The 288,358-nt window shown below is 35.6% G+C and overlaps 8 protein-coding genes, 4 long non-coding RNA genes and 1 other non-coding gene across 16 annotated transcripts in view; 7 read left to right on the forward strand and 6 right to left on the reverse strand.

Moving 5' to 3' along the window:
• Positions 1-8,048, reverse strand: part of LOC127873518 (uncharacterized) — a 9,742-nt gene extending 1,694 nt beyond the window's left edge. The window contains exons 1-5 of the mRNA XM_052417400.1: positions 7,419-8,048; positions 2,614-2,731; positions 2,039-2,092; positions 1,014-1,207; positions 1-204 (exon numbers count right to left, since the gene is read on the reverse strand). The exon at positions 1-204 is cut by the window's left edge and continues 1,694 nt beyond it. Coding sequence (XP_052273360.1) covers positions 1-204; positions 1,014-1,207; positions 2,039-2,092; positions 2,614-2,731; positions 7,419-7,946 — 1,098 coding nt within the window. The 5' untranslated portion in view covers positions 7,947-8,048. The remainder of the gene's footprint in view (positions 205-1,013; positions 1,208-2,038; positions 2,093-2,613; positions 2,732-7,418) is intronic.
• Positions 8,049-9,793: 1,745 nt separating this feature from the next.
• Positions 9,794-14,191, reverse strand: LOC127874356 (uncharacterized). The gene is made up of 4 exons (XR_008046840.1): positions 13,800-14,191; positions 11,935-12,149; positions 10,253-10,294; positions 9,794-9,902 (listed from the first exon to the last, which is right to left on the reverse strand). It is a non-coding gene; the product is annotated as an uncharacterized LOC127874356 (long non-coding RNA).
• Positions 14,192-15,025: 834 nt separating this feature from the next.
• LOC127870990 (uncharacterized) lies at positions 15,026-18,505 on the forward strand. The gene is made up of 3 exons (XR_008045031.1): positions 15,026-15,091; positions 15,590-15,763; positions 16,543-18,505. It is a non-coding gene; the product is annotated as an uncharacterized LOC127870990 (long non-coding RNA).
• Positions 18,506-19,244: 739 nt separating this feature from the next.
• Positions 19,245-23,223, reverse strand: LOC127870989 (uncharacterized). Its single transcript, XR_008045030.1, has 4 exons — positions 22,607-23,223; positions 22,375-22,446; positions 21,555-21,637; positions 19,245-20,918 (listed from the first exon to the last, which is right to left on the reverse strand). It is a non-coding gene; the product is annotated as an uncharacterized LOC127870989 (long non-coding RNA).
• Positions 23,224-27,775: 4,552 nt separating this feature from the next.
• On the reverse strand, positions 27,776-44,976 carry LOC127872492 (uncharacterized). Its single transcript, XM_052415821.1, has 8 exons — positions 44,859-44,976; positions 36,001-36,037; positions 35,372-35,512; positions 34,105-34,886; positions 33,549-33,693; positions 33,099-33,292; positions 29,013-29,079; positions 27,776-28,023 (listed from the first exon to the last, which is right to left on the reverse strand). Exons 1-8 carry the CDS (start codon positions 44,871-44,873, stop codon positions 27,776-27,778), a joined length of 1,629 nt encoding a protein of 542 aa, XP_052271781.1. The 5' UTR covers positions 44,874-44,976.
• Positions 44,977-47,528: 2,552 nt separating this feature from the next.
• On the reverse strand, positions 47,529-144,165 carry LOC127870987 (restin homolog). 2 transcript variants are annotated; one of them, XM_052413597.1, is made up of 17 exons: positions 144,080-144,165; positions 137,872-137,930; positions 120,580-122,659; positions 113,422-113,544; positions 111,115-111,323; positions 109,369-110,488; positions 108,883-109,077; positions 107,211-107,299; positions 104,902-104,989; positions 101,719-101,757; positions 78,349-78,557; positions 76,673-76,913; positions 74,395-74,556; positions 57,915-58,087; positions 55,527-55,646; positions 54,647-54,744; positions 47,529-53,943 (listed from the first exon to the last, which is right to left on the reverse strand). In XM_052413597.1, the coding sequence occupies exons 2-17, from the start codon at positions 137,926-137,928 to the stop codon at positions 52,950-52,952; spliced, it is 5,997 nt and encodes a 1,998-aa protein (XP_052269557.1). In that variant the 5' UTR covers positions 137,929-137,930; positions 144,080-144,165; the 3' UTR covers positions 47,529-52,949. The 2 variants fall into 2 exon arrangements, with proteins under 2 accessions (XP_052269557.1, XP_052269558.1); XM_052413598.1 differs by lacking the exon at positions 55,527-55,646.
• Positions 134,000-172,513, forward strand: LOC127870988 (PGAP2-interacting protein-like). 2 transcript variants are annotated; one of them, XM_052413601.1, is made up of 16 exons: positions 134,000-134,126; positions 151,139-151,261; positions 153,977-154,166; positions 154,736-154,890; positions 156,221-156,404; positions 158,327-158,466; positions 160,242-160,478; positions 162,268-162,351; positions 162,711-162,796; positions 163,385-163,490; positions 166,130-166,265; positions 166,821-166,885; positions 167,234-167,375; positions 169,065-169,214; positions 169,789-169,947; positions 172,165-172,513. In XM_052413601.1, the coding sequence occupies exons 1-16, from the start codon at positions 134,015-134,017 to the stop codon at positions 172,244-172,246; spliced, it is 2,151 nt and encodes a 716-aa protein (XP_052269561.1). In that variant the 5' UTR covers positions 134,000-134,014; the 3' UTR covers positions 172,247-172,513. The 2 variants fall into 2 exon arrangements, with proteins under 2 accessions (XP_052269561.1, XP_052269559.1); XM_052413599.1 differs by lacking the exon at positions 134,000-134,126 and adding an exon at positions 149,372-149,537.
• Positions 172,514-176,361: 3,848 nt separating this feature from the next.
• Positions 176,362-181,007, forward strand: LOC127873520 (uncharacterized). The gene is made up of 2 exons (XM_052417402.1): positions 176,362-176,618; positions 179,669-181,007. The coding sequence occupies exons 1-2, from the start codon at positions 176,517-176,519 to the stop codon at positions 180,551-180,553; spliced, it is 987 nt and encodes a 328-aa protein (XP_052273362.1). The 5' UTR covers positions 176,362-176,516; the 3' UTR covers positions 180,554-181,007.
• A 3,120-nt stretch (positions 181,008-184,127) lies between these two features.
• Positions 184,128-185,673, forward strand: LOC127873528 (uncharacterized). Its single transcript, XR_008046220.1, has 3 exons — positions 184,128-184,596; positions 184,854-185,039; positions 185,333-185,673. It is a non-coding gene; the product is annotated as an uncharacterized LOC127873528 (long non-coding RNA).
• Positions 185,674-192,110: 6,437 nt separating this feature from the next.
• On the reverse strand, positions 192,111-199,362 carry LOC127874292 (post-GPI attachment to proteins factor 2-like). Its single transcript, XM_052418518.1, has 6 exons — positions 199,187-199,362; positions 198,639-198,783; positions 196,178-196,288; positions 194,803-194,903; positions 194,024-194,132; positions 192,111-192,325 (listed from the first exon to the last, which is right to left on the reverse strand). Exons 1-6 carry the CDS (start codon positions 199,325-199,327, stop codon positions 192,192-192,194), a joined length of 741 nt encoding a protein of 246 aa, XP_052274478.1. The 5' UTR covers positions 199,328-199,362; the 3' UTR covers positions 192,111-192,191.
• A 12,850-nt stretch (positions 199,363-212,212) lies between these two features.
• Positions 212,213-231,480, forward strand: LOC127873521 (cubilin-like). 2 transcript variants are annotated; one of them, XM_052417404.1, is made up of 9 exons: positions 212,213-212,347; positions 214,376-214,559; positions 222,773-222,866; positions 224,600-224,712; positions 225,406-225,567; positions 226,391-226,481; positions 228,093-228,217; positions 228,960-229,289; positions 230,629-231,480. In XM_052417404.1, the coding sequence occupies exons 2-9, from the start codon at positions 214,493-214,495 to the stop codon at positions 230,868-230,870; spliced, it is 1,224 nt and encodes a 407-aa protein (XP_052273364.1). In that variant the 5' UTR covers positions 212,213-212,347; positions 214,376-214,492; the 3' UTR covers positions 230,871-231,480. The 2 variants fall into 2 exon arrangements, with proteins under 2 accessions (XP_052273364.1, XP_052273363.1); XM_052417403.1 differs by having other exon boundaries at positions 212,280-212,388.
• Positions 231,481-241,709: 10,229 nt separating this feature from the next.
• On the forward strand, positions 241,710-241,799 carry Trnaf-gaa (transfer RNA phenylalanine (anticodon GAA)). Its single transcript is given in 2 exon segments — positions 241,710-241,746; positions 241,764-241,799. It is a non-coding gene; the product is annotated as a tRNA-Phe (tRNA).
• Positions 241,800-248,840: 7,041 nt separating this feature from the next.
• Positions 248,841-276,419, forward strand: LOC127872493 (exoskeleton protein RP43-like). The gene is made up of 5 exons (XM_052415822.1): positions 248,841-248,850; positions 255,662-255,823; positions 256,213-256,303; positions 270,823-270,947; positions 276,409-276,419. The coding sequence occupies exons 1-5, from the start codon at positions 248,841-248,843 to the stop codon at positions 276,417-276,419; spliced, it is 399 nt and encodes a 132-aa protein (XP_052271782.1).
• Positions 276,420-288,358: the final 11,939 nt, after the last annotated feature.

Raw genomic sequence — 288,358 nt, forward strand, 5'->3', positions numbered from 1 at the left:
GACAAGGCGGCCGATCCCGTCTCGCCAGTTCATGATGAACATGCGGCCGTCACGCATGAGCGCCGAGATGTCCAAGATGACGATTGTGCCAAAGACGATAGCGAAAATGGCGATGCCCACGTAGCCGATGCTTGCGGCGCTCTTCCGGTCGTCTCTTGCGCTCTTCTTTTTCATGGCGGTGTTCATCAGATTTTCCTTAGAAACCTGCAAGATGGATTTCTCATATATACGTGTACGTATCATTGGTTACACATACATACGTGTACGTAAAATTGGTTATACATATGTACGTGTACGTACCATTGCTTACCTAAAAATACGAAAACGTACAATCGGTTACATGTGTATTTGTGTACGTACCATTGGTTACTCATACATATGTGTACGTACTGTTGGTTATCCGTATATATGAGTCGTGTTCTGAGAAAACTGGGCATAATGCATGTGCGTAAAGTGTCGTCCCAGATTAGCCTGTGCAGTCCGCACAGGCTAATCAGGGACGACACTTTCCGCCTAAATTTGACTTCATTTTAACGAAAAATGTCTTAAAATCGGAAAGTGTCGTCCCTGATTAGCCTGTGCGGATTGCACAGGCTAATCTGGGACGACACTTTACGCACAGTTTTCTCAGATCGCGACTCATATAAATGCGTACCACGGATCATTTTTGTTAGCGTGTATGTGTTATTTGTTAAATCTGAGAACAAGTCACTTTAATATACAATATTATCGTTGTACAAATTTCTTATAATCTGTATCAATAGAATATCGTACGAAAAGCAGTTTCTTGAGACAAGATATCATACTAGTGTTTGTATTCATTATATACATGTTCTGCATATAATTCTTGAATCGTAAATAAATATCGAACCGTGTTATCTGACGCAAACAATACTGTTCCAGGACTGTCGATCAGGACCGAGGCCAACCAAATGTTTTCCCCGACAAAAAGTAGTCCTGAGACTGGTATGATACGACAAAAAAAAGAAAAAAGAATTGATAAAACCGGTTACAGCCAGTGTCCGTTGCATTTGCTCGTTCTTGTCCTTGTACTTCTCCTCCAGCTCCGTCTTGGTTAGATTCTTCTCCGCCTCGTATTTTTCCACCCACGAGCATGGACATTTACAGACTGTCCAGCATTGTGACTCCGGGCGATTCGGTGGCTCCATGCAGACGGGGGGCACAGGGGCCGACACGATGGAATCGCCTGAAATGACATCAGCAAACGCGCTTAGTAAACATATAACACGTGACGCCCATGGCCCCAGGATTCCTTAGTCAATATTCAAAGTTGAGAATACGATCGGAAATTGAGAATTGTCTAAGTCTTAGGACGAGATGTATTTATACAATTAATTATAAATACGATATAAACTTCTTGCGAATTTGCTAATTTAAAACAGTTTAAAGTGAATTTCATCCAGATATGCTGTCTGGTGAAATCTATATCTACCCATATTTACTGTTCCATAGTAAGCCACATTTGGGTTATTGTTTTGCCATTATCCTTCGTTCGTATATATCCATTCTTTTATTTATGTCTGGCATACCCATAAAAATTGAAAGAAATATTTCATATACATTGGTCGTTGTCAGCTCAGGTCCTACTTTATTATACCCCGGGTACTCTTAAGTATACTTCAATGTACCCCGGGTACGGAAATACTCTCAAAGGCTCCCGATCATGCTCCGGGGTACTTTTTACTATATTTTTCGTAGTATAGTTTTTAAAATTAAGTCTGCATTAAAGGAATGAAATATAAATAATGCACAATTTCATTGTATTACTATCATAATGGACCGATATAAAAATGATAGAAAAAAATGGTTGCATGGACACCATCCTAAAATGTGTCTTTTCATAGTTTAATGTCTGATTTATAAATAACATGGCATGTATTTATTAGTTTGGGCCAAAACTTTAAAGACGTACCTTTAACAGAATTAAACACTGCGTTTCAATGTATCGCCATCACATAAATATAGTTTTTAATATTGGAATCGTACTCTTTGGGGATGTATCACAACTAAGTTTTACCAGTTGCATTAATTGCTCCGCAGTCTTCGTTGAAGGCGCCGTCTAGGTCATGATCTGGAACAAAACCGCATCATTCCAGTGAAACATGCATCAATACATTAGTGTATTACGTAGAGGATCCTTACATCAGAACACTATGTTATAAAGGACGCACGTTTCTTCATTGTAGTATCATGAATTATAAAGTGCAGCGTATATGTGCATCATAACAAGAGAGCCATACATCCTGGGGTGCTCAACCTCGACCCTCAGCAACTTAAGTTATCTACACTTATGGTTCATGGCAGTCAATCATGTATGCAATGTTATTACTGACAAACAACTTATTTGATTGCTTCAAATATTTTTTTTCTTTAAATGGAAATACAATGTTCATGTTGCAAACAGTGCTTTAAACAAAACATACATCCACTATTCACTATTATTTAAGTAACCCTCATGTAATTAATTGATCGATCATTCAATAATCACGCGAACTTGTGTCCGTACATCCTTTTAGCAACCATACAAATTAAAATGCTGTTTACGTAGGTGTCAATGTTGATTAAGTAGCTAAGGAATGGCGAGCTCTGTACCTGTAGGGTATACGCCGTAACCCGGATAGCAAGTTTCTTCGTCGATTTGCCCATCGCAGTCGTTGTCGATGCTGTCGATGTCATTCCGCGATAATGTGGTTTCGCATACCGCTTTATTCTGTATAGGTAGCATGTTTTCAGAAGTAATACATTTTTATAAAATATGTGAGCATATAAAATTTTTAAAAACAATCGTCAGCAGGTGAAGCAAATGAAGCAGATGTTTACTTTGACTGCGGATAATATATGGTTGATTTCGGTGTGAACACTTGTTTTGTAATACGCTTTATAATTGGTTATCATAGGGTTCAGCGAAACACCAAACATACACAGTTATACGAAGTGCACAGTTGTCACTTCCATCGGTCAACATTCTGATGTAAAAACACGTCAATTAACCCATTTATGCCTAGCGTTCTGAAAAAAGGACTTTGCAAACAACGTAGACCCAGATAAGACGCCGCATGATGCGGCGTCTCATCCGGGTCTGCGCTGTTTGCTTATAGGAATTTCTGTAAGAAATATTCTAAATATAGATATAAGTATACTAGACATCCCTAATTTTGGAAATAAATTCATCCAATTTAGAAGGATGGGAGAGTCCACTGGGCTTAAATGGGTTGAAAACATAAGTTATTAAACTTATGCATTTCTAGAGGTTAAAATATAATATAATTTCCCCATCATACATATAGTTTCCCCGTCATTTTCTTATTGTTACTCATTGAAGTTAAATTGTAAAGATAGAAAATAGGACAAGCATAAATTGACGTCGTTAACATAAAGAAAGTGCATATTTTCAGTATTCAAAGAGATTGATATACAGCTTAATTTACTGGACTGGATGTAATTTTGAAAATACGGACAGCATGCTAGTTATCAATGATATCTCAATGGACGTTCATCAGGTAAGTTATTAAAGACCTATCAATAGCAGAAGATCAGGTCAGTTCTCAGGCTGTCCTAACGCCAGTACATCAGGTCAGTTATCAATGATTGCTCAATGTTAGGTCAGTTATCAAGGATGGCTCAATTTCAATACAATAGGTCAGTTATCAAGGATGGCTCAATTTCAAAACATCAGGTCAGTTATCAAGGGTGGCTCAATTTCAATACATCAGGTCAATTATCACGGATGGCTCAATGTTAATACACTAGGTCAGTTATCAAGGATGGCTCACTTTCAATACATCAGGTCGGCTATCGAGGATGGTTCAATGTCAATACATCAGGTCAGTTATCAAGGATGGCTCAATTTCAATACATCAGGTCAGTTATCAAGGATGGCTCAATTTCAATACATCAGGTCAGTTATCAAGGATGGCTAAATGTCAATACATCAGGTCAGTTATCACGGACGCTCAATTTCAATACATCAGGTCAGTTATCACGGATGGCTCAATTTCAATACATCATGTTAGTTATCAAGGATGTCTCAATTTCAATACTTCAGGTCAGTTATCAAGGATGGCTCAATGTCAATACATCAGGTCAGTTATCAAGGATGGCTCAATTTTATTACATCAGGTCAGTTATCAAGGGTGGCTCAATTTCAATACATCAGGTCTGTTATCACGGATGGCTCAATGTCAATACATCAGGTCAGTTATCAAGGATGGCTCAATGTCAATACATCAGGTCAGTTATCAAGGGTGGCTCAATGTTAATACAGTGGGTTAGTTATCAAGGATGGCTCAATTTCAATACATCAGGTCAGTTATAAATGATGGCTCAATGTCAATACATCAGGTTAGTTATCACGGATGGCTCAATTTCAAAACATCGGGTAAGTTATCACGGATGGCTCAATTTCAAAACATCGGGTTAGTGATCACGGATGGCTCAATTTCAATACATCAGGTCTGTTATCACGGATGGCTCAATGTCAATACATCAGGTCAGTTATCAAGGATGGCTCAATTTCAATACATCAGGTCAGTTATCAATGATGGTTCATTTCAATACATCAGGTCAGTTATCAAGTATGGCTCAATTTCAATACATCAGGTCAGTTATCAAGGATGGCTCAATTTCAATACATCAGGTCAGTTATCAAGGGTCGCTCAATTTCAATACATCAGGTCAGTTATAAATAATGGCTCAATGTCAATACATCAGGACAGTTAACAAGGGTGGCTCAATTTCAATACATTAGGTCAGTTATCAAGGATGGCTCAATGTCAATACATCAGGTCAGTTATCAAGGATGTCTGAATTTCAATACATCAGGTAAGTTATCAAGGGTAGCTCAATTTAAATACATCATAACAGTTATCAAGGATGACTCAATGTCAATACATCAGGTCAGTTATCAAGGATGGCTCAATTTCAATACATCAGGTCAGTTATCAAGGATGGCTCAATTTCAATACATCAGGTCAGTTATCACGGATGGCTCAATGTCAATACATCAGGTCAGTTATCAAGGATGGCTCAATTTCAATACATCAGGTCAATTATCAAGGATGGCACAATGTCAATACATCAGGTCAGTTATCATGCATGGCTCAATTTCAATACATCTGTTTAGTTATCAAGGATGGCTCAATATCAATACATCAGGTCAGTTATCAAGGATGGCTCAATGTCAATACATCAGGTCAGTTATCAAGGATGGCTCAATTTCAATACATCATGTTAGTTATCAAGCGTTGCTTAATGTCAATACATCAGGTAAGTTATCAATGATGGCTCAATATCAATACATCAGGTCAGTTATCAAAGATGGCTCAATGTCAATACATCAGGTCAGTTATCAAGGATGGCTCAATGTCAATACAACAGGTCAGTTATCAAGGGTGGCTCAATGTCAATACATCAGGTCAGTTATCAAGGCTAGCTCAATTTCAATACATCAGGTCAGTTTTCAAGGATGACTCAATGTCAATACATCAGGTCAGTTATCAAGGGTGGCTCAATGTTAATACAGTGGGTTAGTTATCAAGGATGGCTCAATTTCAATACATCAGGTCAGTTATAAATGATGGCTCAATGCCAATACATCAGGTTAGTTATCACGGATGGCTCAATTTCAAAACATCGGGTAAGTTATCACGGATGGCTCAATTTCAAAACATCGGGTTAGTGATCACGGATGGCTCAATGTCAAAACATCAGGTTAGTTATCAAGGGTGGCTCAATGTCAATACATCAGGTAAGTTATCACGGATGGCTCAATTTCAATACATCAGGTAAGTTATCAAGGATGGCTCAATTTCAAATCATCAGATCAATTATCAAGGATGGCTCAATTTAAATACATCAGGTCAGTTATCAAGGATGGCTCAATTTCAATACAGCAGGTCACTTATCACCGATGGCTCAATTTCAATACATCAGGTCAGTTATCAAGGGTCGCTCAATTTCAATACATCAGGTCAGTTATCAAGGATTTGGCTCAATGTCAATCCATCAGGTAAATTATCAAGGATGGCTCAATGTCAATACATCAGGTCAGTTATCAAGGGTGGTTGAATTTGAATACTTCAGGTCATTTATCAAAATGGTTCAATTTCAATACATAAGGTCAGTTATCAATTATGGTTCAATGTCAATAAATCAGGTCAGTTATCAAGGATCACTTAATGTCAATACATCAGGTCAGTTATAAAGGATGGCTCAATTTCAATACATCAGGTCAGTTATCAAGGATGGCTCAATGTCAATACATCAAGTCAGTTATCAAGGATCGCACAATGTCAATACATCAGTTCAGTTATCAAGGATGGCTCAATGTAAATACATCAGGTTAGTTATCAAGGATGGCTCAATGTCAATACATCAGGTCAGTTATCAAGGATGGCTCAATTTCAATACATCAGGTCAGTTATCAAGGTTGGCTTAATGTCAATTCATCAGGTCAGTTATCAAGGATGGCTCAAAGGCAGTACATCAGAGCATATTGTCAGTTTTCGAGGACGTATCAATGACAGTAAATCAGGTCAATTATCAAGGATATCCCAATAACAGAAAATCAGGTCATTTATCAAGCATTTCTCAAGGAAATAGATCATGTAAGTTATCTAGGAACACACTTATCAATGATGTCTAAATTGCAGTACATCAGGTCAATTATCAATGATGTCTCAAGGAAATAAACCAGGTCAGTTATCAAGGATGCATCAGTTCCAGTACATCATGTTAGTTATCGAGGATGTATTAATGACAGTGCAACAGGTCAGTTATCAAGGGTGCCTCGATAGCAGTACAGAATGCTTGTTAACAAGGATGTCTCAATTGCAGTACATCAAGTCATCTCCCAAGCAGGTGCCAGTGGCAGTGCATCCGGTCAATTATCAAGAATGTCTCAAAACCAGTACATAAAATGATTTATCAATTAATGTATCAATGGCAGTACATCAAATCATTTATCACTGATGTCAATATTTAGTTTTCAAACTTGGTACTCTTGTAAATTTAATAGGAAAACTTCATGAGAAAAACACACGTCATGAATAAAGCTCCAAGATTTTCGTCTTACGGTATGTTTCGTGTCAATGAATCGGGAAAATACCACTTCTATATTGTTGGCATGTTTTACTTACTGGATTGCATTGGTTCTGTCCTCATTATAAACGCAATTAAAATAATTTTATTGACATTGTCAAAAACGAACACAGGCGCGCACTTTTTTCCTGAGATCCCTTAGCTTAACTTTAGAATACATATTTAAGGGGCTGTTTCACATTTTTTATTCGAAATTTAATACAGTTGTAGATCAGACCAAACTCTTTATTTACGTCTTAGGCTTTGTAAGTGGTACGGATTGTCATAGCAACGGCGGTTTGTCAATGACGGTGACTTACCGGCGTGATAATTGGTCCAATAGCCGAGTAGCCAGGGACGATCATCGACGTGTTGTGGTTGAACTGGACAACGGAGAATCCATAGGCAGGGCCTTTCGAATCCCAGAATCTGTAGAAGGGCTTATCATTTGTATTGTCCGTGTAAGAGGTGTCCGAGCTACCATTGTGATAGGCTGAGTGTACGACAGTTGGCGGCTGTGGCATCTTGAGATCAGGGTCTCTGAACAAGGAGGCGAAAAACCCACTGACGAAGTTGTGCGTTGGGGGTACAATGTGGAACACGGTCCTGTTTAAATGGTCTGAAAACTGAACACCGACTGCGATCGGCTCCGATGCGATGATATTGTAGGACACCGAGAGGTCGATGTCTTGCACGGCCTTGTTCCCCCTGTTGTAGAGCAAGTGGAAGGCATCGAAACCTTTCGAGATGTTCACGATCGTATTGTCGCTATTGGTCAGGAGTACTAGCTTGGCGTTATAAAAAGACGCGAGAAGCGGCATAGATGGAAAGTAAAATTGTGTCGCCATTGAATGAATCGGTATAAGTTGACTGAAGTGAGAAAATTTATCATTATTACCACAGAAAATAAGGGATGGTCTGTTTGTCTCAACTGTTATTCCAGAAATGTCTGCATCATTGTAATTTTCTTGCCAGAATTCTTTACCTGATGTAAACGGATAGACCCTTTTCGATTGTTTAATGGACATGGTAGTTTCTTTAAACTCTGACACGATTCGACAAATAGAGCTATCCATTTTGTCATCACTCAACATAATAAATTTTGTTGTTTGAAGGTCAGAGGGAAATAATGGTGTATTGATATAATCTGGTGTGTTGAAATCTGGCTTTCGGAAAACTACATTGACAGCGACATCTTTATCGCTGTATATATGTATGGTACAAGAGCGTTCTTTACACCATTTTCCATAATTTACATCATCGGGGTCGTAATATCGGATGCCGTCATTGTGCGTACCCCCATGCCACACTGTGTCGTATTGTGTATTGGAGTATTCTGTATTGCCCGTATAGCGGAAATCTGTATTAACCACAAGGCCGACCGCAACGTGGGTATTGGATAGCAGTGGAGTAACATACAAACTAACATAATTTTTTTCTTGCGCATATTCCACTGGCACTGGAATTTCAAATTTAAACTCTCTCCCAAAGCTATCCACTTTGCCTGCAAAATTAGAGAACGATGCGTAAACATAATAAACACTTTTATTATAATCAATATAAATATATTCTAATAAAATTAATAAAAATAACAACTACAAAAGCGGCAACAATAACAGCAACATGAATGTGGTTAATTTCATCTACAAGCCGAAGGGCGAGATTGACTCCGAATTTACAGCTCTATCAATGTACTAGTCCATCAGTAAAATGTTAAAACAATGCAGAACATTGTATTGCCACATTGTTTAACAAACTAACACGATGCAATATATACGTCACGTATACTTACACTTTGCCCTATGTCACATAAACATGATGTATATTAGACATCATTGGTATACTTACAGTTTGCACAATGCTTGACACATGGACACTATGTATATATACAACGTTGACATACTTACACTCGACAGTGTTTGACACATTACCACGAGGTAAACATACATTATTAGCATACTTAAACTTTGCCCAATGCTTGAAACATCAACACGATGTATATATTCAACAATGGTATACTTACAAGTTCGACGGTGTTTGACACATTAAAGGGACCTTTTCACAGATTTTGACATGTTTGAAGTGTGTCATAAAATGCTTTATATTGATAAATGGAAACATTTAGATATAAAAAGCTCCAGTAAAAAAACAAGAATAAAATTAAAAAAAAAAAAAAGAGGTAACCCTCAGCAGGGTTCGAACCACTGATCCCTGGAGTCCTGGGGTAAAAGTAGTAGCCACTTAGACCACTCGGCCATCCTTCCGGATGCAATGCCTGATGTATTTTATACTTTATAAACAATCCTCGTAGTTTCACAGAATATAACGACAACAACAGAACTCTCCAAATTATAAATTCGTTTCGCGTTGCAACGCTTTATAATTTTCGGGTTTTTAAATTGTCAAAAGATGCATATAATGTTTATTTTAGAGCATGGTAAATGTTAAGTATGACTGTTTCCTCACAAATATCATAACTAAAACGAAAATTTGCGAATATGAAACAATTTTTCTCAATTTTGTCAATTTACCCAAACGTGAAAAGGCCCCTTTAACCCGAGGAAATATACACCTGACTGGTGTACTTGCACTCGCCACAGTGTTTGACGCATGAACACGAAGTATATATACATTACTGGTATACTTACATTTGCCACCACTGGTATACTTACAAATGCCACCACTGGTATACTTACAAATGTCACAGTGTTTTGCACACCAATACGAGGCAAAGTCTCTATTCTCGGAGCAGAACTTGGTTCCATATCGCGAGCAGTTGTGTCTCCGGTCTTGGCAGCGCCATGCTAAAACAAGCCGTATGTTTGTTTAAAAAATTGTGTGCCCTAAATGGTTACTTACATTGGTAGTATATTGTATAGTTTAAATAAGGCAATTGATGAGTATAAACTTTTGGATAAGATCTTTGTAATTGCCGTTCCAGAATTACACGGAACTCGCATTTCACCAATTAGTTATACATGTTAATATCCCTGATGTCAACAAAGTATTTTAAAAGGGCTGAATATAGACGCAAGAACCACTAAATCTTGAATGCGTAGTTCATCATGAAGAAATTGCTTTTAATTGTGACGCATGTCAAAGTAGTGTGATATCATTTTATACAAGGAAATTTGAAAAACTCCGTCGAACTTACATGTGTTATTATAGACGGCGCACCCATTCAATGTTTTGAAGTCTGAAATAGACAAAGTAAATATGATTGCGCTATTTTGGAATATACCGAATTATGTTATACAATATAATAGTATGCTTGACTCGTTACAACGAATACGACTTTAAAAACAACAACACGAGGCCAAAATGTGTATCTACTGTTTTACGGTAATCTCTACCCTATTATTCGACCAAAGCAAAAAACATAAAAGTATGAATTGTGAATTTTATCAATAATTTTCAAGACGACGTGGTGTATTATTTAAATAACTTTTATAGGTAGGGTCAGAAACAGGTTGGGAAGTAATAAAACATTTTAAGTTAGTATTAGACTAGAGTTTCTTAATGAGATATATTTTTAATGTACGAGCATTCATTGTTAAAAATTGTCATCTGTTTAAAGAACGCATTCTTTTGAAAAAAAAATATTTTTAGTGTCGATCATTTCTAAATTTAATTTATGTCCCCACCCCCGACTTAGTTTTAAAATAAAAGATCCCGAAAAACAAATCATAAAAACAGCATTGGTCTAATGCTGGGTCACACAATACTCTTAGGCATTCATGCTCACGACAATGCTATATCGTAGTCTAAAACGTAATCGCAACTTGAACTATGCGAATGCCTATTTAATAAAATAAAAACACAACAGAACCGACACAATAACTTGACAAGTAAAAAAGTGTATGAATTTTTTTTATTGAATATAACCCAAAAACGACACGAAAGTTGACATATTTTTAGATGACGAGTATTTAAGCTTGTTTGTAAAAACACTTAATGGCGCAAATATTTGCACAGGGCTGAGCAAAAAAAAAATACAAAACTTACTTCCGTTTGTATTTTCGGACATTTTTACACCTGACTTTACTATATGGTAATTAAGAAATAATTTGTGTACCTTATAGTTTGTTGTCGAATAAGTTAACCCACGGCCAGAAGTTTACATGCGTGGTTTCAAATCTCGTGCGAACGTACATGAATTATTTCGATTCTAACACGGTTTTTACAAAAGATTTATACAATGTATCTTCCTTTTCTTGTGTACTATTTTATGTGAAGTTCCGCCCATAAAATAACTTTCGGCTGTTCTGTCGATCAGATCTCCGCCCCACTTTCATTCATAAAATACCGGATTATTAAGCTAGTTGAAAAATGTATCGGCATGTTTTGTTTAGTGACAGCGCGTGCATTCAGTGTATAATCTCCGCCCATAATTATTGCAGAATAACCCATAGACGATTTTCTTCTTTGTTTATATGAAATTTGGAACGTGTCGTGTTAGAATTACAAATGTAGCATGCAAAACAAGCTGGTCGTGTATGTTGAATTGAAACCAGTCTATAATATAGCCCGGGCCGGTATCCACAACTCTCCCACGAGAAATAGTATTTTAAATTGTACTGCTATGAAAGCTTCGTATCTTTTTTTAATCAGCATTTCATGTTTTCTACCTATGGAACTCATCATTTTAGCAAAATGTTTTGTTTGATACATTTTAGGTTCAAATAAAGCAACCACACGATATAGCGAGATACTTTTCTGAAGATTTCCCCATATGTGGATACAAGCCTTGATCTAAAAACTATTTCAGAATCATCATCTGTAGTGACAATTACGCTCATATAGAACCTTCTTCTGAAAGAATGACATGCAATATACCGTAGTTGAATATTGCGCTCGCTGTCAGACCAGACATAAGGATCCTGGTTGGACTTTCAGACATATTGTACAGCGTGCTTTTGAGATTTGCATTGTTGCACATGTCATCCTTGTCCGGCATCACTCCCTCGCCGTAGCACAGTTGTGAGTTCTTGATCAAACGGAACCAATACATCAACATGTCGTCCCCACATTGGCCGGCTTTCTTGTTGAACCTGCGTTGCCAACGAATAATATAAGGTCATGAACCACATATACCATTGATTCTTGATTTCTCACATTTGCATGATTCACAGTCTTGATCTTTCGCATAGATTATTTAATTAGTATGGTGTATCATTATCATCCACATAAATCTGTATCATTGACCCTCTCAGCCATATTCATCCGAATATTGAACTATGGCCAGCACACATAATCTATTTATTCTATCATGCATCACAATCAATACATAAACTCTTGGATTCTGGTAAAATAGCAGAGCACGGAATCCTAATAGGTAAATAACCCATAACAAATCTTTGATCAAGCTTAAACAAATAAAAGCCAGGGGGCCGTTTCATAAACGATCATACGACAATTTTAACTTACGAGAGAATTTTGTAATCTTAATAAGTAGAGGAATTAACTCGCCATGCTCGTCAAATATATACGGCGCTTGAGATGCCAGTGTAATTAATTAAGTACTAAAAATTTATAATCATATGATATGGACTTTAGCATTGAGGTATCTTCGAAAAATGTATCGTATCGTAAATGTAAACCACGATGTTTATTGAAACGGTGCCCTGGATCCTAAATAACCACATAGAACTGAATGTTTCAACCTTATCACCAGCAAATACACTTGTTTGTTGTAGTATATAGAATCTTAAATTCTGATTACACACACACAGATCTTAATTTGAGATCAGAATTACCCTCCCAGAATATTCGAATGTGATAAAACCCACAGATCTGAATCTGGAATCTTAGATAAGTATTGCCCACATATATAGAGAATAACAGGTTACTGCCTGATCTTTCTGTAATTTATCAGGCAGGGCTTAGAATAATATAACGGCTTGCCGACCTGTTATTTTATTCGTGTCGAGCCTGATATATTACAAAAAGATCAGGCAATAACCTGTTATTCTCTATATATGTGGGCAATACTTACCTAAGATTCCAGGCAGTAACCTGTTTTTCTGTTTGTCATACCGCTATGTCCCCGATTTTAAAGAAATAATGAAAAAACGCTAAAAAGCTGCAGTTTTAGCGGGAAAGAATATGACTTTTGTCGTTTGACGTGTTAGTTGTGACGTCATGAGCCGAGATGAGGACGCGCGCTTAATATTAAAAAAAAAATATTTGTTGCTGTTTGTGTTGCATTTTGCATTTAAAATATATTTCATCTTGGTATCAAATTGTTTGTTTTGTTGAATCGGATTCGACTTTACTAAAAATGATTACTTTATAGTTGATTCCGAGTAATATGACCATCCTTCACACATGACTGATATAAGAATTTCCTGTTGACCATGATATAAAAAATATATCAGGCAACGTTAAAATCGTGATAAATAGAGAATACTAGGTCGGTGCCGAATAAAGCAAAGTTTATTTTGCGAGGCTTAGAAAATCTGAACCACGAGCCTTGGCGAGTGGTTCAGATTTTCGTGCCGAGCAAAATAAACTTTGCTTTATTCGGCACTGACCTAGTATTCGATTTATCCCATCTATTTTCTTAGTCGTAAATTATTTCTTTAAAAATAGAATAGGAAAATCGAACTACACGGAAAATCCCAAAGTTATTCTAAGCAAACATTGTTTAATTATTTTAATCGTTCCGAGCCTAATACATTACAAAAAGATCAGCAACTAACCTGTTTTTCTGTTTATCATACCTCTACGTCCCCGATTTTTAAGAAATAATGAAAAAAACACACTAAACAACTGCAGCTTTAGCGTGAAAGAACATGCATTGTGTCGTATGACGTGTTAATAATGACGTCACGAGTACGCGCACTTAATATTTGTAAATAATGTTTTTTTGCTTTTTGAGTTGCATTATGTGTTAAAAATACATTACATCTTGGTATCAAATTGTTTGTTTTGTTGAATCTGATTCGATTTTACTAAAAATGATTACTTTATAGTTGATTCCGAGTAATATGACCATTCTCCGCCGCGCGTGACAGCTATATTTCAGCACTGCCGAAATAGAGGAAAATTTATTCCACAGTGGTTTATTTCGACAATGCACGTCTGATGATGGGATCAATTATTTTATCCCATCATCAGACGTGCATTGTCGAAATAAACCACTGTGGAATAAATTTTCCTCTATTTCGGCAGTGCTGAAATATAGCTGTCACGCGCACAGGTGGAAGTAACGTACCCTGGATAGTATTTTTATGTTATTTATTTTTTTAAAGGGACTGTCCAATGGATTATTTTCCTGAATTTAGCAGGCTATTATTTTGATATTAATTAATAACATTCGTTAATTTGAACCATATCCAACTCAACCTTTTGCTAAAAACTACAAAACTAAAGAGCAACAGCCAAATTGTATTACGACTTTTGCGTCTACCTTGGGAAATCCCTTTCTATTTGTATTTCGCGCTTCGTGTCACGTGATTCACACACAAACAAACAAAATGGCGGAGGCTTCGAAATCTACAATGAGCGTACCAGTAAGAAAATATGTTTTTTTTATTTAATCAAATATAATATATTAAGATTCCGATCTTATTTTATTTAATTCAACAAGATGAGTTTATCTGCCGTTGAATGTTAGCGGATTGTTGGTCTTTACCTTGCAATTCGACGCTAAATGTCGCTGGTTTACAAATTAGACGATAGTAGACGACTCCAATGCATGAAAATGAGAATCAATTTAACGTATTTTGATTTTATGATTTTCTCGTTTTGACTTTTGAATTTTGTGTTGTTTATTTTGCAATGTACGTTTTACATTAACTTTTAAATTTTGCTAATAGAAGCCAGTGGATTCTTCCACAGTAAATTCGTGCCCAGATCCTAGAGCACAAATAAGTCAGTGTATTATTTATGTTTTTTTATTTAGGCCAAAACAGAGGGAGAGATGAGAAGAAGTAAATGCGTCAGACAGCCATCTAAGAGAATGTTGTTGTATTCTCAGGACACAGATTCAGTAAGTTTATTTTAATGCTCTTGTGTGTACACATTTTAATTATGTGCCAGTTATTCGATAAATTCTCCCACCTGGTCAACCGGAGGGGCATAGTGAATTATGTATATCTATTTGTGACCAGACGAACTAAGAAGAAATAATAATATCACCCTTGTCCGCTCTGTGTTGATAAATGCAGGTTTGACTATAACCCATTATGATTTACAAGTTAGAACTATTATTGTAAAGGCCTGAGAGTTGAACAGTCACCTTGGCTAAGAATAGTAGGACTTTTTGCTTTTTTTTCACAATATTTAGGTCCGAAATCTGTGGATGTAGGCTGTGGTTGCAAATAACATGTAGTAAATCAAGAAATGCACTATAACTCATGTGATTAGGTCATGACATTGACATCATGATTTTGTCATTTTAGGGTTACTCTTTTTGCTATTATTTATTAGATTTTCTGCATTACTTGGTTTTTTATCAAATGCATGATGTTTTATTTGTTACACTCAGGATTCAAGTCTACAGAAGAGTTAAGGAAAACGTCCTGCCAGAAAGATCCAGAAAGTTGATACATTAGCAACAATAACTAAGTGGTGCTCTTGTCACAGATGCCCACAATACGAGAGAGTGGAAGATCGAGTTTGCTGTGGGATGGTCCCAGAATTATGCTCAAGTCACAGACCTGTGAGTAAGATTCATGTATTATGAGTTTCTGTAACTGAATATCTTAAGTTTTGCAGCGTCATATTGTGTTATAACAAGGACTAAGAAATTGGTCAATAATGTTCTACCATGCAAACCTATTAAATATCCCATCTTAAAAATTAATCCTGCTATAAAGGCAATTTTGTCATGTGGGAAAATCATTTACTGAATCATTATTGGCTTATTAAAATGAATTTCAGCTAATGCCAACAAAGATGCTAAGTTCTAAGACATTGTGTAGTTGTTTGTCATCTTGCTATTTTATTCAATGCAATTTATGTTTTTACATGAGTAAAGAAAGGATTACTCTTTTTTTGCTTAAAAATTGTTAAGTTTGCATACCATTTCAATATTTTGTACTCCATTGATCCATTGCATTGATACCATCAACACCTTTCCACCCCTTTATATGAGCCGCGTCCTTAGAAAATTGGGCATAATGCATGTGCGTAAAGTGTCGTCCCAGCTTAGCCTGTGCAGTCTGTACAGGCTAATCAGGGATGACACTTTCCGCCTTAATGGGATTTTTGCTAAGAAGAGACATTTTAACGAAAAATGTCATAAAAGCGGAAGGTGTTGCCCCTGATGAGCCTGTGTGGACTGCACAGGCTAATCTGGGATGACACTTTACGCACATGCATTATGTCCAGTTTTCTCAGAACAAGGCTCATATAATCTAGTGTGCTGTCTCACTGACTGCTGATTGGAGTTACATTTGCAAGAAGTTTATTGTAAAATCTGTTACAATTTCTTTGTAGGAGATGACTCTTTCGGTGCTGGATAGGATGACCCTCTACAGTCAGCAGCAGTATCAACAAGATGTGTTTTCCTTTTATGCAGAGACACTAGAAGATGTCAATAAATCTTTCAGACATGCTGCATACAGACAATTTACCATCTTAATGCATGAGAATAACTGTCCCAGCATGTTGTGTTAAATTAATAAGGGAGAAGTTTCCTAGTCCTTAAGGCCAGTATCCAGGCTTCGTACCAGGTGAAGGCCCAGTGTTCTAATAATTTTGCATATTTATGCCCCCCTTCGAAGAAGAGGGGGTATATAGTTTTGCACATGTCGGTCCGTCCACCAGATGGTTTCGGGATGATAACTCAAGAATGCATACGCCTAGGATCTTGAAACTTCATAGGTACATTGATCACGACTGGCAGAGGACCCCTTTAGATTTTCCGGTCACAAGGTCAAGGTCACAGTGACTCAAAACAATAAAATGGTTTCCAGCTGATAACTCAAGAATGCTTACGCCTTTTGATCATGAAACTTCATAGCTACATTGATAATGACTGGCAGATGACCCCTTTTGATTTTCAGGTCACTAGGTCAAGGTCACAGTGACTCGAAATAGTAAAATGGTTTCCTGATGATAACTCAAGAATAATTAGGCCTAGGATCAGGAAACTACATAGGTACATTGATCATGACTGACAGATGACCCCTATTAATTTTCAGGTCACTATGTCAAAGGTCAAGGTCACAGTGACAAAAAACGTATTCACACAATAGCTGCCACTACAACTGACAGCCCATATGGGGGGCATGCATGTTTTACAAACAGCCCGTGTTGCTATTCTTTTTCATTTATCAGACATAGAACTTTTCTTAGTTTTGATTATTTTTTGTTCTGGCTCCTTTTTTGAAACATTTATATTTATGCAAATCATTTGAGTTATGCTTAATCATTTGGATTTTTCAGTTCTATGCATTTTGTTTTGAAAAATCAATTTGTGTGAAATGTGCTAGTTTATTATTAAAACTTGCACAGCAGTTTTTACATTTGTATGCTTACTTTGGTGTCATTTGAATGAAATGCCACGAGTACTCTGGATTGTAAGATGAAAGAAATAAAAGAAGCAATGACATATTTCTTAAGAATACTATGTAAATAAACTAATTGAAAATCAAAATTCATTTCTTGTATACTTATTTTATTTTCTTGTTTGAACTTAATAGTTTGATTTTTACACTTTTTAGCTCACCTGAACACAATGTGCTCATGGTGAGCTTTTGTGATCGCCTTTTGTCCGTCGTGCGGCGTCTACATTTGCCTTGTTAACACTCTACAGCCGTAAAATAAAGATTGGTCTCAATGATATTTTGGATGAGTTCAAAAATGGTAACGTTTGCTTGAAAAGACCGTTCATAAAAAAAAACAGTCAATAGTGTATTACCTGTTTTTATTTTTTATATCTTTTGCTTTTATTCAATTTTAAGTTTGCATTTTGATTTTTTTATTATGCCCCCCTTCGAAGAAGAGGAGGTATGTTGTTCGCTCATGTCGGTCAGTCCGTCCACCGAATGGTTTCCGGATTATAACTCAAGAACACTTACGCCTAGGATCATGAAACTTCATAGGTACATTGATCATGACTGGCAGATGACCCCTATTGATTTTTAGGTCACTAGGTCAAAGGTCAAGGTTACGGTGACTCGCACAGAAAAATGGTTTCCAGCTGATAACTCAAGAACGCTTAAGCCTAGGATCATGAAACTTCATAGGTACATTGATCATGACTCGCAGATGACCCCTATTGATTTTCAGGTCACTAGGTCAAAGGTCAAGGTGACTCGACACAGTAAAATAGTTTCCGGATGATAACTCAAGAAAGCTTACGCCTAGGATCATGAAACTTCATAAGTTCATTGATCACGACTCGCAGATGACCCCTATTGATTTTCAGGTGACTAGGTCAAAGGTCAATGTCACAGTGACAAAAAACGTATTCACACAATGGCTGCCACTACAACTGACAGCCCATATGGGGGGCATGCATGTTTTACAAACAGCCCTTGTTTATTTTTATTTGGAGTCATTTTGTTTCACACTTGATATTTGTTAGATTAGGTTTCTTAAAATACATTTTAAACATGACATATGCTAATGCATGATTAAACATTTCGAAATCAATAAAAAAGCAACAAGTTGCTGTTGAAATTTAAAAAAAAAGTATCTTATTATTGTTCAACCATGTTTTGTATATTGTGTGCTTTCTTTATGTAGTAACCTGTGCTGTCCGTCTACATTTTAGCTCAGCCGATTTTTTCCTATCTATTAAATTGATATACAATTGAGGTATTTTATTCAGTGTGATATGAACTTGATCCAGATAAGATAAGATAATCTTTTATTATAGTGACATGTGTTTACGTACAGGAGATTAACAGACATATATACAATGCATACAAGAACACCCGGCCTAATAGGCCTATAAGTCACCTTAACAACAGTGTAAAATATAACGTGATCATTATTATACAAATAGACAATGAAATATTTGAGCAACATACTTAGTTCAATGAATAAGTTAGCATCTTCTATATAATATATGTATAAGAACATAGCAAGAGTTCAATGATAATATGATATGTATAATTTTATCATAAGTAAGAAGACATATGCCTATATGGGCTGATCCATGCATTGAAGTTTGATTTTTTTTTAACAAATTTTGTATTATATTCATCTGGTGTCAGAAAATGGATCGAACTCAATACATGCACATAGAAATGTGACAGGAGTTGAGAACTCATTGAAGTTGGTTCGAGTGTATGATGCTGGCATTTAATTATTTAGGTGATTTGCATTTCAAATGAGTATGGCCATTAAAAAGTATTAAATGTTGATGTGTAAATAGAACACTGAGGCATATCTGGATACACTATCACATTCATAGTATCGATAATTAAAGAGGAAACTACTCTCGAGGTCAATTATAAGAGGCTTAGAGACATTGACTACAATGGTTTATTAAATACAGGTAATAAAGAAGGCAATGAAAAACACATATCGATAATCAAACAAAAAACTAAACATTTTGTAAGAAAAATTGTAGTTTTTACATGTGTAACAAGAAACCGGTGTAGACTGGTGATGCTCCCCAAAAGTGTTTTTTTGTCACAATATTGTACTATATATTCAGATAAAAGGAAACGTCTTAAGGGGCATAACTGTGGACAAAATTATACGATGGATGGATTAAAGCTTCATTGAATTCCGGTCAGTAGTTGGGGAGAAATAGCCTGGACAAGAATTGCACTATATGTACAGTTTATAGAAAATTTCAAAGGGCCATAACTCTGTGAAAAATCATCCGACCAGAACCGGCTGATAATATGCACATCTCCTGTTGGTAGTGAAGCTTCCCATCAAGTTTCATTGAATTACTGTAATAAGTTGCTGAGAAATAGCTCGGACAAGCATTGCACTATATGTGCAATGGAAAATTTCAAAGGGCCATAACTCTGTGAAAAATCATCGGATGAGAACCGGCTGATAATATGCACATCTCCTCTTGGTAGTGAAGCTTCCCATAAAGTTTCATAGAATTCCAGTCATTAGTTGCTGAGAAATAGCCCGGACAAGAATTGCACTATATGTACAATGGAAAATTTCAAAGGGCCATAACTCTGTGAAAAATCATCTGAAGAGAACCGGCTGATAATATGCACATCTCCTCTTGGTAGTGAAGCTTCCCATAAAGTTTCATTGAATTCCGGTCATTACTTTCTGAGAAATAGCTTGGACAAAAATTGTGCACAGACGGACACACGGACGGACAGACGAAGCGGCAACTATATGCTCCCCCCAAAATAAATTTTGGGGGAGCATAAAAATGAATTGATAAAAAACGCACAAAATATAACATAAAAAAAATATTTTATGCTAAATTCAATATTAAAACTTCCTAAAAAATGTAATTGCATTGTACAACCAAGAGCATTCATTATTTATAACATAATGTAAGATTGTACATTTTCAAAACACTTCTAAAATTATATTTACACTAAAGATGTGAAACTTAATAGTTATCTAACAAAGATAACTTCTGCGTCAACTTCAAATGAATATCAAACACGTCTTGGGCAACAATTCATTTTTTCGCTTTTCTCAATCTAGAGACATGCTGATCTCCAAGTATTGATGTAGGTGGAGGGGTGACGGGGGCTATAGTTGACCTAATTCTTTTGGAGTCTTCAGGCAGCTGTTCACATTTGCCACTTATTCTTTTCTTGCCTATGGTGAATTCATTTATAACTTCAGTGATCAAACCGGTTATGTATGTTTTTTTCACAGGCCTTGTGCTCCAATTACAAGCAGCTTTTGAGTACACCTTTTTTCTCCTGAAAGATTGTTTTATAACTGACATGATGTTTGAAAAAATGAAATGACAATTGCTAAAACAAAACAAAAGAATAAAGATCTATAGACAATATATATGCCATAATATAAATTTACTGATTCAGTGCATACTTTGCTGCAGTAGTTCTTTTATGACAGGAGCATTGTTTGCAAAATGTATACTTATTATTCATATCACATGAATGTGTCAAATTTGAGCTTAAATACATCATGTTTGTAAATTCAATTTAATTATTAATAATAAAAACTTTCAATAAGTAATCATAAATCTGTAAATTGATCCTTACAATTCAAAATTTAATAAAAACAGGAAATGTGTTTGTCAGAAACACTATATCCCCTACTGCGCCACTTTGATTTTTTTTTTTTATCATTTGGTAGGTTCAGATGAACTCTTTAAAGCTTATTACTTCTCTTGAATTTGTTTTTTTTTACCTTGACCTTGAAGGATTATCTTGACCTTTCACCACTCAAAATGTGCAGCTCCATGAGATACACATGCATGCCAAATATGAAGTTACTATCTTCAATATTGCAAAAGTTATGGCAAAATGTTAAAGTTTGACGCAAACAAACACACAAACCAACATACAGGGCGAAAACAATAATATAAATACCTCTCATTTCCTTCTTTGTCCAACAAAACAGGACGATTCAAGTGTTTTGAATAATCTATTGCTGCTAACTGACACCTGCACAGCTGAAAAAAATAATTTTAGAAATGAAACTCAGAAAATATCATGCAACTCATCATGTGAAAATCTGCCTTTAGGACTTTGATGATGTTACACTAGATATGAACTAATTCAACACCAATGACATATTCATAATCAGAATTCATTTCTTGATTAACTACTAGTTGTTTAAACATCCTGTGAACAAAAATACAAAAATCCTGTTCATAAATAATTTTACTATCACATGATGAAACAAGAGCACCGCGTTACGGGTGCCACGCTAGGCTTCGAAAGCTTGTCATAATTTTTTTTTTAGAGGTCACAGGGACATTGACCTTTGACCTTGTGACCGAAAAATGGGTGTGGCGTGTAGAACTCATCAAGGTGAATCCACATTTGAAGTTTCTAAGTTGTAGGTGGAATCACTTTGATTGTAGAGCAAAATGTAAAAGTTTTAGCACGACGCCGGCGGACAACACGACAACGATCAGCTGGCTGACGACACAACAACGACGAGCTGGCTATGACAATACCTCGGGTTTTCTCCGAAAACAGCCGAGCTAAAAATATATTCATATTTTAGTCATTCAGGCAGTTTATTACGAGACTTGTCACAAAGGGTACATCATTTTTACACTATTAAAATGTAAATTCTCAAAAAGAAAGAGCATAAATTCCTTTGTTCAATGAATGAGCATGTGTTCATAAAAAAGAAACACTTTAACAAGTGTATTTTTTAAACATTTAACTTTTTATTTACCTGAAAGCATTTCGCTTTGGTTTGGAGCGTATCAAAAGATGATTGTTGAAGCTCTCTAGTTCAGAAGTAGTTCTGAAATTTAAAAGCATTGCACAATTCTAAAACACATCTTTTATACTTATAAGGGTTTGTGTGTGTGTAAGTCAAATCGTGTTCATTATATAGCAAAATAATTAAGGGAATTTATAGAAAAGTAGCTATGAAACACAAACTGAAAATGAAGAAGACTTACGCATCGATCAATATTTCCATCATTTTCTCGTCCTTTTCAATCCCAGTAGCTTCTTTAACTCTTCTCCATCGATCACACTGAATACCAATGTCTATTATCCTTTCCCTTTTATTACGCCTGTACCTTGCATCTCTTGTTTTTTTTTAGTCTTAGCGCTAGCACTTGTTTTTGTCCGAACCATCTTGAATTCTTTTCGACCGCATATTCGTATTTGTGAAAAGTGATTTTCCAATAAAAATATTGATTTAAATATGAAGTATATTTTATTGGTTTATCAAAAATATTCAATGAAAATCAATTATTTGCTCAACAAGCTAAATCTCTTTCTTTAGAAATAATGTAATTTCTATGCCAAAAATAAATGACAGTACCATGTACCACGTGACTTGTCAGCTGATTTTCAGCTACATTTATTTTTAGGTCAAAAACGTCGAGCGGCGTTTTTGAAATATAATATGGAATTCCCATCCGCTTGGGCTTATGTGTTGGTTTGTGTTATACTTCCTTTAGTCTGCTTTGAGTTTTTATATCCTTAAATCAAAGGCGATAATCGTTTTTAATATCTAAAACAATAATTTTATATTTTGTTCAGACCATAATCCATTGGACAGTCCCTTTAAGAGCCCAATATATTCAAATAAATACATAAAATCATGTTTAATGAGAAAAAAATTGACAAAGAGCCGTGAAAAAAAAATCCCCACCCTCTGATATTGGAATCATAACAAGGTCATTAACTAGAATTTATCATAGACCTGTCTTCGCGGGCCGCAAAAATGTCGAAAGTAGCTTTAATCAAAAGCATCCATTGATCCTCCTATGGGCCATTGGACAACCTTTAAAAAAAAGTTCACTTTAAACAAGAAATATCTTTAAAAAAAGATATACGGCGTTGATTGTGGTCGATGTTTATGAACGATCAAAAGTTATCTCTATGAGATAAAAAGTAGCGGATGCCTTTTTTCTGCGCAGTTGTTAGCTACATCATAAGCAAATCAATTACGGGGTGTTGCGCCAGATTTCGTGGCTTATTTTGCTTTATGTTATATTATTACTCAGATATCTATATTTACAGAATAGAAAAACACAAGAAACATGAAAATAAACGAGTGCATATAGGTCAGCCGGCAATACTCGAATCTTATTTAATTGCATAATTATAGTATAGCGAATTATTGTGGTCATGCTTAATAAACTGATCTAAATGGATAAATATTTCTAATTAATTTTATCAAAATTGGTCCTTATCATGCAAATTTTGAAACCATATTAAAAATCGATGATTGACATACCACAATAATGTCGCCGAATATCTTTATTTAGTATCTTTCTGATCAAAACAGACTTCAAGTGCACAAAGTTTACGAGACGGCGTTTATATAAAGATTTCTGCAACTGACCGCAAACTGACCTTGATACCTTGCGGATTGGAATGCAATGCATTACAGTCACTACGTTATTGTCAGTAAGACACAATGATCGCAACCCCTTTTGCGAACTCCGGTGATGAACTGTATATAAACTCTGACTTTCACAAAATGACCGCGTGTTGACCCGAAACCTCGCGGGTTGAAATGCAATGCAAGTAAGTACTAAATATGACAACATAGACTTTAGTTAAACGCTTTTGCGCTGGTAATTCTCTGAAAATAAAAGGTGAACGCACAAACTGTATTTATGTCGAAAATTGATTGTAAAACTGTTCTATCTATTGGGCCTTTTTATTAGAGATAAAATTGTTTCATGCAGTACAACAGTGTAACAAAGACGCGGATATGTTTCCAATGTTCTGGTGTTATACTCAAATCAGCCAATGGAATAAATGAAGTGTATTCATTCGTACCTAGCCGCGGGAAATTTTATTTGAGTATTATTGGACACTTACAAAGGTCAAGTCAGGGTGAAAAGCTGGCTTATTCAGCTTACGCCGAAAAAATCTGTCCAGCCGTTAACTCACAGTCGGTCGAAAACCGAGCAATATTTCGAGTCCGTTTGTCAACCCGAATAAATCTTCTACAGACTTTCAAACAATATTTTCGAGTTTTTGCCGCTTAATCGATAGCTCGCGTCCTATTCCTTTAAAACAACGAGGCGTGTCAAATAATGCATGCACATGCAACCACTTACCCCTAAAAACTTATTCCAATACAATCAGAATGATAAGTATTTTTCATTTATTTACATTTATTAAACATCGTTGTTGTTGTTGATTGGATATTTATGTGCCTGGCTCTGTCAGTGTAATTCGCTGCTAAGCCGGGTTCAAGAGCGATGGCTACTTTCGTTTTCAAGTAAATCAAATTTAGAGTTATAACAGTTGTTGCAAAGAAAATATAACATTTTGGAATAAGTTTTTAGGGGTAAGTGGTTGCATATGCATGCATTATTTGACACGCTTCGTTGTTTCAAAGGAATAGGACGCGAGCTATCGATTAAGGGGCAAAAACTCAAAAATATTGTTCGAAAGTCTGTAGAAGATTTATTCGGGTTGACAAACGGACTCGAAATATTGCTCGGTTTTCGACCGACTGTGAGTTAACGGCTGGACAGATATTTTTGAAGTTAACTTTTTTTGAAAGGTTGTCCAATGGCCCATAGGAGGATCAAGGGGTGCTTTGGATTAAAGCTATTTTTGACATTTTTGCGGCCCGCGAAGACAGGTCTATAATTAAGTCTAGTTAATGACCTTGTTATGATTCCAATATCAGAGGGTGGGGATTGTTTTTTCATGGCTCTTTGTCAATTTTTTTCTCATTAAACATGATTTTATATATTTATTTGAATATATTGGGCTCCTAAAAAATATATATATGAAAAATACTATCCTGGGTACGTTACTTCCACCTGTGGTCACGCGCGGCGGAGAATGGTCATATTACTCGGAATCAACTATAAAGTAATCATTTCTAGTAAAATCGAATCAGATTCAACAAAACAAACAATTTGATACCAAGATGTAATATATTTTTAACACATAATGCAACTCAAAAAGCAAAAAACATTATTTACAAATATTAAGTGCGCGTACTCGTGACGTCATTATTAACACGTCATACGACACAATGCATGTTATTTCACGCTAAAGCTGCAGTTGTTTAGTGTGTTTTTTTTTTCATTATTTCTTAAACATCGGGGACGTAGAGGTATGATAAACAGAAAAACAGGTTAGTTACTGATCTTTTTGTTATGCATTAGGCTCGGCACAATTAAAATAATAAAACAATGTTTGCTTAAAATAACTTTGGGATTTTTCCATGTAGTTCGATTTTCCTATTCTATTTTTAAAGAAATAATTTACGACTTAGAAAATTGATGGGATAAATCGAATACTAGGTCGGTGCCGAATAAGCAAAGTGTATTTTGCTCGGCACGAAAATCTGAACCACTCGCCAAGGCTCGTGGTTGAGATTTTCTAAGCCTCGCAAAATAAACTTTGCTTTATTCGGCACCGACCTAGTATTCTCTATCTAAGCCTTGCCTGATATATTACAAAAATATCAGGCAGTAACCTGTTATTCTCTATATAACGGGCAACGTTATATCAGGCAGATATCAATGCTGTGGTATAATAAATATCAATGCGTGGTATGATTAAATATTTAATCTGATTACAAACACAGATATTATTCTTGAATCAGTATTAACCACATAGATTCTTGTTTCTGATTGCACACAAAGATTTAAATATTAGATCTTTATCACCTATAAATAAGCTTGAAATCTGATCACACACACAGAACTCGGAATCTTGGATCTTGGTAAAAACCCACTACAAAACCTTGTAATCGGATCACACATAGATCTATCCGAATCTAATATTTGTATTACTCACATAGAATCTTGGAATCTGATCCCATTCAAACTCAAAATATTGGATCCTTATTACCCATATAGAATCTTTGAATCTGCACACACACACACACATATATATATATATGAATCTTGGATCCTTGATATCCAAATACAATCGTCGAATCAGACGAAAAAATCACAAAGTATTTGCTCACACAAATCTTGATATTGGATCATTTTTTACACACATAAAATATTTGAATCTAATCGCACACATAGATCTGAATATGGTATAGTTATAACACACATAGAATCTTGGAATCTGATCACAGATATAAATCTGAATCGTGAATCCGTGTTTACCACATAGAAATTTGGAATCTGATCACACACATAAACCTGAATTTTGAGTTCTTGTGAACCACATAAAATCTTGGAATCTGATCATAAACATAAATCTGAGTTTTGAGTCCTTGTGAACCACATAGAGTCTTGGAATCTGATCACATACATAAATCTGAATTTCGAGTCCTTGTGAACCACATATAATCTTTGAATATGATCACATACATAAATCTGAATTTTGAGTCCTTGTGAACCACACAGTATCTTGGAATCTAATCCCAGACATAAATCTGAATCGTAGGTCCTTGTGAACCACACATAATTTTGGAATATGATCACATACATACATCTGAATCTTAAGTCCTTGTTAACTAAATAGAATCTCGGAATATGATCTCAATCATAGATCTTAATCTTGGATCCTTAATACCCACATATAATCTGAAAATCTGATCACACATATAGAATTGGATCTTGGATCCTTAATACCCACATATAATCTTAAAATCGTATATCACATATAGATTTAGATCTTGGATACTTAATACCCACATATAATCTTGAAATCGTATCACACACATAGAATTGGATAATGGATCCTTAAAACCCACATATAATATTGAAATCGTACCACACTTATATATTTAGATTTTGGATACTTAATACCCACATACAATCTTTAAATCGTATCACACATACATATCTGAAACTTGGATTCTTATTACATGCATAGAACATTGGAATCTGATCACTTTCGAAGATCTGAATCTTTGATTCTTATAACCCAAATAAAATCTGAAAATCTTATCACACATATAAATATGGATATTGGATCCTTAATAACCACATACAATCATGGAATCTCATAACACATTTGCCTTTCTATTGGATCCTGATTAACTTGAATTAACTTGAATTCTGATAAGTATCGCTATTACTATAATATTTACTTGAAATGCCTATAAATATATATATATATATATGTTTCAACTCACAAATATGTCTCAAACAATCCACAAATGCAAAATGCTCTCACCAACTCGGAGTGCTCACAGGAATCGAACATTGATCGTTCGTGCACTCGAAGATGACCGTCCGGAACTTGCTGAACAACAGATGTACCGACTTGCTGCTAGTGTGGAATACCAGCGAGCCTTCTCCGCATACCTTGGCCCTCAGCATCAAGATGTCATCGTCCAGGCGTGTAGCGATAAGATCGAGCGTATGAGCAGATATGCTCCTCGTGGTCTCGTTGTAAACCGACTCGCCTTGGAACCCCTCTACACGCAAAACAAAAATCAACGGAACTTCCAAAGGTATGATGCATATTTACATGACCTACATACGAATAACTCGATTATATGAACAGCATAACGATCCATTGGCTTAAGAATGGGATGCCAATAGCGGTATGAACTTTCTGTTTATGTGATTATTCTCCCTTATTTCATTTGAAGTTTTAATCATGTTCAAATTTATAAAAGTAGCCTCAGTCCCTGGCGGTATTTTAACAACAGAACTAAAATTCTCAAAGCTTTACCAAATGTCTGTGCGGTTATTTTAAGATCCTAACAAGGGTTTCTGTAAAAAAACGATTTTCCATGTTTTCAATTAAGTCTATATGAAACAAACGGTTTCGACATTTCTTGGCCTTTTGTGTCACAGCATGGAGCCCTTTGACTAGCCTGGACCGCCAAATTATTAGTTATGTGTGTTTATAAGATGCGGTTTAACTGTTGATTGTAGGTATTGTAGCCATGTTTGTCAATAAAACTAAAGTATTGAACAAATTTAAAACAGAACCAACATAGCACAGTTTTGCTATTAAACTGCTTAAAATCTATACCGTATTTACTGATAAAGCAACTTTGGATAGGGAGCAAGAGGTTACATTGTGGCGACTTAAAACTGTCAACGCAATCGTTTCAGAAAAAAAATGTTACCTCTCGGCAATGTGTTTAAACGGAGAGGAACTTTAAGCAAATTTGGTAGTGTGCCACTCAAGAATCAATTATTAAAGGGGAACTTTCAAATGTTAAAACATAAATACCGATTCATATTAAATTAAAAATACTGACAATAAAACAATACTTTAATCCATCTACGTAAACTATTAAATTATATAGATTGTTTAACCAATTAATATAAAATAAACTTAATATAAAGCTATGTATACACGTTTAAGTATCAACATGTTCTTATCAGTATAATAGCAGCAAGTACAGAAGAAAAATGATGATTAATTAAATAGCAGCTGAATTCCACAAACCTCTACACTCCCTCCCGAATTCTTCCACGATGACTTCTTTCTGGATTAAAGGCGATGTAAGCGATTCCTACAAAAGACACATACTCAATGATAGTCATTCATGTTGTATACTTTAAAAGATCGAACATATCGATGTACGTGGTATTAATTCATGTGTTGTCCTCTTACAAAACATTGTGATGGAAAGCATAGGGAACTAGGGCAACAAATGCAACTTTGGTCATTGGTTATTGCTGGGGCCGTTATATTTAAGCAATTACACAGAGGGAGTGCTTGTAATTGAACTATACTATGTATATGGGGCTACGGTAATGATTATAGAAATAATAAACCGAGTGCTTAACCTACAAAAGGTAGCACGTCAAAGATACAGAGGGAAATGTACTGCAGAATTTCCGAGGCAAAACGTACGGGGAAATATTGTACCTATGTCTCAACACGATAAAATATTGTACACAGGGAGAGAACAGGGACAGACCACATAGGAAAACAGCGCTGTTAGGGAACGCAATCGACAGACATAGCAGCTCTGAGTGAGACCTGACTCGCAGTAGGTGAGCTTTATGAAAGAAGCTCTGGCTAAACAGTCTCTGGTTATGTAGAACTAGCGAGGATCGGCGTGAGGGAGGCGTTGGTTTTGTAGAACTAGCGAGGATCGGCGTGAGGCAGGCGTTGGTTTTGTAGAACTAGTGAGGATCGGCGTGAGGCAGGCGTTGGTTTGTAGAACTAGCGAGGATCGGCGTGAGGGAGGCGTTGGTTTTGTAGAACTAGCGAGGATCGGCGTGAGGCAGGCGTTGGTTTTGTAGAACTAGCGAGGATCGGCGTGAGGCAGGCGTTGCTTTTGTAGAACTAGCGATAATCGGCGTGAGGGAGGCGTTGGTTTTGTAGAACTAGCGAGGATCGGCGTGAGGCAGGCGTTGGTTTTACAGTGAGAACAAATATTGTTGGACAGCTGGCTAGACTTCCTAAGGGAGTGAACCATATGCTCGTGACCATTCAATTCCCTTTGATGGCTGGAAGGAAGCATCTTACCACCATCATCGCACGAATTTCAGACCGTCATGACCGACATATCAAAGGCGGACCCTCTAATCTTGTAAGGTGACTTGAACGCAAGACTGCCAAGAGTTGGCAAGAGTTGGCACTTACAACACTGCCTGGGAAGGGGTCCTTTGAAACCATATAGTGGGTCACTACAACAGCATTTGTTTTATTATTTTGCTCCGGACATGAGCTGCATATGAACTCCTGCTCACAAACACGATGCCCCGAAACCGAACGTCATGGATGCACCCTCGCGCAAAGCGCAAGCAACATATTGACTATGCTAGTGACCAAGTCCATGTGCCCCGAAACTGCTTTACGCAATGCTCACATAAGCCTTCGGAGTCTCGGAGACAACTATGTGTTGTCAACCGGAGATCTGCATATATGGCAAAGTGTTCAACATTCAGAGGATCCAAGAAAAAACAAGAGCGTTGAAATGTTTCAAGCGCCTGCATAGACTTTGGTCTATCATGTCGTGTCTTGACAAGTTCAACTCTTCACAACATACCGGTAGTCACAATATGTCGTAATATTTAGATTGGATCATTTTAATTCCATAGGAAATGATCGTTTTGTCGTATGCAATACATGTTTTGCGCATAAGTTACTTGCTGGTGTTTATATACACTTGTGCTTTGCGGAACGATGCAATGACCCGCACACGTGGTCGAGAAGTCCGTAATGAATGATTTAACTATGACTGTGTAAAAATAATCTCAAACAACAAAATCTTACATTTCAACTTGACTCTTTAGAAGTAAGTGCGTCCTATTTATTATTGTGTTCTTGTGGCGTGATTTATTTAACGGGACCTTTTCACAGATTTTGGCATGTATTGAAGTTTGTCATTAAATGCTTTATATTGATAAATGTAAAGATTGGATATAAAAAGATCCAGTAAGAAAAAAAACACGAATAAAGAAAAAAAGTAACCCTCAACTGGGCTCGAACCACTGACCCCGGGAGTAACTAGAGGTTTGTCACAGACGTGACGTATACCGCACGTGCCGCATTGACACATACTATTTTACATGCCGTCTTCACAAAACAAGAGAATCTAATTTATGGCGATTTTTAAGAATGATTATGCCATTATCATGTAAGGCCATTTAAACCTTTGAACTCTTGAATTCTTTCGCATGACATGCCGTCCAATGACTGTGAACAAAATTAATGTACAGAGTCATTTTAAAATCTCACAATGAATGACATAGTTATGGCCCGGACAAGCTCATTTATGGCGATTTTTTACTTTTGAACTCCAAGTGTGACATTGACCCTGGAGATATCGACGTAATTCTTTTGCATGACACATCGTCCAATGATTATTAACAAATGTACCGAGTAATTTTAAAATCTCAAAATGAATGACATAGTTATGGCCCGGACAAGATCATTTATGGTCATTTTTTACCTTTGCACTCACAGTGTGACCTTGACGTTGCAGGTATCGACGTAATTCTTTCGCGCGACACACCGTCCAATTATTGTGAACAAATGTGCCAAATGATTTTAAAATCACACAATGAACAACATAGTTATGGCCCGGACAAGCTCATTTATGGCCATTTTTGACCTTAACCTTGGAGATATCGACGTAATTCTTTTGCACGACACACCGTCCAATGATGGTGAACAAATGTGCCAAATGATTTTAAAATTTCACCATGAATGACATAGTTATGGCCAGGACAAGCTCATTTATGGCCATTATTTTACCTTTGAACTCAAAGTGTGACCTTGACCCTGGAGATATCGACGTAATTCTTTTGCTCGACACACCGTCCAATGATGGTGAACAAATGTGCCAAATGATTTTAAAATCTCACAATGAACGACATAGTTATAGCCCGGACAAGCTCATGTATTGCCATTTTTGACATTTGAACTTGAAGTGTGACCTCGACCTTGGAGATATCGACATAATTCTTTCGCGCGACACACCGTCCAATGATGGTGAACACATGTGCCAAATGAATCTAAAATGTCACCATGAACAAGTTATTGCCCGGACAAGGCAATTTTTTATATTTGAACTCAAAGTGTGACCTTGACCTTGGAGATACCGATATAATTCTTTCGCGCGACACACCGTCCAATGATGTTGAACAAATATGCCAAATGATTTTAAAATCTCACAATAAATGATAAAGTCATGGCCCGGACAAGCATTTGACCTTTGAACTCCAAGTGTGACCTTGTCCTTGGAGATATCGACGTACTTTTTTCACACAACACACCGTCCCATGATGGTGAACAAATGTACCAAGTCATTTAAAAAGCTAACGATAAATGACAAAGTTTTGGTCCGGACAAACTTTCGGTTTAAAACACACTAAGTGACCCCGTGACCTATACTTTATATTAGCAATGCTCGTAGTATTACACCATATAACGACAACAACAAAACCTCCCAAGTTATTCAATCGTTTCGCGTTGCAACGCTTTATAATGTTAAGTTTTTTTTGTAATCGTCAAAAGATGCATGACTTTTTTCACAAATATCAAAACTACAACGAAAATTTGCGATTCTGAAACTTATTTTAAAATTTGGTCAATTTACCAAAACGTGAAAAGGGCCCCTTTAAGGCAATAAAATGTAGATGTAACGTAAATTGTAGAGAATGAATGACATTGTCAAGAAAAGAACAGTGTGCGTCGTTATAAATGTCATGGAGTCTATCGGGTTTCATGTTAAATGTCAGAAAATATTCCTTTTCGTAAATGTCAAAGAAGGAATATTGTGTTGAGGTCAACGGAAAAAAGTAGCGTTTCAAGGAGAGAAAGGTGCATTTATTTCTATGTCATGGGAATAAGATTCTGTCCATCTTGAATTCAATAAGAGTGCACATTTTGATATTGTAAATGACACAGAACACAACTATAAAATTTTGGACTTGAAATGAAGGGCAGGTTTAACTGTGGCTAATGTCTCCGACATGGGGGAAAACTGCCCCTTGATATTCGGGAAGAGCAATTATAAATGGCGGACGTTAGGCAAACGCTTCAGAATACAGCAGTTACATACGTGAGCCTTACTTGCTTATTGCGCATGACAAGAGGCAGATGGGCGGTGTCACACTGCAGGATTCCTGTCATAACGTTAGGTGACATCTCCGGCACATTGTAAATGCCACCTTGTCCTACCTCATACACATGCTCATACACCGAAGTGAAAGGTACCAATTTGGTAGGTATCGCCGCAGACAAACCGGTAATGTTAAGGCTTCGTTCTGATAGATAAAAAGATAGAAAGAACTATTAATAACGTGTGGGCCGAAGAAATCTGCATAGAAAAGCAATTGATGGTACACGCTTATGTGTATTAGTGTCAAGCTTACTCTTGCCTAGTATCTAGTTCTGCTCTGTTAAGTAAAGTAGTCTTTTGATAACTAGAAAAACAGCGTTATATGCGTCATCTTATAGTTGATATGTGAAAACTTTTACAATAGCTACATCAGTTGTAATAATATGTAAGGTATCTCTTACGTGTAATAATATGTAATTTGGCATTTGTCCCGTCGTAGCATTTTCCCTTTGTTACGTTTGCAAACGCTTCAAGGGGAGGCACGTACGTCAGACTCACGTTTGTGGCGTTGCCTCTAGCATACGCCGCACCGGTTACCTTCATGACCTGTGATATAATAGCAGAAACACATTATCATATGCAAACACACACTGCTAATGTCTGAATCCTCATGCATTAAGTATGGAGTTTAAAACTGTAGTTGGTATATTGTATTTAATTAGGACTTGTTGGCACGCTCATTGTGTTTTGCAGTCATTTTTTACTCAGTCAGCCTATATGTATCATGCAATCTTTATATGGACAGAGACGGTATGGATAGATGGTATTGCATTCAATATGAACTAAGTGGTGATAAATGGTGTGAATTGAATTTTTAAAAAACGTTATCATTCGTTACTTTAAGTGTATCTGCAACATATATTGTTCCGCACTGAATATATGGTAGTGCATCAAACAAAAAATGCGTTGCGCTCTTCCATCGTGAGCACATTGTTCATTGCATAAAAATCACATTACCTGAATTTCATGTGAAGCCTTGATGTGAGTCAAAGTACCGCTGTCGAGCCTCCTCGCCACTACTTCCGCCCTGTTGCTGATTACAAACGGCGCGAAGCCCGTCATCGAGACCTGCGTTTTGTTCCAGCTGCTGGTCAGTTTGACTATGTCACCGTATCCGCTGACTGCATTGGACCGCACCACATACTCCTTACCCCAGTATGAGCTAGGAACCAACTGCTCGATCGTGTGTGCAAAATTGCTGGTCAAATTGCGGGAACCAACAAACACCGCGATCGGCTGAAAGCTGTAAATATGAACCCCGCTAAGATCGTAGGTACTTTCGAATTGAATCGTGTCGAATGCGCCCATAGTGATGGCAGGGTCGTCCACCGAGTTGATGAATGTTTTTTGTTTACATAGGGTTATGTGGAAGGGCACGTTGTGTGGGAATTTGATCGAGACTATCGTGTCGTTGACGAACGCAGACACGGCAAACTGGCAGTAGCCGCCGTTAGCGCAGAACGTTGATGTGACGTACTCTGACGCGTTGAACGGTTCGACCGGACCGTCGATGAGGTACGACTGGGGAATGCCGAGAAAACCCTCCTTGTAGCCGTGGTCATCGACAAACACTTGCAGCTGAAATTTACCATCTGAACGCACCATCACTGTCTGGTTTGAATAGACGGAGCCACGAAGGGACCTGCTGTCGTCTTCAAATGTGTGGACCTTGCTTTCACCTTTCTGGACATCAATCGGTGGTGTTATGGTCTCGTTGATCCATGTGATGTTATTGAGGCCTAAAACAGTTCGTTTCCCCGTGTTTTGACAAGCAGTGCGTGTAAAATATGAAGTCCTGGCATTCTAAATTGCTTTACACATCGTTAATAAAATAATCTCGTAAAGTACATTGAATCGGCGTTATATTCTTGATTATTATATTATTAATTTATTAAGTATTTTATATGATGCAATATTTGACTCTGCACAATACTATGAACCAAAATTCAATATTTCTTTCATCACCGAAGACGTGTCCAGCCTAAGTATTCATGGTATTGGCACCCAATTCCCTATATCATGATATAAATAAGAATTTGAATCCCTTCAATAATTTAATGGCTGTGCTCCGCACAAGCAAATGACAATACGAAAAGAAAGACAGGCAGAAGATATACTACATTTGGGGCATAAAACCATGATCTAATTTTAAACGAAGACTATTCACAACTACGGATAAGCCGAAAGCACGTAAGCATTCACTGTTGTCTAGTTTTAAACTTACCAACAATTTGAACCTTGATAGACGTTTCTCCGGTATTCGTGAGGACAAACGTGTACTTGACCTTGTCGCTAGAGGTGACGCTATCATTGTCCCGTCTACCCATTAACGGCACCATGTACACTGTTTCAACCGCATTCCCTACTGGGTTTTATATATAAAAAAAGAACGACAACAAAATGCATAAATATCGAATACTCTAACAAGGAGGATTAAATGGCATTGGATGGTTGTATCTTATTTCATAAAATATAGTATATATTTTTCATGACTAATGTGAAGATTATGATCCAATGTCGCATATTGATGTTGTAAGAACAGAACATTTAACACCCGAAACGTTAATTTAACGCATACAGTAATTATAAGCATAACGATATTTAGCAAGTATCCAATTAGTATTTTATAACGATTTGTCACTACGTGTAAAACCGCTGTTTTTTTGTGTGCGCTGTTTTTGTTGGCCCAACAAAGCGACGGTCGCAATTAACATTGCACAGGTCCTCCGTTCCGTCTGAACCTTCTTTCGAACAAACGTTCTTTCAACTTTCAAGTCCAAGCCCGTTGCTCTGCCCTGATAGGAGATAGTGATGTCGTTCAACGTACAAAAGCCGGAACAAAAAGACACTTACCTTGTACCAACGCCGCCGCCGCACATAGCATCAGCGCCTTAAATCGAAAATAAAAATACAACCCTATATGGGTTATATAATGAACGTACTATTGTGTAAGGACTATTGATCGCCTCTTTACTTGTATAATATTAGACATTGAAATCAAACGGCCTTCGTTAGTATAAAACACGTATACAAAAAGGTTACGTGTTTAACTGTATTTCAAAACCCGCATGTTTCTTGTCATTATATTTATTGTATACATAATGCTGCCTTGAGTGTAACTCACAATGTGCACGTTTTACCCTCATCTTAGCTTATTAATTATGTTATTGTTTTCTATTGCTTTTACAAGTTATTATTATTCTACTTGTCCTATACAAAACAATACAAGATCATCAACATCGGTTGCAATTTTTTGGACTGATATCTGACTAGAGCAAGTCAACAGTTTTCGGTATTTTCCAAACACATATTAGGAACATATTTATTTATTTTTCATAATTACACGAACATAACTTTATATACGCCGATGTCAGTAAACCAAACAACTATGGTTTCAGAGAAAAGCGATTTGTAAACTTAGCGCTTTTATGCTCCATAACGTCCTGTGTTACTCAGATATAAACAAAAGGCTCCAGATTCCTTGATCGCTAAAATGGTGTTGTTAGCAAAGAGTTTAGAAAGAACGCTCGCTGTGCTGCTGTAATGGTTCATATTCATAATAGTAAAGAAGGACGCCCGCTATGACACTCCACTGGTTTACAAGCAAAGAGTTGGGAAAGGACGCTCGCAATGTCGCCCCACTGGTTTATTAGCAAGGAGTTGGAAAGGACCCTCGCTTCGTCGCTCCACTTGTGTATAAGTAAAGAGTTGGGAATGGGCGCTCGCGATATCGCTCCACTTGTTTATAAGTAAGGAGTTGGAAAGGACCCCCGCTATGTCGCTCCAATGGTTTATTAGCAAGGAGTTGGAAAGAACCTTCGCTATATCGCTCCACTGGTTTATTATCCCCGCCAAAGGCGGAGGGATATTGTTTTGGCGTTGTCCGTCCGTCCGTCCGTCCGTCCGGCACTTTTGTGTCCGGGTTCATATCTTAAAAGTGCTCTGGCGGATTTCATTGAAACTTGGTATGAGTATATATATGGATCAGAGGATGATGCACGCCAAATGGCATTGTACACCATCTGATAATAACGGAGTTATGGCCCTTTGTATCTTGAAAAAATGCTTTTTTAAGTGTCAAATATAAAACTTTTGTGTCCAGAAGAATATTGGCGGGGGATATCATTTCAACGAAATTGCTTGTTAGCAATGAGTTGGAAAGGACCCTTGATATGTCGCTCCACTGATTTATTAGCAAGGAGTTGGAAAGGACCCTCGCTTTGTCGCTCCACTTGTTTATGAGTAAAGAGTTGGGAATGGGTGCTCGCTATGTCGCTCCACTTGTTCATAAGTAAGGAGTTGGAAAGGACCCCCGCTATGTCGCTCCAATGGTTTATTAGCAAGGAGTTGGAAATACCCTCGCTATGTCGCTCCACTGGTTTATTAGCAAGGAGTTGGAAAGGACTCTCGCTAGCTATGTCGCTCCACTGGTTTATTAGCAAGGAGTTGGAAATACACTCGATATGTCGCTCCACTGGTTTATTAGAAAGGAGTTGGAAATGACCCTCGCTTTGTCGCTTCACTGGTTTATTAGCAAGGAGTTTAAAAGGACCCTCGCTATGCCGTTCCACTGTTTTTTTATTAGGGAGTTGGAACCTCGCTTTGTCGCTCCACTGATTTATTAGCAAGGAGTTGGAAAGGACCATCGCTTTGTCGCTCCACTTGTTTATGAGTAAAGAGTTGGGAATGGGTGCTCGCTATGTCGCTCCACTTGTTCATAAGTAAGGAGTTGGAAAGGACCCCCGCTATGTCGCTCCAATGGTTTATTAGCAAGGAGTTGGAAATACCCTCGCTATGTCGCTCCACTGGTTTATTAGCAAGGAGTTGGAAAGGACTCTCGCTAGCTATGTCGCTCCACTGGTTTATTAGCAAGGAGTTTGAAAGGACCCTTGCTATGTCGCTCCACTGGTTTATTAGTAAGGAGTTTGAAAGGACTCTCGCTATGTCACTCCACTGGTTTATTAGCAAGGAGTTGGAAATACACTCGATATGTCGCTCCACTGGTTTATTAGAAAGGAGTTGGAAATGACCCTCGCTTTGTCGCTTCACTGGTTTATTAGCAAGGAGTTTAAAAGGACCCTCGCTATGCCGTTCCACTGTTTTTTTATTAGGGAGTTGGAACCTCGCTTTGTCGCTCCACTGGTTTATTAAGTAAGGAGTTGGAATCTCGCTTTGTCGCTAATCTGGTTTATTAGCAAGGGGTTGGAACCTCGCTATGTCGCTCCACTGGTTTATAAGCAAGGAGTTTGAACGGACCCTCGCGATGTCGCTCCACTGGTTTATTTAGTAAAGATTTGTGGAAGGGCGATCACTGTAAAGTCACTGTTCGTATGACCAGGTGCGAAAATATTAAATAAAAAAATACTTTGCCGTTAATTGGTTTCTTGTTCATCCAAAATTAACAAAACAAATTGTTAGTCTTGATCGATACCAAACAGTTAATTTAAAGCACTGACAAAAATGTTTTGGTAATGATCTTTCGATTAATTATATATTTAATCACTTGTTGTAGGTGACCCCAAATTCGTAATTATATGAACATGGATAAATATGTGTATCATGATTCGCATGCGCAAATATGAAGCCCGCCAATGTGACCTGAAGTCTTTATGATAGTACTTGACCTTTACTGTTACAGAATGCTTTTTATGTTTTAATTTCAATCAGCAAACTCTTGAATACACGTTGAATTTATTTTTTTTAACTTCAGTAATATCCATGTGTTCAAAAAGCGTTTCATTCTGACACAAATAGCATCAGTTTCAAAGCTCTTAAAATGAAATATCAATATCAGAAATTTGAATGAACATTTGAAGACATTGCGTCACTATATTTACAACAAACTAATGCCTATTTTAGTTGGAATGAAAAACAATAGTAACCATAATGAGCTAAACAAGGCTCTGGATCAACGATTTCACAACCGCGCCCTTAAATACAATTGAAAGTGAACTATTGATAAACAGTCTTGTTGTTGTTTTGAACTAAATGTGAAAAGTTTTAACATTTAAACATTAATTATACAAATCAATTTTAATAGGGGCGGTGGATTTATGCTCTTGTTTTTTTTTTTACTCTAGCATATCGCATTATTATTTTCAAATACTGAATAATTTAGATTATTGCTATTTAATGTCAACAAATGCACATTTAATCCTGACTTATTTTATTTATTTGGTTTTCAGGTTTTATTTGCTTTTTTAGATATCTTTCAATTACTCAAATGTGGCAGATTTAAGCACTGCACCGTATTTGTCTTTAGCAGATCTTTCCTTTCGCTCACATGATGAGCTTTATGCTCTTTTAACCCAGTTATGCCTAGTGGACTCTCCCATCCTTCTGAATTGGATCAATTTATTTCCAAAATAAAGGATTTCTACTATATTTATTTCTATATTTATGATGCGGCTTCTCATCTGGGTCTACGCTGTTTGCCAAGGCCTTTTTTTCTAGACGCTAAGCATAAATGGTTTAATGATAAATTACATGTATATCATGTCTGGCTCTTCAAATTTTAAACGTCAAAGTAAAAATAGATAAAGACGTTAAAGAAACAACTTATTCTGGGCGAATCTAAGAGTCCACATGACTGTGTGTTTAGACATTATAAAAGATTAGCTAACATGATGTAATATAAGTACTGGTTTCAATACCAAGCCATTTATTTTATTACAAAGTTTTTTTTTGAAAATGTGTGCCTAATTTATTCAACGCTTCTGTACTGCCAATTATGAACTCAATGTCCTATCATTTGGCTCAGTGTTTGACTCAACAAAATTCCATGACTTTTTCAAATGTGTAAATTCTTCTGTCACTCACGGTTAACAAAATAAGGACACGCTATATAGATTTTGAACCAGTTCAGTGTGATGTTGTTTAAGGTATTTTTTTATTTCCTTTCTCTTTACGAAAATCAATAAGAAAACAAATTCTTAAAAGATAATTTAGAAAATATAATCTGAGAATACATGAGCAATAAAGCTGCCTTTAATAAGATTAGCTCTAAAAAGTATACGTATTGTTTCTATTTAATATGCCGTGTAACGGCTTGCATCGCGGTATAATTGGAAAATACATTTATCGGTTTGAAACACGAAGGCGACTACGATGAGCAATTGAATTTTAAAGTGGTATGAACAGTGAACATTAGTGTTTTTTAGCAATAATCATGAAGTGGCAATATTTAATATCAGTTCCTTCATGTTAATAATGATAAAATAAACATTTAATAAATTCATGCCATATTCGTAGTTTGAGGTACATCTGATTCTTCTGAGCAAAATATGTTAAAAGCCAAAATGAATAATTTAGATGTTAAAAACCCATCAAATGCAACACTACACAATTGCTTTCCTGATATCTGATATATTCTGTATGTAAACTTTATCAGTTATTCCCTTTATCATTGAGTTGCGAATATTTTATTAACAGTTTGCTATACCTGTCTCCGAACGTCGATAATGCCACAACATTTGCGTCTTGTTCTGAGAAAACTGGGCATAATGCATGTGCGTAATGTGTCGTCCCAGATTAGCCTGTGCAGTCCGCACAGGCTAATCAGGGACGACACTTTCCTCTTAAATTTGATTTTTGCAAAGAAGAGACTTCATTTAAACGAAAAATGTCATAAAATCGAAAAGTGTCGTCCCTGATTAGCCTGTGCGGACCGCACAGGCTAATCTGGGACGACACTTTACGCACAAGCATTATGCCCAGTTTTTTCAGAACACGACTCAAATCGGTTGATCAGTTTTTCGACGGAAATTTTGAAGAACTCGAGCGAAAAAAATAAATAGATTCCTATTCCGATATAATCAAAAGCGAGCAGAATAACAAATGCGTATTTATCCGTATAATCGAACATTTTTTTCGAAACAAATGCAATTCTTAATACATTGTCAATAATGTCCTTTTAAAGGGACCTTTTCACAGTTTTTGGCATGTATTGAAGTGTGTCTTTTAAATGCTTTATATTGATAAATATAAACATTGGATCAAAAAGGCACCAGTATAAAAACTCGGCCATCTGTGCTCACACAATTAGTGATTTATTTTATACTTAATATAAGAAATCCTCGTGGTATCACGAAATATAACGACAACAACAGAACTCTCCAAATTATTAAATCGTTTCGCGTTGCAACGCTTTATAATTTTCAGGTTTTCAAATCGTCGAAACGTGCATATAATGGATATTTTAGGGCATGATAAATGATCAGTATTACTGTTTCCTCACAAATACCATAACTATAACGAAAATTTGCGAATCTGAAACATTTTTTTAATTTGTCAATTCACCAAAAAGTGAAAAGGCCCCTTTAATACAATAATAATCTGATACAGTGTTTGTCCTCGAATAGTGCTACTAGTTGTTAAAACAAACCATGTTTTGCCGATATGTAGTGTTACTATCACTCTTGAATGACGAACGAAGGGGAGGATATATCGTTTTGTAATTCTAACATTATGTCAGATGTTATAATTATATGCCTATGCTCAACAATTTTAGGCAACAATCTTAGCCGTACGGACGCAGCCAGTTTCTTCGGCCGTTTTAATTAAAATAACACAAGTTTATTAAGGATCAATAATAATCAATGAGTGATTTATAATTGTGCGCTTGATGCGCTTATTTGCTCTGTACCACTAGCAAATAGCCAATTGTTATTAATTGAAACCTTTCGGGAGACGTTTAATACAAAGCAGCAGTGACCGCTGAGAGAAAAAAATGTACTAAAATATATGTATCCTAATGAGGGAGTTCAAACAATTAGATGATAAATTAAATTTTCGATAAGTTTAAGACTCGAACAAACAACTAAGTACTGCCAGTTTGTATAATCAAACGTTTTTAGAAAAGTAAAAGTCTATGTCGTTAAAAGTAGGCTTAAATAAATTAATAAAAAATAGTTGTTTTTTATTTAAATCGGTTTGGAACAAATTGAACACTACGGACGCAGTAATAAAAATGCTTACACTTTATTTCACTTTACACTGTTTATGTGTTTATGCGAATCCGAAGAACATGTGATCAATTTGTTGTGGCCTCATCCTGAATTTTACCTGCGCGTCGGGCCAACGATCTAACAATTCCCAGGCCAGAACTGAATTTCGGTCACCTCGAGCGTTTGGTATATGCCTTATTTTGCCGACTGATATTTTGTCAGGAACATATGAAGAAAACTGTACCAGGTTAAAAAGGTTACATTAAAAAAAGATATCTATCCCATTTGATTGTGTGTTTTATTATGGACAACTTTTAAAATGGATGTTTATGCTTACCCTCGTTTATCAAAATCTGCGGTTGTGTTACAGATACATGTACTTACGGTAATAATTCCTGTGATGAACACTGATATGCCGATTTGTTATAATGGAACTATAGCGACATGAAAACCACAAACAGAACAATGCCACAATCAGAATGTTAAATATATGGGCTGTGCTCCGTGAAAAGGGGGGTTTAATGTATGCTGTTGTTGTTGTTGTTGTTGTTGTATGTGCGTAAAATGTCGTCTCATATTAGCCTATGCAGTCCGCACAGGCTAATCAGGGACGACACTTTTAGCATTAAGCGGATGTTTGCTACGAAGAGACTATCTTTAAACGAACAATACAATAAAAGCGGAAAATGTCGTCCCTGGTTAGCCTGTGCGGACTACATACGCTAATATGGGACGACAATTAACGCGCATGAATTGAAACCCATTTTCACAGAGCACAGCTCAGATTTTTCATGTTAATATCGAAATGATATGTCATTATAAAACACGAACTTCTTAGTTAGTTTCAATAACCACATAACGCATTTACCAAAATTTTTCTAGAATACCATGTAAGGGCTGAAAATGTGAATTGTGGCCTTAAGGTTCAAGTTGCGTTTGCTTACACAATTATAATGAGTTTGTGCATGCATTTTAACGATTGAAAACCAAACATTCAAAGATTCTATATAAATATATTATTTGTCAAACTTTCATATAATGATAATTACATAAAATATATAATTGCAGATCGATGATGGAGAGGTAATAAACAAAACAAGCAAAACCAAAGATGTCATTTTGACTAAAAATAATGCAGTCTCTATATTTATAATTTATCAAAACATGGGCGGAAAAGAAACTTCGTGAAGTTATTTTAAACCATTTGCGAATGTTCGCTGCAATTCGATTGATACTTTCAATTCTACCCTTATTGTACGAATATCTAAAAAAAGAGCGTTTACATTACGGTGGATTTAATACAAATACATTTATGAACCGCGTTTGATATTGACGTTCGTTTTAACCACCCATTGTGTCGCGTTCTGATAAAACTGGGCTTAATGCATATACGTAAAGTGTCGTCCCAGATTAGCCTGTGCAGTCCGCACAGGCTAATCAGGGAGGGCACTTTCCGCCAAAATTGGATTTTTGCTTAGAAAAATGTCATAAAAGCGGAAAGTGTCGTCCCTGATTAGCCTGTGCGAATTGCACAGGCTAATCTGGGATGACACTTTACGCACATACATTAAGCCTTTCTACGCTATCAGCGTTTTGATATGGAAATGTTTGTCTCTGGTGGGCCTGTCGTTATTGACGTTTGCTGTTTTAATTGGTTAACCCATTTTTGCCTAGTGGACTCTCCCATCCTTCTAAATTGGATCAATGTATTTCCAAAACAAGGGATGTCTAGTATATTTATTTCTATATTTAAAATATTAAAGCAAAAATATTTAAGCAACAGCGCAGACCCTGATGAGACGCCGCATGATGCGGCGTCTCATCTGGTTCTACGCTGTTTGCCAATGCCTTTTTTCTAGACGCTAGACATAAATGGGTTAAAAAAGGAAATAAACATTCAGACGTTATGCACAAAATTGACAACACCTTCATATTTTCGAGCTTCCAATGCGCTTTTTTATATAGGTGTGTATAATTTTATTTAGTGGTAAAACTATTAGCCCCCGTATATTAATGAAAAGACGGAATATTCTTCTCAACTGAAAACTATACCTTTTAAGTACACTGACTTTAAATAATCAAAACAATTTCGTTAGAATAATAACTTCCGCTATAACGACAGAAGTTTCCATAGGTCTAAAAAAATTGTTATCTCGGGTCCATTTAAAATTTCGTTATGGACGTCATTTTTCGCGGAACGTTTTATTCCAAAATGTGCCAACGTTATGCCGTTTGGCACAGCATTTTATAAAAAATCTATTTGGTATCTATGCAAAATTAGAGTGACAAGTACGCGTTAAAACGCCGAGAAATAACTTGATAGCAACCGGATCAGTATGTTTGTTAAAAAAAAACACTTTAATATTTTGACAGATATCCACGTTATCACCTTATCATTTGCCTTAATATGAAATAGCACTCATGTATTGCCGCGTGATGTTTCAGTTTAATAATCAAAGATTCTACATCGATTCTCTGAATTTTATTTTTTAGATCTATAAACCTCGACATCCTATTCAAATAACAAAATGTAGAAGAAACGATAATGAGCAGAATGCTACTGTGCGATTATTTAAATTAAACATCTGAATTGATATTTCTGTATCAAATAAATGGAACGAAAATGTCACCGTAGTTCTGTTAAATAAATACAATAGAAACGCGATCAGCATTAATGTTTCTATATGCATATGATTTCTGATGAAATTGAACATTATTATAAAGGTAGGATTAAAAAGAAAGCGTAGAAAAGTAAAAGCGACTTACAGCCACGGTTGCCATGTCTGCTCCTCTCCGATCGTCCGCCAGATATGTCGTTCTTCCGGTTCGGCAGACGACACTCTACCCACCTTATGAAATATTCATGTAGCCAATTCCAACCAAGCGAAGCGTTTATTATATTTCCGTCTCGAGGGATCGCTCGTGGAAACGGCAACAAAAGACAACAGAAATTTTGAATTGTGAAATTAAAACTGCTATTTATGCACCTTTAAATACGACCAGTACACATGCATATTGCTCTAATATCTAATGGCGTATTTTCTAGCGACTATTTTCGAATTCAAGCTAATTCAGTTAGCCATTCTTAATTAGCACTGTTATTTTTTCGCAAGAACTGAAATGTTACAACATGGCTGTACTTAAAAATACCATGGCTGCCATAAAATGATTACGTACCACTTTGGTTTAGTTTGAGTAATCAGACTTTTGTTCAAGCAATTTGCTAACGCGGGTCCATTGTTAAACTATTGAAATGGCGCGGTATCTACATAAAAACCACTCTGTAGTGAAAACACTCCTTCGATTTCTGTTTAAACGAAGCATTTTGAATTCGATGAATATTTCATTGCTTTCCATCATTGAAAGCTGATTCTATGGATAATAAACAATAGAAAAATCAAGATCGATCAACCATTCCATGACGCCCGGAACTGATGTTTACATGGAAGCTGCCGTCAGGTTACCATTAAATGTTGGATTACATTAGGCGACAATAAATTTCATCTGAATTCCAATGAACATAACCACGGGTATCATTTATCTATAACAAGCATTTGTTAGCCGGGTTAAAACAGGATTGAAACTTGCTGTTCGCACAAATCTATTGATCCAGATCATCATTTAAAAAAAAAAAGGTTTGTTTAATGCCATAACACAAAGGCTACCATTAAACAATTATGCCCGTCTGTCCATACGGTCCGAAAACATGTTCGGAAGGTAACTTCGTAATTAATAAGTTTTTAAAGTACCCGTAATTTGCAATAAATAAACTACTATTTGAGATTTCTCACGGGCAAATGTATATTTTTTGTTTTACTTTGTTCGGACATAACGTGATTTAATTTCTCTGATCATACTTTAACAAGAAATCGTCGGAGACGGGTGATGCTCCCCAAAGTTTTTTTTGTCACAATATTGCACTATATATTCAGATAAAAGGAAACGTCTTGAGGGCACAGTAGTTGGGGGGACAATATTTTTTTATATACAATTTCAAAGGGCCATAACTTTGTGAAAAATCATCCGACCAGAACCCGCTGATAATATGCACATCTCCTCTTGGTAGTGAAGCTTCCCATAAAGTTTCGTTGAATTTCAGTTATTAGTTGCTGAGAAATAGCCCGGACAAGAATTGCACTATATGTACAGTTAATGGAAAATTTCAAAGGGCCATAACTCTGTGAAAAATCATCCGACCAGAACCCGCTGATAATATGCACATCTCCTCTTGTTAGTGAAGCTTCCCATAAAGTTTCATTGAATTCCGGTCATTAGTGGCTGAGAAATAGCCCGGACAAGAATTGCACTATATGAAAAGTTAATGGAAAATTTCATAAGGCCATTACTCTGTGAAAAATCATCCGACCAGAACCCGCTGATAATATGCACATCTCCTCTTGGTAGTTAAGCTTCCCATAAAGTTTAATTGAATTCCGGTCATTAGTTGCTGAGAAATAGCCCGGACAAAAATTGTGCACGGACGGACACACGAAGCGGCGACTATATGCCCCCCCCCCCCCCAATTTTTTGGGGGGAGCATAAAAATTAAAGACGACAGTATGGTTCAGTGACTCTTAAAACAGCCGAATAAAGGCAGTTTCCGCTTCTCAATAACCCTCAATTTCCATTAAAAGAAATAGTTATTTAGTAATTCAATACTTTTCAAGATAACAATAAACAATTCCCATGGTTCTTGTTTAGTTCTTACTGAAAGATTTTTTCATGTTGGTGTTGTCTTGTGTTGTGCGTGAAACCGGAGTAACCGGAGGTAACCCCACATGTCCCGCATGGCGACCGTGAACCAAACTCACGTGCTTCCGGGAGTTCCTAGACTACTTTTTATACAAACCTGTTGATAGCGTTGGGCTATATCAATAAATTTCAGAGAAGAAAATCTTAAAGTTATTTGACTAACACGATTATAATTAATGACTACACAAAAATTACACAAGAGCCATTAGTGTAATGTTTGGTAAACTTGACTTCAATTGGTAAAAGTAATCTGAGCGTTAAGCCTACGGGGGCCATTTGGTTTGAAGCCAATGTTGTGGCTCAACAACACAGATTATCAACATAAACACTTCATGCTTCATGTGCGTAAACTAATCCAGGGGGACTAGTCCATCTGATATGAAGATTTTTTTTAACCCTTTGCATGCTGGGAAATTTGTCGTCTGCTATAATGTCGTCTGCTGAATTTCTAAAATTAGCATTTTCTTCGATTTTTTTTCAAAGAATACTATCAGAATAGCAAACAGTTTGGATCCTGATGAGACGCCACGTTTTGTGGCGTCTCATCTGGATCCAAACTGTTTGCAAAGGCATTTAAAATTCGGTTCCCGCACTGAAAGGGTTAATGATCCAATTCATGCTGCTAACTAAAACAATTTATATTCAAATGGCCACTAAAAAGAGAGGAATAGCAAACTCAAACAATCCTTTTTGGACAACTTTTAATATACTTCAATATGCAAATTGAAAAAGAAACTGACAACATCGATTTCTAATGAATGAAACTTAATAAATAAACGGTAACTATTCTCATTTCAAATCTCAAGTGCATAATCTGAATTAATTACAACTGTACATTTATTGAACACCAGGCAACCATATGTGCTGTGTTCTGAGAAAACTGGGCATAATGCATGTGCGTACAGTTTCGTACCAGATTAGCCTGTGCAGCCCGCACAGGCTATTTAGGTATGACACTTTCCGCCTAAACTGGATTTTTGCTAAGAAGAGACTTCATTTAAACGAAAAATGTCATAAAAGCAGAAAGTGTTGTCCCTTATTAGCCTGTGCAGACTGCACAGGCTAATCTGGAACGACACTTTACACACAAGCATTATGCCCAGTTTTCTCAGAACGCAGCTCATATAGACACCTGTATATTAGGCATGTCTAGGGAAATCCGGTTAGCTTTGCAAGCATAATGTCTTCCCCATTCGGTATGGTCTCATTCAATTCAGGTGTAAAGAGACTTATTTGAAGCAGTTTGAACACAATTAACCCATTTATGCCTAGTGGACTCTCCCATCCTTCTCCATTGTATCATTTTTTTCCAAAATTAGGGATGTCTAGTCTATTTATTTCTATATAAAGAATATTTCTTACAGAAATTCCTTTAAGCAAACAGCGCAGACCCTGATGAGACGCCGCATCATGTGGTGTCTCATCTGGGTCTACGCTGTTTGCCAAGGCCTTTTTTCTAGACGCTAGGCATAAATGGGTTAAATTAACATGTATTATACCCAGATAACTCAGCCAGCAGACTGCACACAGTCATCTTGGATGACACTGTATGCACAAGAATGAAACTTGGTTTACCCAGGACTTGCCTCCGTTGAACTACATAACAAACACTATATGCACACTTCAAACCCGGTTGCTTGATTATAAAGCCCCTTCTAAGAAACCTAAATACATTTCGTAATATATCTACCAGTTAGTTTCAATCAAATTAATGCACCAATTGATGACGAAGTAATATTCTAAATTTCATGATTATAACTTGTGTGATTTTGAAGTAAAAGACTTGAAAAACTAGAAATGTGTGCGTATGACACTGATTCCCTTTCATTCTGCTTTGATCTTAAAACTCACATTCTGTAGAAAGAAAAAAAGAAATATGTAGGTATTTGTTTTCCTTAACCCTTTACCACTGAGATACGTATTTTGATGCATACGTTGTTAAATGTAAATAAAGACCTTTCTTACTAGATTCAAGTTGTAAAGGTTTTATTTGCAACCTTTAGATACTGATGAGCAGCTAACAGCAGAGAGCCTGAACTGACTGCCAGTTTATACTCACAGGCTGTTCTGGTTGTATGCTGTTTGCACATAGCAATTTTCACTCTGATTCTGAGTGGGAAAGGGTTAAAAAGGGCCTACAAGTCTCAGGTTTTGTATAAAACATCTGAAACAAAATATGGAGGGGCGCAAATTCACAAGTTGGTATGAATGTTCTGACAATATCGTCCCTCCAGCAGCAATAATTTTTAAGCTGTACGTTACACAAGTGAACAAATGTAATTTTTCATCAGTTGTGTCAAAAGCTGCTCATGAAAATATGAAGATGCACAAGTTCATAATTATGGTGATTAATATGCATATAAAGTTTCAGCCCTCTGACAGCAATATTTTTTTAACTCTGCACTTCACTAGTTAAACAAGAGCTTTGTTTGTGAAACACAATGTCCCCTACTGCGCTTTGAAGCCATATATTTGACCTTTGATCTTAAAGGATGACCTTGACCTTTCAAGACTGAAATATGCAGCTCCATGAGATACACATGCATGCCAAATATCATGTTGCTATCTTCAATATTGCAAAATTTATGACCAAGGTTAAAGTTTTGGGACAGAATGACAGACAGACAAGCAAAAAACAATATACCCCAGATCATTCATCCGGGGGGCATAAAAACAAATTCTCTGAGCAAGGTCCCACAACTCAGGTTATGTTTCAAACATTAGAACGCTAATATGGAGATGCCCAGTTTATATTGTAGTTAGTACATTTGCAAAGATATATCTCTCTAGCACAAATGTTTGAGTTACGCATGACACAAAAAAGTGGGACAGACGGAAGAGCAATGGCTTTTCTATATCCCTCCCTCTCATAACAAGGGGGCACAAGAATCAGATGTTGGCAACATGGTGAGATTGAAAGCTTACATTTACTTTAAAAGTCATGCTAAAAGCAAACAAATATTACAGCCTGATTAACAAAATCATGATTATTCTTATTGTTCAGTCCATAAAATATCATAAAGTTCCACAGGTAAAACGTGAAATTCTTATTTTGTTTCCTTAAAAGTTGATGAATCTATTATTTATGTTTTTTCTCCATGTTTTTATTTTGTTACTTTCACTGACAGCACTTACACTAGAGTTAAAGGGACGGTCAACCAGATTGTCGAAAAAAGAAAAGTTCTAAAATACAGTATTTTTTTTACAATTATAAGTTTATATTGATTAAAATATCACTACTGGTATATTACATTACTTGAAACTAGTTAATATTTTTAGTATATTCGGTAATAAAATTTTGCGATGTGAAATCAAAAGAACATTGCGAAAATAGGTGACATAAGGATATACACACTATAAATAACGCAAGTAGATTGATCATTTTATATATAAAATCAAAGACCTATAGATATATGTTATCTATAGGTCTTTGATAAAATAGATACAATTCACTTCGCATGCACAATTTGCATTCCTGGGTTTACCATGTGACAATGATGATCAATCTACTTGCGTTATTTATAGTTAGCTGGTAGTTACCCGGATCACATACCCAGTAAACTTTTATTAGCAAATATACTGAAAATATGAAAACTTAACAACTTTTTAAAGTAATGTAATATACAATTCGTGATATTTTTATCAATATAATCTAATAATTGTAAAAAAAATACGGGATTTTAGAACTTTTCTTTTTTTCGTAAATCTGATTGACGTTCTCTTTAAGGCATGTAGAGTTGCAGTCATATTGGCAACTTTGCAACCGTAGCTAATGTCAACAAATACTGCGCAATAGATGACGCACATTGAATTGTCCAGGTCAGCAAAACACAAAGTGGAAAAGGCAGTTCCAACTAATATTCCTTCATTAAATATTTACAGGTACAATTACGATGGAAAATAACTGAACACACTCATTTGCATATATATAGAATTTTACAGGGCATTTAAATACATTTTCAAGTTAAACAATACAAATGCCATCGATCACAAACTTCAAAATATAAATAATTTAAACTAGAAATTGTATAACCATATTCAATTTGTAGTTTGAAACAACACAGATCATAAATCTAAATGCACAATTGACTGGAACACAAAAGCACTCATGAATGTGAATAATTAAGGCATATTCTATCCAGATACTGACAGCACAGATGAAACATTCACATGAAATACCAAACCATCTATTATAGTTAACTACGCATGACAAATAGTTAACAATAGAAATAGAAGATTTTCATAAACAGGATTAAATACAAAATGATGTTAGGATTTCAATTTCCACTTGGTTGTATTTAAATCAAAGTGGCAAATAACTTGACAAATGTCTGTAGACACTTGTATCCTAGACCTGTTATCCTTATACACAGTTTTCCAGGCAATTCATAGTTTTGTAAAGTAAACTCACACTTACCGCTCGACTAAAACAAACCTATAAACATCACAGGAATTTTAACCTTAATTACATCTGTTAGGTACAATTTATATTTAAACAATAATGAAACATGCCAGATACATATTGATACATATATTAAAGAGAAATAACACAATTTACATATTGGTCCCATTGAAAATGACAATTTGAATAATTTTTCATGTTAACTCCTCCAGAACAAGTATCAAGCAGGGATTTTTGCAGGCTACAACTTTTAACTACCAGTTCCTGTGAATACAATGTAGATGGGACTTGTTGTAACTTCAAAATTGTAAATCATACTCTTTTTTTTTTGTTTGGGGGGAGGGGGGGGGGGGCACAACTTATGATTGATATATATTTTTTGAACATTATCTAATGACAGAAAGCAATATGCAGGTCCCATATCTAAACTTTGAATATAATTTGGGTCTGTTATGTCTTATAAAAAACACTTCACTCTAGTGATTGTGAGTATTTACTAGAATAAATATTAAAGTAATTGTTTGTGCATATAGGGAAAAATAGAAAAAAATCACCAATCATCATGACCATCCAAGTTTGACAAGTAATCAAAGGTTATATGAGCGGTATCCTGTGATGATGCCTGCACACTCCTGCAGTCTGGTCAGTAGTTATGCTGACAATCAATAATAAGTTATGAAGCCAAATAAAACAAGAGCACCGCATAACGGGTGCCACACTCGGCTGCAGGTTCAGTTTTGAATAAATGAAAGCTTGTCAGAATTTTTTTTTTATTTAGAGGTCACAGTGACCTTGACCTTTGACCTAGTGACCCAAAAATGGGTGTGGCATGTAGAACTAAGCAAGGTGCAGCTACATATAAAGTTTCAAAGTTGTAGGTTGAAGCACTTTGATTTGAGAGCCAATGTACAAAACCTAAACAAAATGTTTAGTTTAAGCACGACGCCGACGTCGGACGCCGAGCTGGCTTAGACAATACCTCGGGTTTTCTCTGAAAACAGCCGAACTAAAAATGTGGAGGCTCAACTTCCTAATGTAATATAATCACAGTGAAACAAATACCAACAAGAGATTGACAAGCAATATTGTCCCCTACCGGTGAAACTCCACCATTGTCAGTAAAAAAAACAAACTTTTTTTTTATCATATATATTTGTTGCCATAACAACCAGAATTCTTGACGTAGGAACAAAATGAAATGACATGCATAATCTCTATATTGCCATCTATCCATGTTTCAAGTTTCATAAAAAAAATAAGAAGAACTTTTAAAGTTATCGCAGGATCCAGAAAAGTGTGTCGGACTGACAGACAGACAGACTGACTGTCAGAGCGCAAACCATAAGTCCCCTCTGGTTTCACCGGTAGGAGACAAATATGCAATTGTAAGATGACAATGTGTGATTAACACCTGCATGAAACAAAGTGACCGCCCCCCCCCCCCCCCCCCCCCCCCCCCCCCTACCAATGATCTTAGACATGCATTACATACACTTGTACACATGACTGACTGACAAACATTCCAAAGTGGTTGTTTTTTTAATCAGATATCTTAGAATTCACATGTCAACGAAATTGTAGAGTCTGGGGGAAAATCCCCCGCAACATTTTATGCTTACAAATAAAAATGGTTTTGCAGTAATTGCTTTTCAACACAAACACTGTAACTACTTAAACAAAAAGTTTGTTCAACACAAAAAAGATCATACAGTGGTTTCTGTGTGACCTCTACATCTTGCTGATCCTGTGTCATTTTCTTCTTCAATGTTTACTGGCAGTTTTGAAGGTGGGCAGGAAAGAGTTTCAGATCGAAGTGTGTCGACAGAAGTAATGGAAGAGGTAGAGTAATTTGTATCAGAATCAGCATTGGCATGTTTATTATTCATCACACAGAAATTTTCGTTGAACACATGGTCACTTTCCGACAATGGCCCCATTTCTGGGACAGCCTTTGGCTCTGATTTTTGTGGTGATTCTCCACTCTTGCACGTGACGAGTTCAGACTCAACTGACGTCTGCACATCGCCGTTGACACTGTTGGAATTGGAATTATCCGTTTCCATTTTCGAAACAGAAACTTGTTCAGTTCTCAATCTATCACTTACTTCTGGAGAAACTGACTTCCCATGAGACTGTTTATCTGTGTTGGATTTGCTCCGAGGAATCTTGCTGACGGCTGCTTGGGATTGGTTCTCATCCTTTTCCATTTCAACACACCAGGACTGGGACATGGCGGTGCCATGACGACCATTCGAGCGTGTCGGCGAACTAGACAGAGAACCACTACCTGGTGACCACGACTTCGTGAGTGGGTTTTGCGCACTTTGCTTTGCAAGAGGACTAGTGGCCCTGTGCTTCATTTCATCTATTAAATAATTTCCAGAACGTCTTTTCATTTTTTTCTCTTCCCGATCATCCGCACTTGAGGACAAAGTCCTTCTGGTGGCAGGACTTTTGGAGGGACTGCTTTCCGAACTAGACGGCGTTCTCAACTTTCTGCCAAGGCCAGGTGAAGTCAGGTCACCTGTGGGGGACATTCCCATTTTCTGGTACAACTCCAGGGTTCCCAGGTCAGGGTCGGTGAATGACTCGGACAGTTTCCACATCAGCTCTTCGTAATCCATGGACAGGCGTTTGTTTGCTCGGGATTCCTTGTCGTACTTTCTCATCAAACTCTGGCATCGCTCATGAAGGACTCTGAAATTTGTAGAAAATGTCCTTGTCCAAAAAAGTGTATGCACAACCAATATATGTTGACAAATGATGATATTAATAAAATGTGTAAACAGAAAACTTGGAAGTGAAAGTGCTATGCTAAAGCTATCCGACAAATGTTGATATTTTCAATCAGACTCAAAATAAGTAACATAAACATTTTCATCATAATGTGTTGAAAGTTGTAGTCTCAAGTATAAGTTGAAAGTATCTAATGCTTTTGAAAAACAGGTTTAATGCATGTGCGTACAGCAACCTTTTCCACATAAACTGGATATTTGCAAAGAAGACTTCCTTGAATAAAAAAAAATAATCATTAAAAGCAGAAGTGTCATCCCTGAATAACTTATGCAGACTGCACAGACTAATCTGGGATACATGTATATATTTTATAATGTGACCTTTGTTCTAGGAAAAATTGACTAATATAATGCATGTGCGTAAAGTGTCATCTCAGATAAGCCTGTGCAGTCTGCACAGGCTAAACAGCGACATTTTCCCTGGATTTTTTGTACAAAATACTTCCTTCAATAGAAGCGAAAAGTGTTGTTACTGATTAGCCTGTGGAGACTGCGCAGGCTTATCAGGGACGACACTACACAGGCTTATCAGGAACGACACTACACACAAAAAATTAATCCCAGTACAAGACTCATATATAAACAATACAATAAAGGTTTCCTACTTCTCATGGTCTGTCTTCATGCTGATAATGGCCTCCAAGTTCTCCTTCTTCTGCTGCAGACTGATGATCTGTTCCCTAGCAACGGGCAGCTCCTCAAGCTGAAGGTACAAACGAGAGTCCATGAACTGTGCAATCGAGGCATCATTGGAATACAGGTAAAACATGTTAAAATAGAGTTCATGAACTGTGCAACTGAGGTATCATTGGAAAACGACTTTCAAATATCAGAACTCTTGTGAATCATTTATGCCCAATCATGAAGTAAAATGTAAAAAGTGTTCTGGTAAATATGAATCTTTGTAAAACTGTTTAAATATCTGATCGTGAGGTAAGATACAAAAGAAGTGTAATGGCTGACATCAGAAAATTCATATACCATGATATCTTTGAATAGGTGGGACAGGGGGGAAGGGTTAGGAAGTATGGGGTGGTAGGCATGTGCAAGGCAGGTAGAGCCATTGCTTACCTCTTTACCACTTTGATGGGTTTAGAAAACCAAATTAAATTTAAGACCTTCTTCAAGTTTTAAAGCCTTTTTATCGAACCCCGTGATACAGATTAGCTGCAAACAGCATAAAACCTGAACAAACTGCGAGCTACACACAGCCATTAACCCTTATAGCGCTGGAACCGAATTTTAAGGCCTTTGCAAACAGTTTGGATCAAGATCAGACGCCACAAAACGTGGCGTCTGATCTTGATCCAAACTGTTTGCTATTCTGATAGTGGTTTTTGAAAAAAAATGAAGAAAATGCAAATTTTAGAAATTCAGCAGACGACATTTTACCAGATGACAAATTTCCCAGCATGCAAAGGGTTAAAACTTGCTTCTGAGCAGGCAAAGGGTTAACTATGTCTGCAACTGACAGATGAGCCTTACTTTCTTCTGCAGCTCAATATTGTGGGTTCGTAGCTTGTTGATTTCCTCGTTCTTCATTTCCAGGACAGTCTTTAGACTCTCTATCTCCTGCGGCAGACTGCGGTAGGGGGCCAGTGCGCACTGAACATGAGACACAAATCATATGTACCCTGTGATATAAATTTACCGAACAGTGACTTGGATTTCTTACAAATTTTACTAAAATATCTGTGTTATATTCACTCACCAAAGCATGGTGTTGAAATATGTGTGTGTCTGAAACTTCAGTTTGCCGGTTATGACAGACAGAAACTGCAATTTGAAAATTTTATAAACAAATGGCAACATTTTTATGATTCTATTTAGCAAAAAAATAATCTTTATAAATACTATTAAAATATCACCAAAATGACAGGAATTAAAACATCCTACTATATATTTGGCTCAAGACCATTTCAATATTTGGTTAATTACAAACACAAACACATTTTTTTTTGGCCCTTCTGTGTAAGATGGTTTTTGACATAGATTTCTATAAATTATTACCTACATACAGTGGTAAATTAGACTGTCATTGGAATTGCACATATTTTCAAGTTTAAGGCTATGCAAACTTAAACAAGAAACCGTCGGAGACGGGTTATGCTCCCCAAAGGTTTTTTTGTCACAATATTGCACTCTATATTTAGATAAAAGGAAACGTCTTGAGGGGCATAACTTCGGACAAAATAATACGTAGATGGTTAAGAAACTTAAAATTTCAAAGGGCCATAACTCTCTAAATAAATCGTCTTACCAGAACCCACTAATAACATGCGCATCTCCTCAAGGTAGTTAAGCTTCCCATAAAGCTTCATTGTATTCCAGTCAGTAGTTGGGGAGACATAGCCCAGACAAGAATTGCACTATATGTACAGTTTATAAAAATTTCAAAGAGCCATAACTCTGTGAAAAATCATCCGACCATAACCGGCTGATATTATGCACATCTCGTGTTGGTAGTGAAGCTTCCCATAAAGTTTCATTGAATTCCCGTAATAAGTTGCTGAGAAATAGCCCGGACAAGAATTGCACTATATGTACAATGGAAAATTTCAAAGGGCCATAACTCTAAGAAATATCATCCGACCCGAAAAGGCTGATAATATGCACATCATCGCTTGGTAGTGAATATTCCCATAAAGTTTCATTGAATTCCCGTAATAAGTTGCTGAGAAATAGCTCAGACAAGAATTGCACTATATGTACAATGGAAAATTTCAAAGGGCCATAACTCTGTGAAAAATCATCCAACGAGAACCGGCAGATATTATGCACATCTCCTCTTGGTAGTGAAGCTTCCCATAAAGTTTCATTGAATTCCGGTCATTAGTTGCTGAGAAATAGCCCGGACAAGAATTGCACTATATGTACAGTTAATGGAAAATTTCAAAGGGCCATAACTCTAAGAAAAATCATCCGACGAGAACCGGCTGATAATATGCACATCTCCTCTTGGTAGTGAAGCTTCCCATAAAGTTTCATTGAATTACGGTCATTAGTTGCTGAAAAATAGCCCGGACAAAAATTGTGCATGGACGGACGGACAGACAAAGCGGCGACTATATGCTCCCCCCAAATTTTTTGGGGGGAGCATAAAAAACTAGAACTGAACATATTTATGAACATTTTTTTTACATTTGGTTTGTGATCAGAATGCTTCATTCGTAAACAGAAATAAATAAATTGTGTATCTAGCCTACAAAACACAACACTCTTTAAATGCTGAATATCTTGGCTTGGGTTTCTTTGAGCCGTATTATATAAACATGTCTGCCTTACACAATTATTAGGTTTCAACAATTAAAGGCAAAATGATAGACAAAAAGAAGTATGCCTATGGGGCACTGATGTCCTACAGTCTACTTTTGTCTCAAAACTCTGGATTAGTAAAAACACCTGTCAATGGCCAACTTATACTAATGAAATCTAAGTGTGACCTTGAAATTTGAGGTAATGTGATGATTGGTACATGTGATACTCAATCTCCTTATGGTAGTCATTTGTGGTAAGTTATCTACAAATTGAATAATGAATGACAAAGTAACAGCACTGACATGCTGTTTTAGAGCCAAATTTGACCTTTGACCTCTAAGTGTGACCTTGACCTCAGCTGCAGGATACAGGTGTAAAACAAAATGCCATCTCCTCATAGTTGTTCTACAAGCTTTTTCTTGTATTTTATATAGTGACCTAATTTTTGACTCCACATGACCCAGTTTTGAACTGAGGTAATGTAAAAGTTGACAGCTTATGACCCATGCCGAAAATAAAGAAAGGTACAAAAGCTAACTAGAAGTACAAAGGTGATTTTAAACAAATGCAAGAAATCTGTAAACCAGCCACTTTACTACTATAAAGATCTACTACCTGTACTTTGAAGTCAGAGTCCCTCTGGAGGGCCTCTTCGCAGTGTTTGGCGCGATCACGCAGGCGGTCACACTCGCTGCGCAAGGTCTCCACCTTCTCCGAGAGGGTCATCTTGATGCCATCAAACCGGCCCGTGATATCCTCCAGCTTGTCCTGGTGCTGCTTGTGGAGCTCTGAAGTGCAAGGGAGGCAACTCATAAATTGAAGAGTAGTCTTTTTTTCTATTCAATTACTTAATCTGTTGCTGTTTGAATGTGTGGAGCTCTGAAGTACAAGGGGGACAATGCATAAAAGAATTGTCTTTCTTATGCAAATTTGCAATTTTAAGAAGGGTTTGCTATCTGCTTACTACCGGTACATTCTGTTACCGTCGGTTATTATGGAGCTCTGAAGTACAAGGGGGACAACTCATGAATATACCTGTCTCGTTTTAGCTGACAGAGTTGTCTTTCTTATACAAATATGAAATTTGACGGGGAAAAAAATCAATATAATATTGCAATGCCTGCTGTTTGAATATGTGGAGGTCGCAAAGTACAAAAGCGATAAATCATTAAAATACATTACTCTTTGTGAAAGATGCATTGTCTTTCATGAAAAAAGCTTAAACAAGTATTATTACCTATATTATATGTTGCTATTTGTTAAGAACAAGGGGAAACTAATGGTAATCATTTGGGTTACTGCAAGTGAGGTTCTTAAGTACACAGGGAACTCCTGAAAATACACTTTACAATGTGTCAGAGTGGTCAAACTCAGGTGACTGCTAAGGGCAGATGACCACTTGTTTGATGGTTGTTTTGCTGCAAGTAACAAACTCATTCAGAGAAACAAACATCTAAAGCATAAACTTTGATAAAGTGTTACAAAAATATATGTACACTTTTCAAGTGTACTTGCATGTGCATGTAGTTAATATGCAATATGAAAAAAATCACATTTAGCTTTGCAAAAATTGTTACTTTTATACATACCATACAAGTGCATTAAAATTTGTAAGTCAAGCTCCATTTGATCTCTTTTGTGCCTGATAATAACAACAAGGCTCCCTAGTGTTGCTATTGACACAATATCAGCGATTATGATCTTTTGAATTTGTCACGCTCTCATGAAATGGCTTTATAATGCTTGATTGGTCATTGTCAGCTGGGGTACTACTTACATGTACCCCCGGTACTCTTAAGTATACTTACATGTACCCCGGGTACGGTAAATATACGTAATTGTACCTGGTTGATATTAGACTGTACACGAGTTGTATTCCAGCCCAAAATCTGATGTCGTAAAACGCGCTACCGATTATCTTAAACAAATTTCTCTTTAAAAAAACTGCATCAACATGCTTTTTTAGTGTGAGTTTCGATAGGCCATTTTACAGAAAATTGACATAATGTGAATATAATTGAATTAAGAAAACAGCCGACAACGACCGATTTAGCTTTGCATTTCCCGGGTACATTTTAGTATATTTACCGTACCCGGGGTACATGTAAGTATACTTAAGAGTACCCAGGGTACATGTAAGTAGAACCCGAGCCGACAATGACCAATCGAGCCTTTATAATGACTGCGGTTACTGATTGCCACCAAATGACATTGTTATTGTAACAGGACATTTTTTTTAAAGCCCACTGCGTTTGTGTTTGAAGTAACAACGTTACTAATATTATTTGTATTATAACTTGCAGATGTTGCATTCAATGTAAATTACAATTCATTCATTTGTTGTTTGTACCTTAATGTTGTTGGGTAGACTGACCGTTCATGCCATATGACCCCTAAGTCCGGTAACACTGTATTAGTAGGGTTTTCTTTTCACTTAATATATATATTGCTGTTTTTTAAGTTCTCAACACAAGAAGGATAACTCTTTATTTTAATAAATACACTGTTCACTGTAAAAGATAGTTGTCTTTCCTGAAATAATAGTAAGCAAGGTTTTCTCTTCAATAAATATCTGTTTCTTCTTATGAAGTTCTGTGGAACAGACAGACAATTTATAAAATACTATTCTGGTTTTGAGATTGATTTCAAATTAAACAAATCTTTAAGTAAGATTTGCTAGGCATTAAGTCATGCTCCTATCAATATTTGTCCACCATGGTTGAGGGGCAGCTGACACAGGAATTTATTTCTCCTTTTTTTCATTCTGGATCTTACCCCCTTAAGTCAAGCATTTTCTTCTTTTCCTAAGTGGGAGATGCACATCAAATTGTCCAGGGGTTAAAATGGTTGGGGATCTAAATTACAACAAGTCTATACACTGGGTTGAAAATCATGATACATTTTAGTCGAACTCTATTGAAACGCTTAAGGAAATAAAAAGTTAGACAAATCATGTTCACTTTACCTAGTTGACTTTCTTTGGCAAAGTTTTCATGTGTTATTGTCTTGAGCAAGTTCTAAATGATATGGTAGGAGCTGAGCACATGAAAGAAACATAAAAAGGCCACAAAGTCAATATTTGATAGAAATGACTACATCAGTCTGTCGCACTTACTCTGAATGCATGAAAGTACAAAAAAGTGATTTTGAGAAAATCGCTTCTAAAGTTTTGAAATAACAAACCATGTATTAAAAAACAAGATATCTTTATGAAATTTTGACAGGTGGCTGAGATGTATGCAATCTATCAATTTGCAAAATTTAAAGACAATTGCTTTTAAACTACAAAAATTACATTAATTAATAATTTTTGTTAATCTGTCGATTTGTGCAATTTTTTGACATTCGCGACTTTAGAATTGAGGCGACGTATAATTGGCTGAATCCTACACAAAGACATTCGAGATTTTAGAATTAAAATGAATAGAAAATTGTCACGTTTCGCCAATGTTAAGGGGTCAATAGTGCCTTAGTAGAGAAAGGTACATATATGCGGTTTGTTGCAATTTGTATAATATTTGTAGTTTATGAGTTTTATGGTTAGGTTTACTATTATCTTATATATACATACAAATATATACAATACTGTTCCAGTTCTTGGTATCAAGTAAAACATACTTACCATGTACCAAGGCAGGCAGTTGCAACGTAAATGGATAAGTACATTATAATTAAAGATAATGGCTTCAAAAAAAACAATTTCAGCCTAAAATTGGAGCATTCACATACTGGAGTCCAACAGTAAAGACACTTTGTTGCAAATAATGCTTCATTTTAATTACCTTTCATACGCTTCAGCACACTGAACAGTGGCCTGGTGTTTCCATTGATGTCTGGTGGCATAGTGGACAGTGTCTGTCCGTTTGTCTTTAGAGGGTCCATCCAGACATTTAACACTGAGCCATCATTAAGAAGCTGGTGATTCTGCCTCTTAAGAATCAAGTCACACTCAGGTTTCATTTTGTGAATAGTCCATTCCAAACATTCTTCCTATTTATTGTTTATGAAATCATTTTTTTTCCCCCATATATCTTTAAATGTAACTGATACGTGGCTAAAAATATGAAAACGGAAAATAAAACTAAACGCGTCTCATCTACCAATCTTAACATAAAAATTAGTAGAAATTCACAGACTTTAGTTCTTTACGCTAAACAGAGAAAATTAGACGCAGAAAGAGTGTGCAACTTGTTTTAATTCATCAACAGTGATAATATAATAATTCTTTGAACTTTTCCTATGAAATATCCTCACAAATCTATGAGTCATATGAAGTATGGTCAGCAAGTCACAACATCACATTCCTTTGACATAATTCTTAAGCTCATAAATACTGGAACCAAATTAAACAAACCGTTGCCGTTTGTGCCTAATATGCAACCACTTTGACTTGCTATTTAATAAATCTGAAAGCCCGAAGTGGGAAAAGATACAGGTCCATGTTTTACTTGGCAGTGAGCCTCAGTTTCAAAGCTTGTAAAGAAGTCAGATACAAGTATGCAATAATGTTGTACCTATCAGTTGATTTATAGCCTACTTGTAATTTCCAGCTTTAATTGTGTACATTGACATGATATGACCCGCGCCTTGCACAAATGGGTCTTAGGCCATATGCAGTCAGTACAGCTCAAAAACATACTGTTTATTTGCACAGTCTGGTCTGGTCTAGTGATGTTTCCTAAGACACTGTGATGTTACCTAAGACACTATGATGTTACCTAAGACACTATGATGTTTCCTTAGACACAGCTAGTGATGTTTCCTTACACACGGTGATGGTTCCTTAGACACAGTTCAGTTTCCTAAGAAACAGTTCAGTTTCCTAAGACACTGTGATGTTTCCTAAGACACACAGATGCTGCCTGAGGCAAAGTCATGTTTCCCCATGCACAGTGATGTATGCAAAGACACAGTAATGTTTATGATAAATTTATTGTTTTTAAGACAAAGTGATGCTTCTAAAGCAAATAAATTGTTAAAACAACTGATGTTTCCTAAGATACAGTAATTTTTCCAACTACACAGTGATGCTTCCTAAGACACAGTGATGCTTCCTAAGACACAGTGATCTTTCCTAAGACAAAAATGTGTTTCCTTAGACACAGTGATGTTTCCAACTACACAGTGATGCTTCCTAAAACAGTGATGTTTCCTAAGACACAGTGATAATTCCTAACACACAGTTATCTTTCTAAAGACAAAAACGTGTTTACTTTGACTGAGTGAAAATTCGTAACACACACAGTGATCTTTCATAAGACAGAGTGATCTTTCCTAAGACAAAGTGATGTTTCCTAAGACACAGTGATCTTTCCTAAGACACAGTGATGTTTTTACTAAGACACAGTGATCTTTCCTAAGATACTGTGATGTTTCCTAAGACATAGTGATAATTCCTAAGACACAGTGATCTTTCCTTGAACACTGATCTTTTCTAGGACACAGTGATGTTTCCTTTGACACAGTTATGATTCCTAAGACACAGTGAAGATTCCTTAGACACAGTGATAATTCCTAAGACACAATGAAGTTCTTAATGGAGAGCCAATTTTCAGACAACTGATGTTTCCTAAAACATGACAAATTAATGTGAAGACATGGTGATGTTTCATAAGACACAGTGATGTTTCCCAAGACACTGATGATTCCAAGGCACAGTGATATCCTCAATACTCAGCCATTTTTTAACGATTGCTGTTTCCTAAGACGCAGTGATTTTTCCCCGAGACACAATGATGTTGCTGAAGACAAAGTTATTTTGCCTTGTAAGTGATATTTCCTAAGACAAAGTGATGTTCCCAATGCTAAGTCATATTTTGACAATTGTTGTTTCCAAAGACAAAATTATTTTTCCAAAGGCACCATGATGTTGCCTGAGATAAAGTTATGTTTCCTTATACACAGTGATGTTTCCTAAGACACAGTGATGTTTTTTAAGTAACAGTGATTTTTCTTAAAAGAAAGTGATGTTTTAAAAAAAATGAATTTCCAAGTATTGAACATAATTATATTTAAGTTATAGTTCAAAGCAATACATACAATTCCTTGATTAAATGAATATCAAATACTAACTTTGTGATTACTGTTGTGGGCATTTCCCGGGTAATTATGTTTCCTTTTCTATAATTCATTCAATAAGAGTCAATACATAAGTTGTAAACGTGGCAAAAAAAATAATGAAGATTTATACAGTTATAAATTGAGAAGAAAATTTAAAGTTGTGGAGAAAATGATCTTAATACTGGTTACCAGTAATACATTTGACTAATTCTATAATATTATTGACTACAGTCCTGCATATTTCTAATAACTAGCATACCTCTAAGCTTAATAAAACTATACCAAAAAGATATTGCTGTCCTTTAAAAAATATCCCCAATAAAGCCACTTTCAACTAAAACATAAAACACTTTGACATTTCAAACTATTATTATTATTGTCCAATTATTTTTTATTTTCCACCAATGATCTGATCTGATATTAAATAGATCTCTGAGAGACTTGAATACACTTCTGTCACATATCTTTACCAATGTTGAAAAGTGATCAAACATGACTAGTCTTTTTGACTCAAAGCCAAATCATCAAATGTCACAGCCCTCCTTTAAATGCCTTTCAGTGCTGGAACCGAATTTTGAAGGCCTTTACAAACAGTTTGGATCCAGATGAGACGCCAAAGAACTTGGCGTCTCATGAGGATCCAAACTGTTTGCTATTCTGATAGTATTCTTTGAAAAAAAATCAAAGAAAATGCTTATTTATGAAATTCAGCAGACGACATTTTAGCAGACGACAAATTTCCCAGCATGCAAAGGGTTAAAAGCCTTTCCAATGTCATTCAAGTATCATTTAATTCAGTGAAATGTAGAGATACAAAATCATAAACCGCTTAACTGCATTTTGCAATCACACTTCCCCTTGTGAAGCCAAGGAATGATTATGTAAATCAGATGAAGCAAAATGAAAGCATTTATTCAACTGAATAAATAAGAAAATGTTTTAAATATTGCTGTAAAATAATTTGATACCAAACACATTTGATAACGTGTTATGTCTAAGCAATTCAATAGAGCTATAGACGAAGATTAAAACTGAAATAAAAATTCCATAAGAATAATTGACTGCAAATGATTTATGTGTACTTGTTGATAAAATGTTGAGAATTTGGAAATGACAGGAGTTGATATCTGTTGACATGCGCATGTACTCTTCATGGTTAAAACCAAACAAGAGGGCCTGAAAGGCCCAAAGTCACTAAAAAAGACAGATACTCATGATTTTTTTTTATTGAATCCTACAATTATGACCAACATAACAGTAATATGAACAGTTCATCTCAAGAACAAGAAATCCAAAATGAAAGAAATTACACGCAGTCACAATAAAGCATAGTCTTGCTCATTTATAATTTAAAAACAAAAAATGAAACTAGAGCTTTGTCACAGACGTGACGAATACCCCCACATGCCGCATTGACACAAAATATTTTGCATCTTGTCTTTACAAAAAACAGTGGACACCATGCTCAATGTTTAAAACGCACTTAGTGACCCCATGACCTGGTTTTTGACCCTGCATGGCCCATGTTCGAACTTGACCCACACATCATGTAGATACCACTTCTGACCAAGTGTGGTGAAGATCGGAGGAAAACTACTTGAATTAGAGAGCAGACACCGTGCTGAATTTGTAAAACCTACTAAGTGACCCAGTGACCTAGTTTTTGACCCGGCATGACCCATATTTGAACTTGACTTAGACATCATTTAGATACAATTTCTGACCAAGTTTAATGAAGATCGGATGAAAACTACTTGAATTAGAGAGCAGACACCATGCTCAATGTTTAAAACGCACTAAGTGAACCTGTGACCTAGTTTTTGACCTGCCATGACCCATGTTCGAACTTGGCCTAGATATTATCCAGAGACAACTTCTGACCAAGTTTGGTGAAGATCGGATGAAAACAACTTGAATTAGAGAGCGGACACGGACTGACCGACAGACAGACCGTCCGACAGACAAGCTCACTCCTATATACCCCTCTAAACTTCGTTCAGTAGGGTTATAAAATAAACACCACTAAATCCAGGAATTTCAGGACACAATGCACCTATATCCTGCACATATATTCCAGGACACTAAACCCTCCCTTGATGATAAGCCATGCATTGCAGACACAGTGCAATAGCATCACATTCCTGACCAGACTATGTACCCTAATCACTTTCCCCCATCTGTAGATGCAGATTAAAGCATGGATGTATTAATGTTGAGCTTCGGATTTCATACAGGAGAAGGCTTGTATGTTGAGCAAAGCATCTTAATCAAAGGTATTCAATTGCTTAAATCAAATGTGCATATTTCAAAGTTTAATATGAGGACCTTCAGCTTCTGAGGTTACATTATTTGATAATGTGAGGACCCGGAGTGTGTCAAAACACTCCCACCTAATCTGCTTACAAGACTCATGAAAGATGGGACAAATTTTGAATTAAAGCTAAAATTTGAAGAACTTTAGTTTCAACTGTAAGTTGTTCAATTCTGGTGAGGAAATCCCATCTGTCCGGTATGGTGTTATGTACGAGGAATCAACAAGCAACAGTGTATCATTGTAATGTGAGGAGAAGACATACTGCATGTAAGCCATGTATCATGGTAATGTACGGAGGATACATACTACAAGTAAGCCATATATCAGGGAAATGTAACAAAGAGACATACCAAAAGTAAGCCATGTATCATTGTAATGTATGGAAGAGACATACCACAAGTAAGCAATGTATCACAACGTTTGGAAAAGACATACCACAAGTAAGCCATGTATCATTTTAATGTATGGAAGAGACATACAACAAGTCATGTATCAGTGTAATGTAAGGAAGAGACGAACCACTTGTAAGCCATGTGTCATTGTAATGTATGGAAGACATACCACATGTAAACAATGCATTTTTGTAATGTTTGGAAGAAACATACCATTTGTAAACCATGTATCAGTTTATGAGACATACAGCATATAAGCACTTTATAATTGTAATGTATGGAAGAGACATAACACAAGTAAGCCATGTATCATTGTAATATATGGAGGAGACATACCACAAGTAAGCCATGTATCATGGTAATGTAAGGAAGAGACATACCACAAGTAAGCCATGTATCAGGGTAATGTATGGAAGAGACATACCACAAGTAAGCCATGTATCAGGGTAATGTATGGAAGAGACATACCACAAGTAAGCCATGTATGATTGTAATGTAAGGAAGAGACAAACCACAAGTAAGCCATGTATCATTGTAATGTATGGAAAACACATACCACAAGTAAGCCATGTATCAGGGAAATGTATGGAAGAGACATACCACAAGTAAGCCATGTATCAGGGAAATGTATGGAAGAGACATACCACAAGTAAGCCGTGTATCAGGGTAATGTATGGAAGAGACATACCACAAGTAAGCCATGTATTAGGGTAATGTATGGAAGAGACATACCACAAGTAAGCCATGTATCAGGGTAATGTATGGAAGAGACATACCACAAGTAAGCCATGTATCATTGTAATGTAAGGAAGAGACATACCACAAGTAAGCCATGCATCAGGGTAATGTATGGAAGAGACATACCACAAGTAAGCCATGTATCATTGTAATGTAAGGAAGAGACATACCACAAGTAAGCAATTAATAGTTGTAATGTAAAGAAGAGACATATAGAATGCAAGCAATCTATCATGATAATGAATGGAAGAGACATACATATGTATGTACATATGTAAGCCGTGTATTATTGCAATATAAGGAACAACATTCTATATAGTGTGCATCATTGTAATGTAAGGAAGAGACATCCAAGACATGTATCATTGTTAAGTAAGGAACGAATTCAAGCATTAAAATGTTTATAATTGTAAAAAGAGGCATGCAACTGGCTCATTGTAATGTAAGGTACAAATAGGCAATAGTCTGTATCATTGTAATACAAGAAAAAGACCTGAAACTTGGTTGTGTGTGATTGACATGTAAATAAAACACACTCAACTGAGTGTGTATAATTGTATTGTAAGGAAGCGACTTACAATTGAATGTATAGCATTGTAATGTAGTAAGCGAGATGCAAGTCTACATCTTTGTGATGAAATGAAGCAACATAAATATATTCTAATGTTTATAAGATTATGTGAAACACCGAGGAACAGACTTCTTAGTCAGTATAATATAAAGGAACAGGCAAGCAACAGAATGCATATCATTTTGAGGAAAAGTTAACAACTCATTTTTACAAAACAAAACAAATACCGGGTACATGTAAACAGGTTAACAAGGCATAAATACCAAATTTGTAACAGTATTATCCAATCTCATTATGAATTGCATACAGAACTTTCAATACAGCTGTAAAATATCCAACAAAATAATATCTCTAGAACTTATAATCACAATCGAACCAAGTGACTATTTTTATATGGAAGACACAAACATCAACCTTCAAGGAAACCATCAGAAAAAAGAAACTATGACCCTAATAAATAATGGATGGCATAATCCTAGATAGGCAAGCATAACCATCAAACTACATACAAAGTTCAGACACCTTGCTGCAGTAAATATTTAATGAAATAGCCAATTTAGAATTAAAGCAACAGTACAGAACAAAGAAAATGAGATTTCATGGATTGGAACATTATCACATGCTATTGACTGAGAGAATAGCTCTCTGCTGAATTTCACCATTTTAAAGAACCAAATGGCAAGAATGTGACATTTTTGTCATAAAATTTCAATGAAATATTTTATGACTTCTATAACTACTAGGCCAGTAAAACTGTGCTCCCAAGGGAATGTACAGTAAACATATTTTAAATGCTTGTGATAACATCAAGTTTCCACACCCCTACAGTATTAAATCTTATATCAAAATTGCTGTGTTTGTAAATTTGGAGTGAAAGTCCATTGATAATATTGAGTAATTTAAATAGGCAATAATCTTTACTGAACACATATCTTTCTGTATATCACTTCACAGCTCTAAAAAGAAAATCTCTTATGTAAATTGTATTTAAAAGTCAATGAAGGAAATAAATTGGTATTTTGTAAATTAAAAATTGAAGAAAAAATTAATTTGCTTGGCTTTCTATTTTTACCTCAATCTTCAGGGGGTATAATATGTTTTCATTATGAATTTTGCCCTGTGATTAATATGAATGAAATGATATTTTTAATTACGATGTTCATATTTCAGGACCAGCCTATTAATGAAAAACAGCACAAGAGTCATTAAAAAGATATAAGTATTTTTTACAAGATCATAAGCTATTTCTAGGTGTTGCACATGGTCCCTTTTCCCACAAAGAGACCTGGTACTTGAAAGTTCTTCATAATTCTACTAGCTCTAGATGAAACCAAGATGTTTTGTACAAGTTAGTGCCTCATTCAGGGAAAACTGAGCTTAATGCATGTGCGTAAAGTGTCATCCAATATTGGCATGTGCAGTCTGCACAGTCTAATCACGGACAACCATTTTCCCTTAAATGCAATTTTTCCTTTAAAGGAATTCAACGAAAATCCATTCTTAGCAGAAAAGTGCCAACAAAAATCCAGTCTAAGCAGAAAAGTGCCAACAAAAATCCAGTCTAAGCAGAAAAGTGCCGACAAAAATCCAGTCTAAGCAGAAAAGTGCCAACAAAAATCCAGTCTAAGCAGAAAAGTGCCAACAAAAATCCAGTCTAAGCAGAAAAGTGCCTACAAAAATCCAGTCTAAGCAGAAAAGTGCCAACAAAAATCCAGTCTAAGCAGAAAAGTGCCAACAAAAATCCAGTCTAAGCAGAAAAGTGCCAACAAAAATCCAGTCTAAGCAGAAAAGTGCCAACAAAAATCCAGTCTAAGCAGAAAAGTGCCAACCCTGATCAGCCTGCATAGACTGCACAAGCAAATCTGTGACGACAATTTACGCACATGCATTAAACCCTGTTTTCCTATTTTTCTAGAATGATGCTCTAAAATTTGTTATAAAAAAACATTCATGAAACAGACTTCAGTCAACTATAATAAGACACAAATGATAATTATGGTTAAATATTGTAAGCATTGCAGAGCACATACATCACAAAGCCTATATCAGTAAAGCTGTAACCATTTTTCACAAACAGTTCATTTAAATGATATAAATGAAAGATTATAATTGCATTTAGACGTTCCTAAGATGTGTCATCAACTGAACATTAACAATCATGATATTATCAGCAAAATTGTTTAAACGTTTATTTACAAATTATACAGAAATATCAAGATATGTTTGACATATAAACAGCTTTGAAAAGCATACTACAACAGTTTGAGCCTTAATGGTTTTCTGGTTTTATCCATAATTAAAAAAAAATAGGTCCAAGTTATTCTCCAATCAGTGTAAGATAAAAGTAAACATGGATTTGCCGAAAGCTATAGGAAAGCAAATATATCCGACGGAATGGAATTTGTGAAGATTAGCTCATAATTCTGTTTTATCAGGAATCAGTACTGCTAACTGGGTGACCCTTCACATGAGGCGTATGACAACATTTCTGCCATACATGGCTACAGAAATATCCAAGAATGTGCTAGATTGTAGAAAAAACAAGCAAATTAGTTGCATTGATATCTCCAGCCAAATACATTTTTTTATTGAAGGATGCAGATTGATGAACAGGGAAATAACTGTAACATAACAAGAGTGTAGGGTCAATGGTTTTTAGATGGTCGCTTTAGCGACCGTCTAATGTGCTTGATGTGAAATTCAGGTCGATACGGCCTAGGTATGATTAACCCAATACCCGATTGCGTATCCGCGCAAGAAAGGGTTGTATAATTTATGCAAGAGGTTTGAGTTCTCCAATTATGTGTATTCACAAATGGAAACATTATATTAATATCGTGTTACATTCAATATTTTCGAACGGTGTTTTATAGAAAAGAATCAATAAACAATGATCGTAATGTACGTGTCGCGGAGGAGATTGTTTATGAATGATTAAAATAGTCCACTTTCTGCTGCGTCTGCGTGACGTAGTATTTTCGCTCAGCTCATTCATAACTCTGCGGCTGGCGATAAACAAAGGGGAGTCCGGATGAGAATAACGCACTAGTATAAGGTTACGCTTGTTTATATTCACAGGTCTCAATTAATAATACGTTGACCACGAGTTCAACAATTATTACAGGGATACGATAGACAACATGAAAAATGTTTCATTATCGCTGAAACTGTTAAAAAAAACATTTAAATATAACAAGAATATTCTCTAAAAAATGTAATCATGCTGTTTTGAAATAAGGTTTGGAATTTTGGTTTCTAAATAACTTAATTCAAAACAAAAGTATAATTATAGTATTTTTTACTTGTTAGTCGCATATTTACCGCATTATAATGTGTGTTATAATAGGCAAACCATACATCAGTAAAATTCAATCTGCCTTCGCACATAGAAGGAATGGGTCAATTGGGTGCTGCGTTTCCTTTGCTTACTTCAGTTAGAGGTCAATTCTTTACGTAATAGCAAACACAAGGCTCCAGCTTCAAAGGAGCGACAATAAAAGTCGTAGTCACATGGTATTTGCGTTTAGCGTCCTATTTGGTCACGTGGTTCTTTTTTCGCGGGTGTTTTGGCATTCATGATATGAGGCTATTAATAGATGCGCCTGTCGATAAACAAAGGAAAGTTTACGGGTTATAACAACGCATTTGGTTACGCTCTCACATACAACTCAATTACGAAGTACAGGTCGTAAATTGAGAGATTCGGGAAAAGGTTGACGCTTATTTATATTCTCAATTTATAAAACGCTGAACACAAGTCCAACAATAACTTCAGCGATACGATAGACAAAAACAAAAAAAAGTTTCATAATCGCTAAACCCGAATATAACAAACAATTTATAATAATAATACGAATGACCTGTTTCATAACCTCGTTCATGCTACTACAGCGGGTATTTCTAAAAACGTTCTTTGGTTCTGAACAGATAGCGGCGATCTTTTGTATTTACGGGATACTATAGGCAACCTCGAAAATGCTTTATAATCGCTAAAACCGAAAACAACTAAATATATTATATTTAATATATTTATAACAATAAATGTCTTTTAAAAATGTAGTCGGCGTATACGCTGACTTTGAAATAAAGTTAGCAATTTACTTTTCTAAATAATTAAATACAATTAAACAAAAGTTAAACTATTGTGTTGTGTTTTTCACTTGTAAGCTGCATATTCACCGCATGAAATGTGTGTTAGCATTGTCAAACCACACATTAGTGTGAGAAAATAAAAAATATACTACGGGAGAGAACTTCATATGTGTCCTCATATGCCTTGTTATGAGTATCTTTCTTCTCTATCGAAATATATCGTATGTTTATATTTGATTTAAACGCAGTTTCCTTTCGACACATTTAAATCACACGTCAATAGCGCCGTCATGCGAAAATGGGTCTTATGCGTTTCAGCAAGCGTTTGTTAAACCCAACATGTGCTTTTGCGCAGTCAGGCCATAGGCGATGCTGTTCGCTTTAAAATCACTCAATATGCTATGTTTCTCCTTACCAGAAGGAGGGATAGCTGAGTGGGCTATTTATATGATGGGCGAATATGGAATAAGACCCATTTTTGCATGACGAGGGTCATTACAAATCTCATTGCGAATTGAAAATGCCACATTTAAGAACAATGCTTTTTGATACAAAATTGAATTCAAAATAGCAAACTTGTTAATAATGGCAGCCTATCCACACATTAAGGAATGATTTCCAGACGTGCTGACCAAGTACGGCAAACATTGTGGTATGATAATTAAACGATTTTCTCTTATCGTGACACTATACTATTTCGCTAATGATTGTTTACTCATCTTGGAGGCGAAAGTGAAATTCTGCGAGATTGATTGTAACGCGTAATTGTAACAGGGCCACAATTTGTGTCGTTTGAGCATACAGAGAGAAGTCCGGAATTCCTTACACTGAACAGTGCTGCATCCTTTGAATTGAGCACATACGCAGTGATTTAGCAAAAATTCAGAGGTTGTATCTCGAATCAGCTTATTAAATATTTGAAAATATTCATGCGTGTTTGTTGGCGTTATGTAAAAGTCACCAAGATGAAAACTGAAACAGCTACACCTAAAAGCGCATTAGTGCTCTATACCTATGTTTATGTTAGCGTTGTTGACACCGTGTGAACTGCTCGGGTAACAAGTAAAGCATAAACAGCAATGTTTATATACTTTTATTCCTCCATATACAAGATACGAAGATTATTGTATATTTTGAATTTGTATATGGTGTCAAAAATCAAAAATTTTGTACACGGAACTTTCATTATGAATTTATATTCTTGGTGAGATAGTCATTTGATATTAGAAAAATATTCCTTTAATATGATGGTGACTGCAAATTTTCTTTATATTAAGTTCGCATAACCATTTTCATCATACTTTCTATGCTTTCAGAACTTCCAAAAAGCATGTTTTTTTTTTATTTTGTCTTAGTTATTTCTATGAAATAATAAGGATGATAAAAAGTGCACACAAATTCGACCCGTGCGCTATGACACACACTTTATAAAGTTGAATGGCGTGTGTTCATTTTAAACTTGCGATTGATTTTCAAAAATTAATTGCGTCTTAAATTATGCAACAGCGAACATCTCCAGTGCCTTCAGCGCTTTGATTTGCATTGCAATGCGCCAAATTGATAGCTATACACCTATGGAGTTTATTGTTGAAATCTTGAATCATATCTAAGATAGAGCCCTGAAAAGTTACAACATACCTTAACAACAATGCGACCATATGCCATGTGCTGCCAATGTATCTTCAGACCAGCTTGCCCAAATGAAAATGCGTTAAATATAAAATGATATAATATACAAACCTTCCATCAGCTGACTTGTTAGTGCATAATAGACTGATGACACAAAATTGTTTTCATAAAAGTACTATCATAGGTCTTAACCCCAAGCAGTTCTATTACTGGTATAAAAAGAACAACAAACTTCAGAAATCTGTAACCACCACCCCCCTAGCATCTAAAATGCATGTCAAGTTGCAACACCTGATATCATACTTTGAACATACTTATTTTAAAACGATTATCCTATATTCAATTTGATATTCTGACATAAATTCTTAAATTTTATGTCTATAAATAGGTGTGAAATTTGAAAAAGCCAAGCTTTCATTTTATTCTTATTTAATACCACAACCTTAACACACCCGCACAAAACATTTTTGGCAAAATATCCAAAGTTGTGAATAAAATTTAATCAATCAATTGGAGGTAACTCTAAAAGTGCCCATTTTATTTTTTGACTGAGTAATCTCCCTTAACAACCGTATGGTCTCCGAAATCACTTCCATAATACATCAAATGCACATGATAAAAAGGTTGATGTTCTACATCACCCATTCTTTTGGAACCTTTCGGTTGGCCAAAAGGAGTATTGCTTTCATAGTTTTTAAAGATAAAGGAAAATAAGGTGGGATCTCAGCTAATTTTGTTCTCAAATATTCAAATGTTTAAAAAACATCCCTCAAAATGTTTTTGTGTTAGAAATAATTGGGCTAATTCTTTTGCTCTACAGAGACCTAATTCAATTGGGCCATCAACAGATCTTTCACTTTATTTTAAGTGAATTCTACCTAAGTGACACTGATGCAGCTGTACCAGTAAAACATCACATTGATTGTTCTTCTATATTTTACTTAACTCCTTGTGAAAATTCCAGTGCTTCCCATTTAGATTTTTCTCAAGGCGGACACAATGTAGCTTGGGGAAGATGAAAAAAAGATTTGTGTACCACTAGAATTCATAAGGTCTTTAACCCTTTGCATGCTGGGAAATTTGTCGTCTGTTAAAATGTCGTCTGCTGAATTTTTTAAATTAGAATTTTCTTCGATTTTTTTCAAAGAATACTATCAGAATAGCAAACAGTTTGGATCCTGATGAGACGTCACGTTCTGTGGCGTCTCATCTGGATCCAAACTGTTTGCAAAGGCCTTCAAAATTCGGTTCCAGCACTGAAAGAGTTAATTCCTCTCTACGCCATGCCAGCCTACCCACCTTCCATCTGGTTCTCCTGCTTGGTCTGCAGCTGTCGTATGGTGTCCACATGCTGACCAGACAGGGTCGCCATGGCTACCGCGTGCTTGTCCTCCAGCTGGCCTATGTACTGCTCATGGGACCTGCGCAGCTCCGATATCTCATGGGCCTTCTGAGCCTTCACTGAAAACAAAATCATACAAAACTACAAGTATAAGAAGAAATACTCAAGATGAAACCATACAATATCACATGGTCTAAAAAAAGATTTCAGGGCCTGGGCCTGAAACTTATTGGGGTCAGGCGTTGTATCCACATTTAAGGGACATGGCCTGAAACTTACAATGTGTTGCATCCACATATTAGGGCCAGGGCCTGAAACTTTATGGGACCAGGTATTGTATTGATATATCAGGACCTGGATCGGAAATTTCAGGGGCAAGGGGTTGTATCAACATATCAGGGCCAGAGTCTGAAACTTAATGGGCCAGGAGTTTATCAACATATTAATGCCAGGGCCTTAAACATTATGGGGCCGTGGGTTGCATCCAAATTTGTAGACCATATTAAGATTGTATGATACAAGTAATTGTTTCTTTCTTTTATCTCTTCCTCAATTTGGACAAGTTCAGAAATCAATTAAATTCCTTACTTTATTGAACTCTATTATGCAAAGTAATTCCCATGTCAACGGTCATACAATTAGTTGACCAGTCCCCTCTGGCCACTGATGCAGACATCTAGACAATGCAGAGTTGATTTTAATAATTACAGTATAACATGAGTGTAAATTGTCATTGACATTTACTAGTCTATTTTGCTTCATTGCAATGTTATTTCTGAGGATGATGAACATTTGAGCATGCTTTGATACTGAGATGATTCAAGACAAACATTACCAGCTATTAAAGTCTATGTGCTATTTAATTTGTTTGAAAAAGATGACATTGTTTGCACCATGCAACTATATGCTTGATGATTCTATAGTCTTACTAACAAGAGAAAGTATTGAACAGAAACAAGAGGATCCATATGAGCTTACTTAAATCTATAACTTTAAATATACCTGTGCATGCAGTTTGTATTTTCATAAATTTCTTGAAACATAAAACTGATTGTATTATATATGATTGTATGTTTTCAACTCCATGTATATACACCCTTAGAGTATATGTACATGAACTTCTCACTATATAACATGCACGCATGTAATATTATTTGGTGAAAATAAAATTTTGCACAAAAAAGAAGATTCAGATAAAACCTTGGCTTAATTAATTATTTGTTTGTATAAAGTCGATGGAATTGTTCCAATCTTTATGATTTAATGTTACATGCAAGTTTTGTCAGATACAACATGGAAGACTTAAATTGGCGGTTATTGTCATCATGTTATTAGGAAACAAGAGATGTGTTTGTCAGAAACACAATGCCCCCTATTGCGCAAGTTTGAAATTTTTACTTTTGACCTTTGACCTTGAAGGATGACCTTGACCTTTTACTACTCAAAATGTGCAGCTCCATAAGATACACATGCATGCCAAATACCAAAGTTGCTATCTTCAATATTGCAAAGTTATGACCAAGGTTAAAGTTTTGGTTAAAGTTTTGGACACACACACATACAATGACATACAGGCCAAAAACAATATACCTCAGATCATTCGATCCAGGGGCATAAAACATATAGGCATTGGTACAGTGATACATCTAACAGATTCTTAGATACATCTAACAGATTCTTAGAATGATGTCATTTTCTGTGAATGTTGGATGCCTCTGCAAGTTTTTATATGTGACAAAAGGACTATACAAGAATAAACAAGAGATTGACAAGCAATATTGTCCCCTACCGGTGAAACTCCACCCTTGTCAGAATTTAAAAATAATGATATTTATTGCCAAAGCAACCATAATTCTTGACGTAGGAACAAAATGAAATGACATGCATAATCTCCATATTGCCATCTGTCCATGTTTCAAGTTTCATGAAAAAATATGAAGAACTTTTTAAGTTATCACAGGATCCAGAAAAGTGTGACAGACAGACTGACTGACAGACTGAGCGCAAACCATAAGTCCCCTCCGGTTTCATCGGTAGGGGACAATAAGCTAGTCAGTCTCCTATTAATGTTAACAGGCAAGAGTCACATTTATTCAGCTCATATTAAGCCTTTTTTTTTTTACAAGAGCTTAGATAATTAGAGCTTTGTAAAAACTAAGACACATACCCAAAAAACAACTACAAACGAACCAAAATGCTTATTTCCGTGGTAAACAGATAATGCGGGAGCCTTACATGCACTGATCTCGCCCTCATGCTGAGCAGTCAGGGTCTCACGCTGGTACTGCAGGGATCGCTCCATCTCGACCTCAAGGCTCTGTATGTACTCCTTGTGTCTCTCCTTCATCTGGGTCACTATGCCCTCCAGGTTGCTCTTGGTCGTCTGAAGGCTCTCAATGCTGGCCCGGTCCCCCGCCGCAGCCTTCTGCAGGGATGCAATCTCCCGCTCCAGTCTCGGACATGAGAAGGCTTTCAGCTGCAATATGGGGTCATAGATTATTCTGGCGTGTTTTTTTGTTTGCATGGTGTGAGGTAGAAATATTGAAGTGATATTTCAATAATTTTTTTTTTTCATTCTTCAAATATATTTGAGTTCTGCTCTGTGAAAAGGGGGTTTAATGCATGTGCAGCCTGCACAGCCTCATCAGGGCAACATTTTACACTTTTATGATATTTTTTGTTTCCAGAAAGTCTTTTCTTAGCAAAAATCCAGTTTAGGCGGAAAGTGTCGTCCCTGATTAGCCTTTGCAGACTGCATAGCCTGTCTGGACTGCACAGGCTAATCTGGGATGACACTTTTGGCACATGCATTTAACCCCCTTTTCACAGAGCACAGCTCATAAATATTATAAATACCTCTATAAATCGTATATTATGCGCATTTTGGAAAAAGGTGATAGGGTATCATGTTTGAGGTTGATTATTATGAATGTTTGTCATTTGTCACTTTAACAAATTTAATTTTAAAATTTTAATTTCATAAGGTATATTTCTTGAAAACTTATGACCATAATACTCATTTATTTCAATGCTTTACTAAATTGCATGTTGCCTTTGTCGTATCACTTAAGCATGTTAAATAATTCTAAATTCTTCTGCCTTGACAAATAAATTCTTTTTACAATTTTTTCTACTGATTAAGACTTGAGTAAATAAATTCTGATATGATTATCATGGATTTAATATATGGACATATTAATTCAAATGATTGGCCGTTCGAAGTTAACACAAGGCAGGTAGCCTCTGTTGTCTTCATTGCCAGACATTTAAATGTGACTAATATGTCAAGTATTTTGGAAAAAATAGATTAAACATGGTATATAACCTCCTTGCAAACAGATATTTAACTACCAAATACCCCAACCCTACCCTCCTCAGTATGCCAATTATCATCTCATAAATTGATGGCAGCTGATATCCAATTAATGGTTGATACATGAAAGTCATCTGCACTGAACCAAAAATACGACTTTGCACATACACAATTTTGGGAAGGTTTTTTTTGCAAAAAGATATATAATGAATATTTCAATCTGAATTTAGGTTGTAAAAATGCAACTTTTTTTTTTATTATATGAAAATTCATTCCCACCCTTTAATTATAATTTTTCAACACATAAATAAAGAACAGCTTTGATGAACTCATAAGAATCCATTAAAAAAGGTATCGAGTTAAGCTCCATACAGAAAAACAACAACAATATAGGCAATAATTATTGCAAAAAGAGTCATGCTCCTATTGCTCTTGACCTCTCATTCTTGTCTTTTATCATCATACAAAGTCTAATTTGAACTTTTCAAGAACTAAATCGTATTTACACTTCACAAGGAAAGCGAAACCAACAGACTGTGAAAAGCCCACAGACAGGGTAGGGGGAGGGGCTTAAAAAAGCCCTACACAGTAGACTCACCTCATGTGCCAAGTAGTTGACGGTGGTGGCCATGCCTTCGAAGCCGAGGTTGCTGGTCTGCAGCTGGAGCCGGACCATGTTCAGTTGCTTGGTGCGCGTCTCACAGAGGGCCTCCAGACGCTGAACCTCCTGTGCGTGAATCTCAGCTGAGACTGTCTCCACCACCTTCACTTCCTTCTTGGATTTGCTTGTCTTGTTGCGGTTCTGGTCTGTAATGAAGGAAAACGGGTGTGAAATCAAATGTTGCTTGCGTGCACTGGACAAAAAAGTAGCAACGTTCTGAGTGTGCTGTTGATTAAAGTTTGTAATGGTTTGGGTCAGCTTTTTACCCATTTATGCCTGGTGGACTCTCTCATCCTTCTAAATTGGATCAGTTTATTTCCAAAATTAGGGATGTCTAGTATATATATTTCTATATTACGAATATTTCTTACAGAAATTCATTTAAGCAAACAGCGCAGACCCTGATGAGACGCCGCATCATGCGGTGTCTCATCTGGGTCTACGCTGTTTGCAAAGGCCTTTTTTCTAGACGCTAGGCATGAATGGGTTAATGAAAGTTTGCAATGGTTTCCGTCTGCTGTTAATAAAATATTGTAATGTTTGTGTCTAAAATAGATGAAAAAGGTATAGTATGCTATTACTGAAAAAGTGTGTTTTGTTTCTGGTCCGCAATACTGGTTGACATGTACTGCCTACCTATACATTGTTAAGTAGCATGAATTGAATTAAGACTTAATTTTTATATGTTATTACAGGAATTTTAGTAAATTAATAAAAGAACAGTATTTCACTAAAACTTAATGTAGATTTGTTCAGATAACATTTTGTAACCAATGGGTGTATATCATCACATTATTGGAATATAAGATTGTAGTTTAATAACATTTCAATCAACAGATCTCAAACAACTGGATGGGCCAACAAGAAGGAGTGAACACAGGTAGAACAAAGGAAATATACTACTTGAGAATTATATACATAACGATAATAACAGAGATAGTTGCCACTCAGAACATCTATAGATATCTGCACATGAAACTCAATTATCTTGAACATTTTAAAGCATATACAATATTCAAGACATGTGAAACAAACTGATGCATTATCACTAGAAAAATAATCTCCAAATGCTTTAGACAGCTGCATTTATTGCCATTAAAATTATGTATTTCATGCAGTAATATAGATATATGAAACAAGACTATTGCCAAGCAATATATGTCCCCTACCGGCTCCACTATTGTAAGTTTTTTTATTTGTTGCCACAGCAACCAGAATTCTTGATGTAGGAACAAAATGAAAAGATGTGCATTATCTCCATATTGCCATCTGACCACGTTTCAGGTTTCATGAAAAAATATGAAGAAATTTAATCTAAAGTTATCGCAGGATCCAGAAAAGTGTGACAGACAGAAAGACTCACAGACAGACGCACAGAGCACAAACCATAAGTCCCCTCCGGTGAAACCGATAGAGGACAACAAAGAGGCTTGCAGTGGGAGATCTGGGCTCATGTTATGCCCTCCGACTGATCCAGTACAACACTTTCCAATGGATTATTTGTTTCAATAAATTCCATTTTTTCCACAAACCCACAGCAGGCAACCAGAGCTGTCCTGGATCAACCTATGGGCATCACACAGGCTTATTCTGCAGGACAACACTTTGCACACCATGAGATAAGCCCAGATCCCCATGGCCTGCCTCAAACACTGTGGGAAACATGAGTTGGGAATTAATCTCATAGTCATAAGTCAAAACCTGAACAGGCACAATAAACAGGATTATAATCGTGAGAATCTGGTGGAGAGATTAGGTCGTGGACATATAATGCAAATAAATAACTGACTGGCATTAACTAAAGAATCCTTGGGCATAAAATCCCATCAGAGAATTCATTGAGTATTACCTACTTGAGTGTTCACTGATGATAATTTTCGCCCATAATCTTGGCCTACTGTACCGCTAAACACAAAAAAAACATCACTTGAAGATCTTTTAAAGAGTTTAGCTATTACAGGATGACTGTAGGCAATATGTCGAACCTTTCATCATTCATGCCTATGATTATTCAAAAAGCTGCACCATGCACATTTTAACCTTTGACCTTTAGTGTCATCTTGACCTTTACTCAAGGGGGCAATAAAATGCACATTACAAGTCTTCACCACATGGTGAACATTTGATGGATCATAGAGTAACAGTTGGGGATGGAGAGTTATGGCAAATTTTAACATTTTACCTTCAGTGTGACCTTGACATTTGAGCTAGGGAAATGGCTGTTGAACATGACTCCAAATGGAGAACTTCTATGGTTAACTATAATACAAATGTAAAACTGCATAACAGATGAATATAAATATTACATTCCATACATATTGTATATGAGCAAATGAAATATTTGACCTCTCAGTGTGACTTTTGGGGTAGGGAGATGGGTGTTACAATATGTCACACATATTTTGCTGCTGCTTAACATTTGTGGATATTTAATTTAAAATTGCATATTAAAGACAAATTACAGTCCATACAAGCTAAAAAGTTGAAAATCATGCATGCACTTGTTAATGCATAAACACTGTACAATTGTGCAGCTATATTGAATTTTCTGCAAGCGGACTGGACAAAAAGCCCATTTTGATCTCATTGACTTCAATAATAACCTAACAATTCATTTATTGTGCATTTTTTTCTGTGATAATGGCTGGTAAGTAAGGCAAATTGACACGACTAAATCAAAGACAGATTCAGTCAACTGGCCTGGAAAATGAAAATCTATTCTTTCAAGATCCATTGAACACTTTCCAAGAATTGCAATATCAAATTATCAATTAGTAAGCCGCACAAGAAATTAATAATGGGTGGTGCATGGATTCAACTTATCAAGCTGCTGGTGCCAACAATAAGCAGACTGCCTGTTCCTGTTCAACAAAAGATTACGTAACAAGAAATTTGTTTATAATTGGCTCTTTGTTCCTTGGCATGTATGCATTTAACGGCTTCCTATTTTATGCAGTGAATTATTATGGCATAGAATTAAATTTGATTATGTAAGCTTCTGTCCAAACTATTTTATACAAAAGGATAGACTTAAGAATTGTGAAAGTTTAAGACTATATTTTAATATCCTGCTTTAAGAATTGTGAACAAATATTGAATATAAATAATGAAACATGAGATAGACTTTGCAGCTGTGAATTTAAGATCTATTCTATGGTTATCGTTCAAAGAATTGTGAACAACAGGGATGAATGTTAATGATTACAGTGTGTCACAGAAAAATAATTGAATACATCAATTATTGCATCACAAAACTGCATGCTATACAGAGGCAATAAAACATTAAACTACATCACTTTTCTACAACCTATAAACTTTGGGATTGAAAAAGAAACAAGCAAAAATGACTTCTTCCAAATCTAACAATATTCAAACATTGACAAATATGAATTGCCAATTGTGCTAGATGGAAGGATGGATGACAAATGCATGTTCAATGAGGACTAATGGACGAATGCTCCAAGTGCACTTCAAGCATAAATAAAGTTAGGATCAATAACATCAAACTTTTTGAGTTTAAAATTCTTTTGAACAATGATACATAATCAGTGCTCCAGCTAGGCCTAAATCGAAGGGCGCCGCGCCCTGCCCTCCCGAACCTCCGCCCTGCCCCCCCCCCCCCCTCAAAAAAAAAAAAAATTTTTTTTTTTTTTTTTTTTTACATATGATAATTCATATATCTCTTATTACATTGTAATTAGTTTAATCCTCATTGTAGACATTATATTTGAATGGTTTGATAATAATGGGAATAATACAATTATTTATAACATATAAATTAACATGCAATAGAAAGCATTCCAGAAACACCCGCGCGCTCAAACGTGCCCTTTCCACAAAATACTGCGCGTCGAAAGTGCCCTTTTCACAAAATACTGCGCGTCGAAAGTGCCCTTTTGACAAAAAGCCACCCTGCCCTTTTCAAATTCTAGCTGGAGCACTGCATAATGGTGTGTATACCAGTGGTCTCACTTATTACATTTCAGACTGGGTCTGTGAAAACTGGATTAAATGCATGCGTGTAAAGTTTTGCCCCAGATTAGCTTGTGCAGTCTACACAGGCTAATCAGGGAAGCCACTTTTTGCATTTTTGAGCTTTCTTGATGTTAACCCTTACAGTGCTGGAACCGAATTTTGAAGGCTTTTGCAAACAGTTTGGATCCAGATGAGACACCACAGAACGTAACGTCTCATCAGGATCCAAACTGTTTGCTATTCTGATAGTATTCTTTGAAAAAAATCGAAGAAAATGCGAATTTTATAAATTCAGCAGACAACATTTTAGCAGACAACAAATTTCCCAGCATGCAAAGGGTTAAGCTCATTAGTCTTATTGTAATTGGACAAACATGAAAACATTACATGTCTGCTGGCAGAAATACAATCATGGCAAGAAGGGGTGGTAATGTCATTCATTTGGAGAACAAATCAAGGGTTTCTGCCCAATTGAAACTGCTACAGACCATGTTTCAGGGAACATTGTTTATACAGTACGCCTGGTTCATTTCAAGCACCTGTAGAAGTGATTAACTGAGGACCAAAACATGTACTTATTATTTTTTTCTTAGAACCAGTCAAATGGAAATGGAAGGACTAAATCTAATATCAACAACTTACTTAAACATACACAATTCTATACACGCAAAGAAAAATATACAACTCTTTAGAACAAATAACCGCACATTTCATGATTTCAAGTTTTAAGATTTTGTAAGCTTACATCTACCAAATGTGTTAAATGTGTTGCTATTTTTTATTTAAGAGAACTACCATTCATCTCATTTAATACTTTTTAACTCATTTAACACTTTATGAGCATTTTATTTGCAAGATATAAAATTCACAAAATGCTCATTTCATTGAACATGATAGCATTGATAAGAAAAGAGATCAATAGAGGGAAACAAGCTCAAAACAGATCAATACTCTTCAAAAGAGGTCTTTTGAAAGGGAAGGACTGAGTAAACAAATCCAAACCTAGATTTTAACATGAAAACAAACAGCCAAATTGGTTTTGTCACAAGGCATAATGGTGATACCAGGCATATCTATATGTGAAGCGTGCTTATTATTTGGTTTGTTTGGGGACGAATTCCCTTATTGAAAAAATAGTGTATTTAATGCACATTAAATGCAGGGGTATTGGCACCATATTTTAAATGCATTTCATGCACATTAAATGAACACTTAATGCAGAAAATTAACTTAATCCAAATACATGCGTTACAAGGGTATCAATGCTCCTGTTGATGAAAACTTTGTACCATACCATTAGTACACTTTGAGTTTATTTTCAGTGTTTTTACGTAAATTTTAAGTACACAAACGTTTGATGCACATTAAATTCGCTATTTGAGAATGGCCATAGATATAATTTTATGACCCAAATCCTATAATACAAGTTAAATAATGCCTTGACAGGAATCAAGCCCACCCTCCTGAGATTTGTTGTTCAGCAATCTACCTTCTGTATGCGCCAGCATGCCATTGACAAAACTGGCCTTAATGGGTATGAGTTTATGATTTTCATCACTTTGTGCAGTCCAAAACAGACTGAGTATGAGTTTATGATTTTCATCACTTTGTGCAGTCCAAAACAGACTGGGTATGAGTTTATGATTTTCATCACTTTGTGCAGTCCAAAACAGACTGAGTATGAGTTTATGATTTTCATCACTTTGTGCAGTCCAAAACAGACTGAGTATGAGTTTATGATTTTCATCACTTTGTGCAGTCCAAAACAGACTGAGTATGAGTTTATGATTTTCATCACTTTGTGCAGTCCAAAACAGACTGAGTATGAGTTTATGATTTTCATCACTTTGTGCAGTCCAAAACAGACTAATCTGGGAAACATTGTCATTTTTTTACGACAGTTTCTTGTACATTAAAAAAGCTTTTCTCAGGCTCAATTCAGACTGTCTGCAGAAAGGGCCATCCTATTATAATAGGATATGGATTCTGAATAAAACCTTTCTTAAGTGCATGAATGCTCAAATTTCCTAGAATACCCCTATATACACCTTTCAAGAAAGGAACAATGTTAGGTTGAGTGTTTGAAATGTTGCATTTGACTTCATGGCAATCAAGTATCAATAGCAGTGTTTCTAAGGGTCATAAATTCAATAATGATGGGAAATAGCAAATTGAGTTACTGTAAATTAGTAATTTAACAACTATTATGTGTTTATAAAAAAACAAGAGATGTGTTTGTCGGAAACACAATGCCCCCTATTGGGCCGCTTTGAAGCCATCTATTCAACCTTTGACCTTGAAGGATGACCTTGACCTTTCACCACTCAAAAATGTGCAGCTCCATGAGATACGCATGCATTTTAAATATCTAGTTGCTATCTTCAATATTGCAAAATTGACCTTTGACCTTGACCTTGAAGGATGACCTTAACCTATCACCACTCAAATGTGCAGTTCCATGAGATACACATGCATGCCAATTATCAAGTTGCTTAATCTTCAATATTTAAAAAGTTATGGCCAAGTTTTCGGACGGACAGAATATTTGACATTTGACCTTGAAGAATGACCTTGATTTTCACCTTTCACCACTCAAAATGTTCAGCTCCAGGAGATACACATGCATGACAAATATCAAGTTGCTATCTTCAATATTTAAAAAGTTATGGCCAATGTTAAAGTTTTCGGAAGGACGGAATATTTGACATTTGACCGTGAAGGATGACCTTCACCTTTCACCACTCAAAATGTGAAGCTCCATGAGATGCACATGCATGCCAAATATCAAGTTGCTATGTTAAATATTGAAAAAGTTATGACCATTAAAGAGTTCTGACGGACGGACAGACTGACATACTGACCGACGGACAGTTCAACTGCTATATGCCACCCTACTGGGGGGCATAAAAATGTACGATACCTACAGGAGACATTAAAAGCCGTCAAAAACATGAACATTATCAGTGCGACCTTATAATAGCCTTTTATCAGCAACAGTATCAACTCAACCGCACAGTCAGTCTTTATCCTTATTTCTATTCCATTATTGAAATCAGGTTGGTCACAATACATTACGTTGCTCCTGAATATGGAATATTGGACATTTATTGCCAAGTTTGGAATACTGATTAATTATCCATTAATTACCATTTTTTGATCACATATTTTTAAAAGGATCTTTAGGAATAATACTATAATGCATATGTATTGCAATATATCTCAAAGCAAAACAGTGCTATAATTGACCCCTGTCATGTGAACATGGGTCTTATGCCATATGCAACCAGCATCACTACACGTACAGACCAGCCTATGCATTTGCACAGTCTGGTCGGTATCTATGCTGGCCACATATGGCAGTAAACAAATAAGACACATTTTTGCATGATGCAGCTCAAATTGTGAACAGATGAATAAATTAACACATGCATACCGTATCTAGTCATGACATACTCCTTCCTCTGCTCTAGGGGACGCCCTAGCCTGCAGGAACGCAAAATAACATCCACACTCTGCCACTGTGCCCGTATACGGTCCTTAGAAAACATGCTGAACCAGGTATTTCCCATTAGATAAGCTAGCTGTCTACATCTTATAATGCAAGAAATAGCAATTGTCACTCAAAGACCACATCATCTTCACATATTTGTCCATCCAAATAATAAATATACTCCACATTCATGCAATCTGTAATGTACTCCATAAAAGAATTTTAATATTTCCTATTTATTGTTTTTCAAATGCTGAGATAAAAACTTTACAGGCTCTTTTTCCATCCTACACTAACTCCATAAAAGAATACATGCTTTTTTATCAACTGTTTACCACTATTGAATGAAAATATTGAAGAGGATTATGCAAATTGACAACTCAATTTTTTTTCATAAAACATCCATTCATTCAGCAGAGACAAAAAGTACAGCGTTGTTCGCATAATGATAGTCACTCGGTGCCGTCACCCATGAATGCTGTCATCACACTCACAGCAACCCAGATATTATAATTATTAGGGTCAATCCTGTCCCACTTCATGTTCAAAGGTACACCTGGGCAAATGCCTTGCAGCAGTTAACATAATGCACACATTCTCTCAGAAGGGTTATCATCAAATTCTACCCTTTATCAATTTTGACAAACAGTAGTATTTATACACTGTATTGAAGCACTCGGGGGTTATCATGACAGTTTGGTCTAACTCTTAACATTTAAACTGAATCAATCTTTTACTAATTCTGTATAAATGAATACTTTGATGTTATCTATTCACTCGCACCGATAATTAAATACATTTTTTTTCAAAATTACAATAATTGAACAGCATATAGCCCGAACACTGAATGATCTTCATCATTCTGATCTCTTTTATTTTTAAGATAACCCCATATCAGTCAAAGTTATCAATCAATCAACACTCATTTAATTCCATTCTGAACTTGGAGTCAATATAGATTCCACACTAACCCATATTAAAATTCAATTTGATAACAAGCAGAACTTATAAATTTAATAAATGTATTGATAAAAGAAATGCAAAGATGACCTTTTAGATTTGTTTCCACTCTTCATGGAATAATAATCCTTGTACACTCCTGGTTTATTTATTTAAGTTTTCTTTTTTTCTGTAAGTTGCGTTCAATGACGCAAAATCCAGATTTTAATTGGATTTCTTAACCTAATATATCTAACAATGTACCCATTTATTCACATAAAGCGGAGCTATTAAAATCACATTTAATGGCAAGACTTTCACAATTTCGAAATAAATAAATACGAAACAAGACCTTGATTGTTATTTAAAGTTTCACTTGTTTTTTAACAAATTTATTGTTAATCTTCACTTACGAAACTGCACTAAAAGTCTAGGCCACCTTGCTAAAAATTGACAGTTGAATTATTACGAGTCTGTTCTGCCCTTACACAAAAGTACTCCACATTTATTACGCATTAATTTAATAAATTCTTTCACAATCCATTTGGTTTACTTCAACCATTGCCTAATTAAAATTACAAAAACAGAGTATTTCATAAATGACATTAATTAAACCCAACGAAGCAAAACCTCTGGCCTTAATGACCATGTCAAGTTCAATAGCCCACTGTTTACCTTTGATACACTTTATTTGTTCTGCACCAGAAACAAAGGCCTATGTGTCAACAGTTTTATATATGGAGCCATTGGATATTTGAGACACCAGACATTCAATTTCAATCTTACACTTACCATGTGAGGAAGCCAGGTAAGCAATGGAAGCCCCTTTCATATCAATACCAAAATCTGACATGATCATATCGACAAATATTTGCTGGTTTGGCTCACACTTAAATTGTTTGGTCCCTTTGTGTAAATTAACTGCCATGGTTATTCAGTTTATTCATACAAAATGCAACTGTCATGCTACTATAACCATTTGGTATTTTAAGTTGATTATTCTAATTCAATCATTTCAGTTTGTCATCGATTGTCATCACACTACAAATAATAATTTATTATGAAAAAAGTTTTAAAATAAATTCAACACATTAAATAAAAAATTAATTAAACCACTTGACCAGAAGTAATTTATAAAATCATATCAATTGACCCTAACAACATTATGGCAGGAATAAACTAAAAACTCAGATTAGTGGGCCTTATATTTTAACCAGATTTGGTAAGGAAATTAGGGCAATGTTCAGATCAGTAAGCTTTACCAGATTAGAAACTTTAGGAACAACCAGATTAGGTAAGGAATAACAGTTATTTCCAAATCAGCAGGCCTTTATCAGATATGGGAAAAATATCAGATCATAAGGCTTTAACCTGATTGGAAAGGACTACCAGTACTTCCTGATTAATGAGCGTTAACCAGATTTTTGATGAAAGATAAGCATGCTTAGATTAGTATGCCTTATTCAGCATTGGGTAAGAAAAACCAGTAAATTCAGATCATTGGACTTAAGGTGCAGATCAATGGGCCTTAACCAGATTCCAGTGAGAATGCCAGTATGGTCAGATCAGTGGGCCTTTGTGAGAATGCCAGTATGGTCAGATCAGCGGGCCTTAACCAGATTCCAGTGAGAATGCGAGTGTGGTCAGATCAGTGGGCCTTAACCAGATTCAGGTGAGAATGCTAATTTGGTAAGATCAGTGGGCCTTAACCAGATTCAGGTGAGAATGCTAATTTGGTAAGATCAGTGGGCCTTAACCAGATTCAGGTGATAATGCTAGTATGGTCAGATTCAGTGAGGAGCGCCAGTTTCTTCAGTTCAATAGGCCTTAACCAGATCCCAGATGGAACATTTTCCAGCATGTTCAGTTAAATGGACCTTAACCAGATACAGGAATGAAAGTTTGTACAGTATGTTTAAATCAGTGGGGTCTGTACAGTATGTTAAAATCAGTGGGGTCTGTACAGTATGTTAAAATCAGTGGGGTCTGTACAGCATGTTATAATCAGTGGGCTCTGTACAGTATGTTTAAATAAGTGGGCTCTGTACAGTATGTTAAAATCAGTGGTGTTTGTACAGTATGTTTAAATCAGTGGGGTCTGTACAGTATGTTCAAATCAGTGGGGGCTGTACAGTATGTTAAAATCAGTGGGGGCTGTACAGTATGTTCAAATCAGTGGTGGCTGTACAGTATGTTTAAATCAGTGGGGGCTGTACAGTAAGTTCAAATCAGTGGGGGCTGTACAGTTAGTTCAAATCAGTGGGCTCTGTACAGTATGTTAGAATCAGTGGGCTTTGTACAGTATGTTAAAATCAGTGGGCTCTGTACAGTATGTTAAAATCAGTGGGGTTTGTACAGTATGTTAAAATCAGTGGGCTCTGTACAGTATGTTAAAATCAGTGGGGGCTGTACAGTATTTTAAAATCAGTGGGTCTGTACAGTATGTTCAAATCAGTGGTTGCTGTACAGTATGTTCAAATCAGGGGGGTCTGTACAGTATGTTCAAATCAGCGGGGTCTGTACAGTATGTTCAAATCAGCGGGGTCTGTACAGTATGTTCAAATCAGCGGGGTCTGTACAGTATGTTCAAATCAGCGGGGTCTGTACAGTATGTTCAAATCAGTGGGGGCTGTACAGTAAGTTCAAATCAGTGGGGGCTGTACAGTAAGTTCAAATCAGTGGGGGCTGTACAGTAAGTTCAAATCAGTGGGCTCTGTACAGTATGTTAGAATCAGTGGGGTCTGTACAGTATGTTAGAATCAGTGGGCTCTGTACAGTATGTTAAAATCAGTGGGCTCTGTACAGTATGTTAAAATCAGTGGGCTTTGTACAGTATGTTAAAATCAGTGGGCTCTGTACAGTATGTTAAAATCAGTGGGGGCTGTACAGTATGTTAAAATCAGTGGGCTCTGTACAGTATGTTAAAATCAGTGGGCTCTGTACAGTATGTTAAAATCAGTGGGCTCTGTACAGTATGTTAAAATCAGTGGGGGCTGTACAGTATGTTAAAATCAGTGGGCTTTAACACGATCTGATAAAATCTGTAAATGTATTGTACTGGTCCTCTACTAGTCATGACCAAGTTTAATACTGTGAAATCACAAATTTTTGCAGAGTTTCAATCATTCTGCTTTTCGTGCTCTTGCCATTGTGCTTATTTATCAACAATTTGAATATTTTCCAATTTTACCATTAGTCACATGGTCAGGCTACATTCGTCCGTCAATGAACAGAAGTTGATAGTTCTTAAAATATCCAGCTATTTCAACGTTTAAATCTGAAAAGTAATTCTATTCTATTTAAGTTGTGAGACAAAAACAAACATTAATTGTAGTCAAGTATAAATAGTACAAAAAATCCAAACTTGAAATGAGTATCTTTATATTTCTACTAACAGTGCTATATTAGAAACAAGAAATATCTTTAAAAAAGATATACGGCGTTGATTGTGGTTGCAGTTAATGAAAGGTAAAGACTTCAATTAATGAGATCAAAGATAGCGAATGTCTTTTTCTGTGCAGTTCTTAGCTGCAGCAAACGCAGTACGGGATGATACGCGGAGTTTTCGCGGCTTATTTTACATTATTACATATTGCTGGTCATAAACGTATAGATACAAAACAGAAAACCAAAAGAAGAATGGAAGTGAAATTAAAACATATGAGTCAACCGGCCACACGCAAAGTATCCGTATATATTTTAAATATTTATACGCGCGTTCTTCGAACAAACCTGTTTTAGTGGTTGGTCTGGCGTTGCTATTTGATTTGATTTTTTACAGTATCGAGAATCATTGCGCTCATGCTTAATTCATTAGTCAATATGATGGCATAATTCTTGTTAAATTAATTAAAAATAATATTTATCATGGTATTGTTGTAAAACACATTACGAATCTATTATTGACATATCATATGATATCGCTGGATATCTTCATTTAACATCTGCCTGGTCTAAAGAAAATTCCAGTTCACCTAGTTCACGCTAATTAGCGTCTTTATTATGTAACGATTATTTTCCTGGCCGCGAACTCCGATCAGCACATAGGGTAGAGACGCAGCGATGACCTGTATGTAAACTCTGACATTCACACACAGTGGCCGCAAATTGACCCGATATACCTCGCGAGTTGAAATGCAATGCATTAAAGTGAGTCTTCGCTTCCACTGCTCTCTATACTTTAACATGTTAACATGTTGACAGGAATATGGAAGTTAGTACTAAATATGATAAAATAGCCTTTAAGTGCAAACGTTTTTGCGCTGAAAATCTTCTGAAAATAAAAGGTGGACGCACAAACTGTATTGATGTCGAGATTGAGCGTAAAACTGTTCTATCTATTAAGCCTTTTCATTAGATATAAAATTGTTTCATGCTGAACACGCAGTAAAACAGTGTTACAAAGACGCGGACATGTTTCCAATGTTCTGGTCATATTCTCAAATCAGCCAATGCAGTCAATGAAGTGTATTCATCTGTACTTGGCCGCGGGAAGTTTTATTTGAATTCTATTGGACGCTAACAAAGGTCAGGCTAAGGTGAAAAGCTGGCTTAAAACAGCTTACGCCGAAAAAAACAGTGTGCATGTAGGTCTCAGTAATCCTTTACTGAAATGTGCCAAGTTTGAAAGAATGTGTAGTTATTGGTTAGGCCAAGATTGCACAATAATTGCATTTTTTCATCAATCTTACAGGTCTGTTCGACTTAACCTTGGACCTCACTACATCTGTACTACAAAGGCAAAAGTGGTAATTTGGTCATAATCAATTTAGACAACAAAACAATTCAAGATCAGTTAACTTTTGGTAGTTATCATTCAAAAATTGTTTGATCTATCATCGTTGTAACAAACTGGCAGACAGATGAATCAACAAAGCAAAGCAATTCACTTCTTCAAATGGCTATAAAATATTTAGACCTTACAAAGAACATGATAGAAATATCATTCAAAAGCATAATACATAATACAAGTACAAATCAAACTTGAAAATACTAATAAAACAACCTTTTATGTTTTAAATCAATCATAAAAATAAGTGAAAGCAATATAGATGACTAAAATAAAGTTAATGGATACACCCAGCCAGGTTTGAAGAAGAAATATATTATCTATGTCTAGGAAACTGCTGCACACTCATATTTTTAGCTCATGCATGTTCAATTCAATACCTCCGATAATAATTAATGGCACGCATCTCTGCTGGCAAAGCAAGAGTAATTAAAATCTGATGTTCAAGTGGTTTCCTATGTTTTATATTCTTTAGAAAAGTGTTCTCCAAGAGATTATGAAAGGAATATTATAGAAATTTAATGCTTCCAAGAAATGTGCAAAGGAGAAATCAATGTATTCCTCCCCATACGTATTATGGCTTAAATTGTGTTTTTGTTCTTTACGTTAACCCTTAACCCCTTATAAACGCACTTTGACGCATTTGTAGTCCCTTAGAAAATCTAATTAAATTTAAAATCTTTACTAGAATTGAGTTTTAAAGGCTTCATTTCCAACCTTAAGATACTGATGAGAAGCAAACAGCATAACACCTGAACAGACTGCGAGTTACTCGCAGGCTGTTCTGGTATTATGCTGGTTGCAAAAGCCATTTTCACTTTGCTTCCAAGTGGGAAATGGTTCAAGGCTCTCAAAACCTGTGATTTTGCCAAGAAATCACAACAACAAAGGCCTGCTTATTGGAAACAATTATACTGCTGGGTAAAAATACAACACTGTAAAACTCTCTTAAAACCACCAATCAATGCAAACAATTTTGATTGTCTTTTTTACATATTTAGGTTAAACCCTATTCTGCTGTGGGTTTTTTATATAAATTTCTGGGTTTCATACAGTGGCTATAAAATTGTTCGTTACCTGAAAGTCTGACACAAATTTTATGTGTTTGTCGTACATAACATCAACAGACCATACTTGGAAACACAAAAGTTACTGTATATACAAAAAATACAACAAATCTTACAGTCGCCACCAACTTACCCCTGTGAAACAACTTGTCAAAACTGAAGTGGGACACAAACCAAGACGCGGGTCGGCTTCGCCGATTGGAAGAGTTCTCTTTCTTGTTTTTCTCCCGTCTTCGAATGACGGGAGGCACTTCCCCCAAATTCTGGATATGGTTGCACGAGGTGTCCTCCAGTACAGTTGTATACACGGGCATCGTTCGTGTCCGTATGTAATCCACACGACGATCCATCGCGTCAACTCTCACAGCGGGAGAGCGTGAAAGCTCGAGATCTCGTGAATTCAGCTGCGTCAAATACATGTGCTCCTTTTGTTGTCACCAAACTGTTAGTTTTACTTTAGATGACCATCATAGTTGACGTTTTTGGGGGTCATTTAATTAACTTACAGAAATCTAATTTTGATCAAACAGACGTCCATGCAGTGGACAAGTCCAGTGGTCATTTAACTTTTCTAACATGAATAATTCCAATGCATGACCTTAGTTCATATATTCCAGTGTTTCATCTTCAATGTTTATGTTCCATAACAAATAGGCTGCTACTTGTAATTGGTACTTTAATTGCCAAATCTCTTGGTAGGATCCTTTGTTCAAAGTTATTTGTTTACTACAAGTTTTACAATCAAATATTGATTGCGTTCCAATCTTTGATGTCTTTGTTTGACTGCTGCTGTTTTGATCTTCACAGGATACAATTAATATGTTAGAATTTATGCACTCATCACCTGTAAATTATCTGATTTGGCTATAAACATAATATAAACAAATTCGAAACATCTTGCTGCATTTTATTGACATTGGTGTGGTCAGTATGTTCAATCTAGTTGCGACTTGCACCACTAAGAAACACCTAAACAAAGTTTAACGTATTTGACCTCTATTTTTAATAATTGTTACAATATTTTACCATAATTTGCCTGAAATTTGTTGTAAAAATGCTCATGATCGAACATCTTTCTTAAATGATCACCTAAAGCTTAAGGAGAATTATTATGATCATATAAAAATTATTCCACACAATTTCACGTTTTAATAATTCTGTCAAACAGAAGAATCACAGAAAATGCTGAATCCAAAACATTGTCCTCAGAACAGTCACAGCCAGAGTAGAAGGTTTATGTATAATCAGCAAAACCTTATCCTGCAGTAATTAATTTAGCTGCTTTAATTCCATGTAGAGCAATTTCCAGAACTGTATTCATTGATCAGGTTTCTCGGACATTTTGCACATGTACCTCTATAGTGAATGTAGTAGTGAACATAATGCTTGCTAGAAGGTCACAGCTGTTTTTTGCCACTATGAAGTATTAATTTGTTTATAACACACTTTAAAACACGCAAATGTCAAGCTGGTCATTTAGCGCACTCAATAATAGTGATACTTGTTAACATTACGAAATTATGTTTTGAAAAGAGATTAAGTCCTTTCAGAAAACTATTAGAAGATTATTGCTTGAAAACATATTTTGCTTTTGAATTAAAATGTAAGTTCATACCGTGATCATACAAAATGATCAATCAGTCAGCGTTGATTTACAAAATATGATTTTGTTCATGAAATGAAACAAAATTTACCAAATGATTAAATCCAATTCAATCGGCACACAAGACTAAAGAGACAGTCTTATATAGTAAATTCCATCAACTTCTATTTAATACTTGCATGCATGTTTTCTCCAAATTGTTTCTTATCTTCAGTTCTGTTCCTATATTGCCTTTCAGAAAACAATGTAGATAAGACTGACTACTGTAATCCTAAAATGTACGCATGCATGCCTATTAGACTGTTCAATACCAGATAATGATTATTAAGCTGTACATTGTTTAAGTTTGTTAATTATTTATAATGACCCCTCTTTGACTTCTGGCATTTGCTAACCTGTATTTTGTTTACATAATTTATAAGTACTTCTGTAATCAGTGTATCTATTAAACTTTAATGGTTGCTTGAAGCTGTAATGATGGCAGTATAAACATTTTAGTACAGTATGTACTTGATGAAATTAGTCATTTAGCATTCCAATTAGATTAAACTATATAATTTAACACAATACATACTTAAGTATTTATGGCAAGAGATCACATGTACCAGAAAGAAAACTGACTGCTGAAAGACAGAATGTGATCTGATCAATATTGCTAATCAATAATGTACTCATTAATATGTAACAGTTGGTAATTTGGAAACATATTCAAACTCTGTTGAAAATGAAGTTTTTAAAGATTGCAATATTGAATTTTTTGCTTTATGTGTAAACTTTATTGTACATTGAATGAGACTTCCTATTTGAATCACTTATTGATACATACATAAACAATATGAATTGCCAACATTTTCAGTGCAAAACAACTTCATAACTGATTGCTTAACTTTAGAGCAGCAAACATTCAAAACTGGTTGTTAAACCAAACTGGTTGTTAAACCATTTTAATAAGACAATAGTTCATGAAAGTGTGAAAGCATTGAATCATGACAATAATAAAATGTGCAAAAAACACAGAATATAATCATTAATATTCAGTTATGATTGATAAGAAATACATGTATGTACATTTAAAGTGCTTAGAATTATACCACTATGTAAACCTTACTCTTTTTGTCAAGCGAATAAACATGCAAAAATTTCATGATACAAAAAGGTTTCAAGGCATCAAAGCCCACACAAAAATTACCAACATTCGAAAATCACAATTTAAATTCAATGTCTCGAAAATTTTAATTCCAAGGTCCCACAAGCCCTTGTCCTTCAAAACCAGCACCACCCACATGTTCCACTGTCCACCACTTTTTCTCTCCACATTCTACACACAACAGCCATATCAAGCTGATAGGATTTCACATATCCGAAAACTATAATTTAGTATTTCCCCCTGCAGCCCAGTTGCTCCTATCTCTGGTTTACAGCTGATAGGAGAGCTAGCACGCTCACTACTGTCTCTCTCTTTCCAGAGACTATACCTGCTTTTCCTTGCAGAGGTACTAGATTCCATGCTATTTTAAGTTCTGAACCAATTTTGATGAAGCAAAACAGTTGGTTATCTTAAAAGTAATAAGCTCGGAAAAAATAGTACATTATTCTTCTATTAATTTATAAACATTTATACAAATAATTAAACTGCCTCACAATTTTTGTTGATGAAAAGTCTCTCAAAATAGGTCGAGTAATTTAAAGTAATTGTTTTATGCTTACTAAAACATATGTTTCTGGCATTTTATCAGCCGCAATCGACCCAACTTGCAAGTTTTTTTCACCGATAATAATTATGTTACGTTTTTTACTAGAAAAATTAATGAATTATCCGTATATCATTATTTCTTTTGCCATAGAAGTGTATACATTTCAGATATAAGCCAAAAATACTTTTCACTAAAACTAGCACGGACTCAAAAACTGTTCCCATTGAGAAAAGTTGTTCGGACTTTAATGTTTCCTCATAGCCTTTCTCAATGTAGGATTCCCCACTGGTTACCACTCTCCATAAACCAGTTTGAAATGTAATTGTTTTCTCACTCTCAATGGTTCATTTCCAGGTTTTGTTTTTTGTCTGCTAATTATAGATATTTTAAATGGCTGTTGCTATATATGAGATATAATGCGTTGATGCACTTTTTTCACTGATGCTTATTTGTGTGTTTATTAAAGGTTTATTTATAGCTTTCATGGATAAATGGGTAAATCTTTCAGTAAAGAAAAAATGAGAAATGCATTGGGTTCCTGAGATCAATTGTGATAAGCCTTGTTGGCTTTCAATTATAACTTGTATCTTGTGTAATTTACATTATGCTTCTCAAAAAGCATAGAAGAACTTTTTTTTCAACAAATACATATTCATAATTATATACACAGTTGAAATAGACCTTAATGTTCCTTGTTCAACACATATCGCATATCACGATGTAATATTCATATCAGTGTATTATCTCTATCATCTTATCGCTATGAATAACTGTTTAAACGTACATTTGTTTTCAATCATTTACAACCATAAGTAAAACTCTTCGCTGTACACATATACATATATACACAATACAACAAATTAGTGACCTAATCATTTATAAGAACAATAAAACACATTCAGTTTTTAAATGGTGATGCATTGTGATAGATTTCAATTTTTATATTTACCTAAACTTAAAGTTTTACCCAGAAAGAATGCAAGGACTTCAATATAGTAACCAATTACAAACACTGCGCCATTAACTCTTTCAGTGCTGGAACCGAATTTTGAGGGCCTTTACAAACTGTTTGGATCCAGATGAGACGCCACAGAACATGGTGTCTCATCAGGATCCAAATTGTTTGCTAATCTGATAGTATTCTTTGAAAATAAAATCGAAGAAAATGCTAATTTTAAAAATTTAGCAGACGAAATTTTAGCAGACGACAAATTTCCCAGCATGCAAAGGGTTAAAATAGCTAGCAACTAGAAATGTTCTCACAGAACATAAATGCCCGCACAGATGATAGTCACTTTCAAGGTGGGACACCGTGCATACCTTTACCATCAAAGCTGATGTCAAACTAAACAATTTTCTGAAACAATTTCAAATCCACCCAGCAAAAAATCAAATCAGAATAGTATTCAATATACTGAATTAACCTATATTTAACATTAAGTTAAACTTTACTTTAATTGTTGACAAACTTTGGTCCCTGAATGACAAACTAATGAAATTGCATTATGAAATTAAAGGTAGACATGAATTCTTTTCCTTGTTTCATGTCCACTAAGTTACATTTCCTTTGCGAATCTTAATGATTATTATATGTTGAGTACTAGCCCAAATCATTACGCTTTCATACATAACAGGCTGACTATATAAATTACCAATTTCTAGTAGCTTGAATAATATTTCACCAGCCCCTGGCAGTGAGGCATTTAGTTAACATAAAGAATGCAAAACAATAAAAGTATTTGTCTTGAGAAAGATCAAAATGGCAAGCCTGTGCATAAGATGCAAAGTAACACATAGTAATATATATGAGTTGAGTTATGCAAAAATGGGTCTTATGCCATAAGCGGCCATTGTAGCTCTAGACAAGCTTGCGAACTCGCGCAGTCTGGTCAGGTGCTACCCTATTCACTATTAAGTCACCAAAGAGTAGTACTATTTTTAGGGGACAGGATAGCTCCTCACCAAAATGCGCGAATGTGCAGGCTGGTCTGAAGCTTTGTCTGCAGCATATGGCATTAGACCCATTTTCGCATGATACAGCTCATATGACTTCATTATTTGATAGAAACAACTGAAAACATCAAGACAAGCAATTACGTTCGTCAATCATAACTAGTTTACCAAACAGAACATCTTTACTGGAGGAAACAGCTTAAAGATTATCTTTGTTAAATATTATACTCTGACTATAATTTCTATTGCTTCAAACAGACAATACTTCCAGCTCTAGTCTAAAGATGATATTTCTAAGCAGCAACTGGTTTGGAATCTGCTTATAGCTCTTTCTTTGGGACCACTAGTTAATGATATAAACAGTTTTTTGAAGGTTGCTGCAAATGAACTACTCACCGACCATTTAGAAATTAATTACTGGCACCTTTGTTCCCACTTTCTTGGATGATTTCCACATGTACCTGGCTCTTCACTGACTCACAAAACAGCAAGAGATTTGAAGTGGGATGAAGGCTTTCAACAATAATTATAGCTCTAATATTTTAATGGTATATTCAGATGCTACTTTCTAGTAGAACAAAGTTCATAGTAGGCTCCGGCTCTCATTCAGGTCTTATTGTGTATATGGTATCTCAAAGACTTAGGTTTCCAGTCTTAATTATTACAAACAGATGTTTTAAACAAATTTTTTAGAATCTTTGGCGTTGCTTGCTCGCCACATAGCAACATTTTTCTTAAGTTGCAGTTGTTATCAGTAATTTCTGACACAGCTTCAACAAAAGTAAATTTCAGAAACAGTTTGCATACATAAAAATATAATGTCCATATTTCTGAGGACATCATCATTAAAACAATGAGAACAAAATTGTACTTTACATCAATGCCTCCACATCATTATTTTTGTAAACAATGGCCTTAGTGGTGAAATAAAGAAACCGCATTGGCATATTAACCTAGCGTCTTAAAGACCTTAGGGCCTCATCATCAAATCAACGAAAGCAACCATCTTACCGAACACCTCAGACTCTGCGAGGGGTGCCAGGGGAGCAAACTCCTCGAAGCATTCCTCAAACACCTCCTCAGTGTCCCCTTGAGGCAGACTGTCCCCTAAACTGGACCCTTCCCGCGCCCTTTGACCCTCCACCAGCTCCATGGCCAAGTGGAGCACAGACACAGTCACGTGCATCGCGCACACAAACGCAAACAAGTCATACAGGTTGTTCCAGAGCCAACACACCAGGGAGGATATCATAGTCCACAGCAATCCCATGTTTAACACTGGATCCAAAACATTTTTGAGATTCTGGTTGCAAAATGAAACTACAATCTGCAGCCATTTAGTGCAAATGAAAGCTAAGTCCACCACTAGAAAGTCTGGAAGAAGCTACACGTACTGCATTCACAAAATGCATGATATATGTAATAATTTATAGTGAACAGGAATAATCAGCTGCATTTTCATATATAACAATTCATAGTAAAATACACCATTTAGTTCAACTTTTGATAACAATGTCAAATTTGTATATGAAAACGTTACTCAACACAACTATTAAGTTTATCTAGGTATCGAATTCACATCAAACTATCTACATTCATAAACAGCATCAGGTGTTCTGTATTCATGCATGAGCTGTTTAATGCATTTCTTCACACTTAAATGTTAATAGTAGCACAGTATTAAATATTGCATTTTATTACCAAATAACACTGTAGTAGAATTACTAGGATAATCCATCAGTCTCGCAAAGTCGCAAAGTCGATTAAATTGACCAAAAAAGTCACATTGTTCAATCAAAAGTATGACTAAATACATTAAGCCATTCCAATCAGATTATCATTCTTTATAGTATGCACTTTTCTAGTTCAAATTATCCAAATGTGGGTTGGGAATTCTTTAAGCACACCATAACCTTAAGTAGTTGTAATTAAGTGTTCATTAAATTATTATCCTCAAAAGTAGATAACATCTCACATAAAGACTACAATGACCATGCCAGATCGAACATCAATTTATTCTATAATCGAGATCTAATCATAGGTGATCATCAAGCTATGGAGCGCACAGGTTAAACAATAGTGGCACAATTTTTTCAAATGGCCTCTAAATGGCATGGGTTGAAACTATTATACCTCATAGCCACTGCACATTGAGGGTCCAAACTGCCCTATCTCAAGTAAAAATGTTGACTAGTTACAGCAGTTTTACACACAAACCTAAATGTAATGGTCTAATGCTTAATACTATAAGTGGACAACATGCTTGTGAGGGTTCCAAATTTAATAAGTAAACTTCTCAAACTTAAGTAAAGAGATTGAAAGGCATTATGAACAAATGTTAGGACACAAGGTGTTCTTTATATAAACCTAATGAAATAAGATTATAGCTGTTTTTCACATGATAATAGTAATAATAATAAAAGCAAACAAATGTGACTGTTTATCTCAGAATTCCACAAACAGTAACAGTTGATCTATTGAATTGATTTCCAATAACAACAATCCAGAAACTGAATAAAAATCATTGATTCCATAGTTTTCTATTTCAAAAACTCGATCATAGCAAACAAAACGGTGAATTGAATGCTAACAGCCACACAATGCACATGATATGAACACTATAAATTGTCTGCAATGAATTAGTTTGCCAAAAAGCAAATATATTTAATTTTGAAGAAATTTAAACTTCATTTTAATTACTAGCTACACAACCTGATGCAAACGTCTAAACAAAACACACATACAACTCACAATGCACATAATTTAGCCAAAAATCCATTACAGAAATACTTTTTGCAATTCTTGAGTAAAACAAGAGCACCACATAATGGGTGCCAACGCTCGGCTGGGGGTGCAGTTTTGAATAAATGAAAGCTTGTCAGAATTTTTTTATTTTTTTTAGAGGTCACAGTGACCTTGACCTTTGACCTAGTGACCCCAAAATTTTATTTTAGAGCCAATGTAAAGGTTTTAGCACGACACCGGCAGGCGGCTGACGGCAGACCACGAGCTGGCTATGACAATACCTTGGGTTTTCTCCGAAAACAGCCGAGCTAAAAAATCAACTCAAAACTATCCAAAAGAAATGCAGACCAAAATAAAACATGGACCACATATTGGGGAAATTGGTTCAACTCTAGGACCATAAAAACATAGGTATGCATTAAAGTACAAAGGATATCACTGCTGAATTCAAAATATTACTAAACCACGTGGGCAAAATGTTTGGACACTTGTAGTGATGTACACAATTAAAAAAACATCACTTCATTAAAAACCTCAGTTCACTGACATCTAGTCTTTTTCTAAACTTCCAAACCCATTGATACAGAACTTAAACAGAACAACAACTATAATAAATAGAAAGACATGATAAAACCAACCAACCAAATCTAAATAAAAAGGAAAACAAAATCAGGGAATACAAACAATTTTGGTGGAAAGAATTTAGACTGAACAGGAAAATGGCCAGAACTATTCAATTAACAACATGTGGGGGGGAAATATAAACAACATAAAAATGATCCTACATAAGGATTAGCTCTGCTGTAAAAACAACAACTTTGAGTAGCAAACAGCATAACACCTAGACAGACTGCGATTTATTCGCAGGCCTTTCTGGTTTTATGCTGTTTGCACATAGCCATTTTCACTTTGCTTCGAAGTGGGAAAGGGTTAAAAGACTTAAAATATTTTGAAGATTTTTTGTTTGTTTCAAATGTTACCATTCTATACTATTCTGTGCTGCTATAAAGGCAACAGTCAGAGCTAGCCCCTGTTAGTATAGCAATACTTACTGCGACCACGTCCGCGAATGCTGGACTTGGCTTCTGAAGCTTTGTTAGTAAACAGAGAAGCAGTTTTAGTCTTGTGAGCTTTGTGCAATGTGCGGGGGGAGGGAGCAGAGTGGGGTCGAACGACAGGTTTAACAATTCGGGGACCACTTCCACCACCAACGCCTGCGAGCATTTTATGACCTTCACCATCACCACTGCTAGAGCTGTCGACCCCAAGGTCAACTAGCTGGACTAGTCTTTTTTGGCCCGTTTCTGAGCCAGGCATGTCTGCATCTACAGCTGTATTATGGGCGTTTGTCCGTACAGAAGAAAGCAGCATTAAGAGAAAGCGGAGACTACATTGCACCATTAGCCCCTGACTTAGACGCAACATGCATCTCTCATCAATACAATGCAGAGGGTGCAAAACTAGTGTATTTTATTACCCCTTAACCATATACGTATTTTGACATGTTTGTAGTCTCTTAGAAAGTTATATTTAATTAAAGACCTTTCTTACTAGATTCAAGTGTTACAGGCTTCATTTCCAATCCTTAGATACTAATCAGCAGCAAACAGCATAAAACCTGAACAGACTGTGAGTTACTCGCAGGCTGTTCTGGTTTTATGCTGTTTGCACATAGCACTTTTCACTTTGCCACTGAGTTGGAATTGTTTAACATAAATGTATAGGATATCACATGGTTCATAAGAACCTCCCAAATCGCATTTGAGAACTTTCCAGTGACTTTTCCTCTTTTTCAAAGACTTTCCTAAATCTTTCAACGGCCAGTAAAATCAATGATTCTTAAATAAAATATGTTAAAAAGGCATTAATTGTTCTGACAATCATTCACGCAAACATCATCAAACTTTATTTGTGATTGATAAATCAATATACCGTAAAAATGCAGTCATAAGTCGAGATTTTTTCCCTAAAAAATTTGATTAAATTTACAGTCTCGACTAATGAGGTCGTCCATGAAAAATAATGATGACATTCTACTAGATCGATCCCCGCGGAAATGGTTAAAGTTGTTGTTGTTGTTGTATAGAAAACTTGTTGAAATACGATACACAAAATTTCTTCTTTTAACTGATACTTACCAATTAATATAACCACAGTTTGCCGCAACATTTCCCTCTTTTTTATTTTCATAATTTAATCCACAGTTTTCATGTAAGCAGGTGTTTTTTTTACAACTGAACGTGTAGAAAAAAGATCGAGTCATTTTTAAAGCAGAGCGAGAATTGGCAACCTGTGTGAATTGACAGTTTGACGTGATAAAAGGAAAGCCGCTTCCTGTCAAGAAGCCATAAAGCATCACCCTTCTCGCCGATAAAATAAAATTTCTTTAATTTGTGAAGCGACATGTTTAACCAATCGCGAGTTTGTTATTCACTGGCAATCGTCCAATTATGTTTAAGCACGTGCATTGCTCCGCCTTTGAAACTGTTATGTAGACCAAAGGTGGAGTTAGCGGTCTATTGGTTATGTCAATCATTGTCATAAAAACGTGTTTACCGAGGAAGTAAGCAATTGTTTTGATAGTCAGATTAAAAGTACAAAGATTTGAATACAGTGATCACAGTGTGTCATCGGATTATAAGTTTGTGGATTATTACTAGTGTGGACAATTTAGTGCAAACTTTATAATAATAATTTATTAATTTGACCAACACATTTGATTTGTGAAAATGCCTCGAAAACGCCAATGCCATGCGTATGACAATATGTTTAAATACGCGTTATAGAATTTGCATAGCAATCAATTAATAACAGTGCTGCTGAACGCGAGTTTGGTGTTTCGTATTTCGTTGATGTGTAAATTACGATGTACATGTATATAAGTTCTGGTTTCCTATGTTTGTTTTGTTTTGTTTTTATGTGGTTCATTATGATTTGCTTGTCTATATTTTCATATATAATTTTCGATTTCCTAAATATATATTGATTCGTATTGATTATATTAAACAAAGTACATAATACATGTGTACGCTATGTCTACGCCCCACAGTGCTATATTGACGTCATGGTCTATGTATAGAATAAAAACTTCCCGTACATTTAAAATTGCGTCTGTTTATGAAATTCTTGCACAGATAATTTCTGACTCGACTTATGACTTGGACATATTCAAAATCTCCGATTTTTGTATCATTTTTAACCCCCCCCCCCCCCGACTTATGAGCGGGTAGACTTATGACTGCATTTTTACGGTACTTGAGTTTACATGGATTCAACAATTGTTCAGTCTGGTCATATAGACACATACTTAAAGCATCTTTTAATATAACATTTACTTCTGCATAATATAGACATTCTATTCCAAATAACCATGCATTATAATCTACCAACAATCGTGGTTCTTGAACTAAAAAAAGCTTGATACTCCTGCATTTCAATAACAATTTGCTGTGTTGCTGTTTTTTTTTCTTACAAGAATTCTTTAGAAAGCATGCATGACACTTTGTTTACAGCAAAATATTGGGCAATAACAGACAAAACGAGTTAGGAAACCTGCTCATACAATAGGTCTGGCAGAGCACCCATAGATCAGGTGTCAGTAAGCTATGTCAAGAAGGTCTTATCTTCATGGCAAAAATGTAAAAGCTATCTGAGACAGAAAACAAAGAAGAATGAGGCAGTAAAGTAACAACCCTACAGTAAATTATCATGGCAAGTTTCGATGATGCGTTTTACAACTTTACAAATCCAGAATACAGCCAGTTATGCTAAGGAATAATGCATGACACCAGATCTATGCATGTCGAAGGAACAAAGGGATATAATTCTGTAGAGCCAGAACAAGGTATAATATTGGCTTTACTCCCTTTACCAGAAAATACAAGGGATTAGGGGTAAATCAAGTAATATTCACCATTAGTAGCTAAAACACGAAAACTGTTGTTAGTTTTATGCTTGGGTATCTGTTTAAATAAAAGTTTTAATGTAATCGCCATAGTTATTGATAACAGTACTAACGCCTATAAAATGGTACTAACGTTACTAGTTGCTGTTAGTTTTTTGTAATAAAATATTTATTGATTTTTTACTAAACATTTTTAGTACAAGGTGTTGGCAACTGGTCTTACCATGTAAATCAGTACCATTATATAAGGTTATCAACATTCAAGAGTTTCACAGTTACAAATAGAGAATGATTTTTTTATAAATATGACTTCAACAAAAAGTACACATACAATTTGTGGGCGGCAGAAGTGCACTTTTACGCTGTTGTTGATTGGCACCAGCTTTCTGTAGCCGACACTCAAGTTCCTGGGATGTCACCTAAACAGGAAGAATATCCAGGATCAAGTTTGGTTAAATGTATAACATAACTTGAAACAAATATTTGATTCTTCCGAAATGGATGATTAAACATGGGCTAACAGAGTGCTGCTATTATGTTGTTCATGAATTCTGTTTACATCATTTTGTGCAAGATTACCTGCTTAGGCCAAAAAAAAAAATAGTCTTGGTTCAGGGAACCCGACCGACCCTATTTTTTGCCCCCGACCCTAACGATTTTTTGGTCCATGGAAAAAAATCTGATGGCGAAAATGCTAAAATCTCGTAAAATTTCATTGAAAACAGCCACCATTTAGACCTGGATTGGTTTTCTATATTTTTCTCTTTGTTTCAATGAAAGTGTTCGCAATTTGAACAGTGAACAAAAACCGGTCTGCACCTGTATACGAGACATTGCTTGACCTTATTGTTATTGAAGTGCGCATGCTAGCTGGCCAATCAACATTGAGCTCGCTTACACATGAAATAACGTTGTTGAATGAAATGTAAAAATGGGTGGAGCTATGGAGTAATATTCGGTAATTCATGCGCAGACACTGTGCACTTTGAATACACAGTTAAAATTGTCGTCTGCAAACAAAATAGCGGCCGGTCGCAAATGTCGTATTATTAAAGATTAAAAATGAAAAGAAGCGTGACAATAATTTAATTATTTCCAAGCTGTCTATTGATCTGAATTTAAAAGTGATAATTAAATAATTAGGTCTATGTCGATGATGTTACAACTTTCTGTCAATTTCCGATCAAATGAAAAGATGATAATTAATTAATTTGTTTGTTTTACTCGCACACTATGCTAACTGACAGCAGCGTATTTTAATCAAATGAAAATGTGAAAAACACGCGCGGTTTAATTGTAATTAAAGTTTCGTATTTTTAACACATAGGAAGAGTCATTCATCTAGTCTACTATAAAAATGGAATTAACCACTTTGTCTCTACAGTCGCTAACATGGCGTCTTTAACCTTAAAGCGTCGTTGGACGAAAAAGAGTCATAAAAAAAAAAAATTAAAACACAAAACACTAGAGCATTCCAAGAGTCATGGAAACTTGACAACAATTGGCTTCGCTTTGATAATGAATCAAAATCAATGTACTGTGACGCCCTTAGCCTGTACAAACCAATAGCAACATTCAAATTTATGTACACTGCTCACTTCCTGTGCGATGCGCTCAAACCCATTGCCATTTTATAAAAAAATGTACCAGAAGAAAGACTTGTGCTATTCTGAGGTTACCCTCCTTTTGACAGCCACTATTCAGACTCTTGAGCACCTGTCGGAGACTAGGTCAGGTCTCATGATGAAAAAAATTCTGAAGGTCACACCCCAAACACCAGAGACTGATAAAGATGGCTTGTTCACTTTTGAATATGAAGGTCACACTATTACAGACAGACAAACAAAAAATGGTTGGCTCAAAGAAATTTTGGGCCAGCGCTAGCCCTGAAGAAGTGCATAAAGAGCTAGGAATATTGAATAATATACAACGACTAAATACCACATGTGCAATGTTAATCATTTGGTCAGTGTTTAAACAATCATGGGTGCATTAACTGACCCTTTTTCACCCTGAAATCAGTCGACTGGTAAAAAAAAAAGAAAAAAAAAAAAAAAAAAAGAAAAACCTACCTACCCTCCTACATTTTTCTGGCCATGTTCCCTGAACCAAGACTATTTTTTTATTTGGCCTTATCAATGTAATGTCCCATTGCCAACTGCCATTGATATAATTAGTTGTGTCCACAAAGCTGCTGGTGAGGGTATGCCAACATTTTAAGCAGGTTCCATAAGTGGTGAACATTTCAAACAAAATCATGAAACTTATTAAATTCTGCGATTCTGTACTATTAACTGTTTAAACAAAACAAACACACTAAAATGTCATAAAATAAGATGGCTTAAAAAATCCTCTTGAAATAAAATGCTGATGGAAAAATGAACCATATTTGCCAAATAAAAACAACAAAATATTTTAGTTCATTTAACTTTGGGTGTGTCAAATCCAGCAAAAAACTGATCAATTGGTAGTGCCAAGAGCTTTCTCAAAAGGCGTATTGCAAGAGCCTGCATAATTATACCATTCTTTTACAACATCATTAACAGACTTTGCACTCAGCCTCAAATTTAAACTAGCTCATCTGTAACTGTATTAAGGCATTTCAAAGATGTCACCAATGCTATGACTTAGTCTACTTACGTGACTGCCCCCCTCAGAGATGTCACTGACTGCGCTAGAACTGTCACGTCGGTCCTGTAAGGACTGAGCTCTCTGGATTCCAGGCAACTCTAAAACATCAATCCAACTTGATGGAGATGTCAACCTCACGATACATATCAGTTACTTTTTACATTTTTTTCACTTCTGCTTACATGGGTAAATAAACTCATAACACCACATAAACTTTAAAACTATAACACTTGTAATGAAAAAACTTTTTTTTAAAATAATTAATGGTCATGCCCCACCATAAAATGTAGCAAACACATAATTTATAATTTACAATGCAAAGGCTGTGCTCAATTCCGTACCTTTATTTTTTTTAAAGTGCAAATTAAAATTCCATATCGCAAACAAATCACTTAAATAAGGTATAAAGATACTGAAGCTTATGTCCTTTCAACTTAAACAGTCATTAAAGATGACTAATTCCCTGTACCAAAATTGGCTCAAGCAGGTGCAAAAGTAGAGTATTACACTGTAACTCCAATATAACGCGGATGACGGGGTCCAAGCCACGCAACAGCGTTATAAACGGATCCGCGTTATAAGTTTTGAGCTCATTTATTGCAGGGGGCTATAAAAACAGGTATAGTATAGCCTATAATATAGGTCCTGTGTATTACCATGCTGTGTTTAATCCGAAAATACATGCAAATAAACCGAATCGTATCGATAACATTATACATACCGCTTTTCTAATGTGCACATTAATCCGATAATCCAATAAAGTTACAACATCACTTAAAAAAAAATCTTGAACATTTATGACGATAAATATGTTTACGAATTTCGTAAACACAACTATAAGCATACGCCATTTTTCAGAAGTGTAAAGAGAAGAGTGCATTATGGGGCAGAGCTTTCATTGGACAAGCGAATTTGAATTTAGATTGAATGCAATACGATACATGTACAAATTGTGTCATACACTGTCATGCAAAAAACGTGCTTTTCGGGGACTTTCTGATACAGGGCAAAGATGAAAGTGAATCTCTGTTAACAATAACACTGCGATAGCATGTAAATAAATCGTCTGGATTATTTAATTAATTTCTCGTACACAAACTGAATTAAGTGCCTAAATACTAGAATGATAATAAATGACAGTATATTTCAAAGCCGCTCCTTTAATAGAGTCAAACTGCAATCATATAAAAGTAAGAATGTTTTTATCGTTTTGAATAACTTTAATTTTATCATTATACCGCTTGCACTTACCTTATTGAAATTAGCGTACCGAACCGCTCTGACAGGGAATACATGTAACAAACACCGACTCGCAAGTTTTCACACCTTTATTGACATTACACAACAGATTAACACCAATTAGCTGTCGGGTGGCGTTTAACCGCTAATCGATTAAAATCAGTTAAACGGACGGATAAAGCAATCAAGCTGTGATCGCCGCCTTCTGTGAATTTTCTGAAAATACATGAAGTTGCATATCATGGATTTGAATCAGAAATGGAAGGTTGGAGAAAAAATGGGATCCAAGCACCCCCAGCGTTATATTGGACACAGCGTTATAACGGACCGCACTATATTGGAGTTACAGTGTACTACAATTTTTTAATTTCCCTTGTAAGAACATCATCAGTAAATACTTCACACAGGGGCTTCAGGAAAAGCACCCTGTTCTAAGGCATACGTTTCACAGTGGCTGCAGTGAACGCCTCATCTTCTGTGGTGCTCATGTCAGTGCAGCTGCCCTGACGTGAACTCAACATGGACTGCGGTGTAACCGCACGACTGCCCGCTCTACTACTTCCCCGCCCATCAAGGGAGTCTGCAAGGTCAATATGGGCGGCCTTGTCCTTCACATCTGGCCTTTTGACAGAGTCACCTTTAAATATATAGACAAATTGTTTTTAAACTAGCATTAAATTATACTTTTTGCAGCAACTGGAAGATTCATATTAATATTTTCAAGCATGTGATAGTCATTATGACTTTCGTATTATAAAATACTATTTAATTCTAGCTCCCTTCAAAGCCTATCAATGATACACAGCTTGGACACTAAAACATGATCAAAAGAAGGAGGAAGACTCTTGCAATACTATAGTAACACATTATTTTTAATTATTTATGTTTTAAAATATATTACATTGATAGAGAAGGAATTCATAAGTACCTGACAAGTTACGGACACGCTCATTTTGGAGTGACAAACGCTTGCTCAGCCGGCGCTCCTTACGTGTGATGTCACCTTCTTCCTTGGACAGTGGCTTCTTAAATTCTTCTTTGTTGCTTGTAGACTCACTGCCTGGTTTATTAGTCAATGAATCAGTCTTTGCAAGCAGTGGTTTACGTTTCGGCGAGTCCGGAACTAATCCACTGGGAGATTGATTCTTGGAGCTGCGAGGGGACTCCGACTTTTTGTTATTGGTTCTGTTAGGGGATTCATCTTTCCTGGCTTTGGGCACAGGAGGTGGAGCTGTGTACTTTAATTTGCTCTGGACCTTGCTATAATCAGGAATCATTGATGAAATCCTTAGTTTTGGTTTTGGGACTTCCTCCTTCTTTTGCGGTGGGGGAGGTGGAGGCACTTCAAGCAGAGCTTTCAGTTTACTTTTAACTTCTGCCTTAGGTTTCTTCTCGTCCGTTTCTTTTTGGTTTTCAATTTTATTCATAATAGCATCCCATTTACTTTTTGGAGGTGTGCGCTTGATCAACTTCTTCACTTCCTTTTCAACAGCCTCTGGTGATTCCTTCTTTTCAACCTCACTCTTCTTTTCATCCACATTGCTTTTAACAGCATATTTACTAGTGACTTTAGATAAGTCAATCTTGGTCTTTAATGTATTCTTCTTATTTTTCATTTCCTCTGTGTTGTTCTTATCCTCCTTTATTTTCACAGGCAATGGTGTCTTTAAATACTCAGCCAGCGCAGAGACAACATTTGTGGTGTTGGGTTTCTTAAAGTCTTTAACAACATTAAACCTTTTCTTCTTTGGCGTTTTCTGCTTGTTAGGCTTAGTTTCTGAAGAGTTCTCAGTATTTTCAACTTTATTGGAAGTGTCCTTGTCTTGTATAACAATTGTCACGATATCCAGACTGTTACTGGTGTCACCTCCAGGGCCGACACTTGGCTTTATGTTTTCTTCATTAAAGGTAAAAGTACCATCAAGATTGCTGTTACGTCCACTGGACTTATTGTCGTCTGCATCTATTTCCGAAAGTGGTTCAGCAGTGTCAGCAGTAAATGTTTCATTGTCGGATGTGCTTTCCAGAGTAACAGTAGTATTGAAGCCCTAAAATTAGACAATGATTCTGCATTTGAATTGCATGACTTTTTTGTTGCATTTACTGACTAATTATTTAAATATAATGAAGTAATTATTTTTAAGGATCAAACCTTCCTGTAAAATATATATATATATAAGTATTCCATAATATTTCCAGAAACGATTATTCACACAATGTTTACTAACAAGTGGTATACACAACTGCCAAACGGTCATGTTCCAAATGTGATAGTCTCATGTAATTAGCTCTCAGCTTGGTACCATTGCTTGGAATGTTTACAGGAAGCAAGATTGTCAAGAACTACTATGCTTGATTGCTGCAAGCACCAAAAGTGTATATCAAACCCAATACTTTGTATAAAACATATACAAGGTGACAACATATCAAATAGTTCTATAAAATATCTAGCTCCATACAAATATTTTACAACAAGGTTAACACCATGCAGATACAATTTATGCTCAATTTGTCAAACAAAATGGGGAAAAAACTACTTTAAAATATCAATAAACTACATTTGCAAGTTCCATCACCTATCAGCTTAAACAAATGCTTATCAATGAATACTTATACCACTTTTAAAGCAACTTTCAAGGTTAATATCGCAACAAAAAAATACTGTAATGATTACCTTAGCATCTTCAATCTGAGTGACTTCATCTCCAGATTCCTCTTCAACATCTGTCGTGACCATGACCTTTGAACTTCCACCAAAGTCATTGTCCGTAGTTATGACCTCCGACCTACCAACCTCATATTCACCATCCGTATCTGCGGTGATGTGACCCTGGTCTGTGTCGGACTCTACTGGGGCAGTGAACAGGTTTTTGCCTCCAACACCTGCAAGAATCAATGGTCAAAATGACACTTCTATAATGAACCAGTACCATTTGGTCAGTGATTCTTTATATCAGAGCTCATCATGCTTTGCAGGGGCAGCCTTTACAGTTTAATACAGCAGATATTACAGCAAAGATCAAGTACAGTTGGTTCGGTTGGTATGGGTAATATAAGAATGCTAATTATTCAACCACCGTTAAAGTATAGTTATCCAGGTGCTAGCCTTAACTCTTTCAGTGCTGGAACCGAATTTTGAAGGCCTTTGCATACAGTTTGGATCCAGATGAGACGCCACAGAACGTGGCGTCTCATCAAGATCCAAACTCTTTGCTATTCTGATAGTATTCTTTGAAAAAAAATCGAAGAAAATTTTAATTTTAAAAATTCAGCAGACCAAATTTTAGCAGACGACAAATTTCCCAGCATGCAAAGGTGAAGCAGTAATCATCATTCAGAGGGACTGAGTGTGTGTGTTTCATAGTTTACTGACAGATCCTTCTCTGTCTTCACAATTGTAAGAAAAGGCCTCGTTATTCGCATCAATAGATGGCGGGGGGGGGGGGGGGGATAAAATATTGGGTGCAAAAAAACTACCCTTAGGCTAGATAATAACCAGAAATTCATGGTGATCTACATTGTATCTCAATTATGTGGTCAATCAACCACTCTGATTTCATTTTTACATTATATAGATTTGAAAGAGATGGCTTAAATGCTATGTACAAAGGTACACAATGACCAAACACTACCTTAAATTACATTGCCCACTCTTATATATCCTTTATTCCTACAGTTTCCCCCATTCCTGTTGATTCAGTCATAATTTCGAATTTTAAACTATATTGTTAATAAATTTTGAGTTAAATGTATTTAAGAAAATTTCATCACAAAAGTGGTGTTTTTTTTGCTTATTTAAACAATTAGAAAGTTACATTACGTTTCGGAAAGAAATCACCTATTAAAATATGCTAATGTTAATAAGTCCATTAGAAGATGTATAATATTTTTTTTTATGAGAAATTATTTCAAATATTAAGTGTTTTCTTATCCAATTTATGTCTGAATGTATTGCAAGGAAAGATAAACATATCAGGGTTGCTAGGCAGCATTCTCAAATCAGCCTGTTACTAGGGAAATATCCAATATGTACATTAAATGTATTTTGTTGTAAAGACAAAGTTCGAACTTAAATGCCCCACTTGCATTATAACAATAATCGTCCAGTACCAAAAGTCAGTATAGCCCTTAGAGGGTCTAAATATACAGGGAAATACGTCTCTACTAAGATAGCAAAAACATTTTGAATACAACTAGAAATGTATCCATAGGAAATCACAACCTGCTTTGTCTGAAACTGTACTTTTTTAGGAAAGAACTGAACCAAAATGAACCTATATAAGGAAGGTTTCACAAGTTCCGACACTGGTGAATTAAGTTTGTGTCAGAAAGACTTTTTGAGCTTCACACTATACAAGTTTTGTTTAAAGTTTTATTTTGCTTAAAACAAGGGCCATTACTCCAGTTGAGTAGACCATATTGTTACCAGTATATGGAGCTACTCAACTTTTGTTTAAAAAGTTTCAGCCCTTTAGTTTAAACTTATTTATTTTAGCTTGATTGCATCAAAAGCATCAGGCTTATAGAAACGCTCTCGAGTCCATTTCCTGGGCCTATAATCCAGTACTTGGCGTCTTTGGAGAAGATCTAGAGAACGCTCCCCGAGTGGGAATCAAACTCATGACCTCCTGATCGCTACGCTGACACCTTATCCATTACGCCACGGTGCACTATAGGTGTATTCAGCCCTTTAGCAGCAATACTTTTTGAGTAACACATGACATAAGATTTTTTTTTTCCATATAACAAATGAGACATAACTCCCATTATGCCAAAAACTTGTGAGCAAAATTATGGAGATTCACATGATGATATATGTTTGTAATATTTTAGACCTCTAGCAGCAATCATCCCTCTAGCATCAATTTTGGAGTTTTGAGTTACACAAAAAAACACAAAAACTGGGACACACAGGAAGGACCTAAAGACAGACAGCCTGACAAGGGCATATCCAAAGAGGTTGAATACAAAGGGAGCTCACCCTGAGTATGTGTAGACCCCTGGTTACGTACGCCTATCTGCCCTGGCAGGTGACACTCCTGCCACTCCTGTGGAGAGTTCAAGGTCAATGTGCCAAGCTCTGAGTCGGTGTCCGGAACATAGCCTGAAATAGGAGGACACACCGTTAGTCAGATGGGCTGATTAATCATTGAGGGAATTAGTCATGATAAGCAGGTCAATGAAATGATATTAGGAAAATTTGTGTTGACAGACATACAGTTTGTTTTTGTTTTTCTTGTATATACCATTTTTTCAACAGTTTTTCATTGATACCACCATATTCAATTAATCTTCTCACACATATTGCAGGTTAGCTCCTTAACCAGACCGGCCACATTAATACAACTGTAACAAACTAGACCTCTTCACAGCAGTAAAAAAAACACTTTCCCCTGCCATATGTACATATATGTAGCAAGTTGTAACAATTATGAAGAATTGGACGCTGGAGCACGGACGTTTGAACCCAAGGGGGATTATTTGAAAAAAACGTATCGATAAACAAGGGCTGTTTGTAAAACATGCATGCCCCCCATTGTGCTGTCAGTTGTAGTGGCAGCCATTGTGTGAATGCGTTTTTTGTCACTGAGACCTTGACCTTTGACCTGGTGACCTGAAAATCAATAGGGGTCATCTGCCAGTCATAATCAATGTACCTATGAAGTTTCATGATCTTAGGCCTAAATATTCTTGAGTTATCATCCGGAAACCATTTTACTATTTCCAGTCACTGTGACCTTGACCTTTGACCTAGTGACCTGAAAATCAATAGGGGTCATCTGCCAGTCATGATCAATGTACCTATGAAGTTTCATGATCCTAGGCCTAAGCGTTCTTGAGTTATCATCCGGAAACCATCTGGTGGACGGACCGACCGACTGACCGACCGACCCACATGTGCAATACAATATAACCCCTTTTCTTCCAAGGGGGGCATAAAAACTGAGTTTTACATTCCAACTAATAAACCTTTGGGCCTTGTGATCCAGAGAAAGAGAGTGTTCCTTTTGCTTAACAAGTCCATATAATAACGGGTGTTGACCCCAATAGTCATGATTTGATGAAACATATAATGTAGAGAGCAAAATTACAATGTGTAACATACCATAAATTATATAACTCTTCTGAACATTGAAAGTTCACAGATGTACCCAGTATATTTTTGTTAATAAAATCTATAGTGACTTAAATAATGTAAAAAAAAATCTCATTTAAAAAAAAATGGGGCATAACTACGGTCATTTTAACGTTGACAATCTTAGCAAGTTTGAATGATGTAACATGGAAAATTGTAGAACTTCTCCTGTGTCTACGGACAGACAGATAAACAGACAGACATAGACTTCTCCTGTGTCTACGGACAGACAGATAAACAGACAGACATTTTCAAGGTTGATTATGCAAAATGTGGAACAAATGCCAATATCCATCACTTTATTTATGCAGACGAAGCATCAAAAGAATGTTGTGCAATATGGTTGCAATTTCAAAATGAATCCCCAATAGGGCTATCTACAATCATTAAGGACCATCACATATTCATATTTCATATTTCCCCAAAAGGGCTATCTACAATCATTAAGGACCATCACATATTCATATTTCCTTCATGACCTGATGGCCCATCCCTCCCAGACCAGTCTGGACTAAACTCCATTATGTACAACAGCAATCATTATATTGATCTGCCTACCCAATATTACCATAGATGAATACATCATGCCCTAGCTGCAGGCAAATGATCTGCCCTCTGGAACGTTTTCCCAGTTTATTTCGACAAAAAATCATTGTTTACACTGTACTTGTATTTTGTGAGTTGTTTTTATTTCACAATTTCGGTTTTGGGCTCAGGGGAAAATTTATGTTTTTATGACTGAAATTGTGACAGTTAGATTTTTTTCTTTTCTTATTAAAATAAGTTTTTTAAACATAATATTTGCAAAGGTATATTGAACCTTATACCTGGATAGGGAGATTAATTGAATAACTGAATTGTACTTTTTACATTTAAAAAAAATGTTAACATTAAATTTGAAATGTGTGTCTGTCATTTAAGATAAATTTATTTTTTTGAGATTGAGAATTACGGCCTCAGATTTGACAAAAACTAACAACACTGTTATTCTATTGGATATTTAAGACACATTTTCATGTACTGATCATTCCTTATTTGCTAAAACACAATTGTCAAGCATGCCATTTCATCGGTATCAAAACGAATGCATTTTCTTCCAAAAACATTCTTTCTAAAAATATTTGTTCTAACAGCATCTAAATGGTAATAACTGACATAAAAAGGAAGAATATTGTGATTATCTCTCAAGAGCTTGAACAATAATAACTGAAGTATGTGATATTACTGGTCCAAGGTATCTTTGATTCATTTCCAATATTAATGCAAGCCACTCAGTTGCCTGTGTTTTGTCAGGTAATAAGGAATTACAAATTCATTTTCCAGTTTTCTCAACCAACCATGGCAACAACAGTAACAGTTGGTTGCAAGCACTTGGTTTTCCTCTACATCATACGTAAGAAATTTAGTATGGAAGCGTATATGGTACACACTTTGATATTGTGATGCTGTCAACATTCTATGATGGCATGATAATTGAAAAAGATGTTATGGCTTAAAAAAGAACTCATCGTGTCGACTAAAACTATGATGGCAAGTCATTTTCACAAGAGCATGACGCCAAAAATTATGTTGATTTGTCGACTTAGATCATGTCGATCAAATTTTTTTCGGGAAAAGCCGGAAACATTTACGTCGAGACTTTAACTTAATGTCGTTATGGCGAGTAAAATTAAGAGGGAAAAACACACAAAACTATTACGACAAGCCATGTTATTTCACAGTAAGTTGATATAAACTAATCCGGCATGACCATATTATTGGGGTGTACCATATCCTATGACGGCATGATATGAAAAAGGTATCATGGCGTACAAAATAACTCATCGTGTCGACTAAAACTATGATGGAAAGTCATTTTCACAAGAGCATTACGCCAAAAATTATGTTGATTTGTCGACTTAGATCATGTCCACCAAATATTTTTTCAGGAAAAGCCGGAAACATTTACATCGAGACTTTAACTTAATGTCGTTATAGCGAGTAAAATTAAGAGGGAAAAACATTCAAAACTATGACGACAAGCCATGTTATTTCACAGTAAGTTGATATAAACTTATCCGGCATGACCATATTATTGGGGTGTACCATATCATGCCGTCATAGGATATGTCGCCTCATATAAGCATTTATCTGATTTCCTATTTATTTGACACACTTAATCCAAATTCAAACTGGGCCTTAATATTGTCAACTTAAAGATGTTGACCAAGTTTCATGTGACCTCTAAAGATAAGGTTTTACAGAGATTAAACTTGGCGATCTAGTTTTTCGAACTTGGCCTAAACAATGTTTCAATAAATGTTCTGACCAAGTTTCAAAGAGGTTGATCCACAACAGAGGTCTTTAGAATGGTAACAAGGTTTTTCTTAAGTTTGACCTATTGACCCAGTTTAATACCTCGGATTGAAATAAAAATAGGTTTGTTTTAATTTTTAAAATGACAGCCTTAAAATTAATTGTCTATGGATTAGAAGATCAGTCAGGAAATGTGGCAACTTGTTTCAAGTATCTCTGCTTACATCAGCACTAAATCATCAGTTGGCACTACCCCAGAAACAGTAATGAATTTCTGGTAACTGTTCCCCTGTTATATGTTTCTATGTTTACTCCTTCTCAGATATTAGACGCGCTTATTTACTTGTGCCAATAGTACCTTTCCATTTTTATTTAAGGTATTTTAGGTATGCTTCTTTCTTTGATGTTCTTCTGGGTGGGTTTTTTCGTCAAAATATTTTTTTTACAAGTACCCACATGTCAGAAATTTCATTACAGGTAACCTTTTCCATACTTCCATAAAACAATGTACTTTTTTAAAAACATCAAGAGAAATTTATTTTTACACGTTCATACAGCTTCTTTTTGCTTTAGTTTAAGTAAAAATTCATGATTAAACAAAAGTTTTTGCAATATATGAATGGTAGTTTAGTGAGGTAAACAATTGATGCAACACAATAAAATAGGCGAAAGGACAATGGCATCATATGCTACAGATCACCATAATATTTGTGACTGCATGACATAAGCAGTGTTTTTTTTTCTCCATTTTTGGAATGGGGCCAGGGTCCTATATATGGACATGGAAAAATTGCAACACTTTGATGTATATTGGGAAATTGGTGGTGTGCGTTTTTTTTTGCTAACTAATTTATAGTTTACAAGAGCTGTCTCCATAGGATGACATATGCCCCGGATAAATGCTTTGATAGAAATTATGAGCATTCGTCTAATCCCTAAACCATTTTTCCAAACCTAAACGCAGACCCTAAGTTCAAGGTCAAGGTCAAAGGGGTCAAAACTTGTGTGCGTATGGAAAGGACTTGTCCATATACACATGCATTCCAAATATGAAGGTTACATCTGAAGCAAAATAGAAGTTATTAGCATTTTTCGAAACCTAAACGCAAAGTGTGACAGACAGACAGATGGATGGACAGACAGACAGACGGACGGACAGACAGTGCAATCATTATATGCCCTCCTTCGGAGGCATAAAAATTGGGACTGTTTTCAATATAATACTTAAGTTCAACTAATACTGCTGGAAAGGAAATTGAACGAATTGTTTATGTTGTTGATTTTATTTATTCTTTTGGAACCTAAATCAATTGGGAATTTTAGGCAGTCATTTGCAAAAATTATATACTTTTTGAGATAGGGAATGGTGCCAACAATTTGACAAAAAAATCCACACTGAAAAATAGCAATTATGATTTGCAATATCCCCAAATTTGACAGCCAACAAAAGTATTAAACTTGTATGACATGTTATTGATTCTTGCTAGCACTGCCTGTAAATTGTGATATTGGCAACCCTTTAGAAAAAATACGGATAAATTGTATGATGAAATGCCTTATGATCAATAAAACAGGATTGAAATGCTTCTGATGTTGTACCAATATAAAGCATTTTATTTGCAGATAAGATCTGCATGTCATCTAATCCATCAATTACTACGTGATTATTAAACTTTTCCTGAAGGCTTATACTTAGGGCTATTATCATCATTTTGTATTGAAATTTTGTATTAAAATGTTGGTACATACAGTATATTAGCATTTAACAATTATTATAAGGCCATCCTTAAACAATTGTTTGTTTGAGATAACCTTATCTACCCATCTTAATTGTCCCTACCCTTTATTTAAGTATGCATTAAAAATGCTTTTGTTTTCCAACTTCCTGAGAATTAGAAATTCACTCTTGCAAAGACTACACAGCATTGATGAGGATTATTTAATGAATATAATAAATACACATTTACACACACAAAATCTTCAATTGTTAAATTTGTTGGTTCTTGTTGTAAAATCCTCAACAACTAAAGATAGGTGTGACTTATGAATAGTCTGACACTACATACACTATTTTACTGTAAAAACATTTACAAAAATATTGTAAAAAGTTTAAAAAAAATCAACTTCCTACCTACCACCCTTTTATTATTCCCACGCTTTTTGAAAAGCGTGGGGATATTGTGGTTATATCCGCCGTCTGTTCGGTTGTCCGTCTGTCCGTCCGTCCTGGCCACTATCTCCTCCTACACTATTAGCACTAGAACCTTAAAACTTACACACTTGGTAGCTATGAGCATATGTGCGACCCTGCACTATTTGGAATTTTGATCTGACCCCTGGGTCAAAAGTTATGGGGGTTGGGGTGGGGCCGGGTCAGAGACTATCAGTCATTTTTTCAGGTTATTTTACTATAATTTCTTCATTTCTACACCGATTTACTTCAAATTGATACTGAACCTCTCTTATGACAATACGGTCAATCTCAACTATGCATGGCCCCATTACAAACCCTGGGGCGCCCCGCCCACATAGGCCACGCCAACCCAAAATTGCCTTTTACTACAATTTCTTCATTTCTACACAGATTCACTTCAAATTGATACTGAACCTCTCTTATGACAATACGGTCAATCTCAGCTATGCATGGCCCCATTACCAACACTGGGGCGCCTCACCCACATAGGCCACGCTCACATAGGCCACGCCCACCCAAAATTGCCTTTTACTATAATTTCTTCATTTCTACACCTATTCACTTCAAATTGATACTGAACCTCTCTCATGACAATACGGTTAATCTCTACTATGCATGGCCCCATTACCAACCCTGGGGCGCCCCGCCCACATAGGCCACGTCCACCCAAAATTGCCTTTTACTATAATTTCTTCACTTCTACCCCACTTCACTTCAAATTGATACTGAACCTCTTTTATGACAATACAGTTAATCTCAACTATGCATGGCCTCATTACCAACCCTGGGGGACCCCGCCCACATAGGCCACGCCCACCCAAAATTGCCTTTTACTATAATTTTTTCATTTCTACATTGATTTACTTCAAATTGATACTGAACCTCTTTTATGACAATGCAGTCAATCTCAACTATGCATGGCCCCATTACCAACCCTGGGGCACCCCGCCCACATAGGCCACGCCCACCCAAAATTGCCTTTTACTATAATTTCTTCATTTCTACACCGATTGACTTCAAATTGATACTGAACCTCTCTCATGACAATACGGTCAATCTCAGCTATGTATGTCCCCATAACCAACCCTGGGGCGCCCCGCCCACATAGGCCACGCCCACCCAAAATTGCCATTTACTATAATTTCTTCATTTCTACACCGATTCACTTCTAATTGATACTGAACTTCTCTTATGACAATACGGTCAAACTCAACTATGCATGGCCCCATTACCAACCCTGGGGCATCCCTGGGTCAAACATGCGGCGTGCGGATACGCATAGGCCTCTGCCGCGCCATTTCTAGTTAAAATTGTGAAAAAGGAAAAAGCATGATAAAAAATACCAATCTCATTTACATTATGAATTGTTTGCCGGATCATGCTTCTACTGAAATTAATTTCACAATTTCCTCATTAATAAGCAAATATTATCAATCCTATTAAACTTCAATTTTAAAAAATGACTTAAGCAGAAAAATAAAACCTTTGATTAAACAAATTAACTGTGTACTCACCTGTGTCTGCGCTTGTAGTTGAGAGAAAAGAGATGGGTCTTTCCTTCTTTTCATGTCCGTCTGTCAGGTCCTGCATGAGTCTGGCATCGTCCACCCCTCGCCACATCACTGCTCCTGTACCAGGTTTCTTCCCAAGCCCCTCTTCATTATTCTTATTTATAACATCCTCTACAAAGCATACTTTGTTTCCGTTCCAAGAATCTCTTGTCTTTTCACCAACCGATACCTTATTTGTGCTGTCAACCATACCACCATTGCTTGATTCAACAAAAGCGTATTGCATGGATATTCCTGAATCCAACATACTGCGCCGCACACCGGGTTCTAACATGGTGTACTTAGATGTTTCCATTACAGATCCCTTCATGAAGTTAGAAGATTCAGACATTGATCCTCGCATAGATATTCCAGAATCTATCATGGGACCTTTACTTGAACCACTGTCTTTCATCACATTGTTGGAATTAGAATTTTCATCGTTTTCATGACCATCATCTTCCACTGTGAAAGTTGTTTCAGCATTGGTTTTAGCACTTTCTAAGGTAAATGTTGAGTTTGCAGCACTCTCTTGGGTAAATGTGGAGTTTAAACACTCTTTACCTGGTTCTCCAATTTGCACAGGATATTCTTCATCAAAATCTTTGTCATACGTTTCATTAAGATTCTTTCTTAACATTTGTTTAGCACTAGCTGCTGTAAAGGGAGTAGATGTTGCCACTTCTTTACAAGCAAAATCCATATCGGAATTAAAGTCTGTCTGACGTTCGGGTGTTTTCTCTGGTGAACTGTCCTTCTCTTCTGACACTGGCTCCAAAGTGTCTTGTGAAGTCACCAGATCGTCATCTTCTTCATCCCCAAACAGTTCAGACAGTAACTCGTTCTTCTCCAGAGTGAAACTGGACAAAATTCCCAGACTGGAGTCCCTACTCATCTCCATAGGCTGGGAAGCAAACTCGCCATCTTCAATCATCTCTTGGTCGAAAATGAACTCAGGGGAAGGGGATTCCTCTGATGGCTCTTGTGTTGAAGTTTTACTCTCCGATTCCCCGTCAAACGTTATATTCAGGTACTTCGCCTTGCCATCACACATGGCCAGATAGTCTTTGTTGAGACTCCATGAGTCCTCCCCTCCAGAGCTCCCCTCTGCAGAATGGGGCATCTCACCCACTTCACATTCCTTCTCATCCATGCTGAAAGCACGGTTACTTTCTAGCTCTTCAAGATCATCGCTGTCACTGTCCAGCTCATCAAATTTTTCTTCAGTTTCCTCAGCACTATCAAATGCAGCTTTGTGACTCATATCCTTTGTATAACTTAACTTGGCAATTCCGGATGACGGGCCTGGTAAATGTGGCAGCTTTCTTTTAGTTTTTTTTGCTTTTTTATTTGCTTTTACTACAGTGTCATCATGTAGAATGCCATCATCATCAAGATCTAGTAGGTCACCTTCTATATCTGGCAGTTCAATGTCATCTAACAGCTCAGCCGATCTGTCCTGATAACCAATTTCGTCTCTTAAAAGTGGACTTGTATAGCACACTTTTGGCTTAGCAGGTATCTGTGACACTCTTGGTGGCGATTTAATAACTTGCAAAACAGCATTGCTGTCTAGATGAGAAACCCTCTCAACTGGTGCAAATATTCCATGTCCTTTACGGCAGGTAAAGTATCTCACATCATTCACCAAGCCATCATGATTACCTTCCTGGGTATCCAAAGAAATCCCGCACCAGAGGCCATCAGCGATATGGGTCGGTCCGAAATATAGAAGAGTTCCAGTTTTAATCCCTCCGATGGTTACTCTGTCTCCAATGAAGAATTCCTGGGGCTCGGAAGTTGCATTGGCAGTTAAGCTATTCTGACCTACTGGACAGCTCTGTGGAATAGGTATGGGCAGTGTGCGGGGAGTGTGGGCCTCTATGGGCTTGGAGCTAGGACGGTCAAGCGTCCGTGCAGGTGTGGGAGCAGTGGGAGGCGCTGGTAGTTTCGAAACATAAGTCTTTGGCTGCTGTAAAAAGGATCGCCTCTTATCCGACTGCTTTCTGTCAGAATCGACAGGTGGCTCTTCAACGTTTGAATACTGAAACAAATAAACAATTTTTTTAAAATTATTATATGACAATAATAATTTATTTGCCTGTCATGTTTATTAAGTGAGTATTTTTAAACGAGAAAATGACAACTACCCTTTTTCAGTGAGAGGAAGGGGAAAATGAACATATGAAAACATAATTTAATGAACAATCACCACAAAAGAGTGCCCAGTATGGGGCTCAAATTCACTAGCACAAGAATGAAAGTGAAGCACCGTCTAACAATTGAGCTACCTCTGTTGCTTAGCTAGCTTAATTCATTTTCTATTCCAGTGTACATGCAAATCTATTCCAGTGTGAGTGCAAATAATCTACCATGTTTGTACCAGTAAATAAATGAAATCATATTTAACACCAACATTCAATTATCAATCAAATAAGAAAGGACAATCAAACAAAAAAGAATAAGTAGCAACAACTTTTCTTCATTTAGTTATAAGAGATGAAAATCTTCCTTACAAGCTCTCAAAGTATTTACAAATTTAAATGAAAATTTGCTGTGAATCCAAACTGTTTACTTAATTATGCGAGCAAGTGCATAAATTGATGTGCACTAAAATGGACATAAAGCTGTCACATCCGTAACTGGCAAATATCGTTGGCAATAAAACAAATCTAAAACATAATTGGGTTGTTTCATATTGTTCATTAAAAGGGAATGAATCAAATTTCTTTTGGCTATGAATAATTTTCTAAAACTTATCTATAAATGTTCTACAATATTTTATATTCATTTTATTTTGTGAAAGGCTCATTGCTTTTCAACATTATTGTATTGAAAAAAAAAACAGTTGTTTACAGCAACATTAAGAGTATTAAATATCAATCTTTACAATTTTCTAAATAATTGTCATACATTGAAGACAGAATGCCTACATTTTGTTTAAACAGGTCAAACAACACTCCTGACAAAGAAAAATCTTTAAAATATTTGCTCATAGATGTCAATTAATCATCGTTTGAAATTGGTAAAACAATAAAACGCTTGTTATGCTCTTACTACCTATACATTGGAAAATACGTACATTATACTAATAACATAGCGTTTATACTTATCTAAAAGGAATTATTGAAGCCTCTGAGCTTGGCGCAGCAGTTGCGCATTAGATTTTGCCTGAGGTCATATGCAGGGGAAATCAATTTATCACACGCTTTACCCTGTTTCCCATGTAATACAACCATTACATATTTTTTTATATTACACATGTGTAATACAACATTTTAAAGCACTTTCATTTGCTTACTTTTCGTTTATTGACCAATCGCATTTTGGTATTTTGCTGAATGATGTTACGAAATGTAAACAATATTCGGGATTTATCATTATGTTTGCGCAAATATTTATATAATTTGCTCATTTAAAAGCATGTGATAAAAAAGATCTGACACTCGTTGTCATATCATACCATATTTTATTAAACTCGTACAGGAAATTGGTTAGTAAGCTCGCCATAGGCTCGCTTACTAACAAAATTCCTGAACTCGTTTAATAAAATATGGTATGATATGACAGCTGGTGTCAGATCCTGTATATATTTTATTCAACTTTTTTCATAATGTTTTAATTAGTTCAGACTATAAAACAAGATATGTGTTTGTCAGAAACACTATGTCCCCTTCTGCGCCGCTTTGAAAAAATATATTTGACCTTTGACCTTGAAGGATGACCTTGACCCTTCACCACTGAAAATATGCAGCTCCATGAGATACACATGCATGCCAAATATGTTGCTATCTTCAATATTGCAAAAGTTATGGAAAAATGTTAAAGTCGTAGCAAACAAAAACACAAACCAACCAACCAACAGACAGAGCAAAAACAATATGTCCCCCACTATAGTGGTGGGGGACATAAAAACAGTATAGATTTGTTAACAAACATAAAAAAGTCTGTGAACAAGCCATTTAACACATGCATATGGGAGCAACAATTCATGAGCGAAAAAGAATGCTGACCTATACTAATGAACACTCAAGTACAAACAAATGCAATCAATGACTGACATTGACAAGGAAAATCATTACACAGATTGGCTTACTCAATTATAACAGTGTATATTAGACAGTGGCGGCAAAATCAATAGTATGGATGTCATCATTAACGGAAACGGAGGTAGGTCAATAACACATGACAAAGGCTAAAAATGTCATATTAATGTCACTATCAAAACAAAGCGTTATAGAAAACAAATATACCGAAATGCAATCACTAAAATATCTCAATACACACAATGTACTCTGAACATGTGTAGATCTTTTTAATGGTTAATAACAATCTAATGTAATTTTCACTGGAATTGAACACTTCAAAGATAGATAATTAAATGAATGAATCTCTGAACATTTCGCTTGGACACAAACATCTGTACACATTAAATGTTGCAACTGATGTTTTTTCTTTCATTTATACATTATGAAGAACAGATTATAGATATTCTGTTCATGGCATTATATTTATAATCTCTCATTTCTATGTATTTTGGATCGTGAACATCAAAATGTACTACAATTTGAAGTGCAAGCAGCTCCACAATAGAAAGGTAATAAATGGTACTTCACAATCACTTAGCCCATTGAGCCTCCATGTCTATTTAAACATACCCAACTTAACAATTTATTGTAAAGCAAATTGCTGGGAGATGACTTTCTAATGCATGCGTGGATTCAAGATTTCTTAAGTGGTTACCCATAAAATTATGTCCTACAAAAAGAACCATTTGTGTTGATGTATGTAAGATATGAGCCTAACAAAGAGACCATGGGAATTAAGCATGTACGAGCAGCCCAGCTCTAGACCAGCCTGCGCACTTGCAGATCTTTGACACCTTGCCTGACCTTCTGGCCAACAGGGTAGCAGTGTCAAGAGCTACTCTGGCCACATTAGACATAAGACCCATTTTTGCATGACACAGCTCATGTATAAGTAATTATCTATAAATATATATTTGTATGGTCATTTTCATAATAAATTAATATATATTATATGACTTATTATCCTTTCAAACTGTTATAAATACATAGACAAACTATTATACCACAATGGCTTCCTTATCCATCATGCAGAAAAACACTATTGTTTATGTCCAACGCACTTTTTCACCTCAATATTGTCTGATGCACAATACCAATACATCCCAAATGAAATTAATTTCATTTACCCAAAATTCATGGTGTAATAGTTCATAAGCCTTCTCATTTTATGGTTCAGTGAACATAATAACCTGAACACTTTTTTGCAATTCACATTTTTCCTTAGACCATCTAACAAAAGAGCAGCATCTAACATTTATTGTGCCCTGGTATTAATCTCTAAATAGCCCGCTAATCAGGACAAATGTCCAGCCTACTGACAGGAGCAGCTAGCCATGTACCACTATCACCCTTTTCTACTTAGATACATTATATATGTATGTTGACGCATTTGTAGTCCCATAGAAAGTTAAATTTAATTAAAGAACTTTCTTACTTTATTCAAGTTTAAAAGCTTCATTGCCAACGCTTAGATACTGATGAGCAGCAAACAGCATAAAACCTGAACAGATTGCTAGTTACTGGCAGGCTGTTCTGGTTTTATGCTGGTTGCAAAAGCCATTTACATTATTCTTCTTATGGTGCAAGGGTTAAAATATAGTGTACATTTATTGCAGTAGAACATTTATGAACCTTCCATATTTTCTTTATCACAAATATCAAATAAAGCTTAATTTTGAAAAAAGTCCAGGTCTACAGACAATGTCATTTTAGCCTATACATTTTAACATTTTCAAATGTTTTCAAAAATGGAAAGTAAAGGGGCAAAATACTTCATACTTTTTAAAGAAATATTAAACACACATTGCAGGAGTAACTCTTCAACTTGGCATTCAAACAGTAAGTAATTTACTAGTAAACATGTAAATGTTGCTTGTATTTCATACTCAAAACTGTTATTTTTATTAGCAAATACTTTACAATCATGAATAATTGAGACATGCACTGTACAACTGCACAAATTTACAAGCAACCATGCCAAACTGTCACTGGCTAGGATTGACAGATGTAATAATTCTTGTAACATACCATGGTCCAAATGTTTAGTTATCCAGCAATGAACACATTATATCTTTTCACGAAGAGCACGAAATTCTCAAAAAAGACATGATCTGCCTTATCTTTCTTCACATTTCACTTTAGTATGTATAACAGACACCACCTGAACAACAATTCTGTAATACATTATAATACTATTAGAATATCTCGCACGCCTTTCCCCAATAACTACAGAACAGCCTTTGGAGAGAACTGAATAGTATAATCATGAGAATCTGTGTTTGGTCAATAACAAATCAATAAACCATTTCTCAGCAGACTTGGTGAGTGTTCACACTGTTTCATATCCATGGCTTATTCCCTTATTCCTGTGTTGTTTTTTTAATCCAGTATTTGTCACTTAGACATGGCAAGGTGGTTTTGCCACCTGAAATAGGTACATCTCCGATGCAGACGGTTCTGATGATGGGACTATTTTCATGGAGTAAGAGTTCCATGCATTATGCAGTCTCTCTGAGTAGTAATATTCAATAATGGATCAAAAGATGTTTACAGAGACTCCGACAATCGGCTAGCATTGAAAGATTGAAAATTTGTCATGCAACTTAAAAATAGCAAGCACAAAAAATATAGCACATCACTAACATAATAGGAGTATACCTTGTTCAATACTTTTCTTAGTAGGTCCATCTGGAATGCAAACAACTTTTTTGGTTTATGCAATTCTGTTATATTTTCATTATCCCCACGCTTTTCGAAAATCATGGGGATTATGTGGTTATCTCCGCCGTCTTTCCGTCCATCCTTCCTGGCCACTATTTCCTCCTACACTATTAGCACTAGAACCTTGAAACGTACACACAATTGGTAGCTATGAGCATATGTGCGACTGCACTATTTGAAATTTTTCTCTGACCCCTGGATCAAAAGTTATGGGGGTTGGGGTGGGGCCGGTCAGAGATCTTCACTCATTTTACTAACAAACATGCGGCGTGGGGATACGCATCGGCCTCTTCCGCGCCATTTATAGTTTTTTATAACTTTGACTTCACACACTGGAATCTGTAGGATTATTCAGTTAATCTGAATAATTTAGGCTAATAATTTCTGCCTAGGTTATTAATCTCTGATAACCCTTTGCTTACCTGACCACACCAGGTATCTTCCATCAGCTGTTGGCACATCAATGAGTTTATCATGGCTAATTTCAACCATATCAGCTAGGCTATTAACAAATTCATAGCTGATGGGAATTCCAGCTTTGATGTTAAAAAATCTAAAACAGAGGATCCATCCACTTTCTTATGAACTGTAAACAATATATTCATACTAATTACTGCTTCGCGACACTAGTCTTGGGCTAACAAGAGAATATGATTGACTATAACAAGTTTGTTGCACAATATAAGTGCCAATAAAAGGTATGTCATATTATTGCCTATATCAGGTAAGTCACATTTGTGATCATTTATGTCACGCTAGTGTCACACATTGATTAAATAATACACAGTGATTTGTTCTTGTTTGTTTTTCTTCCAATATGTCCGACAAGAGCAAATAAATGCTAAAGAAAATACATAAATACATAAAGTCTTGTTGACCACTCAACAACTGTCAATCAGACTAACTGATTTACCAATCAAACTGATTTTCCAATCAAATTCAATCAAACTAACTGATGAACCAATCAAATATGGTTTATCGTGGCCATTTTGCAATAGTAAAAAAGAAATGTGTTTGTCAGAAACACTATGTCCCCTGTGTGTTTCAGAGTTTATTTACAGGTCCTACTGGCCTCTTCACGAGGTTACGGTAGCCCGACCTGAAAACTATGTCCCCTTCTGTGCCGCTTTGATTTATTTGTTATTTTTTTTTATCATTTGGCAGGTTCAGATAATTATCTCCCTTTAAAGCTTATTACTTCCCTTGGATTTGTTTTTTTTACCTTTGACCTTGAAGGATGACCTTGACCTTTCACCACTCAAAATGTGCAGCACCATGAGATACACATGCATGCCAAATATAAAGGTGCTATCTTCAATATTGCAAAAGTTATGGCAAAATGTTAAAGTTGGAGCAAACAAACAAACAAACAATATCAACCAACCGACCAACAGACAGGGCAAAAACAATATGTCCCCCACTATAGTGGTGGGGGACATAACAAGAGCACCGCATAACGGGTGCCACGCTCGGCTATGGGTGCAGTTTTGAATAAATGAAAGCTTGTCAGAATTTATTTATTTTAGAGGTCACAGTGTCCTTGACCTTTGACCTAGTGACCCCAAAATGGGTGTGGCATGTAAAACTCATCAAGGAGCATCAAGAGGAATCTACATATGAAGTTTCAAAGTTGTAGGTGGATGCACTTTGATTTTAGAGCGGACGGCGGACGGCAGACGGCGGACGACACGAGCTGGCTATGACAATACCTCAGGTTTTCTCCGAAAACACCGAGCGAAAAAATCTAATGGGAGGGGGGCCATGCTTCTATCGAGACTCATGGTCAATTACACATGCTTGATTGACACTGTTAAATCAAATCTCACCAGCAATTGCAGCCTAAAAGTGACTGAGTGTACAATAATAGTTCCAATGCACATGGGTTATGAGTAGATAATGAATTCAAACTGCTGCCTTGTGAAGAAAATTAATTCAAACAAATAAGTATGAAATCTCAAATTCATACCAGTTTTTGTGTCTATATATAGTTACAAAGGTTTGCATTATGACAGTAAATAAATTTAAGTTTATTATCATGTTGTTTAAAGATCTTTTTAATTATGCGAGTCTTTATGAACCGCAAAATTAAATAGCATAGAGAATTTATGTATACATGTACCTGATCTGAATTTTTTAACATAAATGGATAATGAGTCCTGAGTTTAAATCCAAAGAACACTTTTTGCAATTACACTTCAGAAATCTTTAAAAATAATGATTAAAAGAAATTTATAAATATATTCAACTTTAAATACCAAGTTTACCAGGCTTTTGATGAATCACTTTGTTTTCAATTGTATTTCTTATTTTGAAAAAAAAATGTGAATATCTATTTGCATGTGTTTTTGTCTGAAGTATCCTTCTAAAAATTGTAAAGCAACAAAAATTGTTTTCCCTCTTTACCATGCATTACTTAAAAAAACATTAAAAACACATTAATTGTTAAAGTAAAATTACCAGGCTGACATGTCACTGTATATCTTTCCCTTAAATCTGCAACCCCCAAGTGCAATTAAAAATATCAAATAAATAACAATTCCCAGGCTAGAGGTTTTAGGTTACCAGAAAACACAGTGTCATGTGGCTAACCATTTATCACAGAATTTAGCACAAAATGGTGCATTAGGAATCATGAAAAACATTCAAATAACAATTATATCTTTAAAAAATAATTTTTTTTTTTTTCTAACAACTGTTTTGAAAAAAAAACAAAGTTTGTGAACACACCATTATTTGTATCATCTTTACCCTTTGCATGCTGGGAAATTTGTCGTCTGCTAAAATATCGTCTGCTGAATTTCTAAAATAATCATTTTTTTCGGTATTTTTTCAAAGAATACTATCAAAATAGCAAACGGTTTGGATCCTGATGAGACGCCACGTTCTGTGGCGTCTCATCTGGATCCAAACTGTTTGCAAAGGCCTTCAAAATTCGGTTCCCGCACGTAAAGGGTTAAAATGAACTGACAAGGAATTCAGACAGGCAGATTCAGATGATGTTGATTTAGTGGCAGTTTTTTTTCTCTCTAAAATGTTTCAAACTCTTGACTGAAAAATCTCATATCTTAAATTGTATACATTTTGTTGCCAACATTGCGTTCTTTGATTTATTGCCTGTTATTTTCAAATCCATTCTACTTTATATTTGATTTAATTTGTATTTCAGACTATAGCTTTTTATATCTTAACACAAGAGAGACGGAAATCATTTAACTGGCGGGCTTTTTCAATTACTGCATATGTCCGCCCCCTTTAAATCAAAATCTTGTTGTCCTAATTCTATTTCCGATCTTCACAAGCATGCAAGCAATTTTATGTCTAATGAGTCAGAATTGAAATTCAAATAAGTCTGTTTAGGACAGTTTAATTCTCGGTTGTGCTTGTATCTTGTAGGTAACAATAGTGCAATCACATTAATTTAACGAAGCATGGAATAATAGCCCATTAGAGGAACATTAGTGGTCATCTATTGTTGGTGTAGATACAGGACAGAGAATTTATACCGGAATTAAAGGTCATTGCTTAGCTTACTATAGGTATAACTATTGCTTACATAAAAATCTAGCACCAGCACTGAGACATTGAACCTAGATTGAAATTTAAAGCAAGGGAATCTGAAGATTTGTATTACTAAATACCATAAGATTTTTTAAACACAAACTAATTATTTTTTAACATAAACTAATTATTTTTTTTACTCAAAATAATTCACCCATTCATGATTGCCATCAGTAATTGTAAAGTTCTTGTAACAAAATAAACAGTAGGAACTCATATCTTTTCTGTCAGGTCGCAACTTGGCTGAAGGATCTCATAATCAATCCTACTTGTCAGCTCAACACCACAACTGACACCATGCACTGTCCGATAGCTATAACTGCTAGACTGGGGTCCTATAGAGTGACAGTCAGTAGTCATATCATATTAACAGGCGCGATGACAGCAGTATCAAAATAAAGCGATGTATGATATGGAGAATAAAACACAAATCTGAGGTTAACATCACATGCACAATTAGCCATGTATTGATTGTGTATCATTGTGTACACATAGCTAATGCAGGCAAATACTCATAAAACTTGAATATTTACAGCCCTGAATAAAAAGAAATCTGAATACTCATAGCAATTTTAATCAGGTAAAAAGGCACCTCGTGTAAATATTGAGGTTTTACACAAAAAATTTACAATTTCAAAGTTAATACAGCAGAAAAAAAAGAAATTTGAAAATTTTATGAATTATGAAAATGATTAAATGGATTGTTTTATACGGGACTTAACAATGTAGCAGTACTTTTAAGTACAACTTATACTTTTACAACAGACAAAACAATAACCCGTTTTCAGTTAAAAAATTTCCCCCAACCCTCCCCACCCCCACCCCTCCCTACCCCTCCCCATTCAACCCCAACACCCAAACACACAATCAGTAAAATAACCATTCAGTTATTTTAAACTTTAAACTATCAATCAGAATCTGTCAGCACCTTTAACAAACTCTGACATATTTCTTACGCAAGACACTTACCAGAACATGTGCTTTTCATTTTTCTGAACATCAAAAATTCATTCCTCCAAAACCATGTGCTTCCAGATTTTTTAGAAGTTTAACAAAATTAATCCTCCACTGTATACAACTGATACACAGAAAAGTACTGGTGACAAAAACACCAAAATCTATACAGTTTACACAAAAATATTGTTTGGGTTCAGTTTTAAATTATGCTCCCTATCAATCAAACAAATGAAACGAAAAAGCCGATCAAATGCTTAAAGAAAAAGAACAGAGGCATGATACAGATGAGTGGTTATCGTAAGCAGAAGTGTGTACCATTTATAGTTTGCTGATAACATTTAAGGTGTCAACAAAAGGTGATTACTTTCCATTACTCCATATGGTTTAACAAATATTATTTCAAGATGAAAGGTTTAAAGGTAGTGTAATGATGCGATCATGACCATCTTAGTATATATTATGTTACAAAATCTTTGCATATTTATAGTGGATCAGTAAATAGGTGATTTCAAATGATTTGTGAAATAATAATATGGCATGCATTGTGATTTGTTGTCTTTGTCCTGCAATAAAGAGGACACTTTAACAATATGCACTTCACAATAAGATCAATGAATGATAAATGATTTATGATTGATGATGATGATGGTGGTGGTGATGATGATGATGACGATGATGATTGATGATGATGATGTCTGTTAATAACGTGTAGAAGCATCTCTTTGCAATAGCACGTTAGCAGCATTCAAATTAAGTATCTATGTACCTTTTATTATCATTATTATTGAAAAAAATATAGGTATTATTATTATAATTGTTTTAATTATTGTTTTTATTATCATTATTGAGATAACAGATGCATAAAAAATCCACATCCCCTGCCCTGTTAGCCATATACAGGCTTCGATTATCAGATAATAACAAATTATAAACCATGACCTCTAAAGTAAAGGTCAAAATACCCAACTATCTTGGAAACCCAAGACTTGTGTTAATAGCGCAGCTCTAATAATGCTTGTCTTCATGGCTGTGGATTAGGACTTGAACTAATAATGCTTGTCTTCATGGCTGTGGATTAGGACTTGAACGGCTGTTAACGTGTCAATGCCCAATAAAATGTACGTGCACAGGAAAGTTTTGTTTAAAATGTGAACTTTTCCAGTATTTTTTTCAAGCATGTTGGAAATGTGGCCAAGGCCCTTTGGATTAGGAAAAGTCGTGTTATTTTGACAACAATTTTGAATTGATGTTGTTGGTTGTTTCTCTTTATACAAATACTTGAGAATAAAGGTGTTCTCAATATTTATACATTAACTAAGGTTGAACAAATACAGTTGCATGGGAAAATGGAAGTTAAAGTGGAGATTTAAAAATAAGTCTCCAATTGGGAATTTTAGGCAGATATTTTGGAAAAATATGTATAGGTACTTTTTGACGATGCTGGAACAGCAGCGTCCAAGGTTTGATAATCACCTAAAAAATTTTCACAATGGCCATCTATGTAAAAGACCGAGCCAGTCCGATTGAGATAACTCGATTTTTCAGTTACTTCCCTTGGGCATACGCCACTGCATAGGATCCTAGCATTGATAACATTCTCCTAGCAGAGTTGTCGTTCGTGTTTCAACATTCAACAATGGCCGCCTTAATGAGAGTTTCGATTAAAAACTTTCTTACTGCATACATTGGCTTGTTTCGCTATTTAGAAGCTGTCATTTAGGATATATGAATTATTTATTCACTAAATCTCCGCTTATGACAACAATAGTTGGAATTCGAAGGATATATACTCGATGTGAATGAAGGACTTTCTGGTCTCTGGATCGTAACAGCTTGACACGGCAAAACTGGCATACTAATTACTGGTATTTTAAGTTATCAATATAAGTCACATTGTGCTTTATAAATTGTATTCGAGCATTTTGCGACTTATTGAATGACTATGATACCCGATATCAACATTTCATCGGGGATTTGCAGATCACCAAGCTGTCCTGAGATTCAACATTGATTTCAAACTTTTACTGGTTAGTACTCTTTCTTAGTGTTAGTACTTTTTATCATTTTAAAGTTAAATGAACTGTGTCACAGTAAAAGAGACATTAACCCTTTCAGTGCGTGACCGAATTTTAAAGGCCTTTGCAAACAGTTTGGTTCCAGATGAGACGCCACGTTCTACTTTTACTGGTTAGTACTCTTTCTTAGTGTTAGTACTTTTTATCATTTTAAATTTAAATGAACTGTGTCACAGTAAAAGAGACATTAACCCTTTCAGTGCGTGACCGAATTTTAAAGGCCTTTGCAAACAGTTTGGTTCCAGATGAGTTTCATCTGGATCCAAACTGTTTGCTATTTTGATAGTATTCTTTGAAAAAAAAATGAAGAAAATGCTTATTTTACAAATTCAGCAGACGACATTTTAGCAGACGACAAATTTCCCAGCATGCAAAGGGTTAAGGCGATTATGGCCAGTTTGGATCTAGATAAGCCAGCAGTCACTTGAAAGCTGTTTGCTTAAAAGCTTTTTTACTGACAATAACAAATAAATTAATTGGATACTGATTTGACTGCGCTTTTCCTGTGACCTGGCTCAAATAACAGAATTGTCATTAATCAAATTATTTATTTCGAACATTAATCAATTGTTTTTCTTGTCCCTCGGGATCAATGACTCCAGCACTTTCCTGTTGAGAATTGAATACTGCTAAAGGCGATGCTAGGGGGCGTGAGAGATGTTGCAACTTAGTATCGCTCGATTGTTCATTGTCGGCTCGGGTACTACGTACATGTACCCCGGGTACGCTTAAGTATACTTACATGTATCCCGGGTACGGTAAATATTCTAAAATGTACCCGGGAAATTTAACCCTAAATCAGTCGTTGTCGACTATTTTTTTGTAATAATTATATATACACATTTATGTCAATTTTCTGAAGAATGGCCTCTATATTATTGGAACACATACTCAAAAAGCATGTTGATGCAGTGTTTTTTGAAGAGAAGTGTGTTTAAGATAATCGGTTGCGGGTTTTACGACATCGGATTTTGGGCGCGAATATAACTCGGGTACAGTCTAATATGGACCGAGTACAATTACGTTTATTTACCGTACCTGGGGTACATGTAAGTATACTTAGAGTACCCAGGGTACATGTAAATATACTTAAAGAGTACCCGGGGTACATGTAAGTAGTACCAGAGCCGACAATGACCAATCAAGCTCCATTATCCGTCATGAACCGACTCAAAAAACCGAGTCGGCAATTTTGACTTAATTTTTGGTTTGGTTGCTCTCGAGGGATCGAAAATTTCAGAATCTTCCTAAAAGCCCTATGGGTTCGATCCCCAGAAGCGACATTGAAAACTAGCATACTTTGTTATCTAAAAGGTTGCTAAACCTGATATACAATGATAATGTGAATTTTCTCTCACATGATGTTCATCAGTCATATTATATAAAAACTTACAGCAGTAGTAAACAACTGGACAATAATTAATGAACACATCTTTCATTTGTCTTTGACACTTTAATTTTGACATGGCCTAGATTTAAATATGTGACTGGACTTTACCAGCACTCTTGTAACAGAGCTAAAGTTTAAATGTACCATTGAAGATCGCCTAAATCCAGATTTGCTATTATAGACATGTGGAAAGTTTTAAGGGTGTGACAAATAAGCAAAAATTGGTCATAACCCAGAGGCCACAACTGTTCTATGACTGTATTAAAACAAGAAAAATCAGTGCCTGATTTAGATTTCCTTAGAGAGTTCAATAAAAACTAATTTCATAAGCCTGGTAACAGTTTAACGGTAATGCTACCAATGTGTCACACCAGGGCCTTGAATTTGAAATCTAGGACATGCATGGTAATTTCTTAATGAAATCAGGACACAAAATTGTATTTTAAGTCCCTAATTGACCTGGCTATAGTTCTCAGATTATTATAAGCTCAATCAGTATATTTATATCAATATTTATGCTTTGTGTATTGTAAACATATACACAATCATGCAGTTACATGATAGCAATAAATAATATCAAAGCTACCCATACTATAAAGGTCATTAACAAAGCCTATGGTCAAAATGTGAACACATTGAGTGTAATCGCCCTCTCGTGCCAGCAAAAACAACACGTTGACAGGTTGTCATTTTTGACAGTTCTACTTTCACTTTCATTATGTGATATCAAACTATTAACAATTATGTGGCTGAGAAAAATATCACCATTGCTTTTTATGCTCCCGGTAGGGTGGCCTATATCAGTTAAACTGTCAGTCAGTCAGTCAGTGTGTCAGTTTGTCCGTCCGTCCAAAAACTTTAATGGCCATAACTTTTTTAATATTGAACATAGCAACTTGATATTTGGCATACATGTGCATCTCATGGAGCTGCACATTTTCAGTTGTGAAAGGTGAAGGTGATCCTTTAAGGTCAAATGTCCAATATAAAGCTTCTGTCTGTCTGTCCCAAAACTTTAACATTGGCCATAACTTTTTCAATATTGGCGTGCATGCGTATCTCATAGAGCTGCACATATTGATTGGTGAAAGGTCAAGGTCATCCTTCAAGGTCAAAGGTCAAATTTTGCAATATTGAAGATAGTAACTCCATATTCGGCATGCATGTGTATGTCATGGAGCTGCACATTTCGAGTGGTGAAAGGTCAAGGTCATCCTTCAAGGTCAAAGGTAAAATATATGGGTTCAAAGCTGCGCAGCAGGGGGCATTGTGTTTCACAAACACAGCTCTTGTTTAATATATTTTCTGCACATTTCTTCAAAAAACTTACATCAATACACGATTTTCTTCGTTAATTCAATCATTCCTGACAGACTTGTGTACATATTTCACTTACATTTTGACGCGCGTAGGTAGGACCGTATCACCGCTTCCGAAATGTGTATTCATACTATTGCCTTCGAGGAACTTATCTGATGTTTGACGGAAAGGGCCGAAAATGTGCGAGTGTGGGTCAAGTTCCCCACAGGTACTACTTTCCCGTTCCCCCAATTTTTTTTCCGTAACTAAAATTTTTCGTACCCAATTTTTTTTTCGTACCCAATTTTTGTTTTCATCCCCAATTTTTTGTTGGTACCCAAAAAATTTTCGGTCCCAATTTTTTGGTTCCCAAATATTTTTGTACCAAAATTTGTTTTCATACCCAATTTTTTTTCGCAAAATTTTTGTACCAAATTTTTTTTTCGTACCAACATACACAATTGTGGTGATTGTGGTGATGTAGATAAACTTAACTTGATGCTTTTATATCCATCCTCTCAAAAGCATCGTCACACCAGTACTGTCAGTACTTTGATTGAGATTGGAATGGACAGGCCATTCTGCACAGGCCAATCTGGGATGACATTTTACACACCAGCATAATGCCCAATTTTCCCAGAACCTAACTCAAAAGTTGGAAAATGTCATGTTAGTATTTGTTTACCTATAATAACCTATGACATTAATCATACACTCAATAGTGTGCACCTCTAGATTTAGAAGGAAGTAACTGTTAGTTTATTAATGGCAGTTATCAGAATGATGGTGAAAGGGGCATTACAGTGAAAGATGTGTAAGTTCTTAAAATACACTTTGGATGAGCAATGTGGGTAGAATTTTGTAGAAGTTGTAAGGCATTACGAAACTGGTGAAAAGGTGCATAAAAAGAGTTAGAGGGAAACTCTCTTATTGGTCTTTCCTAATTGAAATGAAAGGCCTCCTCCCTATATGCAATTTGTAAACCTGTTCTTGTACAAAACACTTCTTAATATGATCAGTAGATGTATTTACTTGACCTGGCATCAAGCACACCTATGTTTATTAATATGGCCTATAACAATACAATAATACATGAATGATAATTTATAATAACTATTCTAAATTAACTTGTGTGTGTATATGGGGCAATGATTCTTGTCAATCTTACCATTTTGGCCTTTGTTGCACGGCAGTCTGGGCAGTTATGATCCATATGTCTGCGCATGACTGAAAAGAAAACTTACTGTTAAAAAATGCAAACAAAATTAAAACTCTACCATAATTATTGGTCTTTTATCTTTGTTTTGCAATAATGTCAAATAAATAATAGCAATATTCATGATTATGTCTCTTACTATTAAATAAGCTGCACCATGCACACCTTTGACCTTTAGTATGACCTTGACCTTTGCCCAAGGGGTACAGAACGTGTTAAACATTTTTGGTAAAGTAGTATTTATTATATTAATGCAAGCTGAAAGACACTTTGATATGATTTTTTTTTCCTTATCATCTTTTTACTATTCTTCTTACATGAATTACAGTTTTGTGAGTAAATTACCAAAACTGAATTGTTAAAAATTTGAAAATCTATGGACAAGCAAGAATGAGGTTGTAAAATTAAATATTATAAAGGGAACTAACTACAAAATGTGTTGTGAATTGAACTAAGCAATTTATCTTTCATGTAAACAATAGTTTATAGTGTGTAAGTATTGGAATAACACACTTAACATTTAAATTTTAGAAATGTTATTTTTTTTAATAATCACAGCCATATGTCTTCAATTTATTCAAAGAAATGATTTAAATATCTGTCAGAGTTTGTCTCCAGAATGCTTTGTTTAGTTTCTGATTTGATTTTTAACTGACCACCTGCTAAACTATGTAATTTAAAAAAAATCACAATCTCAAACTTCATTTAAAAGACTTTGTTTTAGACCTAAACTGATTAAAAAATTACAGCTTGCAAATTTCAAAGTATGGATTGACGACTTCGCTATTTTATTGATCACGGTTTTAACAGATCATAATAAATGCAACTGATTATAGTGTTTGTTAGGAAATATGAATGTTTTAAGCATGACAATAAAATATATATACTTTAAATCAGGCAATTGTGGAATGCTTATATATAGCTCTCTATGCTTAATGTGGATTTTACCAGAAGTTTACTCATTAAAAATTGTATTCATTTTTATTTCAATGTTTTTAATGCTTATTTTACACAGAAACGCATCTTATCTGGTCCTCTGCTGATTTCCTTGCTAGCTTAAGAAAGCAGAAAGAAGACTTTTTTTCATGCGGCCTGTTTGACTTTTGACTTGCGCGGACCTATATTTTTCCTCTCATCTCTCTTAGTCAGTGTGACTGTCCTTTGAGGTAGAGAAATGGGTGTAACAAGCAACATAACATCTTAACCCATTTAAGCCTAGTGGACTCTCCCATCCTTTTAAATTGGATCAATTTATTTCAAAAATTAGGGATGTCTAGTATATTTATTTCTATATTTAGAATATTTCTTACAGAAATTCTTTTAAGCAAACAGCGCAGACCCTGATGAGATGCCGCATCATGCGGCGTCTCATCTGGGTCTACGCTGTTTGCCAAGGCCTTTTTCTAGACGCTAGGCATAAATGGGTTAATAATATGATGGTGAACATTTGTTCCAAGTATTTAAATTGTTTTATGAATGACAAGGTTACAGTCTGGTAAAACTTGTTTAAGACAAACATTTTGACAAAGATGCATGAAGATTGGGCATGAAATGTGACTTCTACAGTGTTTACAAGGTTTTTCTTTTTTTTAACCTAGTGACCTAGTTTTTGACCTGGCACAACCCTTAGTTTCGAACTCGGCCGAGATTTCATTGGGACAAAGCTTCTGACCAAGTTTCATGAAGATGGGACAAGAAATGTGGCCTCTAGAGTGTTTACGAGTAAATGTTAACGGATGGACGGACGGACATACAACGGACGGACATACGATGGACAAAGACCAGTCACAAAAGCTCACCTGAGCAATCAGGTGAGCTAAAAAAATCATATGATTTATATTTGTAATACTACATGTATGCGAAGAACAATTGCAACAAAAAAATCATTTTTTTGTGTGTGACAGTCTATTTACTTACCAACTCTTGTATAGATAGATTAATTTTATGTCCAGAAAGAACGCTTATAATATGAATATAGAATCATGTATAATGATCACACAGTAAACAATAGAACACATTTAAATCAGTATACATCGTCATATCTATACTTTATAAACCCTGTTGTCCACTTTCAACCCACAAAACACAACCCATAAATATTACTGGGAGCACATCAAATGATAATGATTTCAATTTGAAACTTTATCACGTTTGACTGATAAACATTTGAAAAGCTTCATGAAAAGTCAGCCTTGAATAATCAAATCTCTTCAGATACACCAAAGATGACAAAGATTGTAGGATTGCATTTAATTTTTGTTTCTGAAACAATACAAAACAATCATGTTCCGTGAGATGGCTACAAATATATTAACATTCTGCCTGTTATCAATTCTTCAAAAGAGATTAGAATCTTAAAAGTGTCTTTAATAAAAAACGCTACCTTTGAGTCCTGTTCAATGTTCCATGTTGATGGGCTGATTTCTACTTGAGGATGATTCTAAAATTAACTTACATTTTGAATGCAGTTGCCCTCATTTGTTTATTCGATACCTCTTATTTAGAGGACACTGGAAATATCTTAGAACATCCGCACCTAGCCCAAATTATAGGGACTATAGGGCTAAGGGGCTTCTCCTGAGCATGATTTATATCCCATGTAAAAACTATTGTTACAGAGTAAAAATATATTATCACATTTGTAATACCGGTATCAGCAATTCATAAAATAAATTTAATTTTTTAATATAGCTTCAATCCTCACAGGTCAATTTGTAAGTTTGCATGAGAAAAGGATTAAAAGTTAGATTATGTCTAGTTCTTAAGTGGCAGAAAATAATGCAATTTTAAGTGTGAGAGTTGAAGCATACTAATAACACTCCTGTTTGATAATTTCAATGTCAGTTGTTAAAAATATCTTCTCTTTAGTTTTAGTTGGGTATGAGGATAATTTGATAACAGATGGCACTTCGATACCAGATATCAACAAAAGCCACTCACAAGAGGTAAGTTCATCAGGGTTTTTTAATTTATATCATAAAGATTAGTTTTTTAGACAAGGCGCATGGTCGAGTTTATAAATTTTGTATCCTTTTCTATTGCAAGGAAAACATCATGGAAGAATGGTAGATTTTTCCCAAAAAAATACAAAATTTGGTCTGGAATGAACTGGATGAACAGTAAACATTTTAACAAAATAAAACTACTTAGAAATATTGCAAGAAATTGTTTGATATTCCAGCATATAGAGTAATCACTGTGCTTCAAATACTGAAATTTTGATAGTATTTAATGAAATATAAACAAAGAAAGAGCATGTTTTAATAGGTGGTATTCATGAAGTTGCGCATACTTTTATTCCCGATATAGGGCACTTCGGATAACAGAGACTTTCAACAAATTGGGCACTCTGATAACCGAGTTTTATCTTCTACCTGAAATGCATTTATGTATATTATGGCTATTCTTACCAAACATTTTGAAGTACGAATCCATTTGCATTGTCAAGCCCGACACATTGGGAATTTATGCATAACGTAATTACATACACATGTAAAATATAACAAATGGCGTTGTTCGTTTTCAAAAATCTTATTACTATTAATTAATATAATTAATATTATACGTGCAAATTTTAAATAAGATTCAAATGCTTATTTCTAAAGTAATATATTTCAAGTGACGACCGAAAATAATTGTCTAAATAATAAACTTGTTTTTAAGTGGTTAAATTGAGATTAAGAGAATTGAAAATACAACGGATCATGTGGATCAACACGACTGTGTTCAATTGAACTTATAGCAGGACTCTAGATAAGGGGAGCAAGGGGTCTTAAAGCGGCCAATATACCTCATAAAATCCTGTGTCATTGGTGCTCATTAGAATCGCATCATGAAGACGATACTAATGCATAGCCACAAAATTTAAAAGAGATTGGAAAATTCCCTTTATATTGAGCTCTACTTTTAGGAAGCACTTCCCTTAACACTTCCCTTTTCCTTTCATTATCATATTCCAAAAGGATAAGAACATGTTTCGGTAATTCGTTTTTTAATTTACTTCAGTACATACATTTTTATTTACTGCCTGCTTACTATAGCAATGTTCTACAACGAATTCTGCATTTCTAATTCACTAAATAGAGTGTGTTTTATCTGGTAAAAAGTGTCGAGTTATCTGGAATTGAAGTGCCATTATCTTTGAGGTGATCGGTAAAAAAAGTGTCCATGAAAATTTGGCATCTGACTCTTAAAACATTTGAATTTCCTCAAATATGTTATTCAAATAAAATTCAACATGTAACATTAATGGACATATTGATCTTTTATTTGGATTAGTTGGCACGTTCTTGATTTATTTCCAAGTATTTTTATTTTGTTAAAATACGTACTGATCATTGAATTCATGACGGTTATAGATGAAATTCTATCTCTTTTTTATAATCCACTGTTCGTTTTCACGACTTTCTTGCTCCGCAATACGAAGTACTATACCATTAATTGACCAAACAATGTTACGTGTCTGAAAACCAAATGAACAGAACATAAATGCAAACAAGCTGAAGAACTCAACTATCACGCATGGCTTTTGTTTTTATCTGGTATCGAAATGCCATCTGTTATCAAAGTATCCACATACCCGGCGTGAGTCTAGTAGGTAAAGAAAAACTTAAGAAAAAAACAACTTAAAATTAACTGAACAAATCTAGATGGAAGCTGTTTAAATGAAATATACAAAACTTGTATTTGTCTAAAAATAATAACAATATTGAAATACCTTACTGAGTATTTAAAACCTTTTTGTTTAATGAAAATAACTCTGGAAGTGGAGTAAAACTTCATTTAAGTTAAAAACCTCCCCCATCATTCCATAATAAATATATCCCAACACAAATATATTTTTTAAATGTTCTGTGTACACATTTTAGATATCGTACAGCACAGTTATGGCTTTTGTGGAAATACCTGAGAAAAAACAACACATGTAGCATTATTGATTGAAATCCTTAACATGTTGCTGGTTATATAGCCATCTGTATTTCAGTCGCATGTATTGGAGAAAAGCATTCTTGTTCAGAGAAAAGTCAAAGAGAGGTAACTCAAGCTAATTATCAAGTATGCTCTAACAGGAAAGTATATAACAACTGTGATGTATTTTCAGTTTTCCAAGAAAAGTAAGAAAACAAGTTTCTTATACAACGAACCCTTAATTAAGCTACTATAAACTACCTACACAAAGTATACTTTGTCATTTGTATACATTTGTCCATTATTCCTTGCTTCACATTGGTGGACATGACATTGGAAAGAATGTTGAAAGCTGCAAAGCTTTTTGACAGCTGTTGCCTCACATGAGTAATAAATAGCAAATTCCCCATGAGCTTAAGGAATTTGTGTCCAAAAGTGCAAGATGCAGTATAAAATATATGACATTGTACACGAAAATGACAAATAAATATGGTAATGTATCACTTTCACTTAGTTTTAAATACAGATTTAAATCAAGCCTTTTGATTTAAGGAACAACTATCATTTAAATAGCTTATTCCAGAAATATAAAAAAGCTGGTTTAAATTTTGATCTAAGGAAAAATTGCATGAATTTTTATTGGGAACATGCTTTAAAAACACTCTGTTTAATACTGTGAAAAAGGTCTGTCACTGAAAACATTCAGAATGTTTGGAGGCAAGTTGAGCTGATTCGGTCGGGCAAGCTGATCTAATACTAATGTTGAAAATATCATTGATATACATATTTTAATTTTAAGAAAAACGACAAAGACATTCAGCTGTGAATATTATATTCATACAAACATGTGTATTAATATAATAAATATCATTACATATAAACAAGTGAATTTTTAATTTTCCCCTTTTCCTAAAAAACGACGCATGTTTCCCCCTTTGGACGGGCCCCGCCACCATTCCCCTTTAAGTGAAAAAAACACTGAGGTCTTTCCACGTATTTTGTACTACACCTGCCACTACCCCAATGCTACTGAGTAATTCCAATAAAATAACTCATTTAACTTATATATTTTTCAGTTCCTAAACACATAGTTGCATACCAATCATCGATGCCTGAATGAGCAAATATGTCAGACTGTTCCAAAACCATCAAACGGTAAAATAAAATGCTTTCAAAATCTAAAAACAATCACTACACTGAACTGGAAAACAGATAATAATAATCATGCTTCCACAGTACTACATACACATACATAGCAAAACACTATATGTAAATAAGTGTGTTGTTTTTCAAATGTGCGCAACAAAGTAACTTCTGCAATATGTATCCACTTGCCTTCTGACGAAAATTTCCCGCCCAAACGTCAAGCTATTGCAACGTCAGGGGCCTTGTCGATATTTCAATTAAATGGGAAACTTGAAGTTAAAGTGATATTATGGGCATTTTTCACTGTTGAATTGAGCTTAAAAGAATTAACAGGTCAAAAGAGTAAGTTAAAATGTGGTTACTGACCAATTATCTGCAACTCATCTTGCTACCAGTTGTTAATAAAAATATATTTTATATTCGATATTTTACGTGACTTACCCAGCCCTGTTAGCCGAAATGATCCGTAAAACAAAATTGTGTCTTTGTGTCGTGTAAAAGAATCTGCACTAAAACTAAATTTAGGTTCACATTGTACATGCGTGATCAGTTGTCAAACGAAAGTACTGTTGATATTCAAATGCATTTTTTTCTCTTTCCGGAATATTGTTTAAGTATGTTGATGCTGCATTAACAAATATAAGTGTATATGAAGTGAAAGCACCAAACAATAAACAACGATTGCGGTAGACACCTCTAAACTGTTAAATGCCCATAATATCACTTTAAACAAAAGAAATGGGGGTTTTTTTTACGTAATTATTTGAAAAAGTAATTTTCATCGAAAGAGTTTCCCTTAAGTTAAAAAGTCTTAAATGTATACTATTATATCATTTAATCATACGTCTATGTGGTTCCACATAAATTGTGCCAACATATCTGCGGCTGAATACAATAAGCTTAATGAATCGCCAGACCCATGGATATGTGCCGACTGGCCCAGGTTCCATTTCTTGGACTATTTTTTCAGCGATTACTTTATAAATAGTGACATGAGTTCATCCTTTGGCTCAAACTCAATAACATCAGTCTTCGAAGAACTTGCAGATGTGCGCAAAAAACATCCAAACAAATTTATTGTGGCGCATTTGAATATAAACAGTCTAAAATCGAAATTTGTTGAACTTCACAAAGTATTGAACGATAAACTTGTTAATATGTTTGTTACATATATCTGAGACTAAAATTGACAGCTCATATTGCAGTGCTATCTTTTGGGTCCCCGGCTACAAATTTGAACGTAGAGACAAAGACATTAGCGGGGGTGGTTAAGCATCATACATAAGAAATGACATCCCGTCTAGAAGACGTAAAGACCTTGAGTCAGACAACCTCGAAAATATCATATATGAAGTCAATTTAAATAAATCAAAATGGTGTTTTACTGCGTCTATAGGCCACCAAGCATGAACAATATATCTTTTCTGATAGCTTTTGCAAAACTTTGGACAAATGTATATGTGTTTTCGATTACTATGCTGTCATTGGCGACATGAATTAAGATCTTCTTTGTGAAAATAAAAGCAACATTTTATTAGATATTTTAGAAATTTTTAATCTGTCCAAGATTATTAAGTATACAACATGTTTTAAAAAGGACTGTTCACCATCCTTACTGTCATATTGACAAATAGTAAAAAATTATGCATCATAACTCTAAATTTCTCAACCGGCATAAGTGACTGTCACAATATGTAGTACTGTTATAAACAATACTGTTCCGAGGAATGAGAAACAGAAATCATTTACAGAAGATTTTAAAATTTCAGTATTGATTCATATAATGAAAACGTGTGCAAACTATATGTTGACAATTATTCATGTAATCCCGATAACTTAGATTCTGTGTACAGCACTTTTGAAAATGATGTTGTTGAAATTATGAACAAGCATGCTCCATTTAAACAAGCAGACAGAAGGCCTGTACAGTTACCTTATATGAATAAGGAATTAAGAAAAGCTATTTACACTAGAAAATGTCCTATAACAAGTATACCAAAACGAACATTTCGAATCCTGGGAACTGTATCGTAAAAATAGAAATTTAGTAAATAAACTTAAACGTAAATCTATGAATAACTTTTTTCTGGAAAGGTGTACTGGTGGCTGTAAATCTAAAGATTTCTGGGAAACAATAAAACCTAACATGTCAACCAAGTAAAAAATCAGAGTAAAATCATACTCAATGAAAATCAAAAGACAGTATCGGATAATAGTGGCGTAGCTGACATTTTCAATGACTTCTTTGTAAATGTTGCAAAAGACATTGAAACAGATTTTATCTTTGATGAAAGTAACCATCCCAGTATAGACAAAATACTATGGCAAAAATTTTCTCCAAAGTCATTTAATTTTTCACATGTGGAACAATCAACTGTCTCAAATATTTTACGGAAGTTTAATGCGAAAATAGCTACTGGAATCGACAAAATATCTATAAAACGCCTAAAATTAGGTTCACAGTCACTGGTCCCTTTCTATACATAGTTTGTTAACAATTCTATTGACTCTGGTATATTCCCTGATCGACTAGAACAAGCACAGGTAACCCCAGTTTACAAGAAAGATGATCCCCGAGTTAAGTCTAACAATAGACCTGTGAGCATATTACCTGCTCCTTCAAAAAATTTCGAAAAGGTTTTGGCGAATCAACTAACTATACACTTTGATAAAATTTTCAACAACTTTTTATGTGCTTTCGGAAAGGGCATGGATGCCAAACAACACTCTTGAAACGTGTCGAGGATTGGAAATCTGCATAGGCTCAAACCAATATGTTGCCGCGGTTCTGATGGATCTATAAAAGGCCTTTGACTGCCTTCCCCATGATATTCTCCTATGCAAACTTAAAAGTTACGATCTATCAAACAACTCTATTGATCTTTTAACTTCTTATCTATCCTATAGGAAACAACAATTCAAAATATGTAGTTCTGTAAGCTCCTGTGCTCATATTATCAACGGCGTGCCTCAGGACTCCATACTCGGGCCTCTCCTATTTAATGTCTTCATTAATTATATCTTTTATTTTATTCACAAGAGCACGCTATATAATGCAGATGATAACACGCTTTCCTACTGTACCACAAACTTTGATGACGTTGTTAAAGTTCTACAAGAAGAAAGCAATGTCCTAATAGACTGGTTTACTTTTAATTGTATGCCAGCAACTCCCGAAAAGTTTCAACAGTTTCCAAAACCCCCTCTTTCGACATAAGAAACGCATGAAAAACATTAAATGTGACGATGTTGTTAAACTTCTAGGAGTAAACTTAGCTCAAACCTAAATTGTGATAACCACATTAGTAGCATCTGCAGTAAGGCAGCACAACAGCTAAATATTTTGAAAAGAATAGAATAGAAAAACCTCTGTCGTCTCAGTAGATTGACCATTTTCCATTCATTTATCCTATCAAATTTGAGTTTCTGCCTTCTAACTTTGCATTTCTTCTCTAAAAGTAACACAGACAAAATTGAAAAAAATAAACACAAGAGAGAGCTCTTTACTTCATATACGACGATTACAACAGCTCGTATGACCAATTACTTACAAAAGCAAATATGCCTAGTCTATACATTAAAAGAACCAGAGTTATGGCACTTAAAACATTCAAAATTATAAATAGTATGTCTCCACCTGTTCTAATTAAGTGACCTGGTTATCAAACGTGACTCTCGTTATCACTTCAGGTCTACCAATCTTCTTGAGATTCCCCAAGTCAATTCTACTAAGTATGGTATCCGGAATGCGGCTCCAGCTCTGTGGAATGCCTTAGCAGAAAGTCACAGAAAAGCAAGTAACTAAACCAATTAAAAAGTTTTATGATGCACTGGAATGGCAAAGAACGTAAATGTTCTGCCTGTAAAAATACAAAGGAACATAAAGTTCTGGAGCTGCATGCCACACTGTGTTTTTTTGCTTTTGCTGTCTTTATTTTATTTTGATTGCCTGTGGTTACTTCTAGTTTGTTTCATGCTTTATTTTGTTTTTGTTTTGAGAAAGCTGCTGATCAGTTCACCTCGAATTTGATTTGTTCTACGCACTTTTTTTTTATCTGTCGCACTTTTGTGTTTCTTTGTTAACTCAGTTTCTTACTTTGTCGTCTTGTTGCAGTTTTTTAGATCTACGTGCAGGTCTATTTCAGAAGCTTCCTGCACAGCTTTTAATTGCTTCCAATTAAATTTATGCTTTGATATGATTTGTATGTGTTTTTTAAAGGTCCGGTCGGGAATCTGATAGGGACCATAAGAGGGTCAGGATTATTCCCGGTGCCCCTGGTGTGACTGATAGGGTAGACTTGGGTGCCCAGGCAACAGTGGCCTATTTTAGGATAGGCTGCTGTGGTCTGGGAGCTCGAGTACGTAAGACTGCGCATAGATTTCTCGAGGGAGAGGTGCTCCCGGTTGACTTCGGGGATTTCTGGTCCCTTTATCATGATTCCAGGTGTGATGACATTATCCTCCTATTGCTTTTGTATTCTGTTGAAGCTATACTATGTCATACACTGACTATGCTGCTGGTCCCGCTTTTTGTGCGATATTTCTTCGATGATACAGTTAGCCCCTATGTGCAAGCCACGGTTTTTCTCCGCCCCCTACTTTTGCAACACCTGCAGGAAAGTCAAATCTTGTCAAATTAAGTTCAGTGTTGCATGTTATTATTGTCTTAACTTTTGTTTCACCCTAAAACATGGATATGAATTTTTTAGCTGTTTTACTCATGTTTTATTGTTAACATTTGTTGTTAAGTCGGTTCTTAAGCTTTGCATTTTTTGTTACTGGTTATATGTTTTGCCGACTCAAAATAAAATTTATTTATTTATAAGTCTTAAGCTTTTTTTAGTCTGGGATTGAGATTTTAATTATTGTTATTACCGGTATGCTCAATTGTTTTATTTTCTGATTGCGTTTGATCAAGCTATAAATTAATATGCGTTGTGTAAAGTGTATGACTTTTCTAGTTATACCTGGCAGTGTTAAGGTTACAGTATACTAAATAACCGTTTCATGTAGGGCTGTACTCTCTTAAAAAATGTCATAGTTGATTCGAAGGCATGTTGTACACTTTAGCTTACTAATAAATCCCTGAAATATGATAAACTTAGAGACTTTAGTAAAACATTGCACTGAAAAAGGTTACATTTCACTAGAAAACGACCGGAAAAAAAAGATGCAAAAACAGTCGATTTTGACTTTGACAAGTTCTTTTTTGGTTCGTGCATGACATATCTTTTTTATTGCACAAATCGACTCCGCTTAGAATGGCTTTTAAGAAAAGGTATGGTTATGGGGGCTCTATGTGCAAAATGTTGCATTTATTTTCGCTTAAAGATATCGCTTTTACATTGAATTATATAGTGAAACTATTTAGTATATTGTGACCTTAACTGACATCTTTGCTTTGATAGTGGGTTGTAACCAACAAAGCGTCCATACCGCCGAGATGGGTAAACAAACCGGTAAAGCAACATCAACTCAAAAAGTTGTTAAACATGAAGAGAAAGCACTACAGGAAAACATTCAGCTTGTTACCACGCGTAGACTTATACGTGAAACTGTACACGGTTTGTATTTAAAGCAGAATATAACAAAACAATGTGAATTTACCCTCTTTGTCACCAAGTTTTTTAGCACATGAACATGGCGACCCCTTGAACATGTTCGGACCAATTTTTTTTGTTTTACATTATTTCTATGTAACGTTCATAATGGAACAGCTCTATGCACCAATAACATGCAATAATAACGATTACTAAAATAATAATAAATAAATAAGTTTACAAGTACAGTTTGTCAACCAACCAGCAATAATCAGCATTTTATTGATCTTAGTACCATCAGAATATATTTTGTTTACCGTGTGAATTTACACTGGAGGGCACCCACTAATGTTTTGATATTGCCAGAGAGTAAACATGCGTATTTTCAAGATTACAAGTTTTCGCGATGTGGAATTTCATTCCGGGGGGTGTTGATCCTCCGCCTAAAAAACCTAAAACTAATGAAGAGAAGCATGAAGTATAGCGAAAATATGAAAAGGATAAGAGAGATCGAAAATTTCTTGATTCATGGGTAAAAGAATTTGATTGGGTTGATTATAATTCAACTCAAAAACACATGACATGTAGAATTTGTGTAAAGTTCTTTGCCAAGGCTCGTGTTGATGAAGATGAAGGGCATTCGTATGTAACAGGTTGTGTAAATTTTAGGAAGCCTTCTCTTCAAGTTCAAGCCCATCAAAATTCAGATACTCATAAACAAAATGTCGCAAAAGAAAACGCTAAAAAAAGCAAGGAAGAAGCTAAGTCTTTTAAGGTCGTGAAAATGATGAATACTGTTGCTTTCACCAAAATGACTTATTTTTTCAAGAATGCGCATACCGTAACTTGGCAAACGCAATGAATATTCAATTAATACAGTATAGTTTTCTTTTTATAAATGCACAATACATTGTAGCAAGTCCGAAAAGGAAGTTGAAATTGAGGTAAAATTACATAGAAATTGTCGGACCACTTGAAATCTTGGAGGACCAGTAATTTCTGAAAGCTGGTGGTCCTTTGGGTCAGTAGGTAAAAAAAGTTAGTGTCAAGCCCTGCCAGTTCCGGATAATCAGCAGTTCTGATTATTTTGTATTTAATTGTCCATAATGCCCCAATAAAAACAAAATGATAAGTCTCTAAGGTATACATTAGGTAAAGGAATAAACTAACAAAGTTTTAGCAAGAAAGCTTTTGTGTTATGCTTACAGGGGGGATAAATGCGGCAAATAAAACTTCGAACAGATAGATTGAATGAGTTATGTTTTGAAATGTGCATATGGATATAGAAGGCTTTATTATTTTCAAATAAACTTTTTGCTAATTGAAAACAAATGCCATGACAATGTTTTGAAATACTAATTCTGTAAGTTGAATGATTTTTAATAATTTTCCGAAGGGTAAAATTTAATTGGCTATTTTTGACAAAAAACTGCATATGCCGTCTGGCTTAATGAAATACAGTCAGTCAACTAGTTTAGAATCATTAGGCAAAAAACATTAATTCTTTTGACCACAATAATTTCTTTCGGGATTTAGTGTCAATGTGAGATGTAAAAATAAAGGGTAAAATTTATTTTGTATGGCAACAGGTTAATTAAATGCGGTGGCTTCAATTTATTTTTCAGGCTATGTTTTCTGGTGTCTCTTCCAAGGACTTGCCCCCATGATCTGGTTCTATCCGCTTAATGATTTGGAAATATCTGGCTATGAGGTGTATGCTGGACTTTGGTTTCTACAGGTATTTACAGGTAATTGAGCAGTCATTGCAGCATCACACAGCCATTCATTAATTTATTCTGATTCCATATGTTGAAATATAGGATCTAAAATGTCATTTCATGCAACAAGTTATAGTGGTTTAAGGTCACTTCCAACAGCCTTGCCATAGTAACTTTGAATATATGGTTACATTTTGCGTTTAGATCCACTTTACTTCTAAAGTATCAAGGCTATTGCTTTCAAACTTCAAATACTTTCATGCATCATGAGGGTACTGTAACTGGCAAGTTGAATTTTACCTTGACCTTTGAATGACCTTGACTCTCAAGGTCAAATTATAATTTTTTTCTAAAATTGCCATAACTTCTTTATTAGTGATTAGATTTGATTGATATTTGACAAAACAACTCTTACCTCAGGGCCCTCAATCTATTAAATCTGCCGCCGAAAGTCGGCGGCAGTCCCCCACCTGAAAAGTATACGTTTTTCCCCTCCCCCCCCAATTTTTTTTTTTTTTTTTTTGTTTTTTTTTTTGGAAAGATGTGTCTCATGATTATTATATCTCAATTCTATTTCAATTTAATCTTTGCAAACATACTAAATTCCCCCTCCTAAGGGCTTCGGACCCCTTCCCCCAAAGTAGTGTGAGGGCGCTGATATACCACAATAGACTCCACCAAAACCATCCCCCATGCCCCCCCCCCCCCCGAATTCCCCCTCTATCCCCCCCATTTAGATCATCTAATAAATGACCACCACACCTTCATACTATACTCCCCCCCCACCCCCAATCCCAAAAATAATTGTTATTCCCCCGGTAGGGTGGCATATAGCAGTTGAACTGTCCGTCAGTATGTCAGTCTGTTCGTCCGTTCGTCCGTCCAAAAAAAACTTTAACATTGGCCATAACTTTTTCACTATTGAAGATAGCAACTTGATATTTGGCATGCATGTGTATCTCATGGAGCTGCACATTTTGAGTGGTGAAAGGTCAAGGTCATTCTTCAAGGTCAAATGTCAAATTTATGGCGTCTGTCCGCCGAAAACTTTAACATTGGCCATAACTTTTTCAATATTGAAGATAGCAACTTGATATTTGGCATGCATGTGTATCTCATGGAGCTGAATATTTTGAGTGGTAAAAGGTGAAGGTCAAGGTCATCCTTCAAGGTCAAATGTCAAATATATGGTGTCTCTCTGTCCGAAAACTTTAACATTGGCCATAACTTTTTTAATATTGAAGATAGCAACTTGATATTTGGCATGCATGTGTATCTCATGAAGCTTCACATTTTGAGTGGTGGAAGTTCAAGGTCAAGGTAATCCTTCAAGGTCACAAAAAAAATTAATTCAAAGCAGTGTTCTCATAAAGCTGCACATTTTGAGTGGTGGAAGTTCAAGGTCAAGGTCATCCTTCAAGGTCAAGGTCATCCTTCAAGGTCAAAGGTCAAAAAAAATAAAATTCAAAGCAGCGTTGTAATGAAGCTGCACATTTTGAGTGATGGAAGTTCAAGGTCAAGGTCATCCTTCAAGGTAAAAAACAAATAATTATTTCAAAGTAGCGTTTTCATGAAGCTGCACATTTTGAGTGGTGGAAGTTCAAGGTCGAGGTCATCCTTCAAGGTCATCCTTCAAGGTCAAAGGTCTTCTTTTTTTTTTTTTTCAAAGCGGTGTTCTCATGAAGCCGCACAATTTGAGTGGTGGAAGTTCAAGGTCATCCTTCAAGGTCAAAGGTAAAAAAAATAATTCAAAGCAGCGTTGTAATGAAGCTGCACATTTTGAGTGGTGGAAGTTCAAGGTCATCCTTCAAGGTCAAGGTCATCCTTCAAGGTCAAAGATCAATTTATTTATTTTTAAATTTCAAAGCGGTGTTCTCATGAAGCTGCACAATTTGAGTGGTGGAAGTTCAAGGTCAAGGTCATCCTTCAAGGTCAAAGGTAAAAAAAACAAAAAACAATATTTCAAAGCGGCGCAATAGGGGGCATTGTGTTTCTGACGAACACATCTCTTGTTTTTTTCAAACATGGTTAAAAAACACAAATATTTATTTTTATTATTTTATTTTTGAAATACCGTCCAACCATCCCACCCAAGAATCCCCCCCCCCCCAAAAAAAAAAAGTTTGGGTTTTTTTTGCATTTTTGGACCACACCCCCACACTATACACCCCTCTCCACTCCTCCCCTCCCTACTTTGTGATTGAAATTGAGATAATTCCCTACACCTTTAAAAAGACAAATAGATTAGCGGCCTGCACCTGCAAGGCATTGCTCTTGTTTATAACATGCCATGAAGTAACATAAAACTGACACAACTGTTTTATACTGACACAGTTTCATTTTGATTTGACAAGATGATTTAAGAAAAAAAATGTCATAATTGTAAAGCTAAAGAAATGAGATTTTTTCCTCATGGATGCCTTAAATTCCAATTATAATTTAAGACAAGGACATTTAGCCTAATCCAAGTGGCCTAATTCCCCCCCTCCCCAAAAAAAAGAAATAAAACACCATATATTTTTATGTAAATATGCCATGTGTCCAAAGTCCCAAATGAACAAATAACAAATTATTTCATAAAAATCAATACACTGTACAAGATGTGAGCAACACTGCTATACAAAATGTATGGACGTACAAATGTCATAATGTCATAATGCAAGTATGTTACTCTTTAGAATTTAAGTCAATACAATCTTTAATTAATTATGTTATAAGCCAGAAATGTCTGACTTTTGCTTGCAGGTATTGGTTTAGTTAAACGTGTGACAGAGCAGTGGGCAGTTTTTGCATTCTTGCGAGGTTTGTGCGTCCTGTCACTGGCCTCATTCCAGGCCCCCACCACCCTGTACCGCCTGATTACCCTGGCTGCAGGAAACGGTGTCGCCACCATCACCCTCACAGCTGCACTGTGGAACTCTGATAGAACAGTTCGGTAAGCAGATGTTTGGTTGCATCAATTACTAGCACAGCGGCATTGTAGAACTTAGGTAGAACTGTCATGTAGGAAGAGATCCTGTTCTTAATTGACCTGGCACTAGCACAAACACACTGAGGAATAAAAAAAGAACTGCACAGTATTAAGACAAAAATTTGGTTCTTTCATTTAACCCAATGTCCCCTTGACTAGAGCAACGTCACTGGCATTTGACTAGAATTGTGCACGAAGCTGTTTAACTTCCATAAGTTAAATTGCTTATTTTGATAACTGAATTCATTTTTGCTTGATGTTAAATTAAAAAGATAGGATTTTCTTATACTTTTATTTATATATACATCCAAATTAACTATTCCCTAAAATAATTTAGGATTGAGGAAATACATTTTAAACAAACAAAAAAGACATGTTAAAGTGTTTTAAAAGTGTTGTCATTTAAAAAAAGGTTAACAGGTTGAATGACGATCAACATTATGTGCACAAATTGTGAACAAGTCACTTAATGTTAAGTCACATAAATCGCGATATTTGTTTGACAATAGCAATTCTTGATATTTCCATTTCAGGGCGGGCACATGTTGGGGCATGTTGCTAGGATTCCTGGCATTTGTGAGCTCCAGAATATGGTTTGTAACCTTCGTACCCACCTGGTGGTGCAACACTAGCAACTCTGCCGTCATCGCTGTTGGTATCATTGCTGTTATTGATCAATTTCTGGAAGGTTTGTTTACAGTAGTTCTTCATATATTTGTTTTGTCGGTTTCATTTAAGAATGTATTGGCTTTTGCTTTAGCAAAAAGCAACTAAAACAGAGTACAGTGTGAACATATTGCTTTTTTCACAGATGCCCTCTGATGGAAATTTACCCAGTGTTTTGTATTTAATTGATTTAATTTTATTTATTGCCCCTCGCTAAAGGCAGAGGGATATAAAATTGGCGTTGTCCGTCAGTCTGTCATTCCCATAGTCTATCCGTCTGTCTTTCACAAAACTTATCATGGCTATATCTCAGAAACTATATGAAAAAAAATCAACATGAAACTTCATGGGTGTATATATATCAATGAGGAGAAGTTCCATGTACATGAACCTTAACCAATAGGAGTTATTGTCCTTTGTTTTTTTTGTATGATGTAACTTTTCAGGGCTATATCTCAGATACCATACAAGACTTTAACATGAATTTTCGTGAGTGTATTGATATCAATGAGAAGAAGTACCATGCATAGGAACCCAAATCCTACATTTTCTTAAATAAGAGTAATTTGCCCTTTATTGTTTTTGTATTGTGCAACTGTTCAGGGCTATATCTTAGATAAGCTTTAAGATGGGTGTATATATATCTATGAGGAGCATTGCAATGCAAAAAAAACAATTACCCTACACTTAAATATTTTTTTAGGATTATACCATATATCAAGCGATTTGCACCCATCCATAAACAAACATAATTTGTCGAGGGATATCAGTTCAAAGAATTTTCTTGTTGTTATGAAGATCATGGTTTATTTGTGACAGACTGCTGACAATAAAGTAATATAGATAAGTTAGGGATCTCAAACAATTGCAGAAACATTATTTGTATCAGACTACAACAGGTTTATATGAAAAAAAAGCCAATGTGGAGTGGATAGGTGATCTCCTTTAAATCAGGATGTCCCAGTAGACAGACTCAAGAGTGTCTCAATAAGAACAAGGTTTTTAATACAGTCAAGCTTTAATAAATAGGTTTCAAACTGACCTACACAAATTAAGTGAAAAACACTGGAAAGTTTATTATTTGTGTCTTGTTCTGAGAAAACTGGGCATAATGCATGTGAATAAAGTGTCGTCCCAGATTAGCCTGTGCAGTCGGCACAGGCTAATCAGGGACAACACTTTTTGCTTTAATGGTATTTTTCGTTTAAAGGAAGTCTCTTTTTACCGAAAATCTAGTTTAAGCGGAAAGTGTTGTCCCTGATTAGCCTGTGCAGACTTACCGGTAATCTGGGATGACACTTTACGCACATGCATTAAGCCCAGTTTTCTCAAAACAAGGCTCATTTGACCAGGTTCCCCAAGTGTGGCCAATGCAGCCAGTGCAGGACCGATGCAGAGAGGTCCCTGGGTCACCACAGGGCTTGGTTTTGGTTCCCTGCTGTATCTGATGAACTGGGTGTTTGGAGAGGTGTCCCTCATTACCCGGTGGACTGTCCAGCCATACCCTAATAACGGACCTGAACCGTATCCATGGGGGTAAGTGGTCTACAGTTGTCAGTTGCCTTGTCTGTTGGTGTTGTCTTATCAAAGTTCTTAAGTCTTTGTTGTCCCCTCCGGTGACTTATGGTTTGCCAGTCAGTCAGTCTGTTTGTCACACTTTTCTGGATCCTGCGATAACTTTAAAAGATCTTCATATTTTTTCATGGAACTTGAAACATGAATAGATTTTTTATTTTGTTCCTACGTCAAGAATTCTGGTTGCTATGGCAACAAATAAAAAACAAGAAACCCTCGGAGACAGGTGATGCTCCCCAAAGGTTTTTTTTGGTTAAAATATTGCGCATTATATATTCAGATAAAAGGAAACATCTTGAGGGCACAGTAGTTGGGGGGACAATAATTTTTATGTCCCCCACTATTGTTTTTGCTCTGTCTCGTTGGTCTGTTGGTTGGTCTGTTGGTTGGTTGGTTGGTTTGCGCCAACTTTAACATTTGCAATAACTTTTGCAATATTGAAGATAGCAACTTGATATTTGGCATGCATATGTATCTCATTGAGCTGCACATTTTGAGTGGTGAAAGGTCAAGGTCAAGGTCATCCTTTAAGGTCAAAGGTCAAATATATGGGTCAAAATTGCTCATTTAATGTACACTTTTGCAGTATTTCGATATTGAAGATAGCAACTTGATATTTAGCATGCATGTGTATCTCATGGAGCTGCACATTTTGAGTGGTGAAAGGTCAAGGTCAAGGTCATCCTTCAAGGTCAGATGTCAAATATATGTGGCCAAAATCGCTCATTTTATGAGTACTTTTGCAATATTGAAGATAGCAACTTGATATTTGGCATGCATGTGTATCTCATGGAGCTGCACATTTTGAGTGGTGAAAGGTCCAGGTCAAGGTCATCCTTCAAGGTCAGAGGTCAAATATATGTGGCCCAAATCGCTTATTTTATGAATACTTTTGCAATATTGAAGATAGCAACTTGATATTTGGCATGCATGTGTATCTCATGGAGCTGCACATTTTGAGTGGTGAAAGGTCAAGGTCAAGGTCATCCTTCAAGGTCAAATATATGGGTCAAAATTGCTCATGTAATGTCACTTATGCAATATTGAAGCTAGCAATTTTATATTTGAAATGCATGTGTATCTCATGGAGCTGTACATTTTGAGTGGTGAAGGGTCAAGGTCAAGGTCATCCTTCAAGGTCAAACATCATATAGGGGGACATTGTGTTTCACAAACACATCTTGTTTTATAGAAAGTTTCAAAGGGCCATAACTCTGTGAAAAATCATCCGACCAGAACCCGCTGATATAATGCACATCTCCTTTTGGTAGTGAAGCTTCCCATAAAGTTTCAGTGAATTCTGGTCATTGGTTGCTGTGAAATAGCCCGGACAAAAATTGTGCACGGACGGACGGACAGACGAAGCAGCGACTATATTTCCCCCATAAAAAATTACTGACAATGGTGGAGTTTTACCGGTAGGGGACCATATTGCTTGGCAATCTCTTGTTTAAATTAATACATACTGGATAGTTGTTTTTTCGTAAAATCAAGGACATGTGAATGATACAAACAACACGAATTACAGAATGTTGAAAGATCTTAGTGGTTATCAAGTTTTCCACTTTGAAAAATGAATAATGATTGTACATTATGCCATACATTCAAAAAAGAAGTTGTTCTTACTGTTATACTGTTTGCTGAAACAAACTAATATGTTGTATTTTTTTTGAATGAAAAATAGTATTTTTAATTTATTTTTCTGCATTTATTAAAGAAACTTATGTTCTGGGAAAATCATAATTAGGTTTGCGTCAGAATACACCACTTAAAATTATAACACTTACTTCAAAGTAACAGTAAGTATATTGTTATAACTCATCATAAAACCATTCAAATACATGTATAAATCATGTATTTCACAAGCTTACTCTGTACCACAGCGTGTGCACCCTGCTAGCCATGAGTTTTGGAGCATACATGTCGGCCTGCCGCCACGTGGCCACCAGCAAGGTGTGGTGGGTCCTCGGACTGATGTCTTTCCTCGCTCTATACTATCTACCTGCGTGGTCAGGCTTTGCTGGTGGGTTGAAAAGTATTACTGCCAAGCTCTGTACCTTACTTGTCCCATAATGCTCACTCAGGATTTTTTTCAATCATGAATAAGGTAGCCTTAAAACGACTTTATTCAATAATGCCTCTTTTTGTTCTTCAAAAATTCAGGGAACAGCTCCTTTCTCCAGCTAACATGTAGTCATAGCATGGGTATCATTTGGGGCCAGTTGGGTTAAGGTCAAAGGTCATTGTTGCTAGAGATATATACATGTTTGTTGTTGATACTATGTAGCTGTGCTAGATGTATTTGTCAATGTTTGAGGCGCTATACTTTGGATTGTTATGTGCAATCGAAATTTTGGATGAATGCCGTTTTGTTTAATTCCAAAATGAGGTTTGGTATTAATAACAGCTTGGAAAATAACTGATTTGTGTTTGGATTTAATATCTGAACTTTATAACACTGTCCTCATATGTGATCAATATTAATATCAATATGGAAAGACAGTTGTTATTGCAACAAATAAAGATCTTGTTTGGAAGTATAGGATTTAGCATTATGCAAGTAAAATGTTATTTTGTTATTGTCATATATATATTCGTGACCCAATGAAACGTATTTCCTATTATTAACAATTATTATGAGGTTACGTTTATGCTACTTCATGATGACAATTATGTTTCTTGACTCATGAAAGTTGTAAATATTGATTATTGTTATTAAAAGAGCGGCTCCAACGTATTTCAAGTAAGAAAAATAATTTGCCACAACTGTTTTTAACCCAGTAAAACCCACTGATAATTAATTACAATTTATTTTTTATCACAATCTTGTCTCTCAGTTTGCTTCTAATCGACATGAAACTTTATTGATATGTTGTTTATGATATGTAGAAGTGCAAGATATTTGTGTGTAATCCACACTTTTTGTTGCAGAGTTAAATGCCCTTTAACTTGGGCAATTGATTCAATAAATGAGCCGTGCTCTGTGAAAAGGGGGTTTATTGCATGTGCATAAAGTGTTGCCCCAGATTAGCATGTGCAGTTCGCACTGGCTAATCAGGGACAACATTTTCTGCCTAAACTGTATTTTTGCTAAGAAGAAATTTCTTTGAACAAAAAAATCATAAAAGCAGAAAGTGTTGTCCCTGATTAGCCTGTGCGGACTACACAGGCTAATCTGGGACAACACTTTAGGCACATGCATTAAACACCCCTTTTTACAGACCACATCCCAAATGTATGTGAAGCTTTTTGTCTTTGTGCATGATCAATGAGAAGTAGTGAACAATACAATTTTGAGGTTAGTTTTACTACTTCTCAACTTTTTCACCTGCCTGAAATGAGTCATCACACGCGTTTTGTTGTCTGCAGTGACTGTTCTAGTTTGTTTTATGTTAAAATTTCAAAAACGAATGCTTCAATAGATGATAACAATTATTTATTTATACTATTTGCTTTCTCAACAGTTACAGTCAATAAATTGGTCATTACCAGACGAAGAAGTATGGACAAGCTTGTTTAAACTTCTTCTCGACATTTTTATGCTTGAATTCAATGCAGGAGGAACAGTTATACAAATTAAATTATGCAACCCTTTTTATGCCTTTGTTTGATGATTAAGATGAGTATTGAAAAACATACGATATGGGAATCTCAGCGATATTTGATATTTTGATTTTTACAAGGATGTGTTTTTCACAGGGTTAGGTTTGCACAGGTTTTACTGCAAAAATCATTCGAATTTGTGAATGACTTCTGCAAACTGTCTTCAGTTATGATCATTGTGCCCTGGTTTTTCAGGGGGTCTACTCCTAGGCGTGTATGCCTTCTCCGTGTGGCCAGAGATGGCTGACAGAGTGTCCCGATGTCCGCCGGCCCGCACTCTCTTCCTGGCCATACTCGTGTTTATGATTCAGAACTTCTTCCTCGTGTGGACGGTTGCATTCAACTTTGTGCCCCTCGGCGAGTACACGCGAGAGCACACTGACGTTCTAATCGCTATGAACATGATCGGGATTTTCCTGGGACTCTTTGTAGGTGAGCTCAAATACTGGTTGTTGTATTTCATTTAGTTCTTAATGAGACTGGCTCTGAGAAAACGTGGAATAATGCATGTCTGCTAACTTTTGTCCTAGATAAGCCTACGCAGTCTGCACAGGTTCATCAGGGACAACACTTTTGGCTTGTATGGTATTTTTCTTTTAAAAGTTAGACTATTCTTGGGGAAAAATCCACTTAAGCCAGAAGTTTTTGTATGTGTCTGTGTGTGTGTGTGAACTGTATGCATGTCTTAATATATAAGGAATGCATAGATTTTATTTACCTCTATTGTATCAACCTATTTGAATTGTTAAAATAACGCTATTGTATATTAACATATTAACATGCAAACTAACAATAAATTGTGTATTGTACGGAGGTGAATAAACGCTATAAATTAAAAAAAAAAAAAAAAAAAAAGAAAACGTGGAATAATGCACGTCTGCTAACTTTTGTCCTAGATAAGCCTACGCAGTCTGCACAGGTTCATCAGGGACAACAGTTTTGGCTTGTATGGTATTTTTCTTTTAAAAGTTAGACTATTCTTGGGAAAAAAAATCACTTTAAGCCAGAAGTGTGCATTGAGCCCAGTTTATCAAGGGCGAGGTTAAATATTTTATGGTATAGTTTTATGCTTCTTTATTGCGGAGAATATTATTGATTATTTAAAACCTTGGTAGGTATATGTACTAATATTAAGTTTTTATTGCAAACCTCATATAACATGACCCAAAGTTCACGCTGAACATTATTAATATGTATTGTTGAAGAGCATATACAAAGATGATCAATTGCTATTAATATCTTGTAATTGTGAATGTTTTTGGGGACTTTCAGATTTAAGGTTGCACATGCACCCAACTTGTCTGAGTAAGTTATTTAAGAATTGCTGAGAATATTATGTATTCATATCACTTAAAAATGTGAACACAGGAAGTGTGAATGCCGCATGGTTCAATGATTTTTTAATAACAAAGTTTTTATAACATAAAATACCGGTAAGTTTGTGTTTTGTAAAAACATAATTAGCATAGAATATGTATATGAATCTAACTGCATAAAGATCCACTAACATATTTTAGCCGTGCTGTGGGAAAACAGGGCTTTATGCATGTGCAAAAAGTGTTGTCCTAGATTAACCTAATCAGGGACCAGACTTTACCTAAACTGGATTTTCGCTAAGAAGAGACTTTCTGTAAACATAAAATACTATAAAAGCAGGAAGTCTCCACCCAGATAAATGTAGAAAAACACTTAACCCAGAGGCTTTATTATCCCCCGCCATAGGCGGAGGGATATTGTTTTGGCGTTTTCCGTCCGTCTTTCGGTCCGTCTTTCCGTCAGTCCTTCCGTCCGTCCGGCACTTTTGTGTCCGGAGCCATATCTTGGAAGTGCTTTGGCGGATTTCAATGAAACTTGGTATGAGTATATATATGGATAAGAGGATGATGCACGCCTAATGGCATTGTACACCATGTTTTAATAACAGAGTTATGGCCCTTTGTATCTTGGAAAAATGCTTTTTTGTGTCCGGAGCCATATCTTGGAAGTGCTTTGGCGGATTTCATTGAAACTTGGTATGAGAATAAACATGGATAAGAGGATGATGCACGCCAAATGGCATTGTATATCATTGGATAATAAAGGAGTTATGGCCCTTTGTATCTTGAAAAAAATGCTTTTTTGAGTGTCAAATATAACACTTTTGTGTCCAGAAGCATATTGGCGAGGGATATCAATTCAACGAATTTGCTTGTTATTTATGTATTCTCTTTTACTACTGCAGGAGGGAGCACCACTGATGACAGTCACACTGCCTATGTCATGGTCAACAAGAAGAAACTTCCCAGCGGCAGTAGCTTTAACAGAAGTGCGAATCCTTAGATGGGTTACTTGTAGAATTCAGATTTAGTATTATTTAATAACTTCATTCTATTTACTTTTCCCCATACCTTTCTAAACATATTTATATGTCAACCCTTGTGGACATAGTTATAACTATTGATTTAATAATAAATGTTTAAAAGGAATTGTTGTTTATTGACAGATACAATTAATATAGTTTGAGATGGTTTTCATGGTTTTGATAACGTAATAATATAAACCACTGTTTTTCTGTGGTCATAAACTCATCTTTTTTTAAACATAAGACGGACCTTTCCATGTTTATAACTCTATTTTTACTGAAGTTGTATTTGGTGAGATGCGTCAGTTGACTTTTGCTTTCAGTTCTGGCTGTGATACTCTGTTTTGGGCTTTTGGGGTTTGGAAAACGCCATATGGACCTTAGCAGCAAGTTTGAGCCCCCTATCAAGGTGACCAAGCTTTGTGTTTAACCCTTTATCACTTAAATACGTATTTTAACACATTTGTAGTCCCTTTGAAAGTAAAATTTAATTAAAGACCTTTCTAACTAGATTCAATTTTTAAAGACTTCATTTTCAACTCTCAGATACTGATGAGCAGCTAACAGCATAAAACCTGATCAGTCTGTGAGTTACTTTGCACATAGCCTTTTTCACTTTGCTTCTGAGTGGGAAAGGATTAAGCTCCTTAGCCATCTGCTGTGTTTACTACATGTTATTTGACATACCCACATTTTTATGTAGTTATCAATTCTTTTCCAATTTAACATAAGGTATTTGCACATCATATTATGTACAAAATAAAACCTTTGAAAAGGTCGCTGCAGCGCAGTGGATATGGTTTTGGCCTAGAGACCAAGAGGTCGACACTGGTTAAGCTCCTACTTTTAAAGCGTTCTTTAGATAGAAACCAAGTACTGGTTCTACCGGACTGGACTGGACTGAACCACTAATCTGGGATGACATCGAATGCACATGTTGTCTCCAGCATAAGGTTCAATTACATGCATATGATTGTTGTTTGTTAAACATTCCCAGTCAGGTCCCAGGCAGATCACATCGGCTATCTGGACGTACCATTTTGGGTATGACAACAAAGGCTGGCCTAGCCTGGAGCGTACTGCAGCCCTCCTCAATGACTCTGGTGAGTCTGGATTCATAGTTTAGAGACATTGGCATTTGTATTGAGGCTAAATGAGTGAATAATGAATACTTTTTATGAGTAGTACTTTAATATACTCTTACTTATTGTTAACGCTTTTTTATTTTTATGCCCCCGGATCGAATGATCGGGGGTATATTGTTTTTGGCCTGTCTGTCTGTCATTCTGTGGAAAATTTTAACCTTGGTTTAAGTTTTGCAATATTGAATAACTTTTGCTTTATTGAAGATAGCAGTTTGATATTCGGCATGCATGTGTATCTCATGGAGCTGCACATTTTGAGTGGTGAATGGTCAAGGTCATCCTTCAAGGTCAAAGGTCAAATTAATGGCTTCAAAGCGGCGCAATAGGGGGCATTGTGTTTCTGACAAACACATCTCTTGTTAGTTCAAGTTTTAGATCACTTGAGCACAACATGCTCATGGTTAGTTTTTGTGGTAACCTTAAGATGTCTAACGGCAACAGTTACCTTATGACAAAACTGTAGAGGCCAATTGTATTGTCCAATCATCATAGAACTTGGTCAGAAACGTTTTAACAAAGAAATCTCAGCCAAGTTCGAAAATGGATCATGTTGTGTAAAAAAAAGGTCAGTATGCCAAATATAGGAAAAAGCTTGTAAACACTATTTAAAAAATCCCATTGTTTGCCCAATCTTCAAGAGTTTTGTATCTTTATTCTAATGATGTCTCAGCTGACTTCAATTGGTTCTGGTTTGTTGATAAACATGAGAACCTGAGGACAGGGCAGTTTTATTGACATGGCTATAGTTAAACCTTCTGAACAGTCTTGAAGTCACATTTTTTTCACAGTCATGCAACTATCTCAGAACATTTGTGTTAATTTATGATTTTTTTTTAGTGTGAAAATCAGGTACGGGTCTGTTTGTTTGAGATATTTGTTTCAATAATATCTCAGCCAAGTTTGAAAATGGTTCTGGTCACATTTTTTGTTCAATCTTCTAGAAGCTGTCTCAAAACATTTGTTTTAGTAACATCTCTTTTTTTTAGAATGGTTCCTTAAGCCTCACAAAATCTTCTCATATAAGTTCAGTTCTTTTGGATCTCAGAAAAGCAACATAGTGCCTTTGGCCCTCTTGTTTGTTAGGAAGCTATTTTCCATGTGCAATTATTTGACATATGTACATATACTGATAATTTATGGTTTTGCTTTTGTCTTTTTGATCAAATTCAAAAAGCATGTGAAAAAATTATTGACAGTAATAATATAATGTTATTAATTAGTTGAATTCATATTGGCTGTGTTATTAAGCTTAATACAGCCGTATTGGCCTGAGGCCGCAGGTCGAAGGACGATACGGCTGCCTGAATCTCAATAACAATGCCAATATGAATTCAACTAATGAATGACAATTTTATTAATTAACTTTATTATATTATTCAGCAAGAAAAGTTTGAATTTCACTTTTGAATTATCCAATTATTTTTTTTCGTACCCAAGTTATTTTTCGTACTCAATGTTTTTTTTCGTACTCAAATTTTTTTTCGTACCCAAATTTTTTTCTAACCCAATATTTTGTTCGTACCCAAATATTCGTACCCAAATTTTTTTTGGTACCCAAATTTGTGTTTGTACCCAATTTTTTGTTTATACCCAATTTTTTTGGGGGTGTACAAAAAAAAAATGTGGGTACGAAAATGTTGGGTATGAAAAAAAAATTGTGTACGAATATTTTGGGTACGAACAAATTATGCCAAAAAATATTGTGGGTATGAAAACAAATTTGGGTATGAAAAAAAATGGGTACGAAAAAAATTGGATACGAACAATTTTGGGTACACATTTTTTTATTAGGAAAGATTCTTATATAAGGCAGAGTTTTTCCTTGTTTCTGATTGGCTGAATCTCGTATTGACCGACTTTTTCCCGCATTGCCTCTGTTTTTCCATATTGGAAGCCTTTTTCTCATATAAGGGGAGTTTCAAGCTTTATTGGAGAGGCTCAACTTGTATGGGGCGAACAGATTGAACACATTCTCGTCTAATATTATAAAGTTAATTAATAATTTGTACTATAACGAGGACTACTGTATTTTGACCCTTATGCTGATAAGGCTAGCTTAGTAGAGTGCTGGACTATATATTAGCAGTTTTGGGGTTAGATTCCTAGTGGGGCTACATAATTTGTTAGGGGAATTGTCCTGATATTATTTATATATCCATTCTCCCCCTACTTCTGATTTAACCCTTTCCCCATCGCAAAGCAAAATAAAGTGAAAATGGCTTTTGCAACCAGCATATAACCAGAACAGCCTGCGAGTAACTTGCAGTCTGTTCAGGTTTTATGCTGTCTGGTGCTCATCCGTATCTAAGGATTGAAAATGAAGCCTTTAAAACTTGAATATAGTAAGAAGTCTTTAATTAAATTTAATTTAACTTTCTAAGTGACTACACATGCGTCAAAATAGGTATCTAAGTGGTAAAAAGTTAACTAGGGCAGTTGTCAGATAATGGCATTCGTATATGGACTAAGTACTCACAAACAAGCTAAACCATTAAAAGTGAGCTTAGGATGACTGACCGCCAAAATATGACTGAAATAATGTAGAAAACAGCCAACGATCCAAATAATCAAATTATGAGCCCTACCTTTTCCCCCAGGCGCTGACGTGATAACCATGCTGGAGAGTGATGCCTCCAAACCGTTCCTAGGCAACAATGACCTTGGCACATGGCTCGGTGAAAAATTAGGATTCTACGTAGATTTTGGACCTTCTACACGGGACCATACTTGGGGGTTTGTGTTGTTAGGAATTGTATTAACTGTAAAACATGTTTTGCAGGTGGCTTATGTTCATGCCAAAAAAAAATAGTAGTATGTACTAGTGCTGTAATACATTTTAGAAACCCTAGAGAAATATTATAAAAAAACATGTCAATTGGTTGATTTAATATCAAATGTTTTATTAATAATATTGATAAACAAAAGTTCCTTGCATCTAAATGATGTCTTACATAAGGATTGCATTGTTATAAAAATGAATATTTAGTTCAATAGTATAATACAAATTTGTGTTCGTTATTGATTGTATGATAATTTTTAACTAATTATAATATTTGCAATTTCCTCGACAATAGCCACATATCATTAAGAATAATTATCTGTTTAAAAACTTGTCTTAAGCATTTTCAAGTAGCTACATCTCTAGTTGAATTTATATTGTGTATTAGAACATTAAATGTTGTTGTTCAAAGATAAAATTTCAATTGAACCATATTCAAAATAAATTATATAAAAGTTTAGTATGCAGTGTTATGAAAGTCCCCGTAGAATTTGCTGTGTTTGTTTTAGGAACCTGATACTGTCCAGGTATCCATTTGTGAAATCTGCTCATCACCTGCTGCCTTCCCCACATGGTATTGTATTCATAGCTATACTGATAGTTTATTTAATTATGCATATGTATAATATTATATATTTTTTAACATACACCTAAAGACTTACATGGTATCTAAGTTCCTTGCGTAGAAAAAATGAAAAGGTTTATCGCAACTGAAACCTGAATTATACAACCACTAGAAATCAAAGTTCCAATAAAAGTTTAAATAAAACAAGCATTCTTGATAGATAAATTTATTTATTTATATTTATATATTTATTCTAAGTTCTAAGATTGGGATACTGTCAAACAAGATAATTAATTCTGAAACATTTGACATTCTGCTTGCAAACAAGCCTCTTACAATTGCCTGTGCTGTCCCCAGGTGAGTTGGCCCCAGCCGTGTCTGCCACCGTAAATGTGTCCGGCAGTCTTGTGGACTTTGTGGTGACCCACATGGGCAACGACCGGGACAAACTGGACAGGAAACTGCAGGCCGAGTACCTGGCCAGGCTGCTCAGAGAGAGGTACGGGGAAAGGGCTGAGCTAGTTCTGGGAAAACTGGGCTTAATGCATGTGCTTACAGTCTACTCACAGATTTGTTTTTGCAGTACACTAAACCATGTTCTGGGAAAACTGGGCTTAATGCATGTGCATCAAGTATCGTCCCAGAAAGTAGGCACAGACTAACCAGGAATGAAACGTTCAGCTTTTATTGAGTTATATCGTTTAAAAGGGGTCTCATCTAAATGAAAATCCAGTTTTTATGGTAATTATTGTCACAGACTAATCTGGGACGAAACTAAACGCAAATGCATTAAGCCCAGTTTTCCCAGGCTTGTGCTAATGCTGTACACTGACAACTGCTGTACACTGATGCACTGCTTTATATACTGAACTCCCTATCCACTAAATTACAGTAAATCATATTATTTTTATTAACCAGGTTTTCCGAAGGAAAAAACTAGTTATAAGATTGGCGAATGTCTGCGGGTGGGCTGGCGGGCTGAACAAGCTTGTCTGGGCCATAACTTTGTCGTTCATTGTGTGATTTTAAAATCATTTGGCACATTTGTTCACCATCATTAGACAGTGTGTCGCGCGAAAGAATTACGTCAATATCTCCAAGGTTAAGGTCACACTTTGAGTTCAAAGGTCAAAAATGGCCATAAATGAGCTTGTCCGGGCCATAACTATGTCATTCATTGTGAGATTTTAAATCATTTGGCACATTTGTTCACCATCATGGGACAGTGTGTCGCACGAAAGAATTACGTCAATATCTCCAATGTCAAGGTCGCCACAACTAAAAATAGATTTATTTTTAAACAAACTTACAAAGGGGGTTAATTTTGTTTGTTCATTTCAAAAGTTCAGTTTGAGTTGTCTCCCTTTATCAGATTTTTTTTTCATTTGTTCACCATCATTAGACAGTGTGTCGCACGAAAGAATTATGTCGATATCTCCAAGGTCAAGGTCACACTTTGAGTTCAAAGGTCAAAAATGGCCATAAATGAGCTTATCCGGGCCATAACTATGTCATTCATTGTGAGATTATACAATCAATTGGCACATTTGTTCACCATCATGGGACCGTGTGTCGCACAAAAGAATCACATCAATATCTCCAATGTCAAGGTCGCCACGACTAAAAATAGATTTATTTTTAAACAAACTTACAAAGGGGGTTAATTTTGTTTGTTCATTTCAAAAGTTCAGTTTGAGTTGTCTCCCTTTATCAGATTTTTTTTCACAATGAAAACCTGGTTTTGTGACAATTTTGTCCCTTGTTCATTAATGATACAGTTCTTATTCAACAATCATGATGTGTGCCTGCCTATTAAATACAGAACAGGTTTCTTGTTTTGTAGCATCTGTAACTTTGTTCTGTTTTGTTTGAACAGAAAAAGATGCATTACTTTCTGTGCAATAATTATGAAATGTATTGAGTTTAAATCACATGCAACAAAATTTCAAACAAATATTCCACTTGTTTTGATGTACACAATAGCCATGGTGGATGTGCGTACGATATGATTTGTCACTATTTACCATCAAATACAGACTCAATATTAAGGGCAATACATTTAACAGTTATGCTATATGTGTTTTACTTATATAACACGTCAATGACATCCACATTGAACTTACGACAAACCCATTGGTGTGAATGTTTCTATGATCTAATGCAGTCAAATTGCATGACATTTTTCCAGTGAGAACCCAGTGGTGTTCATGGGCTATGTGACCTCCAAGCCTGGCAGCAATGAGTACCAGGAGCTCATACAGCGAGGCAACATGAAGGATATTGACGAGACCGACAAGAAGCGCTTCTGCGAGTACATCATGTACAGGGGTCTTATCAGGTAGCCATGTCTCTTGGGTTCAGAGTATGTCCATGTTTCTGTGGCTTTAACCTTTATTCTTTTATCCTCTCTTTATTATTAGCTCGACTGTTTTCGGAGAAAACCCGAGGTATTGTCATAGCCAGCTCGTCGTGTCCGCCGTCCGTGTCAAGGTTTGTTGAGGTTTTAAACATTGGCTCTAAAATCAAAGTCCTTCCACCTACAAGTTTGAAACTTCATGAGTTCTACACGCCACACCCATTTTTGGGTCACTAGGTCAAAGTCACTGTGACCTCTAAAAATAAAAAAAAATCTGACAAGCTTTCGCAGCCGAGCGTGGCACCCGTTATGCGGTGCTCTTGTTCTTTATACTACTGCAAGAAAGAGGTAAATTGAGGCTCAATTGGTCATTGTCGGCTCGGGTACTACTTACATGTACCCCGGGTATTCTTAAGTATACTTACATGTACCCCGGGTAAGGTAGATATACTAAAATGTACCCGGGAAATTAAATGCTAAATCGGTTGTTGTCGGCTATTTTTTTTAAATTAATTATATTTACATTGATGTCAATTTTCTGTAAAATTGAATTCAGGCAGGGGTATGCTCGGATCACGCACGGTGGCCTGAGTGACACAGAGGTCCAGATGGCGCGCTTTGAGATTCCAACTTCAGCCGAGTACCGTGACAACACTGTCGTAACCACAGACATCGAAAACAATGTCTTTCCAGCCAATGTGCTCTTTAATGAAAAGTAAGTCGTAAGTAATATATTTGATGTCTGAGATGGAACCCTTATGTTATTGCTTGCAGTATAAAAATTTCTCTGGTATTTAATAAATAACAGGTACTTATTAATTTCATGCTTGTGTGTTTTTAATAATTTGTTTCTCAAACAGTGCACAAGAAAAGGATAAACATGATATAATCTAATCTTCTACTAAATTTGTAATTTTTAACCAGGTTTTTTGAAGAAAAAAACTGGTTATTAGATTGGCCAATGTCGGCGGGCGGGCTGGCGGGCGGGCGGGCGGGCGGAACAAGCTTGTCCGGGCCATAACTCTGTCGTTCATTGTCAGATTTTAAAATCATTGGCACATTTGTTCACCATCATTAGAAGGTGTGTGGCGGGAAAGAATTACGTCGATATCTCCAAGGTCAAGGTCACAATTTAAGTTTGAAGGTCAAAAATGGCCATTAATTAGCTTGTCCGGGCCATAACTTTGTCGTTCATTGTCAGATTTTAAAATCATTTGGCACATTTGTTCACCATCATTAGATGGTATGTCGCACGAAAGAATCACGTCGATATCTCCAAGGTCAAGGTCACAATTTGAGTTTAAAGGTCAAAAATGGACATAAATGAGCTTGTCTGGGCCATAACTATGTCATTCATTGTGACATTTTAAAATCATTTGGCACATTTTTTCACCATTATTGGACGGTGTGTCGCACAAAAGAATTACGTCAATATCTCCAAGGTCAATGTCGCCACAACTAAAAATAGATTTTGAAACAACTATATAACTATGAAAGGATGATAACTCAAGAACGCTTAGGCCTAGGATCATGAAACTTCATAGGTAAATTGATCATGACTGGTAGATGACACCTATTGATTTTCAGGTCACTAGGTCAAAGGTCAAGGTCACAGTGACTTGAAATAGTAAAATGGTTTCCGAATGATAACTCAAGAACGCTTAGGCCTAGGATCATGAAACTTCATATGTACATTGATCATGACTGGCAGATGACCCCTATTGATTTTCAGGTTACTAGGTCAAAGGTCAAGGTCACAGTGACTTGAAATAGTAAAATGGTGTCCGGATGATAACTCAAGAATGATTATGCCTAGGATCATGAAACTTCATAGGTACATTGATCATGACTGGCAGATGACCCCTATTGATTTTCAGGTCACTAGGTCAAAGGTCAAGGTCACAGTGACTCAAAACAGTTAAATGGATTCTGGATGATAACTAAAGAATGCTTAAACCTAGGATCATGAAACTTGATAGGAACATTGATCATGACTGGCAGATGATCCCTATTGATTTTCAGGTCACTAGGTCAAAGGTCAAGGTCACAGTGATTTGAAACAGTAAAATGGTTTCCGGATGATAACTCAAGAATGCTAACCTCTAGGATCATGAAACTTCATAGGAACTTTGATCATGACTGGCAGATGACCCCTATCGATTTTCAGGTCACTAGGTCAAAGGTCATGGTCACAGTGACTCGAAACAGTAAAATGGTTCCCGGATGATAACTAAAGTATAATTAGGCCTAGGATCATGAAACTTCATAGGTACATTGATCATGACTGGCAGATGACCCCTATTGATTTTCAGGTCACTAGGTCAAAGGTCAAGGTCACAGTGACAAAAAAACGTATTCACACAATGGATTCCCCAACAACTGACAGCCTATATGGGGGGCATGCATGTTTTACAAACAGCCCTTGTTTTCTAATTGAAATCAAGGTCAATTTTACACAAGGGGCTTAACAATACACATTTAGAATTGTCTCCCTTTATCAGACTTTTTTTCAACTGAAAACCTGGTTTTGTGACAATTTTGTCCCTTGTTTTGTTGTTTTTTAGCTCGGCTGTTTTCGGAGAAAACCCGAGATATTGTAATAGCCAGCTCGCCGTCAGCCGTCCGCCGTAGGCGTCGTGCTAAAACCTTAACGTCGGCTATAAAATCAAAGTGTTTCCACCTACAACTGTGAAACTTTAATGTAGATGCACCTTGATGAGTTATACATGCCACACCCAATTTTGGGTCACTAGGTCAAAGGTCAAGGTCACTGTGACCTCTAAAAAAAATAAAAAAAATCTGACAAGCTTTCGCAGCTGAGCGTTGGCACCCGTTATGCGGTGCTTTTGTTATTAAATTAAAACGACAGGTCAACGTCTTTGTATGTTCGATATGTTAACCCACCAATGTTTGGTGTTTTTTTTTTTTTAAGGTTTGGCAAGCTCCACCACGGCCATGGGTATTTTAACACACATCGCTTCCACATGAGCACACCAAAGTATTTCTTACCATGAACTTGAACAACCACATACAACACGTTATACTCAAGATTTTCATGCTGTTCAGAGTATTTTACATGAATTTCAGCAACATTATTCTGCAAGACTTTCATATTGTAAAGAGTATTTTACATGAATTTGAACAACATTATTCTGCAAGACTTTCATATTGTACAGAGTATTTTACATGAATTTCAGCAACATTATTCTAAAAGACTTTCATATTGTAAAGAGTTTTAATACATTAATTTCAGCAACATTATTCTGCAAGACTTTCATTTTGTAAAGAGTATTTTACATGAATTTCAGCAACATTATTCTAAAAGACTTACATATTGTAAAGAGTATTTTACATGAATTTCAGCAACATTATTCTAAAAGACTTTCATATTGTAAAGAGTTTTAATACATTAATTTCAGCAACTTTATTCTGCAAGACTTTCATATTGTAAAGAGTTTTTGCTACCATGAATTTTAACAATAATTATTATTCCAAGTATTATTATTAGGTTCTAAATTTGTATTTGTTTTATATGTTTGTTTCTCATTTTGTTGTGAGTTTTTGCATATTTTCCCTGATGTTGAGCGAATGAGCAAATGAACAAGTGTGTGTTGGTTGACTCGAGATACTGTTTTTAAGACCTTTAATACATTTTTTAATCTTTAGATGTTAACACTGTTATTGCTATTTTGACTTTTTATTTTTGTTTCTGAAATTTTGTTTGTGGCTTTCAACTAAGACTTATTTTCATGCGTACACCTTCACTTTATGTTAAATGATGCCTGACTGATCATCTGACTGTTGTTAACTATCTATACAAATAAATGTTCTTACTTTTTTCACATATTATGACTAATATCTTAACTGTGTTTCATACAATTGCAAAATTGCATGGATGGCTGTAATTAAATCAAACAAAGTCATGGATAATAATATACGGCTGCTGTAAAAATTGGACCCCATATCTTGAAAGTTTGGAAAAGATTTTCAAGGAAAAGTTTATGAGTCGAGAGAGTTGTATGAACAAAGCACAATTACCCTTATGTGCATGGTGGTCTAACATTGTCTTCATTTTATGTCAGGAAACATTTGCAAAATGTTTGGTGAAAACAGTATGAGTAGGAGATCAGAAACAGGGATTTTTCTATATTTATGCCCCCCTTGGAAGAAGAGATGGTATATTGTTTTGCACATGTCGGTCCGTTGGTCGGTCGGTCTGTCCACCAGATGGTTTCCGGATGATAACTCAAGAGCGCTTAGGCCTAGGATCATAAAACTTCATAAGTACATTAATCATGACTGGCAGATGACCCCTATTGATTTTCAGGTCATAAGGTCAAAGGTCAAGGTCACAGTGACTCAAAATAGTAAAATGTTTTCCGGATGATAACTCAAGAATGCTAAGGCCTAGCATCATGAAACTTCATAGGTATATTGATCATGACTGGCAGATGACCCCTTTTGATTTTCAGGTCACTAGGTCAAAGGTCAAGGTCACAGTGACTGGAAATAGTAAAATGGTTTCCGGATGATAACTCAAGAGCGCTTAGGCCTAGGATCATAAAACTTCATAAGTACATTAATCATGACTGGCAGATGACCCCTATTAATTTTCAGGTCACTAGGTCAAAGGTCATGGTCATGATGACCCGAAATAGTAAAATGGTTTCCGGATGATAACTAAAGAACGCTTAGGCCTAGGATCATGAAACTTCATATGTACATTGATCATGACTCGTAGAGGACCCCTATTGATTTTCAGGTCACTAGGTCAAAGGTCACGGTGACCCGAAATAGTAAAATTGTTTCCAGATGATAACTCAAGAACGCTTATGCCTAGGATCATGAAACTTCATAGGTAAATTAATCATGACTCGAAAATGACCCCTATTGATTTTCAGGTCACTAGGTCAAAGGTCAAGGTCACAGTGACTCGAAACAGTAAAATGGTTTCCTGATGATAACTCAAGAATAATTAGGCCTAGGATCATGAAACTTCATAGGTAAATTGATCATGACTGGCAGATGACCCCTATTGATTTTCAGGTCACTAGGTCAAATGTCAAGGTCACAGTGACAAAAAACGTATTCACACAATGGCTTCCACTACAACTGATAGCCCATATGGGGGGCATGCATGTTTTACAAACAGCCCTTACTATGCATCATGGGATTCTGTAATAACTGTCCACAATTGTTCTCCATTATGTAGCTGTGTGTCAAATATAAGATCCAGGTTGCAAGGATCATGGTCAAAGACACACACAAAGGTCAAAATCACACATTTTAATTAAAAATGCCTTATTTGGTAAGGATTCTACCATACTTAAGTTCTACACCCATCCATAAACAAAATTTATTTGGCGGGGTATATCAATTCAACGAATTTGCTTGTTAAATAATGAAATTATGATCATGTTTATAATTTATTTCAAACACATTATCTAAATGCCAATGAGTAAACAAATCGCAACACATACTTTACGTTTAAATGTATTCTTATGATACTGTTTAAACGAAACCTTAGTAAATATAATACTGGACACTTGTATCATCAATTTTGAAACATTTTTTAGCAAAACAACTACACTAATTTCCCAATTTTAGTCAAAACGCCGCGAATTTTCCCAATCCAAAGGCAAACTCTAAACGGTGAAGAAAAAAAACTGTCAACATAAGGCATTAATTGATAATACATTCCGTCTTCCCCTGACAATTAAGTGATCAAGCTGTGACCCTAAAAGTCTCGGGAGTGGAATTTACCGGTAAAGGGTAATTCTAACTGTGCAAAAAAGTGTGACTTTGCTTTGTATTAGCATGCAAAGAGTAGTCCGCATTATACTAAACTTTTTAGTGTTACCGGTAAATCTCAATACAAAGACGCTGTGATGATGCCAATGTTCCGGGGGCTTGTGCTCAAATCAGCTAATCAAATACTGCGAATGTATTCATTCGGGTCTGCTGGCGTTATGTACAGGTCATTTTATGTGAACAGATTGGTTTCACAGCTTCGCCGGAAAAAAAACGGATTTATCTCGACACGATCGTGGTTTATTTATTAATTGAATTACTACGCGTCGGATGTGCAGTTAAAGTATTCTTTAATGACCGACAAATATACACCGATAATTATGTCTTAAATAAACTGTGAAACTTCAAAGAAATAATCAAAGTAAAGGCATCGTTTTGTCATCGACAAGCTTTTACAATGAGACATCTATATTCTTTCACATTGAAGTATTGACCTTGCATTTGAAACAGTGTGATTTACTCATGACTTCTGAATCGCAGTAATCATTTATGATAATACTTCAGTAAGTAGAAAGCAGATACGAAAGAAATCGATGTCAAACTACCCCGGTATTGATCTCCAAAAATGTCGTTGACCTTGAGCCAGCCTATGTCAAACTATCGATCTTCAATAATGTCATTGACCTTGAGCCAGCCTCAAACTATCGATCTTCAATAATGGCATTGACCTTGAGCCAGCCTATGTCAAACTATCGATCTTCAATAATGACATTGACCTTGAGCCAGCCTCACTTATACCTTCCATGCATCGTTTCAGTGACCGGTAGAGTGTAGAAAAACTATAGATACATGTAGTTAAGTGTTTTTAAAGGCTTTTGATATGTAGCGCAGGCACAAAAAATGAAGGCTTGAATGTTTGAACTTTAAAAGTGGCATGAATACTTATTGACTAGTTCAGTCATTCTTCAGCATATCGCCTTCTCGATGAACTTAACATTTGAACCAGGTTTTTCTAAAAATCCTTTTAAAAGATATTGAGCGTCCACGAAAATGGAGGCTCAAACCTATGACCTTGAAGTATGACCTTGATACGGCGTGACTGACTCAAGGCTTCTACGCATTTTCTGAATGAATTTACCATTTAATGAAAGTTTCATGAAAGTCGGTCTAAGGGTATAGGCGATATAGAGCGGACACGAAAGTATTACGGACAGACGAACAGACGAATTAACGGACGCAGGGCATTGATATAATCCCCAACCCTTTGCGGCGAGCGATTTAAAAATGTTAAATCGGCGTTATGTATAAAGGAAAAGCGCAGTTTATCTCTATACTGTATTATACATTCGTTTGTAGTAGTACTTCGTGCGTAATCGGCCTGATGTTTTACATCTATTTTGTAACCGATGCGTTGAAATGACATTGAAACTTGACCGTGACATTATCTGACGAAAACAAAATTCAGTATTGCCGTTTACTTGCTACAAGGTTCAGTGGTAAAACTGTGGGGACTTTCTATTGTGTATACATGGGATGGAAGAATCTGAAAAAATTCAAGAAATGACTAAACAAAATAAAAAACGATCGGTGGGGTTTAAATCGAACGCAAAGACAGCGGAGCATGTCGACAATACTGTAAGTTCGGTTTATTGTATTAGCGTTTTTCTTTTCGGTTATTATTCATTAGATTCAATTTACATAATTTTCAGAACTTTACTTATGAATACATAATGTTTTCTGTTGTATTCTTTTATATGCAATGTCATAGTATACATGTCTACTTCCTGTTGAGTAATATGGTCCTGTTAAATTAATTCTGAAAAACTACCTTAAATTCTTTTCGTTTTCGAACACTGTTGTTCACGTCCAAAAGTATTAATACACAAAAATATTCTCAAAAGACAATCTCCGGCTATTAAGAGAAACCCTGAAAATATACCTACCTATATTTCATCTACGTTTGGAGATTCCTATGTACATCGTCACTTGCCGGCGTGATAGCCTGCGTTTGTGAATACCGCACCGTTAAGTATTTACTACTAAAAGGATAAAGAGTGGACATTAACTTAATATGCTCGAATCATTGTCTTCAATAAATTCAAGTGTATTTTAATACAATGGGAATAATGTAATACTTAAGGAGCCTTTTTGCAATTTACCAAAACGTGAAAAGGTCCCTTTAAAGATATCTGGTAAAACCGACTTTATCAAGTGCACATAACTATTTACCTAAATAAAGCAGATTTAACAGACCACTGACTGCTTGTTCACATCCTTACGAAGAACTGTGCAACTGTATTACTACTTAACGCTTTCTGGTAGAACGATAACCTTTATAAATCAAAGCGCTATTGCATTATCTTAGACGCAACTCAGTTTTAAAAATTATGTTATAGCTTTTTACATCGCAAGTTTGAAATGAACACAACCAATTCAAATTTATAAAGAGCGTGTCTTAAAGCACAGGTCGAGATGTGTGTTCACTGTTTATCCTCATATGTATATTATAGAGATAACTTAGACAAAATAACAACAATATTTTTTTCGCAATAAGTTGCTGCACTTTAGAATTTTGGTTGCCTGGCTAAAGATTAACAAGCCTAGAATCATGTCCATGTTTTTTGTGTTATGTGTATCTAATACTATATCTATTTTCTTTAAATTGTTGATCAACAATTGTGTCGACATGACAGACTTTAAATGCATCATGTCCTGTTGTGAGCCGGAATTGAATCATTTCCTAGGCCTAATTGATCCAAAGTCGCCAATTTGTTTTCTATGTTTAATTGGATTGAGTTGTTCAAGCTTTGAAAAAGCTAGTTGCCCTGCTTTTTAGCCCAACTGTAACCAACTTTTGAAATTTAGTTTCCTGGGCTTAAATCTACTGGCCCCAGCCTAACATGCAACCACTAAACCTGTAAGTTATTCATGATGTAAGATCTGACAATGTATTGAACTCATTCAATTCAATTTTCAAACATTGAAAGGACGTTTTCACGTTTTGGTAATTGACAAAATTAAACGATTTCCTAATTTGGAGAGTTCTGTTGTTGTCGTTATATTTTTTCATACTACGATGATTGCTTATATATATAAAGTATAAAATACATCTCTCATTGTATGAGCAAGGATGACCGAGTAGTCTAATCGACAGACTTTTATTCCAGGGGTCAGTGGTTCGAGCCCAGTCGAGGGAAACTTTTTTCTTTAATTTTATTCTTGTTTTTCTTTTAAATGGAGCTTTTAAGATCCAATGTTTACATTTATCAATATAAAGCATTTAATGACAAACCGTGAAAAGGTCCCTTTCAGATGTTTACTAAAAATTCCACAAGGTAAAAATGTAGAACTCATTGGTTGTTTATTTGATTTAAAAGTGATTTTGTTTATTTGCCTTGTCAGCGAGGTTACTTTGAAGTTATCATCACTTTCATCTTTTTTTACATCATTAATAAAAAAGATAATTCAAGCTTCATTTTGGGAAAACAGGGCTTAATGCATATGCATTAATTATCATCCCAGTACCAGAGACTCTCTTTAAACAAAGCAACACCATACAATCAGAAAGTGTTGTCCTTGATTAGCTTGTGCACAATGCACAGGTTAATCAGTGTGCACAGGCTAATCTTATTTGACATGCATTGAGCCCCGTGTTCCCTGAAAGTTGCCAATATGTACAGATTTCAATGATAAATTGGCCAATGTCGTCGCACAAGCTGTTAAACACTAGACTGGCAAATGTCGTCGCACATTCTGTGTAACAGTGGTGAAGTATAAACAGGCAGATGGGGTTATCGTTCCCAGCGTAGTTAATAGCAGACTGACTTGCTAAACTCCCTCAACATTAATTTCCCACCAGCGCGAACAACTAAAACACAAGCCTATTTACCCAAATTAAAGCAGATGACACTGATCATCGAGTTCTTGTTTTCATCTGCAAGGATTTATTACCGTCAACCAGTTTCAAAAAACAACAAAAAAAACACATGTGTAATGTGTCAAAGGATTAACGCAAATAAGAGTAATTCTGATAAACCGCAACTGACTGTCATTAGTAATAGGAGAAAAACTGGTTGTCCGAAAAAAATTGAGTTTCAAACAATAATTACTTTGGCGAAAACAGGATGTCCCGAAAATTTAGAGTGATTAATTTATTCCGTAATCACGATTCGAACATCATATCGGCATACGCAATTTACATTATACTTTCATAGACCGTGAGCTCGGAAAATTACTTGTCTCACTCAATTAATTAATCGGAGATCAGGTGAATGGATTGATACATTGTCAGCAATACTTGACGGGTTTAACCGAGGTATACACGAATAACCAGTGTTTCAAATCTGTTAGCGATTTGTTGGAAAGTTGCAAGGCGCTTGCAGTGCGCTTGCGCTCTATGGATTGCGTAATCTCTGTCTTGTTGTAAAACGCTTGCACCAAAACTCAGGGGGCGCATGCTCGATCCCTTGCTCAACACTAACTCGTCTTTTGCATGAACCGTCTTCCGATATGGGTGTTACTAAAGCTGCTTCACATTGGATCCCTACGGTCGTCTCTGGAACGTGCCGTCTTCTGTATCTTGCATTGTTCCTGTAAGCCAAATAAAACGTCTTCTTGAGGGAGGTTCTCAGTATGATGATAAACATCTACCCGCACACCAAATGTATCCACATTCTTCGTTTCAGATGGTCGACCTGCCGTTTGAGACGCTCTCCTGCTTTAGCGAGATCGAGGTCCGGACGTTACAAGACTCTGAGCCGTGCCACATTACAAGCATGCTGATGCTATCGCCGGACCTGCTGTTGACCGTCGACCATGAGAACTACGCCATCAAGCTGATGGACGTGTCCCGGAACAAGACCCCCATGCTACTGACCTCGTTCTCCACTGAGTCGCCGCCCTGGGACGTCGCGAAAATCGATCAGAACCACGTGGCTGTCACCCTGCCCAAGGAGAAAAGCATTCTCATTCTGAAAACGGAGCCCCGGCGATTAATCTACCACAAGACGTTGAAGATGGAAGGTAAATGCGTCGCTATAACCGCCGTACAGGGAAAAATGCTCGTGTCTTTCAATTCCATCCGGCACAAGGCGTCCGTTCAGCTCTTGAATCCTGATGACGGCGCTGTGATCGAGAAACTGGATCTAGACGGTGTACAGTGCGTACCGGATGTTGCGGTTAACGAGGAAGAAACGGTCGCGTTTGTATCTGATGCTTCAAACAACTCTATTTTCAGGGTTAGTGTCAATGTGAAGGCGGGTAGCGGTGATGAGGAGGGGCCGAAGTTAAAGGTACTCGACTGCTTCGAGCACGCGGAGCTCAAGCGGCCTTGCTGCACGTTGCCGCTGAAGGACGGCGGGATGCTCGTCTGCAGCAACGGAAACAACCAGCTCCTGCATGTGTCGCCGTGCCTTGAGAAAGTGGTGGTGGCTATGTCGGAGGTTCACGAGCTGTACTCACCGCGTGCCATCTGCTACGACGAGCTGCATCACCGGCTGTTTGTGAGTCATGGCTTGGATCAGAACCAGCAGTTCCGCGACTACATCAAGTGCCTCGCAAAAGAGCCGTGACCTACTATAACTGTACATCTTCCCGATAGGCCCATACTCGCCGGACTTCTGATTACGCTCATACGTCTGTAACCGAAATGTAGTCTGATCTACGACGATATTTAGAGGACAAAGTGGTGTTTTTTTTCTGAGCTCATCAAAAGTTGCCGTTCTGTTGGCTGATGCGGAGGGTAAAAACACGCATTTCAATAAACACATTTAATGTACGTGTTATCTATGTGTGTGCACTGTCGCAAACAATAGATGCCATAGAACTTCAATACGTGCAGCGACGATACAGTTTATATTCGTTACATGACTAACATGTTTTATTATTGAATATAATTATCTAGATTTAATAAGAATATCGAGACTTTTACTTTTATCGGCATTTACGATTGTGGGGTGTAGTTTTCGTTGTTTAGTGTCTAATGATCATTTATGTAAATCTGTGAATTAAAAGTGTTATTGTAAAGGTTGTATACATTTAGAAAAAAACGCGCATTATAACACCATATACCTCCAAATATTGGAACAACGTTGCATAAGCAATTTAACGCTTGAACGAATATAAATAGTAGGCAGGATTTTGTTCAAATCTTTTGTGGCATTCTTTTTAGCTGATTTGTTATCGGTAAACCATATTTCTTCTATAACCTACATGAATACGTCTTACTATATATGTTTTGACACATATACGTTAGGAACATTTTTAGAAGAACCGTTTTTAATGCAAAAAATATTATATGTTTCCATTAGTTCATTGTACGCAGTATTTTTTCAGGTAAGCTACGAATGTTCTGCAGTTAAGGTCAAGTTAATGATCAAACAGTGTATTTTATACAGAAGTACAATTCAGTCATTTTCCTAAAATTGGTGAACAATATCTGGTAAGAAAACCATAGCACCATTTACTTTTTATGCAAACCAACTCAGTCCCATCATTATCAATGAGATCAACAAGAGGTCCAAAGTCCTTAGGTCGCTCACCTGAGACCCGAAAGTTTTGTTGAGCGTCTTTTGTGATGTTTGTGTCATAGATGTGGCCTCTGCTCTGCTTTTTACACAGAAATTATTTTTAACTCAGTTGAAATGCCATTAGTGCAGATGTTCTGGTCCACATGATTGCTGATTTGGCAAAAAATGTTACTGGAGTGTTTAAGAGGCTTCAGTGAAGACATGTAAGAAAAACTGCTCCACCTCCTGGTGGCCATCTGTTTTAATAGACTTAAACCATTATCAAAAGCCATCATTATATAATTTGGAAAAAACAACACATTTTGTGCAAGTGTCCAGAAGGTTGGGCAAAAAAGGGGACAGCTAGTATTCACAAGCTTTCAATATAGGCATAAAATGAAAACTTACACAACCCTGGCGGCACCTGGCGGCAATGGTTTAAAACAAAGTTGCGCACACAATACATACATGCAAATACGGGCTTGTCACATTACATACTTCTTTTAAATGAACATCTCAAATAACTTGGGACCAATTAACTGATATCCTTCTTAAGTTAGCTTCTTTAAGAACCTTGAGACGTTTATTCTGCAAAAAAATGGAAATTCAACTTCCAGATAAGTGTCAATCAGAGAGATAGAAGTGAATTCCCAACAGGCCATGCATTCTTGATTGGATGTCAACCGCTATGAAATTTATAAACAGTTCTTTCTCTCATTAGTAATTTTCTGCAAAAATAAATATCATCTGAAATTTTCAGAATCTGAAATGAAGGGTGTTAATAAAGCAATAAAATAAGTTTGTTGCTGTTCACAACCAACCGATCATCATCATCATCTTCTTCTTCAGAACGACACAAAATCAACAGTATTTTTTTTTGCCATGTAACTCTATATAACATAGGCAAAATGTATATTCAGACGACTGCATTACATAAAAATGTCATAATATCAATTTATTTAATTCAATTGTTATACTGGTAATTTCTTCAAATGCTTCCTTATATAAGAAAAAAGCTTCAGAGCAAATGATGAAGATTGGCAAAAAAGCAAATGCAAATTAGGTTCATACGGTTTTACTATTGTCATATAAAAAACACGGACTACCCCTAAAAGATATATTATTCAGTGGACCTGAACCATTATCAAACTATCAAAATATCATCAAAATTAATGTTCTGAGCAAGTTTCATTAATAATTGACAAAGAACGTGACTTAAAGAATGTTCACAAGGTCTAAAGCCATATAAAACACAGCCAGGGCATGTGGGATTCTTGTTATAAAACAGACTAAAACGATGTTCAAACCCTGCCCAGATATCATATATGATCCTAATAAACGGGACATATCAATTTTAGAACTCAGCCATGATATCACACGAACAAGTTTCTAGAAAGTTCACAAGCTTTCTCCTTCATTTGACATAGTGACCTCGTTTTTGACCTCACAGTTTCAAATCTTCTCCGAGATATCATTGGGACAATAAAATTGCATCTTGAGTGTAAAAATGTGGACGATGAACTGTAAATGTGGACAATGAACGACTTTTAACTTATGATTGACAAACCCTTGTCAAATAATAACGCACTTTTTACCAAAACACACATTTAGCGCACTTAAAAGTGCGTTAATTGTGTGTTTTTTGTTAATATGTGCGTTTTCAGTGTTCAAAAGTGCATTTAAGTGCGCTTTTTGTGCGTTTTTTCTATTCAAGTGCGTTATTTTAGTGAAAAAGTGCGTTTTTTGTGTGTTTTCTTCATCTGTAAGTGCGCTTTTGAGTGTAGATGTGAGCAAAATGTGTGTTTTTTATCTAAGAAGTGCGTCTTTTATTTAGGAAGTGCGTTTTTTGTGTGTTTTCTTCATCTGTAAGTGCGCTTTTGAGTGTAGATGTGAGCAAAATGTGTGTTTTTTATCTAAGAAGTGCGTCTTTTATTTAGGAAGTGCGTCTTTTATCTAAGAAGTGTGTTTTAAGGTTTACAGATGTGGGTTTTTTCTCACAAAAGTGCGTTTTTCTATTTTGATGTGCGTCTTTTTTAAGCATAAGTTAGTCTTTTATTTCATAAGTGCGTTTTTATCATATGATCTGTTTTAAAAGGATGTATCTAAAAAGACACATGTTTAACACACTTCTTAAAAAGTGCGTCTTTAACAACCGTTTAGCAAATGTTGTACAGAAATTGAACAAGAAACAAAATTGTTGCAGGCTCTAACAATTTATTTACATCAAATGATTAAACATAGACATATATCTCAGTAACCTGTAATAATATAAGGGGCAGTTTGAATAATTACTGGTTGTCCATATTAACCTGTTTAATGTTTACATACTTTATCATACAATTTCAATGCATACCTATTGCTTACGTTTTAATCTCAAACATTTCTAAAAATTTCCACCTAAATCAGACTGTGCGTAACTAATTAAAAATATTGAAAGTGTCAAAAGTATTATGTGGGCTTGATAGTATCAATTATATTTCCTCAACATAAATAAGTATTTGAACTTTCTTATACTGATATTTATACCCTAATACAATTAATGTCTACCACATTGACCATAAACATACATTTTAAAAGGCAATTAAAATAATATTTATACTATTAAATTATTTGCTAAAACCATTCAGCATGTTATATTTAAATATTTACAATTAAATATAATGTGTAAAGGGTGCTGTGTATTATTCAATAAATATTTTGGTGTTGAAATGACTGCCTTATCAGTATTTCTCAAATTATGCAATTTTTGGCTTAGACACAGCATGGTATCAGATAAGAGAATAGCCAGTCCCTATCAGTCCTCCATCTAAGCCTAACTAAGGGGTGTTGATATACTTTTGATTTGTTCAGGCACCATCTATTTGAGAACAAGCAGCATCAGCAACTGACTTTAAGCTAGAATTAAGACTTATTATTCAAGTGTAAAATGTCTTGAAATACTTTCAGCATGAAGTATTGTGTGATGAAAAAAATGTGTATTTACTACAATGTGTAAATCAACAATAAAGGAGATTAAAAGTGGGTGGTTAAAGACATATAAAGTGATATGGTCTAGTTCAACAACTGCCTGTATTTTTGGAATACTGAAGAACAGTCTGTTGTAACAGGTTCGTATTTTCAATTCTGCATCCCTTTTTTATTTAGTTTATTGAATTAATTATGATCATTATCATATTTATGTATTGTCACTGGGAAATGTAAATGGATGAGTAAATGTAATGCAATTTTAAAGAAAAACAACACCATTTGAATTATTATGGCTGTATTTTATGGTTATTGTCATCTTAAAGTTATTTATACCTATTTTTGGTCATTAATGGTCAGATTTTTCCCCCATATTAAATGAGAACTTTTAAATTAAAAGGTTAAACCCCATGGAAAGAATGTGCATCATCGCATCGCCTGCCAAAAAAAGGAGCAAAAGAGAGACTACCTGATGTATGGACTTGAATACCAGGTTTTACCCTGCACAAGCTGGCCGACATGAGGAGAACAGGAGTGGGAAAACCGCGCCCTCTCCTTGACCAAGAAAAGCTGAGTTTGTTTAGAGGTAAAACTATACAGGGTACTGGTTATTGCATTTTAAAGGTGTCACACTTCCGACCAGTCCACACAGCAAAATGAGACCACGTATCTTGGTACATTTTCGAACAGTATTTTGTATCAAACGTATTTATTTATGAAAAGCGTTAAGTCACATGTGATCAGGGGTTTAAAATTGCAAAATAAACAACCAAAAACAACAAGCAAACAAACTAGTTTTGATTTAAATTTATAATTTTTATAGCAACAAGATTACCATAACAGCAATATTCAACACTTACATTATAAAATATCTTTCAGGACCTGATCAAATGAGAATATGCACGAGACGCATCGCGCAAAGGCCATGACAGTATAATAGTTGCAAAGAAGTTTGACCGGCTGGTGGCAGACTTGGAGAGAAAGATGAGAGCTGCACTCCGCTGCCTCAAAGAAATGCTGAAAGGCCTTGATTGATATGCATCTTTCTTATGTATATAGCTGTTCGTGTGTATATACTGTACATGTTATTATAGTATGCTATTATTTTTTGTTTTTTTATAATCAAATTATGTTTATATTTATTTCATCAAATTGCCATTGATATTTAATTACTCATGTATGTTAAAAAATGTTGGTGTACATTAAAGTATAAAATTGAATTATCTTGTAATTATTAAAATACACAAATATATATGTTTATATAATTATTGGTTTTTATTGCATATCTGAATTAAAAAAAAATTTTAACAGCATATAATTGAATCAACTGTTAAGGCAAAAGATGCACCTTTAACGCACATGTGTGCTTTTTGTGAGTGCATTTTTTGCTCCCATTCATGTGCATTAATTGTGCGTTTTGTGTGGGTTATAACTGCGCTTAACGTGCGTTAAATGTGCGCTTTTTGTGAGTTAAATGTGCGCTTTTTTATTTAAAAAGCGCACATTTAACGCACATAAAAGCGCACATTTAACACACATGTGCGCTTTTATGTGGGTTATAACTGCGCTTTTCGTGAGTTAAATGTGCGCTTTTTAAATAAAAAAGCGCACATTTAACTCACAAAAAGCGCACATTTAACGCACTTAAAAGCGCACATTTTACACACATAAATGGCAGTCAAAAACGCACTTATAAAAAGCGCACGTTTAACGCACATTTAACGCACATAAAAGCGCACTTTAACACACATGTGCGCTTTTATGTGGGTTATAACTGCGCTTTTTGTGAGTTAAATGTGCGCTTTTTAAATAAAAAAAGCGCACATTTAACTCACAAAAAGCGCACATTTAACTCACAAAAAGCGCACATTTAACGCACTTAAAAGTGCACATTTTACACACATAAATGGTAGTCAAAAACGCACTTATATAAAAAGCGCACGTTTAACGCACATTTAACGCACATAAAAGCGCACATTGAACACACTTATAAAAAGCACACGTTTAACGCACATAAAGCGCACATTTATCCACAAAAAGCACACATTTTCTTGTTTGTTTGTTTTTGTTAAAAACTCACTCGGTAAGAAAAAGCGCACAAAAAACGCAGTGCCAATACCGCCACGTTTAACGCACGCAAAACGTACGTAAAACGTACATTTCACACACTTTTTTGAGAAGGGAAGGCCATCCCTAAAAGCTCACAGTGAGCATGTTGTGTTTAGGAAAACTAACAAAACAAAATCTTACACAATAAAATATATAACAAGTACAAGCTCTCAGTAAAAGGTACAAATTTTATTATAGTTTCTATGATAAAATAAACTATTTAAAATACATTATTGGTTGTATGTAATCAAAACACCACATGCAATGTAATGCATTATCTGGTGAAAACTCGGAAGCATAATAAGATTAAAATACGTACATAATTCATTCTAAAAACATGGATGATAACATTTTGTTATTGCTTTAACAGTTGCAGAACATTGCAGATATAATTATTCAATACTTAAACATAATATTTATAGGTTATTACATTTCAATGGTGTTCCATGGGCAATATTAGCACACTTTTGACAGTATTGTCCTGCGGGCAAATGCCTCCAAAGGTGTGCCTTTATGGGCCCATGACACCTGTCCGGCCGTTTCAAATCTATTTCAGAAAAATATTGACTCATTGTGTTACTATATATAGCAAGGTATGTGATAAAATACTTTATTGACTAATTGTGTTACTATTAATAGTAAGGTAAGTGATAAAATACTTTATTGACTAATGTGTTACTATTTATAGTAAGGTATGTGATAAAATACTCGATTTACTAATTGTGTTACTATTTATAGTAAGGTATGTGATAAAAATATACTATCTATATAAATTCCGACTAGAACATTACATAAGATAACAGAATGTAAACAGGTGAGGTCTGTATCAAAGCAATAAATGGATGTGCAAAAAACTTACTAAATTACTGGGAGGAAATATTGCAATAATGTTAATAACTAATAAACTCTAGATAATATATTCAACAAGACATGTGTAATAAGATGCATGATGAATGACAAAGTAACAGCCCCAATGAGATGTTTCATGCTCTTGCTTGACCTCTGATTCGAAAGGTTGACCTTGGCCAAACCCCAACGAGATGTTTCATGGCCTTGCTTGACCTCTGATTTGAAAGTGTGACCTTAACCCAGCCCCAATGAGATGTTTCATGGCCTTGCTTGACCTCTGATCTTAAAATGTGACCTTGGCCTCTCACATAGACAGACAAGTTCTACATACAAAATGTCATCTCCTCATGGGATCATTAGAGGTAAGTTACATTAAATTAGCATGATGAATGACAAAGTTTACAGTCCCAACGAGCTGTTCTGTGGCCTAATACGACCTTTCACCTCTAAGTGTGACCCTGACCTTTGAGGTAATTACATGAGTATTACACGTGACACATTGTCTTATGATGATTTGTTATTTAAATTCCACCATATATATTGGTAATGTTACGGCTGAGAATTTCAAAATCCATCATTATTTTGCAAAGTTATGGCTGCGACACTTGTTCTATAGCTGGTTTATGGCCAAACAGGACCGTTTTCCACTAAGTTTGACTTTGACCTTTGAGGAGGGAAAAATGGTGTTACAGATGGGATTTTGCTCAAATATTGGTGGACATGTGTGCCAAGTTATTTCAAAACCCATGAGTGTATGGCAGAGTTAAGGCTGAAAATTGGCATAGATATGCAGACAGACAGACATACAGTGCAACTTCTATATGTCACCTTAGCTGGAGAGGCACAAAGATGTCATTTTTATTAAATATGTACAAACTTTGACAAATTGTATGTAAATATCCCGTCTAAATACAAAAATAGCTGTATGTATGATTACAAGTAGGTAATACATGTGCATTTATATGCATATATATGTGTGTAAGAATCAACATGTCAACATATTTGCATAGCTCTATGATGTTAGTGAATGGCTTGACATATATTATACATGTATGTTAATCACTATCCTGGTGTTACAACAACAAACAGGCGTAAATAATAACTCAAATATCCAACAAACAATAAAATGATCAAATCATACTTAACAAAAACACATAGTTAATATATATCATATAGTTTTACAAGTCAAGAAGGCAATATTGGGCATAAATGTCACACTGTCATTACACATATTTAAGTACCATTCATCTTCTAAGCTAATAATACAAATCTAATATAAATATGGTAAAATATACAATATTAAACTATGCATTTTAGTTTATTATCAACATGAAAAAATATATTGCTACTAAGAAATGTTATAAAAAATTGTGATTCAAATATTGCAACTTTTTGACAAACATTTAATCATTCATCACATGTCAATACATTTATCTTGGTTAGCAAAGTGTCAGTTTTACACGAAGAAAAATTCTTTTAACCTTTTTTCCTGATATATTTTGTATTAACAGTTTCGGACAATCCAAAATGATTCTAAATCTATGTAATAAAAGCATATTATATAAGTAACACGTATTGCAGTTTTCAAAATAAATGCTAGTAAAAACCTAAGTTAACAACATAAAAGTACAGAATTTTTATATCACAATTGAACAAAATCTGATTACCCAGAAAACCATTCAACAAAAACCAAAACAACAAACAAAACAACAATAAAATGTAAATGAAGCAAATAACACAAAGTCATCAACACGACAACAGTTGACACTAACAAACCACAAACTAAATGCCAAAACAGAATATAAAACCAACTCATTAAAACATCCATTAACAAAAGCTAGATTTTGAAGATTATTAAGGACCTTGACTTATGCAAATGTTCAATACTTAACCCTTTGCATGCTAGGAAATTTGTCGTCTGCTTAAATGTCGTCTGCTAAATTTATAAAATTTGCATTTTCTTCGATTTTTTTCAAAGAATACTATCATAATAGCAAACAGTTTGGATCCTGATGAGACGCCACGTTCTGTGGCGTCTCATCTGGATCCAAACTGTTTGCAAAGGCCTTTAAAATTCAGTTCCCGCACTGAAAGGGTTAAGCAAGAATTTACCCTGCCATTTTCCAGATACAAGAGTATTTATACATTCACTAAAGAAAAACACTCATAATCATTATATTCTGTAAGGTTAATTAACCGTTGATTTTAATGTGTTTAATTATTCAATTTAGTTTAATTGTTCATCAGTGGTGTTCTAAAATCAATCTCAACAACCATAACAAACAAATGGTGAGCATCACTTATTGAATAATTAGTGAACATGGTGAGCTCCCTAATTGTAGCAGAAGTGTTATGTAAAAAACATTTCGTTAGGCATTACCCTTTGTAAAGTACCCCGATTCAATGTATCACATTGCATTTTTGTGTCAAGAAGAACATGTGCAAATTGAACAGACATTATACAGTTTCAGGCATAAATTACAAAGCTCTAATATAGGAAATGGATATACAATGAAAACAAAGCATTCACTAGAAATGCTAACAAATAATTATTAAATGCTAACTGAAATCAATAAAACAAGAGCACCGCATAACGGATGCCACGCTCGGCTGTGGGTGCAGTTTTGAATAAATGAAAGCTTGTCAGAATTATTTTTTATCTTTTTACAGGTCACAGTGATCTTGACCTTTGACCTAGTGACCCTAAAATGGGTGTGGCATGTAGAACAAATCATGGTGCAGGTACATATGAAGTTTCAAAGTTGTTGATTGAAGCACTTTGATTTTAGAGTCAATGTTCAAAACCTTAACAAAATGTTAAGGTTTTAGCACAACGCGGACATCGAAGAAGAGCTGGCTATGACAATACCTCCGAAAACAGCCGAGCTACAAAAGTAAGACATAATATAAGTAAAACAAAATCATGTTAGAAATATAAGAATGCATAAAATGAATATGGCATGATGACAGTGACAAGATTTGTCCTGTTCCTTTCATGTTTAGTTTGGAACATTTCAGCAAACTCACATTAAAACTACAATTTTTTAAATATAATTAATACAAGATTAAGTTGCTATTCATGTAAAGTATTAATAATTTCCCTAAGTATATTTTCAAACTATCTTAGTAAACTGATGACACTTTGTACATATTAATCATTCTAATTCTTGGAAAATGTCCAGGATGCATTCAAGGTTTTTGGAGGGGAAATACACAATTTTTTGTTCAGTCTAGTAAAAAAACAAAATCATCAGTTACTTTTAATATTCTCTATTTAAAAAGAACAGAAATTTCTATTGCCTTGAATATAAACTCTCTATTTTTAGTATAGTATAGCAAAACATGTCTACACACCAGTATAAGGCTAAATAAATGCTGCCTAACAGATATTTACATAAAGAAAACACTGCTGAATAGTTTTTGTTGTGATACCTTGCAACACTGTCAGCTCTGCACTTACAGGAAGATAATTATGGATGTAGAACTCTGCTAATAAGAATTACAGGACGGAATCCTGTATAATTTTTTGTGTGTATATATTCTATAATAGAAACAAGGAGTGCAACTTCATTTGCCGAAAAACTACACCATTTAAAATTGTTCGAGTTACATGGTTTACAGTAAAGATGGTGTAGTTTTTCGGCAAATGAAGTTGCACTCCTTGTTTCTATTATTACATACATAAAAAATTTTTTTATACAGAATTCCCTCCTGTGATAAGAATGATTTAGTATATATGTTGTTAATGTGAGAGTAATGAGCATTTAAGCTAACATCAAAGGACTGTAAAATGGAGATGTGTACTACTCTAGTGACAGACACATGCAGACCAATTCTGAGGTTGCATGATTATGATTTGGTAAAGAGATCATAATGGTGATGATGATCATTGATTGTCATTTGCAAACCCTTCTCCACAACGTCAAGTATAGTAATGAATTACGCCTCTGGTAATACCATGGTCAACAACTTAAATTTCATAGATACAAATAGTTGTAAAATGTTTTGCGCATTTTTGCATGCAAAAAAATAATAATTTTTTTAAAATGGCAAGACTAGTACATGTTTTATATTAACAAGACCTGTCACTTTAAGATGACATATGCCCCCCTGAATGTGCTCAAGTTAATTAATATACAAGACAATAATTTTGGCAACCCAGGAAAGGAAACCAGGTAAAAAGAGATCTGACACTCTTTCTCATTAAGCTTTACATTTGTGCAAATTCATTATAAAATCAACCTTCATGTTTTTTATGCAAACATCCTCTCATCGAAGTTTACAAAGATTATTTTAAATCCATCATTATATAGGAAAGGAATGACCAAGACGGAAATTCTCAGACAGACAGAAAGATTCACAGTGCAACTGCTACATGCAGCCCCTTTGGGGGCTTCAAAGGATTTTCTCATTGTTATACTGATGGTAATATAGTATCACATTAAAAAACACACAATATGTTGTTCAAATTAGCCAGTATCCTAATTTCAATCTTATTAACCCTTTGCATGCTGGGAAATTTGTCGTCTGCTAAAATGTCTTCTGCTGAATTTCTAAAATTAGCATTTTCTTCGATTTTTTTTAAAGAATACTATCAGAATAGCAAACAGTTTGGATCCTGATGAGACGCCACGTTCTGTGGCGTCTCATCTGGATCCAAACTGTTTGCAAAGGCCTTTAAAATTCAGCTCCAGCGCTTTAAGGGTTAAGAATCAAGAGACCTCTAGCATTCACTTCATATCTAAAAGAGGTATCAACCATGAACTGCAAGTGAATGTCACTATTTATGCTTGCGCAGGAGATCAGTGAGAACAAGACCGGCAGAGTACTCCCGCACATCAATCGTGGCCGTACCGTGGAAAAGAATGTTGGAGTAGATGGTCACATACTCGAAAAACGCAAACCAACTGTACACTGAAAAGCAAATCCAAATGGGATTGTGCATGAATCAAAATGCTTATAGCAAATTTAACCCATTTATGCCTAGTGGACTCTCCTATCCTTCTAAATTGGATCAATTTATTTCCAAAATTAGGAATGTCTTGTATATTTAGAATATTTCTTACAGAAATTCCTTTAAGCAAACAGCGCAGACCCTGATGAGACGCTGCATCATGCAGCATCTCATCTGGGTCCACGCTGTTTACCAAGACCTTTTTTCTAGATGCTAGGCATAAATGGGTTAAATCTGTATACACACATATCAAAGTGATGCACACATATTTCAACATGAGGACATTGTTTGCTCAAATACATGATCAAAGAAATGAAATGCACTGAATGTTAAGGTCACAGTGGAATAATAGATATGGTTTCGTCTTGGTTAATGAGTGCAGCAGAAGCATAGCTAATATTTGTTGTGAAAACTCTATGATGATGTCTTTTAGCTATTATGGTAACATGAAATCACACATGTAATATCTTTTTTAAAAGACAGTGTTAAAATTAATACTGATGTCTTTTTTCTCCAAAAGAACTACCTATAGCTATAAACAAGACTTTTCAACCTTTTGATTAATCAAACACCATGAACCATAATTTATTTGAGCTTAACTCAATCAGTATTATTTCCTGTACCTCAAACAAAGCGATCTTAGAGCACCTTGCATTGATTCTAGAATTGTTAAGCAAATAAACCAAATAAAAACTATCCGAATGTATACTGAAAGCACCCTTCATATAAACTGCACAGGCTAAAGTGCCTTCAATAATAATGAGCAACCTGCCCTTTTCAAATTTTAACTAAAGCACTGATTAATAAATAAATAACTGATAAAATGCTGTACAAAACAACAATTTTAAATTAATCCACGTATCATTTTCACCATAAACTGTTACAATAGCTGGTGCAAGAAAGCACGCTTGAGTACTTTCATCTTTGATGGTTAGTAACCTAATGTAATGACCACAACTGCATGTTTGAATTTGGAAAATCTCTAGTAGTTAAAAAGTATATGAAACTTGAAGCTAAAAACTTATTATTTTAAACATATAAAAATGTCATCATGTAAAGAAAATAAATGTTCAAATGTTTACAAATAAATTTAGTTGAAGTAAGTCAGATTTGCAGTCACGATTCAGCTTTAAAGCTGCCAACACTCAAAATTAATCCACAACACCTTCATCCAAACTTATTTTTATTTAGAAGAAAGCATTTTTTACTTTGAGTTACGATGACCTTGAATACACTGGCCCCAAATGTAATATCACCTTTGGTCTGAATGTAAGCTACTCTACCTACAAACAAGATGACAACACAATACCACCATCCAAACTAAATATCACACCTAATCAAGATAAGAATGTCATTAGGGTGTGTTAGCATGTGCTGTGTGTAATCAAATGCATGACATGGGAATTTTAGCAAACAGAATCAGACGACTGTTTGGGATTTTCAATCGGTCTTTCATGACCCCGATCTGTCTAGGAACGACAAAACCGAAAAAAATATGATCCCTGGGTGGAAGCAATTAGATTTTAGAGCCAATGTAAAAAACCTTAACAAAATGTTTAGGTTTCAGCACGACGCGGACGGCGGACGAGCTGGCTATGACAATACCTCGGTCTCCGAAAACGCTGAGCTAAAAATAAAGTGTCGCTGTTTAGACTTACCATAGGGCTCACAGTATGCGTTGTGTCTGAAGTAGGAATAGAGTGCCAGTGAGAAACTGGCAATGTTTATCACAGCAAACAGCTTCTTGAGCATGTAAGACTTCCTGTCCTGAAAAATATGTGATATTAGGCTGAAATATATATGAGGTATGTAATGGGAAAACCACTCTTGTGTATGCAGACAAGTCAAGTGTCACCCAAAATGAACCTGTGCCCATGGGGTGAACTTTTATGATGCGTACATCTGTTACCAGAGGATTTAAATCTCTGTGAAGTAAAAATTAAAAATATGAATTTTGCTGAAATTTTGCATAGTATCATACACAGTCTATTATGAAGCATATGATGCACAATTAAAGTTCATTTAAACATGGTTTTCTTTGACTATCATTAATCATTTTCACTTTTTTTTAATTTTTAAAACTGTCAGCAAAACAGCCACTATTCTTTCAATACTGTTATACCTTAGCATCAAAAAGCTTCCATTTCTAGTGAGTACGGACATTAACGTTTTAAACCTTTACCATTTAGATACATATTTTGACGCTTACACAAAATGTATGTAGTCCCTTAGAAAGTTAAATTTAATAAGATACTTTTCTGACTAGATTCAAGTTTTAAATGCTTCATTGTCAACCCTCAGATACTGATGAGCAGCAAACAGCATAAAACCTGAACAGACTGTGAGTTACTCGCAGGCTGTTCTGGTTTCATGCTGCTTGCACATAGCCATTTTTACTTTGCTTCTGAATGGGAAAATGTTAATTGGGCTATGTTACCTCAGGATGTGTCCTGTTGCCCCATTTTGAGAGAACTATACTAAGTAGGAACACTAGCCAGGAACAAGCCATAAACAGCACAAAACTGTTTTCATGGATATCTGGAAAAAAAAGCAAAAGCAATGGACATTTCAACTATAGAATTATGTGTTTTAAGGGGGTTCAGTTGGTTAACTGGTAAATGACCAAACATTCACTTAAGCAAAAGTTTAAATATTCCATGACAGATTTGTTTATTTTTTTATATTATTTGTTACTTTAATTATTGAACTGTATAAGTAATGATGTAGTCAAAAATTAAAGAAATAAAACAGGCATACAATAACAATATTTTATTGATTGTTTCTTTAAAAATCATTGATGCAAGTAGTAACAAAAATAATTTTTCACAGCTTATTAATGATTCTTATGCTTTGAATGTTCACTTCTTCAATGACATTCTTATTGCCAATGTCCCTAGTACCCATTCAAATATTATCTTGGCTTATAGTTTATTTGTTAAGTGCGTTGTTTTCAAAAGTATTTCAGTGATACCACTGCAGCAAGTTAACAAGCTCATGCTTGTTCTGGGTAAGCTGCTTGTCCATTACTTAGTGCACTTACTAATCCCTCAAACAGCCAAACACTTAAAAACGCCCTACTTGAATCTGAGATAGGGGACACTAGGCAGCAGAAAGAATCTCATGGCCAATCCAGACACAAGCAATGTTGCCAAGCTGGAGATCAAACCTGCCTTCCTTGGTTTTATAGTCCAGCACTTTTCCGAATTAGCTAGATAGCCACTTGGCTGGAACAAGAGCTGTCTCCATAGGATGACATATGCCCCCAAAAAACACTTTGATAGAAGTTATGAGAATTTTTCAAAACCTAAACGCAGATTTTGAAACCTAAACGTGGACCCTAAGTTTAAGGTCAAGGTCACAGCGGTCAAAATTTGTGTGCGTATGGAAAGGCCTTGTCCATAAACACATGTATACCAAATATGAAGGTTACATCTGAAGCAGCATAGAAGTTATGAGCATTTTTTGAAACCTTAACGCAAAGTGTGACGCACAGACAGATGGACGGACGGACAGACAGACTATATCACTATAGACAGATCACTATATGCCCTCTATCGCGGACATAAAAAATTAAGAAATGAATATAATTCAGCTCATGGAAATTTCACATGTCAAATTTGCTTGCATAATGATTTGGGCTAGTGGGATAACACTTGGTGATCTATGCCATGATAATATTTTTCTGACAATGTTTCTTCAACACAATCCTTTTTTTGATTGGATATTCATCTAGATTACCATGAAGGTTTTCTTTGAAAATGAAATAGAATGACGATTATATAGTACCAACAAAGTCTAGACAAAACACTTACTTCTGTTTTCAAGTGAAGACACACAGGTTAAAGTCACCAGCATGAGATTCTCAACCACGTGAAGGCCTATTGTTATCTTCACAAGCAATCCATATAAAGCCTGGCTTTTACCTGGAATGATAAGTGTTGAATATAATATGAAATATAATCACAGTAATTAATGAACATAAGCGTTGTCACTGTATGAGCCATATTCCCCGGAATCATAATTTTGACCATACATTGAAAAGCCAACCATCAATATTTGGCAAATCAAAGCAGTATTACTTACAGGTATTCATTTAGGTACAGAAAACTCAAAGTTCTCTCTTGATCGTATATTATTTTTTATTACAATTAATTTTATACCAATAGTTATGCTTTGTTCAAGAAAATAAAACAAAGCACAAAGCCTCCATAAATACTTGTATATACTTATGGTACTTGTACTTTGAACTTCCTTTCAATGCCCTCTATCACTACATAAACTATAATTTGAATCCCTTAAATACATCCTTATTTATGGTCTACACAAGAAACATCACAATGATGGACAGACGATTACTACATCATATGCTTCTCTTTAAGGGCAAAAACATTAGGCAAACTGACAGACATTTCCTTTGAATTCCAAAATTCCAAAATTGTTTCGTATATATCGTCAAACTGTTTTACATTAAAATGAACACCGCTGTATTTAACTTAAGTTTAGCAAGGTTAGTGAAAAGGATTACCATTTCATTTATTTTTGCCATCTTTCATTGTGCAAAGCTGATATCCCTTTTCAAGGTTAAAAATGGTCTTTTTTGCTATATTTTGGAAAAACAATAGATTGGAAATGTTGCATTGAAAAATTCTCAATGGTGGGAAAAACTTTGATTGCAATAACTACACAATTTCAAAGAAAAATTCTGTATGTATTAAAGTACATACATTTGATAAAGCTTTTAATTTGTTATAGAGTTACTACTCACATTAATACATGCTTAACACGTTAAAAAGATTATAATAAAATAAGTAAATGAAGAATATATAATTCTCATTAAGTAGTATAAAGATGAAACTAAATGATAGAACATTCATATTCCGGAAATGTTTATTCTGCTGATTTCAGGGAGGGTGTCTATATTTAAATACAAAAGATGGTGGACAAAAATTGTTTCAATTCTTCTTGTACAGAGGATAAAACAGTTTTCTCAGAAAATCTACAGAGCAAATCAGCCCTCTCATATTTCCCATCCAAGCATACAGTGTCATATTGTATATGCTTCAGAGTCATGGTACCACTTTTTGGTTAGAAAGTTCATAACCCTCTGCTGCCAAAAAATTCATAAAAAATATAATTTTCAAAGAAATCCATTCAAACAAAAAGAAAATGCCTTCTTAAACCTATAATAGTATTCCTGCAAGCATTTTACATTTTACATTTTACAATTACATGTATTTATGTCTGAACAAATCATTGGTTCATGCTATCCAGAGCACCAGATAAGCCTTTCTACTCGAGGGTAGTTTACCCCCTGAGCTATTTATCTGATGGTATTTTACTTTCTGACCCTCTGCTTAAAGGGAATTGGAGATTTGTAAAAGGTAGTTCTTTTTAGCAACAGTTAAAGTGACCTTTGAAATATATTTTTATTAAGGGTGTTAGTGGATCCGATTCCATATTTTGTATCTGAACATCTGTTTGTGATATCTGGATACCATCCCGATAACTGTATAGATCAGCATTATAAGACAAAAGTGTACCAGAAATCATATTCGTATATTCTTTTGATAAAGTTTGTTAGTAAATAACTGTATATAAAAAGGTCCCTTCTAATGATTTTTTAATGATCAAAATATAGAAGTCCAAAACCTATGACAGGTGAAGAACTACAGTTTTCACAAAATTTCAATATGCAACATCCGGAGATGGCTCCTGTCAGCATATACACAAACATGACGTATTCAACACATTGTGAATGGCGTTCATAAAAAGCGTTTGTCGTAATAAAATTTATTTTTATATTAAAGGGAGCATATTCCATCAAATACACATCTTTAAGTTCATTGCAATAAATAATCTTATGTGCTTACCATGTAATCAAGGCTGTTAATAATATTAATCAAACCAAAATTTATTTCAATTATGTGTGTAATAAGTTGTAATTGTCTAGTATAATGAATGCATGCTTATGTCTTATATATAATAAACAAGGAGTATTGTGTTGTTATTATTTTAAATAAATGTGATTGTATTTATAATGAAAAACTTGAGCTGATCAAGTAAATACATTATTTTAAGGCAGATTTCTTTCTCTAAATAACCCTTTGTAACGATTCAATGTTGACCACTCCAGTTCCCACTCTATAACTTTCTTAATCCTCAGGCTACTATATAGTACCCCATAATTATAATTACTAAAAGATATTTAGCAAAATAAAATAGACATTTCCTCAAATAGCTGTTGTATCTTGAGCAACCTATACATGTGCCTACCTACTTGGACCTGCATGTACCAATTATACCAGGCAGCTGCAAACATGAACCTTGGTGCTGCATGCAGAGCGATAAAGATCCGCCAGATATAACACTGTGGACAGCGACTGATGCATGCACTCACAGTGGGAAGGATGTTGCGAACCTGCACACAATAAAAAGTATAGCAAAACAAAGTGAAATGGACACTGATTTTTAATAGACTTTATGCATTACTGTATTTCAATAACAAATATTGAATGTAAAATATCAGTTCCCATACTGTATCAAGAACTATTAATTTAAACATGATAATCCCATTAGTCTTTTGGTGCCGTTGTACTTAGTTATCCTGGAATCAAGTAAGTTAAACATTCATTGGTAACTTTCTTGAAGAGCTCAAAATATGAGCATATCATATATTTGTATATAATTGAAAGAAAAACTTCGTTTAGTTTCGTTTGCAATACATGTTTGTCTAAGAAATAACTATCACGAGAATACAAGTGAACAATGTTACTTATTGTAGTAGTCTTTTATCCGAATTCCGACAGTCCGAAAGCACTTACATTACAGTGTGTCGCGGTAGAACCCTTAAAGTCATACAATATGGAGTAAGCTATCGCAATAAACGTGGCAAGACCGGGCAATCCCATAGTAAAATATCCCAAATGCGATGCTTTTACGTAGCAAAGTGTATTTTTCTCCATATTTGTCCTAGAGCGCTGTTGCTATTTTGATAATTGTCGGCCCTTACGTAGGTTACATACAGCTATATTTGTATGATGCGTAATAGCATTTAACTAACAACGCCTGTGTATTTCGCAGTTTGTGAGGTCCTTCCGCAACACGGAGCGTATATCTAGAGTCCGTGTTCCGCACATGAGGCTGAATTATGTGAGAACCCGTAATTTACTAGACTCACGAAAGTTGTAATAAATTTAATTATATCTGAAATTTTCTGACATTTCGACGTTATTGAAATATTTTCTATTGTATAGTGGTCTTGTGTGTTGTGTGTGCTGGTGGGTGTGGGTGGAGGGAGGGGGGGGGGATGCGACAAACACAATAAATCACTAACGTCATTACCTTGTAGAGAACCATGATCAATAACCGGTAGATGACAAGCGAAAAAAAACTTTGCGACTGGCTATTACACAAACATGTCAACATGGAATCTGCGGTCCACTACGGCTGGGTCTTTGTAGCGAGTGCCTTCATACTTTTAAGTGTAAACAATACACGCGAACGCATCATGTAAATATGTAAGCAGTTAAGAATGTCCATATTCACATTAAATTAAAGTGTACCAAAATTGCTCTTAAGTTTCACGTGCCCGCTCATTGTCGCATAGACATTTAGAACATTGCAGTGCAGATGCGTATCCAGAAATGTTTGAGAGGGGGGGGGGGGGGGGGGCTCAAGCGGGGAGGGTGCGGGAGGGGTGCCCCCTCTCGTCGTCGATTTTTTTTTTAATCGCACATTGAAATGATGCAATTTCCTGCTATCTAATCAGCATTTTGCATGATAAAAGTGCATGTAAAACAACCAAGAACTTGAGTTCAGACATCAAGTGTGACAGACAGACAGACAGACGGACGGACGGACGGACGGACGGACGGACGTACGGACGGACGGACGGACGGACGGACGGACGGACGGACGGACGGACGGACGGACGGACGGACGGACGGACGGACGGACAGACAGACAGACAGACAGACAGACAGACAGACAGACAGACAGACAGACAGACAGACAGACAGACAGACAGACAGACAGACAGACAGACAGACAGACAGACAGACAGACAGACAGACAGACAGACAGACAGACAGACAGACAGACAGACAGACAGACAGACAGACAGACAGACAGACAGACAGACAGACAGACAGACAGACAGACAGACAGACAGACAGACAGACAGACAGACAGACAGACAGACAGACAGACAGACAGACAGACAGACAGACAGACAGACAGACAGACAGACAGACAGACAGACAGACAGACAGACAGACAGACAGACAGACAGACAGACAGACAGACAGACAGACAGACAGACAGACAGACAGACAGACAGACAGACAGACAGACAGACAGACAGACAGACAGACAGACCCAGACAGACAGACAGACAGACAGACAGACACAGACAGACAGGGTAATTCAAATGTTTCTCAAACCACTAAAGTGGTGGGAGACAAAATCTTTATCCAGACATTTTTAACAGTGTTAGATGGGTGGACCTCCTATTTAAATGATTAAGTTTCATACTAGCAAAGTAATTCTTCATTTTTGAGTCCTTTTTAATTTAAAAAACTATGGATGAAGATCAAAGCAGTAAGTCCAATTTGTATAAAAAAAATCTATTGCCATTCGTTAAGTGTGCTGTCGAATTTCACTGGCAATAACTTGTTACTCAAAAGGATTATCACTCTCAAGAGCTAATACGAATTATATTCATCAAATAAACTTACCGAAAAATTAATGATGATTGTCCATTGCATTCGACTAAACTCTTTAATTGCTTCACATTGAAATATTGTTTTTTACAAGTCCCATGTGGCAGCCATTTGTTAACATTTACCTATTTAAATTCATCATAGAAACCTACCGAAAATATAATGATGATTGTCCAATGCGTTCGTCTAAACTCTTTAATTGCTACAAATTGAAATATTGTTTTTCATAAGTCCCATGCGACAGCCATTTGTAAGCATTTACCTATAGCTAAATGTATCGATGAATTTCATTAGTTGGCAATAACAACTATGTATGAGTATTGGTGTTGCTTCATTCTACAAATTCAATATCTTCTATACCGGTATATATTCATTCTACCGTTCATACCCTCACTCTCACTGTATAACATGTGTTGTTGTTGTAAAAATTATAGGAAGTCTAAATATTGTACTTTGTTATATTGCCAATATTGTATTTCTTATATACGTGGGGGAAAATAAAGTTCTGTTTTGTTCTGTTGAATGTATCTCCTTTAGCCTATCAAATAGCGCAGTTTTTCACTTACGGTCAATGAAGCGTGAAGTTTAGCTGACGAAGGTTAGATCGTCTGAACACATGCCTTGGGGCTAATCACACAAATCGACAGCTGTTTATGGCCTAATTAGGGGCAAATGACAGGAAATACACAAGTGGATTGAAACTGTAAGGGGCTCATTTTTTTTAAATCGTATCTAGCCAGCCAGCTGGGGGGGGGGGGGGGACTTTAGCCCCCTAGCCCCCACCTAAATACGCCTCTGACAGTGAATGGGAGACAGGAAACATACACGGACATATTTAATGACCACTCTAGTACCGCCATAAATGGACTGCTACTTAACTGTCGCAGCACGAGCAGTAACTAACATGCACTTGCTATATAAAGATAAATAACACCTTATAGACAGTATTCAGTCATGTCACTGGCTATAGTCCGTTCTACTGGAGCGAATGCAGGGATGTCTGAAGTCTTAATAAAACATTACGCCAGAGAAGTGCGGCCAGCCATGAGGCGTCCGTTATGTACGTCGAACAACATTTATGATAATACTTAAATGTGCATCTTTATATGTGCATATGAGCTGTGGACTCATACGGGCGTGCATGAATTAATGTTTCAAAATGTATGAATGCGTGATAGCATATATGAGGTCTCTGCAGTGTGTTTGCCAAAAACACCAGTAAGAACCATACACGGATTTACTCGCTTCGAACCAGTCTCGCAGCCAATATCATTAAACTAAATACCAATATATTATTGGTAGGTTCGTATCAATAAATGATCAAAGCTGTTAATTTGGAAGTCAATTAAAATGCGATATATTCAACGACGCGTTTAATTACTTTTTCAGCGCCCCCGCCGACAAATTGACTAGCGCGGAGTTGTATTGATAAACCATATTTATTGATAAATATTCACTGTTTAACGACTTGATGATGACGAAAGTGAAAATTAACATTTTTTGTCAACTTATTTTCATGCCGTGTTAATATATTATATATCATAATGAAATGCCATTTATATTTTTCAATGTCATAATTATGACATTTTGTTTGTAGTATTGTTCTGTGAGGAAAACGACGTATTATAGATATTATAATTATGTCTCCATTTACAACACCAACTGGGGCATTAATGAAGTTTGCATCATGTTTCATAACTACAGGACGGGTTCACTGCACACGCTAATCTGTATGACAGGGTCAAACAAAAGAAAGAGAACAGTGTCAACTGATAGTCACAACGTTTACAAACTGAAAGTGATATCTACTAAACCACCAATTATATATTTCCATCGGTCGCATAACAAAACATTCACGTAAAGCATACTTTATTCACCCAATCATGCATATGTCTGTGCACCTCTCCCCCTTTTTATAAATTTAATGTCGCATCATCTATAATAATTGCAAAATTGTTGAATTGGGATTTTTTTTAAATTCATTTTCAAGCCCAGTAGGTCTCACGGTTTATGTTATCTCTAATAATGCATAAATTTGAGTGTCTTGGTTCAAATCATGGATCTTTCCCATTTAATTTAATTTGAGAGTGAGTTTCTGTCGACAGGACAATATTTAATTATTTATATTCATTGTTTCCTATTCAACGCCCAATAATACTATACTTAAACATGATTTCAAACTTTCTGTTTTCATAACATTTGTTTGCGAATCGTTCGACGGAATTTTTACTCATCAGTTCCGTGTAGTTTGAAATAGTATTTATTTTAATTTCAAATATTCAAGAGTTGTTATCTAGATTTGCAACCGTGTTCTATAATTTAATTTAAGCGTTTTGAACAAATATGATTTGTAAATTGTTAAAAAGAAATATTTAGATAACATATTTAAGACGTTTTTTGTCCCAACAATTAATATTACTTAAAGTTATCCAGATAACAAACACTTTTTAATATATACGTTGTAAGTCATGCAGTTGGAAATAGAAGTTATTATTTGCAATAATATTTTGTTTAATTTAAAGTTTATTTTCAATTTAATCTGATTTTTTGTTATATCAAGTCTGTCGAGTGACAATATTGATGAATGTCTGTATAAACCTCACAGGAGTAAGAAAAACAAAGTCGCAAAATATTTGTTTTCGCATTTTAAGACCGTTACTTGCTAAAATAGCAAAATGAACATTTAATGTAAACTTATTATGTTTGTCTAATGAGCGTGGACAAAACGCACAATAAAATAAAGCAACTGAATTACAAAAGTGAATTATTGGCATACCAATTTTAATGACATACTGAAATCAGAAATTGATTTATGATTTAAAAAGAAAGCACCTCTAGGTGTCTGGAAGAACGTAACTGTCGGTAGCAGACGACACAATAAGAATTCTCGTTCAAATCACGGATGTATCGGTGTCGTAGCATTCTCTTTTAAGACAGACATAATGTTTTAAAATCGCGAGTGCCGGCCGATGTCAGCGTGTGTTTCAGCTACCAACAGCCACTTTGCTGATCACCATATAGGAATCTTAAAGATATCTGAAGGTACATTTTTTTGTAGATTGAATTGAATACTGGGAATGAAGGGGGGGGGGGGGGGGGGTAAAAAGTATGTTTAACATATATATTTTTTTTAAAACGAATATGTTGATATGAACAGAACTAATTATAACCACTTTATTTTAAACTCGTTAGATTACATGCAAAGTAAGCCTTAAAACAACATCAACATTATATAATCATATTTAATAGGAATTATTTATCAGATTGGAACAATCATGTTCGTTAATATAGAATTACAATGTTTACATATTTTGTTAAATGACTTTTACCTACTTTAAGTAATGATAATCGAAGTACCGATATATACATTAATCCTTGTTATTGTTGAATACGCAGTACACTTAATGCATGGCATGACCGCATTTTGTTTTTGTGACAGTTTCATTTCTTGAGTAACGTTCAGTATTGCATTACATTTAGTGATTAACACCGAACACCTTTAGTAGTGCGATACCTCTTACAATACGTGCATATATATCGCATGATGTAAGTTGAGAATTACCAAGTTCACAGCGTTTGATTAAGTTGTTTGATGCTATTATTTTCTAATAAAAAATTCCCGCCACCAATCTTTATCTAGAATCTGCTATAGCTTTGAACATCCAGCAATACTCCATCGGTCCGTTATCGGGAACAATATCCATCCGATATAGTTTTGTTCATCCAGTCATAAGAATCGATATCTTTTCGATATAGTTTTGTACAGCCAGCAATTCTACATGGGCACGTAATATTGGCTATGTATTTTATATGAGCGGCATCACCTGAGTCATATTTCATATAGTCATATTTTTCATAATGTTTTACAGTCATTTTTAATAATTATAAAATGGGCTTGTGAAGAAATACAATTCTCAATTTTTAAACTAACCCAAATTTTATAATGGGCGGTAGTTACTTGGATATATGTTGTTGTTTTTTTCCTTGAATATTGGGAGGAATCTAGCCAATTTTAGTTAATCGCGAAAACTTCGGACAAAATGCTGTTATTAGTTATTGATGATATATATATACTTATACTACACATACAACATATTAATAGCGTAACGCCATTATGGATTTATTGAAGCAGAGTTGTATCTGTTTGATACAGTCGCGTCCAACTCTCATTTATCGGCACGTTATCACCTATCGATATCTATCCGATATGGTTGTGTCCAGCCCGCATTCCTATATTCGCCTGTCATCGGTAACCATGTTTATCCGATAAAGTTCTGTGTTCATCCAGCAATCATCCCTAGTTATATCTGTCGGCTATTGTTGCTTTGTTTCGTCCAGAATTCTTATGTGGATCCGTCAATGTTAATGATATCAATCCGATGCAGTGTTTTAGGGTTGTATATTATGTTTTTCATGTATTCAAATCAATGTATTCTAGCTTCCTTATTTTAGAATGGAATTTGTTGAAATTTGGACTCAGGCTAATTTAATACATATCTTATACTTTATATAAATTTATTTGAAACTGATCAACATTTAAATATCAAACATAACAAATTAAAAAAATCACTGCACAAGTAAAATTCTCGAAATCGAACACCGTACAATAATAGTGTGAAAAGTAAAACATAAATTCACACGTTTTAATGACCGACCGGCTTGCAACATTGCTCCTGAATATTCAAACGAGCCATATGGTTTTCTTAATTAATGTTATGTTTTCCTGGTGTAAAAACCCACCTAGAATGATGAAATTGAAATTAAATTGGAATTATATAGCGTTGCACTACACTTGGTGACTTTTCTAACGCAACATTTTTCAAACTTAACTACATCAGTTATGATTACATTTTTTTATTTAAAATTGTACTTGTTATCATTTGACTACAGTACAATGTATGTGCAAGCAAGCGATAAAATCATTAATCCGCGACGATCGGACGCTTTAACAAATGGGGGAAGGCAGCCTGCAACATGCCGATTGCGCGGTTGCGCTCCTGAATTTTTATACGTTACATACTGATTTTTAAATTATTTTTATTTTTTCCTGGTGTTTCAACCCACCTTCAATGAAGAAATTGAAATAAAATTAGAATCATTAGGCATTTCACCATTTCCACTTGCAAAACGATGAAACCACACCTACCCCACGTGCAAAAGCGTCCGATTGTCATGGATGAATGATTGTGTCGCTATCTTTCACAAAATATAGTCAAATAATCACATGCGCAATTTAAAATCTAAATGTACACTCATTACTGAGATACTCGAGTTTTAATAGTGTTGCGTTAGAAAAGTCTCCAAGTGTATATGAATTTGCAAGTGCAGGCATCACGTTAAACTACAGTATACTTGACTAACCTATTTTACCTACAATAATGCAAATGCAGTTTTAATTTATTGAATACGTCTGCTTAAATCTTTCAGTGCTGGAACCGAATTTTGAAAGCCTTTGCAAACAGTTTGGATCCAGATGAGACGCCACAGAACGTGGCGTCTCATCAGGATCCAAACTGTTTGCTATTCTGATAGTATTCTTTGGGAAAAAAATCGAAGAAAATGCTTATTTTCAGAAATTCAGCAGACGTCATTTTAGCAGACGACAAATTTCCCAGCATGCAAAGGGTTAAACCAAATAAGTTTCTTCTTTGTGCAACAAGTGCTGTGGACTTTTTGGTTTTCGTAAACGTTACTCCCATAATTACGTACTAGTAAATGGATATGGAAATCATTGGGAAGCGGCATAGAAGTATAACATTTAGTTTACGAAATGAAAGGTCAAAACAATCATCTTTCAACACAATGGGTAAATAGTTATTGATATTGTAGCAATTTGATTTAACTCGAAAGCCGTGACAGAGATATCTCTATAAACTGTCCATTATTATGTTCTCACCGACTTCAAACACACCGAATAAGAATTCTAACTGCTGAAATCTATAATAAGTGTCAGTTGATAACCCGATAAGATAAAAATACTTTTTTCGGCAAATTTGTTGATCTGTAAAGATCAAATGTGACAATTTTACTTTGTATTTTGTCAATTTAAGCAACTTATTTGATTCATTAAATTTCGATGATTGTATTGCGTGCGCTTGAGCATTTTAATATAATTTGTGCCATACAATCAATTAAACAAATCCAACTGTTCAATTGGTATAAATTAAACGCGATTTTCAAAAGCTCATCTTTTTTGTGGACCAAAGATTTAGTGCAATTACAATCCCATCACTGTTGCATTTATAAAACCATGAAATGCCGACCACGAATCCAATCGCGAAATATTAAGCGTGGGATATATTGTTTTTGATCGCCTGTTTCCCTCGTCTATTCTCGATTCTTTCGTTCGTCCGTCAGTCATCGCAATTTCAACCACACAAAATCGTCGTAAGTTCTTGAAAGATATTCCTGTGAACCCCGTCGTGAGAAAATAGGTATTATGCCATAAGCGGCCAGCGTATCTCGAGACCCTGTCCGTTTAAGTCGACTGTATATTATATACAATGACACCACTACGTGCTAAAGAGTCATGCAAAGGTGCTTGGTCTCATTAGCGCACATAATGATTCTTTGTAAGAGAATTCGGTATCAAAGGCATATCTGGAGCTACTCTGTTCTTATATGCCCTAATATGCTCCATTCTGCGCGCTTATATGGTGGTTTAAATGTGTTCATGTCTCCAGTCTGGTCAATCGCACATTCTCGGCCCTTTACGTCAAACATCGGATAAGTGATTATTGATAATCTGCGAGGGGTACCGAATGCAGTCTGGTCTGTCTGGATATTGAAAGTAACAGAACGCTTGTTAGAATTTCCCTTAAAAAATGTTGAAAACATTCACATAAAACTGTTCGGTATTTTTTTTAGTATATGATGCATAACCACAAAAAAGCAATCTTTTTAAAGTGAAATCTTCATTGTCGCTCAATCTGTTGCCCATGTAAGGATCTAACGAAATCTCGTAAGAGTACCCAATCGTTTGATATTTCAATGTTATCGCACAGGTGGTTAGCGTGTGGCTATGATATTTATTAATGAAAACATCATTTTGAATGATAAATTATCATATTATAACGAGATATCAACTTTTCTGAAAAAAAAAAATCACTATCAAATATATATATAACAAGGTATCCAACTCGAAATAACCCGAAAACGGGATGCATCGTTTTGAACAGCCATTACTTCATCAATTTTGCAGCGATTTTCACGACCTTGGTCTTATTCAACGCATAAATGAATTTCCTTTCTGGAAATGTATATGTCTTGCAATAATTTTACAATTACTGGGTCATCTTTTAAGAAATAACACGATACACAAATCGCGTAACCCAGTTAACATCGATCAGACCGTATTTATGACTGAAATCTTCACGGATTAATGGGCATTTCCCCTCCAAAGTTCACGGACCTCCGTACCATAATTAAATAAAACGTATGAAAAAACATTCTTACCGTGCTTGCCGTTGCATTATGCATCAAAAATAACTGTCCAGCGCATTTTGAAACCTTTGTTTACATACATTTCAACTGACATTTTAAATACACGAGTGATTTCATTGGTCCAATGCGAAGGTGTGTCTTTACAACTGGAGATTTCAATCATAAATACGGTCTGATCGATGTTAACTGGGTCAAGCGAATTGTGTATCGCGTTATTTCTCAAATTTTGACCCAGCATGTGTAGAAATATAACAAGATATATACATTTCGAGAAATGAAATTCATTTTTGCGTTGAATAAGACCTAGTTCATGAAAATCGCTGAAAATTGATGAAGTAATGGCTGTTCAAAACGACGCACCCCGTTTTCGGATGATTTTAAGTTGGATACCTAGTTATATATATATATATATATATATATATTTGATAGTGAATTTTTTTTTCAGAAAAGTTGATTTTTCGTTATAATATGATAATTTACCATCAAAAAATGATGTTTTCACTAATTCATAGCCACACGCTAACCACCTGTGTGTTACCGCAGGTGTCCGTGTTTGTTTGTTTTCAAAACAAGCGTCATTGAAAGGACATTTATCCTTGACGAATAAAATAAACAACAGCGTATACCAACGATTTTGAATACGCCAATTTCATTGGTATTGAAAGTTGATTTGGACCAGCACACATAACGTGACACATTTGTCATTAGAACAAGTCAGCAGTTTGGAGATTGTTGTTTAATCAGATTGCAAAACAAACATCAAGTTGTTGATAAAAAATTTATGGAGTAGGTTTTGATATTTGATTTGTGTCGTCCACCTGCAGATCTCCTGGACCACCATTGTTTTTTCCTCCTGAAGACGAAATACTTTTAATAAATCTGTCCTTATTATGCCATTTCATGCATGAATAGTGCACTCATTATTTAGTTGGCGACATGTATAAAAAGCTCGGATTGACTGTTTTTTAATTATAAACTAGTGTAAATACAATTACATTTACCACCAAAAATGTGGGCTTTATTAGCTGCTTGTCGTGGTTTATAGTTGTTCGCTTGCGAATAACTTATGTTAGTGGTATGCATTGCAAGTCGGTCTGCTCTTAACTACGCCAAGAACGATAACCACCGCATCTGTCTGTATATACTTCACTACTGGTACACTGCAGACAGTGAGTGTGTGTATGCAATCAATAGTGTTTAACAGCTTGTGCGACGACATTGGCCAGTTTGTCACTGAAATGTGTACATATTGGCTGCTTTCATGGAAAACTGGGCTTAATGCATGTCAAATAAGTGGTGTCCCCGATTAGCCTGTGCACACTGATTAGCCTGTGCGATGCGCAAACGCTAAACAAGGACGACATTTTCTGATTTTATGGTGTTTTTCGTTAAAAGAGAGTCTCTGGTACTGGGATGACAATTAATGCATATGCATTAAGCCCTGTCTTTCCAAAATAAAGCTTAATTATATTTTCTATGAATGATTTGAAAAAAAGAACAAAGAAAAGTGATAATAACTTTAAAGTAACCTAACTGACAAGGCAAATAAACAAAATCACTTTTAAATCAAATAAACAACCAATGAAATTTTACCTTGTGGCATTTTTTAATAAACATCTAAATGGGACTTTTTCACAGCTTGTCATTGGATGCTTAATATTGATACATGTAGACATTGGATCTTAAAAGCTTCATTAAAAAAACAAGAAAAAAATTAAAGAAACAAAAAAAGTTACCCTCAACTTGCTCGAACCACTGACCCCTGGAATAAACGTCTATCGTTTAGACCACTCGGCCATCCGTGCTCATACAACGAGAGATGTTTTTTATACTTTGTATAAGCAATCCTCGTAGTATGAAAAAAAATAAAATAACGACAACAACAGAACTCTCCAAATTATTAAATCGTTAAATTTTGTCAATTTACCAATACGTGAAAAGGTCCTTTTAATGTCTTCAGACTTGCAAATCCAATGATCTCAATACACTGTCAGATCTTACATCATGAATAGCTTACAGGTTTAGTGGTTGCCTGCTAGCCTGGGCACAGTAGATTTAACCAAGGAAACTCAATTTCAAAAGTTGCTTACCGTTGGGCTAAAAAGCATGGCAACTAGCTTTTTCAAAGCTTGAACAACTCAATCCAATTAAACAATGAATACAAATTTGGCGATTATGGATCAATAAGGCCTAGGAAATGATTCGATTCCCGCTCACAACAAAACATGATGCATTGAAGTCGGCAAAATTGTCACTAAATCAATAAAGTATAAGATACACATAACACAACATGTACATGATTCTAGGCTTGTTATTCTTTAGCAAGGCAACCAAAATTCTAAAGATGGTTTCCAGTGCAGCAACCAATTGCGAAAAAAGAGACATATTGTTGTTATTTTGTCTAAGGCATCTCTATAACATAAATATGAGGTAAAACAGTGAACACACAATTCGACCTGTGCTTTAAGGCACACTCTTTATAAATTTGAATAGGTTGTGTTCATTTCAAACTTGCGATATAAAAAGCTATAGCATAATTTTGAAAACTGAGTTGCGTCTAAGATTATGCAATAGCGAACAACTTGAGTGTCTTCCGTGCTTTGATTATTTTTATGTTAAGATTTCAAACAGGAAATTTGTGGCACATTTTGAAATGCTCTAATGTCAAATTCATATCAATGCATTGGTTTATTGTGACAAAGTGATCAAATCAACGCCCATCAAAATGCCAATGTAAATCAACAATATTTTGCCTTTTAGAGTGACTTTAGTTTGCATTTTCCCATCAGCCTAAGTACAGAATATTACGAGAATAGCTTTTGTAAATCCGTGCTGTCACATGCATGCGTCGATGAATCATTGAGCCTTGTTCTGAGAAAACTGGGCTTAATGCATGTGCGTAAAGTGTCGTCCCAGATTAGAAATCTTCTAAATATAGAAATACATATACTATACATCCCTAATTTTGGAAATAAATTGCTCCAATTTAGAAGGAAGGGAGAGTCCACTAGGCATAAATGGGTTAAGGTCGAATACCCAGTGGGAAATTTGTTATGCGACCGATTGCAAATATCCAAGGTCGAATACTCAGTTGGAAATTGAATAGATTGACTACGTAAGTCAACGTCGTCAAAACTGTCCTCTTGCGATTCTTTTTTCCCGTTTGTAATTGCCTGTTATTATAGCAAATTTAAACATGCACGATAATTGCATGAGAATGTCCATTGATCGTTTGTAATCAGCATACCGTGCATGATACTAGTACATTTATAACGTTATGCAACACTACATCAATCTTTTAACTCATTAGCAACTATATTAATGGTATTGGGTAACGTTTCAATATGTCCAAATATAGGTTCTTTAACTCTAATTTAAAGCCAAATGCACTATATTACGAGTTCAGGTCGGTTTTCCAATTTGTCGCGTAAAAGGTTAACAATCTTTCCGCTTATTTGTTATTTTCAGTTACGTTTAAATTATTGTTCAGATTGGCCATAAATAAATCGCGGGATTGACAAATGCGTTTTTAACGTCTATTGTTTATATTTAGAAACCAGTGGTTAAATTTGGAAGAGTGCTAATTGAATAAGGATATCATGTTCTATAGTGCACACGGTGACTTTTTCAGCTGGATGATTATGTCATTGTAGACGTTACTCTGGTGTTGCTTTGATGAGTGTGTGACAGTGTTTATTAAACAAACGACGCTATTCTCGCGCAGAACTACATTATCTGCTTGGCGGTGCCAATCAGACGACACTTTGAAAGCCAGGTCTCACTCTCGATTTTTGCAGTATCCTGGATTTATTTGCCGATGTGAGTTGATGCATAATATAGTATTAAAGGCATAACAAGAGGTACTCACTCTTTTAGATATTGATAAAATATATATTATATAAAACTGTTAAGTGTGCAGAAAGAAAAGCAGAAATAATCTTTCGATACTTATAGACAGTGTAGAAGCAGCAAGTTTTATCTAAGTTTAAAGCGCGGATCTCATGTAGTTGAAATAAAGGGATCTTTTCACGGTTTGGTAAATTGACAATATTGAAAAAAAAGTTGTTTCAGATTCGCAAATTTTCGTTTTAGTTATGATATTTGTGAGGAAACAGTATTACTGAACATTTACCTTAGTCCAATATAGCCATTATATGTATCTTTTGACGATTTGAAAACCTAAAAATTATAAAGCGTTGCAACGCTAAACGATTGAATAATTTGGAGAGTTCTGTTGTTGTCGTTTAAATTTACGAAACTGCGAAGATTGCTTATATAAGGTATAAAATACTTTAACAGTGTATATCTGGCGGAATAACCCGAGAGGGCTAATGCGTTTTTACTTCAGACTAACTCCAGGACTCCGGGGGTCACTGGTTCGAGCCCTGGTACCAGCTACTTTTTCCCTTTTTTAAATTTTATTCTTGATTTTTACTGGAGCTTTTAAGATCTAATGTTTACATTTATCAATATAAAGCATTTAATGACAAACTTCAAAATATGCCAAAATCTGTGAAAGGCCCACTTTAATACCTTTTACTTTGAATTGTTAGAAGTTGGTGTTGCAGATATGATTGCAGTCATTACACGTATTGTTAAGTGGGTATTGCAAGTAAACCTTCGATGATTGAAGATAGTGTTGGAGCAGTAGGCTTTAGTTAAGTGCGAAGTGCAGATAATATTGTCGTGGTTACCTTTACTTTGAAGTTGGTGTTGCAGATATTTTTGCAGTTATAACTTTAATTGTTACGTGGGATTTGAAGATAACATTTATTGTTCAACGAGTATTTCAAATGTAAATAGAGTGATTACCTTTATTGTATAGTTTGTTTTTGAAGATGGCGTTGCAGTGGTTACCTGTATTGCATTAGTGTGTTTTGAAGATGGTATGGCAGTGGTTACCTTTATTGGTAAGTGAGTATTGCAAATAGTGTTGGAGTGGTTACCTTTATTGTTTGGAGAGTGTTGCATATTGTATTTGAGTGATTGCATTTACTGCTTAGTGCATTCTGCAGAAATCGTTGGATTAGTTATCTTTATTGTTAAGTGAAAATTGCAAATACAATTTAAGTGGTTACCTTTGAACGTTGTGATTTTTATTGTTAAGTCAGTATTGCATATAACATTGGAACGATAACCATCATTGTTTATTAGTATTGCAGATAGTATTGAGGTTGTTATCTTTATTGTTTAGTGAGTATTGACGATGTTTAAGCTCTTTCTATATGTGGTTCATGTAAGTGAATTTAAACAAACTGCTTAACTATCGAACTGTTATCGACTCGAAACAACATTGCGAAACACTTTATTATTATTATTATTATTATTATTATTATTATTATTATTTAATTATTATTATTATTATTATTATTATTATTATTATTATTATTATTATTATTATTATTATTAGTAGTAGTAGTAGTAGTAGTAGTAGTAGTAGTAGTAGTAGTAGTACTAGTAGTAGTAGTAGTAGTAGTAGTAGTATAAATGCAACAAAACGCACTCGGGACATCCTGAGTACTGTTTATCTGACAACATATATATTATGAAAGTAAACGTATGTCGGTTGACTTTTATTGACACACAATGTATTTTTACGAGCCTTTATATAATACATGTATTCATACAATTTGTATTTTTTGTATTCACAAGTTGCGCCGACTGTGTGTTTGTAAAGAAGATAACGCTATTGTGGTATACGGTAAACACAAGTTTGCATATCATTTATGGATATCTTACATTCAGGTGGGAATTCGTTGAATTTATTTCATAAATTATAATTACACTCACACCATATGTTTCACGTAAAATTAGCATTTTTGGTAACACGTTTATTTCTACCTACAGTTCACGGACCGACAGGTTCTTACACTTTCCCATCGGACTGGAATATATGCGGCGTTCTGCGCGCGCAAACCTGAAGGAGCTGGTGTACTGAAAGGGGAAGAGAACTATAATCCTGGCATGATGACCGGAAGCGGTGCCGTCCTGGCGACCCTACTGTTTGCTTGTTTGCTGATCGTTCAGCGTGGTCAGTGCTATTTTCTATATCAATTCATCTCCGCTGTTTGTTTTTTGTTGATGTTGTTTATATCGTAGTCATCTCTTTTTTTTTAACTATTTTTAGAAACATATTTCAGAGCGGCCAGTAAAATATGGTATTTATTTACAAAACATCGCGAATGATGTGTGTATTGGTTTCAATACCTATTCGATACGCGAGTAAATGACAGTAATCGGCTGCGCAGAACTTAAAATAAAAGGTTCTTATCAATAATACATGCACGCGTTCTGCTAGAGAATACATTTGAAAGATCTAGCGAACTCTTTTGGAGCCCCGTAGTTTATTCTTTTGTCTGATATTCATTGATCACAGAATAGTAAATGGACTCGCCTCAATGCTAGTGACTAAAACGTCATTGCTCCGCCTTTCGGTTGTGTCGTATTGTCTCGTCGGTGGTTTGTACAATGTTATGCAGTAAATTGATTATACAACCCTGTGGTTTGTTACCACAAAAGTACAAATGTAATCTGTCCACCCATTAGTTGCTCTAAAAATATACAAACTGTTACATAAAGCCAGCGATGATGCTTCGTGGTTTATACCCGTAAAATTTCATAAAACATCCCTACTAGCGTAATGTACATATTAATTCATTCGGGAAAGTATCAAGTTTTTTATTTATTTTCCTCAACGGTATAATGTGGCTGATGGTGCGAGGTGGAGGGTAATAAAATGTGTGCAATAGATACCAAATGCTTTAAATATCCAGTAAGAAATTTTAATGGGTTTAATCATGCAAATGCAAAAATTACCCTCTCATACGTTCGTACAATTCGCTTACCATAGTAACCAGCATCGTTGCTTTTGACCGGTGTTTTTTCGCATGTTTATTACCGTTGTTGTTACACATACTATCGACCGTTGTTATGTCAAATGTAAATGTCCGTTGTCGTATCTCATGCTAGTAAATGCTGTTGTGTCACATGCTTTTTACCGATGTTAGCCACATGCTATTGTGTAGGATGTTATTGACCCTTGTTGCGCCGAATAAAGGGGGGGGGGGGGGTCATCACGTGATAGTCAAGATGGCGACGTCCATTTCATGTAGTTACTTCATTTACGCATTTAATAATAAAATTCGAACTTCGGTTGATTTTCTGAGAACAGCGAGAACATTGTTAACTAGTTACTGCGGCAAATAATCAAGCATACGCGGAATGAACGTGAAGGCTCCTTGTTGTAGTCAAGGATATTATTTGAAAATTAGAAGACGTAACAACGGTAACAACATCCAAACTCAATAGTTAAACAGATTAATTTTAAAAGAGTTGCAGAGCACAAGAGCCATAGCTCTTGACACCTTAAGTGCATGGCTTCTGATTCTTTAATTACATGAAATTTATATTTAAAAACAATATGTGTTTGTGAAATACTATGCGCTCCCCCCCCATAAATTTGACCTTGACAATTAACCTTGAAGGATGACCTTGACCTTTCACCACTCAAAATGTGCAGCTCCATGAGATACACATGCATTCCAAATATCAAGTTGCTATCTTCAATATTGCAAAATTTGAACTTTGACCTTGTCCTGTAACCTTAAAGGATGACCTTGACCCGACCTTTCACCACTCACAATGTGCAACTCCATGAGATGCACGTGCATGCCAGATATCAAGTTGCTATCTGCAATATTGCAAAAGTTATTGTCAATGTTTAAATTTTACGCAAACAAACCAACAAAGCAACAAACCAACAAATCAACAGACGGGGCAAAAACAATATGTCATATAGACATAAAAAACACACAAAAAACGCCGAAAAACAAACAAACACATTTGTCAGGTATTCGGATATACGTCAAGCACAACTTATCGGTCATTACCAAACGTATAAACATGCGACGATAGTGTGTGTATTTTTGAAGTCTGTGAGGTCATTCTGCGCCTGAGGCGGCATTATGTATGAACTCACAGAGATTCCCTAGCTTGGACGAATTCTGAATTATAGCTGCAATTTCCAACTATTCAATTGTTGGACGATTTTCACTTTGTGTGCGGTTGTGTTTTGGGGGAAGCTAGAGTACCCTGAGACAACTCCACATGTCCGGTTCTGTGATTACTAATCAAACTCACATGCTTCCGGGAACGGGAATTGAACCCAGATCGCGTAGTTGAGAAGCGCGTGTACCAACCACTTCGCTAACCCTAGAGCCGTCACGCTAAACTTTGTCGGATAAATAACACAATACACTTAAGTAAGTTCGATATTCGCACCTGAATGCCCATTAGTTGGTTATCGTATGTCAGTTCCACGCCACCATTAAGTGGACAGTTTGTTTGGAAAAAAAAATCAGCATTAGTTAGTACCTATTGCATCATTTTTTGTTTAAAAAAAATAAATATGTTCAATACCGTTAATTGAAATGCCCTACAACGTATCGCGTGATAAACTATACAAAAAATGTTTTTAATATGAAATAAATATTTTGTCCATAATATTATAAACTGTTCATAGGTATTAAAAGGGGCCTTTTCACGTTTTGGTAAATTGACAAAATTAAAAGAAGTTGTTTCAGATTCGCACATTTTTGTTGTAGTTATTACATTTGTGAGGAAACAGTTATACTGGACCTTACCATGTTCTAAAATATCCTTTATACGCATCTTTTTACGATTTAAAATCCTGAAAATTATAAACCGTCGCAACGCGAAACGATTGAATAACTTGGAGAGTTGTGTTGTTGTCGTTATATTTTGTGAAACTACGAGGATTGCTTATATAAAGTATCAAATACATCCACCATTGTATGAGATCGGATAGTCGAGTGGTCTATGCGGTAGACTACTACTCCAGGAATCCAGGGGTAAGTGGTTCGAACCCAGTCTACCTTTTTTTCTTTTCTTTTTTAAAAAAAATTATTATTTTTTTTAATGGAGCTTTTTAGATCCAATGTTTACATTTATCAATGTAAAGCATTTATTGGCAAACTTCAACACATGCCACAGTCTGTGAAAATGTGTCCCTTTAACAATGGAGTGGTTGACTTTTGGCGTAGACTTATTGTATACCCACGCATGACGACAATTTACCCATTCTCCGGCTAATGACAATACCGTATCACCGCGTACGCCATTATAATAATAGCTAAATATACGAGAATCAACGCCACGCACGCCCGACTATCTCTTCTTACACCATCTGGCTCTTTCAAGACACTGGTGTATTGTTCGTGGATATCGTGCAAGGCTATTCGATACTTCTAATCAGAGAATTCTCCTATTTAGACGATCTGACAGTTTTTCGTAATACAAACCCTGCGAATAAAGTTATCAAAATTTCGGTCTTACAAAAGGTGAATGGGGCTAAGAAATAATTGTTTTAAATTAGGTAAATACCGGCCTTTTTTTAAACGGGAAATCCTCGTAATTGTAGCAGAAGATTATGTCGCACTACACTTCATCCCATTCTTCTGTGTCAGGCAGATTAAGTTTACAAAAATTTGGGAATCGATTATGAGCTCTTTGTATAGGTTAATTACCATTGTAGGAAGAAAATTGAGCGTCATAACAGCCCTACCACGCCTAATTTATATCAGTTTCGTTGGAAAAAGATTACCGCTTAGATAGCAATATCGGTTGTCACAGAGGAACAAAAGTGCTCGATATTCGTAGATTATCCTTTTAAAGGTCCGATTTTCAAACACGTTGTAATGATCGCGAAAAACGATCTTTCGATCATTTTATCAAAGACACTTATTGTTGCATTGATCTTAATGATCTAATGAGCAGTCTTTTGAGATGGAATGTAAAGACTGCATTTATAATTGAGATATTAATTTTCTGATAATTGGGTTTAGGTTTTTTATTTATTCAATTGCAAATTACTCATAGCGCATATTGATTTATAAGTGGCATGGTATTATGTTTCCAAACATTTTTATTTGAAACTTTTTTCGATTACTTCTTTTGCACCGTAGTGACGCATTGGTGTTCGGTCGTTTGTTGTTAAAAACAGTAACCGTCAATGTCATTTAAATTTGCCGAAATCCAAGACGAGACGCCGTACCCGGTCGATGTGTTTTCGAATCCACTGGTCCGGAGTTAAATCTCCCGGTCTCCGTAAACTTTTTATTATTCTTTGAAGTGCGACTTAAGTCGTCCGATAAGAATTATTTTTAGCTGCCGAGTGCATCTGATTTCCGAAGGGAACCGTCAAGTTTTGACTCATTTGGGACCAAGCAGTCTACGTGTGGCTGCCGGTCTTTATTTGTGGAATCATTGTTTCGTCATTAGATTCATCACTGAGAAAGCTCAGAGCCGATACTTGCTTTAAAGGGGCCTTTTCACAGATTTTGGCATTTTTTAACGTATTCATTAAATGCTTTATATCGATAAATGTAAGCATTGGATCGTAACAGCTCCAGTAAAAAAACAAGAATAAAATTTAAAAAGAACATTGCCCGGACCAGGTTTCGAACCAGTGACCCCTGGAGTCCTGCCAGAGTCCTGAAGTAAAAACGCCTTTGCCTACTGAGCTATTCCGCCGAGTACACGTACTTGACGTATTTTATACCTTATATAAGCAATCTTCGTAGTTTCACAAAATTTAACGACAAAAACAGAACTCTCCAAATTATTCAATCGTTTCGCGTTGCAACGCTTTATAATTTTTAGGTTTTAAAATCGTCAAAAGATGCATATAATGGCTATATTAGACCATGGTAGATGTTCAGTATTACTGTTTCCTCACAAATATCATAACTAAAACGAAAATTTGCGAATCTGAAACAACTTTTTTCAATTTTGTCACTTTACCAAAGCGTGAAAAGATCCCTTTAAATGAAAACAATCTTTTGTTCTGGTGACTCATTTTTGGCCTGGGGCGTAGCCCTAAGGCCATAGCAATGATACATATTTCTGATACAGTCAGAATAGGCTGGCTGCCAAACCCACGAATGCATGAATTCCAAAAAGTCCGATTTACCACTTGGCGGTAATTCATGCGCAATCAAAGAAGTTCTTCGCAGATCTCAATAACCCGCCATGTAAATACAGAACATCACTATCTAACATGCAAGTGTCATAAAACGTACAAAATTGCTAAGCATAGGCTACGACATAGTTTGTATTATTGTTTGCATATTCATGCGAGAATAAGTTCCTCACTTGACGGTCTAGGCCGAAAAGATACGAGTGTCTACGGGACAGTAAGAATATTTTTTTCTGATACATTTTTGAAGACATTACATTTGGTATTTATAAACATATTTTAAGATATTGTTATTTTATTTTGCGTTAACGAGACATTCAAGAAAAATAAAATAATAAAATAATAAAAACAACAACAAATATATATGATCATTCTCGGAAATATACGAAGTTACCGGATATGATATTTCACTGCGCAGATCGAGCGCGCAAAGTTCTACGTGAGACAACGTACACAATCTGTACACCGTTCTTAATCAGGGTATAGGCCCAGTCTCACTATGATGCCGGCGGAGCCCCTTTGCGTGATCTGGGCTGTACCGGGATGAACCGGGGCTCTACCGGGATGAACCGGGGCTCTATCGGGGACGACCGGGATGAACCGGGAAAAACGGGGCTCCACCGGGAAAGTGTTAAAATGTTTAATACCACCGGGATGAATCGGGAGTCACCGGAAAGGACCGGCAACGACCGGCGCGGCACCGGGAACAACCGGGACGGCACCGGGAACAACCGGGACGGCACCGTAGCTCCACCGGGGCCCATACAGACCCCGGGAGAGCTATGGCAACGCCCCGGTGAATGCCGTTAGAGTCCCGGTATAGCTACGGTATATAAGAAAACAGGCGCTCTGCCGGAACGTCATCGGCATTCACCAGGGCTCCGCCGGGGCATTACCGGCGACGACCGGGGTAAAACCGGGGCGTTGCCGTAGCTCTGCCGGGATCTAATGCCTGTATAGACACGGTGAGTGCCGGCGGTGTTACGGTATACCGGGGCTCTGCCGGCTTTCACCGGGGCTCAACCGGGGCACTACCGGCGACAACCGGGGCTATGCCTGGACGCTGCTAGCTTTCACCGGGGCACTACCGGCGACAAACGGGGCTTTGTCGGGGCTTCACCGGGATAAACCGTAGCAAGTCCGGGTTGACCGGGACTCTGCCGGGCTGTTGACCGGTTTCAACCGGGGAGGCACCGGGAAATAGTGTGACTGCGTTAAAAAATTCTACGAATCATCCCGGTCCTCGCCGGTCGACCGGCGTTAGCAAACCGGGATGGACCGGGGCTCTACCGGCAAAAGTGAGACTTGGGCTTAAGTGGATTTTCTTTTGTATACTCATTACACAGGAAGTATGAGTGTTTTCCTGATCTGTTAATTATGTAATATAAAGCTATTTTAGGCTATTGAAAGTGATTTATTAGACGCCAACAATAACAGTTTTTTGCGGCCATATTGTTGTTGTATATCTTCACCGCCTATGTAGACGAACCTCTACCAGATCTGTAGAGTTGAACAAAAGGTTATCGTTCCCACAACCAGTATAGTGTTGTCCTCCACCGTCTATGTACATTGTAGTATATACCCAACTATTGTCTTGTCTTACAGTCTCTGAGCTTCTGCACTCAACCGCTAGGGTCAATCCGTATACATTTGGACAAAGGGAAAAATTCGGACAAAACATCGTAAATGCATTTTACGTCACACTAAACCTAGCCCCAAGCCTTCAGCGCCTACAGCGCGTTGATTACTGTATATTACACGTAGATTTACATTTCTGTATCAAGCGACATTAACAAGTTATATGTATTATGAGAGAAAAAAAGAACGCTCGAGCCCAAATATGCAACATAAAAGTAAAAGCAACAATGACCATGGGATTGGCTATCCAAATAGCAGTTAACACATTTAGTTGACATTATAATCGTGCTATCACACTATCTCGAAATATTGTGACTAATTAGTGGGTCGGGTGTCGGCTCTATTGATGTCTGAAATAAGTTCTTCAAGACCTGTTGACTGTTTTTTTTTACAAGTGCCACTTCTTTTACTGTTTTTTTTTTACAAGTGCCACTTCGTTTGCTCAGGCTAAGAAGCTAAGTAAATCGGTCGCCTTACTCTTCGATAGGCACGGTTGTCTTATGATTTAAGTCCTTTGTGACTCATACACAGACATAAATGTTGATTATGCTCGCAATGTAATGGGATTTCATTGTCTAGTGTGTGCAAAAAGCATTTTATTTATTTTAATCAAAATCTGAAGTACTCATTCAGTCCTGCCACACCTATTACCCAAGCGTTATATTTCGATTACAGGCTAGGTACATGTAATTCATTCCTCAATGAAATTTGAATGACGAAATTATTGTGTTTGCGTTCGATACCTGTATGTTATTTGCATAAAAACATATACATGTTATAAATAAACCTTAATAAACGAAGCATAATATATTCTATAGGACACATCAATCGATCACAGCAAGTTTTTTATGAACGTAAGGCTGCCAATCACGCATCTGTGATTCAATATGCATTAATATCTGGTTACATTTGATTGTGTACTGTGTGATAACATCTATGCACTTATTGTCGTTCTCAATGTCATTTTTATCCAGCGTTTAACAACAAGTTACTCGTCTCACGTTTTTCTTAGCATAAGAAATTTAACACAATGTCCTGTTGAAACTACTCCACAAAAAGGTTCACATACGATATTCACAGATTTGTAAAAGCCCATTTCCTTTACCTTATCACATATTAAAAACAGAAAACTTTAAATGCTTGTTTTCATAAGTGAGGTAAACATTCTGATTCGGAATTATACTTAAACCAGAAAATAAATGTAGTTTTATCGTTATTTGTGTAAAAATAAAAAGTTTTAATGCGAAAGGATAAAACCATGACCGTACGTATCGAGTCAAAAGAAAATGGGTCTTATGCCATAACCTGACTAGTGGTGTTCAATTTATATATATTCTTTTGAATCACATATAAGAACAGTCAAACCAATCGACAATATATACAGACAAAATATACAGACAAATTTCTCTATACGAAATCAATATAATTATACTCCTTATTTTTAGAGTCAATTGAGTCCAAATAATATATGGTCATCGAAGTAATGGCGTTTATTGTCAGTTCTCAACATTATCAAATGTCTGATTGAGCAAGCGGTTTTAATACCCGCCCTTGCATTTTTGTAATAAAACGTTCGTTGGCATCTACATTTTGTGTTGGCCCGGTTTCAGTGGACTCCCAGTGCAGCGGAAGTGCGTTGACCCTGCAGGCCTCGACTACGCCACAGAAGTTTTCAAGTCCTGGCTATCCGATAGCCTACAATAAGTAAGATCATTCAGCGTCCGGCGCATTCGTTCGATGATTATTAACCCTTACAATGCGGAAACCGAATTTAATTTTTAAGGCCTTTGCAAACAGTTTGGATCCAGATGAGACGCCACAGAACGTGGCGTCTCATCAGGATCCAAACTGTTTGCTATTCTGATAGTATACTTTGAACAAAATCGAAGAAAATGCGAATTTTATAAATTCAGCAGACGACATTTTAGCAGACGACAAATTTCCCAGCATGCAAAGGGTAAACATGTTTCAAAATCATGAAAATCATATCAGGTCGGCGCGAATAGAGTAATTGTATGAATTCATTTACTAGAAAACTCTATATATATACTGTCCGCGTTCTATTATGCTATAAACTATTTACCATAAACTCTTTGTCGTAAAAATATATTTTTAAAATATTTTCGGAAATACTAGTCCTGTAAATCATCAAATCTTTTCAAATGAACTATTACTATAAAATTATTCGGTAAGCTTGGGTCATCTGAATCTCTACGTTGCGATAAATGTACAAAAGTATTGGAGTCGCTGTCTGTGTAAACTGGGCTCAATTCATGTGCTGAAAGTGTCGTCCCAGATCGTCCTGTCAAGAACGCACATGCTAATAAATAACGACAGTTTCCGGATTCACTGTATTTCGATTAGAATACACATCCTTTAAACGAATAATTCCATAAAAGCGGAAAGTGTCCACCCTTAGAAAACTGCACAGGCTAATATAGAACGACACTTAAAGCACATGCATTTAGCCCCGTTTTCCGAGAACGCGGCTCTTTTTTTCATCAGAAAACGAACGAAAATCGCCATGTTTGTCCAATATCTATTTGTCCAAGAATGGGATGTTTATCGCTTGAGAAGTCAGGCATACATGCGTTTATATTTAGTTTAGTTTATTTACCACCGAAATATGAACCGATCGTTGATCAACTCGATACATGACTCATTTGTATCTTTCGGACCGTTTTCATAGACTTAATACGTACTCAAAGACTACATGTTTTTCTTAAAATGTTGCTATTCTGAACGAGCTTAAATTGTAAAATTGTTCTTATGGGATAGCCTTTATTAGCCCTTTGCATGCTGGGAAATTTGTCGTCTGCTAAAATGTCGTCTGCAGAACTTCTAAAATTAGCATTTTCTTCGATTTTTTTCAAAGAATACTATAAGAATAGCAAACAGTTTGGATCCTGATGAGACGCCACGTTCTGTGGCGTCTCATCTGGATCAAAACTGTTTGCAAAGGCCTTCAAAATTCGGTTCCAGCACTGAAAGAGTTATACCATTCTTCTGGGTCCAGTTGCTCAAACATGTAACTGTCAGTTATTCGAACAACTTTATACATAACAAAAATATCAATTTACATGCAACATGGCTATAAAAGTGCAAGTTACAGTTTATTTAGATAAGTTTTCAGCATTAAGACGACCCGTTCGATTGGTGCCTTCCCTCACTTTGGACATAATAAAGAATACGCTCTTAAATTTAAATTTCACTTGAAAATTTAATCGTTTTTTTAACATAAATAACTTGATCAAATAAAAACGGCCATAACATTTCGAGTATGATAGCCCATAACAATACAATTACTGTACATAGCAATATTCGGAACTAAAATTAATGCCGACTCTGAAGTGTTTTTTGAATCTTAAGTCTTGAAATTGGATTGTGAATATGGCGTATGTAATGTACTAATGCACGCTATATCATGTGTTGCTTAGCGACCTTTCGTGCACGTGGCTACTTGACTCCGGTGTGGACGGTCAGCGGATACTCCTCTACTCGGATGCCTACAGTATCCACTGTCCATCGGACTCCGTCGACATCTACGACGGTATGATTAAGAAATTTATGCCTAGTGAACTCTCCCATCCTTCTAAATTAGATCAATTCATAACCAAAATTAGGGATGTCTGGTATATTTATTTCTATTTTTAGAATATTTCTTACATAAATTCCTTTCAGCAAACAGCGAAGACCCTGATGAGACGCCGCATCATGCGGCGTCTTATCTGGGTCTACGCTGTTTGCCGAGTCCTTTTTTCTAGACGCTAGGCACAAATGGGTTAAATGTAAAGACTTTAGTATTCAGTAAAAATTAAAGGCGTGTCGTAGGAAAACCTGAATTTATGCACGTGCATAAGGTGCCGTTCCTGATAACCCGTGCTGTCTGCACACGGGAATTCAGATATGAACTCTTAGTCGACAATGTATGCCTGGTTAGCTCGTTTAGAGATACAAGATTGGAAAGTGTCGTCAAAGTCCTCACAGGGGGATCCTGTATGAAGCCTGGTTTTTAGCCACGACATTTGAGAGACTCATAAGTTTTGGTAAAGCTACATGTTTATAAAAAAAAATTCAACCGCATACGGTATGAAATCATATTGTGGTATAACCAACCGCAATTGAAGCTAAACTTACCTGTTTCTTTTCTTATAAATTTACAAGTGCAATAAGATCGGGATTATATTGCTATATCGTCCTTTCAAAAGTATATCTCATCGAGAGTTCTCATACCTGCTTTCAGGAAACAGCACGAGCTCCCCCGGGCTCCAGGCGGGCCTTTGCGGAAGCTCGAAAACGGGCGAGTTCGTCACGCGCGACCGGCACGCGTTGGTCACGTTCCGCACGGACGCCTCGCTCACCGAGAGGGGCTTCGAGTTCATCTACCTCTCAGCAGCAGACACATGTAGGCATTCCCTTATCACAGGCTGTGCTGGCGTCATATTTTACACACAAATTCATATAACTATTTTAGGTGTAAAAAAAATTTCATAGAATTATATTAAAAATACTATTGGTTCATATTCTTTACACGTAACGGTCTTGTTCTTCTCGTTTGACGCGGTAACATGAATTTGTATTTACCAAAGCGCTGAAGGAACTGAAGTTGTTCGCTGTTGTCGTCCTTGATTAGCTTGTGTGCATTGCACAGGCTAATCAGTGTGCACAGGCTAATCTTATTTGACGTGCATTAATCCCCGTTTTCCCTGAAAGCAGCCAATATGTACAGATTTCAATGATAAACACTAGACTGGCCAATGTCGACTTACAAGCTGGTATATAAACTCACTGCTAGAGGGTATGTACACTCACTGCTAGAGCAGAATAATTTGTCGTCTGCTGCAGACAGGCAGCGGTAATTGTCCCTTGCAGAGTGAGTTGTGGTTCTTACCGTACTTAAGGCTTCTAAGCACATACTGATTTGCAAAATATTCGCTGTAAATTTAGCTGGCCGCTAACGCGACCAACTAAAAATTACTTCAGCACATATGCATGTACACAAGTACATACTTTTATGTTCAATCCAGAAGCTCTGGGCATTAATTCTTTGTTCATTTTATTTTTACAGCATGATTTTAGTTTTATTAGTATAATATATTAATAATGTAAAAATACAACTTTTTATGTATTATATATGTCGATGTTCTAGTGAAACTCGTGCAAATTTTCCTTGCGATTGTATTTTTGTGTTCTGGCTTAAACAAGTATCGACTCTCTTTTACCACTAGCCGGAACCGGATGTAACAGCGAGTACACGCTTACGGCGTCCGAGCAGGCACAGTTTTTGACGTCACAGAATTTTCCAGCGTTCTATAGCAGGTACTGTAAACCGGGGCGATTTCTTGTATACAGTCCTACGTCTTGAGTTGAGTTGTTTTCCTACATATGTCCGCATGAAATTTTCGGACGGTACAAAGTATCGTTCGAACGTAATGTCTGTACATAATAGCCACTAAACGATGATTTCAGTGCAAATTAACTTTTTTAAAGCCAATAACGGATGGTTTAAAAGCAACTTTTAAAGCCTCTATAAAGCTCAAAATCAACGAAAATTTCGTAAAGTATCTTGTAAAATAAAGTTAACACCAAAATATTCAGTGTTCCTTATTGCAATAGTCACACTTTCAACGCTAGATTTGGTATGATTACATAGATTTGTGTTGATACAAAATGCTCGTTTTTAACCAGGTTTTCCGAAGGAAAAAAACTGGTTATTAGATTGGCGAATGTCGGCGGGCGGGTGGGCGGGCGGTCGGGCGGGCGGGCTGGTGGGCTGGCGGGCGGAACAAGCTTGTCCGGGCAATAACTTTGTCGTTCATTGTGAGATATTAAAATCATTTTGCACATTTGTTCACCATCATTAGACGGCGTGTCGCGCGAAAGAATTACGTCGATATCTCCGAGGTCAAGGTCACACTTTGAGTTCAAAGGTCAATAATGGCCATAAATTAGCTTGTCCGGGCCATAACTATGTCATTCGTTGTGAGATTTTAAAATAATTTGGCACATTTGTTCACCATCATTAGACGGTGCGTCGCACGAAAGAATAACGTCGATATCTCCAAGGTCAAGGTCACACTTTGAGTTCTAAGGGCAAACATGGCCATAAATGAGCTTGTCCGGGCCATAACTACTAGTATGTCATCCATTGTGAGATTTTAAAATCATTTGTTACATTTGTTCACCATCATTAGACGGTGTGTCGTGCGAAAGAATTACGTCGATATCTCCAAGGTCAACGTCACACTTTGAGTTTAAAGGACAAAAATGGCCATAAATGAGCTTATCCGAGCCATGACTATGTCATTCATTGTGAGATTTTAAAATCATTTGGCACATTTGTTCACAATCATTGGACGGTGTGTCGCGCGAAAGAATTACGCCAATATCTCCAAGGTCAAGGTCGCTACGACTTAAATAGATTGATTTTGAAACAAGGGGTGTAACTTTTATCAATAACAATGCACATTTTGACTTGGTCTCCCTTTATCACACTTTAAAAAACATTGAAATCAAGGTCGCCACGAGTAAAAATAAATTGAATCTTACACAAGGGGGGTAACAATGCACATTTTGAATTGTCTCCCTTTATCAGATTTTTTTTCCAAATGAAAACCTGGTTTTGTGACAATTTTGTCCCTTGTTATTTATTGGTGACAAAGTTTATTCCATTTAATTTCCCGCGAATATATCTATTCATACGACCCACAAACACTAAAATGGTACCATGTTAGTGTTTATGTGTCGTATGAATAGATATCGTTGCGGGAAATTAAAATGGAATTAAATATGCAAAACAATAATAAAAACGAGCATTTTGTATCTACAAACATCTATTTTCCACATCCGGCGTTAAAATTTCGGCAATTGCCATAAGGAACACTGATTTTTAATTGTTAAAAGGCAATGTTATTCTACTCTCTCGTACAGCAACAGTTTCTGTCGCTGGGAGATCGTCCCCTCGTCGGCTCAGTCCGCCGTCAGTGTCCAGGTGACGTTCGCCGACATAGAGGCCGACGACAATTGTCGCTACGACAAAATGGAAATATATGACGGTACGAGATTTGTACACTGTAAAATATATTTGAGTATCGCTCTGGCAAAAATGGGGTTTAATTCAATTGCGCACAGGCTAACGCCTAACGGGGACGACACTTTCCGCCTAAACCGGGGTTTCGCTAAGAAGAAACACAAACATACGATACATGTAGAAAGTGCCGTACATGATTAACCTTTGCGGAATAAATCTGGAACAACCCTCTACACTTAGGAACAACTAGCGCAGACGGTTACATTCAGACTTACATTTGTAATGGAAGCATCCTTTCTTCTGGAAAAATACTAGAAACCAAGAAAGCATGAACATACAAAAAGGGTTCACTATCAAATACGAGAATATAACTCTGAGTGTTGTCCATTAAGCACGATGTGTGGAAAGAGGAGAAAGCGGAATACCACCAGCCATTGATCCAACAACACTCGAATACTAACTTGTATTTAGTATAATCAATTTAATAGATAATGCATATGAGACAGTGATTGTGTGTCGGAAGTTATTGCACTGCTTCCATCCTTACTTAATAGAGATTCGTTATCAGCACTTGTAAAATTGTTTGAATTGAATAAAAAGTAAGAATCGACACAATCTTCATGGAATATTCACACTGTGTGCTAGAAATCAAATTATACTCCTCATTAAGTCAGCGTATCATTTTCTGAAATCATTGCCAAGTGTGTTCTTCAGCTTCATAAAAAGTTATCAAGATATAACACCTTGCCATTCCCTGTATTTTGCAGGAAGTTACATTTGTGAGAACAAGCTTGTATCAACATACTGCCCGTTCCGGACCGGAACTGACTTCTCACCGTCGACGTACACATCCGCCGAGGCGATAACCGTCATATTGAGGTCGGATAACTCTTTCGAGCGGCACGGCTTCATACTCAAGTACTGGGAGACGACAGTTACCACCACGACTACCGTGGCAACTACCGTAACAACTACCGTGACGTCATCTACGGCGTTACAAACCACGGCTGCAGCGCCTACCACAGCCGCGTTGACCACTCAGGCTTCTCCAGTAACTAGCGAGGTGCCGTCGATCTCCATCAAGGAACAGAACACAGGTATGTGAGTGAAAATAGTTAGCTGGTAGAACACGCGTTCACAAATCATTTCTGTAACTTGTGACCGCGAAGTAAGTATCAGTTTTCACCTACGTTCTGTAAACGTAAACATTACATTATACTTATATGCGCGATTTGAAGAAAATTATTTATCATGTCATTATTATTTTTTATACAACATTAATTTTCAAACTAGCGGTAATTAACCCCCCACTAAATGAAGTTTAGGGGGGTATATAGGAGTGAGCTTGTCTGGCGGTCTGTTGGTCTGTTGGTCTGTCGGTCGGTCTGTCGGTCTGTCGGTCGGTCCGTGTCCGCTCGGGACATTCAAGTAGTTTTCATCCGATCTTCACCAAACTTGGTCAGAAGTTGTATCTAGATGATGTCTAGGCCAAGTTCGAACATGGGTCTTGCCGGGTAAAAAACTAGGTCACGGGGTCACTTAGTGCGTTTTAAACATTCAGCATTTTGTCCGCTCTGTAATTCATGTAGCTTTCATCGGAGCTTCACCAAACTTGGTCAGAATTTGTATCTAGATGATGTATAGGCCAAGTTTGAACATGTGTCATGGCAGGTCAAAAACTAGGTCACGGGATCACTTAGTGCGTTTTAAACATTGAGCATGATGTCCGATCTATAATTCAAGTAGTTTTCATCCGATCTTCACAAAACTTGGTCAGAAGTTGTATCTAGATGATGTCTAGGTCAAGTTCGAATATGGGTCATGTCGGGTCAAAAAGTAGGTCACCGGGTCATTAGTGCGTTTTAAACATTGAGCATGGTGTCCGCTGTTTTTTTGTGAAGACAACATGCGAAATATTCTGTTGCAATGCGGCATGTGGAGGTATTCGTCACGTCTGTGACAAAGCTCTAGTTTTGTGTTAACTCTAATTTTATGTTTAATTCTTAAGTCTTATGAGTTTGTGCATATGCTCACCTGGTCCTAGTATTAAATAGATAAAGTTCCCTTAGTGTATTAAAGAAAACTATTCGCGCAAATGATTTCATTTTTCATTTGCACTACGACACTTAGTTTACAAGAAATATCCGTTGACTAAAACAACTTGTTGTAAACGGATCTTGTTGGTTGTAATGGTTGTTATAGTTTTAACGAAAACTCTTAGACCTACATGTATAAGAATAAGTGCTGAAATACGTTTGTCTCTCGTTTTACCTCATCATAATGTATGTTTGTTTTATGTATACTGCATGTGTTTTACGATGTTTCGATGAGACTGGCTCCAGGTTCGACTAAATGTATTTCTAAATATACATAGGGCGGTATTGGCCCGCACTAACGCCTAGTACTATAAATAAGTCCATTTGATTCCTCTTGCAGACGCCAGTACAAATATAGTGATGATGGTGGTGTCGGGGCTGTCAGGGGCCGGCGGGGTGCTAGCGCTTCTTGCCGTATGGCGGACCTTCCGGTACATCAATGGAAGGAAGCGGCCGAAGAAGGGCCTGATCCACGTGCAGGGGGCGACTTCCCTGACCTCCATCAGCATCAGCAGTAGTAGCGACAGCGGAAGTCTCCAGAGCCGCCAGGGACCGCCGCCCAGCATACTAGCGTTTGTTTAAGCCGATACATTTAAGACCAAATGCGAATACTGTGTGTTTTTTGGGTTACTCGACACAACTCAGCGACCGTCCCATTACCTTTAAGGTTGAATAGACCATATTTTCCGTCGATTAAATCGTCAGATTTGATTTGTTGTTGAGTTCAATTCAATGTTAACAGTTTTGGCATTTAGGAGTTATGGTTTTGGTTTGCTTTTATTGCAAGACTTAAACAAGCCTGATTTCTATCTTGTCTGGTTTTAGAACGTTGCCTAAAAACACATAATTATTCGTTCGGCCTAGGCTCGACATGGATGAATCACAACTTTACTAGTCATCAGTGCATTTTTAGTGTTTTCTGAATTGCTCTCGTCGGTTTTCAAACATCGATGCTATGAGTATTTTCTTTCTGATGTGAGACACAACTTTCTGACTGTATGATATTTGAATGAACTGGTCAATGCGTCCGAGCACAGTGTTATTGCTTCCAAACGTACGACCAGCAAGGAGTGTAACTGCACAGCTTTTCGGACGTTATATTTATTCGTCCGAGTAAATTATTGTGTGTTTTTGTTTTAGCCACGTATGTGTTCACATGCTAGTGAATCTTGTTTTATAAAAATATATTTTTTATATTTGTAAATAGTTGTGTTAACAAAGTTAATAGCATAAATGTGGAATGGTGCCTATGTTTTATATGAAGGCTCAAACTTACACTGCTTCGGCGTGTCAAGATGTTATATACATGAATTAATTACCATACGGCCTAAGCGACTCTAAACAAGCATACAACATACAATATTTTTACGGATCCCGTGTTTTGCTTCGGTCATTGCCTTAAGTCGCTGGCCTTTTTCGATTATTATATGTCATTGCCAAGGATCGTTAGTCATTTTCGAGATATGTCTTTTGTTGCCTGTTCATGTGTATACCTACGGTGGCATAACGGGGACATAGGCAATATTTTATTTAACAGTCTCTATGACGTGCGCACGTCATAGCTATGACGTGCGCACGTCATAGAGTGGCATAAAGGGGGCACAGGCAATATTTTATTTAACAGTCTCTATGACGTGCGCACGTCATAACTAAATTTCCCAGTTTTTCAAACCCTTTTCAAAAAAATCATATAGTATTTCCATTTTTTTTAATAATAAATGGCTGATCTGATGCGTATTATCATTGGTCAGCTTAGCTAAAGAAACTTCAGCGTACAGTTTACATAGTATTGACAGACCTGTACGCTGAAGCTAACCCCGTATCGAAAGTCAACCAGAGTCATAACATATTTATGTCACGCTATAAATAAAAAAAAGCTCATTTTCTTGGATACATTTCTACATATATTGGTGAATGAATATAAAATACTGCATCGAGGATTATTTTAAGGTTCAAAAGTTTCAAATGCATCTTACAATATACGAAAATAACTCTCATCAGTCTTAAATTCACAATTTTGACGCCATTGTCGCTTTGTCACGTGACGAGTTTTCATTTCGATACTTTCAGATCGACCTTGACATTATTTGCTGAAATTGTAAACATTACTTTCGTTTTCTGAAATCTATTATTTGTGATAAACAACTTACGTCTGGTGGATTATAAGATTAATTTCAGTGTGAATCCGGTAGTTTTAAATAATATTTACTTTGAGTTTGTATTTACACTACAATTTGTGTACAAAACAAGCGAGAATAATCTAAAATACCGGGAAATGTCATTCTGAATTTGAAAACACTTGAGCACATGGTATGTTACTAAAAATAGAAATAACGTCATATGACCGTGAAATCTCGGGAGATTCGCATTTCAAGTAAGTCTGACACATCGCTGTTTTTCTCGATATGTAAAAGCAGAATAGATAAATTTTAAATGTTTAAGATGGTATTTTGTGAAAGATTATATCAGTTAAATGTAAAAAATGTCAATCTTTCCGATCAAGTGGTTGATTTGGGACAATAACTGCATTTAAAAGCTGTTTTGGACCGGTATTTATTAACTGTCAACTTTTCGGGAATTTCTGGTTGACTTTCCCAATGGGGTTGGTCCATAACTATAAAGTCGCGCCAGTAAAAAATCATAAAAAGCGACATTTAAAGTTATGGTAGCCAGAACTATGGTCAGCTATGACGTGCGCACGCCATAGCTATGGCGTGCGCACGCGATAGATATGACGTGCGCACGCGATAGCTATGACGTTCGCACGCGATAGCTATGACGTGCGATCGCGATAGCTATGACGTGCGCACGCCATAGTTATGACGTGCGCACATCAAAGCATTGACGTGCGCACGTCATAACTATGACGTGCGCACGTCATAAAAATAGTTAAATAAAATATTTCCTATGTCACCTTTATGCCGTCGTAGTATCCCAGTTTTAGCGTGTCGCTCAATTTTAAGTGTTTTTGAACTCATAGTCGTATTAAAATTAATGAGTATTTATGGTTGCTATGGGATATTTACCGCAAAGTAATTATAACAATTATAAAAAATATTTTCCATAGACGCCGTGTACATCGCGGTCTTTGTTATGTATAACATAGTATTTGTTAATCGCCTGCTCCGAATTAATACTTCTGTAGTCCCTGAACAGACGCCAAAAGAGCTGTATACTTGTGTATGTGAATTTAAATCAAGTATGCAGGAATATGGTGGTTGATTCATGATTATCGTGTGTTGTATCGTTTGGCGCCCTTAAAAGTCACCAGCACAAACCAACGACACATGTCATAATTGGCGTGTTGGCGGCACAATTGTTGTTGTCGCGTGTCTGTGTGCTGAACTTTTAAACACGCCCGAACGCCCGAACGATTAACCAGATGAGCGTCTTATTTGTCGAGCTTCCGTATTAGCGAGTTTGAAAGTTGCCAACACAAACAAACGTCAAATGTCGTAACGTTTACATACATGTAATTGTCGTCTCTCCGCGTATATGTGTCGTCGTGGTGTGTTGTCGTGTTATCATACCCGGTACTCTAAACCCGTCTGCCACCAGATCGGTATTGCAGTAATCAGCCGCCAGGGGCGAGAATGAGTAAAGCCTAAAAGCGACCTTATCTATTATATTCATCTTTTCACTATTTAAAAACCTGAAAATTATTAAGCGTAACAAACGCGAAACGATTGAATAAATTGAACAGTTATGATGTTATCGTTATATTTTTGACATTACGAGGATTGCTTATATACATGTAAAGTGTAAAATACATTAAATGCTCTACGTGAGCACAGATGGCCGAGTGGTTTAAATGCTAGACTTTTACTACAAGGCTCACTGGTTCGAGCCCATTTGAGAATTACTTTTTTTTTAAATTGTATTTTTGATTTTTACTGGTGCTATTTAGTTCCAATGTTTACGTTTATGAAGTTAAAGCATTTAATGGCAAAGAAATTTAATGCAAAGAAAGTTCAATACATGCCAAAATCTGTGAAAAGGTCCCTTTAATAATTAAAGATTAAACCCACAGATTTGAAACAAACCTGTTAATATTGTGAGCAATAATGATAGGAGTCTTAATAGAGTCCATTGTATACGGGCATATACTGGATATTAAAGCGACACACACACAAACTGCACAAAGACGATTAATAATGCGTCTTATAATCAGAAATCGTAAGCGACTTTTAGGTGATTCTGTACATGTATACATGGGTAAGTCGGCTTAATTTCTTTTCGTTTTTTTTTACTATACACGATTTATTTCCCACTTTACTGAACATGTTTGACGACAGGAATACTAATAATAACTATCTTATGCAACATTTCTTTATTTTTATTTTAAAGTTAATTAGCGAACATGAGGGATTTACGGAATAAAAAGAAAAGAAAAAAATGTTAGTATAGGCATGCAACATAAGTGTCGGTCGCGTAAAAGGACACATAACATTTGTTACGTCTTTACAATATCTACCTTAAAAATGTAAATAAACAATTATCAATGAAAGAGAATTACAACTACTAAAACAGTTTGATCATAGGTTCTAATAACAAATACTGCAATATATCCAGTCATGCGTTTACAAAACAAGGTTCGTCAGTAAATTTATCATACAAGAGTTAATGAGATTAGTCTTTGATTGCATGCTAGGGGTCAACGCTTTATCGGGAATTACAGCGGGGTTTCTCCCCATGGCGCCGACCTTGCCGGAAGTCTTACCGACAGGGGCACTCTTGCTAGACCCAGGTGTATCGGCGACAGCATGTGGTTCCGGTGGGATCCTGATGTCAGCGACGATTGACGTAAATATAAGTACAACCCGTCGGGCATTGACAGCCAACAAAATGCCGATGGTGCCGGCGCCGACAACTACCCCGCCAACGACACAGCCGGCGAGTAGATACATGTCCGAATCTAGAATACATCACATTGTTTTCATTATCTTTTGTTTGAACAACTTAAAAGGCCATTATAACCAGACGTCTTATTATATTATTATTATTATTACGCAATGAACCTCATACAAATTCAATAATAATAATAATAATAATAATAATAATAATAATAATAATAATAATAATAATAATAATAAAAATAATAATAATGATAATAATACATATATAAGATAAATATGCAAAATGGTGCTTGTTTAACTCGCATTTCATTATAGCTAACTTCACACATTGATTCCGCGATTACATAAAAGCGAGTCAGCCTCCGCCTGTCCTGAGATGATGTTTGCCCGGACAGTACGATGTCGGTGGTGGATTCACGGGCGGTAGTTCACGATTTAGGCGTGGACGGACACGTGCAGTTTCCATAATACATTACAGTGGTGCTGATAACAGTTGTAGTTGTGTAAGGTGTTGAAGTAGGAGAAGTCATAGTTGAGGCTGTGGTCGTTGTCGTTTCCTCAGGCATTGATGTGCATGCGCAACATGCAGACGGTGAACTCGTCGTTTCGAAAGTTGTGGTCGCAAAGGAAGTCGTGGACGAAGACGATGCCGCTGTCGTAGTAATTGTTATTGCCTCCGTCGTCGTCATCTCCCCAATCACTTCCACGTTCTTTATTATAAACCCAATGCGCACTATGTAGGCGTCAGACGAGAAGATAACTGTCAGCGCATCGTCGGTGGAAGTGAAGTTCCGGTTACTGGTTTCGACTACGGTCCGTGCTGGGCACTCGGTCAGCAGGAAGTTGTGCTCGCAAATGTAACCCCCTGCTCGTGATATAGATGTGAGATATGCGAGATATATACGTGAGATACACATAAGATGTACGTTAATTGTAGGTAGATATACCAGAAACATATATCAGATATACAGTCCAACCTGATTAAGCGTAGATAGATTCGAGTGTTTACTTTTCGCATCTCGAAACGATGGACTCGTGACCGCTATACACAGGTGAGAAATGGCTTTGTGACTTAAATATACTGGCCATTGGCCGTTATAAACATGTGACCGTTATTATTAGGTGTAAAAAGGAAGGATTTTCGAAGTTGGGAATCCAGCCTGACCGCTGTATACGGGTGACCGTTGTTCTTAGGTGGCCGCTAAGTCAGGTTGTAAGCATATTTTATTCTGTGTTTAAAACCTTTGTCTTCAATTGTGCTATGTCTCATTTGCATAGGATTCCCTACAAATCATGAATATTTACAATATTATGAACTTTTAATGCATTTCATTAAAAATACATTTAAATTGATGGTCAAACGAATGGATCGAATGGATCACACTTGAAACAACATTTACAGTTTAAAATGGATTAGAATAATATGTAGATTCTTAATTGTTGCACTTTTCTTGCTTTCGGTCATCACTATATTACTCGTGTCCTTCACTTTCGTCAAATGATCCTTAGTCTAATTCAATCCATTTCCGTTTAGAGTGCATGTTTTAAATATAACTTTGATGATTTCTTCAAGCGACTGCAGATTTGAACAAATCTTTATTCACGTCCCATGCTAATTTTTTTTTAAATAATTCTTTCCTAAAATAGAACCTCGAGTTTTGATAATTTCATTTACTTATTTTAAAATGCAAGTGTGTTGTTTATAAGCCAAGCTTACGTTACTATACCGGTTTCACCACTTTCAAAATTTTAATCCTAAACGATTATAATTAATCTAAAACAAGAATAACACGTTATCTGAGTAAGAAACACAATTTGCAAAATCAGAATAAAAATCAGTAAAAACATTTTATTTAAAAAAATAAAACAATTGCCGTTTTAACATTTTTAACTCAAAATGTTAGTTAGTAATAGAATGCAATCACTATTTTTGTAAAATATATGTTAGATTTGTTAACTTGCGTCAAAATGGCGATCCCATGACAATATAAGAAGGAAACAACATGCAACATCTATAGGCTTTGATTGCAAAAATCACCCCATGATTAATTGCAGAAAACCACTATGACTTTTTGCAGAATAACATGATTTATTGTAGAATAATAACACGATTTATCGCATGATAACTTTTCTTTCATTTACTTCATTCTCTACAGAAAACAGGTTGCGAATGGTGGTAGAACTAGAGCTAATTTAAGCAAAGTTTATAATGATAATGTACATTGCAGATGAATTGTAAACATGCATTTGCAAGCCAAGTAAATTTTATATGGCAAAGTGGAAATTATTGCTTATATTGTTGTATGGCAAGCATTAAAAATATTGATATCAATTGTATATGCAGTAATTCGCAAGTACAATAATGTCATGATGGGTTAGAGATGACAAGGCAAATTGATATATTCTAATACACTGTAGTTTATGACTAAAATATCAGTCAATTACAAATACTTTGCATAGCATCTTGTTGGGACTGTTTCAAATTGTATTATAAGTGCATAAATTAAATCTTCCAGAAAACACTCTTAAACATTGATGGGTTTTCAAACAAAACAATAATTCTTTAAGTACATCGTCACAACAATGGTATTGTTAATTTGAGTGTGTCTAGAAATCACAAAGCGTCAGATGACCATTCCTAACTATGTATACACATGTAGACTATCCACCCTTATCTTCCTTGTTAAGGCGGACACTATTACGTGGTTGAAATGTGCATACATGCCTTTGTATTGAACCACTTAAACAATATCTACAAAACATCCTCCTCCAGTCTGAAGATTTAATTATTTTAAAGGGTTTCTTAATAGATCCTAAAAAATGTCCAACTGAAAGTTTTTATAGATTTAATAATATCTAGCTTTAATATTCCATGTAAAAGATATGTAAACGATATATTGCACGTAAGGCTGAATTCTAAATTATAAAACTCCTAAGAAAAAATGTGAAAACAAATGTGAAAAAGCAAATCAAGAAAACAAACAATTAATTAAGAAAAAGAACCCATTCAAGTGATTCTACAATACTCTCAAGTATGTGTTTTTTAGTCCATATCATACAGAACTTAATAAACGACAGACACTGATGCCCAGCATTTTTGGACACAGAAAAATGTTATAATAACATAAATAATATTATCTACAAAAATCAGCTTAATATACTTTATACTTGAACAAATATTACACATTTAAAGAAGTATATAAAAAAATAAATGGATCTTCAGCTGTTAATGTTTGGTAAAAATTTCTACGCATTTAAAGAAGAGTTGAGTACACACGTTAAAAGGAAATATTTTTATAATTATGATACATTCTACGAAAGAAACTAGAAATGTGTAACATACACATAGCATGTGTTTCGACATACAAAAATCCAATATTGTATTCTACAAATGGCAAAAAATACATAGGGTCGTAACTCAGCAAAAGTTGGTCGGTGTCAAAATTCCGTTCTTACCATCATAAACACATTGATGTTATTAAACTGTTAAAGTTTCGGCAAGATTTACACAGTAGTAAAAGGGGATAACACGCCTTATAACACACATTTTTGAGAATATATATTTTTTAGTGAAAAAAAACAGATAAAAAGACATAATTATGGTAATAATCAACACATCAAAAGTTGTTTCTTTAAGATAATTTACACATTAGGCCTCTCCTCCGTGCTTGATAAGCTCAAAGGGGAAGTTGTTTACTCCCGGATATTTCCCTGCTTCCATACTGCGCACTTTCTCGGCAATCTCTGCCTTTAGTAAGCACGGACTGTCGCAATCCGCTTCTGGTCTGGGATCGTTCTGAAAGAGACAGCGGTCTTGTCAAAGCGGGTAGTTTAAGTGGTCGCTGCAGTATTCAGTTCACCTAGTCTGGACTGCATTACGCTCGGTTAGGATATTATAGCGTCTGCTATAGTACTGGCCTTAGGCTGACTAGTGTTCGTGTGGGTCTTGAAGGCTGTAGGAATTCTTACTGCTGCCTATTGTCATCTTGTTGTTGCATTGCTCTTCAATCCACATCTCCTTGGCCTTTTTCATCTGATTAAGCGAGGAAGAGGTGCAACAATTGCAGCAATGACGGTACTATGCCAGAAGATCTGGGATGAGGAGTGGTTCAACGAGTTTACCCAGTCTTTGGCCATCTCGCTACCACCGAACAACGGCAACCAAAAGCCATTCCAGAATTACCGCACCATCATCCACATTAGTCATCCCAACAAAGTCATGCTAGGCATTATCCTCAAGCAATTAAAAATAAAAGGCACAGGAACTTATGGCGGAAGAGCAGGCAGGATTCAGAGCTTGACATAGCACAGTGGAACAGACCTTTAACTGCAGAGGTATCATTGAGAATCATATGCAACACAAACGTGAGCTCATTCACAACTTAATCGACTTTAAGAAAGCTTTCAAGCGCGTGTGAAATGATGGCATATGGCAGGTTCTGAGGGTTCACAATTGAAGAACGGCTAGTGCAAGTCATCCAAGAACTCTACAGAAACGCAAACAGCGATCTACTTCTCGATGGCCAGATGGGTGAATTATTCACGACATTAGTGGGCGTCCCACAGGAATGTCTGCTCTCCCTAGTCCTGTTCAATATTTTCCTTGAGAAGATAATGCAGGAGACCCTAAAAGACCATCTCACATTTATCTCCATTGGTAGAAGACCCATCTCTAACTTGAGATTCTTTAATGAAATGGACCTCATTGGTGGCACTGGCAGTGAATTCCATACCTTGCCAACAGATTCTATGAAAGAGCAGGAGCATTCAAATTGATGTCGACATGGAGAAATCGAAGATCATGATGAAGGGCAACAAATAAACTAGTACATATATCACCAAGAACAGTAAGAAACTTGAAGCGGTGACCAGTTTCAAGTGCTTGGGAACAACCTGTCCAATGATGGCACCAGTACCTCTGAGGTCTGAAAAAGAATTGCCATGGCGAAAGCAGCGATGGCAAGACTGAAAAATGGACAAGTAGCTCCATCAGCTTCCCCACCAAGTAGAGGCTCTTCAAGCACCGCCTAGTCTCCATCCTGCTGTACGGCTGCCGACCCGGGTGCTTCGTGGACAAATAAAGCAGGCTAAAGGCATTTGAACTCAAACTCTTCCGAAGACTGCTGAACATCTCATACATGGAACGTTACAGCAGCACTTGTAGGCTCACACGAGCCCCTTCTGGTGACGGTCAAACGACGACAGCTGGTTGGTTTGGACACGTCACCATCCACAACTTACCTTGAAAGACGCCAAATCCATCAGAAGAAAAGCTGGATTGACAATGTGAACGAATGTGGATATCCCTTTCATGGATGAGTTTCTCACAGGAGAACACGACCGACCTGACCTGAAGAGGATCTCTTTGTCAGCATCCTTCGTTTCCCCCGAACGGCCAGACTTGTCATGTAAATGATGATGATGATGATGACACATTCATGCATGAACGTTTGAGCAGTTAAAAATCAACCATGTTGTACAAGAGCATATGAAATCACACAATTTGAGACTTAAAAGTATAAAGCGGAAAAATCTCTAACCCTTGTGGTTTCAGAGAATAAGATTTTTAAAGTAATTTTTTAAATAACATTGTATAAATTATTTGACTCCCGGGGCGTGGCTAGTTTTGACTCTAGGGCTTTATTAAAACATACTTTTTGGAGGAAAATTACATCATTACATTACATGTCAAATAACAAACCTATGGGTCTTGCAGTTTCAGAGATGTTTTTAAGGTCACCAGATACATATACATAAGGAAAACAAGTAACCCATAGAGTAAGGCTGATTTTGACCCAAGGAGCATGATTTGTATAAGCGTGGTAGAGGACCACCATGCAAACTTACACACCAAATAATAAACCTCTAACTTTTGTGGTTTCAGAGAAAATATATTTTAAGTTTTTACTATATCAATACAAGAACACTAATAACCCCCAGGCCGGCCAAATTTTTACGGGAACCATTTGAAAAAAAAACAACAACGTTTAGAGGACCACCATAAGATAATACACACAAAATGTTATTGGTGTCGCCCTGGAGGGCGGCGACTAGTATGTAGTGCATTGTTTTTCGCTTATGTGAGGAGAAGTTATTTTACGGATCAATCTATATATTTTTGTTTTAAGAATATCTTGCAAAGTGGTGATTTTTTGTGTAAATTAGTGTGAATAAGTACTGCACTTGTGCCTATTACATTTATTACAAAATGTATTGCCAATAATGCAAAGCTAATTATTTTAATTAATAACTGATGCACAACTGATCACAGGGGAAAGATCACAGGGACTGGGCAAATACGCGAAACTTTCTGGTTTTGTATAAAAACAAATGATGTTTTGTATAAAAACAAAACATAATCAAAATATATTTATTTTGCGGTTTTTCTTATTTGCTAATTTAGTGGAGAATCAATGTAGTACGATATTTGATGACCTATCGCGCAAGCAAATTTATTGGAAGGCGTAGTGGTACGAAAACGTACACTGTATTAGTTTATTAATAGACATATAATAACGATCGCTATACACAACTTCACCAAATAGCAGTACATAAGTGAATGTCAGCCGGAATAGCTCAGTTGGGAGAGCGTTAGACTGAAGTTGTTTACGCAACAGTCATCTAAAGGCCCCTGGTTCAATCCCGGGTTCCGGCACGAACGGAACAGTTCGGCGGCTGACAATTTTTTCAGTCAGGTTAATAAATATAATAAAGCTTTGATGTTATGTAAACATTTTAAATCCATTTTACTACAATTGGACATTTTTATTAAAATTAATGGATGCAACGTGGTGACAACGTTAATTAAAATTTCTTACATCACTTAAATATCTTATAAAAAATACACGTGCTTTTATATTAACAAATAAATACAAACAACACATCTATTATCCATGTATTTTATGGTTGTCTATCATAGGCCTATCCCTACCACATATAGAGCGCGAAGCGCGACACGTATTATTGATTGTAACAATGAGTTGCGATAAAGAAAGCAGCCGCTTATCAAGGAGGAGCTGTGTCCCAGCAACCCGTTTCCCTAGAGTCAAGCACTTCTTTTTTTTTAAGAACCACATATAGAGCGCGAAGCGCGACACCTATTACTATCCAGGTGGTATGGGCACTTTAGCATTATCCGACCTTTACGTCCATAGTAATCTTCCTTATAATTGAGAAATTTTGAAAACCTTGTTCGAAGTCCAAAATTTTAATCCGATTTTTCCCAAACTTTCACAGTTTTTTTTATCAATGAGGACCCAACCCAAACTCTATATGAGCAATATCGGACCATATGTCCAGAATTATGTCTCTTTGAATTTAAAAATAAAAGTGAAAAACTGCTTGGTTAGGTGATTATGTCAGCAGCTTTCATGAGATTCTTTCCAAACTTAGAGTGTTTTCATATCAATGAGCATTTTAACCTCATTTAAAATGAGAAACATCGGGACAATAAGTCCAGATTTTTTTCTATTAAATTTGACAAAATAAACAATTTCCACCTGTTTAAAAGATTTCACAACTTTCGTCTGAATCTTTCCAACCTTGTTAAGTGTTTTTATATCAGTATTACTCAAACCCTATTGAAAATGATGAATATCGGACCAATAAATCTATTATGATCTTTTACTGAATTTCGAAGTATTGTGAAATGCAGCTTCTTTATACAATTTACAGGTTTCATTCATTTTTTTTCAAACTTTTACAGTGTTTTCATATCAATAAGTACTCAACCCCTATCGTAAATGAGCAACGTAAGAATATGTTCAGAATCATCTCCCCTTGAAGTTGAGAAAAATATGAAATAACGCTTACAAGATGAAGCAGATTTTTTTAAAACCTACACAGTTCTATTCCATAAATGAAAACTGCACACGGATACCAGTAACAAAAAAAGAAACCAATGTAAATAAAATGAACTATGAAATATTTGGGTGTTATAACACACAATTATAGATAAGGGTTATTTGGGGGTTATAACACAACATTATAAATAATGGTTATTTGGGGGTTATAACACAAAATCATATACAATATAATGGTTATACCAGTATCTTTTCCTATTTTGTTTAAAATAATCGGCCAATATATTAATATTTACAGTAGACAAAAAAATCGTTCCATGTAACTTCATTGAGTGCGTTTTACACTGAAATTCCCGAGGCATCAATACTTATCTTGTATAAATTTTTGTGACATCTGTATCATGGCCAGTTTAGACTCCAGGTGCATGATTTACAAACCAAATATTAACCCCCTGACCCTTTGGGTTTTCAGAGAAGATTTTTATGTATTATTTTTTAAATCTCTTGTTAGCCCCATTGACCAAAATATGCAACTGACCAGAACGAATAGTGACAGTTTGAAAGAGAATCACCCAAGGCTCATTCTCGTAAAGTTCTGTTACAATCTGCCCAGTAGTTTGAAAAAAAGTCATTACAAACTTAACATACGCACACACCAATGCACCGAATGACGGACATAATGGTATTTTTAAGGCTCCCCGTGAGCACCATATGCTAAGTAGAGCTTACGACATACACAGTGTTAACATTTTGCCAAACTCATTGCAGCAAAAAATATTTTCCTTGAAATCATCTACACATTCATTAAGGCCATTCACGTTTTAGCGTGATCCACGAAGAGAAGTTGAAATAAAAAGCTTCAGGGGACTTTATATTCTTTAGTGGAACAAGATGGCCAATATGGCCCTAGATGGCTCACCTGTGTCATTAGGAATAGTGATGTAATTACCAAGGGGGATTACCTGACCAATCTATATAAGGAACCATAATCGTACGTCACATACAGAATATACATTTTAGATTTTACCCCCACATCCTTAAGCAATGCATATTTTGAAAGCATGGGAATGATTTGAAAAAAACAACAACCTTATAAGTAGAGGAGCACCCTATGATTTTACATGTCATATATTAGCCTCTAAACCTTTAAGTTCGTGCACCTTAAACTTCAAAGGCATATCTTTCATGAAAAATCATTAGACAATAACTAAACTTGATATATACTTTATGATTTATCTTTTGTTTAACAAATAACGAGTGAAATATGTTGGTTGACAGATAATAAAAATGGAGTTACGTATCTTTAAACATTCATGTACATCGTAGTCTGCGTCTCACAGAATTACCCTATAAGATCGTGCACCGATATTGATGACGTCACAGCGAGGCCTTGGGATGTGTTTATAATAACCGATATATGTTTTTGTGAATATGTGTTTATTTGTATTAAATATGTGTTGTTTTAGATGAATTTCGTGAATAAACTGTATTGAAAAGAATGGTTTAAACAAAACTGGTCTTCATAAAAACGTAATATGAACTGTGAAAACTGAATTCAGAGGTCTAGATAAGGAGTATTTACTAACGGAAAATAGCTAAATAAAATTCTATTCACAATTGGGGCATTAAAAGCTGTAACCCCTTCTAATGACAGTTGTTTTATGCCAAAATTCCAAATTCACGCAGTGAGAACATTTATCGCAATAGGCCGGTCACGATCTTAACGTATGGTCTCGTGTCAACATTTGGGGGTAATATTTTCTGCATACACAGCATACTTTAATCGTATTGTAATGCAAAGTACAGAGAGCACAATACAAATTCGAGACGGGCCTCCAAGGGAAACTACTCTTACAACGTTTTACGATCAAAACATTGACAAACATAACCGTCTGGTGAAGAATATTTGCAGATTTTAAAAATTGTTACGTCTATTTCTTTGGAACAAGGTCAGAAAAACGGACAATTAATATCATATTTATTGTTTTTTCCTCATGATTGTTGTCTTATCGGCTGTAGGAATTCTCGCGTTACAAAAGTGAACAGTTTCGGGCACGTGCGTTTGAATGTTGCTTAGAAGTTTACGTCATAAAAAAGTACACGATCTTATAGGGCTGCACGAAGTTATAGGAATAGAGGATATACACCTCTTGGAGTTTTTGTTCCATATTTTTTTTTAATTTCACTATATAAGAATATATAATATATTTGACTTTGACGCGTAGCCAGTTTTTAACCCACAGGTGTGATTTATATAATGATGCGGTTTCAGAGAAGATTTTATTTGCTTTATAAGTCTGCATAAATCATGTGACCACAGGGGTGTGCCAGTTTTCGCCCCAGATGCATGGATTGAACAAACTTTGTACAGGCATCTACTTTATGCTTCATACCAAATATCAAAGCTCTCGAACTTCAGGTAAGATTTTTTGTAACATTTAATAACTATAAAAGTCTATTTTAATCAGTTGACCTCTGGTGCGTGGCCTGTTTTAAACCCGGGACCATGATTTGGACAAACTTTGTAGAGAATCACTTTAGGCTATAAGAAGTTACACACCAAATATTTAACCCTTGATCCTTGTGGTTTCGAAGAAGAAGATATTTAACCTTAGTTACTATTTAAATCTTTATAAATCAGATGACCCCTGGGGCATGGCCAGTTTTGACCCCAAAGGCATGATTTGAACAAAGTTGGTAGAGACCCACTGCCGATAAAAAGTTGAAAACACAATCTTCCGAACGTAGATTTGGCTTCACTGATTGTATATTGCCGAATGTACGTAAAGTCTTCAACTTCGTGAGGTCTCAACAACAATACTATTAGTGAAACTGAGGGATGCTCAGAGAACAACGGTAACAATAAAGACGTACTGTGTGTAGCGCCGTTAAATGTAGCATCGCCGTTATATGTCGCCCTTTCTCTTGCACGACGGTTACATTACATTCACCTCTGTGTTGGGCTCAGAACGGACTATTGTTATGAAAGCGCCTAATTAATGTCATGATCATACCAAGCGTTCATCATTGGGGTTACAGTAAACTAAACAATCTCTTGCACGACGGTTACATTGCATTCACTGCATTAAAGAAAACCATCTCATACCATGATATCTTATATCAGTCTTAATTCATTATTATAGAAGAAGATTTTATTTCAGAATCAGTAGGCCATAGGCCCATGTGAACATACAGATATGTACATAAACAGTAATAGCAAGTCAAGTTACACAATGAAAAAAAAAAAAAATAAAAAAAAATAAAAAAATGTTGTGTTGAAATAAATCAAGTACCAATACATTTTAAGGAATGAGTTGTGCTAAATAATTAGATAAAATAAAAAATGTTGTGTTGAAATAAATCAAGTACCAATACATTTTAAGGAATGAGTTGTGCTAAATAATTAAATATAACAAAGATCCCGATTAATAATACGAGCAGATGCAAATAGGGAGGTTATCGGACAAAACGCAAATATGCGGAGAAGGTGTATATAATTTTATATTTTTGTATTTTAGGTACTATATTTCTGTTCGTTTAGTTTATGTCAACACAAAATATATACAACGGTTATATACAAATAACACATAATTTTTTATACATCACAATAATTTGCTTATCGTATATATCCGAATCTGTATTCATTTATTATTTATAATCGTAAATTTCAAAAGACAAAATTATGTTGATAATTTAATGACTACTTACAAAGTTGCCTAAAAAGATACGCAACATGAATGAACACATTTCGTTATTCTAATATTTTTTATTTTTTTTAAAGAGACACCGTGATCTGTCAATAACACATGTGTTACAAAAGTACAATTATAATAATATTTCAGTAATTGTGTTGAGTATTTATCAATAAATTACCAGTAGAGACTCGGTGAACGAGAAATCATATCATTATATTACTCAATACACATAACGAATGATAATACAATATTGTGCGTTGCACTATTAAAAGAGACATAGGGTGTATTTTACAAATTATTTATCATTTACAGATTTTCTGCTTTCAAAACATTTAAATATAAACATGCTTAGACGCCGAAGTACAATTTCATTTTTGCTTTCAAACAGCTGCTTTAATTTAAACATACTAGGTCTACACCAAAAATATTTTTTGATGTATTGTTTGCGTAAATCATGATATAATGAACATTCTAAAATGAAGTGAAACTCGTCTTCAAGCTTATCACAAACAGTACATTTTCTATCTTCTAATGGGATACTTATTGGTTTATGCCACCTTCCAGACTCAACTTTTAGATTATGAGAAGAAACAATTATTCTAGTGAAAGCAATCCTGAATTTTTGAACATTTATACACTTAAGAAACGTTTGAAAATCAAAATCGACTACCTCCCGAAAAAACGTTGCTCGGGTCGAGTTATCCAGACGATGGTGCCATAACTGGATATAACTATCATGAAGACGTTGCTTAAAAACATACATAAAAACATCAATATCACCGACTCCTTGGGAAAGCCATACTTCGTAGAAGCCCATTGAGGTCAGTAAATCTCGGACTAAAGTAACCCAAGATGTTTTATCAGGGTATATATCTGCATAAGCTTTTAACATATTATATACTATTCGAGTGTATTTGTTGTCATTGCTGATTAACAATTTTAACCAATATCTAACAATTCTAATATATCTTTGGTTTGCTAAACTAAATCTACCTAAAATGCCATATACAAAATCGTTTTGTGTGGAACGTTTAACTCTTAAAATTCGTTTACAATATAGAGTATGTACTCTCTCAATATTAACAGCATTGTAAAAACCCCAAACTTCACATGAATAACTTAGAATAGGTACAACAAGTTTATCAAACAACTCTAATCTATGAAGTATAGACACATCAGTGAAATTCAATAAATAACTGTCTAATTTGAAAATTGCTTTCTGTGCTTTACTAGCTAACGTTCTCTGAGTTTCGCTAAAAGACCCACCTTGAGTAAATACAATACCGAGATAGGAGAAAGACTTAACAATTTCAATATTTTCATTATTAAAAACAAACTTCAAATTTCTTGGCAACATTCCAGATTTTCTAAACACTATGACTTTAGTTTTCTGAACATTTATTTTCAGTTTCCATCTGTTACAGTATTCTTGAAGTAAATCCAGACCTTTTTGTAATCCATCTGCTGTATCAGAGAAAAGAACAATATCATCAGCGTATAATAGAAGAAATAATTTCGTCATGTAAGTATCTATTCCGTCAAAATTGTTCAAAATTAAATACTCTTCAATATCATTCAAGAACATAGAGAAGAGGAAAGGTGATAGGCATTCTCCTTGTCTAACACCAAGCATACATGTAAATTCATTACTAAGTGTATTGTTATATTTCACACGAGATTTAATACCACTATACATACTTCTAATTACAGTAAGCATTTTACCTCTTACACCAATTTTAATCAATTTATACCATAAACTATTTCTTTCTACATAATCAAAAGCTTTATAAAATTGATATTGTTTTTTTATGTTAAGAAACCAACATACATACACACGTCGAAGCAATTCCTAACGTCACTCAATAAACATTATGTTCGATTGTTTACCTTTGTAAAGTGCGTGGAATGATTCCATCTGCGTAAATGGGCAATAAAATAGTTCCAAAGAGTTGAATTAAAACTCGCAAGGTTTTGCACGATTTATCGTACATTTAAAAGTCATATTTCTTAATTTAATGCATGCGATCTTAAATATCCAATCAAATATACATTGAATGCGTTTGTTCGGTTTTACCTATTTTATAGGCAAAATGGCAAGCTGAGCATTTCGCAGAGTTGTATGTGAAAGCAAGGAACGACAACTCTGCGTGGAGATTGATATGTCGCAGGCTACGAGATTTTTCGCAACTTTGACGATACATGTCGCAAGGTAAGATAAATGTCGCAAATCCTACTTTCGATAAATGTCGCAAAAATGTCAACTGACGACATATGTCGCAACATTAACGATAAATGTCACACACCTTTGTAAGTCATTTTTAAATGAAAAGTTGAAGTTAAAATGACTAAAACTTTAAGGTTAGACCTAGATTACCCAACGAGGTTCTTTGGGCCGACTTCCACCAGAATGGTCAGTTTTTAGTATTGTCCGAAATTGTCAGTTGTGGTCAGTATTTTCCAAAATTGTCAGTTTCGGTCAGTATTGTCCGAAATGGTCAGTTGTGGTTAATATTGACCCAATCAATTCTTATTATTATTGGCTCGAGTAGCCAGCTGTTGATTTTTTTATGCTAAATGGACTGCTTTTATCAAGATTTGACAAAGGTTGTAAGATGTAATAAAACTGTAACATTATTACAGCAAGACAAATTACGATAAAATTTTATTGAATACTGTATGTTAGTGACTGTAGTACATGTACCATTATTTTAGGTAATGTATTACTATTGATTTATTGTATTACGCGACATTTATCGTTAAAATTGCGAAATATATCGTCAGTAGAACTTGCGACATTTATCGTACCTTTCGACATTGCCTCAAATCTCTTAGAATGCGACAAATAACGGCTATGCGACATTTAACGGCGCTACAATGTGCATAAAATATTTACTAGATGTCTTTGAGATATGTATATGCTTGTTATGTGCATGAAATATAAATGGGCTAAACGTAATAATTATGTTTAAGAGATTTAATTAAAGATACACACACGTGGTATGAGTGAGATATGTATATATAAGAAATACATGCGATAGACATTCAATATACGCGAGATGTTCTCACTCTTTTAGATATTGATTAAATATATATTATATAAAACTGTTAGTGTGCAGATAGCATTGCCAACATAACCTTTTAAGACTTGTAGACAGTGCAGAAGCAGTAAGTTTTATTTAAGTGTAAAGCAAGCGCGGATCTCGTGTAGTTAATACTTGTACTTTTAATTGTTTAAAAGTGGTGTTGCAGATATTATTGCAGTCATTACAATTATTGTTTAGTGGTTATTGCAAGCAAACCTTCGATGATGGAAGATAGTGTATGAGCAGTAGGCTTTAGTATTGTATGAAGCGCAGATAATATTCTAGTGGTTACCTTTACTTTCAAGTCGGTGTTGCAGATATTTTAAGCAGTGATACTTTTATTGTTACGTGGGATTTGCAGTTGTTACATTTAGTGTTCAATGAGTATTTCAAATGTAAAAAGAGTAGTTACCTTTATTGTATAGTTTGTATTGAAGATGGTATGGCAGTGGTTACCTTTATTGTTAAGTGTATACTGCATATAGTGTAGGGGTGGTAACCTTTATTTTTTTTAGAGAGTCATGCTGATTGTATTTGAGTGATTGCATTTACTGTTTAGTGCATACTGCAGATAGCGTTGGATTGGTTATCTTTATTGTTAAGTGAGTATTGCAAATATAATTTAAGTGGTTACCTTCATTGTGAAGTAAGTATTGCAGATAGGTTGCCTTTATTGTAAAGTCGGTATTGAATGTAGTATTAGAGTGGTACCTTTATTGTATAGCGAGTATTGCAGATAATATTTGAGTCATTACCTTTAGTGTGTATTGAGTATTGCAGATTATAACTCACATACTCATATATTTCACGTAAAATTACCATTTTTGGTACAACGTGTATTTCTACCTGCAGTTTACGGACCGACATGAACTTACACTTTCCCATCGGACCGGAATATATACGGCGTTCTGTGCGAGCAAACCTGAAGGACCTGGTACTGAAAGGGGCAGAGGATTTATCCCGGCATGATGATCGGAAGCGGTGCCGTCCTGGCGACCCTACTAGTTGCTTATTTGCTGATCGTTCAGCGTAGTCAGTGCTATTTATTTTCTATATCAATTCATCTCCGCTGTTTGATGTTTTTTGTTGTTGTTCATTTCGTAGTCATCTTTTAATTGAATTTTATTAAGAAAAGCGAGTATAATATGAAATTTATTAACAAAACATCGCGAATGACAGTGTATTAGTTTCAATACCTTTACGACACGCGAGTATATGACAGAAATCGCTTTTGCAGAACTTAAAATAAAAAGTTCATATCAATAATACTTCCACTTGTTCTGCTGGAGAATACATTTGCAAGATCAAGCGAACTCTTTTGGGGCCCTTCATTTCATTTTTTTTGTGATATTCATTGATCACAGAGTAGTTAATGGACACGCCTGAATGCTAGTGACTTAAACATCATTCCTCCGCCGTTCGGTTGTTTCTTTTTGTCTCGTCGGCTGTTTGTACAATGTAATGGAGTAAATTGATTAGATTATACAACTTTGTGGTTTGTTACCACTTAAGTACAAACGTAATCTGTCCGCACATGAGTTGCTCTTAAGTTATACAAACTGTTATACAAAGTCAGCAATGATGCTTCGTGGTTTATACCCGCACAATTTTATAAAACATCCCTTCTTGCGTAATATACCTATAAAGTCATTCTGGAAAGTATCTAGTATTTTATTTATTTTTCTCAACGGTATGATGTGGTTGATTGTGCGAGGTGGAGGGTAATAAAATGTATGCAATATATACCAAATGCTTTAAATATCCAGTGAGTAATTTTTTATGGGTTTAATCATGCAAATGCAAAAATTTACCCTCTCATACGTTCGTACAAATCGCTTAACAGAGTAACCAACATCGTTGCTTTTGACCAGTGTGGTTTCACACGTTATTTACCGTTGTTGTTACCCATGTTATTGACCGTTATTATGTCAAATGTAAAGTCCGTTGTCGTATCTCATGCTATTTAATGCTATTGTGCCACATGCTTTTTACCAATTTTAGCCACATGCTTTTGTGTAGGATGTTATTGACCCATGTTGCGTCACATAAGAGGTGGTCATCACGTGATAGTAAAGATGGCGACGTCCATTTCGTGTAGTTATTTCATTTACGCATTTAATAATAGAACTCGAAATTGGGTTGATTTTCTGAAAACAGCGAGAACATTGTAACTAATTACTGTGGCGAATAATCAAACACACGCGGAATGAGCGTGCAGCCTTCATGTTTTAGTCAATGACATTACTTGAGAATTAGCAGACGTAACAACATCAAACTGAATAGTTAAACAGATTTAATTTAAAGGTGTCGCAGAGCCCAAGAGCCATAGCTCTTAACACCTTAATAGCATGACTTCTGATTCTTAAATGACCTGAATTTTATACAGAAACATTTGGAATTTGTGTATTTGGAAGTCTGAGAGGTTCTCCTGCGCCTGAGGCAGCTCTATGTATGAACTCACAGAGATTCCCTAGCTTCGACGAATTCTGATTTATAACTGCAATTTCCAGCTATTTAATTTTTATTGGACGATTTTCAATTTTTGCGCGGTCTTGTGATTAGGGGGAAGCTAGAGTAACCTCCCCTGTTCGGTTTGGTGATTACCGATCAACACACACATGCTTCCGGGAATTGAGCCCGGGTCGCCTAGGTGAGAAGCGCGTTTACCAACCACTTACCTAACCAGAAAGCCGTCACGCTCAACTTTTTCGGATACTTGACACGATACACTTAAGTCAGTTAGATATTCGCACCTTAATGCTCATTAGTTGGTTATCGTAAGGTAGTTCCACGCCACCATTAACTGGACAGTTTGTTTGGTCAAAAAGCAGGATTAGTACCTATTGCATCATTTATTGTTTAAAAAAATAAATATGTTCAATACCATTTATTGAAATGCCCTACAACATATCGCGTGATAGACTAAAAAAAGCTTTTACTAGTAAATAAACCATTTGCCCATAGTATTATAAATTGTCCTTAGGCAGTCAACAATAAAGTGGTTGACTTCAGACGTAGACTTATTGTATGCCTACGCATGACGACAATTTACCCATTCTCCGCCTAATGACATTACCGTATCACCGCAGAAGCCATTATGATTATATCTAATAAACGCTAAATATCTAATAATAGTTTGAATAAACGCTACGCACGCCCGACTTCTTTCCTTGAACCATCTGGCTCTTATTCACTTAAAAGGAAGTAACTACAATAATGCGAGTTATGTTAGCTGATATGTTTTCACAACACGTATGACGACCAATACATATATGAAATCTCTAGAATCCTTAAAACTTTAACAGACAATTAAAGACAAACTACTTTTGAATCACATATAAGAACAGTCAAACCCATCGATAGATAAATTTCTTTCTCTTTATGAAATCAACATAATTATACTCCTTATTCACTCCTTATTTTTAAGAATCAATTGAGTCCAAATAATATATGGTAAACGAAGAAGTGACGTTAACTGTAAGTTCTCAACATTATCAAATGTCTGATTGAGCAGGCGGTTTTATTACCCGCCCTTGCGTATTTTTTGTAATAAAACGTTCGCTGTCATCTACAGTTTGAGTTGGCTCGGTTTCAATGGACTCACAGTGCAGCGGAAGTGTATTGACCCTGCAGGCCTTGGTTTTGCCGCAGAATTTCTCAAGTCCTTGATATCCAATAGCGTACAATAAGTAAGATCATGTCCGCGTCCGTCGCGTGCGTTCGATGACTATTAAACATGTTTCAAAATCATGAAAATCATATCAGGCCGTCGCGAGTAGAGTAATTGTTTGTATTCATTTACTAGAAAACTCTCTATATCCTCGATGTATCTAAAATCGCGATGTATGTTCATTCGCGGCCATTTTTGTTTTGATTCGAAATCTCGCGAGAGGTCACGGGTCGGTGATTTTAGTGACGTCACATTTACTACAAAGTGTACTCGATCGTATTTGCTGTCAAAAATGAAAACATGAGATTTAAACAGGTATTTATCACTAGGTCTGGTAGATGTACCAAAATTTAACATTTTTTGTTATACCCATTTATATTACCATGGATATACAATATTTTCTTTGTTTATCAATAACTTTTTTTGACTTTTTACATGTCGGCTGCAAGTGTTTACGTCCATGAATGAAAGTCACGTGACTGAAATTTTATAGTAAGGCCAAGCATCTCAAAATATATGGTTTTTGAAACTCACACCTGTAACACCATTGTTTTGTTTATTTTAGAAACACCCACAGCCTATAAGGAAAAAATATCGACTTTATTCACCATCTTCTTTGATAAATGCTTTCAAAGCAGTGAAAGATGATGGAATGTCCGTTCTCAGAGCATCCAGGACTTATGCCTGGCAGGTGTGAATCCAAAATTCTGTTGCTTTTAGATGGTCATAGGTCCCATGTATCATTCATTTTGGCAGAGTGGGCAAAGGAGAATGGCATAATTTTGTATGTTTTACCAGCCCACACAAGCCACCTGCTCCAACCTCTAGATGTAGCCTGTTATGTGAATGACGTCAGAGGTCGCGACCTTACATTCATCTGTCAAAATGGCGGACACTGTAAACATGTTGTCAAAAATACTGTTGTTATGGATTAGATAGCGCGAGTTGCAGGAAAAAAATATGCTCCATTTACTAATGATATATTGGTTTCTTTCAACAAGGTAAGTTATACAATGCTTTGTTGTTTGTTTGTTGCTAATTTTAATACAAAATATTAACACCGCGAATCAACATACATCGAGGATACTGTGCGCGTTCTTTTATGCTATAAAACTATTTACCATAAAAATCTTTGTCATAAACATATATTAACATGTTTTCGGAAAATACCGGTACTATTAATCAGCAAATCTTTTCAAATGAACTATTACTAAAAAAATCGGTAAGCTTGGGTCATTTGAACCTTTACGTTGTGATAAATGTACAAAAAGTATTTGAGTCGCTGTCTGTGTAAACTGGGCTCATGGCAACATGGCTATCAAAGTGCAAGTTAAAGTTTATTTAGATAAGTTTTCATAATTAAGACGACCGGTTTGATTGCTGCCTTCCCTCACGTTGGCCATAATTTAAAATACGCTCTAAATTTTAGGATTCACTTGAAAATTTAACCTTTTTTTTTAAATTTATAACTTGATCAAAATAAAAACGGCCATTACAGTTCGAGTATGATAGCCCAGAACAATATAATTACTCAACATAGCAATATTCGGAACTTAAATTAATGCCGACTCTGAAGTGTTTTTTGAATCTTAAGTCTTGAAATTGGCTTGTGAATATGGCGTATGTAATGTACTAATTCACGCTGTATAATGTGTTGCTTAGCGACCTTTCGTGCACGTGGCTTCTTGACTCCGGTGTTGACGGTCAGCGGATTCTTTTGTACTCGGATGCCTACAGTATCCACTGTCCATCGGACTCCGTCGACATCTACGACGATATGATTTAGAAATCATTCTAAAATTAAAAAAAAACTTGTGTATTTCGTAATTAGTAAAGGCGTATCGTGGGAAAACCTGGATTTATGCACGTGCATAAGGTGTCGTTCCTGAAACCCGTGCTGTCTGCACAAGGGGTTCAATATATGCAACCTTAGTCTACCATGCATGAATGGTTAGTTCATTTAGAGAAAACAGATTGGAAAGTGTCGTCAAAGTCCTCACAGGGGGATCACGTATGAAGCCTGGTTTTACCCACGAAATTTGAGAGACTCAAAAGTTTTGGTAAAGCTACATGTAGGTAAAAAAAAATAATTTAAGCGCATACAGTATAAAATCAATCAAATCATATAGTGGTATACCAACCGCCATTGAAGCTAAACTTACCTGTTTCTATTCTTATACATTTACAAGTGCAATAACATCGCGATTATATTGCAATATCGTCCTTTCAAAAGTATGTCACATCAGAGTTCTCATGCCTTCATTCAGGAAACAGCACGAGCTCCCCCGGGCTAGATGCGGGCCTGTGCGGAAGCCCGAAAACGGGCGAGTTTGTCACGCGCGGCCGGCACGCACTGATCACGTTCGGCACGGACGCCTCGCTCACCAAGAGGGGCTTCGAGTTCACCTACCTCTCAGCAGCAGACACATGTAGGCATTCCCTTATCACAGGCTGTGCTGACGTCATATTTTACACACACTTCTTTTCACATATTCATATTTAAGGTGTAAAAAAAGATTTTATATATTCAAAATACTAGTGGTTCTCGTTTGACAAGGTAACGTAAATATTTGTTTAAAATTACTTTAGACAATATACATTTACATACTTTTATGTTCGATCCAGAAGCTCTGGGCATTAAATGTTTGTTCATTTTAGTTTTACAGCATGATTTTAGTGTATTAAGTATACTATATTAATGTAAAAATACAACTTTTTATTTATAAGATATGTCGATGTTCTATTTAACTCGTGCACATTTTCCTTGCGATGGTTTTTTTTCTGACTTAAACAAGTAACGACTCTCTTTTACCACTAGCTGGAACCGGATGCAGCAGCGAATACACACTTACGGCGTCCGAGCAGGCACAGTTTTTGACGTCACAGAATTTTCCAGCGTTCTATAGCAGGTACTGTTAACCGGACCGATTATACAGTCCTATGTCTTGAGTTGAGTTGTTTTCCAACATATGTCTGTATGAAATGTTCGGTCGGTAAAAAAGTCGTTCAAACGTAATTTTTGTACAAAATAGCCACTAAACGATGATTTCAGTGACAATTAGCTTTTTTAAAGCCAATAACGGATGCTTTTAAAGCAACTTTTAAGATTATTTCAATGACACTTGACGATGATTTTAGTGAATCTAAACGATGATTTCAAGGCCACTGACAATGTTTTTAAAGCTACTAAAAGATTATTACGGCAATACATTACCGATAAAACATGACAGTTTATATTTTACCAATAAAAGCAATTATGTTTCAGTGAGGAATAGTCTATACGTTTGCTTAAGAATCAGGAGGGCAGTATGTATTTAACGACTTATGACTAGTAATTAACAGTGCAAGAACTATTGGTATACTAACAACAGTCTCGTATGCTCAAGGACGTACGCGGCAATTTAGTTTTACGCAAATTTGTTTTGACTGTAACACGGGCTGTGCAAAAGTGGTATGCTTTTTTCGGATATTCGAATAAAAACGGGATGCATATTTAATAAGGAAATTGTTTCAGTATGACAGTTTGCGAGTATGCGGTAGGTAGCCAGTCTCAAAATGTCTGCTATAGGAGTCAATTATCAAAAGATAATTTTTCCCATCAAGATGCAATATGTCGCTGTTTATATATTGCCAAGGTCATTGTGTTTCATGAGACACCATGGGTTTCTTTACATTGGAAGCTCTGTGTTTTATATAGATGGGTAATTCAGTACATAGTCTGTAATTTCCCTTTACCATCTCAGGCTAGAAAAATGCGTCTTTGGCCTTGCTGACTGTTTTGTCTACACCCATGTGACCAACGTGAATATTTTCTAAATATTCTGCGCGTGACTGTTTGGGAATCAAAATTGTTTGTCCCCGAAATATCAAACCATCACCTGTTGACAGCTCGTCTCTCTGGTTGACAAATTCAATTAGAGAGATGTTACAGCCCTGTCTTGTTTCCGGGGAACCTGTTTTTATAGTCTGTTTTAGTGTTTGCATTTGTGAGTTAAAACTTGTGTCATCTCTCAACTGTTCCCGTCTGATGTCTTTAAATGTCAAACATTTTAGAACTGTGTGAACATGCAAGTCAAGCCTTTCAAATTCATCAAGCGTTTGACTCATTGGCTGTCTAGACAGTAGGTCGCTTATGGGATCTTGTTTCCCAGGCATATCTGAATCATGGAACATTTACCAAAACTTGAAAAGGTCCGTTTAAAATGCATTGTTACAAAGTATAACAATCAAGCGAGTATGTACGTGATCCTTTTTAGTATTAGGAAAATTGGGCTCCTGGCTCAATTCCGTTTCCCTTTCATTTCAACCATGAACAAACCACAATTTCATGAAAAAAATTCACGACTCAATCCAGTTTCCCTTTTTATTTAATCATGAATTAACCCACGATTTCATTAAAAATTATGATCCCATTTTAACCATAATTTCCAAATCACCAGAATTATTGGAACTGACGGGGCGGCTGGCGCAAAACAGGTTGATGGAGGACTTTCGACCACTACTATTATTCGTGAATTTTACAAAACAAATGAAAATGACTGGTTTTTACAAGTCTATAAGGCTTTTATTATCAACCCATGAATTGAACAATTCGGGATAACCGAACCACTTAACTAACGACTTGTCCCCGCGTTTACGAATAACTTTTTCGATTCTATATACTTCTTGACTTGTCTTTTGTAGTTCCTGTTCATAAAACGTTTCCTGTATGTCCTCACCATAATCAGTGATTCTATACGTTGATGGATCTGTATATTGAACTTGTGACACTGTAAACACCTCCTCAGTCCACCAGGTGTATATCCTTTTTCAAATATTCCCTTTTACTTAATGATTCTAACCTTATTACCGACTTTAGATACTGGCTTACCGTACTTTTGTGGGCGTTTAGAGTACAAATTTAACCAAACAACGCTTTCATTCTTTTTATCACTAGCAACAACAGGTGTCATTTTGATTGATGAATGCTTTGTGTTGTAATAATCATAAACCATTTCATCTAAGACATCGACATATTTTCTGATAGAGTTAGCTGCAAAGTATTTAAACATTTTTTTCCTTCATTGTTCTGTTCCACCGCTCTACCACGGAACTTTTTTCTTCGTTTTCTGTTGAATACAACTCGACACCCAATGCCTTAACATTTGTATTGTTAAACTCTTTTCCTTTATCAACCCACAACTTTTGAGATCGCCTTTTCAGAAAGATTTTATTAAATGCTTCAGTAACCTCAACTCCGGCTTGACTCTTTAATGGAAAAATACACCCGTATTTTGAAAATACATCTATAACTGTAACAAGGTATTTCACACCACTATTAAACTTAGCAAAAGCGTGCATGTCTACTAAATCAGCAGCCCATATTTTATCAATGCCATGAGCAACGACTATTGTTTTTCTAAACCTTTTATAACGGGTTTATGCAGTTCGTCCGCGAGCTGATCAGTCCATTTTAGTTCTTTAGCCATGACTTTTTCCCCTTATACCCTAACCCAAACTTCGCCATCGTAGATATTATTGGCTTTAACTCTTTACGAATAGTTGGATCTTTAAATTCATTCATTTGTTCAAGCATAATTTACTGAGCCACGTTTCTACTTGCTGTATTTGGAAAGTGTTTGTATGGTAAATCATGAAGGTTAGCAGCATTATCAACTCGATCAGCTGGTTTACTCCATTCTTTATAAGCACCAGTTGAAGTTAATCGCTCGCTTATATGAGTCCCAGGCCCTGCAAAGTTCATTCCTGGAATATGCATTTCACCGGGAAATTTGGCCCACGGAAGCTTTAATTTACAAGTAACCGAATTCAACGATGAAACCAAGTCTCCTCCGGTTTTAGTATGTTTTTTTACAAATTGTGTTTTAACACAACCGCAAAGGGCGCACTTTCCGCGAAGCATTGGTTTATTGTTTTTACTGACAACATTTTGCACATCAACTGTTTCAGTTTTGCTTCTGCACTTTACGCAATACATTTTTTAAATGGGAAAGAATTATTTAAAATGGAAGTTAAAGATCTGTCTTGGAAGGATGATATTCCAAAAAGATGCAACAGTTGACTTTTATCGAGATCAATACGAGGTTTTATCATTTATCAAGCGGATGTGGAAAAATTATACTTTTGTTAAACTTTTTACTACGATCCAGCTGGTTAGACTACAACAACTTGCAAGTTTTTGGATAGGAGTATTGAGGACAATCATTGCAATAGCAATGGAAGGTGCTACCTTAAGTTAAGGACTATTGTCTATCGTTGGAGGTCAAACCAATAAAAAGCTATCAATGAAAGCTGAAAAACTCGAAAAAATTAAAACACTTGCAGATGCAAAGTTGAACACAATAAGTGATCTTATATCAAAGGCGTTAGCAGACGATCAAATTTCTTATGAAGAATACTCACTGATTCTAAGTGAACAAGACACATTCAATCCAATGAAAGAAGAAATAATATCTAAAATACGAGTAGGTATAGACGAGGAAACTAAACAGTCTCTTATTGCGAAAGGCCGTTAAGATGCAATTTTATCGTTTCAAAACATGTTTAGTAAATCCAGAGAAAAAAGATGAACACGTTGGAAAAAAAACATAAGTCGTAAGACGTTTCAAATCACGTTGACAATCGCGTCGACAGTTACGTCTTAAATCACGTCTGAAATAACGTCTAAAATCACGTCTAAAATTATGTCTCACGTCACATATCACGTCTAAAATCACGTCTCACGCCTCAAATCACGTCTCAAATCACGTCTTAAATTACGTCTAAAATCACGTCAAACGTCTAAAATAACGTCTCAAAAACATTATTATTTCTATTTCAAAAATGTTGTTTTTAAAGATAACAAATCCGGAAAAAAGACTTTCCTGTGAAGGAGTTTCTAATGTCAAAGCATAACATTCGTCAAAACTCTTTATCAGAAAAGATAGGAGTTAGTAGTTTACAAAGAGAACTAACAAAACTCTACAAACCTATTACCGATTCTCAAAAAGAGTTCAAAGAAGCAACGTCAAGTGCTATGCAAGCGCCGCCTGCAGCATTAGCAGCTACATCACCTTATGTAGATAGTTTCCCTCATTACCCAAGCATACAAACAGAAGAGGATAAAGGACCAAAAGAAAGCTTTATAGAACTAAGTCCAATAGCCACGGAATATTTGGACTGCGTGATAAAAGTGGTCCTTTTTATATTGGTGATTCAGAGGTTACAATATCTGGGGATGCTATTATTGTTGGAAAAACAAAATATGATTTAACACCTAGACTTGGGAACTAATAATATCAACAAATCGAAATTCTGAAATTTATACTCCGCAAGACGTTAACTCATACCAAACAATATTACTAAGCACCAATGCAATTGTGAATCCTAAAACGGGAAAGGTTAGATCTAGTTCTGGAGAAAAGTATATAAAAATTATTAAGCCAATATATGATGAGTATGTAAAACATAAAAATACAACACAAATTCATATAAGGACTCCGGAAGAGAAAGGAAAAGGAAAATCGTAAATGCCTTCTGATCCAAACGCACTCATTGAAATGCTTACATTACGAGTTGCGAGTTATAAAGCAGGTAATACTGGAGTAAGAAATGAAATTATAGATATATCAGATGAACTGCGAAGACAAGGTGCAATAGACAAAGGATGTATAAAAAATTAATGTTGCTACTTTAAAAATGGTAATTACAACTAAACGAAGTGTCATAAAAAATGCGTAATTTGTGGTGCGGGAATATTTGACACTGCTGCAAATTTCATTAAGCGAATAGTAGGATCAACTGTTGCAAAACGGTTGCATTGAAAGTTACTACTGCTGCGCAAACAGAACTAGGTAAAAAGGCTATTGAATCCGGAAAATCGGTTGTAAAAGAAGTTGGTTTGAAAGCTATTGATGTTGGAAAAGATGCAGCCATAGCCAAAATTAAAGCCCTCCGAACACCGAAAAATCCTCCAGTTATAACACAAAAATCGAGGGACACTTAAGCATCTCTAATAATATGGGATCGAATGAAGCGGACATTAACAATTTGCTTGCGGGTTCCGGCGTCGGGATGAAGAGAGCTGCCACAATCTCAATTCAAGATCTTGTAAAAAGATTGAACCCAGGCTCCGGTCTTCGTCTTGCTTAAAACATTTTTCTTCGTTAATAAAAAAGTAACAATGTCAAGCGAAATATTAAATTTTACAGAACCTGCAACAGTTGACGAATCAATAGAAAAATATCAGTGTCACGAGTATGAGCCTGTAGCTCGTACGAAAGTAAACTCAGCTGGTGAAATACGTATCAACATTGATTTGCAAATCCTCTTTACTCATCCTACAAATCATACCTACAATTTGAAGGTCGACTGACTAAAGCCGAAGAAGTGCCTACCTAAACGCAGACGCAGTAGTGATAACTGACAACGGACCTATGCATTTGTTTTCACAAATTACGTATTCGCAATCAAACCAAGATGTAGAATCCTTGTATCATCCGGGACAGGCCACAACCATGATTAGAATGCTAAAGTATCCTGATGACTTTTTGAAAGCACAAGGACTCAATCAGCTTTGGACTAAAGATACAGGCTAAACAGCTGTTATTGCAGACATGTTAGGATTTGTTGTTCGACAAGCATACCTAATTTGAAGACCAACCGCAAAGGGAACTTTCTCATTGATTGTCCCACTGAAACCCATTTTTGGATTTTGTGATGACTATGACGAGATTGTGTATGGCTTTAAACATACGTTAGAAAACCAGACGATGAAGCAATTTTTAGAGCACATGCAGCGCATGCTGGTTAAGTAAACATTGACATAATTTCATGGTTTATGCCTCATATTATACATGCAGATATGGAGCGAATGCAGCTGTACAAAACAATTGAGAAGAAGGCAACATTACCCGTTACTTTCAGAGCTAGACAATTCAACACTATAACAGTTCCACAGTCTACTACGTTAAGCTGGAGACTAAGTGTTAAGACATCACCCGAAATCCGAGGTACATTTTGGTAGGATTTCAAACTGATCGTGATGGTAATCAAGAAGCAAATCCACAACTTTTTGATTATTGCGATCTTAAGAACATGTACATTATGATGAATCAAGAGCGATAACCTGCTGTAGATTACAACTTGTCATTCCCAAATAAACAGTTTGCGAGAGCGTTTTATGAAGTATCTAGATTTAGTGAAAAGTTTTATGGGATAGATCAGTTGATTACGCAAAGTAACATTACACCATCGGATTTCAAAGATTTGTTTCCAATCATGGTGTTTGATGTAAGCAAACAAAGCGAAAGACTAAAGTCGGGAGTTGTAGACATTCACATAAAAGCAGCTTCAGCAGGAACGGAAGCGTTTGCAGTTGTTATTTCAGATAAAATGTTAAACATTTACTCTGACGGAACTAAAATGACTGTAGTGTATTAAGGACAAAAATTGATTGAAATATACTACTATATTCTATACAGTTACTGCTATACAAAAGAGAGATACACAAAGGAATTGTTAATAAATTTACTAAAAGACAACAGCATTACAATAACGTCAGACAATATAATATAGTTAATGTTATGTGCACTAGAGAACGACTTAGAAGCAAAACGAGAGGATATTCTGTTCCGGAATCTATAAAAAAAGAAAACAGACATCGCAAAAGACCAAGGCAGTATCCACCCAAAGAGTTAGATCCAAACAATACCATAGACCCAAAGTTATGTTTTTCCAAAGCATGTTTGATTAGGAAAAAAAAGTGATTTTTTGAATTGACTTAAATATTGTCTTAGTATATAAAAAATGGAGAACAAAACTGTGAACGAGTTGAAAAATAGCCGCAAAAGATCAAGGTCTGCGCGGATATTCGAAGCTCACAAAAGCTGAGCTGATAGCGAGGCTGAGCGCAAGTAACGATAAGAATGTTGATGTATGGGAAGATGCGAGGGATGATGCAAGGGATGATGATGTATGGGAAGATGCGATTGCTGAACCTGCTTAACAAACTACTCTGATAAAAAGGTTATTTAATTGGACTATAAGTCATAAACCTGGACCTGTAAAGTAAGCTGCAGAGAAAAGCTTTAATTGGATTATTAAGCATACACCAGAGCCTGAAAAAAGCGATAAGCAAAAAGGTTGACGCGCTAAACCAAAAGGTTGACTCATTAAATTCGGAAATCACATATATAATAAATATTACTATAAGAAGCCCCAAAATAGTGAAAGTGATACTGAAATTAGTGAAAGTGCTATAGTAATTAGAAAAAAGTAAAACTGCACTTAGACGTTTTGCAAGACAATATGTTATTGATGAAGTTGAAGGAACTGATGCTCCAACATTTTAAGATATTGTTAGGCCTGAAGTTGTAAAATTCATGAGCAGACATCATAAATTAAAAAGGAATCTAGTGCTCGTTTGTGAAATGGAGCGACCTTCCATGTTACATGAAACTGCTGTAACTGAAAAAAAAACGTTTGTTTCGAGAACCGAAATAGTATTGGAGGGAACTGATGTTGCTGAAATATCCAAATGGTGGAAAAAATTTTGGACTAGTTTGCAAATTTTCAAATGAAGTGAAGAAATTGGAGATTAAAGTCCGTCATAAGACTGGAAATTAACACCGTTGCGTAAAAGCCATTAAGGGTAAATCATACATTCCATTGCCGGGTAAGTTGGCTGCGAAAAAGGCAAGCATTAACATGAAGAATGAAGATGACGAATGTTTCAAGTGGTGCGTTGTGAGAGCATTAAATCCTGTTGTAAAAAAATAGGAAAGAATAAGGGAACAATTAAAAGAGCAAGCAAAGTTGATTCCAAAGAAAAGGATATATGCACACTAATTGTTAGTAAAAACGAAAGTGAAAAAGCTATTGATTATTGCTAATTTCGAATGGAAAAACAAAGCATTATTGTTTGTTTAGAAATTTTGAAAAATTAGCATCGGGACGAACTGAAACCTGTCACCATGCAATGTATTATTGTAAAAGGTGCTTTACAGGACATCGAACAGTTGAGGGTCTTCAAAGACACAAAGAATATTGTTCATTACACAGCACACAAAAATAGTACAGCCAGCAGAGGGGACCGCAGAGTATTTCAAGCATTACTGTAGATCAATGGGGGTTCCGTTTGTGATATATGAAGACTTCGAATCGTTTATCGAGCCTATAAGTTCTTGTAACTCAAATTCAGCGACGTCGTGCGACGTCGTGCGACGTCGTTTACACACAAATTCCACAAGCATACGCCGAGCGCGTTTTGCTATCACTTAGTATGATCTGATGACTCATTGTATTGTCAAGAGTCTGTAGTGTAATCAGATTACGGTATTAACTTCCTAAATTTATTCCAGTATTACTACACAATCTTTCTGGATATGATGCATCTATTTATTTAAGAGTTATGTAATGGGCCCAAATAACATGTACGCCGAATAACGAGGAAAAGTACATTTCGTTCAGTAAGAAGTTGTTGTTGACACGTATACAAACAAAAAAGGAAAGGTAAGCCAATTTATCACGAAATAAGGTTTATCGATAGCTATAGATTTATGCAATCGAGTTTAGATGCTTCATCAGAAAATCTTACCGATGATCAGTTTCGTGAATTGCCTAAGGTCCATAGCGGTGATGAGTTTACACTCTTGAAACAAAAGGGCATCTTCCCATATGATTATGTGAGCTCTGTTGAAAAAATCGCAGAAACAACACTACCCGCGAAGGAAGCATTTTACTTAATGCTCACGGGCGAAACTATTAGTAATGATGATTATGAATTTGCAAACAAAGTATGGAAGGCTTTTGGCTGTAAAACAATAAGAGACTACCTCGAACTCTACATTAAAAGTGATGTCTTGCTGCTAGCCGACGTTTTCGAAAACTTCAGAGATGCAATACATATTATAAACTAGATACTGCATGGTATTATACAGCGCCGGGGCTATCTATGAATGCATGCCTTAAGTTGACAAAGGCGAAACTTGTGCTAATAAACGATTATGGCGTGTTGCTAATTTTAAGGCAGGGTATTCGAGTTGAGGTTAGTACAATTTCAACGCGTCTTGGTTGTGGAAACAGTAAGTATATGAGCGATGATTATGATGAAAGCAAAGATTCGTCGTTTGTAATTTATCTGGATGCAAACAATCTTCACGGATGCGCAATGAGTAAGGCACTTTCAACAGAAAGCTTTCAGTGGATGAATAAAAATGAGCTTAACGATTAGAAAAGTACTCTAAATCAAGAAGAGCAAGGATGCATTTTGGAAGTTGACTTGGAATATCCAAATGAATTGCATGATCTTCATATTAACTAACCGCTAGCCCCTGAAAAACATTACACCTCAGGGGTCAAAAGTTATAAAGATTTTTCATAACTTAAACAACAAATCAAAGTATGTCGTTCGCTATGAAAACCTGAAGCAGTATGAGCAGTTAGGTCTTGTTATAACTAAAGTACACAGAGGAATGAAGTTTGATTCAAGCCCTTGGTTAAAAAAAATTATCGACTTGAACACTGAATTGCGAACAGCTGCAACTAACAACTTTGAAAAAGACTTCTTCAAGTTGATGAACAAGAGTGAAAACAAGAGAAAAAACAAGTTATGTTATACCAAGCCCATTTATCTTGGGATGTCTATCCAGACTTAAGCAAGACAATAATGTATGAGTTCCACTATAACTACGTCAAGACTAAATATGGAAATAGGGCAAAGCTATTGTTTACGGACACAGACAGTCTTGTTTACGAAATTAAAACCGACGATTTTTATGCAGACATTTCAAACGATGTTAAAAAACAAGTGAGTGAGTATCCAAAAGATCACCACTCCGGAATTAAAACTGGTATAAACAAGAAGGTTCTCGGCATGTTCAAAGATGAGGCTGCTGGAAAACAAATAGAGGAATTTGTAGGACTCCGAGCTAAACTGTATTCGTGTTAAATGCATGAAGGAAAGGAAAACAAAAAGTGTAAGAGCGTTGTCGAAAACACCATTACACACGAAGATTATAAAAACAGGCCGTTTTCTCGCCAAGAATTGCTTAGATCGATGAACGTAATCATATCATACGCGCATGAAATAAATACTGGAACGGTTACCAATGTAGCTCTAAGCGAAAATGATGATAAACGTGTTATTCAAAAAGATGAAATACATACAATGGCTTATGGACATTACCTCCTAAGAAAAAAACAAAATGAGCAATAATCTCACAGACAATCAGAAACTGATGAACAGTAAGAGCGTGGATAGATGTGTCGTATCCAACATTCCCATTTACAGCACGTTCTCAAGCACCTCACAACCTATTGACGTTGCAAAGCAACTAAAAAGCTCAAACGTTAGAGTAAGGTAAGTACGTGACAACTATCCGCGACAACCAAATATGCCGGGTACACACTGGACTGCGCGGATTAAAAATGGTCGTGAAAAACTATACTTTGACACTTTAAGTTTAGAGCCTCAAATGAACTTGTACCGTATCTAAACGATTAAATGAATTTTAGCAAAACAAAAAATCGATAACACTATATAAAATGAGTTTCAATACCGAAAAGTTATACTATATTAATGTTGAAGGAGGTGTTACGAATTGAAACTCTATCCAACTTTCAGTTGATAGATGCCGCTAAAGAAATGAACATTACAAACTTTAAGGGTGTCTGCATTCGCGATGAACTTCCAAAAAAACTAGAATTGGTAGAATGTGGAATTTTAAATTTATGCGACTCGCAAGGAAATGGTACACACTGGACAGCATGTGTAAAAATCGGTCATGAAAAACTGTACTTTGACAGTTATGGGTTAGCACCGCCAGTTGAACTCGTTAGTTATATACAAAATCCTGTGTAATAGCGAAAGAATACAGACAGATGGTGAGGTGTTTTGCGTACACTTGTGTTTTTACATTCTAAAAAAAGTGACAGCGAAAGATTTCGACTTGTAATAAATTAATTATATTAAAAAATTATATATATAAGTGTCTATTGACAAATTTGGTAGAACTTACGTTAATCCTCGCAAAGAGAGATGGTAAAAATACAGCAGCTGAAAATATTAATATGGATTCTCACAATCTAAGTAATGCATTTGATCCTACTAATTCTCAAGACGCTGCAACAATACATTATGTAAATGAGCATGATGCGTTAAAAATAAACAAGTCTGGAGATACCATGACTGGCGATTTAAACATGGTTGGTAGGTTGGTAAAAGGATTACCTGTTCATTATCCTACATTGTACAGTGTAAATGAAGAACCCAGTTGGTCTCAAGTCAATAGTTTAGCGAAAGAAGCAACTACTAATAATAAACAGAATATAGATGATCAAGATGCTGTTGCAAAAATAGTATGCTGATAATTTAACCAAAAAAAAAATGTTATTCTGGTTATGTTCCAATTTTAGAGAAGAATATTAAAAGAACTGGATTTGTAACAACTTCAAGTTCTGTTACTGAATTTAGAGCATACGGTGCATTTAATAGTCTTAATAATGATGGGTCTAATGGAAGCTAAGCTACACCTTCAAGAACTGGTTGGCTTCAAATTAAATGTCCTGAACCCGTGACAATTTGGAGAGTGGCGTTAACAGCTAGAGCTATAGATGGTAGAAGTATGACTGGATGGAATGTTAGTGGAAGCCATGATGGAATTTTTTTTACATTACTGTTAACATCTACATCTATGTTGTTTTGCTCTGCTAATGCTCCTTTGTTTTTCGATATTTCAACTACTACAGATTATTAGTATTATAGGTTCAATATTACAACGAGTACTTGAGTTCAAGTTATGCAATTGTAAGTTTTATCAACTGTGAATTAACAGTATCGAACTCTAGTATTAAATGAGATGTTATCGTTTTTTTTCTAGAATGTAGTAAGCTCGACACTGATAAGGAAAACAAGAGGTATTTGGAACTTCTTGGTTTTGGAAAATGTGGTATGATTATTGACAATGACGATGGAACGAACGTCTTCCTTAATAAAATGTAAGAAAACGTTTAAAATACCAATAACATACAGCGTCCAACTGCATGATGAACTTAATCAAATGCTCTGGACTAAAAAACGATGAGTTCGAAAAGATGGAAGCAACCATTAAATAGCCAATGAAACAGTGGAACAACGTTAAAAAACGGGATCAACTTAAGGTTGATTGACAAATACGTGTTAAAATTAGAGTGTGATATGAAGGAAAAAAATATCGCAAAGGTGCTATTACCACTGCTTTCAGACTCGGAATAATCAAACCAAACGACATTGTTTACCAAGATTTTGAAATTAAACATATAAAAGGAGAATATTTTTCAAAGGCCTCGTCAGAAGCAATATGTAGATTTCACGAATAATAATAGTGGTCAAAAGTCCTCCATCAACCTGTTTTGCGCCAGCCGACCCGTCAGTTGCGATAATTCTGGTGTTTTAGAAATTATGGTTAAAATGGGATCATTATTTTTAATGAATATGTGGGTTAATTCATGGTTAAATAAAATGGGAAACGGGATTGAGCCGTGAATTTTTTTTAATGAAATTGTGGTTAATTCATGGTTGAAATGAAAGGGAAACGGAATTGTGCCAGGAGCCCAATTTTCCTACAACTCTTTTTTATCAATTGAAGTACGCGATATATAAGCAGGCTCGTTTTCAGGTTTTTAAGGTTCTAACAAAAATTGTAGGTAACAACACAATACACACCAAAATATGATTTTAGTTGCACAGCTAATTTATTTGTGTAAAGTTTTGTCTTGAAGTTTAAGTTTTGCCTATATTCTTATATTCTTAAAAAAAGTTCTGCTTTATCCATAAATAATCACAACGTTCCAAAAATAAATGATTTTTACCAAGAAACCATGCGGTATTAAATTAAAACGTTTCAACGTTATATCGTTGGAACAGTTAATATCAAAACTTGTCATAGAGAACACTATGTTAGTGTGATTGTGTACTTAAATTTATCCCACGAGTGAAGAAAGGTTTACATGGCGAGGCTTGCTGAGCCGTGTAAGCCTTTCTGAGACGAGTGAGATAAATTTAAGTATACAATCACACTTACATAGTATTCTATTTATCCTCTAATATTTTGTTATTTAGTTTATTCCTGATGCAATCAAAATTATAGCAGTCTTTAATTGATAAAATAAAAGCAAAAACACTTTAAATTAACTGAATCTAACATTGCGCAGTAATATTAATTGTGATCTTTCCCGTTTACGGAACTCGAAATAGTCCTTAAGAATTCCACGCAAAACAAGAGTAACGAGACAAAATATCGCTATACGCCTCGATTCAAATTTAGTCAGCGTTACACACTCAAGTAGAACATAGACGGTTGTGTTCAAACTACAATTCATGTTTCACCACTGTAAAATACCAAAAAAATAACAAAAAGGGCTGCCATTTTGAAATTTACAAAATGTGTAAACACCTACGTGAAGCATGATTCAGCATTAATCCCCGCAGATATGGTTAATTTTAGTCTATAAACAACTCTTCTTTTTACACACTTTTTACTTACTGACATAAAAAAAGTAAAACATTTACTGGTTATTGTTCTACTCACCGAACTTGTGTGATAACCATGTTTATTTTCGTAAAGTTTAATTTGCTTCCATGACGAGTTAAAAATCTGGACACATTTCTTCATCGCCATCCATCTTTTCCATTCTAAAGCACTGGATGTAAGCAGGCAATTCTTTGTGGATAATCATTCTTTGATCGACTGACAAAGGAACGACTAATTCATCAAATAAATAACCCTTTTCAGTCAACATCGATTTCCTTCGAAAAGTTAAAGAACAATTCATCGACACTCCTTAAATTTAATCCATCAATTGTTCAACAAAACATTGCGTTATTCGAGTACATTCGACATTTTAACGAAATCGAAAATGCAGTCTCACCAGTTTCATTCCAGTTTTATATCCCAACACTGTTATTCACATTCATAATATTATAATAATACATCGTTAACACACACTCTTGTTAAACGACTGCGTACCAAATGACCTGAATGACGTGAAAGGCCAAAAAAGTAGTCCCTATGTACATGTTCTAAAAATATCTGTGGGATAAACCTTATCTAAAAATATCTGTGGAGAAAACCTTATCTTTTCTGTATGGGTCATATAATCATTTAAATACTTTTGAAAATGTACTCAACAAAATCGCAGAAAATCATTAAAAATATGCATCTACCTCTTAACTGCATTTTCGGTTTTTTCGTTTGCAGTCGGGTTTTTTGCTCCTAGTTAGGTGTATAGACGTTCATATGGATGGTAGTTCCACTAACGTAATCATATTCCATACCATATGTGATTATGAACTGAAATGAACAGGGTCAGGTTAGTTTGTACACCTGTATGAGTGTTTTTCTTTTTCCATTAATCCAACACATTAAAAGTCTATGTTATACTAGTTCACTATGTGGTCCTTCTCGTACAGAAACAGTTTCTGTCGCTGGGAGATCGTCCCCTCGTCGGCGCAGTCCGCCGTCAGTGTCAAGGTGACGTTCGCCGACATAGAGGCCGACGACAATTGTCGCTACGACAAAATGGAAATATATGACGGTATGAGATTTGTACACTGTATAATATATTTGAGTATCGCTCAGGAAAATGGGGTTTAATTCACTTGCGTAAAGTGTTGTTCCAGATAGATTTTGCAATGGCTAATCGGGGACGACACTTTCCACCTAAACCGGGGTTTTCGCTATGAAGAAACACAGAATACGATCAATGTAGAAAGTGCCGTACCTGATTAGCCTGTGCGGAATGAATCTGGAACATTACTTTACACGTAAGAACAACTAGCACAGACGGTCACGGTCAGACTTATATTTGTAATGGAAGCATCCTTTCTTATGGAAAATACTAGAAATAAAAAAGTACGAAACTATAAAAAGTATTCACTATCAAATACAAGTATCTAACCGATTGTTTTTTTCCACCACATTTTATTTCGTGTTTGCATCTTCATACAATATGAATAATATAAATAATGTTATGCAATCAGACATAAGAAAATAGCAACAAAAATACATGTAATGCATCCAACACATATCGAAAGTTATTCGTAATAAATTGTATTCATCGATAACAAACAGTATAAGTTAGTGAAGTATCTTGTAAACATTACAATCACATGTAGTAGTTTAGTGTTGACAAATTCATATACAAAATACATAAAGAAGGAAAAAGTGTGTATAGACTAAGTAGAATGTGTACATTATAATAACAAATGAGAAAGGCATAAGGACACAGTAATATGTGCATATAGTTATATTTTATAACGTGGGCCCTACATTTAATTTTATTTCGATAACGGTACGCTTAAGTTAGTATTTGTAAAAAAGTACTAAAAACTACAACACTCATCAAATTTTAATTCTAAGTTCGTGAGACAGTATCATTAAATAATTCCCATTCACTATCAAAGGATTCTCAATCATATTTTGAAATTGATATTTTTCTCAACTTATCATATTCATACTTAATGTACTTCGTTGCACCCGTTATGCTTGGAATGCATTTATTCATTTTACACTTGTAATGGTATAGCTTATCAAACAAAAAAGCATTATTTATTGCTCTAGCAGACTTAATTGAATATCCAAGTACTAGGATGGAAATGTTAATGAAAGGAAAAGATTTTTCTGGGAATATTTCATTAATAACTGCTTAAGATATGTGACACCCCCAGAATAAATGTTCTAAATTTTCCTCACGTTGTTTGCAAAATGAACATAATGGATCATCCGTAATTTTCATTATATTCAAAAGACTATTTGTTCCAAGTATCCTGTGAATTAGCCTATATTGGAACCACTGAACCTTTACATCATTGGTTATTAAAAAGGATAGTTCAAATAAGCAGTTCCATTATTTTTCATTAATTATTGTATTGAGTTGTGTACACCATTTGGTTTAACAGATGGTTGTTAACTATTTTTATTAAGAATGGTGTAGAGTCGTTTTGCACTAGATTCTTTTTTTCAGTACAAATTGAAATAATGGTGGTAAAAAGGGTTTCATAATTTGTTGGGAAGGGCAAGATATACGACTTTTTTCAAAAAAGTATCTATTGCTCTTGTCACCCCTGTATAATGAATGAAATTTATGTTCAAATTGTACATTCTATCAAGGTCATCACGAGCGATTAAAGTTTCATTTTTAAATATATCACCTATACAATGAGTTCCAGCTAGGAACCATGACTTAAAGAAAAAAAATCATATCAATATATTTGGATTATAAAAAAGTAGATAATACAAAAATTCGTCTGTGTTTACTTCTAATTTCACCACAATAAAGTGAGAAGCTGTTGAACACCTCTACCAAAAAGGGTTAGGAATTATGTTAGCTATATTTTAAACATAATGATAACTGAAATGAAAGAGTTTATATGTATCAAACTAAAGTTTTGTGATTTCAATCCAATTTCCCCTAAAGGATTGAATTTTTTGTAACCATGTTAGTTTCAATGCGGGAATAAATGCATCGATATTGATCCTGTTTAAACCTCCTTCACTATAATCCTTTACTATTGTTGAAAACAATAATTTACTATGCACATCCCAAATAAAACTCAGAATTGAAGACTTTATAGAGTTCAGAATGGTATCGGGTGGGTTAGGGATTGATATGAACACGTGATTGAATAAGGATACAATAAGTGTTTTCTTTCACAATTACAATCTTTCCAATTGGTGTTAAAATATACGCAAAATCCTGTATAACAGTAAAAGTTTAATTTAAGGATTGTTCAGAACCGTCTAATAAAATTGTAGTATCGTCTGCAAACTGGGACAATTTGTGATCAGTTCCATTACTGGTTACATCTTAATTACTATTGTTATCTCTCGATACAAGCAACAAAACTTCAGCGCATAGGATGAAAATATAACATGTTAGGGGATATCCTTGTCTGCAGCCTCTTTCAATAGGAAAAAGAAGTATCTTTAAAAAAAGATATGCGGCGTTCATTGTGGTTGTGGTTGATGAAAGATAAAGAGTTATATCAATGAGACAGCAAATGCCGTTTTCTGAACAGTTCTTAGCAGAATCACATGCAAATCAAGTACGTTGCGCCAGATTTCGTGGTTTATTTCGCATTATAAGATATAATTAACCATATATCTATAGATATAGAACAGAAATACACAAGAAGAATGAAAATTAAATGAAGATATACGAGTCAATGGCCACACAGCATCAACCGTACATATTTGAAATATTAATAAGCGCGTTCTTCGAACAGACATGTTTGATTCGATTGTTTATAGTATCGTGAATCATCGCGCTCATGCTAAATAAATTGGTCGCTATGGTGGAATAATTCTAAAGAATGGAAGTGAAATTAAAACATATTAGTCAACCGGCCACACGCGAAGTATCCGTACATATATATATGTATTAAAAAAAATTGCGGGTAAAGGTGATGAGATTAAGATTGTATTGTTGTTTGCATGGTTTAATTGTTCTTTATAAGATTGTATCGTTGTATGCATGATTGGGTTACCATTATTGGGGACTACTGGTCGTTCGAATATCAAAACAAACAAAACAAGGGCTCTTTGTAAAACATGCATGCCCCCCATATGGGCTGTCAGTTGTAGTGGCAGCCATTGTGTGAATATGTTTTTTGCACTGTGACATTGACCTTTGACCTAGTGACCTGCAAATCAATAGGGGTCATCTGCGAGTCATGATCAATGTACCTATGAAGTTTCATGATCCGAGGTGTAAGCTTTCTAGAGTTATCATCCGGAAACCATTTTTCTAAGTTGAGTCACCGTGACCTTGACAGCCATTGTGTGAATATGTTTTCTGGCACTGTGACCTTGACCTTTGACCTAGTGACCTGATAATCAATAGGGGTCATCTGCGAGTCATGATCAATATACCTATGACGTTTCATGAACCTTTGCATAAAAATTCTTGAGTTATCATCCAGAAACCATTTTACTATTTCAGGTCACCGTGACCTTGACCTTTGACCTAGTGACCTGGAAGTCAATAGGGTTCATCTGCGAGTCATGATCAATGTACCTATGCTAGTGAACAAGTTATTGTACAGATAACATATCACAGACGTCATCAATTAATAGGCTACAATACAATGTACTGTAGTTGCAATTTCGCGGAATTAAATGCGCATGTAGATTTATTTAAGTCACTTAGATAATGTGTTCGAAACGAAGCAAAAACGTGCCACAAAACAGAATACGACATCTGGCTCTTCACAAATATAATTTCCTTAAAATAGAACACTTGTTAATAAAATATGCCTGTGAAAAGACATTTCATTTATTTGATAAGGAAGGCAAACCATGTCCCTATATAAATAAAAATGGAATTTAAAAATTATAGTGTGTTGTGCACTAATAAATAAAACTTTAATTTGCTTTTAATTGCGAGCGCTGGGTATTAATCATTATATTATTTAACATATTACATAAATTGATATTAAGACATATTTATTCTCGAACTTTTATACGTATTTGAATTATAAAGCCATACATAGTCAAAGTGTTTGGTAATGTACAAATGTTTGTATAAAGCAGGTCTTGGATAGCCTCGAATACAGTGTTAAAAACGTTGTGAATAAGATAAGTCCATCAATACAATATTAATTCACATATAAATAATGTCTTGCAAGAGAAACATTTTTGTTTAATTTTGCTAGTCTTTTATGAAAAGCATTTTGAATTAGATACCGGACATCGGAGTCCCTGCCTTGGAATGACCAAAGTATTTTAGAGAGGGAAGATGAACTCAACCGTTTGATTAAACCAATTGAACAGTTAAACACACTTAATTACAACACGTGTGTTATATACTTTGTTATTCGTAATTTGTAATTTAACAACTTGAAATAATGCATTGTTGGCAGTCAGTCTACATGAAGTCAAAGTTCTCTACAGTTTATTTTTTTATAAACGAAAAACATAATCAACATAATTATAACATAATCATTTAAGAAGAAATGCACTGTGAAATGTAGTTGTATAGTGACAAATTACCATTCGACACGTATAGTATCAGGCATAAAACAATAAAACAATATTTTGAACATGTTTGCTAATTGTCAATGAATACTTGTCATGAATACATATTTACGTATACATTAAACAACTTTTTTTTCGCATGTGACGTTTAGCTGGCGTTTATCAATTTAACTTTTGACACTTCATACATACCTCACTGAAAGCGCATCTAAGGGTCTGAATACTATTGTGCTTCTGTTTTCAGTATTGTTTTTAAATAAAACAAGAGATTTCTGTACAACGTGTTTTACCCCCCCCCCCCCCCCCACACACACACACACACACTGAAATAAATAATGGATTTCATGCTTAAACACATCATTTGCTTGAAGTCCAATATTCAGCTGGGGTTAAATAACAACTTCAACTCTTTTTCAGGGACGTTGTGTATGAATATTGTGATACTTCAATACCTCATATTTATGTCATGTTTCCTATGGCATTTCATATGGCATTGACCATTGAAATGTTGACCGAAAAATCGTATCGCGTTTTCCTGTCCTTCCTTAAAATCACCATACGAAGCATAATCTACATATCGTACTCAAACAAAATTATCAACAGACCGACCTTCCAACAGACAAGTGCAATACAATAACATCCCGCTGCTTCGAAGAGGGAAACGTGATTGGCTATGCTAACGTTTTTTTATATTTTGTACATTTTACATCGCCATATAATAAATATGTTTAAGTGAAGGTTGTACGAACACCTTAAAGGACTTTAAATGTTGTCCGTTTAAATGCATGTCACAAAACAAGGAATTGTTCTACATTGGTTATTATTGTGCATTAAACCGCCTTAATGCCGTCAGATGCATATTTTGTCAGTATCTTCACAGAAAAAACACAGTACTCGTAGGACCATTAATTTTGGAAGAATTGCGATGTTATTGCAGGCAATATTAATGAACCTGTCATGAAATTGGAAATGAAACAAACATTGCTTCTGTTTATTCTGCAAATGAATTGTGTTTATTTCAGACAGTGCATAATGTTCGTAGTATTAATGTAAATAACAGTGTCATTGTCTATCCTTGTAGGCAGTTTTAACCAACCCGTTTTTCATAGTAAGTTATATCACGATATGCATTTCCTGAGTTCTAAAATGTGAGTAAAAATGCCTTTGGAGAATCTTAAATAACCTATTTGCATGGAACTAATTTAAATTTACATTCGAACTTCATTTCCGATTGTAATATTAATAAAATTCTTCTCAAGTCACATATTCTTATACAGTATTGTACTCACGCTCTGAGTAATTTGCGTTAGTTTATCAAACGCAACGAATTCAACAGAATAGGTCCATCTCTCACATAGTTGAATCCATTAGAACGTATTTAATGCTATTATCATCATTATAAACCAAACATTTTTCTTAAGTGCTCTTGAATTATATCGATTATAGTCTTAAACGTCATAAGCTAACGTCATACATCAACTGGCGATGGGCTGAAATTGAACGTAATATTATAGCAGCTTTGATATGAACTTGTAGTAATACGTATCTGTCGTTGTGTTATAAACCTCCTCTGGATGCTATCTTCTGACAAAGGGGATTGTTTGAAATATTGATTTGCTTGCGCATGGATTTATTTGTAAAAATTTAAAATTGACTTTTTAGAAAGTAAATCGATCGCTTTTTTTTTCTCCTTTTTTCCACACGTTTCGTTCAATGTTGCAGTTTTAACTGTAAAATATTTATGTCGTAAAGAAGTGGAACAACAAACGAATCAATAACTTCGTTTAATCAGAAATAAACCATATTGTTTAGCCTTTATGCATAGTATACGAATATATATTGATATCGAACATTAATTGTATTACATATAAACATGCATCGTGGAAACTCACAGTTGTGTTAAGTATTTAACTGATGTTATCCTGTTTCTTCACATGTTCACCATTCTATAGTTTTGCATTACATGATGTGTATATTTATTATTTGTATATTTGTACGTGATATCGCGAAGATTAATGTTTTTTTCGTGGTACATATGAAGTGTTTTCGTTGTAGCTGTTAGTGCAAACCGTTGCAGCTCTCATGTCCTTACCTGTACATTGTGGTAGGAACATCTTCAATGGGTTCGGAGCTGTTTATTTGCTCATGCAGTCATTGCTCATCTCACAGTCAGATCCTATATATATGTAGTCGCCGTCCCGATTCGTGTCCAACGTTAATACCCATTTTGGATTATTATGCGATTACACGTACATTTTAAAGTAAACTTTTTGCTCAATAGACACAGGCCATGTGTTTGTAAAGAGTTAAATTGATATTTTCGATAAGAGCGCTTTATTCAGTGATGACGTCAACATATCGTAAACACCAGCATGTAAAATCTTCTCAATCCCATTAAGTTAAAGAATAATGTTAATCGCATTCATCATTTCAATTCATATTGATTTGTAAATTATATTGAAGCTACCTATTGGTGCTGTCGAAAAAGATTTACATTCCAATAAAAGGAACATTTTTAACTACCGCTACGTACTTTCGTTAATTAGATCTCGTGTATCATTATAAAGGTATAAACATGGACTTGAACTTCTTTGCGTTTTGAAAATACGCTATAAGTTGAAAAAAGCTTGTGAAGTAAAGTAACACATTTTAAACTTGTAAAAAAGCATCACTTTCATAAATAACACAATATCGACTCAGATATATGTTTTTTAACTGCATTTTAAAATCCGATGCATTTAAGCAGTTACACAGAATTATGAACACTCTTGAATATATTGTGAAGTATGTGTATGTGTACTCATGGGCTTTAAGGCGTATGTATTACAAACTACAACCATATTCGAGGATTAGAAGATGTTTGTATTCCATACGTGACAAGGTTATATTTGCCTATTGACAAACAACCCATTTATGCATAGCGTCTAGAAAAAAGGCCTTGGCAAACAGCGTAGACCCAGATGAGACGCCGCATAATGCGGCGTCTCATCAGGGTCTGCGATGTTTGCTCAAAGGAATTTCTGTAAGTTATATTCTAAATACAGAAACAAATATACTAGACGTCGCTAATTTTGGAAATAAATGGATCCAATTTAGAAGGACGGGAGAGTCCACTAGGCATACATGGGTTTTAAGAAATGTGCAAGAAGTCTGATATAAGCAGGGAGTATAACGTGTTCCACTGGATGTTATCGCACGAGGTGGTCGTGTGAAGAAGTGCTATACGAATGCGACATAATACTTTGAATATCAGTTGTTCTAACAATTTTCTCGTATACATAAACATTATTATATAATTCATTAATTAAATATATGTACATACATTTCTAGCTTAAACACAATAAATAAGTCTGTGTACAATATATACGTCAATAGTTCGCATATTGTTAAAATCACTGTCTAATGGGATTACTTCACGGTGTCATGCAATCTCCACGCAGAGTTGTCGTTCCTTGCTATCACATACAACTCTGCGTAAGGCTCAGCACGCCATTTTGTCTACCAAATAGCTAAAACCAAACAATCGCATTCAATGTATATTTGAGTGGATATTTAAGATCGCATGCATTAAATTAAGAAATATGACTTTTAAATTTACGATAATTCGTGCAAAAACTTGCGAGTTTTAATGCAACTCTTTGGAACTATTTTATCGCCCATTTACGCAGATGAAATCATTCCATGCACTTCACAAATGTAAACAATTGAACATACTTTTTTATTGAGTGACGTTAGGAATTGCTTCGACGTGTGTATGTATGTTGGTTTCTTAACATAAAAAGCATATCAATTTTATATAATAATGAATTAAGACTGATATAAGATATCATGGTATGAGATGGTTTTCTTTAATGCAGTTAATGCAATGTAACCGTCGTGCAAGAGATTGTTTAGTATACTGTAACCGCAATGATGAACGCTTGGAATGATCATGACATGAATGAGACGCTTTCATAACAATAGTCCGTTCTGAGCCCAACACAGAGGTGAATGTAATGTGACCGTCGTGCAAGAGATTGGGCGTCATGTTTACGGTCATAGTCGTTTGAAAGTATATTATTTAACTCGGTTTCAAGAAGATGCTATGACATTTACGTTCAAGCAATATGGTGATTTTAGTATTTTATGGACAGGTTTTTACTTATTATTTGAAGACATTTCAGTTTATTTCCAAGTGTACTTCACTGTAAACAATCGTGTTAGCTTTGTATGACGTACACACTACAGTGTCTTGTGTCGTTTCCAAACAACAACAACTGGTTTTACCATGTTCTTCATTTATCTTTGGTAAAGAAAAAGCGGTCCGTCTTTCATTAAGAAACAATACACGCGGGCATTGGTAATGTTGACATTATTAGTAGTTTAATATATGTGTTTTCGAGAACTGGTGAATGACATTTTGTAAAGAGAAATCCAGTCCCAAATGTATACAGATGTTGTCATAGAAAAAAACTACGCATATTATAAAAAACATACGCTACTTTTGAACATTAAACTTTGAATAGCGTCATATTTTCAATGCGTCGTATTCAAATTATAATGAAGTGTTAATAATAAAGTCTTGATCATAGGAACGCAAAAGATTAATCGGTAACGGTACATTGAGCATTAACAATATATTTTAAATGGAAAAACCTGAACTTGCAAAAATGCGAATGGAACAGCATCAATAGACGTCAATCAATGAGTACTGTTTGTTCTTATATGTATCTTAATTTATTGTCGATGGTTCTTAATTGAAACATATACATTCAAACTAAATCAATCGCTATATTTTTTATTATGTTTCGACAACCATGCAAACGACATAAACTATGTCTATACGCATCACGATTGAAAGACCAGAGTAAGAATGATAGCAATATTATCGATTGTCGGGAAATTGTGTTTGCTGGGGACGATAATCCATTACATGTATTGTCATAGTGCTAATAATTTCATCTTCCATGGAAAAATATGCCAGTTTGCCTAGACGATTTGTTTCTCACAATTCTTCAGTTCGATATGAAACCTTTTCTTTATGTCACTCATGAAAAGAAACGAGAGCGCCGATGGCGTTAAAAGCATAGGTGCAAGATACAGGAAAGAATGGCGTCACGTGGTATAATGTAGTTCGATATCGCCATCCGCGAATTTCTCAAATCAATAATTTCAAACAATTACCGACTATTTAAATAGATAATCTTTCCATTTACATCAGTGTTTGAAACGCTTATGAACAATAATTACCCAAGCCTTTCAAAATTTAAGCACGGACAGATCTGTATCGAACTTTTCTTTTCACAAATGAAAATAGACGCTACCCTATTCGTCTGCGTCAAGAATTTGTCGTAAAACTTGTGGTAAGCGTTAGATGCAGACGTGCACAACAGATTGAGTTATGAATACAGATTTCTGAATGCAGATTTTTATAGAAACTCGTCACAGCAGTTACTTCCCTTGCTTCGCCCGGTCAGTAACTTCTAGTATAAGGGAGGCCACTGCGTAGGAGATTGAGATTTATAGTGCAGATAGAATTGTTTTACGAACGAAATTTGTTTTAGGTTATAAGAAGATTTTTCAACATAAAACGGTCTTAGAAAAATTCACTAAAAACGGTGTCAGCAATATTCTTGGAAGAAAACGTTAGAAAAACGTTTCCAAAAAAAAATTGTAAGAATGACCATATACTAAATTAAATAGATATTTCGTCTGATTTTTGATCAGGTAAGGCTTCATAAAGGGTAACCGACCGATGTGGATTTTCAAAATGTGGTATATACCATAAGCATAGGTGCGTAAACGCACCTATGCTAAAAACTATGTTTCAAAGGAAGAAGGTGTTATATAGAGCATGAAAAGTTTTAGAAAAACGGTTGGATGGAATCCGATTCCTGTTTATATAGTTATAACGTCATTGTATTTCATTCTTCTAATACAAATTCTTAGCGAAAATGGATGGTTTATTCCATGCGCCACTTTAAGAAATCAGGAGCAAATGTAAATAATGTGTACACTAAGAAAAGTGGTATAAACAGTAAAAACAGCTTAAATTTCTGAAAGGCTGTATTACACCTAGAAAATTGTTAATGAATGTTATTTAGCGTCGAATATTTTCCATTATTCATATATGATGTTTCATGTAATAAACATACATGAATTGTATACACCAAATTATTTTCCTTTTCATTTTAAGTAAGGACGAACCTTTTACATTTATAAGTGTTGTCATAAGTATAGCAGTATAGCACTGTCATCACACTTGGTCCTTTATTTTTGGCAAGTGACAAATTGACTCAAGAAATGTTTGTGTCCGATGAACGATTGAAAATACATTTGTCTTTTGGAAACATTTCAAGTTTCAAATATACTTGTTTAAATGAAAAATACAGTCGATATGACTCGTCAATAGCTTGTTACAAGTACAACATCATACCATTGTGTCATTTTATTGTCATAACTTGTCTCTCTTGATCTACAGCCTCTGTGGTCCTTCTCTATCTTTTTGCTATTTCTGTTGATACTTTGTAAGTTTATGTGAATGACATAATTGTTTATTCAACTCAATTCTACAATCTGAGATGTTGTCAATAATTTATTTTTCGAGTACAGCAAACATATAATATAATTCGCATACATAATAATGAATAATAACGATTATATGAATTTGAAATGCCTTATAAAAAATACATTTTCCTCATTTTTTGGCAAAAGTCATACTTTTATGCATGTGGAACAAATATATTTAAACAAATGCTATTAAGTTATGGGCCTGTATTCATCAACGTTTTAAGTCTATACAATTCGTATACAAGCTTAGCAATCAGTTTTCTAGAGGTAGAAAATCATGTTAAATTGTTCTGAGAAAACTGGGCATAATACATGTGCGTAAAGTGTCGTCCCAGATCAGCCTGTGCTGTCCGCACAGGATAATCAGGGACGACACTTTCCGCCTAAACTTGATTTTCGGTAAGGAGGGACTTCCTTGAAACTAAAAATACCATTAAAGCAGAAAGTGTCGTCCCTGATTAGCCTGTGCGGACTGCACAGGCTAATCTGGGACGACACTTTACGCACATGAATTAAGCCCAGTTTTCTCAGAACAAGACACAATTAATGAAAATTGATCTTTATGTAGTTCTTTTCAAATTGAATGTGAACGTTTTGTGATCAGACTCATAGGTACAACGTTTTTTGACTTTTATGAAATAACTTGATTTTCTTAAAAGAACGCTTCTGCGATGAGGTCTCTGTAACTGTTTCCTGACCCATCTCATTCATACACAACATGTGGCCGTTTCATCGTCACATGTTCGTGGAAATGTCTTGCCTCTCTAATCTAATGTAATGGAGAATGACGCACGCGACTGTTATTTTGGCCGCTCTGTCAGGTTTCACTGTAAGTCCATAATGTAGACATGGAAACCGACGCTTGAGAATATTGCAATGTTTAAGCATTCAACTTAATGTTAAGAACTGAATCTATTTAGGTGACATTACTTTATGTCTGTGAGTAAATATTAAACGTTTCCATGATGATTAGCATTTATATATATATGTTATGAATTTTAGTATTGTGTGTATTTTCCAAATGTTTAGATAAAACATACTGGTCAAAGAAATTAATATGATATATTATTATCTATTATTATTTGATAGCATATATTGAAATGTTCTGCATATTTCTATAACCAAAAATACCTTATGTATTTATTTTCTTAAATTTAGGGAAACAACATATAATTCTGAATAAATGTGACATTGTTTTAAAAATCCATTTAATAACCAAACCTGTTTTAAAGATCCATTTAATAACCAAACCTTACAAGGGCTGTCAGTGTTTTGATATGGTGTCATAAGATACCTCTTGCATCCATAGCCCGAGTCACCAAGCAGACGACCGTCGATTTCACCTGTTATAATAAGAAAGAAATCAATGATCCTTTTGCAGCACTGCTCCGTTTAACAACGATATAAAGCACTGTGTTGTTTAATGCATGCACATTTATAACAAAGTTATAACGTTATTGTTGTTATATTTTGTATTTGTTTCCTTTACATAATTGTGATGTTATTAACTGTGATCGTTTTGAACGATGTGATATAAATGAAGTTCAATATTTATTGTTGGTATGAATTATTAAATGAGCTGCTGCGACTCCTATTCAATTGTGTCATTGCGTTAATAAGTTGTGTTTTATGTTACTTTTATTTTTCAAATGTAATATTAATACATGTTATCGTTTTAAAAGCTGTTATATTGTGATATAAGTAACTATGATCGTTTTGAATGATGTGATATAAATTTCGTTTTGCCTATAAATGGTATTGTTAAGTTTTATTAAATGAAAAGCCCCTTATGCCGTGAATTGTCCAGTTCAAAGCGGTTGCCCCAGGTGTTTTCATGACTGTTTGGTTGATATGCATTTGTGTTTCACGTTTATTAAATGTGTCGTATGTCATACCGTTAGGCTTTTGGTGTTTTGCAATTAATATTGGGCCAGATGCTATTACAATATTCATCTTCTGCTGATGCAGCTGAAGTTTCAATTTAAATATGGGCCGCGCTCTGTGAAAAATGGGTTTAATGCGTGTGCAAATAGTGTCGTCCCAGATTAGCTTGTGCAGTCCCCACAGGCTTATCAGGGGCGACATTTCCGCCTCTATTGTATTTATCGTTTAACGAAAGACTAATCTTGACGAAAATCAAGATAAGGCGGAAAGTGTCGTCCCTGATTAGCCTGTGCGGACTGCACAGGCTAATCTGTGACGCCACTTTACGTACATGCATTAAACCTCCTTTTCCCATAGCGATGCTCATATATATATTTGGTACAATTACTTCAATGCTGATTTACTCAAAAGTCTTCACTATTGAAGACATGCTCTTCTCACTCTTCACAAGTTTTAACAACATTTATATACCTACAGTATATAAAGATGTTTTAGTTTGATTTTTAATGAACATTTGAAACTTGTTTTGCAAAAATTAACATACTGCCGGACTGCGGGCGACTTTAAATTTGTTTAAACCTATTTATTTATGCTCAATTGCATAGAAAGTACTTATTACTTATTTGAAACCGTTTCCTGGGACTAGAACCAGTACTTGGTGTTTTTGGGGTAGATCGAAAGAACGCTCTTACAATGGGGATCGAACCCGTGACCTCCCGGTCGCTTGGCGGAGACCATATCCATTACACCACGGCGACATTGACTTCAAATAATACACTGATCTTCGGAATACGCCATGCAATTTTGCTTGATTATCACGTTATACCTCTTTTAACGAAGTAGAATTCAAGAAGGACATGATTAAATTTGTTGAAGGATGATAAACTCGCGATGAAGTATGCGTCCATAATTGTGTGAATGTTGCTTTTATACGATTAGCTCATACAGAATGTTTAATAATAGCCAAATGTCTGCTTATTTCGAAACAAAAATATAAATGTTGGTAAACACAAGCCAAACTGCCGCGGTTACGTAAGAAATGCAAATGTTGGACGTATAGTATGATTTATATAATTAATGTTTTCTGATTTTATTATCAATTCACACGTTTCTATATATATTTAATCAAATATATAAATAACGTTTAACTATTTTCATGAGACATTTTGACAGTTGTTGCTAGCAGTAGGCTATGATTCAAGCATAAATCCGTAATTAAATTAAAATTCTACTTTGTATATACGCTTAAATGCATTTAAAGATAAACACGCTTTCGTTATTTGCAAAGAAACTTTCTCACGTTAATCGGTGTTTTACAGTCTTGTATATCAATCCTCATGCACATAAATTAATTTTGATATTCTCATCCTGGATTTGACAAAAACCTGGTAAATTTATACTTTCATGTATTGTACTATCTTAACAATGTATGATTGTCATGACCATATTGCGTTATTTAGACTGATTAATAATTAATTGATACATGAACTTGCAAGTGTGTTACTTTGTATCTCTATCTTTGATCTGATTTAATAAATATATATAGCTAAAAAGACTACTGTTTTGGTTTAAACTGACATTACGTAATATACCCCCACGCTGCGTTGTCTCAGGAATAGCAGCCATAAGCATAGCTAATTTCAAGAGAAAAAATCCAACAGAAATAAATGCAAACTGCGCACGTGGACATTGTATCTTGCAGACAGAGATTTATAGTGGTGACATTCGTAAAGTTTTTATTCAATAGCTTGGGGGAATGTAGAAGTAGTTCCATAAACTTTATATAATGTTATACGGAGAAACCGACAAAACAACTCACCAACCGACCGACAGAGTGACTCCAATATACTGCCTGTTAAACATGGCTGGCGGTGGTATACATATGGGTGCACATACATGGTCGAATATTTTAATCAACTCTTAAATGTACATAATGAAAACATAAACACGTTCTGTAAATAATAATTCTGAAAAGCCCACAACTAAGGCTCTACTTAGACACAATCGGGCTACTTGTGTACGACTTGCAGCTTATTCCTTAGTGTAATGCTCTTTGTTGCGATGTACAATCAATTAAAAACAGCTTGATATGGTTTATTGGCATAGGACTTTTTTTTTACCAAACTAGCTTATTTCCTCGGACAGAAAACATTTACACCATAATCTTTTAAACTAATTCACTACGATCAGTATCAACAACAGCTCTTTATTATGTTTACGAAGACTAAACCCTTACGCCGCATGTAATAATATGTAGATCGTTGATAAAAAAGTTTTGACCCTCAGCGTGTGGACAATTTGGCTCTAGGGACATGATGTTAACACATTGTGTTGTAGAAGAAAATGCTATGTTACATACAAAATATCAAATTAGTGGCCGTGTGTATTCAGAAAAATAGTTAAAACTATTTTTCTATATAAGTCTTCATAACCTTGTGATATCCATTGTGTTGCCAGTGTTTACCCTATTGGCATAATCCGAAAGGGCCATAGTTGTGTTGCAATTGCGATAAAGACCTTTTAAATCTTGAAACAAGGTACAATATGCCCTGGTATATAACGTTGTTTGCTTTGTGCCCTTTTAACCTATTGCCTCCCCATAAGAATATACGATTTTGTCAAATATTTAATAATTTATATAAAATGTGTAAAAAACTTATTAAACCTACATTTCAATATAAATTAAAATAAAAGTTAAGAAGAACATGTGTCGAAAAATGCGAAATAAGTCCAGATATTTAATTTTGAAATCGAAAATGTCTGTATAGTCGAATTCGCCAGCATGTAAATCATGCATGTACGATTTAAATCTAAATTAAGTTTAACGGTTCATTTTAAATTACTGCAACGATATATTTTCATACGATACACGAACACAAACTAAAAACACGTTATTTTAGGAAAATATGTACGATATATCTTCGTCACAATCGGCTCGGGGCGCTAATTTGTTTGTCCTGCATTTTATGAAATTAGTCTTCATTGTTTATTTTTTTCTTGCCTGTTTTGTGTTTTTGTAACATATTTCATTAATATATTACAATTTAAAACATATAGAAAATCGTATAATCTCGCTTTAATGAATATGTCATAGTGCAGGGTGAAAATAAAAATTTGCCTTAGAAAATGTGTGCACAAGTTTCGGGCATATTTAATGTGTTAATTGTGCGTTGAACAAGAGCTAGTATTACAATGAGCAAAGATCAAAATAATACATTTTATAGCGTACAGTAAAGAGTACAAGTTAAGGTTCATGGGGGGGGGGGGGATAAAATTCATTAAAAATTCGCTTTGGTTTTTCTTCGTTCAATGTGGTACAATATGGTCAAACTATATATCATTTTAAAGCTAAAGACGGATAGAATAACATAAACACATTTTTGACATTCAATATTTGTGTGCTTTATTCATATTTTGGTTTAAAACCAATACATTTTTACACTAATTTACAAAATCTCAATCTAAAGTTAGGAAGGATATGCACTACCTTAAGTTGAATAAATACAAAGCTATATACATATACAAGGTCAAGTTAGCAACATTTCACAGAAAATTATTGTCATAAAACAACAAATGAGTTTTTATTCAACTGCCTATTTTGGATAAATTTCCTAAACAAAGTTCTAAAAATAACTAAACGTAACTACTTTTTAAAAATCCATGTATGGTGGATAATAAGAGTCACAATTCTTTTTCAAGGGCTTGACAATTTTGTTATTTACCTCTCAACCAAATTGCAAATTTAAACCATCTCAAATTGAAATAGATTGCAGGCGACATATAAAATTGTAAAGGAATATAAAGAAATTGGCAAACCGATTGATTTTATATTTCGATTCCTTCTACCCATTTTGAAAGCGTGGCCTCGCTGTGCTCCGTAGAAAAACGTGCAAAACAAATCGGTCGAAACCACGTGCAGTGGTGAGAAAACCGGGTATGTGTATACACATACCTGAGAAAACACAAACTTATTTGGACAGTTGGTTCGCAACTAGTAAAACAACTATTAACATTAATCAGCAAGAGATCGCACTCAATAACAGAAATGACCACGTAGAGATATCATCACTTACCCTATTTCAAATATTTTCCAGCTGAAAATTGTCCCCCACACGTCTTTTTTAGTTTATTTGTATTGTTTTTTTCTGGAGCCGAAGTGCATCTCACAGAATATCCATCTAACTTCCGTTGTTTTCACTTTCGTTATTAAAAACTTTGTTTAAAAGAATTATTTCTCCTTTTAGATTGTTAAAGCGATGTGTTATATGTTATCAATAGAATAGTATACCGTGATGAATTTAACGGAGTTACGTATCGATCTTTCTGTCAGTCTGTAAGCGTACTATTTTATGCGCAATAATATAAGTATTGTGATTCGACAACAATTGTAAACATTGGTGAAATAATTCTTACATAGTTATTCTTTTGAGTGTTTATGAGGTTTGATCGTGCAGTTTGCAAACATCAACGGAAAGATTACAATCCAATGCATTTGTCATCGTCAACCGTTTGGGATGTCAATAAGGCGATGAGTGAGTT

Source organism: Dreissena polymorpha, chromosome 3 (genome assembly GCF_020536995.1).
Source record: "Dreissena polymorpha isolate Duluth1 chromosome 3, UMN_Dpol_1.0, whole genome shotgun sequence".
In the NCBI taxonomy this organism is placed as follows: Eukaryota; Metazoa; Mollusca; class Bivalvia; order Myida; family Dreissenidae; genus Dreissena; species Dreissena polymorpha.

Bases quoted from the DNA above. Each gene is read 5' to 3' on its own strand.
- LOC127873521 (XM_052417404.1), top strand. From the start codon at position 214,493: ATGATGACCGGAAGCGGTGCCGTCCTGGCGACCCTACTGTTTGCTTGT. The intron at 228,218-228,959 runs GTACGAGATTTG...TGTATTTTGCAG, and splicing joins CAAAATGGAAATATATGACG to GAAGTTACATTTGTGAGAAC. The intron at 229,290-230,628 runs GTATGTGAGTGA...TTCCTCTTGCAG, and splicing joins CATCAAGGAACAGAACACAG to ACGCCAGTACAAATATAGTG.
- LOC127873520 (XM_052417402.1), top strand. From the start codon at position 176,517: ATGGAAGAATCTGAAAAAATTCAAGAAATGACTAAACAAAATAAAAAA. The intron at 176,619-179,668 runs GTAAGTTCGGTT...TCTTCGTTTCAG, and splicing joins CGGAGCATGTCGACAATACT to ATGGTCGACCTGCCGTTTGA.
- LOC127870987 (XM_052413597.1), bottom strand. From the start codon at position 137,928: ATGCGCAGACATATGGATCATAACTGCCCAGACTGCCGTGCAACAAAG. The intron at 111,324-113,421 runs GTGAGCTCCCTT...TGATTCTTGCAG, and splicing joins GGGGTCTACACATACTCAGG to GTGTTGGAGGCAAAAACCTG. The intron at 58,088-74,394 runs GTGGGTAGGCTG...CTTGCACTTCAG, and splicing joins GCAGGAGAACCAGATGGAAG to AGCTCCACAAGCAGCACCAG.
- LOC127872492 (XM_052415821.1), bottom strand. The intron at 33,694-34,104 runs GTAATGTGATTT...ATTATATCACAG, and splicing joins AGGCTTCACATGAAATTCAG to GTCATGAAGGTAACCGGTGC. The intron at 33,293-33,548 runs GTAAGAGATACC...TTTATCTATCAG, and splicing joins CAAATTACATATTATTACAC to AACGAAGCCTTAACATTACC.
- LOC127874292 (XM_052418518.1), bottom strand. From the start codon at position 199,327: ATGGAGAAAAATACACTTTGCTACGTAAAAGCATCGCATTTGGGATAT. The intron at 198,784-199,186 runs GTAAGTGCTTTC...TATTGTGTGCAG, and splicing joins CTACCGCGACACACTGTAAT to GTTCGCAACATCCTTCCCAC. The intron at 194,133-194,802 runs GTAACATAGCCC...CATATTTTTCAG, and splicing joins GCAACAGGACACATCCTGAG to GACAGGAAGTCTTACATGCT.
- LOC127870988 (XM_052413599.1), top strand. From the start codon at position 149,417: ATGGGTAAACAAACCGGTAAAGCAACATCAACTCAAAAAGTTGTTAAA. The intron at 162,797-163,384 runs GTGACCAAGCTT...AAACATTCCCAG, and splicing joins AGTTTGAGCCCCCTATCAAG to TCAGGTCCCAGGCAGATCAC. The intron at 166,886-167,233 runs GTATTGTATTCA...TGCTGTCCCCAG, and splicing joins CCTGCTGCCTTCCCCACATG to GTGAGTTGGCCCCAGCCGTG.
- LOC127872493 (XM_052415822.1), top strand. The intron at 255,824-256,212 runs GTAGGCATTCCC...TTTTACCACTAG, and splicing joins CCTCTCAGCAGCAGACACAT to CTGGAACCGGATGCAGCAGC. The intron at 256,304-270,822 runs GTACTGTTAACC...CTTCTCGTACAG, and splicing joins TTTCCAGCGTTCTATAGCAG to AAACAGTTTCTGTCGCTGGG.